This window comes from Lissotriton vulgaris, chromosome 9, assembly GCF_964263255.1.
Source record: "Lissotriton vulgaris chromosome 9, aLisVul1.2, whole genome shotgun sequence".
Lineage (NCBI taxonomy): Eukaryota > Metazoa > Chordata > Amphibia > Caudata > Salamandridae > Lissotriton > Lissotriton vulgaris.
The window spans coordinates 1,228,919,956-1,229,195,121 of NC_141697.1; the positions used below are offsets into that span (position 1 = coordinate 1,228,919,956).

Here is a 275,166-nt window from a genome sequence, read left to right on the forward strand (position 1 = left end):
AGAACAGGTGTTTCCAGCGTCCGTGTCTTAACCATCAATTTACATCAGAAAATGCATGAAAATTCAAAATGGCGCCTCCTCCTGACGTATGCAGTGTTGCATGAAAATAAAATGCAAACGCTGCACGCTAAGAGCAGAACAAATGGCTAAAATGAAGGCCTCTGTCTTCCAACTGTGTAATCTATGCAGAGGAAGAGGAAATAACTGGTAGAGAGGCTGTGTCCCCTGGAGTTTGCAGGATCCGCTCACTAGAATTATATTGCGGCCACCACCATGTGTGTGTCTCTCTCATGTTGCACCTCCCCACAGGATTGGGATAAGTGGCCTTAGATGGCTTGGATTGCATGGGAGGGGGTAGCCACTTGGCAAATCCCTGTATTGGGTGAAACACTGCACTGGTAGTTAAAAGGCGGGGTTTTCTCTGATTACCAAGTAGCTCGCCACAGGTCTTTAAGTATATTCTGATATTTGCAGATGCCAAGCCTGGCAAGGGATGGCCTGGATTTACATACATTCTAATCTTTGCAGATCTCAAACCCTGGCAGAGGGTCGCCTGAATTTACATACATTCTAATCTTTGCATTTCTCAAACCGTGGCAAGGGTTGGCCTAGATTTACATACATTCTAATCTTTGCGGCTCTCAAACCCTCGCAAGGGTTGGCCTGGATTTACATACATTCTAATCTTTGCAGATCTCAAACCCTGGCAGGGGTTGGCCTGGATTTACATACATTCTATTCTTTGCAGATCTCAAACCCTGGCAGGGGGTGGCCTGGATTGACATACATTCTAATCTTTGCAGATCTCAAATCCTGGCAGGGGGTGGTTGGGATTTACATACATTCTAATATTTGCAGATCTCAAAGCCTGGCAAGGGTTGGCCTAGTTTTACATACATTCTAATCTTTGCAGATCTCAAACCCTGGCAGAGGGTCGCCTGGATTTACATACATTCTAATCTTTGCATTTCTCAAACCGTGGCAAGGGTTGGCCTAGATTTACATACATTCTAATCTTTGCGGCTCTCAAACCCTCGCAAGGGTTGGCCTGGATTTACATACATTCTAATCTTTGCAGATCTCAAACCCTGGCAGGGGTTGGCCTGGATTTACATACATTCTAATCTTTGCAAATCTCAAACCCTGGCAGGGGCTGGCCTGGATTGACATACATTCTAATCTTTGCAGATCTCAAATCCTGGCAGGGGGTGGTTGGGATTTACATACATTCTAATATTTGTAGATCTCAAAGCCTGGAAGGGGGTGATCGGAAGTTACATACATTCTAATATTTGCAGATCTCAAAGCCTGGCAGAGGGTGGTTGGGATTTACATACATTCTAATCTTTGCAGACCTCAAACCCTGGCAGAGGGTCGCCTGGATTTACATACATTCTAATATTTGTAGATCTCAAACCCTGGAAGGGGGTGATCGGAATTTACATACATTCTAATATTGGCAGATCTCAAACCCTGGTAGGGGGTGATTGGAATTTACATACATTCTAATATTTGCAGACCACAAACCCTGGAAGGGGGTGATTGGAATTTACATACATTCTAATATTTGCAGATCTCAAAGCCTGGCAGAGGGTGGTTGGGATTTACATACATTCTAATCTTTGCAGATCTCAAAGCCTGGCAGGGGGTGGCCTGGATTTACATACATTCTAATCTTTGCAGATCTCAAACCCTGGCAGCGGGTTGTTGGGATTTACATACATTCTATTGATTTCAGATCTCAAACCCCGGCAGGGGGTGGCCTGGATTTACATACATTCTATTGATTTCAGATCTCAAACCCCGGCAGGGGTTGGTCAGGAGAGAGCTTTGCTTGTGGTACCTCTGTCTGCTGAGGGCTTTTTTTTCTGCAGCTAGTGGCAGTACTGCTCTGTGGCACTGCTTGCTGCCAATGTCAGGCTAATCACAGTCAGAGCTCTGCCCGTGGGCAGGCCTTATCTCTTTTCAAAGAGTGATGTGATCGCGTCTGACTCTTTACACATTCTCAAATCTAAAGGACGGATCTAGACACCACTGCGACACATTAATAAACCCTTGTGGGTTCCGCTAATTCTTTAACCACACCAATCAAGGAAAGCTGGAATAAGGCACCTTCTGTTTACTTTGGGAACACTTTTAATTCACAAGTAATTCAGCATATTAATTCTTTAATTACTGGTATGAGTCTGTCTGTCATCTCGCCACCTGGTACTAGTGGCATTAAAAACACCAAAATGTAAGATTTACCTAAGGAAACACAACACATGGATACAGAGGCAAACTCCACACCATACAGTCTGAAGCTAAACATACTAATTATAAAGTATTATCAAAGGTAGGGCAGTAGAGAGTCAGGGAATCACTCTATTCTACTAAGAATCAAATGCAAAGTAAATGTTGTACCCTGAAACTATGGAATTGATAAATGTCTCCCGTAGGGTTGGGGGTTTAACAGCACATTGATCCTATTGGACTTTATCAGTAAGATGTAGCAGCGGTCACACTTTAAGGCGTAATCATAGAAAGTATTATTTTAAGGAGTAGTGTCTGGAATGGAATAGCAGAAGAGGCGGTTTAACTGTGATTTTATTAATGCTTTCTATGTGGTGTATGACGACGTAGTACTTGTAATTGGAATAAAAAGGAATAACAGTAAAGGCAACTGTGTAGTTTGACCAGTTAGGACTGGTGGTAAGTCTAATGAACTTGTATCTCATTAAATGTTTTAATTGATTGATTGATTGATTGATTGATTGATTGATTGGGATGAACTGACTGGAATATAGTGGGCTCTCAGTAAATGCTTTATAAAGTGTTAATGCCCTGAATTAAGAGTCTCTAATCCGAGAAGGTATTTTTTTATATTTACATATGATTTACTGTCTCTCAGGCCCAGGGAGGGATGGCTCAAGTCTACCTGCACACTTGGAGTACCCTTTCTTTTTGGAATACTTCCTTGATGTATATTAAATCCTTTCTCGTGTTTACCTATGACCGCTTTCCGCCACTGCCGTCCACACCGCTTCCCTACTCCACCCTCCCTTGCCTTCACTGCTCGGTTATCATCAGCTTCACGTGACCTTCACCATGCTACCATCACATGTCATGTGTTATTAGCACAATATAACATGCTTAAGTGTTAAAGCGCTTCACTTTAACCATTTCTTGAGACTTCCCTGATGGTCGCGATGAATGCGCTGCATCATGCCATGGTCATCCAGTTTGTGCTCCACCCTTCCCTTTCAGCCTCCTCAACTCACTGGTGTTATCACTATCACTTTTATCTCCTCATTTTTATCATGTACCTTAAGATTTGTTACGTGTCGTGCTCTAGCTCCTTCTGGCAACTCTCTGCTGCTGGCACTGTATTGCTTTGGTCTGCTCATTTGCCTCCTGTAACTTACTTTGTTTTATGAAAAGAAAGGCCTTGGCCAGTGTTCAAACTATTTAAACTGCATCCATCAATAAGGAAATCCCACTTAAATGAAGGTTTAACCTGGACATTTGCAGAATTTGAACAAACGACTTGACTTGACTTGAACAAATGCATAACCCGATAAATCAAATTTGCCAACAGTGGGAGCAGATGTGGCCTAGTAGCTCGAGCTGCTGCATTTGGAACTTGAAGAACCAGGTTAGAATCCCAGCCTGGGCGCTAGACTCAACATCATGTGATTCTGGGCAACTCAGGTGAACTCTCTGTGCCTAAAAGTGTTATCAATGTATTTGTGTCATCCCCACTTGAAGAACATGATCCTGCAGGTTGTCGCCGGACGCCTCATATAACATAGAGCACTCAGATGCTTTACAAGTAGGTTTCCAGTATCTAAATACTAAAGCATAATACAATAACTGCTGAGTATTCCTATAGCAAATTGGTTCTGCCCATTTAGTCCACCAGTTTTTGCACCTTTATTAGACCTGGATAGGCTGGATTCCTGGGTGGCTCGCTTGCTGCGGAGCTGTTTCCTGCGGCGACCTCGGCTGTTTGCCTGGCTCCTCCTTGGGACCATCCTTTGGTCTTGCGGGCCCTGCAGGTTCCCCCTTTGAGCCCCTACACTCTGTGGCTCTTAAGTTCCTCACCTTTAAGGTGGTTTTCTTGGTGGCCATTGTCTCTGCCGGCAGGATGGGCGAGCTGAGGTCTTGTCTTCTGTCTCCTCCATTCTTGCGGGTTCTGCCGGACCAGCTGGTCCTGAGACATGACCCTCGTTTCCAGCCCAAGATCCCCTCCCTTGTAAACCCGTTCTCGTGAGGTGTCCTTACCTTCTTTTTCCCCTGAGGTGGATGCCTCTCTGTCCTTGCTGGATGTCCATCGTGCGGTGAAGGTTTACCTGGACCGCACGTCCGTCTTTTGTCAATGTGACAGTTTGTTTGTGACCTTTGGTCCGGTTCGTTCTGGGTACAAGCCCTCTGTGTCCATTATGAGTCGCTGGCTCACACGAGCTATCCTGCTAGCATACGAGTCCCAGGGTTATGACCTCCCGGGGAATGTCCAGGGTCGGTCCACTCGGAGCGTTTCGGTGTCGTGGGCCTCTTTTAAGGGTGTGTCCACGGAAGAGATCTGCCGGTCTGCGACTTGGTTGTCTCCGCACATGTTCATGGAGCACCACCGGGTGGTCCTGGCTGGCTTTCCTCGAGGGGTTTGTAGGGGCTGTTCTGGGTGCGGGGTCTGCCGGTTCTTGATTGGTGCCTTGGCTGGGCTTGTATTATTCTGTTGTTATTGTACACTGAATTAAAGCTGTGTTTTGTTATCATGATCCTCCTTGCTGGGGGGTTCTTGTGTAACATGAAGCCTATTGGCTTGGGTATTTGCTCACTTCGTTATTCATGTGGCGAGGAAGACTAACGAGGAGGTAATGTCCCGGTTACTTACCGGTAATCTTCATTACTCCGAGTATAGTCTTCCTCGCCACATGAGTTCCCATCCCTCCCTCCCTCTCTGGCTATCAGCTTTATGTTGTGCTTGGCAGTTTCAGGCTGACGGGTTAGGCCGGCCCGCCTCTTATAGAGGTCAGGGTGGAATGGGTCGGCCATCTTGGGAAGGGATGGGAGGCGTGAGAGGCTGACTTTTTTGCTATGGAGGGTTCTGGTGTGGAGCTGAAGCTCACTTCATTAACCATGTGGTGAGGAAGACTAACTCGGAGTAATGAAGATTACCGGTAAGTAACCGGGGAATGATCAAACATGGGAGTACCATCCTCGTCCAAAATAATAATACACCGCTCATCCTTAGTTTTCATCTTTTTCAGGACATTACTACCATCAACAATATCAAAGTAATAGTTGTCATAGTATTAACCAACATTCTGTGAACATAAATCATCAAAGGGCGCCTTACCTGGGCCTCCCATATCACCCACAATTTTCTTTATCAATCTTTTACCGCCACGGCTACATAATTTCCCTGGCTGGGAATGTCACGTGCCATCCTCAGGAACTAAAGAGCTCGTAATAGCATTTGCCACTGAATTTCCTATAACAGTGGCCACTTGACGAAGAGACGCTTTAGAAATAAAATTAGAAACTGAATTGTGCAAAAATTCACAATGCTTTTACTTAAAAACGCCCTCGTCCCCCGTACTAACCCTCTGGTAAACCATTTTAATCAACAAAAACAGGGAATTTAATCCCCACAATATTTTCTTTTAAGCAAGTTATATTAACCACACAGAAAAGGTTGTGCCTTTAATTGGCACTCACATCTGCCCATCCAGCTGTTTGCATCAACACTTCTTGGGAAGGCTCTGCCATGCACCAGATCACACAATGTATCTGAGGGTGAAAGACTTGCAGACAAAACTCCCCAGCAGCCTTGGGCTGCTCCAATGTAGTCACTCACATGTAACCACGCCAACGTCGACCTTAAAGAAACAAAACAGCCACAGCGCCTTGAAGCAAGTAACACTTTACACACAGTCCTTGAAAGAAAGCACCTGTGTGAAATTGACCTAAGCAAAACAAAACTTCACTTTAAAGCCAAGCAAACAATAAACAAATCTACAGTAATCAGAGTCCAATGCGGGCACACGTCACTTTATAATGCACATATGTCTAGCTGCAAGAAAAGGGGAAATTGTGCTTTAACTACTGCAATACATAGGTCGGGGGGGGGGGGGTCCTTTGTGTTAATAACTTTCTGCCCAGCGCAGCAGGATTATGGGAGCTGTAGTGTTCTTTTTATGCTCTATACAAAATAAAGCAAGAAGAGACAGCAGAACAGCCTCCTGTCTTGTGATGAAAAGTGTACATTTTGTTGATGGAAGTGCACTGCCTGGTCACACACACACACACACTGGTGCAGATGTGTGGCCCCAGACCTCTCGTCTCTTTGGTGCACTGGTCTATTTCCCATGAGTTGTCCTGCTGTTGTGGGTGACACAGACCTCGTGTGTGGCTCAGTGGCTCCCACAATGCCCTGCGGCAGAGAGCTATAGTGATGTTGCTGATGGCAGTTCACTGACTAGTGACACACACACACTGGAGCAGTTGTGTGGCCGCTGGTGCCTGGTTTGGGTGTCTCCCACAATGCCCTGCGGCAGTGAGTTGTGATGGTAGTGAGTGCACTGGCTGCGGTCGATGACCCGCACACGCTGGAGCAGTTGTGTGGCGGGCAGTGCCTAGGATGGGTGTCTCCCACAATGCCCTGCGGCAGTGAGTTGTGATGGTAGTGAGTGCACTCACTGTCTGCCTGAAGTTGGTGACCCGCACACACTGGAGCAGTTGCGTGGCCGGCAGTGCCTGAGATGGATGTCCTGGTGTTTCCCACAATGCCCTGCGGCAGTGAGTTGTGATGGTAGTGAGTGCACTCACTGGCTGGGGTCGGTGACCTGCACACACTGGAGCATTTGTGTTGCCGGCAGTGCCTGGGATGGGTGTCTACCACAATGCCCTGCGGCAGTGAGTTGTGAAGGTAGTGAGTGCACTGGCTGGCTGTGGTCGGTGACCCGCACACACTGGAGCAGTTGTGTGGCTTGTAGTGCCTGGGATGGGTGTCTCCCACAATGCCCTGCGGCAGTGAGTTGTGATGGTAGGTAGTGCACTGGCTGCCTGCGGCCGGTGCCCCGCACACACTGGAGCAGTTGTATGCCCGCCGGTGCCCTCAGCGCCTTGGAATGCCCGCCTTGGCACGGCTGCCCGCAGCCCAGCAGACGCGGCTGTGATCTTGGCCGCACGCAGGTGAGGGGGCGGCGCTGCTGGCGGCATTCACGGGGCACTCTCGGGGGACTAATACTGCCGGAGACTTGTTGTGCACATTGTTCTGCTGGGGGGTCTCACAGGGACACGTGTCTGCCCCCCCTTCCCACAGGAAGGCGTGTCTGCCCCCTCCACCCGGCCCGGCCCTAGCTGCTGTCAGCGGAGGGCCCCGGGGCCCACATCCGCCTTCTTGGCACATTCCTTCTCCTCCTGGCAGCGAATGAATGACATAGCGCCGCGTCGGGTCTCAAATCGCTGCTGGGCGCTTCCTGCTTGGAAGAGGGGCTGCGCGGAGCAGCCGGAGAAGGTGAGATGGATTTATTCTCTGGGACCAGGCAGGAGGAGGAGAAGGGGTTAAGGAGTGGGTGATGCTGCTGGCTCCCGCGCCGGAGGTGTAACTCGGAGCTGTAATAGGGCTGTGCGGGATTATTGGAGCACAAGGAGGGAGGGAGGGACGGAGAGGGGGAGAGAGAGCCGCTGCGGCAGCCAGAGACGAGACGGACTGCAGGGAGCGCAGGCGGCGCCGGCACTCAGGGATCCGCATCTGCAGCACGCCCTGTGTGACCCTGGACACCCGGAGAGATCCGCAGCACGCCCTGTGTGACCCTGGACACCCGGAAAGATCCGCAGCACGTCCTGTGTGACCCTGGGCACCTGGAGACAGCCGCATCTGCAGCACGTCCTGTGTGACCCTGGGCACCCGGAGAGAACTGCATCAGCAGCACGCCCTGTGTGACCCTGGACACCCGGAGAGATCTGCAGCACGCCCTGTGTGACCCTGGAAGCCGGAGAGATCTGCAACACGCCCTGTGTGACCCTGGACACCCGGAGAGATGACCGCTGAGGGTGGCACGCACCTTAATGAGGTCAGACTGACCATTTCACGCCCTAGAGAGAGGGGGCGAAAGGGGGAGGAGAAGAGGGAAAGAGTGAGATGTCGAAAATGAGGGATAAAGGTGAACGAAAAGAGAGCGGGGGGCCGAAAGAAGACAGGGAGAGAGGCAGTGAGGGACGGGGGTACAGAGGAGAGGAAGATAAGCTGAGCAGTGTAGGGGGGGGGGGGGGGTGTAGAGAGGCTTGGAAACGGAGACAGGGGCTGTGGGTGTTTGGGGTGCACACGCGCGTGGGCGCTTGTGTATGTGCACCGGTACATGGTGTTTAGTGCTGGACACAGGCTGCTGCGGTATTGTTGTATCCTGTTCATTTCTTTACAACTGAGTAAAGGCCCCTGTGTGACCCCAAAAACCAGAAGCGCGTGCCCCCCTGTGCTGATCTACTCATGGTGCCTCTTGAACGAAGGGCACGTGGGGAAAGTGCAGCGCCCCCCAAAACACTTCCGGAGGCTCCTTTACTATTCTCACCCCAGTGTGAAAAGTTAAACCACCCCCCCCCCCTCTTTTTTTTTTAAATTGTTGCACTGTGATAGTTTCGCATTGTAAGCTGTCCTACGGTCACCGCTGAGGTAAAGGGAATCGCAGTACCTACCGCCTAGAAGTGCATAGAGAGGCCGAGGAGCTATTCGCTCCCCTGAGGTGCTGAACACAGGGGTGACCCTGGCATGGGTGAAATGCTCTCTTCTAAGCGGGCAGTCACTTCCATCCGACAGGGAAGACACTGAGCCCCCGCTCGCCTTCTCTGACAGCGATGGGTGGGCACCAGGTATTTTTATTTATTTTATTTTTAATGTGTTATGTAGCGCGAACATCACCCTTGCGAATATCAGAGCGCTTTGCTACAATCACGGCGGCATGTAAAACCAAACAACAACATCCACCCTTCCAATCCCTTGGATCTCAGCAAATTGTTCATTTTACACTCTTTTAATTCATTTTTTTCTGGTTTCTCAAATTATTTTATTTTAAGTTTAAATATTGAATTCTTTAAAGATTACTCTACATAGAGTGCGTACTCTGATACAAAGTGTCTGTGTTCCCCTGTTATTCCTCATTGTGCAGTCATTGGAAGGCTCAGCCAGCTCATGTCTGGGGACCTTGACTTGAACCCTTGACATGGAAGTTTTCAGTAACACGCGTCACATATTTTGGCGCAGATGTTTACAGGAGCTGCTGGACTGACATTGCTAAGATAGCTCGGCCGGTAAAGAGGGAGCTGCGGACATTTAGATGTGAATAGACTCTAGAAGGACTGACTCAGCCCTTCATCTTTCTGAGGTCTGCAGTTAGTGCATTATTGACGTAGGTACGCCACCACCTGAGGCCAGATCGCTCCACACCTGTTTGACAGTAGTCTCCCACCCCTGGAGCTGCATTGCACACAGATTGCGATTTTTGGGTATGTGTTATTCTCGTAACCACCAGTACATCAAGGTCAGCTTGATATGGACAAAGCAGTGACCTGTCCTTGACCTCCTGTGACCTCGCCCGTGGCCTGCCCTGAGCTTACAATTCCCCATGGAGCCCCCAGTAAACACATCTTGTCCAGCTTTCTGCTTTCAGTTATGGGACTTGTTGTTCAGTTTCCCTATCCAAAATCAGGACTACATGTCCCAGAATTCGAAGCAAAAACCTGGCCTGGGTGAGCTACGTATGCGTGACCCGGAGACACCTGGGAGCTCTGCCTGTCCTGATCCGGATATGCAGCGATCACCATCTGGCTTGACCTCTACCTGCCGCCATGACCCCTAGCTGCCACCATGACCTCAGCCGTGACCCCTATCTGCCACCATGACCTCAGCCTTGACCCCTACCTGCCACTATGACCTCAGCCTTGACCTCTAGCTGCCACCATGACCCCAGCCGTGGCCCCTACCACCACCATGACCTCAACCTTGACCTCTAGCTGCCACCGTGACCCCTACCAACACCATGACCTCAGCCTTGACCTCTACCTGCCACCATGACATCAGCCTTGACCCCGAGCTGCCACCATGATCTCAGCCTTGACCCCTAGCTGCCACCATGACCTCAGCCGTGACCCCTAGCTGAGGTCATGGCCATGACCTCAGCCTTGATTCCTAACTGCCGCTATGACCTCAGCCTTGACCTCTAGCTGCCACCATGACCTCAGCCGTGGCCCCTACCACCATGACCTCAACCTTGACCTCTAGCTGCCACCGTGACCCCTACCACCACCATGACATCAGCCTTGACCTCGAGCTGCCACCATGACGTCAGCCTTGACCCCTAGCTGCCACCGTGACCTCAGCCTTGACCTGCTGTTAACCTGATCTTCAATGGCTTCGACCTGGCAGACTTCCCTAGCTTCCCCAGCCCTACCAGCTTTGGCGTTAGAGTCATATCTAAGTCACGGGAGGTCGAGGTTTTTAGGGTCGATTAAAGTTTTGCAGACGTTCTTGACTTTGTGAGGTTGTGCCAGTCATTGATATGAGGGGGTGCACGTGCACCTTTCAGGTTAAGAGTACAATGGGGGGGTCAATTAGACCGGATCGGACTACAACTCCCAGCATGCACTGATTTAATATTAAATGGAAGTAATCAGGTCGTTTATGTAGTGATCTGGCATCTCTGCTTGTGATTCAGAGCGCTACGAATTCGAAATGGGAAACCAACAAAACTGCGCTCCTAAGCGCTAGGTTAGATGCAGACCATACCATTCCCTCCCCAGCACGGCCTAGACTCCTCGAGGTATGCTGCCCCACGAATACAACGCGTCATCGCCCCTGAAAGGGATATCACTCGATGGGTGAGCTGCATGTGTGTTTAAATGTCATTTCCCGGCCGCGCTGCTTCCCGCTTCTGTGGTGTTTACATTGGGGTTTCTTTCAGGCGGGGCGCTTGTTCTTTTTCCAGCTCGTTGCTGGTGTCGGGTTCCTGCTCTCTCAGGGCCCCTCCCTCTCGGGGCCCCCTCTCTGCAGCCTCGTTTGTTATTCTTTCTTATTCTCTGGAGTCGGTTTCGGATTTATTCTCTCTCTTTGTTTCTGAGCCTCGATGGTGAACGTGTGTGTGTGTGGGGGGAGTGGAGGGGGGGGGGGTGGAGGGGAGGTGACAGCAGGATTACACCATAAAACTTTAAATTAACAGGATTAACTGTTCTGCAGACCACAGACGTACCTGCTTTGAAGGTACCACTTTTATGTCAGCTGCCAAGTTTCCCAGGACCATGTGGCAATTTTTAGGCCAATCCAGGCTCTTTTCTTAGAATCAGGGAGTCGTAGTTACCTCAGCATAAAACCAAGACTACAAGTCCCAGAATCCTGTGAGAGAAAACAAATCAGGCGTGGTCTAACCAGTCACGCTTGGACGTGGGACACTTGTCAGCTCACCCGGCTGAACAGTGTCATCTTCTGTGGTCCCTTCATAGGGTGAGGAGGCAGGGTCACAGGTCTCCAGACTGAGAATGTAATCACCCCCGAGTTCTTCTGCAAAGTGTAGCATGCGGCTTTAATTCACCCAGTATAAAGGCATGATTGACTACAAGTACCAGAATACAAAGGGGGAAATAGCAGGAGTGGGGGAGCTGCCAGGACCTGTGACCCGCAGCCTGCTTACAGATTGCTACAGCAGGTGCTCAACCCACCCGGATGTCTGACCGTCAGTATGTAACACTCGGGCTTCCAACAAAAAGTTTCTGCATGAAGCGATGAATAAAATGTTTCACTGTTAATGTAAAATTGTTGCATATAACACACAAGAAGAGCATGGAAGATTGACAGGCAGAGTTGCTGCTGCGTGATTGGTTCACACAGTATCTGCTGCTTTCATTGGTCGTGATTGGCACTCCGATAAACAAAGTGTTGCCTGATCAGAGAGTCGTACAAGTCAGGTGCATGTCGGGATAGCTAAGTCAGGTGTATGTCGCAAGAGCTAAGTCAGGTGTATGTCGCGAGAGCTAAGTCACGTGTATGTCGCAGAAGCTAAGTCAGGTGTATGACGCGAGAGCTAAGTCAGGTGTATGTCGCAGAAGCTAAGTCAGGTGTATGACGCGAGAGCTAAGTCAGGTGTATCTCGCGATAGCTAAGTGAGGTGTATGTCGCAATAGCAAAGTCATGTGTATGTCGCGATAGCGAAGTCATGTGGTGGTCACAATATCTAAGTCATGTGTATGCCGCAATAGCTAAGTCAGGTGTATATGGCGATAGCTAAGTCAGGTGTATGTGGCGAGAGCTAAGTCAGGTGTATATGGCGATAGCTAAGTCAGGTGTATGTGGCGAGAGCTAAGTCAGGTGTATGTCGCGAGAGCTAAGTCAGGTGTATGTCGCGAGAGCTAAGTCAGGTGTATCTCGCGATAGCTAAGTGAGGTGTATGTCGCGATAGCAAAGTCATGTGTATGTCGCGATAGCGAAGTCATGTGGTGGTCACGATATCTAAGTCATGTGTATGTCGCAATAGCTAAGTCAGGTGTATATGGCGATAGCTAAGTCAGGTGTATGTGGCGAGAGCTAAGTCAGGTGTATATGGCGATAGCTAAGTCAGGTGTATGTGGCGAGAGCTAAGTCAGGTGTATGTGGCGAGAGCTAAGCCAGCCACATCAATGTCTCAAGTCATTACATTCAGAGTAGGGCCCTACATGTACACACACACACACACCCCCTCCCCGCCGCAAACACACACACACACACACACACACAGACACACACATACATTACAGGGATTTATTGCATTGAAGCTATTGTCAACATGACGTATAATTGGCTGCAGAAATATCCTTTTCAGTATGTTTACATCTTGTGTTAAAATAGAACATGCTAATTACTTTCCAAGCAGGACCATGAACATAAGACATCTATTGCTTATTTGCTTCAGGTATGCAAATACTGTGTTTACTCGTGTGTGTTCGTAAAGAAATCAATGCATTCTGGGAGTTGTGGTCTGTGTTTACTTCGAAACACAAATCATTTGCAACAAGAAAATCCAGAATGGGATTCAGTGTTTGCTCTGGAAGAAGTGACCTCTAAACCAGGTTTGCCCCTTGTTAGCAATAGAGAAATGAAGGTCTTTGCAAAGGTACTTAATTACGATTGAAGTAAAGAGGCCAAAGATGGAATGTTCCCTCAGAGCTGTGCATTGCTATCTAAAGGTGATCATTTCAAACTGTGCATTATTGAACGTGCAGATCGCGAGCGTGGAAAATAAACCTCCTGGCGAGATTCTCAACGCGGGGAGGTCAGGTTTCTCATTGTGAGTGGTCACGCATGCTCGCGACCGCTCTCAATGAGAAACTACCAGTCTGCGTTGAGAAAGCTACAGCTCGAGTAGAAACCTACTCGAGCGGCAGAAAACGACAGCTCGCACTGTGCAAGATGCGGTTTGCACTGATTGCATAGTGCGGACAAGCACCCAGCACTGTGCAATCAGTACGAACAGCATTTTGCACAGTGCACTACTCAGTTCGCGTAGCTTGTGTAGTGCACTTTGTGTAGCTACGCGTAGCGCTACTACGCGAACTATGCCCAGGGTTAGTCCTCACTGCTAGGTAGGAAAAGGGGTGGCCACTGCATGTGCTACGTCTGATGCAGGGGGTAAGGGTAGAGGAAGAGACGCAGAGGTGTCTGGTGGGCTGATGGCAGTTCAGGGGGTGGTTCAAGTAGGCGGGTCCCTAGTTGTGCAGGGCCTTGTACGCACGGGTCTCGAGCTTGAACTGTCATCTTTTCTGTACAGGGTGCCAGCAAATCTGTGGGCATTCACTGAACTTTGGCAAGTTGTGTTGCACCCAGAGCATGGTTGTATGTTTACTCCTGTAATGGGCAATAGTCAATGTTTAATTGCACCAGCAACCTGGGGAGAGCACCTCCAAAAACCTGTGAGTTTTGTCTAGGGCTGTGCTAACTTTATTTCCCAAGTAAACTCGCGAAGCTCCAGAATTGCGCCTAGTGCCCTTGTTTTTAGGCGCATAATGCAATAATCCTCATTCTGACGGAACCCAGAGTTGCTGGAATCTATCCGCAGAACTGTTCTCTGCAAGGTTTTTTTTTTTTTTTGCTAATAAACACACGTTGACATTTTACAGGCAAATAACACGAATTGTTTTTAGCAAAATATCTCCTAAACAGAACCGTGTTGTTGGTGTTAAATGAGCAACTATCTGAAATCCATGTTTTTCGCACCAAGGTGACAGAGACGATATCTGTTGTTGCTGTCGCAGTGTTTTCCGCAAACATCCTGCGAGCAACAGAAAACAAACCTTGGAACCTCCTCCGCCGTCTCTACTGAAAAGACTTTCGCGGTGCACAATATTGTCCTCGCAGATAAGTTTCAAAGAGCAGAAGCCGGTTTGTGCTTCACTGTCAGAATCAGTTACTGGTGTTTGATACTTTGTGGTTACACGTGAGTGTTGCTTCAAATCTGCCACAGTCGCAGTGCCCCCGGGGTACCTTCGGAATCCTGTGACAAGTCCTTAAAAGTCAGAAATCTTCTCCAGGGCAGGTGTAATCTCTGGGAGTAGATATCTTGCTTTTCCACTCCACGAGCTCCTGTGAATATGGATGGTTAGGGGGGAGGGGGGGGGGGTGCCCTCGACGTGAAGGTCAGTCTGTGTGAGGGGATGGTGATGATGACAGCTGTTCAGCCGGGGTGATGTCTCTGGGTGGGTCACTTCCTGTGGCGCCCCTCCCCCATCGTTCATTTCTCTTCCTGCTTTTCCTCAGCGTTGACCCCCCCCCCCCATGTTATTTCAGCTGGATTCGGGGTACACCGCAGAGTGCTGTGGAATCGCACGCGGCGCGTCTCGACCGCACACTCTGCTGGATTCTTTAGCATGTTTTGACACAAACCTTCTGCTGATGGCAGACTGTCCCAGACCTTTCACCTGCATGTGGTATCACCTTGGTGTGGCCACAGTGTCACCGCCTCACTCGAAATGTGCAGAAACAGGAGCCGTGTGCTCACAGGACGGCCTTGAGTCCACAGCACACAGGGATTGTGGGTGTTTATTGTCAATATGTTTGTCATTAAAGGATTACTTTATTGCTGTCTGTCTGCTCAAGGCTCACGGGCCGATGGACACAGGTGAGGTCAGCTCTGGTATTATTGCACCAACGCCTGCCCAGGAATTCATTCATTCATTCATTCGTTTATGTATTTATTTATAGGGGAGTTTTAACTACAGTTAAAGCACAGGGGCTGTACCTGGTTCATTAAACACAATATAGTTCTTGGTGGCCACATTTCCCTTGTGCAAGCCTCACAGCTGGCTTTGACTTTCCTGCAGTGGGTTTTTTGTTGGGGGGGGGGGGGGGGAGGCAGGTGCCACCACTGTTGTCCCCCTCACCGGGTGGTCTTTATCAGCTTTGCTGTACCCCTATGGAATTCACCTACAGTGCCACTACACCTGCAGTGATGCTGCTAGAAGTCTCCTGGGCCACTGACAAACTGGCACTACTCCCACAGCGAGTCCAGTCTGTGGAGGGTCAGCTATGAAATGTGTAAATCTACGCGCATAGGTTTACACATAGAAGTAGATGTACAATTCGGAATTTCTGTAATTCATTCATAGTTCCGCGTGTGCACTTGTGACGCTCTAACAGTAGCATCCTTCAAGCATGAGTGGTTGTGCATGTGTAATTGTACGTAGTGTATATGTTTGTTATCGCTTAACCAAAGTACTTGCTACACATTTTTTCCCCTTTTGTTCTCCAAAGGGAGTGTGTATTTCCTTGTGGACAAAAAACTTCTCCTGAATAACTGACCAATTTTGGGGAGGTATTCATTGCTTAATGCCATCGTGGGAACAGATGTATGCTTGTCTTCTTGTCCTTCACATGAGTACATCACTGACTTCCTCCAGAGTAAGACTAGGCCAAGGAAACGTGTGTAAAGGCGCAGAAACTCAAAGTAGGTAGATGCATTCACATTATGGGGGATAATCCCTCCCTACAACTTGAAGCCTCCACACATTGGAGCATGTTTACTCCAAGTAGTAGTACAGAACGCTGGTGTAATAACACTTGTGAGCAGATGAACAATGAGTGTAAATTTGCGTTTGTGAGGACAGAACGTGAATTTGCACACAGCACCAGTAGTTTTTAGGTCAAGGACTCCGTTGCACTGCGTAAGCAGTGGTCGAAACTCCGAAGATTTAATGTTTCTTATAGGGGCCTTGGAACCCGCCCCTCTTCTCCATTGGCTGGCTTCCTAAACAGAGGCCAGCCATTGGAAGAGAGGGTCGTCACTCGGTTCAAGCCCCGTCTTTTTCGGATTCGGGGGCGTTTTTTTAAGCTTCTTTCTATTTACTTTCTCTCCTCTTCCCATTGGCTGGAATTTCACCTTCCAGCCAATGGGAAGAGGAGAGAAAGAAAACCACGCCCCGAAGCAGAAAATTACGGTGCTTTCTCCGAGGTATTTCTGCCTCACCTCGGAGATAGATGGTAGCCTCAACGACATGTCTGAGATAAATATACTGTAAATCCTCATGTGCAATTTCCTGCTCCAAACTTATGTTGCACAAACGTCATGCCACCTATTTACAAACTACATGCACCAGCGTGCAACGCGCCCCTGACGTCAGCAGAATCTTTAAGTTTGCCTGAAGCGTCCGCACTTTTGAGATGCCAGAGTCGTGAATGGTGAGGGGGATGCTGCAATCACTCAAGCTGCCAAAACCAGGCAATTTCACAGTGCACGTTCATTTGTATCACAGAGACCGCTGCTCTTAGGCGGCACGCAGTCGCCGACACCCCGCTTGTCTTTTTGATACAGGAATCGTCTTAACGATCATTCACCGATAGACTCCTAGCTGAACCCGGTGCTCTGACTTCAAAAGTGAGTTACACTCCCGCAGCATGGTTTCTCGAAGTAGCTGACACATGTTGGCTACACAAAATGTTCAAACTTGTGCATTTATTACCGGTGGCCCCAGAGTGCAAGAGACTTACAGCTTCCCTCCATCAGAAGCACCCGTCAAACAAACACAATCAGTGAGTGACAACCACTAGTTAGTTTGTCAATTGGCACAGCACATCACGCTAAACGCGCAGCGCTAACATGACGCTCTTTATTTTCTTGCACAGGTCGGACCCAATTGCACATTTTTTCCACCCCTGCGGCTTGAGAAACATTTTACTATAATACATGAGTGACCATTCCAAATGTGTGCAGTCCTTTCAATAGTAGCACTCACTCATTTTTTACCGTACAAGTCCCCGCATCCACAGAAATTGCACACGCCCAATAGCGTTATAATTATCTTCACTCGAGCAGGTATAAGCATGATACCTTATTTTTATTGCAGATGTGACTGCGTTAACACGCGCACTCCCACCGTGCCGTGCGCGTGCCCTTTCAGTAGAGTCCATTTGAATAACAACCGGTCCTCCCCACAGCTTAATAAAGCCCACAATTTTCTCTCTACCTTTTCAGATATTCCTAATAATAAAGAGGGCATTTGTGCCATCATTGGGTCACCACCGCCGTACTCACCTCACAATCATGAATGGTAAGGACCTATCCTCTACTGTTATAATGGAAAACAGGGTTCTTTCAAAGTTGGGACACGTATCTGTGTGTGGGGCTGTGTGTGTGTGGGGCTGTGTGTGTGTGGGGCTGTGTGTGTGGGGGGGATCTGTGTGTGTTAGTGGGGCTCTGTGTGTGTGGGGGGGGGCTCTGTGTGTGTGGGGGGGCTCTGTGTGTGGGGGGGCTCTGTGTGTGTGGGGGGGCTGTGTGTGTGTGTATGGGGCTATGTGTGTGTGTGTGTGGGGGGGCTCTGTGTGTGTGTGTGTGTGTGTGTGTGTGTGGGGGGCTCTCTCTGTGTGGCTGTGTGTGTGGCTTTGTGTCCACAAATACTCTCTACTGCTCTCTAATGTTCACCTATTGCCATTGTAAATGACAATACCATTTATTTATGTTTTAAAAAATATGTCATGAGCAATGCCAATAGCTGTACCTTTAATAATGCCGAGACCATTGCATTGTAAATGCTTGTTTTGTGTGTAAGTTGGATCTGCACACCAAATTGGCTTTGTGAATGGGGCCCTTTAGCGCAAAGAAGCTCCTTGGTATACATATGTGCTTTCCAATATCCTCCACGCAACTCTCAAGTAATTTTCACTTCTGTGTGTTTATTTTGTGAATGTAGTTGCCATAAATTTGTGATGAAATCACTTGCAATGTTGCCACATGAAAAAGCATACAGTTTCCACAGGCGCTAAACTGTAAATACGAGAGGGCACTATTGTCTACACTATATACACCATGATGAAAGGCTGAGCAGATGCACCAATCAAAGACTGAGCAGATGTACCGAGATGCACAGCTGTCCCTTTCTGGTTGCACCCAAAGCTCTGCAGCAGACGCCATAAACTCCGGCGCTGTCTTACCTGCCGGATCCTTTGTCACAGATACACCTCTTCGGTGACACAGTGCTCCAAGCTGAAGGACCCTGTGCAGGACATTCTCTTGTGTCACGTGCATCAGTAAGTCATTATCTCAAACATGAATCGCTTTACTACATGGCATGAGGATGGAAGCAATGGCGGCTGTGTCGGGACTAGGCCTGGGAGGTGAACTTTGCAGAGTTTGTGCAGTTTTCTGCACTCTGCGGAGCTTGCGGACTGCAGAAAACTCAGCTTTGCGATGTGCAGCAGAGTTTTTTCCCTGCTCGTGATCGCGAATGGTAAGTTCGCGATCGCAAGCTGCCGCTCTGGTACAATTTCGACCCGAGCGGCAGAAATACCAGGACAAACTGCAGTTCGCACTGCACTTTGGCACTCGCAGAACTTTGCTGAATTTTTTGTAACTTTGCAGAGTTCTGTGTAGCAAAACTCTGCAAACTACGCCCAGGCCTAGTCGGGACCACAACTTTATTAGACCCATCGGTGGCACTTGACACCGATGCTGCCCCCTCCTGGTCTCGAGCCTTGGGGGTGTCAAGGGTCCAGTGCTAGGCTGGTTTAAATACATCATGAAAAGGGAAACATACAAGCTAGCACCCCCCTAAGTGATGGGCCATGTAGAAATTCTGTTTCAAGGTACCGGGAGGACGATCCCTGTTGCCAATTCTGACTCAATCATGTGATATGAGGCTATTATTACACAACTTGACCCAGGACAATATCTGGCTTCTCATGAGCTGGTGTTCACCTTTATCAGGGGGCCAGGAAGTGGTAACCGGATACACGGCTCAGAATCAATGCCAAGTAAAGCCCCTGAAATCGGCGTATGATGGTGGGTGTGCCCGAAGGAAGTAGGGCGGAGGGCCCCAGGCCTGCTGCAATGGGTGGTGGAAAACCCTGGAATTCTGTAATCACAAGAAATTCTGCCTAAATCTAGAGCAGTGAAGGATAATGTAATCTAATCATGAAATTCCATAACAATTACATGATGTTACTCAAAACTACACTATCAGAGTGAAATGTGGTTTGCTGGTATCTCACATGACCTTTTTGACTGCACCACCCCTAAAATATTCACGTGGGATATCAGCAGGAGAGCGGTACAAGAAGAACATGTCTCCTGGTGATGGTGAGACATTTCTCTCTGCCAACCGGTGTTTTTTGGAGTTATGAAAACTGATATTTACCCCTATGCTTGGGCGGGCACTTTGCTGTTCAATCATAGGAGGGAAGGCAAAGAATTGACAAATAACTGTACAACACTCGCCGTGCTAGGCCTTCCTGCAAGTATCTTTGCTGAAATGTTCACCCCTTAGGTCAAACAAGATGAAGGTGTAGTCCAACAAATGACGTCATGGCCTGGCATTTAACCCTGTCAGGAGGAGTAAACCTGGAATAAATTAGTACTGATGGAGGCTCTCAGGGAGGCTCTGCAGATCAGCAGCAAGATATATTCGAAAAAAATGGTGCAAAATGAAATACTCTAATCACAAACTGAGCGCTACGGTGTTCTATTATTTGTAGAGCCCAGATGCCCAAAGATTCTTGGCTCTCTAGATATATACAATCAATAGAGAACTTAAGCACCAAATCAGCAAGCTAAGAGTAAAATAGGAAATAAAACCTGAAGTGTCTAATATACAAAGTAATGGTAAAGGTCAAAGGGACACATTTTAAGGAACTTTCTGAGTCTCGAGAAGTTTGACTTCGGAAGGAGAGAGAGAGGCAGTGAGATCCGGTACCTTCCAAAGTTTCTTGTGGGAGGTCAGATAGCCATTGCTTTTAGGGCTCCTGTTCTGAGAGCTGGTCAGTTGTCGACGAACCAGTACCCGGGCATGCCGCAGATGCTGCACCATCTGAAGAGGGTGCAGATCTGTCACCGCGGCAGGACACTGAATCAAATTTCCACAGAGTCCATCCTCAACTGAACCAGGGCATTAACCACCTCAGCCAATGGTGAACTGGTATCCATGGAAGGAAGGGCTTCCTTAGGATGTTAAGTTGAAGAAACACGCATGGGCATCTTTGACTTGGGCCTCCAACGACAAATCTAAATATATAAGGAGGCCCAGACTTTAATTGGCTTTGAGTGCGAAAAGTGGAGGAGCCTCATAGACGGCCAAGTGGTCTTTTGAAAGACGGTGACGTCAGAGGTGGTAAACAGAAGCTTGGTTTCTGTTGGGCTGAATTTTTTAAAGGTTGCATTCTGAAAGAGAGGCAGGAATCCTGGCCAGCAGGGCTGTGAGACCCCCTTTTGAGAGAGCCCAAGGTGGGTGTAGTACAGGCATGAGGCGAGATTTTCATTAAGTGACACTCATAAACAGGCAGCTTTCTGACACTTCCAGTGCGTGGTATCATCTGACATCATTTTGGTCGCTTCATATTACGCTTGTGATGCAAAATTCATGAAATTCTGTTATTTTGCATTTGCGAGGCAAACTTAATTTTGAACGGGGCCTACTGAAACTGAGTGGTTTTCTTGATTAAGAATCTATTATCATAACAATGGGATCCGTGTATTATGATCTTACAATAGCCAGACAGGAATGCTGTTGAAAGTGTTGCATAAAGTGCTTTGAGATCCTCCTAAAAACAGCCCAGAGTGACATTTGAACAAGTGTTAGTGCAATGATGAAATTCTGAGCCGACGAGAGGCCGCCATATTCACAGGTAGATATGGACGAAGTTATAGACCCCGCCCCCCCATTAGGATGGTCCAGTCCACGGATGGAGCGGGTGGACCTTGGACCGCGGGTTCACAGAAGCGTTTGAAGCGTTCACGTGCAGTTGGAATCCAGCCAAGTGACACAAGCATGTCACTTCCTGATTGTTCATGTATTATATAAATGTGGCTCATAGAGGCGGTATCTGAGAAGATATGCCAACATGTCATCCAGCGCTTTACAAAGCAATACATTAATATACATTCATACGTGTGCACATGCAGATGCACACATGCCATAAAATCAAATACATATATACATTTATTGCCCATTAATCACTATAGGAGCAAGATAGGCCTCTGCAGACTTGCTGTTACAAATGCTTGTCCACACCCACCTTTCTCTTTGCATTGACTGATCAATACATTTTGAAATTGCAACCTACACCTTACTTTAATGTTTTTATCTGCTATTTCATTTAGGTATCTGATTTCAAAAGTGCGACTGTTGCACCTGGCCCTCTTTGCCTGGTCATCCCCAAACTTTTTTGCCTTCCCACTCCTGTTTTCGGAACCCGTTTTTGCTTGCTTTTAGGACTCCGTGCCTCTGCCAACCAGGTCTAAAGTGATTGTTCTCTCTCCTTTAAACATGGTAACATTGGCTTCCATCCACTTGGCACATTTAGTTTGTTTGTAAGACCCCAGTGGAGGGGTACTACATGTACCCAGAGCCTGTAAATTAATTGCTACTTGTGGGTCTCAGCACTAACTTTGCCACCCACTTAATTAGCCCTTTTGAACATGTCTCAGACCTGCCATTGCAGTCTGGGTGCAATTTCAAACTGCCATTTTGGCGTCACAAAATAAACCTTTTGCCAGGCCTAAACCTCCCACTTGAAAGCACCTGTCACTCCTAGGGTTGGCCCTAAACAGCCCATTGTGCGGCGCCCCGTGTATTTACAAAGGTGTACTTGTACTTTCAAGTTTTACATGTCCTGGTAGGGAAAACACTCAAATTCCTTTATCACTATTGCAGGGCCAACTTCTCCCATAGGATAAAATTGGGTTACCTTATTATATTTAATAAGTGATGACTTTTGATTAAGAGTAGGTAGAAATTTGGCCTGGGCAGAACTCGCAGAGTTTTACTCTGCGCCGAGTTACAATAAACTCTGCGAGATTCTGTGGAATTCTGCAAATGGACAGGAATAGGCACGTTGAGCTGCTCGAGCTGTGATTTAACGCTAGGATCTTGCCCCACACTGAAAAATCAGCGCTGACTGCATCGCATGACGCACCAGAGAGCACAGCTTCTCAAGTTGATTTTGCTGCCCCCAAATAGATTTCTACTCGAACACCAACTGTCTGACCGCGAATGGTTGCAACAGCCCGTGTTGGAAAAACCTCGCTCTGCAACCTACTGTTGGCGAACCGCGCGCTAGAAAAATCTCCACAATGTGGCGGTTGGTTGAATTTGGCCAAACTCCGCGTTACAAGCGTAGCGCATGGTAGTCAAAATTCCACCAATTTCGCCGGCGAAGCTGACTTTATCACCCACCCCTAGTAGAAAAGGGAAGATTGGTCTCTAAAGAATTACAATTTAAAACCCTCTTTAATGGTAAAGTCAGATTTTAGGTCACAAATCTGATAATGCCTGTTAAATAAAGTTAGTATAAACAACAAAAATCCTGTAAGTTGTTAATCAAATGCAAGAACAAAATGAATTAAAGGTCAGCTGGAAGCACTTATTGACAGAAACATAAGGAAACCGAAAACACAACCAGTGGAAATGATTACTGCACAATGTATGCATTTTAGTGCAAGGATATGGAAATATCTATGTACAATAGACTTAAGGTTGCTCCATATGGTGGAAACAGTGTGACTTCAATGCTCGTGCAGAGTCAGAGTAAAGAGGTGAAAGGTAAAGGGACTGTACATGTCGAATACAATAAAATATAAAACAACGCAGCGCTTCAGCAGCCTGCAAGCTGTTTGTCCAAAACAAAACAAACAAATCCTCATCCAGAGGGGCATCTAGAGGTTTCTTGGAGGTCCAAGGGGGGTTATTGCTTTACTACAGACAATTAATATCTTGACGTTTCAATCCAGAGAGTAGTGGTTGCTTGAAACCATCTCATGTGATCTTCATCAGGACGTGGGAGATGGCCAACCTTGAGTTCCATGAAATTACCCTTCCTTGGAAGAAATTCTATTCTATGGATGTTAGAAAGACTGCAAGCCTGCTCTTAGCTGAGTTCAAAGGCAATAAATGACTGTCCTAAACTCAATGTGGGCCCTTCAAAACACTGAATGAACAAAAATGTGTCAGTAGAGGGATGCGCTTGTCCTTCAGAAATAATTAGTGAATCTCAACATTGCCCCTCCCCTGCATCCTGATGAAGACCCCCTGAAATGGTTTTAAGGAAACACAACTATCTGGGTCGAAACTTGACCAGAAAACCACAGCTGGCGCTTTGTGCTTCTAGGCACTATTTTTACCTACATTTTTTTTAACTGCATATATCTGGTTCAACTGGTTGGATTTTTGTAATTTTGGTGTCAAATAATTAATTACATTTTACTCTAATTGTCTAGGGTGTGGGATTTATTGTGTTGTGTTTTCAGTATATTACTGTTTTAGTGCTGCATAAATACTTAACCTAAAGGCCATGTGTAAAGCCGGACTGATTTGTGCCAAACTACCAGAGGGTTAAGCACAGGTTAATGTAGTGACTTTTTGGCGTTTCACCCTGAAAGAGATTGTGGCTGTTGCTTGAGAAGGGCTCACGCCCTCTTCAACCAATAACCCGATTTCTCACAGTGATATTCCCCTGGGTGTTGTACTTGAAGCACTTCAGAAGTCAGCTCTATATAGTACTTGCGACAACGTTACTTCAAAAGGCAGCTCTGCACAGTACTTGAGGCAGTGTTACTTCAGAACAGAGCACACTGCGCTGTACAGGGTCAAAGATGAGCACAAAATCTACAAGTGATCGGAGAGGGAGCTGAGTTTTGGTCGAGGCGAGTCTTCAACTCTTTGCTGAACTGAGCAGAGATCGGGCAGTCCTGATGGATACTTGGATGTTGCTCCAGATCCTGGGTGCATGGATGGAAAGAGCCTTCTATCTTGTTTTTTCAATTTTACACATTGTAGTCAGAAGTCTGATGCTGTGCTCAGCACCACCCGAGATGCTGTGCTTGTCTGCGAGGGTCCTGGTTGTGATTAGGAGTGGGCGGAATTTGCGTTTCGCGATACACAAATCTCTGCAAAATGGTAAAAAATCTCTGCGAACACGCAGAAATTCCGGGAACACGCGGAATTGCTTGTTCGCTGTGTTTTTTTACTGTTCGCAATCGCTGTTTGCGTGCTCAGGGGGAAATATTGTGCGAACACGCATTTGAGAACGCGAACAAGCCAAAAATTTCATGAAGTCGTGAAACGCGGAATTTTAGGCAATTTTGCGTTCTCCGCAGAATGCGAAATTACCCAAATTCCGCAAGCGGAACGTAATTTACCGCCCAGGCCTAGTTGTGATGGCTTTGTAAACGATGCACCTGGTTCTGAAGATGCAGGTTGGCCAGGGGGGGGGGGGTCAATAGATTTCTATCAGGGAGGGGGTGACGTGATCATATTTTTTCTGGCCATGGATGAGACGTGTTGTAGTGTGTAGGATGCACCAAAGGCATGTATAGTTTGCTTTTCCCTTTATTGGTCTGGGCCTACAAGTCCCGGCATGCAAAGTGATGTTGACTTGAAAAGCAAAGCCGGCGCTGCGTTTAAATAAAAATAAGTTATGCTTTTAAAAGTAGGTGCTGCATAGTTCTCTGTGTGCCCTATAGTTTTCAGGCAACAATAAAAATGTCAAGATAACTATGTTTGAGCTAACAGTAGCATGGTAAAAAATAAAATGCATGAGAGAGAGAGATACGGGCTATATAGAAACGAGGGGCACTTTCAGAGGGTGGTAGTGAGGGAATCCAGGGAGAAAGAGGTTCTGGGTAGGCCTGTGCAGAATTTCAATTAAACTGGAGACATTTTGGTAATTCCACATTCCTCTTTAACACAGAATTACTGATAATTAACAAGTTTAATCCTGCTCACATATTTTGGAGGGAAAATCCTACCGGTAGAGTACATTTAGCGAGCGCAAGCGGCTGCGCGCATTCCCTAATCATGTTCTGCCACATTTAGTACTATTTCGTAGCACAGAAATGCATCTTCGTGTCGATTTTGGGTGGGAGGGGGAATTGTTTTGTGCAAAGACATAGCACAAAACAAAGAATTATTCTTTTTGTGAAATTCAGTGTAATCTTGCGGATTTTTTTTTGTCAATTTGGCCTAATTGCACTACAAAAAATTACACTAACCCATAGTCATTCTGAAGCGAGGACTAGTATTCAGAATTCAAAAACAAAAAACAGGCCTGGATGGGTGTGTTCATGTCTGGAGCAGGAAAACGTGTTCCTTACACAGATGGGTATCAGGGGTGGCTCTAAGCTCATGGTGGCCCTGTGCAGGGAGCGCAGGTAGGGGGCCCCGGAAGACGGGTCCGGGCAGGGCGGGGGGGGGGGGGGGGGGGGGGGGCAGGGTGTTTGGATGTGGAACAGAGCCGGAGGCCGCCAAATCCCTGCCAGGGGCCGCCACGCAAATATGTATCCATCCTCAGAGGATTATTATATTAAGGATATGTATTGGCGTGGTGGCCCCTGGGGTTTGGTGGCCCTGTGCAGGTGCACAGCTTGCACATGCCTAAGGCCGCCCCTGTGGGTATATATTGAAAGGGTTTACTGATTATCCCCCAAAGAACCATTAGAGACTGGGGCAGAGTCAGTCCTGGGGGCTTGTCTGCATGTGTCTGACTCGACTCCTGCCCAGCAGCCTTTCGCAAGGTCAGGCCTGCCAGAAAGGCATGTCATGCCTCTGAGGGCCGGGCTGCCTCCGCCAGTCATCACACAAAGGACCCTATTCACAGATATTTCTAGTACAGGCAGGGAGGGTGGAGAAGCCTAACCGACCGTGACCTCCAGGGATGGGAGAGGAAGTGTAAGCCTCTGCGTGAGCCCCAGCGGGGTGTCATGTGCAGAGTAATCCCCGCGCAGACTTTGATGCCTGGTGTGCTACGGTGCAGCTCCAGTACCACCCTCACCCTCCTCCCGCCCTCTCGATCTCATTACACAAATCCCACGCGCCTCCCGTGCGCGCCTCATTAGCTAAGGCCTCACAGCGGGGGCAGGTTTAACATGTCTGGCACCGGCTATAAATAGTGTGATCTTGTACACCTCGTGGGGTCCTGGGAGGCCGCCTGCTGCCACCCGGGAGCGCCTTCTGTTGGCATCCTTGTGAGGGACAGGCCGGGCACAGTGGGGCCTCATGTTCACTCAGCAGCACTTCCGGTCCCACACAAGACGCCAACACCTCACTGTAGAAGCGGTGAATTACCTCTTTCATCACCAGCCACGTCACTCTGGTATAGGTGCATTTAAAATAAATCATGTGTGTGGTTGGTGGAAATGACATCACATGCCCCCGGCCGCCCTCAGTGACAACTCCGGAAGTAATAGTACATGATTTCTTTGTAAAAAGCATTGAGTCACCAGGCAATACTAAGAGAACAGGCAGGTTTCATGATAATTAAACACACCAGCGAGCTATAGTTGTGTAAAAGGTGTGGCCACGCCCTCTGACATATGGCCACGGCCTCTGACCTTTTGGCCACAAGAATGCGCAGGTTACCAGTTGCTTATCAGTGCAGGACCGACAAGGGGTTCCTTTCAGCACCTGTCTGTGGCACCCGTGTTATGGAATGTTAAGTGTACCTGCTAACACAGTACGATGTGTTTCACTACCTAGCTATAGTTATAAATCAAACAAAATAAAGGTTTTATTGTGAGTCCCTGCAAGCTGTCAGTCTTGACTGCCTGACCAACTCTGTGAATATTAACAGCAGAGACAGCTTAAACGCGGGGTTTTATGATGACGTTTAAACCGCTGCAGATGTGCACATCTGCCTGGACTCAAATGCTCATTTATTTCAGGCGATTGAAGTGTTTCATTGTGTGTAGCTCCTTAGTACACAAAACTCCCACAGAGATCGAAGAGCGCTTACAGTTATCAGTTAAATGAATGCAGAAATAAACTACTCGAAACACATTCATTTCACTTGCACACAAATAAGAATCGATAAATATCGATAAGGCCAGAAAAGTAGACATGGACTGACACAGATGAATATATCAAAAAAGTAATTACCCTAAAGCCGTTTCCGTTAATTGCATAGGACATCGCTAATGGCTCAATTTCTTCAACACACATCTGTCTAGAACACTTCCTTTCCTTCATCCTGATGAAGGTTCCCTAATCAAGGTTGAAACACATCAACACCCCATTGAAAACTGTAGGAAGTTCTCAAGGTAAACGGGGAATAATAATTACAGTTAGAAGAAACCTGACAAATAATATAATAAGGTGCTTAATACAGATCGATCACTGCATGTTTTATTGGTTATTATAAGCCAGAAATGTGTTAAGTCAGAAAGAGGGCAAACTCCAGTGTACAAGTCCGTCTCCCTTGTTAAGAGCACAGAGTTTATTAGAGCGGGGGCTATGTCAAAGGTCATCTGACCATTTAGAAGGAACATTAAAAGTCTGGAGGCCGGAAATCAGAAAGAAGTGCTTGGAACTCTCTCTAATATTGCTTCAGTGAGTTAAACGTACAGTTTGTTGTAGATATACATAAACTATGTGTCAATGAAAACGTGTGTTCTACAACTGCATGAGCATTCGCTGTGAGCTACATCATTTTACGATAACACAGAGATTCTTAAGTGATACATGATAAAAAAACATGAGTGATACATGATAAAAAAACATGAGGTCAATTGCTGGAACCGTGAGTGCCAAAGATGATCTTAACGAAACGTGGTCAAGTTTATGATTAGTTTGCTTTAGATGAACACGCTTATGAATTTAATCCATTACAAATTTCTTTCATCACGTGACCTTTGACACACTAGGTCATCAAAAAAGACGTCCGTCAGCATTCAAATCGGGTCAGAAGTAACCCTGGGCATAGTTTGCGTACTAGCGCTACGTGCAGCGACGCGAAGTGCACTTCGCACTACGCAAGCTATGTGTAGCACTACGTGAACTGCGTAGTGCAGTAGGGAAATGCAATGATTGCACAGCGCCGGATGCTTGTCCGCACTGTGCAGTCATTGCAAACCACATCTTGCACAGTGCAAGCAGTCGTTTTCTGACGTTCTAATAGATTTTTACTCGAGCCGCAGCATTCTAAATGCGGACTGGTAGTTTCTGATCGCGAGCATATATGGCCGCTTGCAATGAGAAACCTGACCTCCCCGCTTTGAGTATTTCACCGGGAGGTTTAGTTTCCACGCACACGATCGGCAGCTTATATTGCTGATCGCGAACGAGGAAAAAGTATCTCCGGGATGTGATTTTGCTCGCTCGCGGTCGCCAACTTGACGTGAGGGACCACGAGCGAGCAAAAAATGCCAACTACGCAATGCGTTTTTGCACTGTGCATACATGCAATTTGTGTAGTGCGTAGCTGTGCAAACTACTCAAACTATGCGAGAGTAGAAGTTTTCCACCCAGGCCTAGTCAGAAGCATGTGGGTCCCCTTGTGAGGGCTGAGGTGTGCCTGAGTCAAGTCAATCTTTGCTCCCGTCCACATGAATGTGAGGGACCCTCATTGCTTAGTTCAGTTGGTTATGTTGTGTTACGTGGTTAAGCCTGCCTTGCCCGTCATAAACTGTATAGCTAGGACCGGAAGAGCGTGAGACCATGTACCTCAGAGGATATTTAGCCGTGAATGGAAGAACATTTCCCGGGGCGTCATCGCCACATGTAAAACAACCCAAGCCAGTCGAACCTGCGAGCAACCACACCCAGGGGATTGACTGAGTGCCGGCTAACCTCGGCGACCCATAATCTGACCACCGTGGTAGGAGGCTGGCTTGAGTCAAGGGTTTCTCTACAAACACTCTTAAAAAGCGTGGACTCACATATGAGTTCAATCTAAGGAATCATTCCAGAGGCAGAAGGCGACCAGGATTGATCATCCACCGGTGCAGCGACTCCACCAACTGTCACAATCTACACGATAACCATCCATCGATCTCCCAGGATTTCAGACTCAAGAATCTCTCAAGGAAATGTTACCGTTAATCCAAGCATTCCTTCCATTACTTTTTGTATACTTTAGAGTGTTGCTCTAAGTGGGACGGGTGTTCAGAAACATAGGTCCCATGCTTGCTGTGTCACAGGAACCTACCTATATATGGCTGACGAACCCCTAACTAGGATGAAACTGCTCCTGGGTTGCTTATTGTCTGGTTCAGGGAGGACTTGGCCTGGCAGTTCGGTCTGGATTATTTCCATTCGAGCAAAATGAAGACAGGTAAGCATATGGCCGGGTCCAACCTGAGGTGGCATGGTGTGCAGAATAACAAAGGATTGGGATGCGGCCTGAGTGATTACCAGTGGCTGAGATGTATACTTCAATATATATAGCCCCAGCACAGCTCAAACTTTCCCTCTGGCCACTCCGGACGCAACCTGCCCTCTCTGCACATCATCTCGGTACAGCACCCTCTCGGCCCTATAAAAGCTCTTCTGTTTTCCATCGAAGGAAGATGCAAACAGTGTCACAATGATAACCGGTTGGACTGCAGAACCTCGGTCTACTTCCATAGGACCCGGATCCCCCAGCCTGCTCCCCGCTCCCTCCTTATAACCCGACGACCCACATGATAATCAACAACAGAGATTTGTGTGGGTGTAAAAACGGCCATGTTTAATATTTTGACATTTCATAAACATGACAAGGCATTTCAAAATTCATTACATACAGTTATTAACACAATTTTATTCTTGACTTCCTGATCTTCTTCCGCCAGATTAAGATTCTAATCCTCCAGCACTAAGGGGGCTTCTGGCTCCCCTCTTCCATGCCATGCATCCACGCGAGGCGAAACCCACCTGCGCCACATGAGGAGTGAGCCCCCCAACCTCTGATCCTTGTCCGCCTTCTCCAGGGGCCCACCCTCCGTCCACCAGGCTGACCAGGAACCCAGGAGGCTCGTAACCTGTCGCCCTAGCCTCCCCAGCCGGGGCCCTATTTCACAGCGGAGAGGTTACCGTCTCCCCCCTCAGTGCTAGCCTAGGGAGTACGCAAGGCGGACTCTCGTCCATTCCGTCAGTCAATTGTACTGTCCCAAGGTCTTTCTACCGCAACACGCCCCTCCAATCCACTGAGCTAAAGGGACGGGTGGGTGGGAGTTTTAAAACTAAGCAAAGGGGGCTGTAGGAGGGGGACGCTTCTGGGAGGCCGCCACAATCCGGTGCAACAGAGGAAGGAGAGGCCGGGGTCCCTGCCCCTTGCGCCTAAATAGGTCACCAGGCTCCGCCCTCCGTCGCACCGGAAGTGCGTCCTCCTGCCCCGGAAGTAATACGCGGTCGGTCGCCCATTGGGGCAGACCGGCCGCCCCTCTCTAGATCAGGTAGGGGGCGGGGGCCGGGGGGCCGGGCCCTAAGGGCGCGCTTGCCGATGCTCAGCTCGCGCTTGGCATAGGACCCGGATCCCCCAGCCTGCTCCCCGCTCCCTCCTTATAACCTGATGACCCACATGATAATCAACAACAGAGATTTGTGTGGGTGGAAAAACGGCCATGTTTAATATTTTGACATTTCATAAACATGACAAGGCATTTCAAAATTCATTACATACAGTTATTAACACAATTTTATTCTTGACTTCCTGATCTGCTTCCGCCAGATTAAGATTCTAATCCTCCAGCACTAAGGGGGCTTCTGGCTCCCCTCTTCCATGCCATGCATCCACGCGAGGCGAAACCCACCTGCGCCACATGAGGAGTGAGCCCCCCAACCTCTGATCCTTGTCCGCCTTCTCCAGGGGCCCACCCTCCGACCACCAGGCTGACCAGGAACCCAGGAGGCTCGTAAACTGTTGCCCTAGCCTCCCCAGCCGGGGCCCTATTTCACAGCGGAGAGCTTACCGTCTTCCCCCTCAGTGCTAGCCTAGGGAGTACGCAAGGCGGACTCCCGTCCATTCCGTCGGTCAATTGTACTGTCCCAAGGTCTTTCTACCGTCACAAAGGTGATCAGGGCCCACAGGTCCGTCACCTTTCTTGCAAGAAAGACCCTACTCCTCTGACCCAGCTCCCTGTACCGATACCCGATACCTGTAGTCCACCATTGCGATACATGACCTCACCGGAAAATCCATTCGGTGCGGAATGTGACCTCGGCAGCCCTTCACTGAGCCCACCTGGTCACCTCCCACCTTGTGATAGTGCGTCCTCCTGCCCCGGAAGTAATACGCGGCCGGTCGCCCATTGGGGCAGACCGACTGCCCCTCTCTAGATCAGGTAGGGGGCGGGGGCCGGGGGGCCGGGCCCTAAGGGCGCGCTTGCCGATGCTCAGCTCGCGCTTGGCATACATCTGCTCGTCGCCAATTTGGACTCTCACAAATAAGGAAAGTTTTAAAATGTATTCCACAGCAGGAGGAGACCAGGAACGACCCTCAGCCGGAGCAGTAACTCCACATTTTACTTGTCAACTATCCATGGACTCTACAGCCTACAGTGTTACTTTATAAGGCAGCTCTGTACAATAACTGAGACTGTGTTACTTCAGTAGGCGTCTCTGTGTAATACAACCTCTCAAAAATATGCCAACCTTCCAACCAACATATATGTATATATATATATATATATATATATAACAAACTAAACTGTGGAACCCACGGACTGGATTTTAGGTGCAGGACACTACTTTGAAAAAGTTTCCAGGTGAAACGAAACGCGTCAGTAAAGTCCCGAATCATGCTGTTCCTTTAATTAAAATGGTATATAATGAAGTCACGTGTGCGACTCAGCTTCTTTCGATGAGGAGAGAGGGTTTGAACATATATATATATATATATATATATATATATATCGAGCAAAGTACTGGATCCCCACTTCCAGCCGGCGAAGAGAGAGTCACGGACTCCAGTGTTACGTGGCAAAATCAGGTCTTTATTTTATTTTCATAAAGTCATTTGACGCATTTCGGACATCAGAGTGCCCTTGATCAAATGCTGAAACGCAGTCTGCCGAAGTTTTTATACTGATGTGTTTTGCTTCTCCCGTGTCACATGATAAATAAACATAAATTACGTTTTAAGAGAGAGAGAGAGGACTAGTTAGCTAGTCCGTATCCCCAGGGATATTTATATGTATCAAAAAGAACTAGCTACCTATGACTTGTATATTAATCGCTGAAGTATCTTGTCAGGTGGCACCTATTTGGTGTCTTCATGAAGCCCTCACCCACCAACCTAGTTGGTGGCATGCTTCATCATCGGGCCCACCCAGTGACACCGAATGTGTCCCGGGTGTGCTTCGACGCCAGATTACAGCGGAGCTGGTATTTTACTGAGAGTGCAGTGTAGTGAAAAGGTGAAGTGAAATTAAAACGGTTTGACAGAGGTCCCAATACCCGAGGGGTAATCAAATTTTAATAAATGGGCCACTATCAGCGGTTTAAAACAAGGCAGGATGGACATTCATCCCTCCCTCCCTCCCTCCCTATCTATCTATCTATCTATCTATCTATCTATCTATCTATCTATCTATCTATCTATCTATCTATCTATCTATCTATCTATCTATCTATCTATCTATCTCAGAAACCCACACACTCGACCAGTGCTCCCCCGATTGTTGTAAACAGTCCAATATGACCGGAAGTACCTGCGGACTCGATCTGAGGACTTAAAGAGACTCCCTCAGGACCACACATGTTTTGCTTGTGTAGATTCATCTGTAATCACTCCTCGCGTTCTGTACACACAACTCTAGTGTGGGGTAAACTGGACAGGTCTGTGATTTGCTGCATGTGTTTCCACATTCCCTTGGCCATTCACAGACTGCGCAACCCTTCATCAGGGGAAAGGAGCACAGGTGATGATGTGTGCAGTGAGCGAATATGAGTCACACTACTTGAAAGGATGTTGAACATTGAGGACTGCTCGAAAGCTGCGCGTGGAGTGTTAATGACTGAACATATGATGGGTCGGAGTCCTCGAACGCCTAGGCCAGCAGCCAGGGCCCCACCTACTGCCAGGAACCAGATCACCTGAGCAGGGCGGAGAACATCTGCAAGAGGCACCGCTGCGCTAATGGCTTTTTAGGCAGAGCACAGTTGGAGAGCTATGTTAATTACTCAAATGAGGTGTCCTGGCGCTTAGTAACGTTGTTCTTGTTTGGGTGTCCTCATTGGTACATTCCTCGGCTGGTGCTAGGCCTCAAGGAGCCTTGAGCATTCCTAAGGTGGCTGGGAGGTTTGAGCAAATGGCATCAGACCTAAAGGAACCTTGCACAGTTTCAGGTGGCTGGGAGGTGTGAGCCAATGGTGCGAGGCCTGAAGGAACCTTACGCAGTCTTCTGGTGGCTGAGGGGTTTGATCCAAATCCAGTGATCACGATTGTTCCTCAGACTCCCTCATCGGTTAATAGCGGAACCTGGATCTGGGTGTGTCGTACAGTGTGGCAGTGAGTGAGGGACAACACATGTATCCTGCTCTTGATGGTTGGTGTATCTCAGGACTTCGCGCGCACTGCATGAGGGCACGCTGTAGAAGAGATGGCTTCTCTGGTTCCCTTAGAAAGGTACAAAGGTATAGAATCAAGTCCTTCGGTGGTACTTGAAAGGCAAGACATTGATTCTCTTTGGAGGTTGGCTGATGCTATGTTATGACCATCTGTAGAGTGCATATCTGCCATTTGTATAGTCAGAGGTTCCCTTCAATCAATCAGTTGATTTGCAGAGCGCTTCTTGTCACCCGTGAGAGTATCCAGGCCCTCTAAAGTTTAGAAAGCAGTGCTTTCTTACTCCCCTGAGTTGCAGTAGTCTTGTTTCTTTATATTGGGACGATGCAACAATAAGTCTGTTCTGTGTGATGCTTCTTAATGACTCCTCTTGTCTTAACCCCTCCCATGCTGGTGACGAACCCCAGCCATCACGCCCCGCGGTGGGCGTGTGCTGATGACGGCTGGGGTTCGTCACGGCCCCGCCCTGTTCTTTTGTTTACCGCACAGCGGTAAAATCGTGGCGGCAGCGAAGCGGTTAAAGGGAGTCTTATTGGGTCTGAGCCCGCTTGGAAGTCTTTGTTAAGTGTGATTGGCGTATAAGTGAGTGCGACAGAGGGCGTATCCACGAAGGGCGGATGGCTATCTACTTCACTGCAGTTTGTGGTGAAGTGTGTTTGAGAGGACGCTGTAGACTTCAAAACTATCCAAACTTTATTGAAATGTTATCTAGCAATCATACAAGTACACCATAACAACGGCAGATATACAGACCTCTTCAGAGAAATTGTTAAAAATAAGCAACAAAAAGACAAATTTCATACAAGATCTAAAAAATACTATTAAGGTTTGTTAAAAATTGCAAAAAATATCAATACATAATAGAGTACTTCCTTCAGTACAATAAGCTCTTGCGATATTGAAAGGCAGATTTAAAGAGAAGACCCTCTCCACAACCCCTTCAGTAGAGGAAAGTAATAGTGAAAACAACAGTGCTGTTCTGCAGTAGGAAAAAAACAATTTCCCATAAGATCAGGAATGAGAACTTTTGTGAAAATACTCCAGAAAAACATGAAATAAAGAAGAGTCTGTGGTGTCGTTTCGTCATTCGGGTGATTATTAATTGCCACCGTATTGGCCCACGGGGTAACGTCATCTTAGGCATCCAGTCTAAACCTACACAGGAGTCAAATACTATAAAACAGAACCTAGATATGGTTGCAAATTTGGGCAGGATTGAATCATAGCATACTCTTTATTAGACGGCCTTTGGATCCCCCTGGTTTCTTCCTTGCATTGTTGTTTCAGGAAAGTCTCTTTAAACCATGTTCTGTCTCTTGGCGTCGTCATTTCATACGCATCGTCTCAGCTCCTGCACTGCACTCCTGCTCTCCCACCCGTAAGCCAATCACAACACTGCAAGCAGCGTCGTGATTGGTTGGGATGCCACCTGCCAGGGGCGAGTGGCCCGGCCATGTTTTCTATGTAGGCTGCATTTTAGCCTGCATGGATAAGGGCAGAGTGCGCATGACTGGTTTGGTCAGCCTAGAGGGCACCCAGGAGTGGACACTCCTCTCCTCCCCTGCCCAGCCCAGCTTGCAGAGCAGCCCCGCCCACCCAAAACCAAACCTTTCTGCTTTCTTGTAGTGTGAGAAGCAGAAACATGATCCTCGCTCTGCGAGAAAGCAGTGGGGCGACGCTCCTCCGCCCTAGTGGAGGAAGTGTTGATTTTGGAAGCCCGGTGGGGTCGGTGTGGGGCAGCGTGGGTTCACTTGCTGGGTGTACCAAGGTTTGTTACTGCTTCAAGCGAGCCCTCCCTTCTGTTGAAGACAAAGCCTGGGCCGTGCCAGGTGGGCACATCTCTGCCCCAGGCTCGGTGCCAGCAGGGCTCAGCCTGACACCTCTGTGCTGCCCAAAACATGCCGCGCTTATCTGCTGATGGGGGGCTGCCAGTCATGGTGACAGAACGTGCGGGCGTTGGAGGACAGGTGGAACCCAGGACACGCTGCTGCCCCCCATCTCACCCTGTGCCCGCCTCCCTGAGGGTGAGGGCCCCGCCCGGGCTAGTGCTCTGTGGAGACCACCAGTGTCCAGAGACCCCAGGATATCTGAAGCCAGGGCTTTAAGTGGGCCGGGTCCCACCCGGTCCCACCCGGCGCTCAGCACCGTCAGTTCTAAAAAGCAGGTGCTGAGACGGGTCCCTATCGGGCTCTCCATTTTTGCCCTCACCCTCAGGGTGAAAGAAAAAAATCTTACCTCTGGAGCAGTGCCACCCTTCACTGCCGTTGAGGTAACTTCAAAGAGACTAGTTATAGCTCTTTCAGTCTCATCATTTCAGAACTGAAGCATTTTCAATATTCTATCAAACGAAGCACTCACTGCTTGTTGCTTATTTATCTTCTGCAGCTAACAACCACTGACAAAGTCGATAGTCCTGGCTTGTAGGTATGCTACTTGCTGTATTATAAATCTGGATGCAGTGACTGAAACAGCAACATACCAGTCGGCTGGCACACTATGCCAACCAAGTACAGGTTTTTAGCTTAGGTGTTTTAAGCCACGCCCTTAATTATAAAGGTCACGCACCTTTGAAGACCCCCACAGGTGAAGTTGCCTCTAATGCGGTGTATAATGTGGCAAAACCAGCCAGGAGTAATGGGGGCTCTACAAGTTTGAGGTGGTGGGACCGTCTTCTTCATCACGCGGGGAATCACATCTTCGACCTTCACAAGTTCACAACTGAAGTACACTTATGTATAGTTCTAAAACCAGGGCGATGAAGAGATCTGCACAGAATCACACAGGTCTCTGAAGTGTCCTGGCCGGGGTAAAACCCCTAGTCAAAGTGGCAGCTAGGCCCCTAGATCGGATCTTCTCTGTGTGGGGCACCTTAGGGAGCCCTGATATCCAGACCCCCCACCCCCACTCCGCCCCTTCTTGAGCACCCCCTCCTCTAGAGGCAGCATGAAAACAGGTTAAGCATCTCATGATACGAATCCAAGCCAGGCCTGGAAAGGCTGTTTGTAGAAAATACATTCTTGCACGTTTCCCCAACTGGATTATATGATAAACCCGTCTGATTCTGGCTCTGCGGCCAACTCTCCTGGCCTGATCCAGCCCACATGGCTTCACCTCCTCCCCGCTCCAGCCCGCATGGCTGCACGTCCTCCCGCTCCAGCCCGCATGGCTTCACCTCCTCCCGCTCCAGCCCGCATGGCTGCACGTCCCCCGCCCGCCTGCAGAAAACAGACTTGTAACACATCAGCCCTTGTGGCCTCTGTGGGTAACCTAGCGAACCAGCCTGGGTCAGACTGGGCGGCTAGCGAACCAGCCTGGGTCAGACTGGACGGCTAGCGAACCAGCCTGGGTCAGACTGGATGGCTAGCGAACCAGCCTGGGTCAGACTGGACGGCTGGCGAACCAGCCTGGGTCAGACTGGACGGCTAGCGAACCAGCCTGGGTCACACTGGACGGCTAGCAAACCAGCCTGGGTCAGACTGGACGGCTAGCGAACCAGCCTGGGTCAGACTGGACGGCTAGCGAACCAGCCTGGGTCAGACTGGACGGCTAGCGAACCAGCCTGGGTCAGACTGGACGGCTAGCGAACCAGCCTGGGTCAGACTGGACGGCTAGCGAACCAGCCTGGGTCAGACTGGACGGCTAGCGAACCAGCCTGGGTCAGACTGGACGGCTAGCGAACCAGCCTGGGTCAGACTGGATGGCTAGCAAACCAGGTTTGGTCAGATTGGGTAAGGAAAGCTAACCAGGGTTGGTTAGTCTGGGCAAGGCAAGCTAACCAGCCTGGGTCGGACTGGGCAAGGCAAACTAACCAGGGCGGGTTAGTATGGGCAAGCCAAGGTAAGCAGGGTTGGTTAGTATGGGCAAGCCAAGGTAAGCAGGGTTGGTCAGAATGGACAAGGCAAACTAACCAGGGTAGGTCAGTATGGGCAAGCCAAGGTAAGCAGGGTTGGTCAGAATGGACAAGGCAAACTAACTAGGGTGGGTTAGTATGGGCTAGGTAAGCTAACCAGGGTAGGTCAGTATGGGTAAGGAAAGGTAAGCAGGGTTGGTCAGAATGGACAAGGCAAACTAACCAGGGTGGGTTAGTATGGGCTAGGTAAGCTAACCAGGGTAGGTCAGTATGGGCAAGGCAAGGTAAGCAGGGTTGGTCAGAATGGACAAGGCAAACTAACCAGGGTGGGTTAGTATGGGCTAGGTAAGCTAACCAGGGTAGGTCAGTATGGGCAAGCCAAGGTAAGCAGGGTTGGTCAGAATGGGCAAGGCAAACTAACCAGGGTGGGTTAGTATGGGCTAGGTAAGCTAACCAGGGTAGGTCAGTATGGGCAAGGCAAGGTAAGCAGGGTTGGTCAGAACGGACAAGGCAAACTAACCAGGGTGGGTTAGTATGGGCTAGGTAAGCTAACCAGGGTAGGTCAGTATGGGCAAGGCAAGGTAAGCAGGGTTGGTCAGAATGGACAAGGCAAACTAACCAGGGTGGGTTAGTATGGGCTAGGTAAGCTAACCAGGGTAGGTCAGTATGGGCAAGGCAAGGTAAGAAGGGTTGGTCAGAATGGACAAGGCAAACTAACCAGGGTGGGTCACACTGGGCAAGGCAAGTTAACCAGGTTGTGTCAGAATCGAAAAGGCAAGTTAACCAGTGTGGGTCAGACTGGGCAAGGCAAGTTAACCAGCATAGGTCACACTGGGCAAGGCAAATTAACCAGCATGGGTCACACTGGGGTAGCAAGATAACCAGGGTGGATCAGAGTGGGCAGGACAAGCTAACCAGGGTGGGTCCGACTGCACAAGGCAAGCTACCCAGCTTGGGTTAGACTGAGGATGGCTAGCTAACTAGTGTGAGTCAGAGTGGACAATGCTATCTAAGCATCATTGGTCCTGCTAGGCAAGGCTAGCAAACCAGCCTGAGGAAGACTGGGCAAGTTAAGCTAACCATGGTGGGTCAGGCTGGACAAGGCAGACTAACTAGCATGTGTCATCCTGAGCCAAGTGACTTACTTACAACATGCCTGAGTGCGCCATACAACATAGCCAACATGTCTACGTTGGCAATAAGAGCTGGGGCAGGACTAGCCAACCCATGTGTCTAAGTAGCCAAGCTCAGCCAATCCAAAAGGTGAGTATTGGCAAGGTGATATTTCAGGCCTCCCTCCCACAGGCATTGCCATGTTCTGATGCGTTTGAAGATGACCACAAATCTCAGCGAATGACACGTGTGACGCACCTGTGTCAGTGTTGGATTGACACACAAACGCACATGTACAAAAGAGCTCACGTGCGAGGATTATGAGCAAACTGAAAGTGTAAGAGCTAACACATTTGTGTAAGTGGGCACACAAGTTCAACTCAGGAACTTTATCTGTTAGTGCATGAGCTGCAGAGACCGCTGCTCGGAGAGCACGGGGCCCCGTTCCCAGCTTCTCATGCACCAACGTGCACAGTGATGAATTACTATATGCTCTCTAGATACCCCAGGGTTGTTGCAATTGACCACTTGACCCCAGCTCTGTACCGTATTCAACGAGCGCAGAATGAGGCCATGACAGGGGCCTGGACTCTGCTGAGGGCCCCTGTGAAAGGACTGACCAATGAAACTGCTGGGACTCCATCAGGACAGTCGCGAGATGTTGTGGGACCCCAAGGCAAGAAAAACAGCTGGGGGCTGTCTCAAGAAACCTTCTTTCGGTGTCCACCCAATGCTTTCCTCTTTGTAGACAGACCTCCTCAACACAGACCGAGGGAGCCTGGTTCACAAACGTATTTTGGGACCTAAATGAACACCTATGGCCAAAAATACCTCTATTTATCCCTGCCTGGAAATCACAAAAGGACTCCGAGCGGTAAGTGATGCCTATACTCCTGATGGATATAGTCCTAATTGAGGGATATGCTACTGACGGATATACTACTGATGGATACACCGCCGGTGAATATACTGCCAATGGATATAGTACTGATGGATATACTGTTTGTCAGTCAATAACTTATCGGTGGTTTGTGGCTGGAATTCTGGTTGCAAACCCTTCGTACATAGGATAGGATCCGAAATACAGTTTTCAAGGGAACCCACTAGACACCCCTCCCAAATTGCCATTCGGTATCCATTCGCAAATCTATTTGAGGAGTCAGTAAAACTTTACTAACACCTACATTTGGGTAACCCTGGGTGGAGTTTGCAAAGCTGTGCTACGCGAAACTCCGCAAAGTGGAAATAATACTCAGCCGCGCTATGCAGAGCTCCGCAAGCAGCAGAGTGAGATATAAAAATGCTCTTCACAGTGATTGCACAGTGCCGGATGCTTGTCCGAACTGTGCAATCATTGCAAATAGCACCATACACAGCGCAAGCTTACCTTTGCTGCCGCTCAAGTAGATTTTTACTCAAGCTGCAGCTTTCTCAACGTGAGCGGGCAGTTTCTCATCGCCAGCAGTCGCGAGCATACGTGACCACTCGCAATGAGAAAATTTACCCCACCCCCCCGCATTGAGAAATCTCGTCGGGAGGTTTATTTTCCACTCTTGCGCTTGCCAACTTGATGTTGACTACCGCGAACGAGGAAAAATCTCACCAGGAGATGGATTTTCCTCGCTCGCGCTCGCCAACTTGACGTTGGTGAACGCGAGCGAGGAAAAAACTCCGCTCCGCTGTGCGAAGCGGAGTTTTGGGGGAATTCCGTGAGCTCCGCGTAACGCGGAGTGCGGGAAAGTCCGCGAGGCAGGGTTACATTTGGGTTCAGTGCATTCAAAATCACTTTGTAGCAGTTGCAAAGTCTCTGATTTGAAAATCGTAGGGTATGTGGCTACTTGAGTTGTAGTATACCTCCCTGATCCTTTCCAGTGCCAGTGAGATATCTTGGAAGGGCTCATGCACCTACCAATGTTTGTGTGTGCATGTGTTTTGTGTATTGAAGCATGCATGTGTGTGTACACAGCCTCCACCATTCAGCCTTCCAACAACAGAAAAAGCTGCCTCTCACATGTGCAGAACGCATTTATATGAAGAAAAAGGCGAGTGTGTATGGACACATTTTAATTCACAAGCCTGCAAAGTTAGGATTGCCCTGTTATAAAAGGCTGCTGGAAATTATGAACATATATATTATTATTATTTTGAGTTTTAGATAGCTGGAAGGGATCTCACTCTTAAAAGTCCAGGGAGTGAGGCTGTGTACTTTGGTCCTGTTCAACCAGTTCACATCCCTCCCCTTAAATAAAATCAGATGAAATACTGAAGAGAGGCCCTTGGTATGTAGCCTGCTGACCCCTTTCACGTCATGGCAAATAATGCTTAGACATACTCTAGAGCCTAGAAGAACCCAAGAACCAGGTCAAAAATTGATTAACTGAAAATGTTTTCTCTGAGTGTCATAAGACTAGGATGTGGGGTTTTATCTGTGAAAGGGTCATCTGCATGAGGTCAGGTACACTCACCAGCTCTTAAGGCAGCCCTAACACTTGCCTTTGTTTATCCCTGCCGCATGATGTGGGTGGGAGAGGATGGGGCTGGTCTGAACAGGTGCTTCACAGGTTGAGATCGACATGAGCCTGTTCTGACCGGGTCTGTTCACAAGTGTTTAGGGAAACCCCAAGATATGACCCTGCTAAACCCCACTCAGAGCCCCTGAGCCAATCTAGCAACTGGATACTTGATTTACTGGGGGAGGAGGCACTCTAAGCACCCCCTGTAGTTACAATCTCACAGGTGGTCAGGTGTAGCACACTAGAAGAATGCACCGGAGGCCTGTGCTCTGATTATTCTGGGAAGATGCAGCACGGCAGGATAATGCACCCGAGGCCTGTGCTGAGTCTTCTGGGGAGATGTAGCACAGCAGGATAATGCACCTGAGGCCTGTGCTGTGTCTTCTGGGGGAGATGTAGCACGGCAGGATAATGCACCTGAGGCCTGTGCTCTGGGTCTTCTGGGAGGAGGGGGTATAGCACGGAAGGATAAGGCACCTGAGGCTGTGCTGTGAGTCTTCCTCGGGACAGGGGTGGAGCACTGTCGGGATAATGCACCTGAGGCCTGTGCTGTGTCTTCTGGGGAGATGTAGCACAGCAGGATAATGCACCTGAGGCCTGTGCTGTGTCTTCTGGGGGAGATGTAGCACGGCAGGATAATGCACCTGAGGCCTGTGCTCTGGGTCTTCTGGGAGGAGGGGGTATAGCACGGAAGGATAAGGCACCTGAGGCTGTGCTGTGAGTCTTCCTCGGGACAGGGGTGGAGCACTGTCGGGATAATGCACCTGAGGCCTGTGCTGTGTCTTCTGGGGAGATGTAGCACAGCAGGATAATGCACCTGAGGCCTGTGCTGTGTCTTCTGGGGGAGATGTAGCACGGCAGGATAATGCACCTGAGGCCTGTGCTCTGGGTCTTCTGGGAGGAGGGGGTATAGCACGGAAGGATAAGGCACCTGAGGCTGTGCTGTGAGTCTTCTGCGGGACAGGGGTGGAGCACTGTCGGGATAATGCACCTGAGGCCTGTGCTGTGTCTTCTGGGGAGATGTAGCACAGCAGGATAATGCACCTGAGGCCTGTGCTTTGTCTTCTGGGGGAGATGTAGCACGGCAGGATAATGCACCTGAGGCCTGTGCTCTGGGTCTTCTGGGAGGAGGGGGTATAGCACGGAAGGATAAGGCACCTGAGGCTGTGCTGTGAGTCTTCCTCGGGACAGGGGTGGAGCACTGTCGGGATAATGCACCTGAGGCCTGTGCTGTGTCTTCTGGGGGAGATGTAGCACGGCAGGATAATGCACCTGAGGCCTGTGCTCTGGGTCTTCTGGGAGGAGGGGGTGTAGCACGGAAGGATAATGCACCCTAGGCCTGTGCTGTGAGTCTTCTGGGGGGAGTGTAGCACGGAAGGATAGCACTCATAGCCCTCTGTAGTGCGCGCAGAGCGCACCCCTGGGTTGAGGCGAGCGCCCCCCCCCCCCCCCCTCCCCAAGGCTGAACTTTTCACACTCGTGTGCAGCCGGGGCAGGCTGTACCCCGCACTAACAACGTGCTGCCCGATGGTATCTGCACGGCGCTCATCTCTGTCCAAGAGCAGACGTGCGAGGGGCGGCGCCGCGCGCCGGGCCAGAAATGGCGGAATCCGAGGAGGCCTTTTAACCGATTCCTCGTCTTTTCTGCCTCGTTCTTGGCCGCCTGCTCAAGCCTAGCGCTCTCTTGCACATTCCGCCAGCAGGCGCTGGGTGAGAAAGCCTGCTCCATATTTAGACAAAAATACGGATTGGAATTTGATGGCAGTGAGGGGGGTGGGGGGGGGGGGGGGGGGGAGACACCGGTTTCAATTGTGTGCTTTGTGGGCGTCGGCCCTCACTGCCAGAGCAAATATTTGATGTTACCCACGCAATGGGCTGCTCTTTGTGCACAGCCGTTTTGATGCCTTTGTGAACTGGAGGAGGCTGGGGGAGAGTCAGTCACATGTCATTTAGCGGCTGACATGTGACCTGCTGTGACCCTGCTCTCACTGTGTGGTCAGAGCCGTTCGCTGGGGTAGTAAGTAAAATACAGCTATGGTCAGCGTTCAATGGGCCCTGGTGCCACTGCACCTGCTGCACAATGGTAGCTACTCCCCTGTGTAAGGACGTTTCTTCCTTTCCTGGCAGGCAAGTCCAGATATGTTTAAACCCGGACGTCAACATCTTTCAGCCTGCGGCTGTGAGCGCTGGGCTGACCGGCCTCTTGTAATGGTGACTTGTGGTTGTAATGGTGACTAGTGGTTGTAATGGTGACTAGTGGTTGTAATGGTGACTAGTGGATGCAATGGTGACTAGTGGTTGTAATGGTGACTAGTGGTTGTAATGGTGAATAGTGGATGCAATGGCGACTAGTGGTTGTAATGATGACTAGTGGTTGTAATGGTGACTAGTGGATACAATGGTGACTAGTGGTTGTGAAGTTGACTTGTGATTGTAAAGTTGACTTGTGGTTGTAATGGTGACTTGTGATTGTGAAGTTGACTTGTGATTGTAAAGTTGACTTGTGGTTGTAATGGTGACTTGTGGTTGTAATGGTGACTTGTGGTTGTAATGGTGATTTGTGGTTGCAATGGTGACTTGTGATTGTAATGGTGACTTGTGATTGCAATGGTGACTTGTGATTGTAATGGTGACTTGTGATTGTAATGGTGACTTGTGGTTGTAATGGTGACTTGTGATTGTAAAGGTGACTTGTGATTGTAAAGGTGACTTGTGAAAAGGTGACTTGTGGTTGTAATGGTAACTTGTTGTTGCAATGGTGTCTTGTGGTTCCAATGGTAACTTGTGGTTGTAATGGTGACTTGTGGTTGTAATGGTGACTTGTGGTTGTAATGGTGGCTTGTGATTGTAAAGGTGACGTGTGAAAAGGTGACTTGTGATTGTAAAGGTGACTTGTGATTTTAAAGGTGACTTGTGGTTGCAATGGTGACTTGTGGTTGCAATGGTAACTAGTGGTTGTAATGGTGACTTGTGGTTGCAATGGTGACTAGTGGTTGTAATGGGGACTTGTGGTTGCAATGGTGACTAGTGGTTGTAATGGTGATTAGTGGTTGTAATGGTGATTAGTGGATGCAATGGTGACTTTTGGTTGTGGTTTTGGTTAAATTGTTTGAATCCCAGCAGTGCTTGGCTTAGGTCTCCCATCAGCAGACATCCTGCTGGGAGGCTCATGTCTTTAGGGAGGAGGTTGGAAGGTTTATAGCGCCTGGCCAATGTGAGCCTTGCAAGCTCCATCTGTCGCTCTTCTTCCATCATGCTTCTAGGTGCTGTGATCCATGTCACGATAAGAGCCCCCCTCCCGCCACTCTTGAGTGACACCGAAACACCTCCTACGTACCCTTCCTTTCCAACTGAGCACTCCTTGGTAACCATCCAATAATGCGCTTCAGCGTCTCACATTTTGGTATGAAGCGCTTCGCTCCATTCGAAGAAGCTGCCTGTCCTTACATTTCCAAAGCACACGTCTCAGAACATGCTTCGTTCAGTCTTCTCGAGGAGATGGAGTCGGAGAGCTGATGAAGCTCTCGGGAGTTGCCCTGAAGGAAGCTGCAAAGTTAACACCCAGCTTGGACCAGATCAAAGAGAACATTGAGAATTGACCTCCTAAAGTGGTGCTTTGATGGGATGCTAGCTGTGGTTTTACTTTGCTGTTTCCTTGTCTTTCAGGGGTGTCCTGCTGGGAGTTGTGTTGGGTCAGCTCTGATGGGTGTAGGTAGAGCATGATGTGAGACATTACAAGTAGAGTGTGTTTTCAACCCATCGAATGCCTCGTTCAATGCCCACACGACGTATGGTCTGGTTTGGGAGGCAGCGTTGCAGGTGGTATCTGAAGTCAACGTGGTGTTTGGCGGGATGGGGTGGTGATTAGGGTGGTGCCGGGTCTTGAAGGTGACACTCGGGTGGACCATCAAATTGCAGCCTTTCTGATTAGGACCACTAGGGAACTGTGGCCCTTTGCGCCTCACACTTGTGCTCCTCCAGGTCTGATGAGGCGGAGAAGGCATTGGGAAATCTTGGGCCATGTGTGAAGAGAGAGTTTCTTCGGCTTCCTCAGACCGGTGTAGAGTGCACGGTGGGATCGCCTCTTTCACCCATCGGCTTGAGAGTTTGTACATCGTGCCTTGGCTCATCCCACTGGAGTTTTCACCCTCCAGGAATCAGTGGTGTTTGTGGGATCTATACATACTTTTAACATACTGTAACATAACCTAATGCTATTGGCTGTTCGGGTGCATCCTTCCCCTCCACTCCAGCACTTGCATTGAAGTGCATGAGGCAGCACTTTACAAGTAAAGCCCTTTCTGTCTACTCCTCTTAGCCCGATGCCACGTGTCTCTCTCTAATGTGCTAAAGCTGTATGGGGCTCGTACATTAAAATCATGCCTTTTACCCTTGCCAATGCTTGTAGTATATTAGGTCTGGAAGGTGTGCTAGGCAACACATCTTTCCTCATGCATCCTCTTTTCAACAAATGTTTGCAGTCCTTCTGTCACGTAAGTGCAGAGTCCGTGGCACCTGGTCCGATGGTAGGCACCATCCCAGACTCTTCGCTACCAGCCTTGATGATCGGGCACCTTCCCAGAATCCTCAGTACCAACCCTGATGATCAGGCACCTTCCCAGAATCCTCTGTACCACGCCTGATGGTGGTGCACCTTCCCAGTATCATTGGCACCAGGCCTCTTGGTCAGGCACCATCCCAGACTCTTCGCTACCAGCCTTGATGATCGGCACCTTCCCAGAATCCTCAGTACCACACCTGATGATCGGCAGCTTCCAATAATCCTCTGTACCACACCTGATGGTCGGCAGCTTCCCAGAATCCTCTGTACCACGCCTGATGGTCGGCAGCTTCCCAGAATTCTCAGTACCACGCCTGATGGTCGGCAGCTTCCAATAATCCTCTGTACCACGCCTGATGGTCGGCAGCTTCCAGAATCCTCTGTACCACGCCTGATGGTCGGGCACCTTCCCAGAATCCTCTGTACCAACCCTGATGGTCGGCAGCTTCCCAGAATCCTCTGTACCACGCCTGATGGTCGGGCACCTTCCCAGTATCATTGGCACCAGGCCTCCTGGTCAGGCACGTTCCCAGAGCCCTTGGCACCACGCCTCATGTCAGGCACCGTCCCAGAATCCTCAGCACCTGCCCTAATGGTAGGGCACCTTCCCAGAATCCTCTGCACCGTTCCTCCTGGTCAGGCACCTTTCCTCCTCTGCACCAGGCCTCCTGGTCGGGTACCTTCCCAGAATCCTCGGCACCAGGCCTCCTGGTCAGGCACCTTTCTTCCTCAGAAACAGGCCTCATAGTTGTGCACCTTTCCAGAATCCTCAGAAGAACCATGCCTCCAGGTCGGCCACCTTCCCTCCTCTGCACCAGGCTTCCTGGTCAGGCACCTTCCCAGAATCCTCAGAACTATGCCTCCAGGGCGGGTACCTTCCCAGAATCCTCAGAACCAGGCCTCCAGGTTGGGCACCTTCCCAGAATCCTCAGAACTATGCCTCCAGGTCGGGTATCTTCCCAGAATCCTCAGCACCAGGCATCATGGTTGGTGCCCCTCCGTGTGCGGCACGGCCGTGTTTTGTCCGTCTGGACAAACAGATGACCGCATGGGAGTGAGTGATGCGGAGACCTGAGCTCGCTGCAGAGACAGCCTGGCCCCCTGCCAGCGGCACGTGTATGAATCGGTGCTCTGTGCCATCTCTCTCTGTGCACCTCTGTTCAAACCTTACACCCCCGTCTGTCCAGCCTCCCCGAGGCGGCTCCCACACATTCCAAGGCTCACCTCTTCCGAGGGGAGCCAGATGGGAAGGAAGAGAGAAGGTTCTGGAAGCTGCTGGAACAGCAGTGGTGGGTGCCTGGGCCCTTCTGCTGCACCAATCATAGCGCCGCCCCTTGTAGACGTCTACGTCACTCCCTACTAACCTCACTGCTGTGCAAATAGAGGTCCTGCCTGTCTAGCAACGCCCCTTGTAGACATCTGTCACTCCCTACTAGCCTCACTGCTGTTCTTGTAGAGGTCCTGCCTGTCTAGCCAAACCCCTTGTAGACATCTGTCACTCCCTACTAGCCTCACTGCTGTTCTTGTAGAGGTCCTGCCTGTCTAGCTACGCCCCTTGGAGACACCTACGTCACTCCCTACTAGCCTCACTGCTGTGCTAGTAGAGGTCCTGCCTGCCTAGCTACGCCCCATGTAGACACCTACTACCTCACATATAGCCTCACTGCTGTGCTAGTAGAGGTTCTGCCTGCCTAGCCGTGCCCCTTGTAGACGTCTACGTCACTCCCTACTAGCCTCACTGCTGTTCTTGTAGAGGTCCTGCCTGTCTAGCCACGCCCCTTGTAGACACCTACTACCTCACTCCTAGCCTCACTGCTGTGCTAGTAGAGGTTCTGCCTGCCTAGCCGTGCCCCTTGTAGACGCCTACGTCACTCCCTACTAGCCTCACTGCTGTTCTTGTAGAGGTCCTGCCTGTCTAGCTAAGCCCCTTGGCGACACCTACTTCACTCCCTACTAGCCTCACTGCTGTGCTAGTAGAGGTCCTGCCTGCCTAGCTACGCCCCATGTAGACATCTACTACCTCACTCATAGCCTCCATGCTGTGCTAGTAGAGGTTCTGCCTGCCTAGCTGTGCCCCTTGTAGACGTCTACGTCACTCCTTACTAGCCTCACTGCGGTGCTAGTAGAGGTCCTGCCTGCCTAGCCACGCTCCTTGGGGACAGCTACTCTGCTGCCTACTAGCCTCACAGCTGTGCAAATAGAGGTCCTGCCGGTCTAGCCACGCCCCTTGTAGACATCTGTCACTCCCTACTATCCTCACTGCTGTGCTAGTAGAGGTCCTGCCTGCCTAGCCACGCCCCATCTAGACACCTACTACCTCACTCCTAGCCTCACTGCTGTGCTAGTAGAGGTCCTGCCTGCCTAGCTACGCCCCATGTAGACATCTACTACCTCACTCATAGCCTCCATGCTGTGCTAGTAGAGGTTCTGTCTGCCTATCCCCGCCCCTTGGAGATATCTACGTCACTCCCTACTAGCCTCACTGCTGTGCTAGTAGAGGTCCTGCCTGTCTAGCCACGCCCCATGTAGACACCTACTACCTCACTCCGAGCCTCACTGCTGTGCTAGTAGAGGTCCTGTCTGCCTAGGCACGCCCCTTGGAGATATCTATGTCACTCCCTACTAGCCTCACTGCTGTGCTAGTAGAGGTTCTGTCTGCCTAGGCACGCCCCTTGGAGATATCTGCGTCACTCCCTACTAGCCTCACTGCTGTGCTAGTAGAGGTCCTGTCTGCCTAGCCACGCCCCATATAGACACCTACTACCTCACTCCTAGCCTCACTGCTGTGCTAGTAGAGGTTCTGTCTGCCTAGGCATGCCCCTTGGAGATATCTACGTCACTCCCTACTAGCCTCACTGCTGTGCTAGTAGAGGTCCTGCCTGTCTAGCCACGCCCCATGTAGACACCTACTACCTCACTCTTAGCGTCACTGCTGTGCTAGTAGAGGTTCTGCCTGCCTGGCCGTGCCCCTTGTAGGCGCCTACGTCACTCCCTACTAGCCTCACTGCTGTGCTAGTAGAGGTCCTGTCTGCCTAGCCAGGCCCCATGTAGACACCTACTACCTCACTCCTAGCGTCACTGCAGTGCTAGTAGAGGTTCTGCCTGCCTGGCCGTGCCCCTTGTAGGCGCCTACGTCACTCCCTACTAGCCTCACTGCTGTGCTAGTAGAGGTTCTGTCTGCCTAGGCACGCCCCTTGGAGATATCTACGTCACTCCCTACTAGCCTCACTGCTGTGCTAGTAGAGGTCCTGTCTGCCTAGCCACGCCCCATGTAGACACCTACTACCTCACTCCTAGCCTCACTGCTGTGCTAGTAGAGGTCCTGTCTGCCTAGGCACGCCCCTTGGAGATATCTACGTCACTCCCTACTAGCCTCACTGCTGTGCTAGTAGAGGTCCTGCCTGTCTAGCCACGCCCCATGTAGACACCTACTACCTCACTCCTAGCCTCACTGCTGTGCTAGTAGAGGTTCTGCCTGCCTGGCCGTGCCCCTTGTAGGCGCCTACGTCACTCCCTACTAGCCTCACTGCTGTGCTAGTAGAGGTCCTGTCTGCCTAGCCAGGCCCCATGTAGACACCTACTACCTCACTCCTAGCGTCACTGCACTGCTAGTAGAGGTTCTGTCTGTCTAGCCACGCCCCTTGGCGACGTCTACATCACTCCCTACTAGCCTCACTGCTGTGCTAATGCCTGTATCACCCACAAAGCCTTGCACTCCTCCTCTCCTCGCTACCTGTCGGATAAACTGAAACTGTCTGGAGGCTCTAGACCATCTCGTATTGCGGAAAATCTACTGCTTGAACCCCCCACTTTCAAGGACAGATCGGGGGCCCAATCCTTTTCAGTCAACGCAATGAGAATCTGGAACTCACTTCCGCCTCAGCTCCGGACCACCGCCTCCTCCCAGGCCTTCAAAACGGACCTCAAAGTTCTCCTCCTCCAAAGACACCTCCAAGTTTAATTCACGCCCTCCCTATCATCTGAAGGAAGGCCTCCCATTACTGAAAATTCTATTGTCCTTGACTATGGAAGTGCCTTCCCAGTGTGTTCTGGCAGTTTGAGTGTTTACCATTTACTGTAGTATTACCCTTGTACCTGTGTATGGTACCCTTTTGTAACTTGCACACGTCACTTTTCTCTGGTATCACACTGTATGCTACCTCTCACATTTTGTTTGCTTTAGATACTTGCACAAGTGCCACCATTGCCTATGTAACGTTTGTTCTTGTGCTGGAGTGTCTGCCATTTATTGCAGTATTATACCTCTACTTGTACTTTGTACGCTTTTGTAACCTGCACACATATCACTTTTGTACCGACTGCTACCTCATGTATTTTGGTTGCTCACTATTGTCACTTTTGATTCATGTAACTTAACGTTTGCTTTTGTAATTTGTCCACTTGTAATTTTCTCCTCATGTATCATTACTGTTACTATTGTGAAGAGCTCTGACACCTTCGGGTAAAGTCCGCGCTATATAAAATCACATAAATAAATAAAATAAATAAATAGAGGCCCTACCTGGGCTTTCAGCAGGATCCTATGGCTGATCCACTTCAGTCCATGAAGGACCACGGTTTGTTCATAGACATAGAGAAAGGACATGCTGAGAGGCCTCCTTTAGAGCCAGGCACCTGCAAGTGAAATTCCTGAGTTAGTTGCAAACTGCCCCATATGCACTCAATGGGCACATCAAAGATGCTGACTGCTTGCTACTCACATGTGGCAGGAGCGGTGCTTAATTTGAGGGGGTGGGTGCAGGTGGGGTCCACCAGCACTCGTTTTCGGGGACCAGCCCTTATTTTTCATCAACAGACTTTGATCCAGGAGAAAGAGAAACACAAAAGGGGGGAATGGGGAAGAGTAAGATGGAAACAGTGATAACGAAAGCAAGCAAGCAGGTAATGAAACACATCCTGCAAGAGCCCGATAGAGGCAGAGAGTGTATGGTGGAGCCTCGAGGAGGCATGAGGGGGAATCGAGAGCAGGCAGGCTTGGAATTCAAGAGATGAAGAGCATGGCGGTGGAGGAGAGAGGCATGAGGTGGAATCGAGAGCAGGCAGGCTCGGTATTCAAGAGATGAAGAGCATGGCGGTGGAGGAGAGAGGCATGAGGGGGAATCGAGAGCAGGCAGGCTTGGTATCCAAGAGATGAAGAGCATGGCGGTGGAGGAGAGAGGCATGAGGTGGAATCGAGAGCAGGCAGGCTTGGTATCCAAGAGATGAAGAGCATGGCGGTGGAGGAGAGAGGAGAGCATGGTGGTGGAGGAGAGAGGCATGAGGTGGAATCGAGAGCAGGCAGGCTCGGTATTCAAGAGATGAAGAGCATGGCGGTGGGGGAGAGAGGCATGAGGTGGAATCGAGAGCAGGCAGGCTCGGTATTCAAGAGATGAAGAGCATGGCGGTGGAGGAGAGAGGCATGAGGTGGAATCGAGAGCAGGCAGGCTCGGTATCCAAGAGATGAAGAGCATGGCAGTGGAGGAGAGAGGAGAGCATGGTGGTGGAGGAGAGAGGCATGAGGTGGAATCGAGAGCAGGCAGGCTCGGTATTCAAGAGATGAAGAGCATGGCGGTGGGGGAGAGAGGCATGAGGTGGAATCGAGAGCAGGCAGGCTCGGTATCCAAGAGATGAAGAGCATGGCAGTGGAGGAGAGAGGAGAGCATGGTGGTGGAGGAGAGAGGCATGAGGTGGAATCGAGAGCAGGCAGGCTCGGTATTCAAGAGATGAAGAGCATGGCGGTGGGGGAGAGAGGCATGAGGTGTAATCGAGAGCAGGCAGGCTCGGTATTCAAGAGATGAAGAGCATGGCGGTGGAGGAGAGAGGCATGAGGTGGAATCGAGAGCAGGCAGGCTTGGTATCCAAGAGATGAAGAGCATGGCAGTGGAGGAGAGAGGAGAGCATGGTGGTGGAGGAGAGAGGCATGAGGTGGAATCGAGAGCAGGCAGGCTCGGTATTCAAGAGATGAAGAGCATGGCGGTGGGGGAGAGAGGCATGAGGTGGAATCGAGAGCAGGCAGGCTCGGTATTCAAGAGATGAAGAGCATGGCGGTGGAGGAGAGAGGCATGAGGTGGAATCGAGAGCAGGCAGGCTTGGTATCCAAGAGATGAAGAGCATGGCGGTGGAGGAGAGAGGCATGAGGTGGAATCGAGAGCAGGCAGGCTTGGTATCCCGCACATCTGGTATTCACTGGCGCCAGACACTAGCTTCTGAGCACCACTTAGGACCCCAGCATGCATACTTTTACAAATTAAGCACTGGTAGGAAGAGAATGGTCAGCAAATGAAGTGTGAAGTTGAAGATTACATATGATGTCTAAGCTGCAGGCGCTGCAGCAGGAGTTGAGAGGCGCAGTCAGATCATGGAGACATTTGAAGAACCCTCTGTACACAGGAGGTGCTTGCACAGGAGGAAAGCCCCATGTTAGGGCTACATAGACCCCAGTTGCAACAAATGACACTGAATCGTAATGACGGTGTGAGTGAATCCCCGGAAGGGAGGGCGCCTCCCTAGGAGCTGTGGCAGGAAAGCAGTAGCCCCTCTGCCTGACCCAGTTTCACGGTGCGGACCTGTGAGAGGGCAGTCTACAGTACGAGAGGGGTGTGCCAGGGCTAAACACAGAAAACAAGGCCGCATCCACCATTCATACACGTCATGTTTAAGACTGAGAACATGTGCAGGAGACAGTGGTGCCTACGCGTGTGTTTTGTATGAGACCGTGGTGCCAACACATGTGTTTTGGATGAGACCGTGGTGCCAACACATGTGTTTTGGATGAGACCGTGGTGCCAACGCGTGTGTTTTGGATGAGACCGTGGTGCCAACGAGTGTTTTGGAGGAGACCGTGGTGCCAATGGGTGTGTTTTGAAGGAGACAGTGGTGTCAACACGTGTGTTTTGGAGGAGACTGTGGTGCCAACGTGTGTGCTTTGGAGGAGACTTTGGTGCCAACGCGTGTGTTTTGGATGACACCATGGTGCCAACACGTGTATTGGGGGAAACAGTGGTGCCAACACGAGTGTTTTGGATTAGATAGTGGTGCCAACACGTGTTTTGGAGGAGATAATGGTGCCAACACGTGTTTTGGATGAGACAGTGGTGCCAACACGTGTTTTGTATGAGACCGTGGTACCTACGCGTGTGTTTTGGATGAGACCGGGGTGCCAACGACTGTGTTTTGGGGGAGACCGAGGTGCCAACACGTGTTTTGGGGGAGACAGTGGTGCCAACGCGTGTGTTTTGGATTAGATAGTGGTGCCAACACGTGTTTTGGATGAGACCGTGGTGCCAACACGTGTTTTGTATGAGACCGTGGTACCTACGCGTGTGTTTTGGATGAGACCATGGTGCCAACGAGTGTGTTTTGGAGGAGACAGTGGTGCCAATGCATGTGTATGTTTAGTACTACACTATCTTTAGCTGTGATATGCCACATGGGGGCGTGTCCACCTGTGTATCATGCTAGGTTGCCGTGTGTGCCGCGTTGGAAGCTCTATGCAGAGTTGTAGTGTGTAGAGTAGAGGTGTGCACAGCAGGCCCGGTTCTAGAGGGTGGGCCGGGTGGGCCAGGCCCACCCAAACATGAGCCTGGCCCACCCAAGCATGATCCTTGGCCCAAGCAGTAAATCTGCCACCGATCTACAACATCAATAAAAACTGTTCAGATAACTGGTGATTTACGATCCTGCTGCAGAGGAACCATTTGTCTGTTGGTAGTTTTTAAATGCAGATAAACTGAATTTTATGGGAATAGCTCAGTGGGTTACTACCTCTGTCACAGAGATCCGTGTGTCACTTGCAGTTCAGAAGTTACCATCCTAACATAGGACAGTGACCAATGAATTGTCATAAAAGAGCTGCATACAAACTTCACTTTTTTGTGTTGTGATATAGTTAGAACTTCTCTGTTCTTTCTACATTCTAATTTTACTAAATAGAGTTTCTTTGGGCAGTTATACCTTTTTATCAGTAAAGCCACCCCCCAACCACAGGAGTACTCTTTAAATCCTGAGTGTGTGCTTCTCCAGACCAAACCCTCGTAAAATATACTGCCCACCTGTGTGGATGATGTGATTTCTACACCTTGTAATCCTCATTGGCTGATGTGACATTCCCAGTAGACCGATTCATTGTCTCCGTTTAAAGTGTGCTGTTATGTAAAGTACTGTGACACCCTACACTCATATGAGTAGCGCTGTACAACAAATGGAATGGATATGAGAGAGGGGCAACAGCAAGATGAGGTGCACTGGTGGAGGGTGGCAGTGAGGGAATCCGAGGAGGAGGTCATGGGGTGGGGGGCTACGGAGAGGTGTGGGGCGCTGGTGGAGGGTAGCAATGAGGGAAGTAGAGGAGGAGGTCATGAGGGGGAGGTGCTTTGGAGCGATGAGGGGCACTGATGGAGGGTGGTAGTGAGTGAATCAGAGGAGGTCATGGGGTGGGGGCTACAGAGAGATGTGGGGCGCTGGTAAAGGGTAGTAGAGGAGGAGGTCACGGGTGGGGAGAACTACAGAGCGATGAAGGGAGATGGTGGAGGGTGTCAGTAAAGGAATCTGAGGAGGAGGTCTTGGGGTGTGAGGGAGCTACGGAGAGATGAGGGGCACTGGTGGGGGGGTGGAAGTTGAGTTATCTACAGACAAAGAGCTAAAAAAAGAGGTCAAAAAGACTTTTGCACTAGCACTAAAGCCGACCGATTAGGACAACTGTGGAGCATACTTTAGCATGCATGCTTATTACATTTACTGCTATATTTAATGTTTCAAGTTTGAAGGTGATTTTGCAATTATTTTTTACTGGGAATAATGAAAGTGGAACTGTATGGTGGCTGATATGGGGCTGGGGCCCAAGGTCAGCTGTGAGATAAGGTGTAATGGATAGGGGTGGTAGAAAAGTGGATAATCAAGCCTGTAAGGGAGTGCGCTGTAGAGTCAGGGGTCAGGTGGAGGTAGTAATGGAGAGGGTTAATCCCTGAAGGCTTGCACAGAGGGAGCCCCAGTAGTGTCCCTTGCTTGATACTCCCACCTTAGAAACCTCCACTTCCCATCAAAGGGACATTACATGGAAGAAAAGCACTTTATGAAAGTGATCACATTTAGAAAAGAGTGCGTTTTACTGTGCCTTGTAAGACTAAGGAGAGATAAAGGAGGGCCCAGAAGCAGGCCTGGCTAGACATATAAGCGATAAATCCGGCCAGCAGTGGCCCACCCGAAAGTACCTTTGGCCCACCCAAATAAATATTTCTGGAGCCGGGCCTGGTGCACAGCTGTGCTCTGCGGGGTTGTAATACACTGGATGGAGGGGGTTCAGCTCCACCACACGGCCTGGCATCCCAGACGGAGGTGCGCCCAGGTGTACTGTGCGCTTGTATACAGGACTGTAAGAAGGAGGAAACTAAATCCTAACTTCGGGTGAAAAGGTGAAAAATAAGGCATAAAGAATCTGTTTCCCTGGTTACCGTTTCCAGGTAACCGGCGGGGAGTGGCCGCAGTTTCAGTAAATTATATTTTCCCAATCTGGTATAAAAGGCGTTCAGATTCGACGCGAAGACACAATCTTGTAAACAGCGCCGACAAACAGATCCCGAAGGACGCCAGACAGAGCTCTAAAAGTTCACCAACCGAGACGAACTCTGACCCACAGGGCGGGAACGGGCCATTAGTGACACCTACGGACCTCCGCCAGAGGCGGGCGCGCCTCTGGGACACCAGGAAGTGAGCGTGACACCCTGTGCTGACGCTGCCACCAGGCGGAGGGCCTTCCAGGGTCCCGCCCTGTCTGGGAATCTGCACATTTCACAAGGTGGCACACTCCACGTCTGGGCTACCTGGCTGATGGAAACAAAAGAGCAATCTGTTGGGTGGAGGCATGTGGGGGGGGTGGAGGGGGGGGTTGACCTAATTGGCTTCTGTCTCAGGGAAACTGGGAAAGCAGTGAATAACCCGTTGCTAAACTTTTGTTTATTTCTCCAGATGCAATTAACGGGTACAGCATCTCTAGTGATGTTGCCTAATGTACGTCCAGCTGCAATACCTACACCCAGCAATAGAAAAGAACTCTGGGCTACTTGGGGCGGCGCTACCCGTCCACAAACTAGGAGTAGAAAACGCGATATAAACCTACAATACAAATGAGAAGCCGTGCAAAGTGTAGCATGTGGAAGTCTGATCAGACTTTTAACAATGGGAAGGTTTTCATGGAAGTACTGGACTCCAGAGCTTGGAGATGTGGTCTATATTGAAATTAGAGCCCGCTGAACCACAGTGACCAGGGTTCTAATCTCAGCTTCTGCCTCGATTAAATACTTTATGTGATTTTGGACAAATTAACCTTCGTGGGACTGATCTATCTATCTATCTATCTATCTATCTATCTATCTATCTATCTATCTATCTATCTATCTATCTATCTATCTATCTATCTATCTATCTATCGCCCTCACTCTATCTATCTATCTATCTATCTATCTATCTATCTATCTATCTATCTATCTATCTATCTATCTATCTATCTATCTATCTATCTATCTATCTCAAACGATGCATCCTGCTGCTCAGTGACATTGGCTAGCACCATCCTATCCCAGTTTCTGTAATGCCGGCTTGTATCGAAGCTCCTCACACCAGACTGCCCTATGTGCAGCCCATCATGTTTGTGTTGCTCCTGCTGCAATAAAAATGTTCTCTGTAAAGCTTTGTGACGTTCCTTGAAGCTAGATAGTACAGTATCAAATGACAAAATAAATCAAATCTCTGACCAAACGCCTTGCAGATCTTGTTTTCCAGAGGGCGTGTCGATCATATACTGACATTCAGGTGCTGTACATGACATCGATACAACACTCGAGTCCACCCGTCCGGGGAATGCCTTCTTCTGTGTTAGGCACTTTGTAGTCTTTGGCTATTAAGGGGAATTTACCATAAATAGCTTGAATCCTCGTACGGCATGTGCAGTGTGCCTGGTCACACCACGATTATGGCAGCAGCGAGTCCAGAAGAATGAAAGGCTGTCCATGATTGGTCAGTTTTTTCGGACCTTTCAGTTTCGTGGAGAAGGGCCCAGAATGAAGAGTGTGGGTTTTGTAGGAGGTGGTTCCAGAAGCAGTTGGGACCTTGTAAGCACCGTGATGCACGAGGCCACCTCTTTGTCTCCCAGAAGTAGCCACCTCATCTGACCCCAGCCCTCCGGCCTCGGTCACTTTGATGGTTTGTGAGGTGAATGGCTGCTATTCTTTTGACTCTTGGATCTGTGGAAATCTGGGGTCTCAAGCTTACCTCATCTTAGGTAATCTGCCTTCGATTTAGTCCTCTGCCTGGTGGTCAGACTCGCTTGGACCTTTATCTGCCCAAAGCCGGAAGTCGCAGACCTTGGCATCTAGTTCGACGCGGAACTTTTTTCAGTCAGAAGCCTGCCTCAGCAGTAAGTGTTTCGGGATCTTAGACACTCTCAAGAGGATCCTTGGATTGCCCAAAGCTGCCGGAAGCGTCTAGTCCAGGCCCTGGCGGTGTCCAGGCTGGACTCCTGTGATGTCCTTTATCTGGGGGTCTCACGGCCTCTGCTGATGAGACTTCAGTGCGTGCAGAACGTAGCAGCCCCTCTGCTGCTGAATCTCCATAGACGGTCCTCCTTGGGGTCTGCACTCTCAAAACTGCACCGGCTACCCCTCAAGAAAAGGCTCTTTCAAAGCTATGTGCTACGGTTACAGGGTCCTTAAGAATAGGGGCCCTCGTTTCTTGCACCCCTTTCCTTTTTAACGCTCTATTCTCCTACAGGGAACCTAAGATCTGCTGGGGCCTTCATGGCCTGCACCCCATTGTAGAGAGAGCTCGCACAGGGAGTTTCTCAGCAGCTAAGCTATGGAACTGCCTTACTCTTCAAATTAGACAGGAAAAGGGTACGTTTTTTAAATTTATTTTTATTCCTGCTTCCTCCCACGTCCTCCCCCCTCTTTCCCTGACCCATACCTCCTGCGTCGTCACCCCACCTCCTTCTCTCCTTAGATCAGTGCGGGCCGCCACTGGTTACCAGTAGACCCCGCCCACTGCAACCTCCGTATCTAGATGATAAACACAGCTCGATACAAATTCTTCTAGGTGCGTGCTTTTGTGTATGTTCAGTTTATGAGAAAAATATCTGTTAAGCCCATGGGGAGCTGTAATGTTTTTCCAGTCCTGTTGGCCTGCGCAATAGTCCTTTAATCTGATTTCCATGGGCAGTATTTTTGGCGGGAAACGTTTGTGTCTGGAATCCTCTTCCCGTGGAGGCAGAAGGGACTTTCTTCAGAACAGCGGTTAGAGCTCTCGAAGAGCCCACAGGGCCAAAGAAGTGGCAGCGATTGCAGGAAAGTTGAGGAGCAGACGCCAGGCCACATTTGGTATATGTTATGCGTGCCGCTCAGCCACACTCAGTCATAGCGCCAAGATGAATGGCTGGGGTGCTGCCAGGAAGGGACATGGAACAGCTGTACAGGAGCTTCTGCAATAAGGAGAACACAAGATTTAAAGATGGCGGCGACACTAAAGGATATTCAATTCTGCGGGCACCGGGGCATTCGGGTGAGTAAGAGTCGCACAGTTTTAGGGCTTCGGTTGGGCACATTTAATTTGCTTGCTGCCCTATAAGTCCCTTCGGCTCACTCTTTACGGAAATGTTACCCCCTCACTTGAATTTATTCATTCTTCACTGTTATCCAGAGCTCTCAGATGTGGTGGAATGTCCAGCATTCTGTTGGACTTGGGCCTGTTTTTGAGTGTCTGACTTCAGAAAGTACTCTTACCTGGCAATTTTGGGATCTTGCTTACAGGCCCAACTTTTTTAAAACTCTTTTAATATTCTTAACAGTGTTCTATATAGTGCTACAATGTTGCCTTTCCACCACTTGAAGGCGCTTCATGGCTTATGAAGTTGGTAATGTTGTCGAGGCAGCAAAATGATGTAGTGGTCGAGGCAGCAAAATGATGTAGTGGTCGAGGCAGCAAAATGATGTAGTGGTACTGGTAAGATTTTGGAGGGACCCTCTAAGGCCATATCAGAAGCTGTTAAGTAATAGATGAGGAAAATTCTGGTTTGCAAATTCTTGCGGCCGTATCGAACGAAGATTGTCTTCTTCAGTAGGGCCATTGATACAGCTCTGGATAGAGCACCCTGCTCCAATGATCGCGTTATCTCCAGGCAGGTGACTTTGATAGGCACAGGTTACTTGGGTGCTTTGCAGGAGCTTGTACTGGTGCTGGCCGCTCTTAGAAGGGAATGAGGAACAGTTGTAGGTAGTGGAGTCTACCTACTGATCTGAGCGGGAGCAGATTCCTGCCACTGGTGAGAGACAGTAAGCTTGTATCTTCCCTCCCGTTTTAAAGCGGCCACTTATCAATGAATGATGTCACAATAGATCTCAAAGCCCAAGGTGACGTCATTAAATAAAGTAACGTTCTACAACGCCTATTGTTTTACCCCGGGCGGAGTTGGTGGAGTGCCACTACTCTGAGTTCCATGGAGTTGGAAATCAAACCCCACTACGCTCCCCTCCACCCTCCCTAATGTAATTATTTTTTAAAAAGGGACTTACCTGCTGTGGCGTCTCCCGGCTGCCTCCTCCTCGCCATGGTCTCTCTCTCCTCAACGTCCACGCAGACCCCTACGTTGTAAATCTTGCGCCCGCATTACTGCCTTTTTAAAAATAATTAAATTAGGGAGGGTGGAGGGGCTGGCTAACTCAGCTCCGCGGCAGAGTTTTGCCTGAGCTCCGCGTTCTCAACGGAGTGTGGAGTAGGCAAAACTCTGTAAACTCCATTGGCGGAGCGGAGCTCTCCGCCGGGCTTACGGTTGGTGGGATTGTATGAGATGAAGGTTGACCAGAGAGGATTGTTTTTCTGTCTAAACAGGATGACTGCTTTAACCTCTTACGTGCTGCGTCGAGGCTTGCTCAACTTGCTCACCTGGAAGTGTTGCTTGTAAGCCCTAGATCACCAGAGGAGATACACAGATAAATAGGTCTATAGAGCATTTGGAAATGTTGTCAGAAGCTAACCCTGCTCACTGAGGCAAATTAGCCAGTCTTTGCAGACTCTGGGGTTCTCGGACCCTCCACCCCATTCCTGTGAGGAAAAGCTTCACAAATACTATGAATGTAACACCCCTTTGAGGCCAAACTTTGAGTATTCATATCCTCACTTTGTATGCGTCTACTGTGCGCTGGTAACCTGCAGGTATTCCTGTGTTCCAGGTAAAAGACTTCCTGTGCACCAGGCTGCGTCTATGCTCTAAGTATAAACCCCCACAACCATATACTTCCAATGCAGCCCTGTCTGCGTTTACATTCAGATTTGATACAGACCCTTAGGTTATGGGATGATGAAGCCTGGGCGAAGTAACGCTACACAAACTCTACAAAGTGACAAAAAACTCTGCCAAGCTACGCAGAGTTCTGTGTGTGGCGGAGTGGGCTACCTCACGCCCTTCGCACTTATTTTTATCGCTGGGTGTTTGCCTGCGCTGTACAATCAGCGCGAACGGAATCCCGCACAATGCAAGCAGGCGCTGCTTCTTTCTGCCGCTCGAGTAGAAGTTCTACTCGAACTTCCTTTTCCTCAATGTAAACAGACCCTTCCTCAGGGGTCACTACAATGAAAGAAAATACTATGATGACGATGATGGTTCGAATTCATCCAAAATTCTTGTCAAGTACATAATGTTCAAAACTGCCCTGTTTGCAAAGATGGGCCCCTTTTGACCTATCGAATTCACTGGTAGGGGCCACTTTTGTTTTGGTGCCTGGGCCTATTTTCTTTCCCAGTCTGACCTTATTGATGCGGTCTTATTTTTCATTTGTGGATGTTTTTAAAAAACAGAAATGCAGCCTTTTGGTTGTTTAAAGGTGTGGAGTGGTTGTCACAAGCACACGTTAGAGCAAAAAAGAGAGGATTTGAAAAACAAAGTGCAGGCAAATCACAAAAGCACTTATATAAGTGTTGGGAGTGGTATTACAGGAGCACTTTTTATGGACTTTTACCTGCCTCGTGGGATGGCCCAACTCCCTGCTAGAAAGAGGGCCCAGTCCTTTCGATTTGTACGAATCGTACATGAACATCCCTTGAATGTTACAGTTTTACTCATATCAGATGTTTTTGGGCCAATTCAACAAGTCATGCAAGAGTAGCTAAGAGTACTGCGGGAGTACTACGATACATACTCTAAAGTGCTTTTGTGAGTAGCCTCCAGGGCCTGCTTGCCAGGGGGCGCCGTCCACGTTGGCCATTGTTAGAAGCTGCTCTGCTTCACCACCACAAATGTGTACTTATGTGTCCTTGTAAAGCTCACCAACACCCGTGGGGGTATCCTGGTGCTGAGCAGGTGTGTGCGCCCAGCCCTGCCTATGCTAGGTTGGTGAATGGAGAAGCCGGGTCTTCGGCTTCTTGCAGAGTTCAAGAAGAGAGGAGGAGGTGTGGATGTGGCATGGGAGGCCGTTCCATGCTTTACAAGCAAGGTAAGAGAACGCCCGTCCTCCTGATCATGTTCTGTGTATGTGTGGAATGTGTGTGAGAGGAGTCCTGCAGAGCGGAGATGTCTGAGCGATTGGTGGAAGGAGATGGGATTGTTTTGGTATTTGGAGCCGTGAGGTTGTATGTGAGGAGTTTGAAATAAGCATGTTCATGTGTCAGGAGCCATGGAGCTCCATGAGGTGTGGTGCGATGCAAATTCTGCGTGGGAGGTTGAGGAGGAGTCCAGCTGCAGAGTTCTGGTTGGTTTGTACTCTTCTGGTGATTCGCTTAGTGATCTCGACGTGGACTGTGTTCTAGCAGCTCAGCTTGCTGGTGGCTAGGGCATGAGTGACTGTTCTTCTGGTGTTGCTTTGGAGCCATTTGAAGCTCTCCTTCGGCGTTGACTTGTGCCGTCATGTCCAGTTTGCTGTTAATGATTATTCTGAGGGTCCTGGAGTGGGCACTGGGTGTGTATGGATATGAGTTCTGCCGCCCACCAGTTGGAGTCCCATGGCAAGGTGTGCTTGCCGAAGGTCACTGCTTCTGTCTTGTCGGCGTTGAGCTTGAGATAGTTGGCTGTCATTCACTTAGCAGCTTCGGTCATGCAGGCGGTGAACTGGCTTCTTGTGTTGAGGGTCTTGTCTGAGAGGGAGAGTACGAGTTGCATGTCATCAGCGTTGGAGAGGATTTTAACATTGTGTGTGCGAATGATGTTAGTCAGAGGTGTCATGTATGTGTTGAAGAGGGTGGGTCTGAGCCATGAGTCCGGATGCACTCTGCAGATGAGTTTGCGGGCTTCCCAGGAGTAAGGTGCCAGGCTGACAGCGTGTATTATATCCATTAAGAATAAGACGACCCACCGGAGAGCAGGTCTTTCGATGTCAATCACATGCAGCCGCCTGATGAGGAGGGGGTGTGAGACTGTGTCAAATGCTGCAGAGAGGTTCAGGAGAATAGGGCTGCCGTGTCTCTTCTGTCAAGCATCATGCACATGTCGTCTGTGGTAGTGATGGGTGCTGATTTTGTACTGTGGTTGGTCCTAAATCCAGACTGCGTGGCATCGAGGAGCTGCTTCAGTGGTCTGTGAGGCTTCGGTTGATTTACTTTCTCTAAGACCTTGGTGCACCGTGGGAGGGAGACGGGCATGTAGTTGGAGAGGGACTGGCTCAGGGGATGGTTTCTTGAGCAGGGACGGGACAGTGACGTGTTCCAGGTGTCTGGGAATGTGGCTGAGCAGACTTTGGGCTCAAATAGTTGTAGTGTAGGTAGTAGTCAGAGCAAAAGGAGGAAATCAAGTGCCCACATGTGGCTCACAGCGAGGAAACCCCATTTGTCTGGTCTTTAGCCTCGTATTCACATTCAGACTTTGAAATGTTAATTTCTGCCTTTTTAAATAAATGCTACAAACTCTTTTCTTCAAATCAACCACGCTAATCTCCTGGGGTCCCAACAAGCACTGCCAAAATCCAAGGCCCTTGTCGTGTGAATGAAGAGAGCGGCAGCAGGGGATTGAGCAGGATGTGCCCTGACTGACATTAAAAGCAGCACTAACTCTTTGAGAGATGGTCCAAGGACATTCATTAATGCCCTGGAGAGGGGGCTTCTTCTTAAAGTGTTATCGTCCCAGATAAAAAACAGGCAAAGGCTTCAGAAAACAGAGGAGGAGTGGCCAGTACCAAGAGTTGTTGATTCCAGGATAGGCCTCTGCAGCTGTTGGCAGTATTCCCCCCTCTGTAAGAAGCTGCATGGTTCCACTGGCGGTGAATTAATCAGAGGTGAATTAACCATCAAGCACTACGGCATTTCCAGGTGAACTTCAGGAGGGAGGGGTGGTGTTAGGGATGATGCTGTGTGCCATATGTTTGGGACCCCAGGCTCCACTGAAGAAACAGCCCCCTGCCAGTGCCTGCACCTAACCAAAAAGCCTTGGCCCCCTGCCTCAAAACCAGAACAAAAAAGTTGCCTGTGAAACAGTGGTTCATCGCGTGTGTGCACCTGTGCAAAGACATTTTCCCATGTGCAGGCATGTGCCCAAAGACACTTTCACATGTGCGTACACCTGTGCAAATACACTTTTGAATGTGCGTGCACTTGTGCAAAGACACTTTTGCATATGCATGTGCAAATAGGCTTTCCCATGTATGTACACATGTGCACAGACACGTTCACATGTTTGTTGAAAGACACATTCCGTGGTGTGTGCACGTGCAAAAACACTTTCACGTGTGTGTGCACATGTTCACAGACAATTTCACAGGCACATTCACCTTGCAAAGACACATTCACAAGTGTGTGCATATGTGCAATGACACTCGCATATATGTGCCCAGACACTTTTGCAGGTGCATGCACCTGTGCAAAGACACTTTCCCATGTGCATGCACCTGTTGAAAGAAACTTTTACTTGTGTGTGTGTGTGTATGCACATGTGCACAGACACTTTCACAGATGTGTGCACATGTGCAAAAACACTTTTGCTTGTGCATTCACCTGAGAAAAGACGTTTTGCAGGTGTGTAAACATTTGCAAAGAAGCTTTTCATCTGTTGATGATTTGAGCCGGAATCTGCATCAGGAAGACTGTTCGGTCTCCCTAAAGGACTAAAAACAGAAACACTTCAGGGGAAGAAGAAAACATGAGATGCCCTGTGTCTCTGCAGTACCACACAATGCAGGCTGGCACTGCGTGTCTGCAGTACCACTCAAAGCAGGCTGGCACTGTGTGTCTCAGTGCTAGCCTCAAGAGAGTAACTCCGCTCCGCCAACGGAGTTTTGCCTACTCTGCGTTCCGTTGCGAATGCGAAGCTTAGGCAAAACTCTGGCTCCGTGGCCGAGCAGAGTTAGTCGGCCCCTCCACCCTCCCAAAGTAATTATAATGTTTAAAAAAGGTACTTACCTGCTGTGGCTGCCTCCTCCTCACCATGGCCGCTCTCCTTCCTCGTCCTCACCATCCTTCTTCTTAGATAACCCCTAATTTGTACGTCTTGCGTGTGCGCATGCGATGAACCATTTCAGCATCGCAGCTGGCAGGTGAGCCTGTTGAGCAGTACTTGAGCACCACCCTGGCATAGGTGATAGTACTGGTAGACTAAGCCACTTGGCCTCTCTGCACATGTACACAGAGTGGCATTATATCTTGGCAATACATTCCGCACTGCTGGTATTCACCCTAGCATAGGGCTCTGTATGGGCATTTACTGGGCATGCCTCAGATAGGCACTGCATTTTTTGTGGCAAGCATCTTTCCCTACTTCGTATCTATTTTTAGGTCTCGGCTACAGTCTGCTTTAGATATGTGCAGACAGACCTATTGCTTCCAACACAGAACATATATTTAAGGGTGGGCTTTGGGTTGGCACCTTGCTTATGATTGGGTGGCTGTTCTGTTTATCTCAGTTGCCTCCTCATGATTTGATGACCTTCCTCCCTATTCCAGTATTTGTCAAACCCAGGGGCATTTCAGCTTCATTGTGTGCTGCTTGTATGTGCTGCATCCTTTCCGTTATGGACAAAAATACAATCCCAACAGCAGCAGCAGCCCTCCCGGCTCAGCTGAGAGCTAATACTATAATATTCACTGCACTCTAGAATCTCGCCCATAATGCTTTGCAGGGTTTTTTGTTGGGATCGTATTTGTGCCCAATACTCTGCTTAGGGTGGTCCTAGGAGGATGGGGCCACCACTGAATCGTCCAGCATGATATGCTCTTAGTGTTCAAGGCATCGGCTTCATCCTCCCCTAGGTTATGGGGACCCCAAAATCATCACCTCTCTCATTGCCTGTTTATTTCAAATCTCACTTTAGTGCATTGGTTATATGCTTTTTAGCATTTAAAGGTAAAGTTGTTGTATCAAAGTGTTGTGGGTGCAGTAGCTAACTCCGGGATAACAATTCAAAAAGGGCCTTTTCCAACACTACCCTCTTCCAGCTTAAAGCCAGGGTAGACCAATCCATACCTCGATGGGCTTCCCTGCTTGGGGCAGATAGAACAGGGGAGTATTCCTGTTCCTTGCCTCCCTGAACCCAGTTGGATCCCTCGATCCATACTCTCAGGACCCACTAAGCTGACCCTTGGGGAACCCTTCTCCTCACCTGTGGATCCCATATGTGCAGCGCCTAAACTTACTTTGCTCATAGATGTGTCCTCCCGACAGGCAAACAGTAAATGGCGAAGTCGGAGAGTTTTTGCATGAATTCCGTGTTTTCATTGTAATGCGTAGTTGGCAAATCTCCTCAACCTCCGGTAGTGGAGCAGAATTTATTGCCCACTGTTAAAGATAATCAACTGTTCAGGAAAGGTTTTTTTTAACCCCTTAAGTGCTGCCTCGGTGCATTGGCCGACGGCAGCACTACCTCCCCAGTGCTGCGCACGACCATTGAACGTCCATTCAGCACTAGTTCTAATGGACAGAGCAGCACTGGGGAGGAATGTTTAATAGCAGCTATGAGGTTAAGTATTAGAACTGTTTTGATCAGATCAATAAAGCTGCCCACTGTGACCTCTGGTGAATTGACAGGTGTGCAGACCTGATCTGAAATCGTTCAGGTTAGCTCCAGGCTAGTCCACCTCCAGGCAAACAGCTTGACTTCCGCCGGACGCAGATCTAAGATGGCTGCCGTCCACACAGCCTGTTCCGCTCCGTTGAACACAAACACACAGACATCGACTGTCTCGCTGATTTTGGCTTCTTTGTCAGACTTTGTTTATGTTACTTCGGAAGGGAAACATGATGATTTATATTTCAAAGAATTCTCTGCAGGCTCATTCATTTTAGTGCCAAAATCTGGCTTTTCTCACAAATGTATGTCTCTGAAGCAGATTGTGCAAAGAGAAAAAATGGAAAATGTTACAAACCAGGGTTCATGGAGCCGTGATTGTCTCCAGCGGCCGGTGACCTTTTAATGACATACACGCTTGCCTTATAGTACAGCCCAAGAGGTGTTTAATGTATGTGTCCTTCGTCCTGACTCCAAGCACTGGACACCATCAGACATGCCGCAATGATGCTTCTGACACTGCGCGCCTTCCTAGACCTCAACTGTGGTCCAGGAAGGAAGCGGGGAGTTCCAATTCACCTAACGGGCTACCCTACAACCAATCAGATTGCAAGGGTCAATTCGATTTGTCAAAAGTGACAAATCTGATGGACCAGCTAGCTGTTGCCTTTTAATGCTGCAAGACAGCACTTATTTGCACATAAAGGATGTGAACAAAAGATATAAGTACAAAATGCAAATATGATAACATTTGGGGGGACCTATGAAAAAACTTTGACAAAACAAGAAGAGAATTGTAATTTATCCATTAACTTGCTTGTGGGTTAAGGGTACAATAAAGTGGAGAAAGCTAAAATACCATAAATTATTAGTTAAAAATCATGAGTCTGTAGCTTAAATCAGGAGCGATGGCATGTACACAATATGTGCCAAAAGCAAATTGGCCCTACTCTGCCATCTTATTTAATAGACCAGTTGGAAGGACAGGGACCGGTTCTCAAGGTGGTACGGTTATGATGCTAATACATTGTATTTTGCCCACTTCACATTTAGATGTAAAACTCTAATCTCCCTCATGAATAACCAATCACAAGCTGAGACACACCAACCTCCATGGGATGATTGAAATATGTGCTCTGTCTTTGAAAACTGGAAAGAGTACTGTGCTCATGCTGAGGCGATCTTCATATCTGACCATCTTGAAGGATGTCCGTGCTGATGATTCCCAAATGATGAGGGCCTTGCACAAATAAAGAAAACCTATACAGGACTCCTTGAAGGTTTATTTAAAATTAAGAACTCTTACAGAAATCAAAAAGACAATTAGTCAATTCAAATAAACATCGCTAGATATCATAGGTCAAAAGAAAAGTGTATGTATGGGATCAATTAGAGCACTGATATGAGGTCTGCCCTTCAAGGAAAGCTCTGAAAATATTCTAAGTACAAAGAGCAGACGGCCATAGAGACTGCTCAGTAAGAATAACGGCAAAACTGTGTCAAAAATATTGTTAACTACAGAATTAAATAAAAGTCTGAAACCGACTTGGTATTTCTTGGAATGAAAGCGAGGCAAGATCTGGCAATACATCCCAAATAAGGCCCTTTTTACAGATTCACAGGAGCAGGGAAGTCTGCCCTAGACACAACATGAGATGGTAAGATGGGTGCACTAATAAGTTACATGACAGAAACCAATCAACATTGCAGGAATCGTGTTACATAAAACAGGCTACTCTAGACTAGGCATGGGCGGAAAATCCGTTCCGCTCGCGGATTTTGCGGATTTTCGGGAAATCCGCAATCCGCGAGATTTGCGAATTTCCTGCAAAATCCGCAAATCCGCGAGCAGCGGATTTTGCTCGCACTGCTCGCACTGTTCGCGTGAGTTCGCGCCCCGCGAATAAGTGCGAAATTGCAGAAATACGTTCTAAGCAAAACTGAAAGTAACTACTTACCAGGTTCAAAAGTTCAGGCACATCATTAGTAGCCATTTCCTGTAGTGCTTCCTGAGGGGCCCCTCCAGAGTTCAGTTGCCAGTTGAAACTATTATGTGACCCTGCTCTGAACCTCAGAATAGTTACACATATGCCACAAAGGTCATGAATTACAGCTAAGGGAGACAAGCAGGAGCCAGGCTGGAAGTTAAAATCCATTAATCAGCCCCTAATTCATTATTGTCAGTTGGGGCAGGGCAGGTGTTGTAACTAATTTTGCAACAATGAAAGCACTTAGCAAGTGCAAAAGATCACTAATCAGGGCGCACTAAGGAAGCAGGTGCCAGCTAAAAAAATATTCTGTGACACATTAATCAGCCCCAAATTAATTCAGGTCACTTGAGGCAGGGAAGGTGTGCTTTGCTTTGCCGAAAATAATGTACACTGGACAACCAGAGGGTGTGGTGATGAAACAGAGGGTGGCATGGGTGGGCCAGAGGGTGGCATGAGTAGTCAGAGAGTGGCAGTGGTGACAGAGAGTGGCAGTGATGAAGAAGAGTGTCCCAAACAGGTTGGACACGTAGAAACAACAAGTTCGCAAAACTTGCGACCCAACAGGTAAGTTCGCAAATTGCGAAATTGTAAAAACCCTCGCGAACTGGCAGAAACACGGGCGAACACAAAAAAAAAAAAAAATCCGCAAATTCGCGGGAATTCGCGGATTTTGCGGATTGCGAGTTCGCAAATCCGCAAATTCGCGGATTGCCAATCCGCAAAATCCGCTCATGCTTACTCTAGACAACCTCCCAAAATGAATAGGCAAGGAGTCACTTTGCCGCGTCCATTTTGCCCTGCATAGAAGAGGAAATTACATTACAAACTTGAAAGACTAACTCTTTAACATGTGAATAGACAATAAAATTGACTTCAGGAAGCAAAAGTCTTGCTTTTGAAACATTACTAGAATGTCTCCGGCTTCCTCGGAATAAACAACACAGAACAGATCTCATTTTCGTCTATTTGTGGAAAAAGGAAAAACACAAAATTAAAGAGAGCTAAATCCTTCAAGGAACTTTTAAAAGACATGTTTATATAGCTGTCAGAGCAGCCAGACCAGCAGCCACTAAATCAGTTTTGAGGTCCAGTTATGTTAACTCAAACACACGAAATTGAACATTAATCTTTACTAATAGATCTGCAAATACCCACCTCAAGAAACTGTATGAATGACAAATGCTACAGCAGGTAGAAGGCTGGTGGGAGCCTATGGGTTGGACAAAGGCAGTGTGTCATTAGAGCCTCAGCCTGTAGCTGCAGGTGGGGCCCTCCGGCATCATTTTTGGGTACCAGCACTTTTCCTCATTCGACTTTGACGCAAAAGGGAGAAAAATACACAAAGGGCGAAGAGGAGGAAGAGAAAGAAGGAAAAATCAAGACAAAAGGAGAAAGCTGGAATGAAAAGAGGCTGCAGGAGAGAAAGGGGCAGGGGGTGTCCAGAGGATTAGAGAGGCCTGGGGTGGAGTCAGCGCTATTCATTCCTGGCATTGAGCGCGCGGACATTCAATAGCACCCGCTGCAAGGCTTCTGAGCAAACCTTTGGGCCCTGGCATTTATTCGGGTAGAAATTAAGCACTGACAAGGAGTCTGCACCTTGATGTCAGTGATGGTCAAAAGTAACTTGATGTCACTGCAGCTCTCACTGACATCTGGTGAAACAAAATCCATGAGTTTGAAGCTCTGTTTTGAGATTGAATCTTAAGTTTGCGGATTAATCTTCAGACATTTTACAATATATTCAGACTAGTAGTATTTCTTACTACTACAGTTTGTTGTTAACCAAAATGAACAGAATTAAAATTTTAAAAAACGAGAAACATGTGAGAACAATCATAACTAAATGTGAAGTATTGAGGTGAATTTGGCATTACACCCTAAAAGCAGAATATTGCTGGAAGCTGAGTTAGGATATGTTAGAAAGGGCCTATAGAGAACTGTAGCATCCGGTGGTTTCTTGGCGCTAAGAAGCAGATGGCATAATTAGGCAAGACTGAACAGATAGCTTTTAAGGAGCTTGCGAAAATAAAGATGGGAAGGCATTTAAAGGGTCCAATAAGTCAATTCCTCCACACTTTGGGCACCACAATAGAAAAGTAGCTCCCCCAGATGTAGCACAACAAAAGCTACACAAAGACACGACGAAGAAACTGCTTGCCTGAGTGGAGTTTCATCTGAGGAGTATATATGGACAGGAATTTTGACAGCTAGTTCGGAGCAGAACAATAAATTGATTTGTGAATTAATTAGGAGAAAGTGGGCGAGGTGCCAGGGCACAAATCATGCCTAGTGTATGGTAATCAGACCCACAGCAAGTTTGCGGTAGGAGAAGTCCAAATTATGTGGCTGGGTTGACTACATTATACAGGAAGAAAAGGGAAATGATGTGGCATAAAGCGAAAGCTTTTTGTGGCTGCAGTATATCACTATTTTGACATTTTTTCACGTTAGCACTGCTAGGGAAAGGTTCCAGGTCCTTACTATCAGTCTAACACCTATGCATCGCATTCAGCAACTAACAGGTGACCTGTTGCTTCACAGAATTAGCAGTGCTTTTAGTAACTTTTGATCAGTTTGAGCAAGAAACAGAAACCTTTTTTATTCAAAATCTGCACTTTATGTAGAAGATGATAGATTATGTGGCAGGTGCTGCGAATCCATAATTGTGCGGCAAATGCTGCGGCCACAGAATTGTATAATTCCAGTGGGTCTGGTGTTTGATCATTTGGTTCTATAGGAATAAGCCAAACCTATAAGAGTGCCTCAGCTTGTCACTTCAAATGCAGGGGCGGGAAGTCTGATGGCCAACCGACATGAGGTGGCAATCCGACGAGCTGTGAGTTTATTGATGAGACTACGCCCCCAGCATAAAGAGGAAAGGTGGCCCCCTATCCTGTCTGGTACATTCAGCCAGCCCTCTATTTTGATACAATAAAGCACGGCATTCTGATATTTGTAGTTTTATGTGTAGCATTGAAAGCCCCGTCTCTTGAATCACTGGCTGCAAAGTGCTGTCGGCTCAAAAGCACTTGCCGAAGCTGCTGCTTGGCAGGGCCACTTGGGTGCTGCCGAGGCCCAGCGCCTGCACGAGCAGCCCAGATTGACTACAAGTACCAGAGGCAAAGCAAAGACCTGGCCTTTATGAGCTACTCGAGCATGGACCTGGGAAAGATGAAGCTCTGGGTGGTGTGGGCTCGGTGCACGTAGTTCAGAAGTTATTGAAACACTGCAAGCTGACTCGCTGCAGAGAGCAGCCTGCAGCAGGAGCCCTGCCCGGTGAGCTGGGCTCCAAACTGCAGATCCGAAGCTCTGGGATCTGCTGACCAAGCCTGGCCTTCCATGCCTGCTTGTGTCCCCACCCGGAGCTCTGCCGGGCTGGGCTCTGTGTGTCATGTCTGACCACCCCCAGACTTCTCTCCTGGCACAGGATGGGCAGTGCTGGGCTCTGCTGCCCATGCCTGCGCTTTCCCCTGTGCTTCAACTCCTGATCCTGAGATCAGCAGTGCCGGGCTCGGCTGGCCATGCCTGAGCATCACCAGACGGTCAAGTCTCCCAGCCTGGAGGGGGGCGCTGTCAGTGGGAGGTGAGCGGAGGGATGCTGCAGTCAGAGGGGTGGGGGCCGAGGGAGGCTGCTGCCAATGGGGGGGCGGAGGGATGCTGCCGCCAGTGGGGGGGCGGGGGATGCTGCCGTCTATAGGGAAGCAGATGGATGCTGCCAAGGTGAACTTGCTCTCAGCCGCCTGATGGAGGCTGGAGGCAGGGAGAGACGTACGGACGGACTGCCGGACACCGAGGGTGGGCAGTGAAGCAGGCACGCCCCAGGAGCCCCGCTGCCAGGTACAGAGCCCAAACCTGCTGCCGCCTTCACGGCTGGTGGAGGTTCATATTCTGCAAATATCGAGGGGGGTTGGTTTAGTATCTTAATGATCTATGTGGGGACTGACGGGGCTCGCAGGGTTCACGCGCCTGCGGCAGGAATACGTGCAACCTGCAGCAACAGGTTTAAATCCAGGGTGAGCGAATTAATCCTTTCCTACTTGGTCTGAGTACGAGAAAATAAGAGGCAGTGAGCGGGGAGCAGTACCATTAGGGATGCATAGCACTATGAATCCCCAGTACCGTCAGCAAGCGCTAGGTACTTGGGATATGCTAGTCTAATGCTTGCAAAGGGCTTATCTGACTCTGGGAATAGATGTCTGAAGCATCGTCACAAGAGCAGGGTGTGAGGTGCTGAGAGTCCGGGGGCGGGACACGACCACCCCAGGACAATGCAGTATTGTGCGCACAGAGGCCAGTGTCACCCTGACTCTCACGTGGCGCTGCTCTGCGCTTTTATCTTTCGGCACACGCCCCTCTGCATCCTCCAGGGATCCCAGTTGGCACTGCTGGCTGGGACAGGGCGGGGGTTCAGCCACCCGGCGTGCACCAGGCTGAGCCGAAACGTGCAGGCGCCTTGAATTCATCGCGGTGCCATACAAGGCGCATTATAAATAGAATACGCAAAACAACGCTTGTTTGTCGAGTAAGGAGTATTACTAACTTACTGTTTCATCCCCCACCTGGCACCGCCAGCCACCTGTCCATCCTTCAGTCTGTGACTCCCACCCATCGGTCCAGTAAGTCTTCAATCCTAGGGGCCTTAATCACCCACCTGGCACCTCCATTCATCCATCAGTCTGTGACCCCCACCCATGAGGCCAGGAAGTAGCTCTTTAGTTCTGTACCCCTCATCACCCAAGTGGCACCTCCATCCTTCAGTCTGGTACCCCCACCCATGAGGCCAGGAAGCTGTCTTCAAACCTAGGGCTCCTGGTCACCCACCTGGCACCTCCATCCGTCCATCCTTCAGTCTGTGACCTCCACCCTTGGGTCCAGGAAGCTGTCTTTAATCCTAGGGCCCCTGGTCACCCACCTTACCCCTCCATCCACCCCTCCTTCAGTCTGGTACCCCCACCCATGAGGCCAGGAAGCTGTCTTCAAACCTAGGGCCCCTGGTCATCCACCTGGCACCTCCATCCGTCCATCCTTCAGTCTGTGACCTCCACCCTTGGGCCCAGGAAGCTGTCTTCAAAGCTAGGGCCCCTGGTACCCCCCCTTACCCCTCCATCCACCCCTCCTTCAGTCTATGACCTCCACTCATGAGTCCAGGAAGCGGTCTTCCTTTCTAGGGCCCACTTCCCACCCCTGCCGGTATGGTGCCCGGGAGAACCCCAGGCCAGAGCCCTGCAGGGGCCTGCCGCAGTAGATTACGTCTTGGAAAGATAAGACATTATGCAAGGGGATTGTTTAGTCAAGAAGGCCTGTTGAGCTCAACGTTATGGTGGCTGGGACAGGAAACCTGCCCTTACTTCAAGGACTTTCCTTTTACAGTACAGTTTTTAGGTTTTGCTTGTGCTATGCTCATGAAATCTATTGTTTTTATTATAAACTTTAAAGGGACTTGCATCCCACCTTCTCTCTTTGCTGGCTTCTCATTGGTTCCTGAGCGTGTCACTTACCATTGCTCACTTTCTATTGGCTGTAGCATATTTACCTACATTTACCAATGCTTGTTTCTGGTCTGCTTCTCTGATCAGTTTCCTATTGCCGAAATACTGTTAACATCTGCTTTGGTGGAACTATATCTTCATAAAGTTTTGCCATTTTACTATTGCAGCATATTTATATAACTATTTATCACCAGGAGAGGTTAAGTAATTTGCATAGAATCAAAAGATGTTGCGCGGCGCAGCGGAGACTCCAACCAAGATAACCAGCTCTGGAGTCAGCAGCTCTGATCTCTGTGCCACATCTTCTGCACTCCTGTGCTATCTGTCAGGGAGCTCTTTCCTTCTTCCGGACAATGATTGATGAAAACAGCTCTTTATTCATTACTTATGAGAAACTGATTCATTATCAATGCTTGTTTAACCCCTTGCATGCTGATGACGGTCCCCGTCCGTCATGCAGCACGGTGGGCGTGTGCTGATGATGGCTGGGGGCCGTCATGAACCCGGCACCCGCCCACTCTTTAGAAGTGCCGCACAGGCGCAGAATCGCGGCCGCACGCAAGGGGTTAAAGGAAGATGTTAAACTGATTCTTATTCTTTTTGCAACAACTTTCTAACAGATTGTCCTTGTGTTTAATTTTGCACTAGAGATTCTGATTTTATTCTTTCTGTTTAAAAACATCCTCTCTCTTTAATATGACCAAGACCATTCCAAGGATGTAAGTGCATTGTGGAAAAGGTTAGTGTGACCATGTATTGTAAGGAATAGTCCACTTGACTTCCATGACCTTATAAAGCACCTCTGCCTTTGGCCTTGTTCCTCTATATGGCCACAGAACTCCTCCGTGTCTTGAAATAGCCATATAATGTATGAGGGGGGATACTTTATGCACAAAAAATATCATAATCAAAAGGGAATTAATCACTTCTGTCAATATTCTAGAGTATCAGGAGAATTGTATCCGAAACACTCTACCACACGTTCACAGTACGCGATCTATATTTATTCTGTGCGTATTCTCTGGGCATTTGGTTTGGTGGATAGTGGGTCTATCACTTGAGTGTCCTGTTCTGCAAGTGATCTACTGACTTCCACCATGATGGAGACTGTCTGAATAAAGACAGTAGTGAGAGAGTTTAAAAGTATCTCCTTTCCTGTTGTCAACTGTTTATTTAACCAGGAGAGGAATAAAATGAAAAGAAACAGCGGTACTGGAGTGATGAGTTATTGATCCACAAAACTTAGTGATTTGGTTGACATGTTTCGGCCATGAGTCACCCATACGGGTCAGGTGGCCTTCATCAGGACCATTAGGGAAGAGGTCTAGACTTTAGGACACTCTGTGCAGAATCTGGTAAGTTGATTCACTTACCGCTCTTTATCAGTGAGCACAATAGCGCAAATCTGGCTTTAATGTTATTAGGCGCTGACTTTATCTCATAACTCTAGGGAAAACAGAAAACATGGTAAACACTATACTTCAAAATAGTGCCATATTTGACTAGTTTCCCTATTAAAACCCAACGTGATTCTTAATGCATAAAGATATAAGCTTAAACAGTGCTGTTTGAGTGACTAATCAAAAACAGAAAGCTACTGGGGCGAACATGCTCAAGAAATTGTATATTTTCTTTCTTTGCCATAACATGAAAGGACAGTCTGAGTCATACCATAGTTATTGAGTAGAAATTGCAGCTGAGGTTGAAAGAGGAGGTGATTTGTTTGGGGGTCCGACTCCTAACTAAAAAATGGGCCTTCAGAAAAAGTTTGTGATGAAGAAAGACATCAGTTCATCAAGGAACTGCTGGCAGCAAATCGTGCAGGATTGGATTTGCTTTTACAGGAGAGGTATTTGTAGATTGTGTTTTCCAAGGAAAGCAAAAAGAAGGCTTAGTTATAATCCACAAAATAACATAGTGATGGTGAAAGTAAACAGGTAGAGTGTGTGCATCACCCTTCACTGATGAAGCTCATTTAAAAATGAAACTAGTCGTTGTTTTGTACTAATGTGTAAAAGGTTAGGAGATGACCAGTACTTAAAACGTCAAAGACCAAATAATGTTAATGGTGTACGGGGTTAAGTGCACTGTATAATGTACAAACAATGTTGTTGTTGTGCACAAATTTACATCATGATGGTGAAAGAGAACAAGCCTTGTGTGCGCGTGCCACCTTTCACTGATAACGCTCTTTTGAAATGGAACTAGCAGTAGTTATTTAGGTCGAGCCTGGGCAGCGCATGCGCTGCTCTGTGAGGCATGCTGTATTGGAGTATGTACTTGAAGCCCCGCCCACTCCTCACCCATATTTGTCATTGGCTCGTGTCATTGTCCTTTGTAAATGCTGGCTTCTGATTCGCTATTAGGTTTGTTGGTCCCTCCTTAGTACCGCCTTGTGTTCATTTGTAACCTTCCATGAGGACTGACCCCCTTTACTTCGGTTGTTGCACGGTATGTCTTCTTTAGTCTCTAAGCACAGTTTTCTTTACTGAGTTTCTCTTAGTGCAGGAGGGTTTCTCATGTGCAGTTGTGCCCACCGGCTTGTTTATTTAACTCATAGCGAACAGGAGCTCTTCAGGGGCCATGGGAGATATAAGTGGCAACTCAGCAACGCCTTCAAGCATTTACAATGCAATGGGTGTCGCATTTGTGAGAGTTGAAGCTATTGGCATTGTAAATGACTATTCCTTTTATTTAGGTTTTAAAAATCAAAACACAAATAAAAGGTATTGTCATTTACAATGCCAATAGCTCAAACTCGCATAAATGCGAGACCTATTGCATTGCAGATGCTTGTTTAGCATGTAAACTGTCGAAAGATTACGAGCATTTAAAAATCTAAACCAAAAGAAGTAAAAGGTATTTGGAGTCCTAAGGGGTGGGGGGGGGGGTGCTTTAAGACAGTTACAAAGTTTGTATAGCCTATTCTCACTTCTGGTGGACTACCTTATAAACTGTGACATCAGTAAATGTTATTTTTATTGTTATATTGATCTAATGGGTACTGTAGTCCCTGGAGTCCTAGTTTCTAATGCCAACCTTAGCACTTTAATCAATCATTAAGTCCTTCTGGATCAATCTCCCTTTCTTGGTGCAGTTCAGGCTGTAAATATGTGTCTGATGGATGTAAACTAGGGGTGGGAGGAATTTGCGAAGTTGCCTTTTGTAAAATTCCGCGAAACGGCAAAAAATCTCTGCGAACACGAGGAATTTCACGTGCTCGCAGAGATTTCAGGGGCGGGCTTCTATGTGAGTTCACATGCCTCTTGATAGGGTTAGAGACCGATCAGAGCAGCAGATGAGGGGAAAGCAGCCTCCTGGTCACAGCAACTACACGGGGTTGTGCTCGAGAAACACATGGATGCAAAGCCCTCCATCAAGGACTACAGCTAATTGTAGACGGTAGACATGGGGAGAAAGCACACCTGCCTAGCCTCAACAGTGCTCACTCATTTTCTGGAGTACTTTCTACTGGCTAATCAGTGACCATATGTGTCACTGATTAGCTAGTAGAAGAAGAAGATGCCACCGTTTTGTGCGATACCTCTACTCAACTGGAGTACTTTCTACTGCCTCATGCCCCGCATTCCGTTCCGTCATGGATCATAGAAGTTTTGACATTTTTGCGTTTCGCGCGGAACTAGAAAATGCCGAAATTTCGCAAGTTCCACGAGCGGAACGGAATTTGCCACCCATCCCTAATGTAAACTCCAGGGCAGGACTCGCTCTCTAGTGCTTCCGTGTCCTGGGCTCTGTGATCTGCTGCAATCCAGAGTCCACTTCCAGTCTGTGCCGCGAGCAGCAGCTCGTGTTTGAGGCGGTCCTGCTGCAATAAAGATGCAGGTCTCCTTGGTGCTGAGTCTGCACTTTATAAAGTACCCAGAATGAGTTCAGTACATTCAGTTATTATCACTTTATAAAGTATCTAGAATGAATTAAATAAATTGAGTTACTATCTTTAAACTATGAGGATCAGAGGTCACAAAGAGGGCTCTTTGGAAGATCACTGACCTGCTTCCATCTCACCAGACACCGCAGAGGTCAATAGCAGCGCTGAAAGATCAAATTTGAGGAGTTTGTAAACACCATCTAGGTGATTGTAGCCTTTACTTGCCGTGTTTTGAAGGAGTGAGGTTTTTATAAAGACATTAAAAGATAACCTGAGAACTATTTTTTGAAAAAATGAGGAAAACTGCCCCAAAAGTCTATCAGGCATCCAGTATATTGTGGGGGTCTCAGCTTCCTACAGGGACTCGTCTTCATCACTTGCGCGGACAGTAATAGCGTGCAGAAGCCAAGGTGGTTTGTCGCTTGTGGGCAGTATCGGCTACACCTCTAATGGTCAGACCCTGGCTGCAGGCTCTCTGGTGCCTTCTACTCATAATGCCCGCCCTCCAAGCCGGGCATACATCCCGACCACTAGCGTTTGGCCTGTTGATGATCTTTAAATCCTACTGGTGCTAATGCTGATCTGTTCCTGCTCTGGAAAGGGCGGCGGCTTCGGGTTCTATTCTGTTTTATTCAAGGGTTAGATGCACAGTGCTCCTCAGTGGTAGTCGGTGCAGATTCCAGCGCACTGGTGCAAATCCACAGTCTAGACTCCCCACAGCTTTCTCGGTGGCAGGCTTCTTGTTTTCCATGTGGTGTACTCGTCGAATTTCCCTAAAAAGTCCCCAATAGATGGCGATTACACTTGAGTACATCCTACTTGTAAATGAAGATATTTTATATGGTGCGCAACGTTTACAACGCGCGCGTTACCACGACCTACTATTACCACGCGGTTGTAACAACGAAAGTTGTTACAACGCATTGCGCTGGGGGGCGCTCGAGGATAGTAAATCATTTAATTTACTATCCCAACACCTTCCCTGCTATCCACGGGGACTGGTGTTGGAATAGTAATTTAAATGTTTTAAATTTGCGCCCCCCCAACGCAAGTCGTTGTAACGACTTGCGTTGTTACAACTGCGTTGTAATGGTAGGTCTTTGTAACGCGCGCATTGTAACGACATATATCCATTTTATATGAATTGCATGTGTATTTTAGTATTATCTTAACCCCTTTCATGCTGATGACGGCTCCAGCCGTCATGCATCACGGTGCTCGTGTGCTGATGACGGCTGGGGGCCGTCATGAACCCGCCCACTCTTAAAAATGGCCGCACAGGCGCAGAATCGCGGCCGCGCCCAAGGGGTTAATGTATTATTATTATGGTGTACATTACGAGTAGGACCATTAAGATGTAGAATAGATGTCCAAGGGTCTACAACAACGTTTTTAGCTCTCTCCTTGATGGAAGTATAACATTCTTTTTTATGAATCTTCTAATAATTAAATAAGTCATTGTAAATTGATATTATATATTGCAAACCACTTTAATGTAACCAGCTATGACGCCTTACTGACTGATACAAGCACTTTAAACAAAACAAACAAATCCTTGTTGGCATGGTCGATCTGAGGGATAGAGTAAGTGCGGAAAATAGCCTGATATTGTAAATTGAATGTTATGTTATGTTAGTTACATTTTAATGCGCACAGCTGCTCCAGCGAAGGAGCGTCCTGGCGCAGGGAAAGGCAAACACAACACAACACTAGGTCCGAAACAAAAGGAAACAATAAAAGCTAGAAAACAATTAAAACAAGAAGGTTTTCAAGGCCCTACGAAAAGACATTAGGTCATTCGAAAGGCGGATTTCCAGGGGAAGCGCATTCCAGAGGGTTGCGGCTTTCACGCGGAAGGAGCGACGCCCCATCCGACTAAGTCTGAAGCAGGGGACGACCACCAAGGACTGTCCAAGGGAACGTAGTGAGCGGGTAGGAACATAGGGAGAGATCAGTGTATTCAGTATTCCGGGTGCCAACTCTCTCAAAATTTTAAAAACCATGCAGAGAGCCTTAAATTGGATACGCTTGCATATCGGGAGCCAGTGCAAGGACCGCAGGGTGTTAGAGGTAGGGCAGGTACGAGGCAGACCAACCACCGCCCTAGCCGCCGCGTTCTGGACTCGTTGTAAGCGGAGAATCTCGGCTTGGTTCGCTCCTAAAAGGAGAGAACTGGCGTAATCCAACCGCGAGATGATCATTGCTTGAACGACCAGCTGTCGAGTAGGAGCATCGAAGAATCGCAGCAGGGGTCTTAGCCCGCATAGTACTCCAAAACAGCAGGCCGCCACTCTCTTTGTATGAGTCACAAAGCTTAGCGTGTGGTCAAGCCATACTCCGAGATTCCTGAGTTCCAGGACAGGGGCCGGCGCTGATCCCAGCTCTGGAGGCCACCATTCGTCCCCCCAGTGGTCCGCTTCCCTTCCAACGATCATCACCTCTGTTTTTGACGCGTTCAGCTGGAGACAGTTGTTGTTCATCCAGCTGGCCACCTCTCTCAGTCCACTTCGGAACCTGAGGGCATCCTGCTTGGCATCCCCGCTGATCGTAACCGCCAACTGAGTGTCGTCAGCATAGGAGACCATGGTAAGGCCCCATTGCCTGACGACCTCAGCCAGCGGCTGCACGTATAGATTAAAAAGCGTGGGACTCAGCGAGGAGCCCTGAGGGACCCCCAGGTCCAAAGGATGGTACTTAGACTGAAAAGGAGGGGTGGCTACGCAGAAGGAGCGATCACTAAGGAAGGAGCGGAACCACTGCAGAGCTGACCCACAGATGCCAATGTCCTGCAGGCGGTGTAGCAAGATGCGATGGGAAACAGTGTCAAAGGCAGCGCTCAGGTCTAGTAAAATAAGCGCTGCCGTTTGACCTGCATCGAGCACACTTCGCAAATGCTCAACCATTGCCAGAAGGGCCGTCTCAGTGCTGTGGCCAGCACGAAACCCATTCTGCGTGGGATCCAGGACATTCACAAGGGTCATATGCTCCGTGAGGGCCCGATTTACATGGGCCTCCATAACCTTGGCCGGCCAAGGGAGCAAAGATGTAGGGCGGTAGTTTTCAGGTCTCGATGGATCCAAAGATGGTTTTTTTAGGATCGGGGAAACCACCGCTTGCTTCCATTTGGCAGGGACCAGGCCAGAGGTTAGGGAGAGGTTAATCAGGGAGCACACTGCTGTGCGGCCCTGAAAAGCAGCATCCCTGAAAAGAGCAGATCTTACCGGGTCTGCAGGCGATCCAGACTTGACTCGCAGGGCCCACTTTGCGAACTCCTCATTGGAGATGGTAGGGAGGGAGTGCAGCGATGGACAGCTGCTAGAGCCGCTCCAGGGAATCACAGGAGACAGTGTGCTTGGAAACGCCAGATAGATCTTCCTGACTTTATCCAAAAAGAAGGTGGCTAGGGCTTCACAGTGGGCAGTGGAACTATCCAACTGTGGGGGAACTCTCTTTGCCATTAAGTCTTTTATGGTTTTAAAGATGGTTTTAGTCGGGTTAAGGCTATTCCGAAATTCGGCTGCGTAAAACGCCGCCCGGGCCCTGCATATAGCTCGATGGTAAAGCTTAACTAAGGCCAGGTAGATGGATTTCTTGTCGGCATCGTACGACTTACGCCACACCCTTTCCGCCCGTCTGCAAGAGGACTTCATTGCACGCAGCGCGCTGTCATACCAAGGGCTAGCCTGCCGGGGACTGGACTTGCTGGAGATAATGGGTACCAGGACGTCCAGCGCCCTGGTAATCCAGTTACAGAACCGGTCATAGCCCGAAGTGGCATTCAGCAGGGGACCTAATGGCTCAGCACCCAAAATGCGGTGAAGGTCCTCTAACCTAAGTTTGTTCCAGTGACGCCGGGGTATCCGCAAAGGAGGCGGTATGGTGGGATTAGCAGGGAGGGGAAGCCAAGCAGACACCAGATAGTGGTCAGACCATATCACAGGATCAACCGCCACAATCCGAACATCCGAGAGAGTGGTAAAAAACGGATCGAGGGTGTGGCCGGCCACGTGTGTAGGCTGAGCAATAAGCTGGGTCAACTGCAAAGCCTCTAAATCGGCCAAAAAACCACTGATGGCCAGAGACTCTAACCTATCAAAGTGGAGATTTAGGTCGCCCAAGATAGAAAAGTTAGCACATCCACTAGCCAAGAGGCTCACAGCCTCCGGAAAGGCACCTCTAAAAGCTACATGCGCAATCAATTGCTGACCGTGATTTTAGGACGGATTACATTATAGATTGCTGCAGGCCATATTATGTATTAGTATTCAATGGCATTGATGTTTGTACATTTTTACCTGTTTTAATATAAATGAAATGTTAGATTCTGTTTAAATGCTTTTATGGTCAAATTGACCGAAATAAAGTTTTATAAACGAAACAAAATCCACATTCAAACACTAAGTGTGAAAAGTCGCTGCCTGAAGCCTGGACCTGAAGATGCTTTGGTCCATATTATCTGCTGTTGATGGTCTGACGTCATCGACGAACTCTTGAATCAACAGTCCAAAGAACCCTCTCCGCAGACCCAACGAGTGCAGACTGGGGACGTCGCGAAGTATTGCAAATAATTGAAAAGGCAACGAATTTCTTTGATTCAAGGCATAAGGAGCCTCGTTTGAAGAAACTGAGGAGTTTAGAGTCAATAAAAAGAGTCTGTGGGTTCAACACAGTTGAGTGGCGGATCCGTAACTAGGTCAATCGATGACTGAGTTCCATCCCAACCGATAGATTGATTACCGGTCTATAAGTAGCGGGGTGGGTATCCTCAGGGATTTCCTGTATTTTATCCAGGAAAGAGCGTACGATGTTTATCATGCAGGTGTTGTGATGGTTTAATGGGATTACCCAAAGCGGGGGTGTTAAGAAGAGCTTTTAGGATCTTAAAAGCCATTCGTGAAATGTCATTCATCTCAATCCTGAATCTCTCCGGTTCTATGGAAATACCATTCTTTCCTCGCGGCTTTGTAATTATAAGTTTGATGGATTTGCAATGCTGCACATGGTAATTTGAGGTTAAACGGTGTAACTAGGATCCTGTGTGTGCGCTTTGATCTCGTTCTCGCTTTAGATGTCTGAACATTTCAGGTAAATTTATCAGAGGAGCACTTTGTCACTTCTTGAGCTGGGAATAGAGCGTGCATTCATTTATTTATTACAGTTCCCACAGCTTGTCTGCTCTGGTGGTGGGTTCTTGCCCTAGCCTGGCTCGTAACAAGAATATCGGTCTCCATGTTCTTCCAAAGCCATTTTAAAACTTTTAGGCAGAATCTTATGCAGCGTTGGAAGACAGGTCGATCACTAGGGAAAACTTGGAAATCCTGGTGACGGGAATGAGTTGTTCAGGGGCAGAAGGCTCATGATGTGTGGAAAAAGTGTTGGAGACTTGTCTGCAATTATCCCCAACATCTAGGTTCATGTGGTGAAGAATGTGTCAGAAAGGAAGGAAACATGACAAACTCTATGGATTGGGCCTTTATCTCTTGACCTTCCGAAGAAAGATGCGCCTGGGATTAGGGAGAAATCTGAAGTCTCTCTTAGCGGGCTGGGTGCAAGAACATTTATTCTGCCAGGGGTCTAGGATCCAGGTCTGTAAGAGTGACCATGGTCAGCTGGAGCGCCTCCTGCTGCACCCAACGTAATTCAAATTGAATGCCAAATTTGAACTTATTCCCGCTATCTGTGGAGCGCGCACGCTGTAACGGATGACTTATCCAGAGAGTGAACGGCTCCACAAATGGAAGAAGGCGTCATTGCTGTTACAGGAGTGTATGTCACTGGAAGTGACGTCATTGCTCTTTTACACCCTGAAGTGTAATGAGAATGGTGTTCCTTCTGGTCTGTGACAGTTTATTAGACTGTGTATTCATTGATCCAGTGAGCCAGCCTATAGAATGTCTAGCCATCTCATATCCAATTTATTTCCCTCGTGCACTTATATGTCAGCTCTTAACATTGGATCCATGCGCATATGTTTTAATAAAGCCCAGTGGGTTAAGTACGCACTACTGAGATCTCTTTACACACTCACTCATTTTCACGTACTCATACTCACTCACTCACTCATTCTCACTACTCACTCGTACTCAATCATTCTCAAATCTCACTCATTCAATCATTCTCACTCGCTCATTCACTCTCACTCATTCACTCTCACTCATTCACACTCACTCATACTCACTCACTCATTCACACTCACTCAAACTCACTCACTCATTCACACTCACTCATACTCACTCATTCACACTTACTCATACTCACTCACTCATTCACACTCACTCATACTCACTCGCTCATTCACACTTACTCATACTCACTCACTCATTCACACTCACTCATACTCACTCGCTCATTCACACTTACTCATACTCACTCACTCACTCATACCCACTCACTCATTCACACTCACTCATACTCACTCACTCACTCTCACTCACTCATTCTCAGTCACTATTTACAAAAATATACTATATAGAAAGCAGGTTTTCAGCGCAACTGCGCCTGCCGTACCATTGATAGCCACACACTGCAAATTGTTATTATTACAAAAGATTGAGTCATTCTCTCCACTGTGAAGCACAAGGCTTTTATTTCCTGGTGGTATTTTTGGGGGGAAGTTGGGGCGGTGGGGCTTGGGGGGACGAGAGGTGTAAAAAAAAGCCCCCCCTGAATCCACTTGTCAGCCGTTGTCATCTCTTTTAGGCATGAATGTAGGATTATGCAGTTCCCTCTGCAGACCCCTCACAGCCCCCAGGCACTCATTCTTGTGTACTCCTCAGGGGTAAAGGGGATGGGAGAGGAGTTTAAAACCCATTTGTGTGATATTGTACGTTACGTAACAGCTGTGGTGCTCAGGCATAAGGTGAGAAAGGTACTACCTGAAACTGGCATCTCGCGTGATGTGGACGTTCACCCACAGGCCTCCCGTGAGCAGCTTCTTTAATCAGTGGAATTTAAATACATACAAGCACAGGTGTATGTGGCCCGGCACACTCGGTGGTACATGTGACCTGGCGCGCTCATTGGTACAAGGGCCCCGGCACTCAGTGGTACATGGGCCCGGCGCACTCGGTGGTTCATGTGACCCGGCGCGCTCGGTGGTTCATGTGGCCCGGCGCGCTCGGTGGTGCATGTGACCCGGCGCGCTCGGTGGTACATGGGCCCGGCGCGCTCGGTGGTACATGGGCCCGGCGCGCTCGGTGGTACATGGGCCCGGCGCGCTCGGTGGTACATGTGGCCCGGCGCACTAGGTGATGCATGTGGACCGGCGCACTCGATGGTGCATGTGGACCGGCGCACTCGATGGTGCATGTGGACCGGCGCACTCGGTGGTGCACGTGGACAGGTGCACTTGGTGGTGCATGTGGCCCGGCAGGCGCTCAGTGGTGCATGTGGACCGGCACACTCGATGGTGCATGTGGACAGGCGCACTCGGTGATGCATGTGGACCGGCGCTCTCGGTGGTGCATGTGGCCCGGCTCACTCGGTGCCTGTGGCCCGGCCCACTCGGTGCTTGTGGCCCGGACCTCAGGTGTGTGGCATGGACCACCTGAAGAGTTTGGGAAGGCCCGAGGCAGCAGAAGCCATAACGAAATATTAAAATTGAGTGACAAGTTGAGGGTGGGCACGGTCTGTGGTGGCCATTGAGCCCTAAGGCACCCATGATGTCCCATGTAATCTTACACAGTTTGTGCATACTGCCATTTTCACAAGCACCTTTGCTTCCTGGTCCTTTAGGTTGTCAGAGGCAGATAGAGGACTGCTGTAACACTTGACTGAGCTTGGGGTACAGGGTGCGTGGAGTGGGGACCGTCCTGCGGTGCTGCCCCGTGAGTAGATGTGAAGATCACCACCTTCCACCGTACCCTTCTCCCTGCGGGTGGCTGCCCCGTGAGTAGATGTGAAGATCACCACCTTCCACCGTACCCTTCTCCCTGCGGGTGCGATTGAACCCGGGGCAATCATACATGTGCGCCTTAAGGCTCCTGAGCTAACCCGTGTCAGCTGTGGCAGTATTGTTTGTTGGGTTGGGGCATCTAGCCGGACCCCAATGGACAACCTAAAAGAGACAAGCATGGGCAAAGCCAATAGGTCTCACCTATGCAAGACCAATTGGCTTTTCCAATGTGTTTTAGCCATGCTGTACGCCAACGTGGCAGCTGTTTAGCGTAGCAAACATATAGTGGCAAAAATGCACCCTGTACACAAACTGTCCAGTCCCCACTGACTGCCCCACTTACCTGTAAAGGTCCTCGCCCTGTAAGGGGATCATAGCCCATTCGTTTACCAATCAGGAAACTTTTTCAAAAAGAGAGATGAGGTAGATTTGTGGATTTTTTTTTATTTTTGTGATACCAAAGATTGAAAAATGGTCACAGTAAATTGCAAATTGTCTCAAATAAATGATAAACTCAAGGCACGGATTTCTATCTTATTATATTTGAAAAGATGGGAGATGTGATATGTGTCTCTATATCATGGCAGTGCTGATTGACTGATGAAATTGAGCGAATTGGGTGGTTTTGAAAGGAGGCCAAAAAAGGGTTGGAATGTTGGTGAGTTCCCAGTAGTAGAAGGATAAGGGAGATGCAGAAACTGTGCCACATCCCTGTGGGGTCTGAAGATGCTTCTTGGGTAAGCAGAATTAAAAAGGAGTTTAAAGGCTTAAACGTCAAGAAGGTAGAATGTGCAGAGGGGTGTGGGCTACACCGCGCAGGCATGAGAACAGACTTTGGTAACTTATCACTGCTTCTTGGACGAGGACCAGATGTCCAGTAATGCCAGAGGAGGTGTGGGCAATTCATTTGGAAAAACATTGTCAAAAAAATGCGTGTAGGGAAAATTGGAGGACAAACAGCCCCCGGTAGGAACAGACACAGAACGTCATTGAAGTGCAGGAATGACAATCCTTCATGGATTAAAGGTTTTACAAAGCAGTGAGCCAGATGGTGCTAAGAACCGCATCTTAAAGATAAAAGTGGGCTGCTGAGCCTACATTTTAATTCTTTTATTAGAATGTTGTGCAAATGGCGACATTCCAAAGTGGTGACTGGGAAGCATTATTAGGCCAGCTTACACGAAACGCGTCCACATGGGCCTGATCGCGTGTAGGCTTGTACGCTTCATAGGTTGTCCAGGAAAAGCATTCTAGAGAATTGGAAGAGCTCTAAAGATTCTAGGTGGATCGATTGAAACTGTAGTTTAGATACATTTAGTTTGAAACATACAGTCTGCAACATTAAGTACATAAAAGTTGGCTGTCTATATAATTTACATGTAGCTACTAACGCTTGGTATGAAAGAATGTAATAAAACATTGGCCATTTCCTTTTCTTGCCGTCCCATGAACTAGGCATTTTTACTATTCTAACCCCAGTCCTAGATGATTTAGGGGCAGAGTGGAGTCAGAGTAACTCAATGCTATGGTAGTGAAGTTCAAATGTGTAACTTCTTTCAGACTAAGGGGGTCGTTTAGAGGTTTGTGCTAATGGGAAAAATTGATGGATGTCCACCCAATAACCTCTTAGAACAGGGAACTCGTTTAGAGGTGTGAGGAGCGCTGTCTTTCTCTCCACAGCTGGTCAACGGTTGGAAACGCCCTCACCTAGACCAGGGCCCAGTTGACGCGGCCCCTGAGGGCGAGCCTCCCATGCCTGGTCAGACTTCTTCTGTCTGGTTCTTGACCATGATGCAGTGCGTGACCATCCTGGGTAGGAAGATCTGGAGAATGGGTATTAAGCATTGGCAAAAAACTCCCAAGGTGTTGGAAACAGACTTTCAGTTTTTTAAAACGATATCTCTGCTTTTGGGCTTCGTCCCTAAATAACAAAAAAGAAAATGCAGACCAGCCGCCATGGCATGGCCGACTTCCCGGTATTGTTTATTTTCACCAGAACTGCTCCTAGCATGTTGGCAGGATCAATTTTGGCAAAAAAACACCACCTTACCGGTTTGAAAAGTGAACTGCGGTGGGTGGGACGAGGCTGGGTCGGCAGGGGTGGTGCTTCCGTCATTCCCGTTACTTGTCAGCCGCTCTTCAAAGCCTGAAGAAGAACATAATGTTTTCAAAATGCTTTGCAGACTGAATGTTTCAAACAATTTGACTAATTCAGAAATGGGTGAAAGAGAGAACTTTGATCCCATCTGCAGAAGCGAGATGTAGGAGGAAGCAGTCATTCGATAACTCTGCATTGCTCGACCAACCCATATAGCTTGGATGTCGGAAGACTCATTGTTGCTACTGGCTGTCAGCCTGACCGTTGACCCTGTGAATAGGTTCATAAAAGAGCACACTTTGAGATGTAGGGTGATAAGTTACACCCTCTTGAATATTTTGACGAGGAAGATAATACCGCGCAAGGGGCGGAGTGATACAAGGAGAGCCAAGGGCAACAGATGGCGTGACAAGGTAGATAATAAGGTAGAAGGGGGTTGAGGTGATATGAGAGCCATGGCCAACAAAGGCAGACAATACCACACAAGCAATGTATTGATACGAGGAGACCTATGGCCAACCGAGGCCTATTGCGGAGCTGTGTATGAGGCCTATAGCCCCCTGGTCTTTACCTGATGATGTGAGTATGTGAGACAAACACTCACATTTCTTGGCGGGGATCACATCATCCAATGTATATATTACTGTGAGTAGTTGATGGATGATGACCTTTCTTTGAAAGATCAAGTTAACTCCATCTACGGTGCCCATTTTGGGATTATGTTCCTTTTTAGAAAAGGTTTCCAGTGGTTTCCCCTTCAGACCAGAAAATCCCTCACTCAGGCACTCTTTGTAAGTCTTTATGTAAGCCCTTATGGTAGCAGCGAATGAAGCTCCCTTAGCTGAACTTCAGGTAGTACAAAACATGGCTGCCCACTGGTTTGTAACCTGCCACCCCACTCCACTCTCACTCGGAGCCCATGCTCAAATCTCTGCATTACAAAAGGGGGGTGGTGATGGACGGAGCATCTGAACCAATCAAACACTCACACCCAGTCAACAGATCTGGGTTTAATCCATCACCGTTCTTTAGCCCACTCTGCCACCCCAGTTTAGACATGGCCATATGCAAATCAGTCTGACCCTATGCCTCATGGGAACAGTCCAGCCCGAACTGCCAAGCCATGCCTTCCCTGGACCGGAAACAAGCTACCGAGGACCGGTTTCTGGCATTACAGCCGTCTTCAGCCAGGCTTGCTTGAATCCAGTGGCTAAGTGAGCAAGGGACTCACGTCTGAGCATACCCTGCCAACTTATGGCGAACAAAGCGGTACAAAAGGGGGGTGGTGATGTACAAAAGGGGGGTGGTGATGGACACAGCATCTGAACCAATCAAACACTCACACCCAGTCAACAGATCTGGGTTTAATCCATTACCGTTCTTTAGCCCACTCTGCCACCCCATTTCAGACATGGCCATATGCAAATCAGTCTGACCCTGTGCATGGCTACCTGTAAAAAAAGCGTTCCCCTCGTCAAACTCCTCTGCCTAGTACACAAGTCCTGATTTGGAAATTGACCCCTCTACCTGCGTAACAAGCTGCAACTTTACATGCCAAAGTGCAACCTGAGGTCCAGTGGGCAAGTTTTACGATGCCTTTGCTGCATACGTATGGCCAGATATGGGGGTAGATATTTTTCATATCTGACCCCCCCCATCATTGGAACAGGCTAACCTTGATTAATTTGCGCTTTATAGATGGACATAATATAACACGTGAGTGTCCGGCCAAAGGCCTGCAAGGGTGGGTGAACCGTCTGAAGTACTGAGTGAAAATCATCACCATTACAACGGGGATTTAAAAAAATTAAATAATTTTGGTTGGATTGGAATTCGAGATGAAGGTATAAAAATTGACTTGCTTATCCCTCTGACCGAATACCCTATGAAACCCCTCGGTGCCGTGACCTGATATACTTGTGTAAAGGCACTGAGGGGTACAGTATGTAAGGGCATCAAGGGGTATATAAGAGCACCAAGGGGTATGCATTGGAGTGGATACCCCTCGGTGCCCTGACACACTTGTGTAAGGGTACTGAGGTGTGTGTAGTGCAATGCCCTTACTTAAGTATGTAAGGTCACCGCGGTGTATGCACTGCAGCGGATACCCCTGGGTGCTCGACATATTTATCTGAGAGCAGCGAGGGTTATAGAGTGCATGGCAGTGAATACACCACTGTGCCTTTGCAGAAGTATGTAAGGGCACTGAGGGGAATGCACTGGAGTGGATGCCCCTTGGTGCCCTCACAACAGCATATAAAGGCACTGACGGATATGCACTGCACAACCAACCCTTCCCCTTCGCAAATTCTGCAAAATGTTTATGCAATTCCGCAGAATGGAATTCTGCCCACCCCTAGTACCTACCAATCCCCATGGCGAAGGTCTAATCATTGTGTGATACTACTCGAGTCTGTCCTTCGCACATCACAATACCTCCAGTGTTAACCTGTTCAACCCTCCTTTGGGTTAATAAAGACACAAAGGATACTCCTACTGTTCCCTCTGAGTGGTTTCTGCTCTGCTGTAGTTCTAGTATTCCCACCGAGTGATTCTTACCCCACGGTAGTTCGAGTATTCCCTCTGAGTGATTCCTGCTCTGGGGTAGTTCTAGTATTCCCTCTAAGTGATTCCTGCTCTGGGGGTAGTTCTAGTATTCCCCCAAGTGATTCCTGCTCTGCGGTAGTTCTAGTATTCCCTCCTAGTGATTCCTGCTCCACGGTAGTTCTAGTATTCCCTCCTAGTGATTCCTGCTCCACGGTAGTTCTAGTATTCCCTCCGAGTGATTCCTGCTCCGCGGTAGTTCTAGTATTCCCTCCGAGTGATTCCTGCTCCACGGTAGTTCTAGTATTCCCCCAAGTGATTCCTGCTCTGGGGTAGTTCTAGATTTTCCTCCGAGTGATTCCTGCTCTGCGGTAGTTCTAGTATTCCCTCCGAGTGATTCCTGCTCCGCAGTAGTTCTAGTATTCCCTCCGAGTGATTCCTGCTCCACGGTAGTTCTAGTATTCCCCCAAGTGATTCCTGCTCTGGGGTAGTTCTAGATTTTCCTCCGAGTGATTCCTGCTCTGCGGCAGTTCTAGTATTCCCTCAGAGTGATTCCTGCTCTGCGGTAGTTCTAGTATTCCCTCCGAGTGATTCCTGCTCCACGGTAGTTCTAGTATTCCCTCAAGTGATTCCTGCTCTGCGGTAGTTCTAATATTCCCTCCGAGTCATTTATACTCCACGGTAGTTCTAATATTCCCTCCGAGTGATTCCTGCTCCATGGTAGTTCTAGTATTCCCTCCGAGTGATTCCTGCTCCACTGTAGTTCTAGTATTCCCTCCAAGTTATTCCTGCTCTGTGGTAGTTCTAGTGTTCCCTCCGAGTGATTCCTGCTCCACGGTAGTTCTAGTATTCCCTCAAGTGATTCCTGCTCTGGGGTAGTTCTAGATTTTCCTCAGAGTGATTCCTGCTCTGCGGTAGTTGCAGTATTCCCTCCTAGTGATTCCTGCTCCACAGTAGTTCTAGTATTCCCTCCGAGTGATTCCTGCTCTGCGGTAGTTCTAGTATTCCCTCCGAGTGATTCCTGCTCCACGGTAGTTCTAGTATTCCCCCAAGTGATTCCTGCTCTGGGGTAGTTCTAGATTTTCCTCCGAGTGATTCCTGCTCTGCGGTAGTTCTAGTATTCCCTCCGAGTGATTCCTGCTCCGCAGTAGTTCTAGTACCCTCCGAGTGATTCCTGCTCCACGGTAGTTCTAGTATTCCCCCAAGTGATTCCTGCTCTGGGGTAGTTCTAGATTTTCCTCCGAGGATTCCTGCTCTGCGGGAGTTCTAGTATTCCCTCCGAGTGATTCCTGCTCCGCGGTAGTTCTAGTATTCCCTCCGAGTGATTCCTGCTCCACTGTAGTTCTAGTATTCCCTCCGAGTTATTCCTGCTCTGCGGTAGTTCTAGTATTCCCTCCGAGTGATTCCTGCTCCACGGTAGTTCTAGTATTCCCTCCTAGTGATTCCTGCTCCACGGTAGTTCTAGTATTCCCTCCGAGTGATTCCTGCTCCGCAGTAGTTCTAGTACCCTCCGAGTGATTCCTGCTCTGCAGTAGTTCTAGTATTCCCTCCGAGTGATTCCTGCTCCACTGTAGTTCTAGTATTCCCTCCGAGTGATTCCTGCTCTGCGGGAGTTCTAGTATTCCCTCCGAGTGATTCCTGCTCTGCGGTAGTTCTAGTATTCCCTCCGAGTGATTCCTGCTCCGCGGTAGTTCTAGTATTCCCTCTGAGTGATTCTTGCCCCATGGTAGTTCTAGTATTCCCTCAGAGTCATTTATGCTCCACGGTAGTATGCATTATAGCTAGGTTTGATACTTTAATTCCCGAAATGTAGGCTTGCCGGCAGCTCAAACTGCTAGGCCCCAATATATCCAGAATTATTAAGCAAGGCTGGTCGGTAAATTACAAAAAATGTTCATGTGACAGCTGTAAGCCATAAGACCGAAGAATCCGGCTAACACCCTCTGCCTTACTCATAAAATCTACTGCAATAAAAGCCCATCTGACTCTGATAACATCTAAAGCCCGACTATCCTCAAAGACCCCCGAGATCACCGGGCCCTTCTCTTCTTCAGATTCCCAGGATAAATAAAAGCAGATGGGGATGGTCGTTCATCCACCAAGACCCTAAACTTTGGAATGAACTTCAACCAATGAAACCTGTCCTATTTAAATAAACGGAGCATTGCCCATTTCCATAGCTCTTTATGGAGATTGCTTTTTCACAAACTTTTTGGGTTGTGATTGTGCCAAAAGGATGATTTTTGTAAAACGTTGGACTATATTAGATATGTTGAGTGAAGTGTGTGAGGCTTCAACGAGTTGATGAATGCAGGGTGTGGAAAGTGCCAGCATAAGCATGTGGTGTAGTGGAGGGGGTGAAAACAGTGCAGATAATGACCAACTTTTGCATAAAAACAAAAATCACTTGCAGAGCAGCAGAGTGTCCACTCATTAGCGACGATGTTAAAACACCAAAGAAAGACTGCACAGAGGAATATAGCAACTATCTGTGGAGGAAGCATCTCTTTAAGTACTGGAATCACTTTCTTATGTGTTAACAAAGACTAGACAGACATTTGTGATGTGCCCTTTTACCCTGAGTAGGTCTGTTGATCCTACTGGAAAACAACAGATGTTAATTGTTTCCTAAGTCAATGATACCCATTATGTCAACCTCAGAAGGATAAAACGTTGAGTGGTTCAGCCAGGATTTCACTCCTTGACTGTGGTATTAACCACAGATCCCTAGAGTGGATACATTAGCAGACTGAACTACCATATCTGGCTGCTGTGGTCTCTGTGTTGTAATCTTTTGTTTCCACATTAATAACCAATATATTTTGACTTTGGTTTTATGCAGTACATACTGTAGGTGTTTTGTTTGTGTTAAAACAGCAACTTCTCAACTCTGATTATCCCTAGTTTATCAATTTCAGAAACAAAGATTGAGATGCTGATGCGGTTATTGAGACCTATTCCCGGCAGGGGACACGTGGGTCACTGCTGTAGGCACACAAATAGCACACAAACACAACTGTACGCACACATGCATCCTCTGCACTACTTGGGACAATAGAATTTGATGCCAGCCTTCACCATTGTAGCTCAATGGCGCCCCCAGTGTGCAGTGGGACTTTGACTGCTCATGTGCATGCTTTTGTCTCATTCTGTTTATGGGAACCTGAGAATATGTAGCCTCGCTTCATCTGAAGGGTTCCAATCTCTCCAGCGGGGTGTGAAATGGCGAAGTGTGACATTGATAATTAAAGTAGGGTCCGAGTGGCACTATGGAGGGGCTGGTTAGAGATGACGGAGTGTGGCCCTGGCTGTGGGAGTCGTCTGAGTCGGGACACAGGTGCGGTGGTTGTGCCTCCGGGGTTATAGTCATTGTTTTCGTGTGGTTGTTTTATAGTAAAGTACAGCATTGGCATGCTGGAGGGCTGCACAGCATCCCTTTGGGTATGTGAGATGGCGCCTGGCATTTATCGTGTGCCAGGGACACTGCCCTCTAAGGATAGTGGTGGGACCAGGGAGCTGGCAGCTGTCTGAGGAGGCAGGAGCACAGATTATAGTGCAGCATCAAGAAATCTGAGTGTGGTCTGAGGCCACGCCCCTTTTTACACCACTCTGCAAAGGCGGCTTCTTGTGCACTGCTGGTGGGGCGATGAGGTCCTCTTGTGGGGGAACATCACTTACAACGCATTTATTACAACGCACTACCATTACAACGCAACCATTACAACGCAAACCATTACAACGCATTGCGCTGGGGGTCACTCTAGGATAGGGAATATATTTAATTTACTATCCAACACCTTCCCTACTATCCACGGGGACTGGAGTTGGAATAGTAAATTAAATAAATCACTATCCAGCGCTTAAAAGCACTATGCGTTGTAGTGGTATGCGATGTAAAAACCGCGTTGTAACAGCAGGCGTTGTAATAGCCTGCGTTGTAGTGACACCAATCCCCTCTTGTGTCATGAGGACGACAGGACACAAGTGGACTTCCTCCTCAGAGCAGCAGTGCGCCAGAAGCCACATTTGCAGCTTGGTGTAAAAAGGGGCGTGGCCTCAGAACACCTCTCTGCAACGCAGCTCTGTGCCACTTACTGGAGGTACCTGGTGGGCTACTTGGCCCCCAGGGACCCACAAGATTCAAGGGGACTTAATCCCCCAACTTACAAAAAAACATAGGTATCAGGGACGTTATAGTTAGAAATTAGCATTTAAAAAGCCTTTAATTTGAGATGTCATCGGTGATGTCATCAGTGATGTCACTGACCATGCCATGAATGATGTAATATGTGACCTCATCAACAGTGTATTGCGGGGGCGCGAGTTATATTAAGCTGAACTACCTATAACGGCGGAATTTCTCTGAAACCTGTTTTTTTCAGTGAATTTCTATAGTTTTTTCAAATGCTAATTTCCAACTATAACGTGCCTGAAACCTGTGAGTTTTTCAGTGAATATATATATATATATATATATGTCCCAGCAGGCTCATTCACAAATAAAGTTTTGTATTACAAAAAGCACAATTTTTAAACTTCACACATGTGACCTAGGTCACGTGAAACTACACAGGGATGAAGCTCAACAACAGACCTGTAGTTTTTACCGGTCTGCAGTTCAGCGTACATCGGCAAACTTCAATGCTTATTTTTTATCCATTCAATGTGATCGTAAATTCATTTATACAGTTCTAATAACCAAGCCAAAAATTATTATGATCTTGGTACGCAAATTCACAAGCGCCTGAAACGTAAAATCATACATCTCATCGTGCGCTATGCTCATTGCTTGAAACGAAAGAATTGCATAACTTGTCTCTTCCACATTACAGTTGCTCCCCAACCATAGAACAATGCTGTCCAGCCCCAGTGGGCAAACGATCAAGAGAGGATTCATAACATTTTATACACCATGTACGTCAGAATAAATATATATATATATTTGTAAATATATATTTGTGTATATATATATATATTCTTAGAACTTCAATTTTGAGCGGGCTTATTAACCGAAAACAGACCACCTTTGATGCTTGTTCTTGTTTCTTGTTTTTGTTGTTAACTCGCCATATACATTCTCCTCTAAATCCACTTAAGATGCCGAACTCTTGGCGGGTGCTTCCATTACGCGGCAGTGGCTCACGTCACTATCTCCCAAACAAACAACAGATGGAGCAATCTGCGGGATCAATTAATCCAATTTATTGCACCACAGGCTCGTTTTAGCCACACATGTTTTTTTAAATGTGATTGCACAAAGATGGTAATCACCTGATCAATCTTTAAATTAGTCGCGACGCACTCTCATTGGAAGGTGGATGATAGCTAGAAACAACTGACTTTTAATTCATCGTACCCGCTGAGACAAAGTCAAACATTACTATAGCGTGGAAGTCCCGGTTACTTAACCGGCATTTTGGGGGTGTGCACGGTTTGGTAAACGAGAGACACTATATCCAATCAATACTGACCCATAAGCAGAGTGTGCTGTCTTGGGCAAATTAGGAGAATTGAATGCAATTGTTAAATGTGTTCACAGAGGGTTCCACACAGTGAGGTGGCCCGTATCTATTATAGTTAGTAACATCTACTAAAGTGAGAGCAAATGTATGGAAGTCACTACTATAGTAAATACATGGAATCTGACACACACAATGGTAGCGGCACTGTGTTGGAAACGCTCCATGGTGAATTAAAAGTCTGGGTTTTTTTAGCTATCATTCACCTTCCAATGAGTGTGCCGCAACTTATTTAAAGATTGGTCAGGTGGTGTACATCTTTCCCTGTGCGCAATCAAATTTAAAAAGGGCATGTGTTGCTGAAACGCATCTGTGGCGCAATGTATGGGGTTCATTGAACCTGCAGAGGGATCCATATGTTAGCTTGGGAGGTATATATTTATAGCTATATCTATATCCGTATGACCAGAGTGTAAACCCAATCGGCTTACAGCAAGAGAATAAACCAGATGTATACACAGCAAGAATATAAATCCGATACAGTCACAAGAGATTTACCGCAATGTACTCACAGGTATGAACTCAATGGCTACACTTTCCATTTTCCTCTCTCTCCGCGAACACCTTCTAGGGCCAGCCTCAAGGCACGAGTCGGGGGTACACGCGGGTGGACGGAGTCCACCACATTTTTTCACAGGGTGAATGCCGTCCCCCCTGCCAAGACTTTGGGTCCCACTGAATAATGTGCTGAACTCATCCAGGTGTAATTTCCAAACACCGGGACACTCCGCAGCGCCTGCATGTTGTCTCCTTTCCATCTGCAACAAGCAACAATGGAGATGGGGTTTTCTTATTTAAGACTCCTGCTGGGCCCACAACAAAGGCCTCGTCTCAGGGGTCATCAGGCCTCCTTTTGTTTGCGTCTCCCGGCTGGGAGCTGTCAGGAGCCTCACACCTGATTCAAATGAAGCAGAGGGGAAACAAAGGCTCACACCTTGTTAGCATTTCAGTCATACTTAAGAGAGGCCGGTTTTCCCTTTGTTCTGTCCCTGTTTAGGAGATACGCATGCACTGTAAGAAAGTCAGATGCGTTGGTCTTTCCCAGTATTTACACAAATCAAATTGCATTTATATAGAGCATACATCCCCTGAGGAGGCGTTGAATAATTTAAGTACCAGTATTTTTTCTTGTATAGCCCTACTCATTCCAATGCAGGGTGTCCGAGCGCTTTACATCAACACGTGCATATTACATGTACAATAAATGATATAAGTTTGTAAATGAATGTACAGGATGTGTTACATTTAACTGGGGGAATGCAAGGTGTGGAAGTCACATATCATCTTCCATAGCTCACTGCGCTATTATTTTCGCAATGCGCTCAAACGTACACATGATAGACCTGCTAAACGTATATATGGGAGGGCTTTAGATCTGATGTCACTTCTTGTGATGTCATTTCCTGTAAAGTCATGGTTTGTGATGCCACTTTCTATGATGTCAATTCTTGTGATGCCATGTGTGATGTCGTACGCTGTGATGTCATGTGCCGCGCCGTGATGTGGCACGCTGTGATGTCACTTGCATGCTGCCAAACTAGATCAGTCCCCCCACTTCTTTTTAATTTAGGCTGGTGCCCTTGCCAGCTGATATATTTCATGTGTACGTTCTCAGGAGCCAGTGACGGGGTTGCGACACCCTGATGTGTTCTACACTCGGCCTGTCTGGTTCATGCTGGGCTTTGTCTCAGTTTTTCACTGTAATTACACCCCCCGGGGTCTCATTTCAAGACTGAAGACCATAGCAGCATTGATCATTTCCTAGTGGGGGCGTGAGCGAAAAAGCTTGGTCTCTGGCAGCCTCTTGTGTTGTCTGGAACAGCTTGTCATCTACACAAATGTTGCATTCCAAGTTAAACTCATGAGCATGTAGACCACTGTTCTAACCGTGACTCACCTGTGAGGAGTTGCTGTGTGCTCACAGGCCATGTGAGACAAGGTTGTGCATTCATTCACCAAAACCTGCCACTGGTCCATGCCTTTCCCGCCACCTCTCTCCTCCCTGTTAACCACCCACAGTAGGCATCACAAGTAAGTGTCAGTCTTAAAATGTCCTGGAACATTGTGTGCACCTGAGTGAGTCACGGCCAGGAGAGCTCAGTCATGGGAGGTGTAGTAAATGGCAGCTGCCGCAAAACTTAAGTGGTGGCAGGCGAGATTAGGGGAGTAATAATGAAAAATAAAAAATGTACCTATCCTGCTGCTGACACTGCCGGCCGCCTCGATGCTCCTTTCCTCCCGGCAGCCACTGGGATACAAAGCACAAGCTTTCCACCCAATCCAGATGCTGCTCTCATGCTATACCAAGCATGACAGCAGCGTGGGGATTGGCCTGATCGGGCTGGTCTGACACTCGCTCAGGCAAAGGAAGCCTGCAGCTTTTCTTCAACCCAGTTGTCAACGCAGCTGGGTTGGAGAAACCTAGGTGCACATGTCCGCTTGGCAGGCCTAAGTCGGCTTGCGAAACCGACATGCGCACTTTACAGTGCCAATCACTCCTCCTCCCTGCCATGGCCTGGCCCCGCCCCAGACTCCCTGCTTAGTCAGTCAGCGGAAAATAAAATGATAATATTGCTTTATTATCATTTTTATTTTCGCTGACACTCTGACCAGTGGGGCAACGCTCCTCCGCCATTATGGAGGAGCCGCCCCTGCTACTACACATCACTCATATTAAAAATAAATCAAAGAAAAATGGTATGTAAAACAATCTATGTTTAAGAATCATTCGAGGTCATCAGGACAGGAGTGTGTGGAGAACAGAGCTGGCTCTATCAGGGGCCCCCTGAAAGGCTGGGGCCCTGGCCCAGAGCCCACTCTGCCCAGGCCTTAAAACGTCTCTGCGTCTGTGGTCCCACTCGGACTGTAATGTTGCCGTCTGATACCGGCAGTGCCTGTTCCTGTTAGTCCAGTGGGTGGTGTTTGCTCCTGTTGTTTTTGAGTCTTCATAGGTGGTTGTGGGTTTTTCTCACTCTAGCTCTTTGGGCCCTCTCTCCCAAAAAGATGTTTTTTTTCTCTAAAGCTTTCTCTTTGACTGCTCATTGCCCCCCCAGGTGTGAAAAATGTCAATCATGTGGGAGGGGAGTTTGACAAATGCTCTGATGAAGGAAGGACCCTTCAGGCCCAGTTAATAAGAGAGTCTAGAGCCCCCTGTACCCGGCCTGCTGCTCTCTGCCTTTACTTTAGCGTTTCAGGCACTTGGGCTCAGCCCAGGAACTTTATCTAACAAGGACTGGCTTCAACTGCAGGCCAAGACGACCCTTTCAGTTTATCTAAGTTATAACGCATTTTTACCTTTTCATTTGTATTTTGAGGTGGCCTGAGCACCACAATAATGTCTGACAAAGTGTCAAACTTCCAACTCCATACAGACGGAAGCATCACCGGAAGTGGGCCAGAGGCTGGGGAGCCAGCTGTACCAACTTTACATTTGATTTAAAGAGAATCTGGCCAATTTTCATAGGTCAATAGTTCCAGGCAACCACCTCTCTTCCCGCATCAGATTACTCACTTCGAGAGCTGCGTTAAGTCAATATTTCAGGGTGTTTCCCTTTTCTGTGGTTGTGCTTAGTTCTCCAAGTGTAATTTGGTTTCATATTAAATGATTGTGTGCAGTGTGGAGAAAAATGGTGAATATTAAATGGCTTTCCTTCCAGACACACGCTCCCTGCTCTAATTACTCCTAACAGACCACCTTTTATCACTAACAAACATATAATCAGCCTGCCATCACTTGTCCAGCCATTCATAAAGCGTGACATACAGAAGGTTCCTGTAATATTGTTTACCGGTGGGAAGAGTTATTTCTTCAGAGGGCAATTATTTTAAAATGTTACGATTATTATTATTAAGAGGGGGTAGCTACGGAGACCGTGATGCATCATAACTGGTCACTCCTCAGATGTTACGTCACCTGGCAGTCCCCTCTCACTCCCACCCCCTCCCAAGGTGTCACAGCTCTTCCCACTATCAGTAATATATGCAATATTCAGCGTGTTGCACTGCTCTTCTACAGGCGAAATGTTGACCTTAATGTCACAGATTTATTCCTGATGCCTTGAAGGACTTTCATGTGTTTTAGGTCTGGCCAGTGGCCTCTTCGGCTGTGTGCCAGGTCGTATGTCTTAGATAAACAACACTTAAAAACAAAGGGGATGCTGGGAGGGTATCAAAGTGCTGGCCAGCCTTAAGCTGACAGCATCCCTGCATCTGATTGGCCAACAGTTGTTGGTCCACTACAAAAGGCTTCTGTTGCGGTGCCTTTATGTGAAGATTGTAAATGTTTCCATGGAGGGTCATTGTATGGACTCGCGCCCCTCCCTCCCTCCCTCCCTTGCTGCTGGCTGCGTGGGGCAGCAGCAGCAGGTTCACTGAGCGCCCAGCTCTCCAGCCAGCCCCAGGCCCTGCCTGTCAGCCTGGATCTGATGACATCCCTTGGACATCATCTCAGATGCACGGATGCGAAGAGTCCATGCGGCTCAGAGGAGCCATCCTTCTGATTTCAAACACAACAGAGCGGCGGCTTCTGGGAGCTTTCAGGGAGGATCTCCCCTCCAGATGTGTGACCGCGTGCCCACCCCCCCCCCCCCCCCGTGGAGCACAGCAGGGCCACGGCTAGAGCATCCCTTTGGGTGTAGGTAACTCCAATGGGGCGGCATTTTTCAAAACTATATGTAGGAGACAATATTTAAGTCAAAACTCATTTTGTCAGTGTATATTCTTCTTCCACGCTGCACAGAGCACATTTGGGTGTGATTTTCACTGGTTCTGGGGCGGATCACGTTTGTTCCGGGAGGTCCCAGCGCTCCTCTTGCTGACTATAAACATCTTGGCCAAGGGAATCTGGTAGCGCTGCCAAATGAGCTTCGCTTCAAAATTTAATGTGGATACATTTTTAATTAAATCTGAGACCTGAAAAAACGGAATCTACAAACAGGATGTAAATTCTATAGGGGCTCATGTTTAGGTGCAGCCTGAGATCCAGAACAGACTGTCCACCGGGCACAAACATATGCACCCTTTGGGTGCGCGTGCCGCAGATGATGACTGCGCCAGGCACCCGTCTCTCCAAAGTAAGTTGGAGCCCTGCTCGAACTTTATTACAGAAGACCCCATGTCCTAGTCTGTAGGAGACCCCCTGGCCTGTCCTAGTCTGTAAGAGACCCCCTGGCCTGTGTTAGTATTTAGTAGACCCCCGTGTCCCAGTCTGTAGGAGACCCCAGTTTCCTAGTCTGTCTGAGACCCCAAATGTCTTAGTCTGTAGGAGACTGCTAATTCCTAGTCTGTCGGAGACCCCCGTGTACCAGTTATCCGTAGACCCCCGTGTGCTCATCTGTCAGAGACCCCCATGTCTTCATCTGTCGGAGACCCCTGTGTCCTTGTCTGTCTGAGACCCCTGTGTCCTTGTCTGTCGGAGACCCCTGTGTTCTTGTCTGTCGGAGACCCCTGTGTTCTTGTCTGTCGGAGACCCCTGTGTTCTTGTCTGTTGGAGACCCCCTGTGTTCTTGTCTGTTGGAGACCCCCATGTCCTTGTCTGTTGGAGACCCCTGTGTCCTTGTCTGTCGGAGATCCCATGTCCTGGTCTGTAGATGACCCCCATGTCCTAGTCAGTGAGAGGAAGAGTGCTGAGTGATACAATGAGGGAGTAGGTAACATGCTTGGGCTACGGTGGATCGACCTACACACAATCTGGATGTCGCGAAGCGTCCGTTCGGGCTGAGGGGGCACAACCCTTGTTTATCTCGCCTGTTCTACAAATAGGTCTAGTCTTTCTTCTGTGGCCCTTGTAAATATCTCTGTCCTCAGGTAGTGAAATAGAACAATGAGGGTTGGCCCCTCATCTCCATGGGAAACGACGCTCATCACAGCTTTGAAAAGTTGGGATCTGAGATATACCAGAAGGCCACACCTCTTGAAGGCCATGGGGCTGGGGAAGACTCAGTCACATATCAGGGTCCAGCTTTTTTCAAAGCACCCACCCTCGCATTTGTATGCTGGAAGATCCATCGATGGGGGAGCGCGCCAGATTGGTGGCACTGCTCCAAGCGCGCTCCTCGGACTCTTATACAGTCAGTTCCTCTGACTAGGGGAAGGTGACCTGGTGATGTTATGGGGCCATGTCCTGGTACAAAGGGCACAGTCTTAAAGAGTGACATGAAGATAATATCATGGCTGGCTTGGAAATGCTTCACACTGATGTAAGGGACATTTAAAATTCTGTTCTTGGGCCTTTTCATCATTCTGCTTCCACTCATGAATGACCCAGAGAAGATGACCAAATGGCGTGTGACATTGCCCCATACCGTGGTTACCACTGGCTGATTTGCATGAATTTTCCAATAAAACCCCTTCTATCTTTCCCGGTTCTTCATCTAAAATGCATCTTGTTTCGCCAATGTGTTCACAACTTATTTGTGAAACTTCACATATTGAAAATATACCTGACTATTCCACTTTCTAATGAATCCATCCAATCTGTTGCTTGTATTTTTCCTCTCCTTTGACTGAGGCCCACCGATAAAGTGCCACAGCTGCCTCTGTGCTTTACAGATCAAAGCTCAAGGCTGAACCAGGTGGGTCCAGGCACCTTTTCTTGCTTTTCTGTATTGTGAATGGTGCCACCCGCATAGCCACACAATCCATTCCCTTGTAAATCCTACCGGGTGCCATGCCCACACCCAATTAATGTAAACCGGCTTTGTATGGCTATTTTCCCTGGTGCACATGATAAACATTAGCTAAGGTATAATATATGACATAAAGTACCCACTGCCATCATTATTATTTGTGATAAAATCAAAAACAATTATTGTATGCTTCCGTCCAGGTTGTCAGCCAGGGCTTCAAAGATATTACTGTGCTGAGGCAAACTGAAGGTGGGAGGCCATGTGGACCAATCATATGAGAGAATCATATAGTTTCTTATAGAATCATAACAAGTAAATTTACCCCCTTCGCTAAGCGGTCAGGGGGGCGCACGGCGCGCCCATGCTGGTGACGGAACCGCTCCGTCACCAGCCGCGGAACCGCTGTGCTCATGACGGAGCGGTTCCGTCACGGCCCCGCCCGCTCAATGGACCAGCCTGGTGAGCAGGGCTTAAGGCTGATTAGTTGGTTGTAGAAAGTGTAAGGATGGAGTGATGGGGACTGTGGGTACATAGAGTGACTGCTTGGCTTTTGCAGAGTGCTAAGAGAGAGCTTTGATTAGTGATGTGAGCCTCGAAGTCTCAGGAGCAAAGGACTTCAGAAGGCACAGTGACATGGGTGAAGATCTTGCATAAAGCTGGGTCTGGTGGCGCAGTGGACTAATGCACCCACTGCAGGGGCCTATGTTCTACCTCATGGTCACAGGTTCAAATCCCAGTGGGTCCACTCAGCCTTTCATCCATCTGAGGTCGATAAAATGAATACCATTGAGTTGTGTAACAATAAACATCTGTTATTCAGTGCCAGGACACCTACGGGGAATCGTGCGCTTTACAAATACACCTGTTATGTTATGTTATAAACAATGCTAAGGGGCCGGTCTTGACCACAGCATGAGGAACGTGTGGTGTAAGGGTTAGAGTTTGGATGTGAGCACTGAAGCAGGTGAAACAGACACCAGCAGTGTGAGCACAAGAGGAAGGCAGGGTCATGTACATATAATCCTATGTCAGGGAGAGCCAGAAGGTCTGCCAGCATCAGGAATGTGGAGAATTGAGGTCTGGGATGTTAGGAAGTTTGCAAAACCAGGGGTTCTGGGGTGGTGAGTCAGGAGGTTTAGGGAGCCCAGTGGTGTAGGGAGCCAGGTTGTCATTTCATTGAGGATTCAGAAAGCCAAGAAGTCTGGGGAGACAGGAGAGCTTGTGCGTCAGAATACACGGGGCGGTAGAAGGAATTCGGAGTTGGTGGTATGGGGACTGAATGGATGGTGGCCCTGGATGTACATTGGCTGTAAAGTTATTACAGGGAGTCAGGAAATAGAGGGACCCACTGGTTTTGGATATGTGGAAAAATTAGGAGGTTCGAGGGACCTTGTGGTATGAAGACCAGAGATGGGCGGCACTTGCAGAATTAACGTATGGCAGGCCTAGCCTTATGTGTGTGTTGACATACAATCTAGAGGTGTGCACTAATTGTGTTACTCCGGTACATGTACAGCCATCCCTGTTCAGGGGGTGTCACCGTCTCCACATACATGATCTCTGTAGACGTTTGAAGCAATGTGGAATTTCTTCGATACTGCACCCCCATCAGGAATCGCACTGTGCACACACGTCATGAACACATATCGCAAAAGTATCCTATATGATGAACACCCACTGTGCTATCCTACTCGACACTGACGTAGGTACAATGGGAGGATGGGTAGCTCATGGGGACGCATATGGATTTGTTCTAAGATGGGTTCCGCCACCAGCCTGGTCCCTTTCTACGATCAGGTAGATATCCATACTCACAAGTGCAATAGAGTCGTGAGTCACACCAGAATTGTCTACAAGCGCAGTTGTGTGCGCACCAGGACCAGATCAGCGCAGAGAAGGCGGGGGTGTGGGGGTGGTGGGGGGAGGGGGGCGGAGTGCCTCCAGCATAACTGTGGATGATTTCGCCCCTGGGACCATTGTGCATTTAAATAAAGACACACAGCTGTTGTTTGGAAGGCAAATATAGCTTTTGGCAGAACCCTAATGTTTAATTGTCTCCATAAGATGTCATATGTCTTTTCCCACGCATTCAGTAGTCCATTTATATTCATTTTTCAGTGCTCACTGCCCTGCGTGGTCGCATCTCCTGCCTCAATCCACTCACAACTTCCTGGATAGCTTGGTGGTTCCCACCCAACCAACCCAACTCCACCCAGAGCACCCCATAACCTGGACATACCTCTTCCAGCCCCAGGCTTCCACCCCCTCAGGGGCACACCCCATCACTGACTGGTCTACTCCATGCCTTACTACTACTTCTCCCCCTTCTACCTCTACACCAAGATCTTTCCTCACCTAATGCACCTGATCCACCAAACTGTACAACTTTAAAAGCTGACACAGGTTATTGGGCACAAGGAATTTACTTAACCGAAGGGAGGAGATTGCAGCCTGATGTGTTCCTGTTTTGTTTGTTTGTTGTGCCAACGATGATCCTTTATACTTTCCTACGGTGTAATCCTGTGTGCCAGGGTGTACGGTGTGATCATGTGTGCCAGGGTGTACGGTGTGATCATGTGTGCCAGGGTGTACGGTGTGATCATGGGTGCCAGGGTGTACGGTGTAATCCTGTGTGCCAGGGTGTACGGTGTGATCATGGGTGCCAGGGTGTACGGTGTGATCATGTGTGCCAGGGTGTACGGTGTGATCATGTGTGCCAGGGTGTACGGTGTGATCATGTGTGCCAGGGTGTACGGTGTGATCATGTGTGCCAGGGTGTACGGTGTAATCCTGTGTGCCAGGGTGTACGGTGTGATCATGGGTGCCAGGGTGTATCAGTGTGATCATGGGTGCCAGGGTGTATCAGTGTGATCATGTGTGCCAGGGTGTATCGGTGTGATCATGGGTGCCAGGGTGTATCGGTGTTTTGGCCGCGCGTTAGACCAGCGGGGGGAATGTTGCCAACACCCGTAGGCACTCGTGACATAGTACACCCCTTCCTCCTTCCCACCTCTCAGATGCCTTGGGTTGGTTAGCTTCAACATTGACTGCTCAGGGGTCACGTGCGTTGAGTTTGCATCCATTGCAGGAGTGTCAAAGGGACTTGTGTGTCAGTTTATTGTGGCGAAAAGCTCACACCAGAGACCACAACAAGCTGAGATTGTGATGATCAGAAGAACTGTGAATATTTAAAAAGAAAGTCTGCTTGATCTACCCTTCCTTCTGCTAGGGGGTGTCATGGAAATGATAGACTTTACAACCTTCACCTAGGCATGCAGTGGAAATAACCAAATAGATTGATTGTGATCCACTGGATTACAAGCCCTACTCAAGGACAGAAGGCCGGGGGCGGATTCCGCATCTACTCATTAAAGCAGCTCAAGCAAGGACGACTCGCGGCGCGTCAAGGTGCAAGTGACGGTGTGGTCTGTACGAGACCAAGGGCATAGGCTGGACGGTCAGCCAATTGGGCTGGAGGGTGAAGGGCGTGGGGCACGGGGGTCACTGAGGTCACTGATCATGAAGACCACATTGAGACTCAAGTACTCCTCCTCTGTGTGTAGGACATTATTAGAGTCGCGGTGTCCCTGGAGGAGGCTTCCACTCTAAGGGGATGATGTGTAAGGAACACCCAGTGTGGTGAAAGGTCCTCTGTCTTTGGGGGTTGGACTTTCAGACTGGAGAGCCAGGAGTGGGAACCCTCTTCATTGGGACCTGTCTGTAGGTACTATAAGACGTGATTGCACGGAGGCAAATCCTTTCCTCTTCTGGTCTTTCCTTTAGTTTATAGTTTTCATGTCTTTGTCCAGTTTGTCCAACTGAAGCCACCGTGACTACTGACCCCGGGTGCAAGGATTAATAAACAAATGACCAGGATTGGATGCGATGGTGTCGGCGACATGGAGGGGTCTGGTAATCCTAGATGTGATGCATGAGGGGTTTAATCTGCGGTGGTTTGGCATTGTAATGGCAAAGAGGGGTAGAGGGGTTCAAATTCCAGTGTGGAAACCTGTAAAGTGGTCAGTAGTATGCGCTGTGCCACCGCCTCTATGAGGACAGTTGGAGGTAATGAGGGCGATTGTGAGGGGACAGTGTGTGGAAGACAGGGGGAGGAGAGACTGTGTGAGGGGATGGTGTGAAGAAGAGTTGTTGAGGGGAAACTCTGGGAAGGAATGGTATGTGGAAGAGGCAGTGACGGTGAATCAATTGTAGGGGTACTGGAACTCTGTCAGTGGTCGGCTCTGTGCCCCTGCCCTATGAGGCTAGTTAAAGTGTGTGTGTGTGTGTGTGTGTGTGTGTGTGTGTGTGAGCGTGCACAGTGTGGTAGATCTAGTGTGAGGGAGAGTATATGTGAGTGCAGAGTGTGGAAGAGCGAGAGTGAAAGAGAGTTTGTGTGGAGTGTGGTGAAGAGAGTGTGACGTGGTCATGTGTTGAAGAGAGTGTGAGGGGAGAGTGGAGCCTGTGGAAGCGTGTGTGATAGGAGAGTAGGTGAAAGAGAGAGTTTATGGCGAAGAGGGTTAGTAGGGACAGATTGTAGGGGTGCTGCGGGCTTTGCTCAGTAGTCCCCTCTGTGCCCCCTGCTCTATGAGGCCTGTTGAAGGGGGGTGGGCGAGTGTGAATAGACAGGAGTCTGTGGAAGCGTGTGTGAGGGGAGAGTAGGTGGAAGAGGGAGTTTATGGCGAAGAGGGTTAGGGGGACAGATTGTAGGGGTGCTGCGGGCTTTGTTCAGTAGTCCCCTCTGTCCCCCCTGCTCTATGAAGCTAGGTGAAGTAGTGGAAGAGAATGGGGAGGGGCAGCTTGCCGGGGGTGCTGGGGACTTGTCAGAGGTCCTTAAATGCTTTCCCTTTATTTGCTTCTGCCGTCACTGTTTCCAGGGGGTGTTAATTACACGGTGACATTGCTAAGAGCTTTTCTTTCCAGGCTTCGCTTCTAATGCAGCAATCAGGACTTTATTGTTGATATTTTTACAGTTTCTTCAAAACCAAAAACCACAGTTGCTTCATTGCCATTGAAAGTGCAAGTTTTGTAAGCTTTTAAAATTCCTTTATATATCACAATAGGGTATTTAATGAACAAAAGCCCGGCTCCCGGACACAGAAATTCTTTACAAAGTAAAATGAATATGTGACGTACATGAAAGTTATAAAACTACAGGGGTGGGGAAGGGGGGATGTATTTCCACAGGAGAGGCCTGTGAGCTGCCCTGAGGGAGGAGGGAGGCGAGTGAGCAGGGAAGGGTGGGGTGGGTGTGCAAAGGTGGGTGGTGCAGTCCTTCCTTAGGGTAGTGAGGGGAGCAGACCCCGGCACCGGGGGATTCTATGGCCTGGGGGCACCTGAAGAGAAGGGACACTTTATTATAGCAACAAAGGGTAGTGGCTGTCTCAAGATGTGCCCGTTAACCACATATTGCGATGTTAAGGATGACCCATTGGCTTGTGCCATTACCCACGCCGCATCAAACTGGCATTGTGCCAGGCAGCGATCCGACCCGAGACACAAGCTTGTGATCTCAAAAACTATAACATTATTAAGTATTTTCTCCAACAAACATGATTCCTTCGGCCAGTTACGATGGAAGTATGCATGCACCATCGGCCAGTTACGATGGAAGTATGCATGCACCATCGACCAGTCACGATGGAAGTATGCATGCACCATCGGCCAATCATAATGGAAGTATGCATGCACCATCGGCCAGTCACGATGGAAGTATGCCTGCACCATCAGCCAGTCACGATGGAAGTATGCATGCACCATCGACCAGTCATAATGGAAGTATGCATGCACCATCAGCCAGTCACAATGGAAGTATGCCTGCACCATCAGCCAGTCACGATGGAAGTATGCATGCACCATCAGCCAGTCACGATGGAAGTATGCATGCACCATCGGCCAGTCACGATGGAAGTATGCATGCACCATCAGCCAGTCACGATGGAAGTATGCATGCACCATCGGCCAGTCACGATGGAAATATGCATGCACCATCAGCCAGTCACAATGGAAGTATGCATGCACCATCGGCCAATCATAATGGAAGTATGCATGCACCATCGGCCAGTCACGATGGAAGTATGCATGCACCATCAGCCAGTCACGATGGAAGTATGCATGCACCATCAGCCAGTCACGATGGAAGTATGCATGCACCATCGGCCAATCATAATGGAAGTATGCATGCACCATCAGCCAGTCACGATGGAAGTATGCATGCACCATCGGCCAGTCACAATGGAAGTATGCATGCACCATCAGCCAGTCGCAAAGGAAGTATGCCTGCACCATCAGCCAGTCACGATGGAAGTATGCATGCACCATCAGCCAGTCACGATGGAAGTATGCATGCACCATCGACCAGTCACGATGGAAGTATGCATGCACCATCAGCCAGTCACGATGGAAGTATGCATGCACCATCAGCCAGTCACGATGGAAGAATGCATGCACCATCGGCCAGTCACAATGGAAGTATGCATGCACCATCAGCCAGTCACAATGGAAGTATGCCTGCACCATCAGCCAGTCACGATGGAAGTATGCATGCACCATCAGCCAGTCACGATGGAAGTATGCATGCACCATCGGCCAGTCACGATGGAAGTATGCATGCACCATCAGCCAGTCACGATGGAAGTATGCATGCACCATCGGCCAGTCACGATGGAAGTATGCATGCACAATCAGCCAGTCACGATGGAAGTATGCATGCACCATCGGCCAATCATAATGGAAGTATGCATGCACCATCGGCCAGTCACGATGGAAGTATGCATGCACCATCAGCCAGTCACGATGGAAGTATGCATGCACCATCAGCCAGTCACGATGGAAGTATGCATGCACCATCGGCCAGTCACGATGGAAGTATGCATGCACCATCAGCCAGTCACGATGGAAGTATGCATGCACCATCGGCCAGTCACGATGGAAGTATGCATGCACCATCAGCCAGTCACGATGGAAGTATGCATGCACCATCGGCCAATCATAATGGAAGTATGCATGCACCATCGGCCAGTCACGATGGAAGTATGCATGCACCATCAGCCAGTCACGATGGAAGTATGCATGCACCATCAGCCAGTCACGATGGAAGTATGCATGCACCATCGGCCAATCATAATGGAAGTATGCATGCACCATCAGCCAGTCACGATGGAAGTATGCATGCACCATCGGCCAGTCACAATGGAAGTATGCATGCACCATCAGCCAGTCACAAAGGAAGTATGCCTGCACCATCAGCCAGTCACGATGGAAGTATGCATGCACCATCAGCCAGTCACGATGGAAGTATGCATGCACCATCAGCCAGTCACGATGGAAGTATGCATGCACCATCAGCCAGTCACGATGGAAGTATGCATGCACCATCGGCCAGTCACAATGGAAGTATGCATGCACCATCAGCCAGTCACAATGGAAGTATGCCTGCACCATCAGCCAGTCACGATGGAAGTATGCATGCACCATCAGCCAGTCACGATGGAAGTATGCATGCACCATCGGCCAGTCACGATGGAAGTATGCATGCACCATCAGCCAGTCACGATGGAAGTATGCATGCACCATCGGCCAGTCACGATGGAAGTATGCATGCACCATCGGCCAATCATAATGGAAGTATGCATGCACCATCGGCCAGTCACGATGGAAGTATGCATGCACCATCAGCCAGTCACGATGGAAGTATGCATGCACCATCAGCCAGTCACGATGGAAGTATGCATGCACCATCGGCCAATCATAATGGAAGTATGCATGCACCATCAGCCAGTCACGATGGAAGTATGCATGCACCATCGGCCAGTCACAATGGAAGTATGCATGCACCATCAGCCAGTCACAAAGGAAGTATGCCTGCACCATCAGCCAGTCACGATGGAAGTATGCATGCACCATCAGCCAGTCACGATGGAAGTATGCATGCACCATCGACCAGTCACGATGGAAGTATGCATGCACCATCAGCCAGTCACGATGGAAGTATGCATGCACCATCAGCCAGTCACGATGGAAGTATGCATGCACCATCAGCCAGTCACGATGGAAGTATGCATGCACCATCAGCCAGTCACGATGGAAATATGCATGCACCATCGGCCAATCATGATGGAAGTATGCATGCACCATCGGCCAGTCACGATGGAAGTATGCATGCACCATCAGCCAGTCACGATGGAAGTATGCATGCACCATCAGCCAGTCACGATGGAAGTATGCATGCACCATCGGCCAATCATGATGGAAGTATGCATTCACCATCGGCCAATCATGATGGAAGTATGCATGCACCATCGGCCAGTCACGATGGAAGTATGCCTGCACCATCAGCCAGTCACGATGGAAGTATGCCTGCACCATCAGCCAGTCACGATGGAAGTATGCATGCACCATCAGCCAGTCACGATGGAAGTATGCATGCACCATCAGCCAGTCACGATGGAAGTATGCCTGCACCATCGGCCAGTCACAATGGAAGTATGCATGCACCATCGGCCAATCACGATGGAAGTATGCCTGCACAATCGGGCAGTCACGATGGAAGTATGCCTGCACCATCGGCCAGTCACGATGGAAGTATGCCTGTACCATCAGCCAGTCACGATGGAAGTATGCATGCACCATCGGCCAGTCACAATGCAAGTATGCATGCACCATCAGCCAGTCACAAAGGAAGTATGCCTGCACCATCAGCCAGTCACGATGGAAGAATGCATGCACCATCGGCCAGTCACGATGGAAGTATGCATGCACCATCAGCCAGTCACGATGGAAGTATGCATGCACCATCAGCCAGTCACGATGGAAGTATGCATGCACCATCGGCCAATCATGATGGAAGTATGCATTCACCATCGGCCAATCATGATGGAAGTATGCATGCACCATCGGCCAGTCACGATGGAAGTATGCCTGCACCATCAGCCAGTCACGATGGAAGTATGCCTGCACCATCAGCCAGTCACGATGGAAGTATGCATGCACCATCAGCCAGTCACGATGGAAGTATGCATGCACCATCAGCCAGTCACGATGGAAGTATGCCTGCACCCTCGGCCAGTCACAATGGAAGTATGCATGCACCATCGGCCAATCACGATGGAAGTATGCCTGCACAATCGGGCAGTCACGATGGAAGTATGCCTGCACCATCGGCCAGTCACGATGGAAGTATGCCTGTACCATCAGCCAGTCACGATGGAAGTATGCATGCACCATCAGCCAGTCACGATGGAAGTATGCATGCACCATCAGCCAGTCACGATGGAAGTATGCATGCATCATCAGCCAGTCACGATGGAAGAATGCATGCACCATCAGCCAGTCACAATGGAAGTATGCCTGCACCATCGGCCAGTCACGATGGAAGTATGCATGCACCATCGGCCAATCATGATGGAAGTATGCATGCACCATCAGCCAATCATAATGGAAGTATGCATGCACCATCAGCCAGTCACGATGGAAGAATGCATGCACCATCAGCCAGTTACGATGGAAGTATGCATGCACCATCAGCCAGTCACGATGGAAGTATGCATGCACCATCAGCCAGTCATGATGGAATGAGGCATGCACCATCGGCCAGTCACAATGGAAGTATGCATGCACCATCAACCAGTCACGATGGAAGTATGCATGCACCATCGGCCAGTCACGATGGAAGTATGCTTGCACCATCAGCCAGTCACGATGGAAGTATGCATGCACCATCGGCCAGTCACGATGGAAGTATGCATGCACCATCATCCAGTCACAATGGAAGTAGGCATGCACCATCGGCCAATCACGATGGAAGTATGCATGCACCATCAGCCAGTAACGATGGAATTATGCATGCATCATCTGCCGGTTACGATGGAAGTATGCATGCACCATGAGCCAGTTATAATGGAAGAATGCATGCACCATGAGCCAGTTACAATGGAAGTATGCATGCACCATCGGCCAGTCACGATGGAAGTATGCATGCACCATCAGCCAGTCACGATGGAAGTATGCATGCACCATCGGCCAGTCACGATGGAAGTATGCATGCGCCATCATCCAGTCACAATGGAAGTAGGCATGCACCATCGGCCAGTCACGATGGAAGTATGCATGCACCATCATCCAGTCACAATGGAAGTAGGCATGCACCATCGGCCAATCACGATGGAAGTATGCATGCACCATCAGCCAGTAACGATGGAATTATGCATGCATCATCTGCCGGTTACGATGGAAGTATGCATGCACCATGAGCCAGTTATAATGGAAGAATGCATGCACCATGAGCCAGTTACAATGGAAGTATGTATGCACCATCGGCCAATCACGATGGAAGTATGCAGGCACCATCAGCCAGTTACAATGGAAGTATGCATGCACCATGAGCCAGTTACGATGGAAGTATGTATGCACCATCGGCCAATCACGATGGAAGTATGCATGCGCCATTGGCCAGTTATGATGGAATTATGCATGCACCATGAGCCAGTTACAATGGAAGTATGTATGCACCATCGGCCAATCACGATGGAAGTATGCATGCACCATCGGCCAATCACGATGGAAGTATGCATGCACCATCGGCCAATCACGATGGAAGTAGGCATGCACCATCGGCCAATCACGATGGAAGTATGCATGCACCATCGGCCAATCCCGATGGAAGTATGCATGCACCATTGGCCAGTAATGATGGAAGTATGCTTGCAACATCAGCCAGTTACAATGGAATTATGCATGCACCATCGGCCAATCACGATGGAAGTATGCTTGCACCATCAGCCACTTACAATGGAATTATGCATGCACCATCGGCCAGTTACGATGGAAGTATGTATGCACCATCAGCTAGTTACAATAGAATTATGCATGCACCATTGGCCAGTTACGATGGAAGTATGCTTGCACCATCAGCCAGTTACAATGGAAGTATGCATGCACCATCGGCCAGTTACAATGGAAGTATGCCTGTACCATCGGCCAGTCACAATGGATGAATCCATGCACCATCGGCCAGTCACGATGGAAGTATGCATGCACCATCGGCCAGTTACAATGGAAGTATGCATGCACCATCGGCCAGTTACGATGGAAGTATGCATGCACCATCGGCCAGTTACAATGGAAGTATGCATGCACCATCGGCCAGTTACAATGGAAGTATGCATGCACCATCGGCCAGTTACGATGGAAGTATGCATGCACCATCGGCCAGTTACGATGGAAGTATGCATGCACCATCGGCCAGTTACAATGGAAGTATGCATGCACCATCGGCCAGTTACAATGGAAGTATGCATGCACCATCGGCCAGTTACGATGGAAGTATGCATGCACCATCAGCCAGTTTCGATGGAAGTATGCATGCACCATCAGCCAGTTACAATGGAATTATGTATGCACCATCGGCCAGTTACGATGGAAGTATGCATGCACCATCGGCCAGTTACAATGGAAGTATGCATGCACCATCGGCCAGTTACGATGGAAGTATGCATGCACCATCAGCCAGTTTCGATGGAAGTATGCATGCACCATCAGCCAGTTACAATGGAATTATGCATGCAATACCGACCAGCTATCCTAGAAGTATGCATGCACCATCGGCCAGTTACGATGGAAGTATGCATGCACCATCGGCCAGTTACGATGGAAGTATGCATGCACCATCGGCCAGTTACAATGGAAGTATGCATGCACCATCGGCCAGTTACAATGGAAGTATGCATGCACCATCGGCCAGTTACGATGGAAGTATGCATGCACCATCGGCCAGTCACGATGGAAGTATGCTTGCACCATCGGCGAGTAACGATTGAAGTTTGTCTGCACGATCGGACAGTTATAATGGAGTTTAAGATGGAAGTAATGATGTTGCATCGGCCAGTTACGATGGAAGTATGCATGCACCATCAGCCAGTTACGATGGAATTATGCATGCACCATCGGCAGTTACGATGGAAGTATGCATGCACCATCGGCCAGTTACGATGGAAGTATGCATGCACCATCGGCCAGTTACGATGGAAGTATGCATGCACCATCGGCCAGTTACGATGGAAGTATGCATGCACCATCGGCCAGTTACAATGGAAGTATGCATGCACCATCGGCCAGTTACAATGGAAGTATGCATGCACCATCGGCCAGTTACGATGGAAGTATGCATGCACCATCAGCCAGTTTCGATGGAAGTATGCATGCACCATCAGCCAGTTACAATGGAATTATGCATGCAATACCGACCAGCTATCCTAGAAGTATGCATGCACCATCGGCCAGTTACAATGGAAGTATGCATGCACCATCGGCCAGTTACGATGGAAGTATGCATGCACCATCAGCCAGTCACGATGGAAGTATGCATGCACCATCGGCCAGTTACGATGGAAGTATGCATGCACCATCCGCCAGTCACGATGGAAGTATGCTTGCACCATCGGCGAGTAACGATTGAAGTTTGTCTGCACCATCGCACAGTTATAATGGAGTTTAAGATGGAAGTAATGATGTTGCATCGGCCAGGTATGGTTGAAGGGATGCTTACTTTGAAACGCATACTTGCTTCCCTGTGCCAGGGTTCATGTTCCCATAAGACAGTTTCAATCAATGATGTCTTGTACAACCGTAGTTATGGAAAGAAGCATGTACCGGTGGGAACTGGTTCAGGAAGTTTGAGAACCCATGGCTTTGAACTCTGTCTTTGGAAGTGAAACAAGTGTCTCATGGAACCTCCAAACCCTGCCTCACCCTGGGGTGGTTACACAGCCGGTTCTGGTGGCTTAGTGGACTGATGCATCACTCTGGGGCCTATTCAAATCCTGGCGGGTTCACTCAGTCTTTCATCTATCCGAGTTCGATAAAATGCGTACCATTGGGTTGGGAAACAATAAGCATGTATTATTCAGCGCCAGGATGGCCACGGGTGAACGTACGCTTTAAAAATACACGTTTTGTTATTTCATGTACCCGCATGTTGCAACCAGATGCTGCTTGCACGGTGGACGGGGTGAGGAGGGCGGACCCCTGATGAGAAGGGCAGGTGGTCCCGCATGGGGTCACCTGACAGAAGCCTGGCAAGGGAACAAGGTCTTCTGTACCTTCTTGATCTTTGGTTTTTCTTGAGGTTCCTCAACCAGGGCTGGATGCCCACTTGACCTTCTATGACCTTTCTCCAGGGTTCTGACGCCTCAGTGTGTCGTGTTCATTACATCTTGTACCCTTCACTCCCTACCCCATCCTTGAGGTGGAGGGACATCTGGGGTCATTGCATCTGAAGTTGCACTAAAATTGATCCGGAAAAACAGGAAGTGTAATTTCCAAGTGCAAATGGTCTTCATTTACCCACCGAAGTTCGACTTGGGTGCGCAGAACCCTTTGCGAATCGGTCGTAGCGTAGGCCCACGCCCAGTAGCTATGCAGGGATTCACGGTCCCTTGTGAACTGAGCCCTCCCCACGCTGCCTGGGGGGCGGGGCGGGGGGAGGGGGGGCGGGGGGGGGCGGGGGCTCTCCTTCAAGGCCCCCGCGAGAGACGTCTCCACACCTACCACATACGGCTAAGCAGAAGGAAGGGAAGCACAAAGACACAGCCCGAGAGGAGGCGGGAGGGACGCGCCACCGACGGATGGAAAATGGCATGAAAGTGAGAATTGTGAAATAAAAGCTCCGAGGAATTATTAGAAGCTAATATGCAGGAAGTGCAGCATGTCAAGGAAATGCCAGACGACCGACCGTAGTGGAAAGCGCGTGGGCGGACGGGCCCAAAATGAAAACAGATGGAGGGGGGTAAAATGGAAAAAAGTGAGACAAACGGGAGGCCAGCGATGGATTGATGGAAACCTTTCCATTTTAGTGCGGGTTAAAACCGTGATAACCTGAGTAGGAACATTACTCATAACCAGGTCTGTGAAAGCAGCGGCATCCCTGACGTCATGGAAGAAGCAACTCCTGCCCCGCCCACTAGTCCATTCGCAGTCGGAACAAGCATTGGTAAAGGCAAGAGGCCTTGCCTATTGAGAGCTGTCTGCTTTGCCAATGTCTTTTAGCGATAATGTGGAGCAGCGTGGCTGATGTTCAGCATGGCTAAAGTTATGGTGTGGAGTGGAGTGGAGTGGCATAGAGCGGGAGGAGAGGAATAGGTCACACTGGAGTAGAGTACTGTGGAGTGGCGTAGAGTGGAACGGAGTGGCGTACAGTAGAGCAGAGTGCTGTGGAGTGGAGGGCACTGAATTGAGTGGCATGGAGCAGAGTAGTTAAGTGTGGCTTAGGGTAGAGTGGCGTATAGTCGAGTGTGGCGTATAGTCGAGTGTGGCGTATAGTTGAGTGGTGTCTAGTGGCATGGAGTAGCATAGAGTAGAGTGGTGCACAGTAGCACCGTTGTGGGTTTAAGGAAGTGAGCTGCGAACCGAGACGGCTGACAGGGTGAAAGCAACATAAATTAGAAGCCGGATGCTTGTGTTAAAACGAGGAAAGCGCATTTCACATCCAGAAATAATACAGGAATGCTTATAAAATAAAATAGTGCGTTGCAAAAAGATGAGGCAGAGCAAAGACGAGGAAGAACACACATACTTGGTCCATTATTCAGGGAGGAACGAACACAAGAAAGGAAGGAAAGCCTATGGGACGTAAGCAATCGAGAGATTACAAAAGAGAGTGGCAAAGAAAACAACAATTGGTAAGCTGTGAGCGGGCTGTAAGCCCATTGAATTGGTAAACATGACATCTCGCAGCACAGCACATGCACTGCGCGGGTGAGACCCAAAAAGGGTTTAACTGCGGACACTTATGCTGCAGATGTGGCGTGTGCTGTCACCACCTGTGGTTTTAGCACTGCATTGCTTGAGCTTGTAATGGCTCACAGCACTGGTCGAAAGATCACCCTGTCCATGATATCTGGGGAAGAATGAAGGAGCCTGTCTTCGTTTCTTTGCCACCAGGTCGGCTAATGGTTGTAAAAAGTTTTTGGGGGTTGATTTTGAATCACCACCAGAAAAATTACTGTTTTGCATTGTTTAAAAAAAATCTGAGCTGTTCGTGCTCCTAAAGGTCAGATTAAGTACATTTCACTTTGTCAGGCAAGTTAGCCATGTCATGTGCTGTACCCACTGTCCGGAGGAAGAGACCGGTCTGTGGTGGGACCTCGAAGCTCAAGAGGTCAGTCAACGACCCACTCCTGTCCAGGCGGCACACTCCTGTTGAAGCAATGTACTCCTGTCCAGGCGGTACACGCCTGTCAAAGTGATACACTCCTAGATATGATTCAAATGTGGAACCAGTGAGCCACTGGTTCCATCCTTATGTGCACACACTCATTCCTCCTACGGAACAGAGGATCCACTAAACGTTTAGTATGTTCAATATTACCTGTTTTTATTCTTCAAACAATTTCCAAAAGTATTCCATATCTGTCATTTGATAATCCGTCATATATCATCATTTTCAACATGTGACAAAGTCCTTTAAACAGATCCAATGCATTTCGGGCCACTAATTGTGCCCTTCATCAGGGGAAAGACAATGTCGCTTTTTCTGTGGGTTAGCGTGGTTGTCTCTTTAAAGATTATTCTTGGGGGTTCGTCAATGAGTCTGCACAAACGCTCTCCTCTCGCGTACACCGGTTTGTCACATGTTGAGTGGATCCTATGTTCCTTAGGAGGAATGATTGTGTGCACATAAGGATGGAACCAGTGGCTCACTGGTTTCACATTTGAATCACATTGTAGCAGACGCCGTGGGACACTCGACGTCACTTATGTAGCACCAACAAATTTGAGAAATATATCAGCCTGTTGAAACTAGCTGTGCACCTGCCCTACCAATACCACACTCCTAGATCTGCCATTTTGCTGACTACTAATGTCCAGCACACATTCCTCCACCCACTACCCTCAAAGCGCCTGCTGGACTGTTTCGTGGCGCTCTTCAGTCATTTGTTCCTATTGTGAGCCCACCGCTGATCTGTAACGATGCCGCCGCCACCATCCGGTGATTGGGAAATGTAATCATATAATCGGCTCAGCGCCACTTAAGGCTCACACCAGGGAGTAAAGAAAGACAGTGCGCCCTGATTGCTTGCATTTTTATCTGTATATCTGGCGTCCATGTTATTTGTATAGCGCCCAGCTGTCAGGTCGTAGCGCTGTTTGTTCGAGGGAAGCAAGCACAGGGGCATTTAATGTGCAAAGGCAACTCCCGCTCCATGGTGTGGCCTTACTGCAGTCCTGGGCTCGCCTTTAGCGAGTGATCACAACGTCACCCCCAGAACCTCCCCTCCCCCCGACTTTCACAGACACCAGCCTTCCACCTAGCCCTTGATTCCCTTTCCCAAGAGTATGTCATCTGTCTCCATGCCATCGCGGGCTGGATTTTCCTGTCCTGGGCTTCCCTTCAAGAACCTAATGCATCATGGGAGTTGTAGTCATTTTTTTCTTCTTCAAAACCAATTGGACTTACACACTGAAACAATGATTTGTAAAAGCAAAAACCAGGACTGGGATTTGATGCCTGGTAACTTTCCTGTTGCCCTGCATTCCTCTCCGGCATGGCATCAAACTGTGGAAAGTGTTGCTTTCTCAGTACAGTTCATACGTCCTTGTGACTCGAGTGCCTGTCTAGGCACTGCTTTCCTCAAGCCCTAGATTTGTAAAATAGCTGGTACCTGTTTCAGGCAAACCTAACTTCTGAATAATCCATCCTTTACATTGCAGTGACTCCCACTCCTGCAGTCCCGGCCTTCGTGCAGTCCCACCTAGACTACATCCGCGCTGGCTCCGTGCGCGACTCCCTGAGGAGGCTTCAGCTGTGCAGGACGCAGAAGCGCTGCTGGACTCTGGCACCACCTCATGACGACTAGGGGTGGGTGCTAAACTCCACGGCGCCGGCAGATTTCACCGAGTTTTGCCCACTCCGCACTCTGCTTGGAACGCAAATTTGGCAACAAGTCAACCAACTACCACGTGGTGGAGTTTTTCTCTTGCCCGGGTCACAAATGTCGCATGCGAGAAAAAAGAGCGCTAGACCGCCTCCTGGCGAGATTTCTCAACGGCGGCGATCGCGGCTGGTCTCTATCGCTCGCTCTGAGGAAGTTGTTTCTCTCGTTGTGGAAGCTGCTGCTCGAGTAGAAAATGTACTCGATCAGCAGAAGGAAGCAGCGTCCCAAGGCGCACTGCGTGGTGCTGTTCGGCTGATTTTACAGCATCGGGCAAAGCTCCAGACACTAAAAATCAGCCCGAGCAGTGCAACAGACCAGAGTTCCCCTACTCGCGGAACTCCACAGATTCTTGCAAAGTTTTTTGGTGACTCCGCTGAGTTCCGCGGAATGAAACTCAATGAGATCCGCCCACCCCTATGACATTTCTCCTGGACTATTGGCTCATCAGGCAGCGCTATCTTGAAGGCATTGGCTAGTGGTCCCTCCTTCATGGCTTCCACATTTCAGGTTCCTCAAGGCACTTTGCCCTCTAGGCGCTAGTTTACGTAAGACATTCCCAGAGTAACAACTGTCACCTTTGTTCTCAGGTCCTTCTTGAGGCTGCTGCAAGAGAGAATAATGAACTGCAAGTGGATGTTTTAGTCAAGCTTACTTAAAAAATGTATTTAAGGTTTACTTGAAAATGTAATGTTGGGTAACCGTTCTAGGACACTTTGAGCTACATGCACTTTATGGGCAATAACATAACACAATGCAGTTTTCTAGTTAACATAAGAAGCCCCTCCCTCACTTGCCTTCTTAGCCACAAGGCAAGTTACTGGCTGTACAACGGTACAACGCAGGAGATTACCTCACATGCCTTTACCGGGCATTTTTATCCACGCATGTTTTTACCACGCATGTGGTTTTACAACGCATGCCATTACCACACATTCTTTTTATATATAAAAACAATGTCTTTATTGGTGGAATCCCCATACCTCCCAAATTACCTTAAATGCGGGGTAAAGGCATGCGTTTGCAATGGCATGCACATGGTAAAAATAGGCGTGCTAAAAAATTCATGGTCAAGGCACAACGAGGTAAAAACCTCGTTGTAAAGGCTGCTTCCTCAAGTTACTCTGCACAGTGTCCAGGCAGCTTTACTTCCCCTGTATAAGGAACATCACTGATTTGTTCCCGCTTAGAAGCCACTGGTAAATTTCTTGCCAGAAGTGGTGCTTTTGTCAGAGATGGAAATTGCACTGGCCCAGCTTCAAGTGGTATACATAATACCATACGAATTATGTTTAGTCCTGTAAGAAGAGAGGGCCTGTACCTTAAATGATTCCATATGAGCCCCGCTTTTAGGTTAATTAACATCAAATCGAGATCAAATAATAAACATGAGGTTTGGATTATCTATAAAGCTTGCCTGGGTGGCCTGTGGGCATTGACTCGAGCCTTTTGTGTAAATGTGGTGGATTGTGGGAAAAGGCTTTTCTGGGCGGCGCTCAGACAGGCATGTTGAATTTATGTGACGTGCTGAAGAAATCTTGAGGCCAGGAGCGAATGTTGCACATGGTTGAATGAAAGATGGATTCTGCTACTTAATGTTCACTTTGGATTGCTACCGCCTACTGGCCGCGTCCAGTGTCCCAGAGACTCTACGATCTTGACCGCAGCGAGTCACAGGTAAAGTTCAGCAAGACAGGGCTACAGGTGATGTCTAAAGAGCCAGATTAAGCGAGGACTACAGGTCAAGTGTAACATGTTAAGTCAAAGCAAGAGTACAGATAAAGGTTTAAGATCTAGGCCAAGAGGATGCTACAGATTGTCTAATGAGCTAGTCTAGAAGGATTCAGGTGAAGAGTATACTGTTAGGCCTGTAAAATAATTCCTGTGAAAGTCCAATGAGTTAGAGATTGGAAAGGCTACAGGTGACGTTTAAAAAGCTGGGCTATAGGAATGCTACAGGTACAATTTAAAAATCTAGCCAAGAGAAGGCTACTGCTACGGTTTAATGAGTTAGGGAAGACTACAGGTGAACTTTAAAGGCGGAGAAGAATTGAAAGCTACCAGCAAAATTAAAAGACCTGGGACAAGAGAAGGCTAGAGCTAAGGTCTAACACGCAAGGCCAAGCGAAAGGGTAGTCTAATGAGATTGCCATGAGAAGGCGACATGAAATGACCGCAGGAGAAGCCCAAACGACTGCCTTAGGGAAATATTAACATCTGTTCACCTTAAAATAGATATGTGCCCACATTTTCTCCTTCTGCCTTTGACTTTAAGTAGACCGACGTGGACAGGCCTTCTACCGAGAGTTGGGAGACTATGAAGATACGGATTGGAGGAATGGTGGTGACTGGGCATCACTCGTGCAGGGTATGGCTTTGATGATCCAATTAGATCACTTCTTTACAGGTAGTTAATGCCTGTGTGTCTTTCTGCCCATTACACTCTACCATCTGTAATGTGCTTATTCACCGGCCTTCCTCGTCTTCATTCAAATGAAATCAAAGTTTTATCCAAGCAGCCCACTATTGCTCTCGTCAGAATTATGTTAAACAAATCTCTCTCTTTGGGAAACCGTTAGATAATTTCATCTTTTAATGAAGGCATGCATACATGAGCTATAATTAGACCTCTCAGCACTGACTGAATTACCCTTTAACTCCTCTCACTTCTGATTAAATTATACAACAGCTGGTGTTTAAACCATGTACCATGCCTTTGCTGCAGTCATAGCCTTATAATTAACGCGGAGACTTCTTTGTAACATGACATATCATCTTCATAGCTATTGCCAAGTGCTCCCAGAAGTTGCTCCGCTAAACGGAGAATATAAATAACCCCTTCCAAGATGTCTTCCCATGCAGGCATTCACAGCTGTAGTCTTCTTTCTATGTTTATGATGGTCCATGTTGAGGAGCTGTGATATGGCGCCAAGAGAAGGGTCATACACGTGCTGTGTGTGTGGTGGTCGAGTGGCTCATGTTTTGCATTGCTCCTTCACCTTTTGTGCAGGTCAGTTGTCATGATGGAACTTGGGACATGATACGTCACGGGCACCACTACACGGACCATGAACTGTTACTGGCTCAAAGGCATGAGAAAGTTACAACATATTTAGATTATCCAAAAAAATCATAGCCCTGAGCTTGCCTCACCAACATGTATGAACTGGAAGTAGAAACTTTGATCAGGGTTGCCAGATTTCCAGAGCCGGACATTCCTAGAGCACCACCTGTCCAACAAACAACTGGTACCATGGAGGAGATATTGAAATTAGGAACAATGAGAAGGTCTTTAATGCACAGCTTGGGGTGCATAGACACACATTATCCATGGGCGGTGGAACATGCTGGACGCACTTTTATAGCCCAGGTAGACACGTGTGAATGGTTTTGACCCTGCCCTGCTCCCATCGAAGAGTCCTTAGAACAAGTGATCCATTGCCTCTTCTCCTGAGACCACAGTCCTTCCCTACTTATCAGGAATTAGATATTTCTGAAGACCCATATAATTGATGGCCTGACAAATAAAGTGCATTAATTATTTCCTTTTTTTGGCTAAAATAATTTAATGAAATAGTTCTAACCTCTGGATGAAGGAGCATGCTTGAGTCGTTGATGAGTTGAGGGCAAGTTCTCTCCGTTTTGGTCACAATAACCATGAGGGTCTGAGTCAAAAAAGCTCTTTAAAAGCCAAGAATATTAGATTGGTCGTGGCTTCTTTCTAGTGGGATGGGCATTGATGAAAACTGCAAGGGTGATATGTGGAGGCTCCCAGAACCTGTCTCTTTAGACAGGAAATTACTACATCTGTGTCCTTCTGCTAAAAGATTCAGACCTGGCGAGTGAAGGGGAGGATACATTTGACTGTCTCTCCAGACCATTATCATATTCAATAAAGTAAAATATATATAAAGGAGTAGCAGTCGCCACTGTGAAGGTATAGTCAGGCCAGAGTTTCTATGGGAAGAACATTTATTGTTAATAACTTTGGTACCATTTGACAAATCTTCATGAAATTTACTAAAAAAAAGGCTCAACCAGTCCACCATAGTTCCTTCTGGAACGGTTTCCGTGATCCATAAAGTGAGGCCAGTAGAATGATAGGATTCACAAAAAAACGATTTCCCATGTTGTTTTCAATAGAAAAGTTTTAAGTTTGCTGCAGAAAACAACAATTACCAAATTTGGCATAAAGCTAGAATTGTACTCAAAGTGTGGTTTCCAATATTTAGTTTAAATCTGTTCAGCCAGTTTCAAAATGTTTATGATTATTAAAAAGGTCCTCGGGTTGGTCATAAAGGGGTTCAAAATGTAGGTATACCTAAATGATTGGTCATGTGGGAGTCTGGTGGTACTGTAATTAAAAAGTTTTGGTACCACAGGATGGGCATTAATAATCTAGGAAATGTGTTCAGGGGATTAGAGGGAAGAGTGTAATAAATACAAATCCATGCAGGAAAGTAGAGATTGTCACTGAAATCACTGCCATAAAGAGGTGGGCAAATTACCGCTAACACAGGAAAACAGAATGCTAACATGAAATTTGAGAAGAAAATTTCAATTTCATGTTTCAGATGTGGAATTTTTTCTTGTGTGGGAAACTTCAAAGAGAGCCCAGATTGCCCCCAATTCAAGCGAAAGGAAAATTTTTTGGAAGGTATGTAACACTAGTGTGAGTTACAAACGTAATTTCATCACAGACAATGGAGAAGAGGTGGATGGGTTTAATCCCTATAGAGTACCGTGTCTGAAAGATAATCAAAGGGATTTCGCCGGTGTGTTGTGGTTTGTGGACGGCAATGCTGTGGAAGTGATGGTTAATTTGTGTGTCTGGTATAGCTTAACACCTCAAAATCGAAAAAAGCTTGGGGAGAAAAAGCTTTGTCTCCTCCTCATGTTCCTCCTGGAGGATATACAGGTCATACAATAGATTATCCAGCAGAGTACCTGACGAAAAAAATTATATAGCTGAAAATTTTAATGGTATTTTCGGACAGGCCCATCAGTAGATATTAAATATCTATTTATATCCGAATGCAGGATCACCAGTTTATTCATGTAAGATGTAAATGAACTAACAGTTAATATATTCTCTTTTTTTTCAATATATCTTTATTGGCATTTTGGTATACTGACATTTACATGAGTAAGAGAGCACATGGGACTTCAACAGACCATTTCCCAGCCACACGTGGACATTTGTACAAAACATGTCCATCTTTTAAAAATAGATTTCCAAAAGTGTTTAATGGAAAATTGGGGTAATTTGAGGGCTTGAATACATCATTATAAAGAAGACCAGTGCTACTCCAATTCGTCACAGAGTTTGTAATGTTATCTTACATTAAAGGGGAACATTTTAAACTATTGTTAAAGATTTAGGTTTTTAGCAGATCATTAAACCATCTTGTTCCCTGTGGGTATTTCCAGTTGTACTGTTAGAAGAAAGTTTGGAAACATTGAAACTTTCTGTAGCTTTGAGAAGATTGAATGGAGAAATTTGGGTCAACAGACTTTCTTTTTCCTAATCTTTGTGAGTTAGTGTGCTGTGGAACTGCTATTTTTTCCTCTCTAGATTTACCAAGTGCCTACTTTCAGGCAGAATTACAGGTGGATCCGGAGTGCTTGACAGGTATTGTTTCGCCTGAAGAGATGTTTCAATTCCATAGAATGCCGTTCAGATTAACAGCGGCCCCATCAGTCTTTCATCTGATGAAAGAGAAATTAGATGGGATAAATGTTGCTGTGGTTTCCACGACGACATTCTAGTGCCAAGTATAAGTATAGTGAGAATATGAACAATGTTCTGTGTCGTTTGGAGAAGAAAGGTTTGACAGTTAAGGAGTCCTAAGGCAAATTTAAATGTGATAAGGCAGGGATATCAAACTACCAATTATCATATAAAACGCAAACAAAACCCCTTTCAAGTGATTATTTAGGCACTAACTCTACAAACTAAGAAACTCTTTTTTTTTTATTTTTTATTTTTTATTTTTTAAAACCTTTATTTCAAAAGTGCACACAGCTATTCAGCCTAACATCCCGGAGGCAAGGCAGCATGGTGATCGGTGCATAATAGTGCGAAACATATACATCAGGAAGTATATAGGTTTGTTTTTAATATTTTATAACAATAAGAAGAAGAAGAAAGGAGACGCCAACTGGCGCCGGAAAATAGCAATGGGATAGAGAGTGCAGCAAGGAGTTGGTAGCCGGGAGGGGAGAGAGGACAACGGCTCAGTGGTACAGGATAGTGGAGGATAGTGGAAGGGGAGAGGAAAGTCAGGATCAAGCAGATGTCGTGCACAGTTGGTGTCATAGGTTACGGTGACAAGCGTTCGTCCAAACTAAGAAACTCTTATTATCTTTTCTGGTTCTAACCAAGTTTTATTCAAAATTAGTTGACAATTATGCCACAAAAGTTAAACCGTAGAGTCCTTTTTTGAAGTAAAATATACTGTTCTTCTGGGGTAAGGAGCAACAAGAGACATTTACAGAACTTAAACATGAGCTGGTTGGAGCTTTCTTTTTGAGATCATATGAAATCAGCAAAGAATGTGTGGTTGTTGTAGATGCAAGTGCTTGTGGTCTTGTCGCTGTGTTGTTACACCACCACTGATCAAAGTAACATAAGAGAGAAATTATTTGGTGATTGAGACGGTGTTATTGGCATGTGCATTGGCGGCTGATCATTTTAGGCAATCCTTGGACAGTAGCCGATTTGTTCTGAGAACGGATCACGAGCCATCTATTCATGTTCCCTTACCGGTAAGGAGAGAGCTTTGACACCAGTGTGGCTCGCCTGGCTGCCAAGCTGCGAACCTACTAGTTTAGAATACAGTATGTCCCTGGAACGGATAATGTGCATGCTGATTGCGTGTCATGTTTAGTCTTGGATACAGGTTTCATTCCCAGAAAAGAAGAGAAGTGAGAGGTGCCGTTCATGATTGAGGATGTCAATATTTGGAGTGTACGAGAGATCACTATAGTCGAGGAATTATGGGAAAGATTGATGAATGAGGACGTGAAGATGAAATGGGTGCTTCAGTATTTAGATAAGGATTGGCCATTGGAGAGGAAACTCAGCAATGTCTTTGGCTCTTTCTTTAAAGTGAAGGCAGAATTAATGGTCGTAAAAGGTATTCTGATGAGTGGAGAAAAGTGGTTTGCCCAGTAGGACCGATGAAAAGGATTTTCAAGACTGCAATGTCACCAATAAAAGGCTTGCCATAGAATTCTGTTGGTGGCCGGCAATAGAAAATTGTTGGATGCTTGGGTACGTGATTCTAGTGCATGTTCTAGTGACCGATCAACCAAGCCATGTATCACTGAGAGTTTACTCATAGTGTGAAACCAGACCATGTGTCGCTGAGAGTTTACTGATAGAATGTGAAACCAGACCTCGTAGAAAATTACGGAGTGACATTCTGGGTCCATTTGGAGTCCCCAAAGTGAGAAGCCTATGCTTTGGTTTTTGTTGAATATTTATCTAAAAGGGTAGAGTTTAGGATCACTGAGAAGTCTGCCACTGAAGCAGCAATAGTGTTCTTAGAGGATGTGTTTTTCAGGGAGGGGTTACCGGAAGATATTGTTTCAGATAGTGGGCCTCAATTTGTGAGTAAAGAGTTGAGTATTATCTTTTTTAATGTGGCATGAAGCACAAGAAGACAGGTAATTAAACACACAATCGAACGGGCAGGTGGAACGGTTCAATCAGTTGTAGAAGAATCCATACAGCTGGCAGTGAAAAGCAGATTGTCATGGAGGAAAGCGCGGCACGCTACATTGTTAACATAAAGAACTATGCCCAGTGTGGCAATGGAATGTTCACCATTCAGATTGTTTAGAGGTACACAACCAGGTTACAAACCTAATACTTGTTGGCTTAAAAATCGTATAAGTAAAGACGACAGGGTGGATTTCAGAAAGGTCAATACAAGTTTGGAAGGATAAAAAGGGGAAAAATGAAGGATCTGATTAATCCTACAAAAGGGAAACCTTCAATGTATTTCAAAGTAGGTGATTTGGTGTGGATCAAAAAGTCATGTGTTGTAGGAAAAGATTCACCCACAAGGTTTGATCCTGTTAAAGTTTTTGAGGTATTCATTAAGGGGGGGGGGTAGAGATATTGATTTGGGTGTTGGTTTGCAGGAAGATGGATGTAAAACGAGCGTGAAATGATATAGAGGGATGTGGCAGTGTGAAAGGCTGCGTGGATGAACAGGTGAATGCTGGGGTTGTGTTTAGACGCACCAACCTTTCCTATGGAAGGAAGGGATGTTGACGGTCATCCTGTGAGTCAAGAGTTTATCAATGAAGATGGATCCAAGGAGAGAAATGTTAAAAATAGGGGTTCAGAACATACAGGATTGTCCAGGTTGAGGCTCAGTAGTCAAGTGAAATGTACTCTTGATAAGAGTTAATTCGAATTTAAATAATTTGTAATCCGTTTGTGTGGTTATGTATTATAAGTTAGAGTTTCAATTCCAACTTGTATGCTTATATACCATGTTGATGTTTTCCTAAAAATTCAATTTTTTGTTTTCGTCGTTAAGGTGACATATGTGTTATATTCTGTGAACGAGTCATATGCTTGGGGAACTCAGAATGTTAAGTGCTTTCTGGAAAGGCCGATTAAGAGGATTATAATACATGGGTTTATATAATCCCTGTATGAATGCACGTCTCCAATTTCTTTATAATCATTGACTTGTGACACACTCAGTTGAAGATTATAAAGAAAAGACATCAGACCTCGACTATTATAAATTATTATAGTCGAGTTCTGATTCACAATGCCTGCTGCCAGCAGTCGAGGTGAGCTGCAACGAAACACAGAACACTTCTTTTCTTTCTTCTGCTCTATTTTAATAGCTTACAATGACAAGCAGGGAGGATGTTTATTTTTTGCACTCCTTAGATAGAGAAAAGCTAGAATCTTTCTGCATGTGTCTACACATTCAAATCTACCGCAGCTTTTTTGTTTTTAAACTGACCCCTCAATAACCATCAGTAACCCACGGGAGTCAGTCGTGGAATGACATGTCCGGGTTGATGGTGTGGTGGTGACGTGATGCGTCTGTGTGTGCATGGCTGAGTGGGCATCCTGTGGAATGCTGAGCGTGGATGCTGTGAGAATGTGATGACCCATGGAATGTTGTTGTCTGTGCGCCCAATGAAGCCTGGGAGTTCATTGCAGTGGGTTGGGGGGAGGCTACGAATGAAGTCCTAACATGACCTATCAGGGTGCGGCTGTAACTAAGGGCCTAACATGAAATAAAGAACTGACCTTCTACGTGAATGGCTCCAGACTCTTATGTGAAGACACTGCTCACCAACTACAATAGATTTCATCCCAGCCTTATCTGTAGGGCGGGCAGCAGTAATTCATCCTCTTTACCCTGCAAAAGAAACTTTGGCTTAAAGTTTTGTGGCAGTGTCCACCAGGGACCACTTCAAACCCCAGTGCTTATTTATTTTTTCTCCTACTTTTTTCCGACACTATTTCTCAATAGTTTGTTAACAATGGAGCTATGTGCTCTGGTGTGACACTGCATGCAACCGATTTTCTTTAAGCAATGATTGACATCAGGTCGCAGTTTAGTGTGAGCACAACTTGTGGTGCAACAATGAAAGAGTTAAGAGGCTGTTTTTAGGTCTTGCCCAAGACAGTGCGTGCTCTGTCTGTTGTGAGACGTGCTGTTAGCTCATAGTGGGCTTTGAGCCTGCCCATTGCTTACCAGAGGCTGGCTTCATTGTCACCCTCGTTTGCTTGCTTCTTATTTCTCAACTTCCATAGACTTTTCTTCCTTTTCTTGTGTTTGTTCCTCCCCTGGAGCATGGACGCACTACTTGTGTCCTTCCACTGATCATTCTTCAGGCACTACTTTTATCTTTATGTTTAAGCACTCTTCAAGAGTACTTATGTTTTATAACTGTTTTCTCATGTACTTCTCCCCTCTGCATTCCTCTTTCTCACCTTCCTCAGTTGCCATTCATGCTTCCTCCTCATCCACCCTCTCTTGTTATTCTTTCTTCCCTCCTAACCCCTTGTCTGTTTGATCCCCAAGAACTGTCTGCTGCTCACCATCCATTGTCTTTGCTTCCCCAGCCCTTTAGCTTACCCTCCGATATCTGTGTATTTACCAATCCCTGTCTTCTGTTTTCCGTGTGCTTCCTCATCCCCTCCCACCCACCCTCATTTGTCCATTTGCTGCTCCAGCCCTACCGGCCACCGTCCATTGTCGGCTTATTGCCCCAGCCTCTCCTGCTGCTTACTGTCCATTCCCCTTCCCTCCACTGTCCGCCTACTGTCCCATCCCCTGCCATCTATGGTCAGATTTATGTCCCATCCCCTGCCCCCCACTGTCAGGTAACTGTCCCATCCCCTGTCCCCATTGTCCGAGTTACTGTCCAATCCCCTGCCCTCCACTGTCCGCTTACTGTCCCATCCCCTGCCCTCCACTGTCCGCTTACTGTCCCATCACCTGCCCCCACTGCCCGCCTACTGTCCCATCCCCTGTCCCCATTGTCCGAGTTACTGTCCAATTCCCTGCCCTCCACTGTCCGCTTACTGTCCCATCACCTGCCCCCACTGTCAGCCTACTCTCCCATCCCCTGCCCTCCACTGTCCGGTTCCTCTCCCTTCCCAGACCCTCCACTGTCAGCTTACTGTCCCATCCCCTGCCATCCACGTCCGCTTACTGTCCCTTCCCCCTCCGTCCACTGTCAGCTTACTGTCCCTCCCCTCCACTGTCCGCTTACTGTCCAATCCCCTGTCCTCCACTGTCCGGTTACTCTCCCTTCCCCTGCCCTCCATGGTCAGCTTGCTTCCCAGACCCTTTGGCGCTTCTTTGTCTGCTTGCTGCCCCGAAACCATTGCACCCACCCTCCGTTGTCTTTGTGTTTGCCCATCCCACCCACCCTTCACTGTCCGTCTGCCTCCACATTGTCTCTTGCGTGTCCTCTCCCTCGCCTGTATGCTTCTCTCTCGCCCTCCCTGCCTCTGTGTTGCCTCGTAACCCTACCCACTCCCCCATATGTTTTTTAAAATAAAAAAATATGCATTCGCGCTGGCCATGTCAGAGTGCTTTTTTAGAAATGAGTATTATTTTTAGCTGTGCTGAAAATCATTGTCAAGGCCAATAGCTCTTGCTGGTTAAAACTGTTGGCTTTACCAGTGCTTGTCTTGTTTTAGCCCACCTCCCAGTGACATTACACTGGCCTTTCCTAATCCAGGTAGGGAAGCGCCTTCCAGCTGTGGAGAGCGGGTTTATAGTGTAGTTTGACAGTGCGGAGTGCTGTAAGTAGCGGCCGGGTGTTGAACCCTCGCCGTTGCTGTAGGCTCACCAGTGAATTCCTAGTGGTCAGCTGTTGCCAAGTGTTACGTAATATTAAAGAACATTTCAGAGCGAATCAACTCCAGACATTGTTTGTTCCATTTTCCCCAGTAATCTGCCTCCTTCTCTGCTTAGTGTATTGAGAGGGTGAAATTAGAGCTCGGGTACTTCCTGGTCTGGAAATGGCATTTAATTCACTGAATGAGAATAACAGGTAATGGTTACATTGTTACTGCATATGGTTTCTTTATCACCATCACACTGTTAATAAGTTTAACTTCTTTTACCCGAGGCCCTTTTATTAGTAGTGGAAGTAACTGGTGTAATTCCCTCTAGAGCAAGAACTGCAAACTACTCATAAAAGTACGTAATTACGGGCCAGATGTAGCAAGCGTTTTACCGCTCGCAAACGGGCCGATTCGCAAAATCGATCCATTTGCGAATGGGAAAAAGCCTTTTCGGATGTATCATCCCAAAAGGCATTTGCAAAATAGGTAATCGCAATTTTTAAGATTACCTATTTTGTGAATGCATTTAGGGAATCGCAATTTGGGATTCCTTAAAAGCATTGCAGGAAGCAAGAAAAATTTGCGACCTGGCTTTAAGGAATCACAAATTCCTTTAAAAATGCACTTTTTAGCATTTTTCTAAGTGGCATATGGCACACATACATGCCCTTAGGGCACACATGCATATTTCAGGGGTACAACAAGGTGTCCTATTGGCACTCTTGCACCCTTGAAATTGCATGCGCAATTTGCGAGTACCTATTTGCTACTCGCAAATTGCGAATGCAATCCTATGGGCCTCTAGGCCCATAGGAATGAATGGGAAGGTACTCCTTAATAGCGAATCACAAATTAAGGAATATGTAGGAATCTCAATTTTTTTGCAAATTCCACATACATTGCATTTTGCGATTCTTAAATAGCTAATCAGTAAAATTTGCCAGTGTTTAGCGCTACTTTCTTCGTTAAAGATGCTTCCTCTCATGCAAAAGGGGTCCAGGGATGATTTATGTGCTAAGGAAGTACACTCAATGCTACAGGACACGAATAGTAGTAGCCGCAGCCGTTCGCTCTCTCTAGGTTAATTGTTCGTTTGCTCCCCTTTGTAGGATTTTTGCCCAAATTACTCTTAATTACTCAAACTTGCATAATCCATGGAGGAGATTTGGGAGTAGTCAGGGATCGGAGGGGCAAAAGCTTTGCCTCCTCTGAGGCCAGGGGTCGCAAAGGAAGAGCCAGGAGTCGCAAGGAGCAAGCTAGAGGTCAGAGCTGTGACCCCTGACTGCCCTCAAATAACGTCCAGTGGTGTGATTACGTGATTTAATCTCACAAGATTAATGCATAATTACTTAAATTACTGCGGTGGAATTTAAATTTCTCCCAGGCCTAATTTTTTATAAATGTTTGTTAATGATTTTAAATAATAATGTTTTTTACCAATCACGTCATGTTTAATTGTACACAAACTGTAGCGATTGTTATAAATATGTGTGGTTGTATTTATTTTTTATCTATTGTCCTTGTACTTTTCCGAAACTAATGTTCTTCTTTTTTTTTTTTAGTTATGTATAGTGTTTTATCCGTTTTATTTATTATCTTTTCTCTCAATTTTCTTTTTCTTGTTATGGGGAGGTGTGTGGTTGGGGTGGGTCCACCCTTCCTTTTCTCTTTACACTTTAGGTGGCCCATTTCGGCTGTCTAATGATATGTTGGGATACGTGGCATTGGTGCTGCATAGTTTATAAGCCGCGCGCATTGATATTTTTTCAAGGTAGGCCACCGAAGAGGTAATACTGTGACCGTCGCCTCTTTGCTCTTCTGGTCAATTGAGTCGTCTCCTTATGCGGTGCATACTTGAGGCCTGCTTCTGGCTCCAGCTAGACTTGGCTCAGGGAGTAACTTTGGGGAATCACCAGTCCATGAGCCTACCGTGCCAGGCTTTGGGAGTAGCCATCCTCCTGGTGCAACCGTGCCCAGAGGCATGGCTTGTGCCAGAGAGGGCGCAATACATCTGTGTGGGGAGTATCCCTGAATCTCACTGGAGGGCGTTGGACCAAGCATGGCTATCACCTGTTGCTCCTTGTCCTAGCCCTGGGGCAGGTAGAAGCTTACTTGTCCATACCTGCATCTCTCATACCACCCCATTATTTAAATATATAGTGTATACCCAGTCTTTAGTGTTACGAGTCTGCTGTGGCTTGTTCAGGCTCAGTCTGGTGGCCCCTGATGCCGGGGTCCAGTTTTGTCTCTGGTGGCCCCACTGGCATACGTGCCTCCACCTCAGCTCTCTGGCTGCCGTGATTGACCCCAGGCTTGCCCTTCGGCTGTACAAATGTACTGCCCTAGTCACAGAAGAGCTGAGGGGGCCCCCTTCATTTACTGGATAGCGCCCCCCCACACCGCAGGGGCTGCGTGGGTGTGTCTTACGCCCCTGCCCTAGGGCTCCGGGCAGGTCCTGGGATAGAGGCCAAGCAAGAGGCTGTCGGAGGCAACCAAGCACCGTGGTCTAGCTCATGGCCGGGAAGCCTGGGGGAACCAATCCACGTCCCCCACATTAACTCCAAATTCTATATCTCGCCTTACCACTAATTGATTTACATTTTCTAACCGCTGTTCATTCATTCTAGCCCCTTTGGACGCGAGTAGACCATTTCTCCTACACTGTGGTCCACTGTATGTATTGTGGGCGGACTAGCGCTAGTAGAAATAATCTGGGGAGAGATGCTGCCCATCAGGTGTCCCTCCTATCAAGGTGCATCCCAGCACCATTTACAAGCTCTCACCCTAGCCTCTTTCAGAACTCCTTCAAATCCTTCACTGTAATATCTTTCCAATATTTAATTATGTCCTGACGGAGACCTAACCATTGTCACAGAGGTCGAAACGCTGTCACCAATATGACACATATTCCTGTCTCTGGCAGAAATTATTAACTTGGAGATGTGATTTTAATTTTTCTCCTCTTTATAAAAAGACAGGCTCAGTGTTCTTTTTTACAGACATTTTTTTAAGTTATCACTGAGGACACAGAACATGGTTCAAATGTCTTTTTTGATACATGTGTTACGCTTCTTATTGAATGGGTCTCTCTGTTAGCTTAGAGTGGTCATTGCATGCTTTGTGAGTGGGTGCTCCCTATCCAGGGCCAGGCATTCACGATCTCTGGGAGGACAGTGAGTGTGAGGGGGTATCTAAGAGGACCTCACCCCGGTGCAGAGGTGACAAGAGAGTTTTTTTATGTAGTGCTCACTGATAATCAGTGGAATGTTTTTTTTAGGTACTTGATGGACATTTAGTGTTGCATACAGAGGCCATTTATCTCTAAATAAAAAGCATTACAAAGAAAGAAAGATATAAGCCGCTTCTGGCCTTCTGGAGCTTGTGAGAGTTTGGATCCATTGCCAAGCCTTTGAAGAATGGCCACTGCGTCTTCAAAGTCCAAATCACTCTTCTAGAATGATCTCCAGTCTTTCCCCTCAGTGATCAGCCCACTCCCCTCTCCCACTTTATGTTTTTAGCATCAAATAACACATACTTTAAGAGATGTACCCAAGCACGTTGGCTCCCTTCAATCCCAAATATGGAGAAATATGAGCATTTGAAACCAATTCTGCTGTGCGAATACATCTCTCTCTTGCTGATGGGGCCTCTTTCCATCTTCAGAAGCTGGCTCTGCCATGTCCCTGTCCTTTTCTGATGTATTAGAGGCCAGGGAGAGGAAAGAACGTCTCTTCCCAATGTCTTGCTACATATTTTGTTCTTTAAAAAAGCATCGACTGATTGAAAACATCAGATGAAAAAGAAATAGTTTCAAGTTGGTGGGTCGCCATAAATTTGTCAAACTTTGTGCGTATGCTGCTAAATGAAATTATATGAAAGCCACATGGGCTTCGCAGTACTAATATGGTTGTTCTGTTTCTTTTGTCCGCCAGGGTTGTAGATGCTGAATTTTAAGACGGAGGCCGTGGCCGCGCTCTCCCAGATGTCTCGGCACGGAGGGTCCCAGTCGCAATGATGGTGAGGCCGGCTGAGCTCCGGGTGTGGGCTTTCCTGGTGACTCTCTTCCTCTCCAAGCCTTCTCTACTTAAAGCCAACATTGAAGATGTCGGTTATGTTTGGCCCGGTGAACTCTCCAGGGAGACCCCGCCAAAGAATGGGTCTCTCCAGCCCTTTCAGGAACCACTGAAAGCACAAGGTGGAGGCGCACCTCTGAGTACTCAACATTCAGACTCAACTGGGCCAATGTTGGTGAACATTCTGACTTTACAAGATGAGAACAGGACCAAGCAGGAGACCTCTAGGGATTCCAGACTCCCTCTTGGTGGAAACCTTCATTCACAGACTCTTGCGTCTCCGCCGATCATTCATGGTGGGGTATCTCAACATACGTTGTCGAGTAGACCAATTGAGAACAATTTGCATGTGGAGCCTACAAGGAAAGCTCAGACATTAACGACGGTGTTACAGCATCCTGCCACGTTTGGCCAAATAGAGCCACCAAGTATAGCCGAGCCAAGTCCTGAGCTTCAGGACACCTTGGCGTCTTCAGCGGAAACCTCTGCTGCACCTGCTATTCAAGGTACAAATACACTAGACCACAAAAAGGAGCAAATATTTGTTTCGAGCATGCACAGTGGAGACTTAAAAGACAAATTAGTGTTGGGGGTCAATGGAGGTCCAGGTTTCCAAACACTGGGTGCAACTTTGGAAGAAAGGAATGACTTGGAAATTTTTGCCCACGTGGACGGCAACATGGAAAGAAGACTGAGCACCGTGAGACCAACTGTGTCTACTGTATCCCTGGTGACGAGTCCAAAAATACAGCTCTCCGAAATCAATCCCGAGCTAGGCACGCGGAGAGACCTACAGGTGGAAAGCACCAACACAATTGCAGCAATAGACCCAAGGGAGAACACCTTGGAAGCGCAGAATAGCTTCCCAAATGTGGAAACCAACGCTTTAGAGCCCTCCGTCTCAACCAGGAGCCATAGGGTTGACAATATTTTTATAGATGATAATTTTATTCCATGGAATGACCAAGGAGGCCAGTCACCTGTGTCCGAGAAGTACCTGGCCTCCTACAGGACCACTCAGGGCTATTCAACCATGCAAGAAAGGAGTCAAATCCCTACTAGTCCTGGAACGAATGAAGTGCTATCTGTCGACATCGAGAACCTGGCGGATTCAGTCCTCGATAAAAGGGATGTTACCGCTAACACCAGTAAATATGCTGCAGAGGAGACTGGGACAGGACGTGAGGACATCATCACTGCAAATTCTGGAACATTCTTCTCCAAGTCAACAAAGGAGGCTGGTATTTCCACGGCTAGGATATCACCGATCCAATCTTCTGAGGATTCCGTCTGGACACCTACAAAAACACCAAAGCACAGTGAGCCGACCTGGTCCACCTGGTTTACCAAGGGGAACCTACCAGACAGCCTTAGCACGTATCGAAGCGGGCACGTCACCTTAGAAACCAAGGCAAAAACCTGGACGGAGACGCTGTTTGCTCACCAGCTGAGCACCAGGAAGCCGGTCAGCATCGCAGTGCAAGGGGTGGATGTCCCTGAAGATACTGCACCACACGCAACTGTGAAGGACACACACTCTAAAACTCCAACACCAGACATGCATGTGTTTGTCCTCCAGCCTCGCGAGACGGCCGCCCCGTCTGTTCTCGCCCTCAGCAAAGGTAAGTGCATCATAAGCTGATGATTTGTTTGCATTTCCCTGTTGGTGTGACCTGATCCCTTCATTTGATCTGGTTCTGCAGGCGTGCCATTGTGGAATCCTGTCCACTCTTCAAGCACCTTTCTTCCTGCACCTGGTGGTTGTGGCAATGCTTTATTGCCTTTGAAGTATTCAAGCTGCACAAGGGGAAAAAAGGGGCGTCAACCTTTGGCGCCCAAGCAGCAAATGCTGCCAAATCCCTGAAACTCCCATGTAGTAAACATTATTAGTAGGAGTCTCTATGCGCTTCCTTCTGTCATGACAGCAGACACGAGAGCATTTTCTTGTCGACATGTAGTAAAAGCAATTTTGTGCTGGCGGAAACGCAGAGTAAAAAAAAAATGCTCCACGGGGCAGACACAGGTACACAGCAAAGAGCAATAAACATTCTCACATCTTGTGTATCGGTTTTACTACAAAGCTCTTGCGAAAACTCAGCGTACGCAAGGCCCAATGGAAGTTGTTTGTCTCTGGTTCAGGCTCGTTTTCAAATTGAGATTTTTAATTGTACTTGGCATAAAGTTCCATATCACAGTGCAGGGTGCCCCCGCGAGCTATGGCACTCTCCATTTTAGATGAATGTTGGCAGTGCTCACCCATGACACAGGCACACTGGCGGTGAGCGGCTTCCAATGGTGCAAAGGTGGTTCGTTGCTGGTCTTGGTTTGTGGTGCTGCTCAGTGCCAGGGGCTGTTGTCTTACCATCATCAGTGATGTCACTCGAGATGTCATCGATGATGTCATAAATGATGTCATAGAACATGTCATGAGGGATGTTATATGTGAGGTTATAAGCAGTGCATGGCGGGTCCACAAATTAAAGTTAGCCCTGCTAACTATAATGGATGAATTTCTGTAGTCTATTCAGTTCTAAACTTTTATGTTGACACAGACATAGGGCCAGATGTATCAAGGCTTTTGCGACTCGCAAAGGCTGAAAATCGCAGATTTTCGGCCTTTGCGACTCGCAAACGGCCGTTTTGCGATATTTCACATGTATGAAATAATCGCAATTTATTTAATCGCAATTATTTGCGATTCCTTCTTTTGCATAGCATTTAAGGAATCGCAAATTTTGCGTTTCCTTAAATGATATGTATGACACATTTTTGGTGTGCGAATTTGTGTAAAAAAATCGCATTTTACCATCAACTTGTAGTTGGTGGTAAATTGCGATTTTTTACAAAAATGCCCAAATTGGCATTTGTAAGGGTGGCATGTGACACTCATACATGCCCATAGGGCATGTATGTGTGCCACATGCACACACATGTAGATTTGAGGGGTGCAGCAGGGTGTCTTTGAGACACCCCTGCACCCTTGAAATAATTCTCAAATTGCGATTAGCAAATTGCGAATTCGCAATTTGAGAATTACTGCACAATCATTCCTATGGGCCTCCTGGCCCATAGAAATGAATGGGAAAATTATTCCTTAATTGCGATTAAGGAATTGTAAGGATTCGCTAAAAAATAGCGAAATTCTACATACATACCATTTTGCACTTCTCAAATAGCGATTCCTTAACAATCGTTCCTTAGCGATCCTTAACAATCGCTATTAGAGAAGTGCAAAATGGTTTCTTGATACATCTGCCCCATAGTCACCTAACTCGAACTTTAGTTTAACCTTTGTTTTGTTCAGTGAATTTCTGAAGTTTTTTTTCTTTTTTAAAAGCAAAACAGATATTTTTATTACACCTGACTATATTTTAACATTTGTTTTTTGTCAGGGAATTTCCAGCGTTTTTTAATTTTTTTTGTAAGTGTAGGTATGGAAAAATGGCTTTAAAATATATGTTGTAGTTCTTTTATTGTAACAAAAGAGGACGTTGGCCACAGTTGGCAAAAACTTTGGAAAATGTGTGTATTCAACTGAGAAATTGATTATTTGCTCAGTTATTGTAACTCTGATGTCAAGACCTGACCCCAGCAATCTTTTTTTGAGCTGTCATTACTCTTGCAATGAGAGGTGTGAAAAGTAGGAACAGGTCTACATAGTAGAATATAGGGAGGGACTGCCCTCTCTGCTGAGACCTCTCTCTGTAATTCTAGGTGTGCGTAGTAGTGCGTGGGGAGGGACTGCCCTCTCTGCTGAGACCTCTCTCTGTAATTCTAGGTGTGTGTAGTAGGGCGCGGGGAGGGACTGCCCTCTCTGCTGAGACCTCTCTCTGTAATTCTAGGTGTGCGTAGTAGGGCGTGGGGAGGGACTGCCCTCTCTGCTGAGACCTCTCTCTGTAATTCTAGGTGTGCGTAGTAGGGCGCGGGGAGGGACTGCCCTCTCTGCTGAGACCTCTCTCTGTAATTCTAGGTGTGCGTAGTAGGGCGTGGGGAGGGACTGCCCTCTCTGCTGAGACCTCTCTCTGTAATTCTAGGTGTGCGTAGTAGTGCGTGGGGAGGGACTGCCCTCTCTGCTGAGACCTCTCTCTGTAATTCTAGGTGTGCGTAGTAGGGTGTGGGGAGGGACTGCCCTCTCTGCTGAGACCTCTCTCTGTAATTCTAGGTGTGCGTAGTAGGGTGTGGGGAGGGACTGCCCTCTCTGCTGAGACCTCTCTCTGTATTTCTAGGTGTGCGTAGTAGGGTGTGGGGAGGGACTGCCCTCTCTGCTGCGACATCTCTCTGTAATTCTAGGTGTGCGTAGTAGGGTGTGGGGAGGGACTGCCCTCTCTGCTGTGACCTCTCTCTGTAATTCTAGGTGTGCGTAGTAGGGTGTGGGGAGGGACTGCCCTCTCTGCTGAGACCTCTCTCTGTAATTCTAGGTGTGCGTAGTAGGGTGTGGGGAGGGACTGCCCTCTCTGCTGCGACATCTCTCTGTAATTCTAGGTGTGCGTAGTAGGGTGTGGGGAGGGACTGCCCTCTCTGCTGAGACCTCTCTCTGTAATTCTTGGTGTGCGTAGTAGGGTGTGGGGAGGGACTGCCCTCTCTGCTGAGACCTCTCTCTGTAATTCTAGGTGTGCGTAGTAGGGTGTGGGGAGGGACTGCCCTCTCTGCTGTGACCTCTCTCTGTAATTCTAGGTGTGCGTAGTAGGGCGTGGGGAGGGACTGCCCCCTCTGCTGAGACCTCTCTCTGTAATTCTAGGTGTGCGTAGTAGGGTGTGGGGAGGGACTGCCCTCTCTGCTGAGACCTCTCTCTGTAATTCTTGGTGTGCGTAGTAGGGCGTGGGGAGGGACTGCCCTCTCTGCTGAGACCTCTCTCTGTAATTCTAGGTGTGCGTAGTAGGGTGTGGGGAGGGACTGCCCTCTCTGCTGAGACCTCTCTCTGTAATTCTAGGTGTGCGTAGTAGGGTGTGGGGAGGGACTGCCCTCTCTGCTGAGACCTCTCTCTGTAATTGTAGGTGTGCGTAGTAGGGTGTGGGGGAGGGACTGCCCTCTCTGCTGAGACCTCTCTCTGTAATTCTAGGTGTGCGTAGTAGGGTGTGGGGAGGGACTGCCCTCTCTGCTGAGACCTCTCTCTGTAATTCTTGGTGTGCGTAGTAGGGTGTGGGGAGGGACTGCCCTCTCTGCTGAGACCTCTCTCTGTAATTCTAGGTGTGCGTAGTAGGGTGTGGGGAGGGACTGCCCTCTCTGCTGAGACCTCTCTCTGTAATTCTTGGTGTGCGTAGTAGGGTGTGGGGAGGGACTGCCCTCTCTGCTGAGACCTCTCTCTGTAATTCTAGGTGTGCGTAGTAGGGTGTGGGGAGGGACTGCCCTCTCTGCTGAGACCTCTCTCTGTAATTCTTGGTGTGCGTAGTAGGGTGTGGGGAGGGACTGCCCTCTCTGCTGTGACCTCCCTCTGTAATTCTAGGTGTGCGTAGTAGGGCGTGGGGAGGGACTGCCCTCTCTGCTGAGACCTCTCTCTGTAATTCTAGGTGTGCGTAGTAGGGTGTGGGGAGGGACTGCCCTCTCTGCTGAGACCTCTCTCTGTAATTCTTGGTGTGCGTAGTAGGGTGTGGGGAGGGACTGCCCTCTCTGCTGTGACCTCTCTCTGTAATTCTAGGTGTGCGTAGTAGGGCGTGGGGAGGGACTGCCCTCTCTGCTGAGACCTCTCTCTGTAATTCTAGGTGTGCGTAGTAGGGTGTGGGGAGGGACTGCCCTCTCTGCTGAGACCTCTCTCTGTAATTCTTGGTGTGCGTAGTAGGGTGTGGGGAGGGACTGCCCTCTCTGCTGAGACCTCTCTCTGTAATTCTAGGTGTGCGTAGTAGGGTGTGGGGAGGGACTGCCCTCTCTGCTGAGACCTCTCTCTGTAATTCTAGGTGTGCGTAGTAGGGTGTGGGGGAAGGAGTGCCCTCTCTGCTGAGACCTCTCTCTGTAATTCTAGGTGTGCGTAGTAGGGTGTGGGGAGGGACTGCCGTCTCTGCTGAGACCTCTCTCTGTAATTCTTGGTGTGCGTAGTAGGGTGTGGGGAGGGACTGCCCTCTCTGCTGAGACCTCTCTCTGTAATTCTAGGTGTGCGTAGTAGGGTGTGGGGAGGGACTGCCCTCTCTGCTGAGACCTCTCTCTGTAATTCTAGGTGTGCGTAGTAGGGCGTGGGGAGGGACTGCCCTCTCTGCTGAGACCTCTCTCTGTAATTCTTGGTGTGCGTAGTAGGGCGTGGGGACCGACTGGCCCCTCTGGTGAGACCCCTCTGTAATGAGAGATGTGCACAGTAGAGCGTGGGGAGGGACGGCCCTCTCCTTTCAGACCTCTCTCTCAGATGACAGGTGTGCATAGTAGGATGTGTGGAGCGACTGGTCTCTCTGCTGAGAACACTCTATGTAATTATAGGTGTGCGTAATAGGGTATGGGGAAGGACAGGGCTATCCATTAATAACTCTATTGGACATGAGGGGTGTGCATAGTAGGCCATCTAGAGGGGTTGGCCTCTCTGCTTAGACCGCTCTCTCTGTAATGATGTGTGTGCATAGTAGATGTGTTGAGGGACTGGCATCTCTTTTCAAACCTCTCTCTCAGATGACAGGTGTGCATAATGGTGTGTGTGGATGGACTAGCCTTTCCTTTGAGACCTCTCTCTGTAATGATAGGTGTGCGTAGTAGGGTGTGTGGATGAGCTCTACTTTTGGATCTTTCTCTCAGATGATTGTTGTGCGCTGTGGGGTGTGTGGAAGGTCTGCCCTGTCTCCTGAGACCTCTCTCTGTAATAATAGCTTTAAGTTGGTCACTGGGCGAGGAGCTGGGCTCTCCTTTCAGAGCTCTCTCTCGGATCACCGGTGTGCATGACAGGGTGTGTAGAGAGACTGGCCTCTATGTTGAGACCTCACTGTAATGATGGGTGTGCGTAGCAGGGCATGGGAAGGCACAGGTCTCTCCTTTCAGACCTCTCTCTCGGATCACCGATGTGCATGACAGGGTGTGTAGAGAGACTGGCCTCTCTGTTGAGACCTCTCTGTAATGATGGGTGTGCGTAGCAGGGCATGGGAAGGCACAGGTCTCTCCTTTCAGACCTCTCTCTCAGATGACCGGTGTTCGTAGTAGGGTCAGAGGAGGGACTCCCTGCTTCTTTTTAGATCTCTCCCTCAGATGACGGGGGTGCATAGTAGAGTGTGGGGATGGACTAGCCTCTCCTTTGAGACCGCTGTCTCAGATCATGGGTGTGCGTAGTAGGGTGTGTGGAGAGACTGGTCTTTCCTTTCAGACCCCTCTCTCAGATGACAGGTGTGTATAGCAGGGTGTATAGAGGGACTGTCCTCTCTGCTGGAACCTCTCTGTAATGCTGAGTGTGCATAGTAGGGTGTGTGGATAGACTGGGCTATACAGCCAGACCCCTCTCTCAGATGACAGGTGTGCATAGTAGGGTGTAGGAAGGGACTGGCCTCTCCTTTCAGACCTCTCTCTCAGATGACAGAAGTGCGAAGTAGGATGTGTGGAAGGACTGGCCTCTCTGGTGTGACCTCGCCAGTGGTGAGTGTGCGTAGTAGGGTGTGCTTAGGGACTAGTTTCTACTTTCAGACCTCTATCCCAAATGACGGGAGTGTGTAGTAGGGTGTGGGGAGGGACTGCCCTCTCCATTTAGACCTTACTCTCAGATGTCTGATGTGCATAGTAGGGTGTGTGCAGGGACTGGACTCTACGCTTAGACCGCTTTATGTAATAATAGGAGTGCATAGTAGGGTGTGGGGAGGCACTGGGCTCTTTCATTAAACCTTTCTCTCAGATGATGGGTGTGCTAGTAGGGTTTATCGAGGGACATGCCTGTCTCCTGAGACCTCTCTGTAATGATGGGTGTGCGTTGTAGGGTGTAGGAAGAGACTGCTCTCTCCTTTTAGACCTCTATTTCAGATAACAGATGTGCGTAGTAGGGTGTATGGAGGAATGGCCCTCTCCTTTTAGACCTTTCTCTCAGATGATGGGTGTATGTAGTAGGGTCTTTGGAAGGACTGGCCTATCCTTCCAGACCTCTCTACAGTTCTCCCACAAGCACAAATCTGCTCCCAACCAGTAGGAGAACAAAGCTGTTCCCTACCCATGCTCTTGGGCAGGGAAATGCTTTGATTGCTCCCACCCCGCAGGAGTCAAAGAAAACTGCTCCAGCGGGGTCAGAGCAATACCGACTCCTGAACCCATGATGGGTGCAAGCAGGGGAGCTGGTAGGGATTCAAGGGCCCTAGTCACCCCCCCAGTCACTTATAGTGGACGTTATGTGGAGTGGCGCAAGGGGGGGGGGGGTTAAATGGGGCACCTCCCAAAAAAAAGCTATTGGAGAAGTTGTGTTGTGGCCGGGGTGGGCACTGGGGCACGCCACTATAACGTAAATGAAGGCCATGCTTATGGGGCTACGGTGGCCCTGGGTTTCTCCACGTGGCCCTCAAATTAAATAATGGTCTGGGTAGCCCCAGGTGGGCAGCCTGTAGAAAAACAAAATCCTGCTTCTGAGCTGTGCCATTTTTTTTATAATGTGCTATGTCAGACTTTCTACCTGCCCTTTAGAAAAAAGCAAATACAGTGAGTGTCCCGGGTGGGACCGGGACACTGGGAAAAAATATATTAAAAAGCAAAAAGTGAATAATAAATGAACGCCTACAGCTGCTCATTTTGAATTCACTGCTCCTTCAAGAAGCACTGCATAGTGTCCTCGTAGGGGAATTTAAACATACACTTTGTTTTAGGTGATGCCCCTAGAAGGGCAGGGGCATCACCATATTTTTATGTTAAGGGTGGGCTGTACGGAGTTCTACAGCCCCCCAGCAACACTGGAAAAAACAACCCAAGTCTCCTGGGTCATTGAAATCATGACCCCAGGAGAACTTCCATATTTTTAAAAGCATTGCCTTACCTAGGAGCTGTTTGAATTTTATGTGACCTCAAGAAATATCACATAAAATACAAGGCTTTTATATAGTTGTTTTTAAAAGTACATGTTTTGGGGTGTAATATGTTAAAATGTAGGCTAAGAGACTATTTATTTTTACTTATAAATATATATTTTTTTTCACCCCCAAAATGCGATAATAAAAACTATGTAAAAGGAAATGGTCACAGAAATGTAGTTTCTTAAAATGTTTTTACAGAAATCAATAGTAATAAGGTTCATTGTGTGCATTATTGAATATACATTTGATTAAAATTATTGGTAATTTTTGGAGAAAGATGATAGATCTACTTTATCTATAGGGTGTTAGGTGCAGATTGGGAGTGTTTGTCTGCCGTTGGGGCGGGGGTCCGTAGTCTGGCCAACACCCTGCAGCGCACGGCCAATGGCCATGCACATTGTGGGGTTGGTTGTCTGTGGGGGGTTGGTCACAGGGCCTGGCTGTAGACCAGGACCTGCAGCCAACCCCCTGCCGTGCGCGTCAGGTGTTGGCTTTACTTATGGTAATAAAATGTTACTTTATATTTTTTTTAAACCTAGAAATTCACTGAAAAAAACAAAGATTAAAGTAATGCTATATATAGGTGAAATGTTCAGTAACAATTTAATGTTTTAAACTTAGTTATCTCAAGCAGCTATAACTCATGCCCTTGGGGAAGTATAGCTTGCACTTCCACATTCTCTGCTTATTGCCCCACATAATACATCACTCATGACATCTTCTATGACATCATTGATAATATCACTGCAACTTTTGAAATTAAATTATTGATGAGAAAACTGTGCATGGTGGGGCGCGAGTTATAGTTTTTACGGCACTAAGTATAGTTACTTGAGATATCTGTAACTATAACAGTTTTCTATGTTTTTTGAGTTTAAATCATTACGTTGTTACTGAACATTTCACATAACTTTAACGTTACTTTAACCTTTGGTTTTTTTCCAGTGAATATATATGTATAAATATATCCGAGTGTTGGTTAGGTCAGCATTTCCAGAGGAAATGCGTTTATAGTGTTGCTATACCTTTGGCACCTTTTGACGAATCTCCACTAAACTGATCCCTTAATCGGAGGTGGATGAAAAAGAGGGGTCACAAAACGCGATATTCTCATGCATTTTGCATAGACTTATTTGAGAAGCACTACCGCAAAAACCTTTGAATTAAATTACAACACATTTGGCAGGAAGCTACATCTTGGTTTGTAGATTGTGCATTTTGTAATTTAGTGTAAATCTGTTCAGTAGCTTTTGAAAATTAAGATAAAAATATATTTGTATATCTGGACTGTTAGGTCTGAGGGACTCCTTTTGAGAGTCGAGTGGGAGTGGCTATTCAAAAATTGAGGAAAGAGTTTATTACCAATTGTGATATATGTATTGGATGTTTTTTTGAAAGTTCTACATTATCTTTATGTAAAATGTGATAGTGATATATGTTTTACTGCACATTTATGCTTTGTTTGTTTATTTATAATTTTTTGAGAACAAGGTTGTATCGAGTTTTGATATGACCCAATGTTTGTCTTTTTCATAATGAAAGAAATAACGAAGTAAACCAATCTAGTGAAAATAAAAAGGTGAAAATAAAAACACCAGTTCAAACTGAAATCACTGGGTTTGACTATTTAGTGAAAACATTTTCTTTTTAATTTAAACGCGAGCACTGGCTCATTCTCTTTCCTCAATTTATATATAATACGGCCCTGCTAGTGCATTATCCCTCGGGCCTAACTCCTCTTTTGTTCTGATTATTCGAAAATTGAGCATTCTGATTGGCCCAAGGAGCGTGGGGTTGACTGCTTGTGAGGGGTTTGCTGCTGGGCCTGGCCGCAGACCAGACCTTCAGCCAACCCCCCGCTGCAAGTAGCCGAAGGCCTGCGCAGCAGGGTATAGCTTTACATTTGGTAATAAAATATTATTTTACGTGAATAAAAATATACAACTACACTGAAAAACATAATGGTGATAGTAACGTTATAGATATGTGTGATAAAAGATCTTTTTTTTTTACTTTAGAAATTCACTAAAATAAACAAAGGTTAATGTTGCATTATAGTTACTTGAATATGACAATGACAACATTAATATTTTGAACTAAAAAGAAAACACAGAAATTCACCAGTTATAGTTAGCAGGGCTAACTATAACTTGCGCCCCGCCATGCACTGCTACTGACCTCACATATTATATCACTCATGACATGTTCTTTGACATCATTTATGACATCACTGATGATATCTCAATTGAGACCATTGATGACATCACTGATGTCGTCATCCAATGAGTGTGCCAATTTATATCATGGTTTACAAAGTGGTAGGTAACTACCATATTATTTCTCTCCCTAATTTTGACCAGGCTGTGTCCAGCTGAGGGGCTTTAGTGCTCCTAATGCATTATAGGTCCTGTAGCGATATTGAACACGTGATAAACCTTTGTAATCAGGAGTAACTCAGTGTGTACATGATAACTGAAGACTTGTGTCCAGTATGTTCCACACAATTTTCTTGGTTCTGCAGAAAAAGTTTCCTGCGGGGCAAAGATTCTATGTAGTAGCTAGTAGGTATTGTAAGCAGCCTAGAGTTATCAGACAGAATCTACGTAACATAACAATTTCTGCATTACATATAAGACTGTGTGGACTAGCTACTAGCCCGTGTACATGTGCTTATTTAGCTTCACATGATGGTCTATCTTACAGTTTTCACCACAGTATGAAGGCTGCAGGTAGTATGATCTTTAGTACCTTCAGAACTTGTATTGTTATGTGAATAGTGTCTTTTTTGCAAGTGTTGCATAGAGTGTAGACTGTTCTGCATAGATACTTTTTTAATACTCTGTGGTGTATTTCTCTTGAGAGTTGCACTGTCTGTAAATAGTATAGTAGAGAATAAACTCTGTCCATACAGTAAACACCGTTTACAGGACCCACTTTTCTACTCATATCAACTTCAATTCTCAATATATGTTTGGCGAGTGTTTTGGGTTTGACACAGGTATTGACTGTCCGTAGTAGGGCAATAATTATGTTACAGAAGTTGAGAATCTGGAGGAACTTGTTTTTCTCTGAGCAGTTGTGTACAGATTGGACACTGTTCAGTAGGGGTTACCCATATATGTTTAGATGATTGTTATATGAACTCACCTCCTCGTGAAGTGTGTCGTGTAGGATCAATATTCTAAATAACACAAGCTTGCTTTACCTAAGGGGGTTGTATGTATGAAGGCGTTAATTATGCTTCATATTATCCTGAGCTATTTTGTACTCACTTTCAGGATTCTAATGCCATACTGCTTTATAGAGTAATGTGTACAAAAGAAGCTTGGATGATGTCATCAGGGATGTCATTTGAGATGTCATCAGTGATGTCATAAATTATGTCATGTCATGAGTGGTATAATATGAGAGGACGTAGGCAGTGCATGGTGACTGCGCAATTATAGTTAGCTCTGTTAATTATAAATGTTGAATTTCAGTTTTTTTTTTTAGTACAAAATGTTAATGTTGTTATTGACAAATTCACTTAACTAGGAGGTCACTTTAACCTTTGTTTCTCTCAGTGAAAATATATGAAAAGGCAAGAAGACTCTTTCCCTTTAGAGAGTCTTTCAATATGATATGATAGCATAGAGGGTTAAGCCGCCACCACCACCACCGCCACCGCCACCACCACCACCACCACCACCACCACCACCACCACCACCGCCAGGTTCACAGAGAAGTCTCCGTTGCATCAGCAGACCCGTTTCCCAGGTCAATTTATATTGTACAAACCCCTGTAATCTTGCTATTTAGTTCGTCAGAGAGGAAGAAGGACCACAGCTCCCAGAATGCATGTGGCTGTCAAAGGGCTTGCGCATGGAGTCACCGATGACATGGAGTCATCCAGTAACCTTAAACAAAGTACCAGTCTGTATTAAACATAGCAGACCCTTTATCGTAGCCTTATCAGTGTCTTTTTTAAATGCTCTTTTGTTGAAGTAGTATAATATATATATATATATATATTTGCACAATTTTCTCTAGAGCTTCCCTAGTGAGTGATATTGTGGTTGGTGTGGAGAGCTTGAGTAGCACCCTGTGGAACTTACAGTACTTACCTTCTGTCTCTTTCTCCTCATTTTGCCTCTTTCCATGTCAGATCCTTCTCAAGGGCAGGACTCCGCCAGGACCTCTGCACAGGCCCAGAGAGGGACTACTGGGCCAGTCGTGGCTGCACGAACCGGAACCAGTCCTGGGGCTTTGGAATATGGAACACCGGTGACGTGGAAGGCTCCCGGAAGTGCACAGCGAGGTAAACACCTATCGTACTAACATGGGCGTGCAGAGTTCAAATGATTTCCTTATACAGGTTTTGAAAATGTTCTTTAAAACATTCCAGACTTCACAAATCTGGTGAATACTTTGAGAAAAACAGTCGATAAAAGTACATTTTTCGGGGAAAAAACCTCAGCAAAAACACTTTTAGTGGGAACATTTTAACGTAAAACAACATTTTTACAATATATTCATAAAAAATAAACAAGTTTGCAATAATTTTTTAATTTGTCGAAAGCCGAAAAACTTCACAACCTCAGCAAGGTGTAAAGACTGTAACATTTGCAAAGCGTTGCTGAAAGTTTACAGGACAATGCAAAATGTGAACTTTATTCTCTCGTACTTATTAGAAAAAAACGTTATTTGAAACCTCGTTTACTTCCATATGTCTTTAGATTAGTGATTTAGAAAAAGGTTGTGAATGTGCATTTAAGCAATATTCCTGGCCGCCTAGCACCAGATGTTTAGAACATGCTTTTTGTCTGCTTTTCTTTAATATGTCGATTTAAGAAATACAGGTGTCAGATTAGAGAAGTACTTTACACAAGAAGAACTTGAGGTACCCATCTGTCTGTGGACCCCAACAATTGCCTCACCAGACCCTACTTCAATTCCTACATTTTAGATTTTCGATCAGTGGCGGCTGGCAACTCCGAGACTGGTAGGGCAGGCAAACCATACACATGCTCTACATGCAAGGCGATATGAAATAAAATAAAAAGCTACTTACTGTAATGCTGCACGACAACACGTCCTCCTCATTCCTGTCCTCTTCTACTCTAGACCAGGCTCCAGCCTGGCCGCAGCCAACTCCCCTGACCAATCCTGGCACTGCTCTCTTCCTGTTCACAGCATAAGAGAAGCACCAGGATTGGAGGGAGAGGCCTCTCGCTGCTCTCCTAAAGGGCACTGGAGGCCTGTGCTTGCTCTCAACCAGCTGTCTAAGACAGCTGGGTTGAGAGGTTTAAAGTGTGCATGTCTGGCTGGCCGTCGCAAGACAGCTGGCCAAAAAGGCACGTGCACTTTAAACTTAAGTGCACAGGCAGTCCACCACTCCCCCCTGCTGCTGTCACTCACCAGCCCTGGCCAGTTCTGGCACTCGATTCTGGATGAGTTGATGAAAAATAAATGGTAATAAATCAACTTTATTACCTTATTTTTCTTTGCTGGGGTATTTTAGATAGTGGGGCGATGCTCACCCGCTCTAATGAAGAAGCAAACCCTGATTGGCTGTCCGAGAGTCTCTAGAGAAGTGGTAGCCTGTGAAACTCTTTCATGAAGTCTTGGAAACAAACAACAACCACTGTCCGGCACCTTGATACACAACTCTTTGCAAAAGCCTTTTTCTAGCTTTGCACATGTACTTTTTATCCGTTCCGTAGGCTGTAGAGGACGATAACAGAAAATACTCAGGGAGTGCAGATGCCATTTGCACCGGTTTTGTGATAAAGGGGCAATTTGCCATTATAGTAACCGCTGCAAACATTTCTAAGCCCTTTTGTACACTTTGTAGCGCCTGGCCAATAGAAGGAGTCTGTTTCCTCATTTGCATATGGCGGTGGCATAAAGCACATGACCGAGCCATTTTACAGACAATGTTTTATCTTTTAACCCTTAAGAGCTTCATTTCCAGTCACTGGCCATTAGTGCTTAATTTGTAAAATTAAAAACTAATACAAAAGCAGAAGCCAAGGTTTTTTTGTAAAGCTGCCACAAGGGCTACCATGCATCCAGGTCTCAGAATCCCAAGGCTGCCTGGTCTTGTTTCCACCTCATGTCTCTTCCTTCCACCGCTCTGCATTTCCTGTCTTTTTGTCTCATGAATACCGAGGCTGCCAAGTCTTGATTCCACCTCATGCTCCTTTCTTCCACCGTTCTGCATTTAGAGTTTCTATTTCTCACTCTTTGTTTTTCTTCATCCTTTCTTTTTCACTCTGTCATTATTCTCATATGTGTTTCTCCCTCGTTGTTTCTCTATTTTCTGCCTTTCTCTCTCTTACTCCAATGATGAAAAGTAAACCCTGGTCCCCAGAAATTAGCGGGGGCGACCACCCCCTGCAGCTGCCGCCACATATTTACCTCTGATGATCCTCAGATGGTGCCTTAGCCAAACAGAGGAACAGTATTTATTTTATTTTTGGTTTTAGGGCAGGGCAGTGTTGAGCAGAGCTACAGGAAACGTGAGTTTACAGGGACTTGCAGATACACTTACGAGAACTCAGAATGACAATGTCATCCGCTTAATTCATTAGCGGTCCCTCTAATCCCATGATCCCTTCTGGCCCGTCATTTGTCGGTGATGCGCCAGGCTCCGTGGATCTGTTTTATAAAGTAGATCTGCGGTAAATTAGGTTTAAACGATTAAATATTTCAATCTCCTTTGATAAGTCCAGCCACAGCCCTTTGAATGTCCTAGCTCAGAAGGAGAGGATTTTCAAAGGTCTGGAAAACCGCCAAAGTCCATCGGAAGTGGAAATAGGGAATTTTCAACCATTTGAGGACCATCTGCTAGAAAAAGCGCCTTGATCAATCGAGGGAGGAAAATGAGGTAGTTCAAGTTTGAAGCTAAAGAGACCTGCACTTCTGCTGTTCTTCACAACAACAACACTCCTCTAACACTCCCCTGGATAGGGAATTTTGCTAAAAAGGGTTTGGTCGGTCGGAAGTAAATTCTTAAAACCAAAACCAACCCTAACCACTGTATTCCGTTCTGAATCCTGAGTTTGTGCTTCTCCAGACCAAGCACTTATATAAAATGCCTTCCAGTATGGATGACATGTGAATCCTACACCTTGTAGTCCCCTTCATCTTATTTAACATTTTCTATACACTTATTTACACACCTATGATTCATTGCCTCTGTATGTGTGTGTGGTGGAAAGTGCTCCAACACCCCACACTGGTATGAGAGGTGCTATAAAACAAAGCAAATACATGCGTGAGAGGGGCTATGGAGAGATGAGAGGCACTGCTTCACAAGCCAAGACAACTGAATATATAATGATACATGTGTTGTAGAATTTTAGAATGCACAATTCTCACCATTTTTCGCCCCAAAACTTTGAAAGGGGCAGAACGCCCACAGATCCCACAAATAGTGGTCAGACTCACTCACTCTGTACCGTACAGGGGCTGGTCTGACAGAGTTTGCCAGGGCTGCTTTGGGTTCCCAGTCTGACACTGAGATGATCACAGGAGGTGTGGGCTGTGCTTGGGTGATGTTTCCAAGGACCCAAAACCCGCTTTGGCGGCCATTGTTTTGGGCAATGAAGGTGTTTGCGAGAGTCAGAGTGTGCCACTTCGGCAACTTAAATGCAAATATCTGCACTTCAGATATAATCTCGCCTTTTTGCAGAGATAATTATGTCCTGTGACTGCAGCTAGAGGATGCACTTTTTGGGCAACACCCGAGCTGAAGGACAAGACCAGTTATGGGGCAATTAATAAATATCTTATGTTGTCACAAACAATTTTCCCTTTTCATATCATAATAAATCAATCTTTTTTTAACCCAAAAAGTATGAGTTACAGTTGAAGGGCAACAAGAAAAAACGGATGAAAATCCTAATTATATATATTTAACAACTGCAGCTACTCCAATAAGCTACTATCAGCCAGTCATGAGTATTCAGCCGACAGCGTCTTGCATTCTGGGGCTTGTAGTGCTACTTTTAAGTTTGCCATTATGGCCTCAATATTCCAACGTGCAGAGCGATGTTAGCCAGAAATCCAGGACTGGAGAAGGGTGTCACATCCATGCAACATGGGGCCACTATTCAGCAAATGGGAATTTGGAGCAGCTAAGCCATCTTTGTAAGCATTACGCACAAGTCAGGACACACCAGGCGGCTTCTTTGGAAAGTTTCTGAATAGGTGTGTGTACTATGTCATCCAGGCCGTGATGTTGCCCCAGTACAAACTGGTATGAACCTCCACTAAGGTGCCAAGCTTTGCCTTGATTAGCTGTGGAGCTTTCACAGCAGGTGGCTGGGCGGGAATGGAAGGGAAAATATCCTTTTTAAGGGAGGGATATTGCAGGATTATGACATCACTTCCTTGACATCACTGCTTTAAATGGGCCGGTAATAAGTGCTGGCACTTCTGAATTTTCCAGCTATCAGTACTGGAACTTTACTTTCCCAGGGCTGGACTGGCCGTATCGGGCATGTCCCCAGTAGGTTGGAAGGGTGGGGGCTGGCTTTGCAGTGGTGGTGGCCCGTTTTGTTATTGGAGGCCGGTTTTCGGTGCTGCAAAATTGTCCCCCAGTAACAAAAGCTGCAGCGTTTCCAAGCTCCCGGGGCCCGGCAGTGCTTCCCCAGGGGCCGGACAGTCCTTCCCCAGGGGCCGGTCTCAGAAAATTGCCAGGGCTGCTTTGTGTTCCCAGTCCGGTCCAGTGGCGTAAAACAGGCATCCGCAGCCCTGAGTTGAGGGGGGTTCAGCAATCTAAGAGGGGCCCCCTCAGCACAGCACTCTGGCCAGAGATCTCCTGATTGAGTCCGAAGGGGCCCATCCACGTGCCTTGCAGGGTAGACCCCTCACGTTTCGTATGCCAGTTGGCCGGTGGTACCGCTCTTTCCCCAAGGAGACGACCGGTACTGTAATGGGCCGCATGGCAGGCTCCGGGTAAGTTTGTCTACCAGGGCAGCACAGGCGGCGCTCCGCTGCAGCGCAGCCTGTGAGCCCACCGAGCCTCCATAGAGGGGGAGGTGTTGCTGAAGACTCCACCCCTCCATGATTACCAGTGGAGGGTCTAATTGGGCCTTGCTCAGTCAATCACACTATGGTCTCGTGCCAGGCAGTGCATCCTGAGGAAGTGACGCAGGTGACTTCCTGTTGCCATGTGCAGTTGGGAAGGCTGTGAACTGAGCCAGTAGAAGCCGGTTCGACACAAAGGGGCACAATGGAACCTTCTCCACCTGCTGGAATGTATTTATTGCAAAACAGAAACCGATCACCTGCCAGACAAAAGGAATTCATTCCTAAAATGCAAATGTATTAAGCAGATTGAATGCTGTGCGTGGGTTGCCGAATGTGTGAGTGCCTGTACTGTGTGCTTGCATACATGAGGTGTGTGTGTTTGTCTCCAGTGCCCACCGCGATTAAAATGCTGCCAGCGCCCCCACACCGCCCGCAAGCCCAGCTCTGCAAACCTTGTACCAGCCTTCTGCAGATAATAACCTACAAAGGTAGGGACAGGGAGAGGCCTGTCTGGGGAAGGTGGACAATGGAGATGGTTGGTGGTAGGTGCCAACTGGAGGCTCTGACAGCATTATCATGGAGTAGAGTTGTCACAGTATTCAGGAGTAGAGTGTTTCTACACCCCATCAGGGGTAACAAGCGCTATATAATTACAAACCTTTTTTCCTCTTCTATCCTTCCAAATCCAAATAACTGACTAACGTATCCACCACTTTAATTACTTTCATATTTCATTATACTAATTCTACACTAATCCTCTATGGGTCCCGGAGTAGCGCGCTACTCGCCGAAAAAGCGCTTTGACGCCTCGTCAGGGGTAGTAAGCACTATAGAGTGCAATTACAATACAATACAGGTCAGGATCCAGTGGAGTGGGTGGTGCCATCAGGGCGGTTGAATGACCATGAGATGTTTAAAGAAGGAAGTAAAGTAACTAGAAGGAAAATGGCCGTGCTAGTGAGGGTGAAGGTGCTTTAAGCCTTGTGGCCGGGCGAGTGTTGTCTCGTGGAATACAACTTGCCAGTGGACCCTTCGTTGCCCCAAGCCTCTCTGTGCCCGGCCTGCACAAGCCCATTAACGCCAGATCACCGCCCCCCCCCCCCCTCTTCCCCCGCTATCCATGCAGCGAATGCCAACTGGTCCAAAAGTGAAGGGGGCGCCATTTTGTACCGCTTGCATAGAAGGCCCTGCCGCTGTTGTACCTCCAGCCGGAGTAGGACCGCGTTGTGGCTGCCCTTGTGCACTGAAAAAGAAGCAGGTCTCCTTGTGCTGTGTGAAGTAAAGGTACACACACTGCCCTGGACATGACACGCACATACTCATGGGCTGCCTGCGGTCACCCTGATGTGTGTGTGTAGACTCTGTCATGCGGGGACTGATGGGTTTGTTACTCCAGAGCCCCAGCATGAAGGCGGGTGCGTCATGCAACAAGTGAGGTGCATTCTTCAGAGCAGGATGGGCTGGGTAAGGCAGAGAGGGAACGTGACCTCCGACCAACCCTCTCCTCCTCCCCCCACACACACACAATCGACAAAGGTGAGAATATCGCCTGTATCCTTTGATAAAAGTCAGTTTATAATGGGACACATGATCATGTACACTGTTACATAATGTAATGGGCGTGGCCACCTCTAACGACATATGCTGGGCAGGAATTCTGCAACAATAGAGCTTTTATTCTGTGACCAAATAAATGGCACGTCCTTGCACGTATGATACAACGCCATTGTGGGTGTTCTCCTTACTCGTAACATGCACGGTATGTGCTCTGCTTTGTGGTGTAAAGTCCTTGCATTCATACTTTAAATATCAGATGTTACCATTACCCACTTTAGATGGTACTCAGTTTACCCACCTTTGATCTGAAGCCCATTGAATGTTTGCAGCTTAAATCCGTGGCTCACGTGGGTCAGTACCTGTACATACTGTTACTCATTTAACCCCTTGCATGCTTGTGACGGAACCGTTCCGTCACAAGCCTCGGGTGAGCTGTGCTTGTGACGGAACGGTTCCGTCACAGCCCGCTCGCCGCGCCTGCGCGGCGCAAATTCCGCGCCTGCGCTGACGTTTTAATGGGCGGGCGGGTTCGTGACGGAACCATTCCGTCACAAGCACAGCTCACCCGCGAGCCGTGACGGAGCGGTTCCGTCACACGCACGGAACCGCCGCGCGGCCGTCCCACCCCCTTAGCACTGCAGCGGAATAGCCGCCGCAGCGAAGGGGTTAAAGCACTGCCTGGCGTCACTTCCTGTGGTGCTCACTGCCTGACGTCACTTCCTGTGGTGCTCACTGCCTGGCATCACTTCCTGTGGTGCTCACTGCCTGACGTCACTTCCTGTGGTGTTCACTGCCTGACGTCACTTCCTGTGGTGCTCACTGCCTAGTGTCATTTCCTGTGGTGCTCACTGCCTGACGTCACTTCCTGTGGTGCTCACTGCCTGGCATCACTTCCTGTTGTGCTCACTGCCTGACGTCACTTCCTGTGGTGCTCACTGCCTTTACACATGCTTTAGCGCGTTTGCTCTGCAGGAAGTGATGGTCGGTTTTGCAGAAGATGAAAAACTGACAGTCCCTCCTGTAAGTTCCCAGTACTGGGAAGGTCCAGCCTCTTTTCCTCACCTTTGAGGAAGCAGGGGCATATGCTTTTCACCTTTGAGGAAGCAGGAGGCTCTTTTTCTCACCTTTGAGGGTCCAGGGGCCTCTCTTTCTCACCTTTGAGGGTGCAGGGGCTTCTTTTGATCACCTTTAAGGAAGCAGGAGCCTCCCTTCCTCACCTTTGAGAAAGCAGGGACCTCTCTCTCTCTCACCTTTGAGGGTGCAGGGGCCTCTATCACACCTTTTAGGGTGCAGGGCCTCTTTTTCTCACCTTTGAGGAAGCAGGAGCCTCTCTTCCTCACATTTGAGGATGCAGGGGCCTCTATCACACCTTTGAGGGTGCAGGAGCCTCTCTTCCTCACATTTGAGGATGCAGGGGCCTCTTTCTCTCACCTTAGAGGGTGCAGGGGCCTCTTTTTCTCACCTTTGAGGATGCAGGGGCCTCTTTCTCTCACCTTAGAGGGTGCAGGGGCCTCTTTTTCTCACCTTTGAGGATGCAGGGGGCTCTTTCTCTCACCTTAGAGGGTGCAGGGGCCTCTTTTTCTCACCTTTGAGGGTGCAGGGGCCTCTTTTTCTCACCTTTGAGGATGCAGGGGCCTCTTTCTCCGTATGACGATGCAGGGGCCTCTTTCTCCGTTTGAGGATGCAGGGGCCTCTTTCTGACCTTTGAGGGTGCAGGGGCCTCTCTTTCTCACCTTTGAGGAAGCAGGAGCATCTCTTCCTCACATTTGAGGATGCAGGGGCCTCTATCACACCTTTGAGGGTGCAGGAGCCTCTCTTCCTCACATTTGAGGATGCAGGGGCCACTTTCTCTCACCTTAGAGGGTGCAGGGGCCTCTTTTTCTCACCTTTGAGGATGCAGGGGCCTCTTTCTCTCACCTTAGTGGGTGCAGGGGCCTCTTTTTCTCACCTTTGAGGATGCAGGGGCCTCTTTCTCTCACCTTAGAGGGTGCAGGGGCCTCTTTTTCTCACCTTTGAGGATGCAGGGGCCTCTTCCTCCCACCTTAGCGGGTGCAGGGGCCTCTTCCTCCCACCTTAGCGGGTGCAGGGGCCTCTTTTTCTCACCTTTGAGGATGCAGGGGCCTCTTTCTCTCACCTTTGAGGAAGCAGGAGCCTCTCTTCCTCACATTTGAGGATGCAGGGGCCACTTTCTCTCACCTTAGAGGGTGCAGGGGCCTCTTTTTCTCACCTTTGAGGATGCAGGGGCCTCTTTCTCTCACCTTAGTGGGTGCAGGGGCCTCTTTTTCTCACCTTTGAGGATGCAGGGGCCTCTTTCTCTCACCTTAGAGGGTGCAGGGGCCTCTTTTTCTCACCTTTGAGGATGCAGGGGCCTCTTCCTCCCACCTTAGCGGGTGCAGGGGCCTCTTCCTCCCACCTTAGCGGGTGCAGGGGCCTCTTTTTCTCACCTTTGAGGATGCAGGGGCCTCTTTCTCTCACCTTAGAGGGTGCAGGGGCCTCTTTTTCTCACCTTTGAGGATGCAGGGGCCTCTTTCTCTCACCTTAGTGGGTGCAGGGGCCTCTTTTTCTCACCTTTGAGGATGCAGGGGCCTCTTTCTCTCACCTTAGAGGGTGCAGGGGCCTCTTTTTCTCACCTTTGAGGATGCAGGGGCCTCTTTCTCTCACCTTAGAGGGTGCAGGGGCCTCTTTTTCTCACCTTTGAGGATGCAGGGGCCTCTTTCTCCGTATGAGGAAGCAGGGGCCTCTTTCTCCGTTTGAGGATGCGGGGGCCTCTTTCTCACCTTTGAGGAAGCAGGAGCCTCTCTTCCTCACATTTGAGGATGCAGGGGCCTCTTTCTCATCTTTGAGGATGCAGGGGCCTCTTTCTCATCTTTGAGGATGCAGGGGCATCTTTCTCTTACCTTTGAGGGTGCAGGGGCCTCTTGTCCTCACCCATGAGGATGCAGGGGAGGGATGGTAAGAGACATATGGCTGAGCTCATGGATCACCCATGGAGGTATCCGTTGGATCTCCTCTGCAGTGAGTAGTGTCCCGGCTCGAAGGCTGGCGGGTAACGCTGACTGCTCCAAATGGTACTCCTTGAGGACGCGAGCAGTGAAGGAGGGAGAGTCCGCATTAGCCACACGCTCAGTAGGGGTTCCTCTTACTGTGTACCCCGAAGACAGCTGAGACGATGGCTCCAAGCCCAAGTAGAGGCTGTTGGACGACTCAAGATCACTCAAGAAGACTGAAAGGACGAGGAAGGCTCGGTGAGGGAGCGACCGAAGAGGGGTGATTCTACAAATAACCATCAAGGGAAAGAGACCATGATTAATAATTAAAGGAGGCCGGTGGAGAGCAGCGACCATCACAGGACCAGCGTCCGCATCCAACAAGAGGGTCAGGTGCTTCATTATCAAAAATAGAAGTTGTACTGTGAGAATCATGGCAATGAGGATGCAGGTCAGCATGAAGAAGGTACAAGACACATAATAAATGCAACATATTTTTATGTTTAGAACACATTTTTGTGTAGGGCATTGGACGCTTGTTAATAGTAAAAACAATAATGTTTTTTGTAAATTACATAAATACAATTTTTTTTAAAAAGAAAATATACTCATCCATAGGTCCCAGTTAGGTTCAAGTGTCAGAATGATGTTAGTGTCATCAGGCGCACGTGGCAATAATGACGCAGCAGGTCCATTTTGTGTTGGATGCGGACCTTTGTGCCCCCCCTTCTGTAAGAAGCACCATATGGGCACAAAGCAGGGTGGGCCTTCTCTGATATTCTTGTGGGTGCAGTCCCTTGAAGGAGGGATGCCTTTGCTTATACACCTAAGCTGTATTTCAAATAGAGGTGCCCTCGAGGGACATGCTAGCTCTGCATCCCTCAGTGGCTGGGGTAGTTAACCCCTCCCCTGCTGATGACGGAACCGCTCCGTCATCAGCTACAGTTGGGCTGTGCTGATGACGGAGCGGTTCCGTCATGGCCCGGCCGCCGCGCCTGGGCGGCGCTAATTTTGCGCCTGCGCGGCCGATCTAATGAGCGGGGCGGGTCATGACGGAACCGCTCAGTCACCAGCACAGCTCAACCGCGGCTGGTGACGGAGCGGTTCTGTCACCAGCATGCGGCCGCCCCGCCCCGTTAGCGCTGCGGCGGAATAGCCGCCGCAGCGAAAGGGTTAATAAGCCCACCATGGGCATCCGTTGGTAGGGGCGGAGATGATGCGAGAAACCCCGTTCTCTCTCCGAGAGATGTGGGATTCATCAGCTGGACATGAGCACCCAGCCCAGCTGACGTCAGTCATCCGTATAGTGATGGATGTGGCATTGGTGTAAAGCACGGTCACCCAACATTACGGCATTTAGCACTCTCGGCTGTCTGTGGGGGGCCTCAGGATGAAATTCTGGAGTCCATCACAGACTGAGGCTTGAGGCATCCTGTGATGATGTGTTCTGGGTGTTGTATGCTGGTCCATCTCTGATTGGGTGGTGGTGTTGTGTTGACGAAGCATCGGATTTGTGCTTTTGGTGTATGACGTATCGCCTGCTTACACATCTCATTAGGGGGTAACAAGCCATTACCCCAAACATTAGAGATAGTTTAGGGCTGATGCTCTAGCTGTGATGTTTGTGTGTGGTGTTGATTGTTGGAAAGTGCTACTGGGGTTAAGGTGATAGTGCAGTATAGGGAATATCACCACTTTGTTGGGTTTATGTTGGTGAAGCTTTGACATTAAAAGGGCACATGATAACACTGTACTGAGGAGTTCTTAATAAAAGTGATAGTTGTAGTCTTAACTCGCATTTGAAAGTGCCATCATGCGCGATAGTGAAGAAAAATTTGTTTTGATGAAATAGAATATTTGGCAAAATCACACAATTTAACCAGGAAAGCCATAATTTCTCCAGGTTTTCTGGTTCCACGTTGTACAAATCGGGCAGTAAATGGGTATCTATTTGTATTCCCTCATGTTAAGGCTTTATTTTTACCTCCTGTTGAGGTTTTTAAATATAGCGCATCCTCGAACAGAAGGCCGAGCTGCTTTATAGGGGCACAGTTATACCCAGCGACTGGGACACATTGAAGCCTGTAAGAACCCACCGCTCTAGACAGGACGAGTACGATACACGTGTCTGATAAGCTGTGCTTACCCTTGGGTAGCTTGGCACAGAGCAGTCAGGCTTATCCTCAGTGCCCAAGTGTAAAGTATTGCACACCACCCCCCTCGCGACACACTGCATTTGCTACAAAAACACCACATGTATAAAAAAACTGGTGTTTGTATTGCACACACATTGAAATCAGAACATTATACACATTGAATATAGGCATGAGTGGGAAATCCGTTACGCCCGCGGATTTTGCGGATTTTTGGGAAATCCGCAATCCGCGAATTTTGCGGATTTCCCGCAAAATCGGCAAAAAAAAATCCACGGACGTAACAAGTTCAAAAGTTGAACCCCCACTCATGTAACTATTTTACAATGGTGCCAGCAAGCTGCCAGCGCCGTTGTAAAATAGTTACAAAGTTAGCTTGCACAGGAACCACTAGATAAAACGAAGCAGGTGCTGCTTTATTTTATCTAAGTGCTTCCTGTGCAAGCTAACTTTGTAACTATTTTACAACGGCGCTGGCAGCTTGCTGGCGCCATTGTAAAATAGTTACAGCTCACTCAAGGGACCCCTGCGCCCTTCGGGGCGATTGCATAGTAACACACACATGGTCGCTCGAACTAGTTGATGCTCAAATTCAGTGACTCATTCATTAGCCCAAAAACAATCGTGAGCGTCGTCGAGGCTGGACAGGTGTGCCTTCTTCCCAAATCTACTGTGGAAAATCAGCTGTGATGCTGGATAGACTTTGCATCCTTGACTTTCACAAGCGCAATACCCGTGCTGTTCCTGTGACCAGGAGCTTCTTTCTCTTCATCTGCTGAACTGATCTTTCTCTGACCTTTTATACACACAAGAGGCACATACATGAGTAGGCACATTGTGTTCGCACGGGTTTCTGCAAGTTCGCGAGCGTTTTGTACAATTTCGCAATTTGCGAAATTGTACAAAACCCTCGCGAACTTGCAGAAACCCGTGTGAACACAAAAAAAAAATCCGCGAGAATCCGCGGACTTTGCGGATTTTCGCAATCCGCAAATTCGCAAATCCGCAAATTTGCGGATTGCCAATCCGCAAAATCCGCCCATGCCTAATTGAATATACACTTTACAGTTATATGCTACTGTCGGACTTTTGCATTAGCAACAGAACGGTATAACCATGTATGGCCTATGCAGAGGTATTCATTAACCACAACATTCCCCAATATTGCATACCCCAACAGCTGCAATGCTCAAGAAGTCTTTGACTACGCCTCATGACCTAGCCTCTCAGTCACTCAACTAACCCAGCCAACGATACACTTTGCCCCTGCTGGCACTCCATTGACTAGACTGTCGGAACCACGTAAAGCGAAATGAACAGTTACTTAGTTTCATCCATCCGTATTCGACATGCAGGCGCCTGGCGGCACCTGCACATGTGTGGATTCAATATCCCCGCACTAGACAAAAGGTTGTGACCTGGGATGCTGACGCACCTTCTACTCTGGAGAAATGTTTCCGATCAAGTAGAGGTGTAAACTGCTGCATCACCCAGCAGCCAGCCACATCAAAGTACCTTGTAGTTTAAGTCCGGGGAATGGGAACCAATGACCTGTGAAAGAGGCTGCAATGTAAAGCACTGTCGTCCTCCTGATCTGGAGGTCGATGACAATTTCAGCTCCCAGCTCAGTTCCCCCAACACCCCTTGGACATGGGTTACCAGAATTTTAAAGCCAAAAACCGGGACATTTCACAAAAATAGAAGGACTACAACTTTACTTCAAGCGAGCGCACAGAATGACAGCGCTCCTCAGCAGAGAATTACAGAACAGGCAGTCAGAACATACATAAAATGCAATTTTTATACCCAGTAGCTTGCCTGTTAATTAAACTGCTTTCTTGAAACAACTGCTAACTATCCTTGCGTTGTAAAACATAAAAAAGCACCTTCCTCTGTTTTCAGTTGACCCTCTTTAAAAACCGGGACATGAGCTAAATTTCTTGAAATCTGCCAGGACAGTTGGTGAAAAACAGGGACCATCCTGGCAAATCCGTGACGCCTGGTCACCCTACTTGGACACCACATGCTCTGGAGTGCATGCTAGCACAGATCCCCTGGTTGCAAGCACGGATCCCTCAGACTCTGCGAGCTTCACCCATCACGCTTCAAACTCCTCACATCCCTGCACCTTAGGTCGGCTGCTGATCTTTACAAGCACACTCCTCTGCACAGCGTGACGATGGTGGGCGTCAGGATGGCCCTTGTCCCAACCAATGATCAATTCCACCCGTTTGCACCACACCCTGCGCTGTCCTTTTGATCTCATGGTAACGGGGAGATACTTTGTGTCCCTGTGATCTGATAGACAGGAGGCCATCCAACCAGCCCTTGGAGAGTACTTAGGGACCCGAGCACAACAGGCGGCACTAGCTGCAAGCCAGCAACATCTAAGCAAAATCCACCAATTGAAGGCCCACTTCCTGGAGCACAATGAGCCCCAGGTCACCACAAGTCTGTTGATAATCTAGTTGCAGTCCCTCCGGCCCTAATGCATCTTCTTGTTGATGTCCCAGGGTCGTACAGCATAGAATGGTTCCAATCCCAAAGCCTAACTTCTGGAGCCAGAGCCCCAGTAATTCTACCCACAATGGCCTTTGAAGATCCGATCGAGTCAAAAGGGCCAAAAGGCATTGGCCATGTCTGCCATCTTACCCTGGGAGGTTTGATCACTCTCTTTAGTGGGGCCAAGACCCAGTCCCCTTGGAATGCAGGAGCCAATCCAACCCTACGTCACTGTCCCAGAGAGGTCCCTCAGAGTCAGATGTCTGCAGTTGTGCTTGAGACACTAGTTTATGGCCTTCTATCAGGAATGCACAGATGTAGATGTCCCCCCAGCACCCAGATGTGAGGTGGAGACAGGCCGACAGGCACACACAGCCAAAAGCATCGTAAAGCCCACTTTCCCAAAGTGATATTTCTACCCACATAATGTTGAATCCACTCACACTACTGGAGAGGATTCGCCATTACAAACTCCTCAATATCAAGCACATTACTGCTACTAGTATTCTGCACATAGGACATACTGCTCAATAGCCTTTTCCTACATTCCCACATGCTAATCCAAAGCGAGAAGCAGGTTCATCATACCGAACACACCATTCTATGCCATTTACGATTCTTGCATGTAATGCACACTTGTCCTACCTCTTCCAGACACCGCACCCTGTCCACAGAGAGAACTCAATATAGTAAGAGGCATTCAGAACCTTGCCACATAGCTTTTTAAATACCAAGCCGAGTAAAAGTAGTCCGTGTACGCAGGTTTTACCAGGGAAAACCTGTGGCCGATCGATGAGCTACTTGCATGGATGGTGCAACCAGTGCAGCAGGCCCACGGAGGAGCATTCGAGTTACATGCCCTGGGTATATGTCTTATCCCTTGACATTTGACTTACAGCTAACTCTAAACTGCCAATCATGTATTATTATTATTATTATTATTATGTTTCTTATATAGCGCCAGAATCGACCCCCGAAGGGGTATCTCCGCGCTTGCCTTGGGAACCCGTCCTGGCTTTTCCCTGTGAGATAGCCCCTACAGGGCATCCCCAAGGTGAAAGCCAGGCATCCCGCCGCGGGGGGCCGTTGTGGAGATTAAGCAAGCTTAATGCCCAGAGTTGCAGAGTGTGAACCCATGATTAGGTCAGGCACCGAGGCGAGAATTATCGAGTCCGTGGACATTTGAGCTCAAGACCCTGCCGCGTCGGGAATTGAACCCTGGTCCCGGGCTGACCTCTGCTTCAGGGTCTGCCTGCTCTTACCAGTGAGCCACACTTCTCCACATGTATACACCGATCACCAGTATGTATATGAGAAGCACAGCGCTTTGGCACTGAATGGCAGGGTCAAAAGTACTCAAAGTCCATTGGCTAGCACCTAGATCAGCGGAAAACTGAAACGGCAAAAAGCAAAAAGTTGAATAAAGCACCCTACAAACCAAGATTTCCAACAAGCCCCAGTTACATGTCACAAGTTCACACACATTATTTATAGCTCTGGGGAGATTGTGATTTGCTTAAAATCACAGGATGTTGAGCCAGTGCCGAGACTCGAACCTGGTTCCCCACTTCCGCAACCAGGAGGTCTGACTGTAACGCCATATCCAGGGTAGAGGAAGCGAGGCAGGCAGAAGCCACATGAAAGCTCGGCTCGATCTGGGCTCGAGGTTCCAACAGGACCTCGAGCTGAGCCAGAGCCAGGCTTCAGGCTCGAGCCTGGCTCAAGCTCTCGTTGACTTGCCCACCTCTACTCATTACCACAGTGTGACCCTAACAGAGAATGAAGACCGCCATCGATGTTGGAGGACAGGGCGTGGCGTAATGACTAGAGCTGCCGACTTCGGAGACCGGGATGCAGGGTCGATGCTCGGCTTTGGCTCAATATCCTGTGAATCTGGGCAAATCACTTAACCCCTTCGCTGCGGCGGCAATTCCGCTGCAGCGCTAGGGGGGGGGGGGGGCCGAGCGGCGCTCGCATGATCGTGACGGAGCCGCTCCGTCATGGCCCCGCCCGCTTAATAGAACGCGGTGCGCAGGCGCGAAATCAGCCATGACGGAACCGCTCCGTCATGAGCACAGCTCAGCCAATGCTCATGACGGAGCGGCTCCGTCAAGAGCATACAAGGGGTTAATATCCCCAGGCCCAGAAATAACACATGTGACCTTGCGTAATGCAACTGATGCTCGTGTAAAGCGCTCGTCCTTCCGGCCTATGGACAGCGCCTAGAGACCCTCTCGGGTGATTAGCCACGCTATATAAATCCAAGTATTATTATTCATCTGCAGTAATAAAGCAGCCCCTGTGGAGAGGTGAAGACCCCCAGAGGTGTGGAATTAATCAGTGGCCGAAACATTCCCCTTAGAAATGACACTGTCAGTCTCACCTGATAGAAAAATCAAGACAACCACAGCTGTGAGATTCATCTGCGGCCCCAGCCCCTCCAGACTCGATTCTGTCTGCCTGTCAGAGTGGGACTCTGTGCTACAGACACGAAGACCCCAGAGGCTGGAACCAAAGCAGGCCTGCTGCCTGCGAAGACCCCAGAGCTGTGCTGCTCCTCAGTGGCGCCAGCCCCTGCAGCCCCCTCACCCCTTGCTCCCCACTGCCTTGTCTCTGGGCCTCAGTTCTTGTTCAGACAACTTCCTGTGGAGTCCCCCAGAGCCCGCCCCCACACGTCCATCACTTGAATATGCTGGCTCGAAGCTCAGAGTTGACGAAATGAGTATGAAAAATGGAGCTCAGTTCTGCATTTAAACAGATGTGGCCACCAGCCCCCTCGTCCCAGGGGCAACGAAAGCTGCTTTCAATTAGAAGCCACTGGCGAACAGATCAGAAACTGTGATAATAACAAAGCAGCCCGAGGAACGGAGGGGGAAACGCGCATTAGGAAAATAAGCCTCTCTAGCGTATAAAATATATATAAAATAAAAGAAAACACAGGCAGACCTGAACTGGTGCCAGGAAAATCCGGCCTTAGCTTTCTTTTCCTCTCTTTTTGTTATACAAATGATGTCTACATTTCAGAACTCCGACGACCAACTAGGTAAGAAACTTTGAGTAAATTGGGGGGCGTCAAAGAGTGAGCTCAGCTGCAAACACACAAAAAAAACAATAATGTCCTTGTACTCCGGCTGAGGAGGGTGCAGACCTGTGGGAGGCGGGATATGGAGATTGTGAGAGGTAAGGAGTGAGAGGAAAGGGGGCGGAGTAAAGAAGAGAGAGGGGTGGATGAGACCAGAGAAGATAGGGGTGAAGAAGAGAGGTAGGCGAGATTGGAAAGGGCGCGAACGAGCGCTTGGGTGAAGAATGGGAGAAGAGGAGAGTAGACGAGAGAGCAGGGAAAGAGAGGGGAGAGCAGAGGAGGTGATGACGTGTAGAAGAGAAACGTAATGCTCCAGATTCTCAAAATAAAAAAAGTACCTGGTGCTGCTGCACCACATTAACATAAGCCCATCATTGGCTTGACTTGCGCAGCACTCAGGACCGCAAAACTCAAATCATCAAATGCCCAGAATATTCTGGATAAAATGTTAAGTTACAAACACAGATACAAGTAACCAACTGGCTCAAACTTTAAAGAGCAGCTAACCCCTTTGTATCAGAAGCGGGTTTGTAAATGGTGGTGCTGTGGTGGTCCCGCCATGTTGAGGCTGGTCAGCGGAGCTGCGACACCCTGAGGCATTGCCAACCTACCCCTGCGTCCGGTGAAGGCACCATGCAAGGTGCTTGAAGACTCCTCACAGGTGTGAAGCCCCCATCCTCACAAGATCCCACTGCTTCCTGAATGAAGCAAGAAGAAGGTTCAGGGATGAATCCATCAGACACGAAGGCGTGCACCGTGGGACCACAACCACTGGCGCAGAAACTGACCCCTCCAGTGGCTGTCACGGTGTTCGTAGCACAGAGTCAACGCTCTTCCTACACCCACCTCGGTCCAAGGAAGCAGCTGGCAACTGTTCCCAGGAAGCACCCCTTGAACATACAACTGGACAACTTCCACATTACACACCGACCTCTCTTTCGAGAAATTCAGGCGGATCTAAAACATAGGAGTCCGCCTATAGTTCCCTGAGTTGTCCACAGGGCTAGAGTTTACTGCAGTAAAAAGCCTGTGGCCACCGATCACGCTTCCACTTATATTTGCTTTTCCCACCATCAATTATGTTCTGTTGTAGAATCCTCTGTAAATAGAATTTGTACTTTTTTTCACAGCATAATTTTACTCCCTGAACGTGATTTATACTGAATTAAAATACTTTGATATTTTTCTGCTGCCTATTCATATGTCATTTCTTGTTATATTCCTTTAAAGTGCCTTGACACGCTTGGGTCTGATATACACATCCTAAAACCATAAAATAACTAAATAAATACCTGCATGTCAAGGTGTCAAGGTCAGCTGCTCCAGTGGAGAATGCTGACATAATGGCAGAGAACTCAGAAAAAGGGTGGAATTCCCACCACCTGTGGAATGGAGGCTGCTCCCCTGACACCACGCCTGTCTGTTCCTCAAACTACCCTAGGACAGTCCGCTGACCGGCTCACCAGCCTGGTGGCAAGTCCTCACTCATTCCGGTTGTTTGAGGGACCTGTCGCAGCTGGTTACGGGTGTTGTGGTTTGCGCAATTCCTTTGAAACCTGTAGCAGCTGATTGCTGGTGGTGTTCTGTTTTGTGGTGTTTCTTTAAGAGACCTATCGCAGATGGTTGCTGGTGGTGGTTTAGTTGGTGATGTTCCTTGGAGGGACCTGTCGGAGTTGATGCTGTTGTAGTTCATGCTGTTTCTTTGAAGGACCTGTTGCAGCTGGCTGGTGGTGGTGTTGTGATTCGTGCTGTTCCTTTGAGAGGCATGTCACAGCTGGTTACTGCTGTTGTTGTGCTTCGTACTGTTCCTTTGAGGAACCTGTCGCAGCTGGTTGCTGGTGGTGTTGTGGTTTGCGCTATTCCTTTGGGATCAGTCACAGCTGGTTTCTGGAGGGGTTGTGGTTAGAGGTGTTCTTTTGAGAGACTTATCACAGCTGGTTGCCGCTGGTGTTGTGGTTCGGGATGTTCCATTGAGGGACCTGTACCAGCTGATTGCTGTTGGCGATGTAGTTTCTTCTGTTACATTGATGATCTGTCGCTGAGGTTTGCTGGTGGTGATGTGGTTCATCTTGTTCCTTTGAAATACCTGTTGCAGCTTGTTACTGGTGGGTTGTTCCTTTGAGGGACCCATCATAGCTGGTTGCTGGTGGTGTTGGGTTCCTGCTGATCCTTGGAGGGACCTGTCGCAGCCTGTTGCTGGCAGTTTTTTAGTTCGCTCTGTTCCTTTGGCAGACCTGTCGCAGGTGGTGGTTGTTGGTGTTGTGGTTCATTCTGCTCCTTTGAGGGCCATGTTGATGGAGGGGTTTGTGCTGTTTCTTTGAGGGACCTATTGCAGCTAATCGCTATGGTGTTGGGGTTTGCACTGTTCTTTTGGTGGACCTGGCGTTGCTGGTTGTGTGGTTTCACGCTGCTCCATAGACGGACCTGTCGCACCTGATTGCTGTTGGTGTTGTAGGTTCTTCTGTTCAGTTGATTATCCATTGCAGAGGATTGCTGGTGTTTTTGTGGTTCATGCTGTTCCTTTGAGTGACCTGTCGCACCTTATTGCTGGTAGTGTTGTGAATCGTACTGCTCCATTGGGACCTGTCGCAGTTGGTTGCTGGTGCTGTTCTAGTTTGTGCTGTTCCTTCGATGGACCTGTCGCTGTTGGATGCTGGTGCTGTTGTGGTTAGTTCTGTTCCTTTGATGGACTGGTTGCAGTTGGTTGCTGCTGGGGTTGTTGTGTGCGTTGCATTGCCAGTTACAGCTTTCTTTCTCCTGAGAAGATGCTGTTGCTGTGCATTGATTTCTGCCCCCCCCCCCCCCCCCCCCCCCCGGGTAAAAGAAAGACAATCGAAAACCTTAGACAGAGATTGAGAGAACAGAAGCGGCTGGAGATGATGAAGAGGATGAACAGGTGTTTCTGGTCAGACTGGTCTGGCTGTGAGCTGTGGATCTCAGCTGGAGTTACCACAGGGTGACGCTGCCCCGGACTGTGGGATCCAGGGATGGGTCTGCGGCTTCCTGTGTGCCCAAAGCTGGCAGCAGCACACAGGAGCAGGTTCACAGGAATGCATTGGCGAGGAGAGCTAAGCCAGACCACAACATGTCATTTATTAAAGTGACTGGAAATGGAAATGTAAAGCCATGTGCTGGATATGCGAGAGGGGGCGAACGGGTCTGGAGTCAGTCCAGCCTGGGTCTGTGCGTGACACGCTCCTCTCGTGCCCCACGCACCTGTGTTCTTCATGGTTATTTTTGGCTCACAAACTTCTATTCGAGACACTCCTCCAGAGAAAGGCTGAGTCTGGGCGTGACTCAGTCACTGCCTGCAGTCCACGATGGATAATCAATACAACCTGAAATAAGAGTTAACGATTCCACGGCTTCCTTCAACAAAGGTCAAAGGGTGCGGATGAAGACATTTCTGGGCTAGTTCTCCGTCATTGGGATTAACTTGTTTATATTGTTCTTTATAGATCTCTTATGTTTATCCTGATCTGTTATGTGTGTTTCTTGTTCTGGTTGCGTTATGGTTTCCACGGCTTGTACCTTCTGAACTGCCAAGATGCAAAGTGCTCTGTTACCCATATGAGGTCTTCTTCGCTCTATATAAAACTCTTAAAAAAAAAAAAAGAAGGATGGTGTTTGCTGTTCCGTGCATTGTTCCGACTGAAGCCAAAATTAAGCCTTTGACTCTCACTCGTGTCCATGAAAAGTTCTGCATTGGACAGGACAGATGAGGTGCGGAGAGGTAGGATGTCACGTGTTGGACTCGTGTGATGAGGGAAGAGGTTCTACATTGGACAGATGAGGTGCGGGGAGGTAGGATGTCACGTGTTGGACTCGTGTGATGAGGGAAGAGGTTCTACATTGGACAGATGAGATAAACTGGGAGATTGCTTATTGGACTGGGGTAAGATGTTCTCTGTAAGGTGGAGGACCTATTCTCCATACTGGAGGGGTGAGCTGAGTGGTTCCATAGTGGGCTGAGGCGAGAGGTTATGGATTGGACTGATGTGATGAGGTGAGAGGTTCCATATTGGACTTGTGAAATTCTGTGGTGGACTAGGGCGAGAGGCTCTTTATTCAACCTATGAGATAAAAGTAGGTGAGAGGTTCCATATGGGACATGTGACATGACATGAGAGGGTCTGTAGTGGACTGGGGTGGGAGGTTCCATATTGGACTGATGTGATAAGATGGGGTGAGAGGTTATATTTTGGACATGTGAGATGAGAGGTTCTGTATTGGACGGTGGCAAGAAGTTCTGCGTTGAACTGATGAGCGGTACCATATTGGACTGAGCGGTTCTGTGTTCTACAGCTGAGATGAGTGGTTCTGTATTTGACAGAGGTGAGATAAAGTGGGGTGTTCCTTAATCGACTTAGGTGAGATGTTCCCTGTTAGATGCTGGTGTATTCTTCCACATTGGATGAAGGTGACATGATCTCTGTTGGACGGAGGTGAGAGATACTTCATTGGACGATGAGATGCGCGGTTCTGTATTGGACTGAGAGTGGTTCTATATTGAACTGAGTTAATATAAAGTGGGATGTTCCTTATTGGACTGAGGTGAGAGGTTCTCGTAGATGCTGGTGTATTGTTCTCTATTGGACGAAGGTGACATGATCTGTTTTGGACGGAGGCGAGAGGTTCTGAATTGGACTGATGAGGTGAGGTGAGAGGTTTCGTATTGACTGGGAGGTCTATATTCAACCGATGGGATGAGAGGTTCCGTATTGGACGGAGGTGAGATAAAGTGGAGTGTTCCTTATTGGACTGAGGTAAGATCTTTTGTGTTAGATGGTGGGGTATTGTTCCATCCTGGACGAAGGTGGCCTGATCCGACTTGGACAAAGGTGGGATGTTGTTAGTGTGATCTGAGTGAGTTACCTCTTGAGCTGTGGCTGGATCAGTGACAAGGAGTGAGTACACACCTCGGAGTGAGCTGCTCTTCATCCTGATGAGCTCTTGCATAAAGAGAAGGTGCAGTATCGTTGCTGCAGAAGCCCCGGGGAGGCAGCTCCTATTCCGGTGCATCTTGTGCCGCATTCACCAGCGGGCCTCGAGCAGTTCCATCTTAACAATTTTTTGGGCCAGAGGCCACTCATATTTTGGGGCTCCCTGTTCGACAGTGCTAATAATTTATTACCCTTTTCAGCTAATTCAAACCCCTCTGTGCTGCATTATAAGCAGTGCCCTGGGGTGCGCCTGGCTTGTGCACCTCCTTTTTCTGCCCAGAGATACTTTGGTATTACAGAAGGGACCAGAGACGCTTGTGTTGCTGCTTCTGTAATACAGGTCACACCGGTGCTAATGCATGCCAGCATGGCCTCAAGGGGGCGTAGCCCATGCCAAGGAGGGAAGCCTCAGCTCCCACACTCTAACTATGATGGATGGGACATCGACACTTTTTGGTGGATGTCTTTCATTTGCCCAACACTAAATAAGGCGCGATGTCTCATGGCTTCTCTCCTTCTGGCTTTATCTGAGAGCAGTTCAACAAACAAGAGGTTCTGTCGGGTAAGACACAATACTTTAACAATGCTAGTACATGCAATTAAAAGAGAACTCTATGATACACGTATGCAAATGAGAAATAAATGCTCAAGCAATAGGAAAAAATTCATGTAGCCAAACAGTGAATTCATGTAACTTTATATCCGAATTCAATCACGTTTGTACTGAATTACCTCATTCAGTGATAAACAATTGATACTGGATATGACCGTCAAACACAAGTGAAATTCAGTGACAATTGGTTAACAAAGTGCTCAGTGCATGAAGATATATACAGTGAAATAAATAAATACAGCTATGTACAAAAGTAATTGGAAGGCCAGGGATTGATTGGTCTCCAAGGAGTCCTAATGATTTTTGAGGGATCCTGGAGTTTTCTGGACCTAAGGTAAGCGTCAACGTTTCGACCCTAATGCGCCCCAGTCGGTGGTCGCTGCCGGTCTTTATCAAGACAGGTGTGGAATGGTTGTCAGTGTGGATCAGGAGGATATTCTGCCTGATGAGTTGCCGCCACGTGGCTTATCGTATCCGTCTCAGTGAAATCAGGGACGATCTGTGAAGAGGCGTGTGGAGCAAGGTGTCTCTAGAGCCGAGAGGAGACACCTTGCTCCACAGCCATTGCTTCATCATGGTAGAATGAAGCTTCTGTTCGTTTTGTTGTTCCTCCACCAGGACTTCCCATCGACACCGGCCCGGCGACAAGAGAACTGGTTCTGGTGGCAGAAGCTGTATATCTGAAACAGAAGGACTACGGACAATGGGCAAGACCCGGCAGGTGGTAGAGCACAGACTGTGCTGCACTACAGACGTTTTAGTGGAAAAAATCTACTAATGAAGTATAATTTCTTCACATTATAAAATACATGGCTTTGCTAATTCATTTTTAATATCCATGTTTGAAAAACATAAGGGAGCACAAGGGCGCCATTCGCGACTCGAACCTAGTAAAAATGGACTCCACTAAAGTGAGGTTTAAGAGGGTCGTATAACCCCATAGCATCATCCCCCCATTATCCCCCTGACTAAGCTGCCCCCTAGGACCACGCTTCTGCCCACGGGATCAAGGCTGCCAGTGGGAAGGGATGCGACTGCGGTGTTATATAGTTCATTGTGGGGTGCGAGTGCGGTCTTACCTAGAAGGGATAAGTTGGGTGTAGGGCCTTAGAAGGTTTGGGGGTCACTGGCATGTCCAGTCTCCAGGAGAGACCTCACCAGCATCTTTTTTGGGGCACACCCACTGATCATCCCGAAAGGACAGTCAGTGGCCCCAGACTGTCTCAGAAACACCCCAAAGAAGTGAGCACTCCCTGGTTAAAGAGCTAAGAGGAGGGAAAGAGAATATAATATTCAGCGAGGTTAACAAGTATTTAATACTGGTAAAATATGGAAGTAAAACAAGATTACGACTAACCCGTGGGGTCACCTCGCCTGCCTCACACCACAGCTGAAGATAAGTGGGGTGTATGTACGTCACAGCATTGAAGGGCAAGTCTCTGAGGTGCTTCAATCGGTGCTTGATTGGCCCCAAAAGGCGGGTGCCCACGTGGGCTCCTGTGTCCGCCGTGGAAGGGGCAGTGAAGAGGGGGAGCCCCCCCCCCCCCCCCCCCCCCCCCACCTCTGTGTATGAACACCTCTCGGTTTACTGGCTGCTGCACGGTGTCTTTGGCGGGCGTGGGCACTCCACGTATGACACAACACAGAGTGGATTGTGAGTCACTGTGACCCGCACTGTAATTAATGTGCGTTAATTGTTCGCACATATTCATTAGTGCAGTGACTCACAGGGAACCTCTAACAATAGCCTGCCTGTTGTCTGACTAATTTTAGTCATTTTTGTTGTTACTGTCAGGACAGATGTGTGCATTAGCAGCAGATGTGGCCTAGTGAGTTGTTATGAACTGTGGGGCCAGGAAACTAGGTTTGTTTTCTGATCCCAGCCTGCGGGTCCTGCAATCCTGGAAACATAAGAGTGAAGGGCTTAGAAGCAGGCCAAACTCACTATTATCTGCTATGTGACTCTTGCAACGTGCTTTTGAACGAGTACTGAAAACGTGCGTCCATTCAGTGCACATGTGTCAGTTAACACACGGTGGGCGGTGCTCATACTAAAAGCACAGAGCTTCAGTGTGGCTAAAATGCATTGTCCGAGGCGCTTTGGAGTGTAACACACCACTTGACCAATGAGTGAATGGGTTGCCTGAGATGCCAACTTTCAGCTCTCCCATCTTTATGAAATCCTCACACTTCTCCAAATTGAGAAGTGTCCCGTGGGGGTGAGGTTGGTGTCGAGGGCGAATCGATGTGACTCGGCGTTCAATGAAGGTTGGGCTTCAAAGTGGTCAAGGCTGGTCATTGAGCATGTTTCTGCTTCTTGCTTATTCTTGTCAAATACCCGGAATCCTGTCCTGGTTGGGCCGCGCTTCGGAGTGCTGGTCACCCTGGTCTGGATGAGGCGAAGGCGGTGTTTGTGGCATTGGGTGTCTGCTGTAGAGATGCACACGTACAATTGTGTATCATTGGCATTTTGGTATGATTTGATGCTGTTGTCTGTGAGTAGAGACACAGAGGTCTCCATGCAGAGACCGAAGATGATGGGGGACACTATGGAACTCTGGGTAACTCCGCAGGAGAAAAGTATCCGTTGGAGCCGGGAGGTGACCATTTTTTTTTGTAACATCGTTTTTATTGCAGCACCAAAATAATTGTACAGACATTAATTTCACTGTATAATTAGAAAACATAGCAAGAAGACATATTATCAATTCTCCCCCCCCATCATGTCTGGCATGTCTCCAAAAAGAAGACTAATCTGCCATTGCGCGGAGTCCATTCCTTGCTGCCTAATTCAACGTCCGACATCATTTTTACAAGAAAAAGTGGACTGCTTTTGTGGTTTTCGCCCCTCCCCACCCCTAACGATCACCCTCCCCCACCGCCCAACAGTCGCGAACTCCCCCCCCCCCCCCCCCGTGGCAGCGATGTGTAAAAATCCTAGTCAGAGTAAGGTCTGATGTGTTGAGGAAGGTCCTATACATTCATTAAGGTGTGTTCCTAGGTGTGGTAGCGGGGTTAGCTGCCATCAATTCCTCCTCCTCCTCATCCCCCTCATCAGTATCATCTCGGAGCGCCTGTACCATCACTTCCCATGCTGTTGCCCTCTCCATAGCCTTCTCATCATCCGTTCTCCTAGCCATCTGGTACCTCAAAGTACTTTCACACGCTGCCCACCGCAGACACTCCCCATACCACCGTTTATACGTGGGTCCCGCTTTCGACTTCCAATTCCTCGTTATTTCCCTCTTTGCAAGGATCAGCCCCAAATCTATAAATCGGCTGGTATTTTTAATCTTAGACGTGTGCGGAAACCAATGTAGGACCCCACTGCCTTGGTGTACTGTATGTCCCTATCCGTAGCATTATTCAGAGCCCTCCCGATTTCCTGCCAGTAATCCCCCAAGGCAGGGCAGTCCCACAGCATGTGACCCAAATCCGCCCCAACTGTGTTACACCTGGGGCAGGCCGCTTGTTCCACCCCAAAGTATTGCCGTATTTTCCCAGGTGTGAGGTATGCCCGATGAATAATGTAGAAGTGTATGAGCTGGAACCTGGAGTTCCTTGAGCTTTTCCGTGCTCGTCGTAGCAACTGACCCCAAGTTGCATCAGGGATCTCTGTTTGGAGGTCCAACTCCCACTTAGCCTTCAAAGCCGCGAGCGGCTGCAAGGCCTCCCGCAACATTCTGGAGTATAGACAGGTTACCGCCTTAAAGGTCCCGGCTGCCATCATCGTATATTGGCACGCCATGGAGATCGCCGGTTCCTGCAAACCCTCTCCCCAGTGATCTTGCATAGCGCCTGTTACCGCCGCATGCAACAAGTAGTCGCCTCGCGGGAGATCGAACCGCTCCTGTAATTCCTGAAACGGGAGCAACACACCATCCTCATACAAGTCGCCCAGCATTTGAACCCCAGCCTCTTCCCAGCCCAGTAAACGCGACCAGTCCCCTCCATGAGGGAGGGCTGTGCCCATCCCCAGCGGAATTTCCGGAGCATACATAAGGCCGACCCCCGCTCGTTTGCGCGTCCGATTCCAGCAAAGTCGAAATGTCTGTTCCTCCACTGTCAAATCTCTAACCAAGAGCTTCTGATGCAGTGTGATGTACGCCAGCACATGCCGCGGGGTGCCCTCATCTCTAGCATGCTCCGGGCCTCGATATACCCTCGCGACCTCCTGAGTGAAAGCCTGCAGCTGAGCCGCCAGATAATAACCTTCAAAATCAGGCACCGCCATGCCTCCCTCATCCTTGGGCCGCAAGAGGGTGTCCAGCGCGATTCGTCGCCTACCTGTGTCCCAGAGAAACGCTATGGTTAATGATCTCAGGCGTCGGAAAACGGAGCCCGGAATCCATATCGGGAGCGTCCTAAAGTAGTACAACAGCCTGGGCAGAGCCACCATCTTAAGCAGGGAGACCCGACCAGCCAGTGATAGTGGAAGAGTGGACCAAAAATCCATACTCCCTCTCAGGGCAGTAATGCAACGGTTAATATTGCCATCCAGCATATCCGTTGGGGTATGGTAGACGTAAACGCCCAGATAGTGCAGACAATGCGGTTCCCACCGGAGTTTCTGCGCCGTGAGAGGGCACGGCTCTCCTTGTCTCAGAGGGTATAGACAGGATTTGGGCCAATTGACCTTCAGGCCCGACAGTCGCCCAAACAGCTCCAACAGACGTCTCGCCCCCAGTGGCTCTGCTTCCGCATCAGCCAAGAACATTAGCAGGTCATCTGCATACAACGAGATGAGATGCGGCCTGCCCCTGTACATCAGCCCAGGAGCCGGGAGGTGACCATGAGAACCAACTAGTACGGTATGAGGAGAACCACTAAAGGACCTGGTCCGCGAATCCCACTCAAGGCTCCAGAGAGTGGATGAGGGTGGGATGGCCGACTGTGCCAAACCCAGCTGATAGATACAGTAAGATCAGGAGGCGGGGCCATAGTCATCTGTGGTCAGGAGTGCATCGTGTACGATGTATGAGGTAGCGGCCTCCATGTCACAGCACGATCGGAAGCCATATTGGTAATTGTGCAGGGGATGGTGAGCACTGGTGTGATATTCAAGTTGAACATACATGGCCTACCAGTGGCGGCTGGCAAGGTTTGCGGGTGGTGAGGCGGGTGTGGGCAGGCAGCGTGGGGGGGTTGCGAGGATGGATGGTGAGAAACGGTTAAAACATTTTTTTATAAAAGAAACACTTACCTTGCTTTGCCCAATCCCGCGTCTCCATTCCTGCATCTCTGCTCCTGCTCTCCTCGTCAGACCGAGGCACAGGAAGCACAGAAAAGGCTTCCCTGAGGTGATTGATAAGCACCCAGGCTCCCCTGAACAATCACAATGCTGCAATGCAGCGCTGTGATTGGTTTTCAGCATCCTGGTTCGAGGCTCAACCAGGGAATGGTTACCTGGGCTTTTTCTCCATGCAGGCTGTAATGCAGCCTGCATGGAGAACGGGGAAAGTGCGCATGACTGGTTTGAGCGGTCATGCACTAAGTCATTGCACTTAGGAGTTAATAAACCACTCCTCCCCTGCCCTGCTCTGAGAGCAGCCCCGCCCACCCGCTCACCTGCAAAGCAGCAGGAAATATAACATGATAATATCTCAAAGTTATTATAACTTTTTGTTTCCTTTACTTTGCATTCCACTGCTTAAAAGCAGTGGGGCGATGCTCCTCCGCCATAGCGGAAAAGCCGCCCCTGTGGCCTATTCCATTTTATTACCGATGAAAGGTGTGTTGGTGGGGACATCCGCATGAAGTCCAGTTTTGTTTAGGAGTGGCCATGAGAGAATTTGGGAAGATGCCTTGAGTGAAGGATTCATTGACAGACGTGAGCAGGCAGTGAGAACTTTCACAGAGAAAACTTGGATGAAGGTCAAGACATCTTGACTAGAATTGACGAGAGGCCTAGTGAAAGCACAGATTAATCTAACAACCGCTTACACTGGGCCGCAAAAAAACTCATCCATAGAGGTCAAATAATTTTAAATTGGTCATGCTAGAATGTGGTATTACTGAAACTGAGGACTATATGCAACAAGCTCCCTCGCGACCTGTATTTCTTTGATTTGTGTGTACACGCGCCAACAAATGCGAGAAAAGACATAGAGGCCTTTCTACTCGGTTTATGGAGGGACTGCCCGGAATGGGCCGTCATGAAGAAATGACTCTTATCTACCGCACTGCGCATATCTGATGTATAACTACGGAACTACTAAACTGTGGAGAATAAACCATTGAGGAAGATATCCCAGGAGCACAGATTGATTACACAAGGAGCTCCTAATTAATGCATGTAGGATAAGAGTCTTGGAGAAAGAACTAGACCCACATCAAGAGTGGCATACCAACTACGTGGCCTCTCTGAAGGTGTAACAGTACACCCATTGTACCCCCTGTGTGGTTGCCAGCTTATCTGGCATGGTCCTGAGGGAGGTGGTCCATTGGTCGTTTCCAACCCACTGAAACGCGCGTCGACCTTCTGATAAACCCTATTGAATTTAGAGCATCATTAGGGGTTGGAGACAAAGTCGTTCTAGGTCTCCCCGTGAACCAAATGTGAAGAATGGTTGATGTTAGATGATGTGGGAATGTGGCTCAGGTGTGATTGAGTAAGTGTGAGGATTGATGTAAGTCGAGTATATATAACGATGTAGGGGTCCGAAACTATAAATTGTGTTTGTTCTTATGATGCTTAGGAGTGCATAAGCATGTACAAATAATATTGTACTCAAATGTAAATGGATATTTTTATGGTGTTGTATGTATAAAACAAAGGAAAATGTAGAAAACAAATTACATGTACTTTGAAATAAAAAATGATGATAAATTAATGGTTAAAGCGTCAAAGTGCATACATTTTGTGTAGCCCTTACTTGATGTTGCATACACAAAACAAAGAAATATAGGTTGCGAGGGAGCTTGATGCATATTCCTTGGTAGTGTTCCCCTCTACACCCTGACCTTAGGCCTTAAATAGAAGGGGTCCCCGCTTACTAGCTATATTACTTAAACTGAGGACATGCTACGTACAACGAGCCTTGAAACTCTCTTTTGGCTCCTGTGGAGTCGAGAATAGACCCACAGTCCTCTACAATCTGCTCAGCACCTATTGAGTGTAAGGGCCAGAGCACTGCAGTACCCCAAGATCCTTGCACTCGGCTACTGCACACTTCATCATTCAACTGGTCTTCGAATGGCTTAGACATGGAAGACGGACTGTGGAAGTAAAGCTCAGAGCAGTGGAACGCATTGAACTGAAGTCTCGAAACAGAACTAACTTCATTCACTATGGGAAAGACCTCAAATCTATTCTGGCTTACCCACAACTGTAATCCATGACAACCGGGCTGTGGCCGGATTTGGACCCCGTCCCCCTTCATTAATGAGATTCTAAACTCTTACTTTTCTCAACACGGGCTGTGACTGACCTAGCGCTCAGAAGTAACCGAAAGGAATGCGCTGCACTTTCCAAGACCTCTAAAGAAGTCCACAGAGCTGCCAAGTGCCTCCCATGCCTCCCTCAGCCAGCCCTGGCCTTTTAACCAGAAGCACAGTGCACTCTGGGACTTGTAGTTTCATTTTATTATCATTATATATAGGCTCCAAAATTCCAGCATGCAAGGTACTGTTGGCTAGAATGCGAGATTTGACTTTAGGTGTTAGCTGGGACATGGAGCTGCCTAGCAGCTTGGAATCCATCCGTCGCCCGAGCCGCGCTTCTAGCCAGCTAAGACCATCGCCATCTACACCCAAATGCCCAGTGCAGCTCCCATTCCATCATGAAACATATCGACTCCACCTTTACTCCCTGCCCCCATGGGAGTCATGCCTTCTCCTTGCCAGATGAACCCAAAGCATGACCCCCCCCCCACCCCCACTGAAATTAGACGTGCCAACACTCTATTGACTCTTTAAAAAACATATCACCTCCAACAAAAAAGCATCACTTCCGCCCAAGTTATCAGCGCTCCCCCCTCTCCCCCCCCCACACACATCCCCAAAGACCCAACCCACGTGGGTTGATGCTTCCAGGAGCACAATGTAGTAAGACCTGGCTACCAATATATGGCTTTTGGAGGCAACCTATCCCTGTGCTATGCCCTAACTCCCCACCGCGGGCTTTAACACTGTCCCGTGTTATTGAATAGGGGATGTTTCTACTCTGTACCGTGTCCTTTGTAAAGGACTCTGATGTACCTGGACATTGTGCGTGCTATCCAAAGTACTAAGAAAATCAAAAAAATAACACCGCTACTTAATTTTGGTGGAAAAATAGAAATGGGCAAGCAGCAGCCTGACGAGCCCAGACTCCAATATGATGAGCGACCAAAATGAAGAAAAAACGTTTAGTCCTAAAGAAATTATTGGACCTGCAGCGAATCCTGCGTCTTGTAGGGAACAAGATTAAAAAAAACTCAACTTTACTCCAAGTCCTGAAATATTAGGCCCTGTAGGAATAAAACTAGTAGAGGAGTTGGGGAGGAGAGAGAAAGAGGGAAGAAGAAAGTGGTGAGGGAACCAGGGCTCTTTTGCACAAATCCCAACTGATTATCCTGATGTCTCGAAAAAAAGGGGCTGGAGTGAGTTTTTGCAGCTGGAATGTTTGGATTTCCCAACTTTGGAATGTTTCTAATTTTTACAACATTTGTGTAAACAAGTTTATTTATGGTCCAGTTCACATGCAACCATCTGGCTGTCCAGCCTCCCCCATCATTCCAGTATCGGCAGCCAAGGACTCGGGAACACTTCTGTTATATATTGCAACCTCTGTGCACGGTTCCGCTCCAAGGGGGCATACTATTCAAATTGCTGTGGGAATAAACCAGGCACATACGACTGTTGTGTGCACCCCTGGGTATTTTGGTATTACAGAAGGGGCCGCAGATGTTTGTGCAACACTCTCTTTATATGTATCGGTCTGGTGCCTGGTAGGCATAATTGGCATCACAAGGGGTCATGACCTCTTTTGTATGGACTGTGCCTCTTGCAAATTAAAGAAACTTTTGCCGTTGCATCCTCCCCATAATCTATACACAACAAAATAGTGCCTTTTAAACTTTAGTTACAACTGACTGGTCTCAACACAAATACCTAATCAGACATTTGTACTTTACTACTTCAAGCCATTAAAAGGCGCATCCTGAGGAAAATCAATATTCATTTATCACAATTTATACAAAAAGAAAACATTTTTTGCTAGCAAAAGTAGGCCTCACTTGCATACACCTTACATTGCAGATATAGATGTTTTTTCAACAAGTACATAAATAAAAAACAGGAATCCGAAAACGAGTGCCCTGGGGCTGTATCTGTAATAAGCATCGAAGAAGAACAATCGGCCATTTCCAAAAGTTGACCTCCTCAGGGATAACGATGACGTTGACTCCTGTTTAACCAACCACCGGGACCATCATGAGGACCAGGTGTGAATCATATGCTCCTTTTGTTGCTTGTGCTGCTGGTAATGAATATTTGGAACAATCTATATCACTGCCTCTGATTTGATAAATGTAGGATGCACAGTAAACCAAACAAGCGTGGGGGCTACCTCGTCTGTTTTTATAGGTTCCCCAAGCACATCAATTGCCCAATAAGCTTTCCATTTCATGCCAATGCTTGTCTTCAATTCATTCATAGGCCACAAAGGAAAAATACTGCTTGATCATCAAATCCCTCCTGAGTAGACCCCCAGATGCAGTCACGGAGACATTATGTTAGCATTTTTGCGTCCACTCCGCCTGCGGCTCTTCAGAACAGTGAAGAGAACGGAGGCCTTATGTAGTGCATGTCAAGTGATAGTTCAGACATTTGTGCTTTTAAGGTCATATTTGAGCTGCTACTAAGGGAAGAGGCAGCTGGGGTTTAAGGAAGATTGACCTGTCCAGTCTAGACACTACCCTTCTGGAATATTGCCTACCTCCAATGGTCAGCTGCTCCAGGAACGTACATTTAAACATTCATACAAGGGGTGTGAGAGGCAACATACACTCTGTGTTGGCAGGCTGTTGCATGCACAGTTGCAGAGGCAAAGAAGCTGTCAGGAGGCGCGCTGATCGTGAGCCACATAGGGTGGACAGTCCTAGGGGGTGAGCTTCCCAGGGACTCCGGTGTCCCTCTGCAGATGGGTGGAGTGACGCACTGCACTGCACCCGACTGCGGAAGGATCCCTCCTTCCCCTTCACCCCCAGAGTAAGGTCGGCCCACATTGGGTAACAGACGCAGGGGATTCAAACATTGTCTGTTTTTTCACTCCTGCACAGTCCTCAGTGAGGTGCTAAGTCTAAGGGTTCATGACTGCTGTGGACCGCACTCTTGGGAGTGTAACCAGGCACAGCGTCTGGTTTGCGCCGGGTGCGCGGTGAGACAGTTTAAGTTCCGTTCAGGTGTTTTACTGGGTCTGCTTGATGAGCACACACAGCACCCCCGGCTCACACAGCTGCATCACACAAAAAATGTATTGACACAATTTCGTGCTCTTGGTGAGAAGTTACACAGTGCTTGGTACACGCACCTTTCCTACTGTAAGAACGAAATCAAAATTCCGGAGAAGGCAACGTGTGATGACAAGAATGTTTGTGTACATTTGCTTGCAGTGTGTCATTTTGTCATGACGACGACTTGTGTTGTTTCTTTGTGCTCTTGAGTTTTTGTGCTGTTTTATTGCAATCTGTTGTGCTGAAATGTGGTTGTTGTGCTGTGTGTTGCTCTACCTGTGTTGTTGTGCTTTGCCCTGCTATGCTTAACTCTTTTGTCTGCTACTTTGTGTGTTTCCTTATGTTGTGTTGTTGCCTTTAGACAGATTGCTTCTACATTTCCAGCCACAAGCATCACATCATGCATTTAATGCTCCTTTGGCAAGCGGCCACTTACCACTGTCTAAGTTGGTGAAATGCCGCTGCTGCCTCTTCTCAACCACTTAAAACCACAACCGGCTCAGAGAGCTGACTTAAGACCGCATCCAGTGCTCAGTTCACATGTCCCAAAGCAGGCATGTGTTCTGCGTGGACAGGAGCTACAGGCTTGGCGGTATCTCTCAGCTCTTTAGTGTCCCCTGCTGGTTATAGGAGGGTATTGCAGTACAACACATAGTTGTAACAATTGAATTCACTGCCTGGGAATCCTTTTCAGCCTTTATTTACCCTCTCTAGGAAGGTCCTGCTTCTGTTTTTTCTTGCACACATGGTGACAAGCAGAGGAAAAAGAGCACAAAAAGTATGGGAACTGTGACCCTGACTGTAGTGGGGGTGGGGTCAGTAAATAAGAGTGCGGAAACGTGGCAAAAAAGAAAAATAATTCACCATTTTATTGAAATTTCACCTTCAGGTAGCTGCATGTTCTGGGGGGAAGCAATCTACTAGCCAATTTACCACCTTTGAGCCAGCTGTGCAAGCGGACGTGCTGACCATCTTGGAGTCACTAAAGTCGGGTTCACCCTCTGACCCTTGCCCCGCCAGGGTTCTGGGGGGAGCTGCGAGCTTGGTATATCAGGAGGCCACTCAGGTGGTCAATTTGTCTCTGTCCTCTGCCTCTGTGCCACCTTGCTGGAAACAGGCGAAATTGCTTCCCCTCCTTAAGAAGCCTGGCCTGGACCCTCTAGCCACGTCCAGCTATCGTCCGATATCGCTGCTCCCGGCACTGGCGAAGGTCTGTGAAAAGGTTGTCTATAGGCAGCTGAATAATTTTATTGAGTCCTCTCAGGCCCTGCACCCGGCTCAATCTGGTTTCAGGGCGGCTTTCAGCACCGAGACGGCTCTGGTGGAAGTTTCGGAGGCCATCAGGGAGTGTCTGGACGGAGGCGGCAGAGCGGTCCTGGTTTTGCTGGACTTATCTGCCGCCTTCGATACGGTGCCCCATGCTCTGCTGCTGAATCGGTTGGCAGAGGTGGGACTGTCGGGCGCGGTTCTGGCTTGGCTGTCCTCGTTTCTGTCGGAACGGACGCAGCAAGTTTGGATGCCTCCTTACGCCTCGTCTCCCAAGAAGCTCAGCACAGGGGTCCCCCAGGGGTCGACGTTAAGCCCCCTGTTGTTTAACGTTTATATGACCCCGCTGATCTATCTGGCTGAGCAGTGGGGAGCCAAAATAATGGCGTACGCCGACGACACTCAGCTGTTGTTTACCTGGCCTAAGAATTGCCTAGATGCTAGTGTCGTCTGCTCCTGTCTATCCAATGTCTTTCGGTGGCTCTTGTCAGCCCAACTTAAATGCAACGAGGACAAGACAGAGCTGTTGTTTTATGGCAACTTTCCGGCCAATTTTAAGGATCTAATTTGGCCGCCTGATTTTGCTTGTCCCAGCTCTCTTGGAGGCCCGGCCAAAAACTTGGGGGTCTGGTTCGGACAGGATCTTAAGTTTGAAGTACATCTAAAAAAACTTACGGCGACCTGTTTTGCGACCCTCCAGTCACTAAAAAGGTTCCTTCCACTGCTCCATAGGGAAGCAAAAGAGACGGTTCTGCGTGCTCTGATTCTATCAAGGCTGGATTATTCCAATGCCCTCTTTAGCGGTCTTCCTAAATATCTCATCAACCGAATGCAGATTATTCAGAATGCGGCGGTCCGACTTTTATTCCATCTCCCGAGAAGAACTAGCGCTTCTGCTCATCTCCGAAAGCTCCATTGGCTTCCAGTGGCCCATCGTATTGTGTTCAAATCTCTGGTCCTGGCCTTCCGTGCCCTGCATCAACACGGACCACAATATTTGCACAAGAGGTTCACGTTTTATTCCCCTCGCCGTGCTCTCCGATCAGCTAATCTCCTTCTGATGTTTACGCCTAAAATCAGATATGTGAGATTGGGTGGTCAATCTATTTCTGTCCAAGCAGCTCGATCCTGGAATGCCCTGCCGCTCTCTTTGCGTGCGTCAGCCACATTGGCAGAATTTAAGAAGGGGTTAAAAACTCACCTTTTTAATCTCAGTATCTAGTTGCTTCCCTCTTCCTTGGTTCGGCTCTGTTCTAGTTCACATATCGCGCCAGGATACTCTGTAGTAGCAGAGCGCGTAATAAAATCTTTTATACATACATACATACATACATAATTCACAGACCTTAAATGAAAAATAATTGCAACTTAAATGTATCTTTGGGAAATGGATGTTTCTGCTAGGAAAGCTCGGTTGGCTAATGCAATAATTTCAGGTTTTTATGGGTGTAACCGGACGGTCACTGATTTGAATCCCGGTTGGTGCACTGGGGAAATAATGACATGTAGTTATAGTGCTAAGAGGTCTAAGCGTGTGACAGAAGGCACTGTGAAGATGTCATTAGTTTGAAAAAATTATTACACACATCATAGGGTTGTACACTGTATAGCTAGGTTTTCATAAAATGTGCAAAAAGTTTCTTTAAATGCTTCCAGTACTTTCAAACGATATGTTTATAGTAAGACGCTGATGACTGTACCTAGTGTAAAAGAATGTATGGGTTCCATTAAAATGGCAAAATCCAGATATTATCAAAGCCTGTTCTGGCTTCCAGTGAGACTTTAGATTTGCAGATTTTACAATTGCACACATTCACATTTCTTTCAGGAGCAGGGACCTTGGAGAGAAGGATTGCTTCTTTTTTAGATTCCTCTCCCTTCTCTCACTTCACGTAGAGGAGACCAAGTTGAGCCACATATTCTTAACAATTTGCTTTGCTCTGGTTGGCATTCCATTCCATCATTTATTTTGCTCTAATTAACACCATTTTGAAAGGGGACAAACAATAGTATGCCAATTTGGCCTCGCCCAACAAAGCTGGCAAACCCCAAGTGTAAGGGCCCGTTCCATCTGGAAGGTAACGCGGGCGTACCCTTAAGTGATGCGTTGCGCTGGGGCTCTGCCTGCACCCCACTCTTGAAGTCTCTGGAAGGATAGAAGCACATGCATCACAATCTAGAGTTTCCTGGGTCCCTTTGGCTTGTTGCCCACAAGTCATTGAAGTCATATCCGAGGTGGAAGCAGAAATCCCAGAAACAAAGAGTGGCTGTCACTTGGAATTCTATGATTTATACAGCAAAAACATATATCAGTCATTCCCTGGGGCAGCCCCCTAGATCTAGGACTTGGGTTCCTCGGGACCTGAGGAAGGCCCTTTCATACAAGCATTCAAGGGAGGACTGAAACAATCCTCTCCCAGCACCAAGTACCTCCTAACATGTGTCTGTTTAGAATATTTGCTGCCTTCCTGCTCCAGCCAACTGTCCATAGTACACATAGCGCTGGCCTCATAATGTAAACTATGGCAGTTTTTCTGTCTCTGTGTATAGTCTAATCTCTCTCCAGCATAAAGCGCTCTGAGGTCAGCTGATGTGGTCCCTGTTATGTGAAACCACAAATAAATAGAAACCCTGAGGGCATGAACCTGAGCTGATGCAGTCTGTGCAGCTTGGAAGAGGGGCGTTGCCTTCCCATGGTCTGGCTCCATTGAGAGGTGGAGGAGAGGTCTTGAGTTTGCAGTCACGTGCAGAGATGGCCCAACATTCCTTGCACCTCTTCTTAGGCCACGACAGGAGGCGGCAGGATGCTGGCCTCTAACTGCTGGTTAGTTGCCCACTGGAGAGATAAGACTGGTGTCCCTTTCATGCCCCTCATAGGACAGGCTCATCCTCCATGATTGTATGCTGTCCTATTTTTGGGGATGTTTTAAAGACATTAATGTAGTTGTCCATGGTCATTATCACTGTGCGGACCACGAGTGGCCGGTGCTGCGGAAGCTGCAGCGAGCGACTCCCGGGCAGAATTCTCAGGTAGAAGAACACGTGTTCGCATAAGGCTCAAGTGCAGGGTCGGCCTTAAAGATGAGGTCCAGGTTGTGGACTTCTTGTTCCGGATGCAGAAGAACCCTGGATGACCATGATGAAGAAGAGTTCACTCAGCCCAGACAAGGGTTACTCTTCTTGAGCGGTAACGAACACCCCAAATCTGGATTTTCTGAAGGTGGTTGGTGATCTGTTGGTGGCCTCCGTCACCATCCTGTAAATTTGTGTGTCGACCATGAACGTCTGGTGGCCCCGCTGGGTCTGCTAATCAGGCATGCCAAGGGACCCTATACGCATTAAATAATGTTGATGAGGAGTGTGGAGGGAACCAAAAGGATGCAAGATCCTATTGAGGGATGTATGAGGACAAGATTGATTTCCCCCACTGTCGGCCACTCCTACCCTACACAGTGGGTCGTGGAGGAGACGTGCAAAGAGTTCCAGGCAGAGGACTGTTCTGGAGTTCAGAGGGAGGGAGAGACCGGTGGAGGTGGGACAGAGACTCTCACGTGCTGCTTGCGCAAGTATATCAGCAAGGCAAGTCATGCAAGTGGTCACCCCCAGCCGCACAGCTTGTACGAGTCAATCACCAAGGCAAGCCAGGCAAGTGGAAGACCCCAACCATGCAGCTGGAGCAAGGAAGGAGACCAATTTTCTGTATTAAACACAGTTGCAACGTCTACAAACACGTTGCCGACATGTGGTGTTGACAACATGTGCCTCGCTAACATCGCTGATGGTTTCCACCTCGCGCAATTGTCCACAGAGCCAGCTTTGCATAGATTTTAAAACAGAATTCAGCACAGACCTTAATATGATCAGGGGTTCAGTGTAGGCTCAGCCTTTCATCACGCAAACAATTAAATATGTATGATTGAATGTGCAAGTGTACTCCGCCTCTTGTGCGGTTGTGAGTGGTGGCGTGCAGGCTCGCCGGTGCTGGGAGGGCACATTGATAGCACTTGGTCTGCATCGCTGCTTCCCACTTGGCAGCCTGACTTACTTTGGGACTGTCCTAGGGGAGTGAACTGCAGTCTGCATCTTCAGCTCAATAAGGGGTTCACTTGACACCTGACGCGCCTCCTTGGGAAGCACACCTGCATCACTTCAAGCATATGCAAATTCACTTTGTGAATATGTGTGCACACAAATCATTCCTTTGTACCCTGTCACCTCAGATTGAGAAAAAAGATTTCTGAATTGGCCAGAAATTCGATGAAGTCCATAAACAAAAACAAGCACTTACAAAGAATGAATGAATGAATGAATGAATTGAGAATTTGTACAGCGCAACTAAACCCAAAGGCATCAAGGCGCTAACAGATGGTACGGCTGTTGAACAGAGGGAAAAGGAGAGTAGATTACAGGTAGGCTTCCCGGAAGCGCCAGGTCTTGAGTGCTTTGCGGAAGAGCGCATGAGAAGCAAGGCCCTTAAGATCATCTGGAAGCGAGTTCCACAGTCTGGGCGCAAGAGAGCGGAAGGCCCTTCCTCCCCATATGGCCTTAGAGATTCGGGGGACCGCTAGCTGTTTTTTGTTGGCAGAGCGGAGGGCCATGCCGGGCACATAATAGGAAACAAGGGAGCGGATATCTTCAAAGTCAACAGGTCTGGCTTTGGCAGGCTGGGGTGGTGTTTATTTGTTTATATTTTTTTCACAAGCAGATGCCACAAAATTAATTTAACAAAATTTAACCACCTAAATGCAGCCACCATATTTTGCAATAAAAAATGTAAAATTGAACAATATTAATTAATGTGACTGTGTTACTAGTGATCATTTTGAAATACCTAGGGGCAGATTCATAAGCCCCTTGCGCCACCTTTCCGTCACTTTTCCCATGTTAAAAATGATGCAAAAGTGGCGCAAGGACCTTGTAAATAAGCTCCCAAGCCTTTTCGTTGTCCAGGTGTATTATTATTACTGTTATTTGAGAAATAGACATTTTATTTCACCACCAAAATAACCATCCTAATTGCACACAGCTACATTGTTACAATATCACTGAATTACTTTATAACAACAACATTCAAAAGAAGCTATAACTTGAATCGCCATTCAAGTGGCCATCAGAAGTGGAGGCAAATAAATATATGGTATTTAAAGTTAATACAAATAAATAAACTGAAGCCAACTTTAAACTAGATTTGTCACTGAAGACAAAGTGACTACTTTTAGGTGAATGTGAACAATGTTTGAAGGGGGCACATGGGGAGAGTGGGTTTACCCACTGTCACATGACGTAAGCTGTGGTTGGCAGAAGCAAAATGTGAATGACAGTTTAACTGACCAATGGATGTAGCCCGCTGACTAAAAGCCCCTTAGTGTATGTGTACAGAGTATGATTTTTATTGAAAGACAGTAGTCTGGTGAGACAGCTATAGCAGTCTCAATGGCCAGACCTAAAGAGGCTGATGCCATCCCTGTCCCCAGGCTGCTCAGACAGGAATCAAAACTAGTTCCCAATCTCTGGAACATCCACTGGTGGATTCTTAACAGAGGGAGAGGGAATCAAAATGGCGGACATGGAAATCAAAATGGCAACCTGTGCCGAGCGGAGTACTGCGAAAGGTGATGGGTTGGCCCTCTTTAAACATGGATTACACATACATGTTGTCCCAAACCAGATAACGTTGGTGTTTATGGCTTGGCATTTGCATACGTTCTGACAGGAGATAGCGCATAGGATACAGCCATGAGGAGACATTATGAGAAGGCACCATCTCCGCCTTTACTTGGCAACCACCCGCATGGCTTGCTAGAACGTTCACATTTCTCCTGCTGCTCCTGGCCATTTACAAGTTATATTATCATAATTCATAACATATACATTATCCCATTGATCCAGTCTAGGTAGGCTTGGTTACATCACCTGCTGTGACCTAACTCAGGAGTGAGAGTGAGTCTTGTCATCCAACTAATGCAAAAATGTTCACAACTATGAACCGCTCAGCCTGAATGTCTAGTGTACACCGCTAGTCTGCTTCCCAAACAGTAGACCAAACTCATCTCTGATGTGTAATAGTTTATAATATCTACTGTAACATCATATTTTTTAGATAGCTAAGGCACCTGACACAATTATAACTCTTTATGTCTTTTATGTTGCAGAATCTGCTATTGGAAGTATTGGGCCTTACTCCATTCCGCACGAGAAGACCGTTACAGCATCACCACAGATTTCTTCCGGCATGACCACTATATCCAAAATACCAGTAACGGGGCGCCGAGGTCAAATCCGGGTGACTACTCAAAGAGCACTTCAGAGACCAAGACTTGTTGAAGCTTTGCCTAGTGTTTCATCATTCAAGGAACCTTCGTTGACTCCATCATGCCTGGGGACGCATGGGGCCTGTGAGCTTCTTGTGCCAAACAGGACGTACCTTCAGTGGAACGACCTGAAGCGGACCTTGAGCTTTGCCTGGGAGATGCACGTCTATGGAACGGCTGTCCTTTTCCTCATTTTGTCCATAATCGCCTTGATCAACTTGATAGGGTCTCCAATCCTCCATACATTCAACCTACCGTACGTCATGGCCTCCAACGCGCTCCTGGTTTTGGTGGGCCTTCTCAGAGCGGTCTTCTTCTTTACTGACCCCTACGCCACAAAGTCCATGCTGTCTCCTCAGACTGCTTTGGTACTGTACAATGTTACCTTCCCCCTCATCCTTACGACATTTGCTGTTTTGGTCCTAATGATGCTGAAGATGGCCCAACTTGAGGTTCTTCCTCCCAAGATCCAGAGCCTGCCTTTGTTAGCTGTGGTTGCTGTTGTTCATTTCATCGTATTGTTTAGTGCAGATCTCTTTTCTCACTTCTTGAACCCTTCTGTGAACATTGTACTCCACTTCTTATCGGCTTCATGGGGAATGTTCTTGATGGTAGGGAATGTTGTTGCCTACCACAAGCTGAGAAAGAGTTCCGATGCTATCGTTAATCGACCACAGGTGGAATCACCAGCTTCCGATGACACTCTCGATTTACAGATCCGAGGAAGAAATCTAAAATGTTTGTTCACATCTTCACGGGTCCTCCTAGCTTGTAGCATCTTTGGTCTGCTGTGCTGTGGCCTCCAAGTCTATGCTGTGCTATGGCTGTTTGAGATTCTTGGAAGGTTCAATGAGTTTTCATGGTCCTGGTGGTTTCTACAGTTCTGGTATCGTATCTTTGAACTGGCGCTGTGTTTCTCGATGCTCTTTGTAGCATCCCACTCATTTTGCCAGAAGTGTGGCAGCAGCGACCATACCTGCTGGGCAAAAATCGTGCAGTATCTGTGCACCTATAGCAAAACAGAGACTCCGGAGTACCCCAACAACTGCTACGACTGGGCAAATGGTCACCAGGACAAGTCAACGAACAACGATATCAGCAAGAGCCTCATCCGAAACCCACCTGAGAATGTTCCACTCAAAGCCCTGAAAGATAACAATGAGAACAAAATTACTGCTGGGTTCTACAATGCTGGGTCTTCGTCGCCACTTGCCAGGCCAAAACCAGGGCTTGTGTTTGGTCCAAAGTCCCAGAACGTTACAATCGGCCGCTCCCACACCAGCATTTGCTTTGAAAAGGAATCTATGCTCTCACTTGCAGACCTTGAGTTCCGGCCTCCCTCACCCATTAACTTAAGCAGAAGTATCGATGAAGCTCTATTCCGAGAGCATCTTGTCCGGGATAGCATCTTCCTCGATTCAAGCCTCCAGTACCCCAGTTACCTTTCCAGACAAGACTCTTGCTCCTCTCTCAAGGAATGCTCAGCCCTCAATCAAACAATCGACCCATTGATTTCGTCCGATCTGAAGATGCGGAGGAATAGCATCCCTGACTACATGTACAGTCTGGCCAGGTGCAGCTCGCTCACAGATGTCAACTCGCCAAGCGTTAGTCTCCCACAGAGCAAGGACCTCCCTGATGAGGTGACAGCCGAAGCAGCCGCTTCAGGTAGTTCCCTGGACAGCTTTTCCAAAGGGTCCATCAAGATCAGCTGGAATCCCTGGCGCCACGGCCGGTCGTCCATTGAAAGCCTTCCACTTGAGGATGCCCCCAGCACTCAACTCCTCACTCAGGCAAGCGAAAGCACAGTTCCAACAGAGGTCAAAGAACCCAAAAAGGGCAGCGCAAAGAGCCTGATAAAACTAAGCCAAGGGATTGATTGTCACAGCATCTCTAGCGACACCATTGAACTGTGAGACCGAAACGTGTTGCTCAAAGCACGAGTTAAGTTTAAATCTCTCAGTGAAAAGGGATCCAAGACAATTCCTAAAAAGTAATGAACGTGGTGGATCCTCTGTTGGAAGAGCTACAAGAGAGAGTTTATTTCAAAGAGGTTTACATAACTATAAAAAGACAAGAAACCCAACGTTATGTTGTGTTGAGACTGAAGTATGCAAAGAAACAGGCTGGGGAAGTCCCTCGTCCGTATGCGCGAGGGCTTCAGGATGACTACAAGTTAACAAAAGCACACCTGCTCCAAGCAAACAATGGAAAATACTACTTTTGGAATAGCCTCCAGAATATTTTTTATAAAAAATATAAATATATGTATATTTTTTTTCCAGATAGGATGTTGTTGACTGTATCACAGACCCCTCCAGCAACAAAAGGGGAGTTAATGCCCGCCCCTTGGCTTTTCTGAGATGATCAGAGAATTGGAGGTTCTGTCCCCCCTTATACAGGTGCAAGGGGCTAAAATGGAGACCTGTGCCCAGGTAAGTTCGGCATTGAAGTTAGAGCTTGAGCCTGGCAGAGGACAAATGCACTTATAGTACCCTCACTAAAGGGGAATCAACAGATGCCCCCACTATTCTGCCACTTCTTGGACGCTCGCTTGCACCGCCCTGTTTCTGCAGTGTGAAATAAACCTGTACCAGCATTGTTTGCAATAATTGTGTCTCCTCTGATCCCACCTTCGACCACCGCAAGAGAATGGACAAGGTATTCAATGCACCAGCTGTAACCGAGATGGGCAAGCACTAGTACCGTATCAGCACTGTACGGCCACTTTGCGGCACAGCGCCTGCCATAAACGTATGTGTTCTTCTCGCAAAATTGCTGCTCCCTGATCCAGACCGAGGTGCAGCCCTCAAAACATGTTGATGGAGCTTTTAACACCTCTCTGTAGAAGAACATAGGCTGCAAGGGGACATGGTAGAACTTAAGTATGGAAATTTGTGACCAGGCTGTGGCTGGAAGAACTCTGGTCTTGCAGTTGTCTTCGATGAGCCTCTGTTGAACGGAGATACTTTCTAATGGGAATGTTCCCTTGAAGTGAACCACAGATGTTAGTGACGAGCGAACCATGTATCCGAATAATGCTGTTTTTTGAGTAGCTCAACATATATGGAGCTGACCCTAGAAGCCCAGTGGGACACCATCCTTGCCTATAAATTGCACTTTGTGAATGAGATTCAATTTTGGAACAAGAGCCGAGATTCATGATTGGTCTCTATCTAAAGTGCCATGCAGCTTTGTTTAGCCCCATGACATCCCAGAGTGCCAAGAGGAGGCCAGAAATCCATAGGGCGCTCAGTCATCCGGGCTCCAAAAGGTCAGACATATGGTCTTGCCAGTTGGCCCTCAAGTGGTAGCACTTCTTTAAAGTTTACTGTGGTAGTGGCTCAAGAAAACATTGACCTTAAAAAATGTGTTAATTTTACGTGGACTGAAAAAGTTTGCAACATATAATGTTGTCTGTCTTTCGTCTGAAATGTTTGGTGTAGCGCCGACCTACCTTCAGGGCGCAGCCGATCACTTTAGATGGATCCTTTTAGTTGCGGAAGGAGCAGCTCCAGCTTGAGGGGCTATAGACAGAACACTATTGTGTACAGGGGTCAGGTGAGAGTGGAGTTTCCCCTAGGATGTGATGAGAGGGACATTTTCCGGCAACACACTACATAATTACACAAGAAACATTTGATGCATGCACAGGGAGACAAAGTGCTTGACCCAAAATTGCATATTTTTGATCAGTTGCTGGAGCTGGGATAAAAACCCTATTTTTGAGGTTCCATGATGAATATCTCAGCCTCCTCTGAACCTACAAAGATCTGTCACTACATAAGTGATCCCTACCTACAAGCATCTCTGTCACTAGATAACTCATCCCTACTGCAAAGATCTCAGTCACAAGATAACTCACCCCTACCTACAAGCGGCTCAGCCATGAGATAATGTATCCTTCCCAACAAAGATCTGAGTCAGTAGATAATTTATCCCCAAGTGTAAAGATCTGGGCCCTGAGGTAACTAAGCCCTGACTGTAAAGATCTGGGCCATGTCTCATCCTTGCCCACACAGATCTCTACCTATAACCAATCCTCTCTCTGGTTCTTTCCGGTTCTTTCCAGCTCTTTACGGCTTGGTTAAAAGCACTGTTGCTGGGGGCTGTGATTCCTTTCCTGGAGTTATCACTTTAGGAGATATAATTTTATGGTTGATATTTTTGTAGGTAACATGTTTTAGTCAACAATCTCACAGTTGACATTATGATGAATATTATCTCTGAGAAACATAATGTTGCATCCTTCTCATGCCCCCTGGGGGAGAGGGTACCTCCAAGATGGGCCACTGATTCTTAAATGTATGTGGTCCTTAGCAGCGGTCCACGGTGACCCGATTGTCCCAAGCCGCCTTTGCGCTTCTGCCAAGGATTCGTAATCCATGTTTTGAGTCGGGACCGTGGATTGCGCCAGCAGCTCGTGTTTTCTTTGGCACTTTGAGGGTAGAAAATAAAGACGTGACATGTGAGAAACATTTGGGAAATATGTGGAGCGCCCCAGGATAGTCAGCACTGTTTACAAAGTGAGCTGTGCGTGTGCAGGGTGGTGTTACTGATTCCTTATAATATGAGCCAGTTTAGTTCCCAAGACCACAGTGGAGACGTCCGTCCGTCCATCCATCCATTCATCACCTTGAGGTGATTCAGTTTGCAGAGCTGTGCTTTTCAGGTATCTCACTCATATACTCATGTCTTCACTCACACAAAAACATAAACATGACACTACACAGGTTGGTGTTGATGGTCAGAACCTCCAAAGGCCTCTTGCAAGTTTGTGAAACAGACAGTAGCATCACTCTGTTAAAATGCATTCTGTGGTCCAAATTAGAAACAAGTTTCTACGAAAGCCTCTTTCCAATCAGAAATAAGCCTGCTCAGAACATATGGGGACTTGGTTTAGAAAATAAAAAAATGAATTTGGTGCCTTGAGGAACATTTTATGAGCCTGTTAAAGAGCCAGATGTGTTGCCTCCCAGCTGGCAATGCACTGATGGCCCAGAGCAAGAGAAAGAAGGGTCCTTAAGAGTCTTGTTGACACTGGACATGGGTGCCCCCTCCAGCAAACTCGGCCCCCCTGCATTTACACCGAAGAGCCCCCGTTGAGTCTCAGCTGGCTCCGCCCTCAGAAACCTTTGACCCATGACCCGTTCACCTCAAGAGTGTCTTTCAATGTACCTCAGAAAGCCTGAACTCTTTAGGGTTGTCATTGGGCCCTACATTTTCCCTGCTCTGTACCACCAGGAAAGCCCGACTGTCCCAAACAATAAACAAGAGCAGTGACCCACGTGCTTGGAGATAATGGCCCGAGCATCAGCGCCAATGATTGTTTGGCTCCCTTAAAGGAGTTTGTTTTTGAAAAACAAGACACTTTGCTGAGTGGGTGCACCAAACATGGCCCGGCTCCATAAAGCTTCACTGGCGCTGCCACAACGTCTCTTCCACTGTGGACATCATAGCCACAGCGGCCTTGTGGGACCTCCAGATATGGTGGGCGTCTTCCTCCAGAGGAGCGGGGGCCACAGCCTTCGCTGACCTCCGAGACCAGTAGACCAACCCTCAAACCCTAAAGGAAGCCCGGAGAGTTAGGTGACATCTGGCGACCCTTGCGTTCATGGTGTAACACCCTTCCATCCTGGAGAAGGGTCCGTCAGCAGGATCTCTTCCACCCTAGGGACCCTCCGATGGTGGGGGGGGAGCCGATGGGTGAGTCTCCTCTGTGACCATTCAACGTCCTCCACAATTCAGAGGATTCTACTCACCGCCCAAATAAACCAGCACTTGATGCCTGCGGCATGAGAACAGCAGGCATGAGCTCCCCCATTCCAACCCTCACACTTGCTTCTCTGGGTGAGCTAAGGTGTCTCACGTTGTCCCTCTACCACACAGTTCTTGAACAGTGAATTTATCATGTCAAGAAGCTCAAGGCGCTATATACCTCAAGGAGCGATCTGCCCAGTGCTGGGAAAGGAATGGGGGGCCAGCGTTGCGACCCATGCGCGGGATCTCTGCTCTGCCCATTACTGTCAGTGCCAGCACTTCCATATGATGGGGTGAGAGGCGACCTCAGAGCGCCACCTGGTGGCGGGGATAAGTTACAATAACATGACTTTTTGTTGGTAGATGTGGAATACTCCAGAGGTTAAATGTTATTTTGTTTGGCCCACCTAGAGTCTTTCTACTCTTCCGACTACTGTAAAAGAGAAGAAACTCCATGCTCGCGAGCCCTACGGAGTATTCCATAGGCTTGGAATGCATTATTCCTCTTAACAAATGGGGTCCTGGTCTGTCTTCTTTCACCCAATGGATACTTCTGCACCACATTTCAGGCCGTATTCCTAGATGCACAAACTGGGAGAGGTGTGGCTTAACCATCAGAGCAGTACATCATTGCAGGTCTGAAGTATGGAAATGACGTTTACTCCTGTCTTATGTACATCTTAAGGCTCTCCTTATGTTACATAGGTGTCTATTTTGCTGTTAGCCATTGCCTTCGGAGCGGTAGTTCATAGGGATTATGTAATTCTCCTGAAGAAACACTTCCCATGTACTTTAAAAAACGTTTATGATTTTTTTTTTTAAACACTTCATATGGTATAAAAATGTGTATCATGAGTGACGTTGTAGTGAGTTCTGCTATATTGGAGTTCTGTCGATGTTTACAAGTAATAGACCATGAGCTTCCGGTTGCGATGTGTAATGCACCCTCTTGGTCCATCCCTGAGCAGGAGAGTCAACCTCCCTTCAACAATCCATGCAGGTGAATCACAGGGAATTCTAGATTCATATGGAGACCTCTGTGCATGGAGGGCATGGATATGCAGTTGGAAGACACAGGTGGAAGTGAAATATAATAAATCCCAGATGAAATGAGGGTTCACACTTAGACCAGGTAGATCCCATTGAAAACCAGGGTTTGCACCTCCATGTTGTAGATCTCTGGGGAAAAGGAGTGTTCACACCCAGATCGCCAAGACTACAGGTGAAATGCAAGGTCCAAAAAAGGTTTAATAATGTTCACCCGTGACCCTGTAGGAACCAAGCATATGTCAATGGACATAGATCTAGAGTGTAAAGAGACAGTACTTGTAACTCCTCTGCGATGGGAGGAGACAGAACAGGCAAGAGCGGAATAGAACTTCTCCAGGTACAGAGTTGAGATTAGACCGTCTCGTTTCGCGATGGCCAATGACTCTGTGCTGTAGGGGAGGGGGCAAGTAAGTGCTGAAATTAGGAGAGATCAGTGGCTGGTCCAATGTAGCGCTTAGACAAAGTGTTCACAGCCCCAGTGGATAATGCACTTGGTTTAAAACAAAGTGTGATCACTCAGGAGGAATGGTCCTTCCTGAAGGCATCAGAGGGACCAACTAATATCAGAGATGGAGGGTCAAGCACAAAAGCAGAGGGCGGTCTCCTAGAGAAGTGGGGTCAATGAACGATTGAGGGAGGAGACGGCCATTTCCATGTGAGACAACCTGTCCCAGCCTTCCTCGCCTTCAGAAGTCCAGGGCTCTGTAGACCAGTCCATCATATTCCAACATTGGCTTTCCTCAATGTCTACTTCCAGGAGCTTTTGATTGCGCCTTCTGCACATGGCGGTGCCTCTCGAGAGCTCTTCGTCTTTGTACCTCATTGGTATCTTATTAAGGCAGTTCATGGAGCACTTTGTTTCTCTTTCTCTCCTTTGCTGTTCTCCACATGTCCTGTGGGTTTTTCCAATAATCAACACCTCATAATTCGTTTTATTTTATCAAGTAGAAATAGAAGAAAAAAGCGTAAAGGTGATCAGAGCCACATTGATGCTGGACACATTGACAATTAGTCATTAAACATTTATTGCACCTCAGCATCTTTAGACAGGGTGAAGACCCCACTTGAAAATGTAGGAATCTACTATAACCATCACAGTGGGGAGGGGTGAAGTAACTCTGTTTTTCTTTAATAACACTTCTATTCACATGACTTAATCAACACTCAAATTCCCAAGTGGCACTAAGCCCGGTGTGGGCGAGGGATTGTTCTGCGAATTCAGGTTCTGATCTGCGGGAACTAGAACCATTTGTCAAGTGAACACTACATTTTGGTATCATGTGAACCATGCAGATGGGTGGATGGACATGCCATTGCCTGGTTCTGTCACTTGTTCACAAGTTATATGTTTCATGTGACATCACCTTTATTTGCTGGTGCTGGGAATGGATGAACAATGAGAGACAAAGGACTGAGATCTGATTGGATTGTAATGCGTACAGAATTCATGGACAGAAGTCTACTATTATATACATTTCCATACATTCACATGCTTGGGTGCATTATAAAGTGAGGTTCCTGTTCCGCACTCTCTGCAAACTGATTGGCCACCAGATGTCCAGTAGATCCCAAATTGTGAACTTGATGCTTTTAAAGCACAGCTGTTGAGAGCACTCGATGCGTGGTGGGTTGGCCGGCAAAGCCCTGCGGTGGATCAGAGGAGCAGGTCACTTATTGTACAGAAGATCTATTTATATCTACTGTAGAGGTAACTGCAAAGAAAACCACTAGGGAACCATACCAGCTAAGAACCCTCTGTAATATATAAACCCATACATAGAACCACTGGCAGGCAAGTAGACCTGCCTTACTTCACCTGCACCCCTATTTTTTGTACGTGTGTATAAAAGGCAATCATGTGTATCGTCCAGAGTGACGAAGCGATTATGACTTTAGTTGCTGACAATCTGAGAGTGCCATATTGGTGACAGTGTTAGAGGTCGACTTCCCGGGCATGTGCCGACTCGGGTTCCGTCGCTCTGTCTCAGTGTTTAGGTGTGAACAGTTGTACAGGGTGTATTCTGTAACCTGTTCCTACAGCTTGGACACCAAGCTATTCCGAATGTGTGCCAAAAATGGATATACAAATAAATATATAAATGAATCCTTGTGTGTCTCGGAGTCATTTCATAAACCGCTTTATTTACTTTCTTCCTTATTCACATTTTTATCAAACTTTGTTACATGGAACTGTTTTGGATTCTCCAAGTCATTCCTTTAAAGATGAGTTCCAAACATGATGTGGTCCCATATGAGCTTACAATCTTCCATGACACTTTTGCTTCTTCGTAGGCTAAAATTGCATTTGAAATCCACTTGTTTTCCTCTGTATGTACGTATGTATGTATGTATGTATAGGCATTTATATAGCGCACTACTTACCCGTAGGGTCCCAAGGCGCTTCGACCGCTGCGAAACCCTTCCTGGCTTCCCTGAGAGATGGTCCCTTAATGGGTATCTCCAGGGTGAGACCAGGCATCCCCGGCGGTCTGGTGGGGCCGTTAGTGAAGATGAGGCAAGCTAATGCCCAGAGTTGCCGAGTGTGATCGCTGATCAGAGTGGGAAGCTGCTTGTTCTTGAGGTGGAACTTCCTGTGTAAAGGAGGAACATCTCGGTTGGAGCAAATCATCCCACCCACATGCATGTAAAGTAATGTGACTTTTCCTGCCAACTCTATATATTTTGTCACTATGCTACTGCTTTTTGTCTATTATCACCTGCAAGATCAGTTGTAAATGTACTCCAGCTCAGAGCTAGAGGATGTCCAGCACCACTGGAACTGCAACACCCTCCCAAAGAACAAAGTGTTGGTACCGACTTAAACTCACTAAGGAACTAATGTCAAATTTAATACATTTATTTAAACTATTTATAAATTTAAATGCATTGAATTTTTTTTTTAAACTATAAATGAAATGTATGTATTTTATTTTTCAACATTTTAATTTCTTTACATTTAAAAACGAATTTAATAATTTATATTACAAATAATTAGATTCATTTCAATTAATTGTATTCATAAGTTGTATTAATGTTTTATGTTTAATAAGCTTTATTAGCAACAAAGAAAGCAAAGTGTAAAAGACAATCATTACATATCAAGTACAAATTGATGAGAATAGTAACAATGCAGCAGAAAAAGCTGTTTACAAGTTTTAACAAAAATTCTGGGAAGGAGAGGATTGGAACGGAAAATAAAATAAATTATACATCATACAACTGAGGGGTGAATGACATTACACAATTCTATAAAGTAACTTAATTTGTTGAAATACCTAAAAGATAAATATAATTGCAAGAACTAATGAAAAGTAGAACAGAGAAATAACAGTTCATGGAGGTTTAAAATTTCCGAAGCAATTGCGAGGTTCCTGTAATTTTGCAACCTTATTCAAATAAGTAATTAACGGTAGACAAAATAAATCTCTGTTTACATGCTGTTTACTTGAAGAAGCAAATGCAACATCTATGATAATGACAATCATTATTCCACCAAGCTTTAATTGAAATGATAGAAGCACATTTCCAATTTAATGTAATTTGTTGAGAGGCAAAAGCAAACATAAGGTCAAATAAACCATGTTTGCAAAGAGTTAATCCCAAAGTATGCGATAAACTACAGAGAAAAAGTAATACATTGAACAAGGGACATTGTACATTGAAAATGAGCAAAATGGTGGACAAAACCATTTCCCAAAAGGAGGCGATTGGTGAGCAAATAAAAAGAAGATGCAGCACATACACAAAGGATGGCCACAAGACCAACACAACAAGTTTTTTTTGTTGCGAAAAAGTGTCAAAAGAAACTGGTGAGTAACATAATATGTGATATAAGAAGAACAAGGTTTGAGTAGTGGATGTAGATCCAGCGATCTTTAGTGATCTAGTCCAGATCTTCTCCTACAAGCCAATGCTCCACACATCCCAAATCAGCCTTCCAAGCAAGTTCTAATTTAGTTTTAACACGTTCAGAATTTGGGGCTGACAGACATTCATAATCAAAGCAGATTTTGGGAAGAGAGTAAGTATCTTGAGGAGAGAATCATCCTTAGAGTTAGCAACAGATGGTGGAAGTGAATAATAAACCTCCAGAACAACCTCTATAAGAATTGAGTACTTATACCCAAAGGGATGAGGACAACAAAAAGTAACCTGAAATTGAGGGAAAGAACAAGGGTCACACCATCAAACACATCTTGAACCCAAATTATACTGCTAATTCTCCACGTTTTCCAATAAAGAGGTCTATTATTGATAATGATACAGCAATTGTACCATAAGGGAGACTGGAGAAAATCATCTCTAGTAATAACTGTTGGGTGATAATGAGGTCTCTGCAAAGAACAGGTATGTTTAAAAAGTGGGAGAGCTGTAACAGCAGTCTTAAAGGTAAATAGGGGGAGGAATCTGAAAGGAACCATTTAGAAGCCTGTCAAAAACAAAAAGCTTAATAGTAAAGTCGAAAGTCAGGAGATTTCACACCGCCATTGGATTTAGACTTCCTAAAATGCAGTAAGGAGAGTCAAGGTTTTTTATTATTCCAAAGAAATTTGGAAAGTAGCAAATCTATATTTTTAAAATAGATGGATGGAATATGAAACTGAATCACAGACAAAATATATTACAGCATTAGAATATTCTGCATTTTAATAGTCAAGACATCCCCACCAAGAGAGAAATAACGTATTCCAAGAAGAAAGACGTTTTTCAACTCTATTGAGTCCTTCCTTTATATTGATTGTAATTGTATGCAAAATAGAAATAGTAAATCATATACCTGCACACTTAATTCTAGAACTTTTCCAAAGGAAACCATTGGAGTCAAAAGATTTATTTACACAAAATTTGGTAGTAGGACGAATTTCTGTTTTATCTGAATTGATTTTGTACCCTGATACTAAAGAGAAGTCAGAAATTACCTGCAATAAAGGGGGGATAGACACATTTGGATTGGAAATAAAGAGCAGAATATCATCAGCATAAGCGGACAGCTTTAAATGCCGATCACTGTACTGAAAGCCAGGGATAGACTTATTATTACGGATACAGGATAAAAAAGGTTCAAGGGCTAGAATAAATAAAAGAGGCGACAAAGGGCAACCCTGACTAACCCCTCCACTGTAATGGAAAATACTGGGAGGTATATCCATTAACTAAAACTGAAGCATGATGGGCTATATAAAGTAGAGAAATAAGGGAGTTAAAAGAGTATCCAAGCCAAGCTAGGTAAGAGCTTTAAGCAAAAAAGACCAGAAGACTCTGTCAAATTTTTTTTTGAGTCAATGGAAACCGCAGCCAAGGAGTAAGAAAGATGAGGAGCTTTTTCTAAGACATTAAAGAATAACCAAGAGTTATCTGAAGTTAATCTACCCTTAACAAATCCACATTGTTCTTTACCAGTGGAATGAGATAAAATAGGAAACAGTCGCAAAGCTATCGCTTTAGCAAAGATTTTATAATCCACAATCACCGAAGAAATATGGCGATAATTCGTACATTAGAGAGGATCATGACCTTCTTTAGGAATTAGACATATTATGGCTTCTTGAAACATGCCCCCGCTCCACCCATATCATGAAAAAAAAAGTTGTAAAAGCTTAGGAAGTAATACATTTGAAAAATGTAAGTGAAATTACACTGTAAAACCATACGGTCCTGGAGTTTTGCCTTTTTAAAGAAAATGTAAAGCTTTAGAGAGTTCCATAAGCGATCGATCAGATTCAAGAGATGTGAAGTTAAGAGTATCCTAAAAAGGAGAGGTGATATCACTAAGATAGGTATTAATAAGAGAAGGAGAGGCAGGAGATTCCGGGGTATATAACTTTTGATAAAAGTTTGATAATTCGTCCAAAATCTCCTGATCCTTAAAAAGGAGGCTCCCATCTGATGGCACAATGGAGTTAATGAGGATACGCTCTTTCAAAGAGTTAAGATAATTAGCCAAAAGGGAACACACCTTATTACGACACAATAATATAGAAGAGGTATTGTCAGTAGAAGTCTTATTAAAATCAAGCTTAGTACGAACAAGCTTCTGCAGAGTAGTGTCAGAAGAAGTTGTTTAAAATTGGTGTTCCAGTGGTTTGATGTTAGCTAAGAGCATTTTGTGTTGATTAAGGAAATGTTCCATTTTTTCGGAGACATTGTCAATAATAAAGCCACAGGCAGCATCTTTAAAGGTATCCCACAATAATTGGGGAGAAGTGTCTGATTTTGCATTTAATTAAAATAATTAGCAAAGGAAGTGAATGAAGAAGAAAAAACAGGGCCCTGCAAAAGAGAATTATTAAATTGCCATCTATCTGATTTGGGATGTGGACAAAGCAAATCAAAATCTGTGACAACCGGAGCATGATCAGAAATAACAAAAGGTTCAAGTGAAGATGGAATAAGGTTTTGATACAGAGACTTAGAAAAAAATATATAATCCAATTGAATAAAGGATCCATGGGGGGGGGGGGGTGTGATAAAAAGAAAAACTCTGTTGAATCTGGGTTACACAGGCGCCAAGCGTTGCAAGGTGAGTTTGTGAAATTATGGTATGTAGTTTTTTGTGGGACTTATGGGAAACAAAGCGAAAACAGGATTTCCGATGTAGAAATGGATCAATAATCTGATTGCAATCACCACCCAAAAAAAAAATCATCTTAATTTTTTTGTAATATTAGGCCAGAATGTGTAGTCTGGTTGAGTCCAGCCATAAACATTAAAGACAGTTAGAGAAATATCATCAATAAGTAATTTAACCTACAAACACCTACCCTCAGAATCTATTTCTTGAGATAAAACATAACATTTCAACTTTTTATGGCATAAAATAATTATCCAATTTTTCTTGGTGGATGTATAGGAGAGACTAAGACTGAACCAACCCAATTACGTTTAAGTTTTAAAGCTTCCGTCTCTGTAAGGTGTGTTTCTTACAAAAGAACTAAATTTGAGTTATAAGAAAATAAATGAAACAAAGTTCTGCACAGCTTAATAGGATTAATAAAACATTTCACATTCCACGATATAACTCTGAATGAAAAAAAGGCATTCATCCATCAGTAATGAAAAGGAAGGCAAGAAAGGAAGAAAAAAAGAAGGCACGGAAGAAAGTAGATAATAGAATATACAGAACAGGGAGAAAAGAAGGAAACACATAATAGGGAAAGGAAAGAAGGAAATGGACAATAAATGTCAAACTGATGCCTGTAATATAATATGTACAGTATAAGGGAAAAACAAGAAAAAGACAAGCAGTGGTGACAAACAGGTGAGATGGCGCAACCAACACGGGCGGAATTATTACTTCGGGACGACAAGCATGATGAATAAGGAAACAGGCAACAAGGGATCCAAATAATCTGCAGAGGAATAAAAGAAGAAGAAGAATGTCAAACAAGTGAAAAACAAGCATCCTAGCACAACCTGTAATGGAAGCAACCATGAGTAAACCAGGCACAAAGAACAATTGCATGAAAGTCAAGTTAAAAAGGAAGGACCAGGAAGATACATCAAGGTCATAGAGTGAGAGTGAATGAATTTCTTGAGATTTGTAGGATCAACGAACGTAGATGTGCTATTCTGGAAGGTTACCTTAAAGAGACATGGATGAAATAGGCCATAACGTGCACCTAAGGCACACAATGCAGGTCTTAGATCAAGGAAATCTTTCCACCGCTTAGCCGTTGCTTTGGAAACATCTTGGTAAATGGATAATTTTGCACCAGACCAAACAGGATGCTTTTTCATCTTAGTTGCATTTAATACTTGCAGAAGGTCGGTGAATTACAAAAAGAGAAGGATCACTCCATGAGGTTTTGATGGAGCCGATGTCGAAGACAAATGAGGTCCCAATCTGTGCGCTCACTAGATATTTAAATTAGTAGATGCAGGAAGATCTAGAAGCTTTGGAAAAGAGGCAGTGAAAAAAGCAACTGGATAATCCCCTTCAAGACTCTCAGGAAGACCATATAGACAAAGGTTATTACGTCTGTTCCTATTTTCAAGATCCTCAGCTGACTTTTTAAGCAGTAAAACAACTTTCTCTAGAGTCGCAATTTTACAGATGTATCCTGGATGTCACGAGATTCCATAGACCATTTATTGTCCAGAACTTGTAGGTGGGTGTTAGTTTCTTCAACAAACCATCGTAAAGCACATATTTCCTCTATAACAGTGTCCAAATATACAGGAGAAAGAAGTTTAGGTAGAGAAGGAGGGTCTTGTTTAAGGAGTTTACTGACAGAAGATGTTGCTTCTGTCTTGGAAGATGACAAGGCCACAGACCTAGAGGAGGTGGGTTGAGCCATAGCGTCCGAAGAATGCACACAATCCATTGATGGCACGATAGAAGAGGATTCAGAAACCGTCAGACTGGCAGTGTGGCTTTTATTAGAGTACAATAGAGTTTTACTTCTGCCCATAAGTGAATTTAAATACAGTGACAGATAGGTAACCACAGGCAAACAGGCAGATCCCTCCTTAACGCCTCGCTCCGCAACAAAATGATGGCAAATACATAGGAGAAGTCTGGAAGCCCTTGAAGGATGATGGGGGGGTGCCCAATAGCGTGAAAAAAAGATAATACCAGAGCCAAGCCCTGAGGAAGAACCTCAGCGCAGGAAGAAATCAAAATGTCTGGAATGCAATTGTGGAGCTCAGGCGACGTGAGACAGCAAAGGAGACCAAATATAGAAATAAGAAGATGGCTTTCCCTGCAGGAGATGTTCCGCTGCACTTAATTGACCATCTCCGTTGTGTTTAGAATGCGGGAACTGCATAACACTATGCAGCAGTCCAGACGTGATACAGAGCTCTATATCTAGGCGGCCATCTTAGGCATCGCCGCTCGCGCTCCGCCCCATAAGTTTTAATAATTTTTTACATACAATTAAAAATAGTCTTTTTTTAGGATTATTTTCGTAATTTAAATTTCAGACAAATAAAGAAACAATAATTATTATAAATAAAAGATAAACCACACCAGAATAAAGTCCAGGGTTTTGGTCATTTAATTATTTCTTAATTAATGAACGGCTGAAGGAAGTTTATTGTATCAACTTATTACTTGCCATAGCACAGACCATTGCACAGGCTTAACTGACAATCAATCAGCATTTGTATAGTGGAGCACTGCCATCCCTAGGGGTATCTGGGCGTTAAGGTTGTGACATCTCCGTTGAATAACAGATGTTGTGCTTCCTCCTGGAGCCCACTAGGGAGGTAAGCAGTGGGAGGAGGAGCAAAAATAAAGGTCAGAAAGGAGCAGAAAGAAGCAAAATAATAGGCAGATCGAGTAGAAAAAGTTAAAATAGAGGGGAGGAGCAAGCAGAGAAGAGGCAGAAAAACAAGCAAAAGAAAGACAGAAAAACGAGCAGAAAAAGGTCAAACACGAGCAGAGTAGGCACAACCGAACGCAGCAGAGGGCAGAGGACTGTGGGCAAGCTGGGCAGGAGAACTGTCGCAAGGATAGCTTGCATGAGGACCTGCTGACGACGAATGTTTGTCTTCATTTTTTACTTACTGCGTAATGATGTACATATACAGTCAGCATCGGATTGGGAAGGCGGGCAGTCGGGCATCGGCCGATAGGCCGGTGCCCAGGGGTCACCTGTGGGCCGGTTTTTGTTAGCTCTATCAACCGGCCCAGAGTGCCTTACTGCCTCTTCCCAACCCAGCCACTGTAATGTGGAGCAAGCATCATGGCAGGCTCGAGGGGGTAGTTTGCAGCAGCGTCGCTCGGTCAGTATTCTCACCCCTGCAGACTTTACCTTGGCTCCCGTGGGGCCGGGATAGACACTCACTTCCCTGCTGTGCTGTTAAACTGAGGCACCTGGCTGGGAGCAGGTTATGAGGCTGGTGGGCATTATCACCTCAGCTCCCTGGAGCAGCCGCAGCAGCAGCTCTGTACTTTACCCCTCCCCTGCTACGTCATCGCCCGTAGGCTATACTTGGCTGGAGATGTTGGAGGGTAAGTGATGGGGCACCGCTGGGGGCCTGTTGTTGGCACCTTGGTGCCGGAGTCTTTCAGGCCTTGGTAGGCGGATGGGTGCGTGTGTCATCTTTCAGTGAGAAAAATTGAGAGGATGTAATGTTAGGGTCATTTGAAAATAGGTTCCAGTCCCCGCCTCAGCGCAACATGCTGTGATTGTGGGCAAATAACTTAATTGCCCAAGGCCTAAAACAAACATTAATTTGATATTTTTTAATATGACTGGTGCTCATATAATCATAATCACTGCCCTCTGGCTGAGTTTACTCTAAAACTACAATAACAAATAATCTTCTATTTGCCATGTTTTAAGAGTCTGCCTCAGGATTTGTGGCGTTTCGGCCACTTTATTTCACCTCACTCTACCAGCCAAAAGGTAGTGTTTCTAGCTTTCACCAATGTGTCTGGCTCTATGAGCTTTAAAATAATGTATTTATTAAACATTTCCTAAAAATGAGCGCAATGAGACCAAATGCTGTTTTGTAAATGGGTGAAATCCGTGAATTTGGGCCACTTTTTTAAGGGGTGCCCGGGCAGAATTGTGATCCCAATCCGACCCTGTATACAGTAACTGATTTCTAAATGCTTCCAATGGCAGAATTCATACATTTATTGGTATATGCATCGAGATCACTTTTTCATGTTGTGAGTGTCAGCGCCTCCTGTAACCCCCCAAGCTTAGCAATGTAGCATTTTCGCTATCATCATTCCCAACGTCACCTAGGTCCTTGCTTAACTACCAATGTCATGTGGATCCCAGATATTCAGGAGGCCCAGTCCTGGCTTCAGCTCTATTTGGGTTCTTAAGATTTCCCCCATGCTTCGGGTCCCTTCAGACCAATATCGCTGAATATGTACACACTCCCAGATGATATGTATGAATGTACCCTCCTTACCACACCCTCTGCAACACTCGGGCCGTCTCTGTAGCCCATTTTTATGAGAGCTGGTGTTCTTGAACTCCCTATGTTCCTTCAATTGTAACAAAACCTCTAATCTCGTTGTGGACCAAGAAACTGGATCCCTTGTCCATGGCTTACACGATTGACCAAATTTCCATTCAGTAGCAGTACTTAGTCCGTCAGGCACCAGAGCCAAGTCAATATATTTAAGAGCTACCATTCTCTTCTTCTGTATCATAAATAACTCTTCCAACCAGTATTGTGGACCCTCAGAGATATCCTGTATCATATTAATATCTTCAACATCTCTACGATCACTGCCTACGTGAAAGAATGCAGTTTAATCTGTGACAAATGTCTTGGTTGCTTACACCCAGCACATGCTTGGTTATGGGATGAAAATATTTCTGATGAAAAAAAATTAACATTATTAATTTGTCTGTTCCACTAGACCATTGTCTGGCTTTACAGCATGTACTCTTCCCCTCCCACAGTCGGTCCTTGACAGCTACAAATAATCCACAAGGACCGCACCATTCGACTAGGAGTAGGTATCGCCATCATACACGAAAACACCCTCCACCTCACAACTAGCTCAGACGACCACTCAAACAACATGAAGCACCTCCAGTTCCGGATCCAGACCAACCAGAATCCCAACATCCATGGCATCCCCGTCTACAGACCTCCCGAACCCCGTTCCCCCTTTCAACAAATCCATAGTAGACTTCATCGCACACCACACTCTCGCCTCCACAGATTACATACTCCTCTGCGACCTTAATTTCCACCTGGAGAACCTCAATGACTGTAACACCTCATCCCTACTGGAGAACCTCGCCAACACTGGACTCAAACAAATGGTCACTGCTCTCCAACCCGCTCAGAGGGACACACCCTCAACCCCATCTTCTCCGCAAGCAACAACATCTGTCAGTCACACATCCGAGCTAAATTGGACCTACCAACACTGCGTCCACTTCTCCATCACCAAACCCACTGTACACCAGTATACCCACTGCTTTCCTCACAGAAGCTGGAACAAGGTCACGAAAGACCAGCTCGCCACCTCTCTCAGCAAACCCCTCCAACGACATTCACGGACACAAACGCCTCAGCACACAACCTCCACCTAGGGATCTCCAACTATGCAAACATACTGGTTCCCTTCAGACAAGCAGCCCTCTGAGAAAGCCAGCTGGTTCTCTCCCACCCTCCAAGAGTCCAGGCGCACCTACAGACGTCTCGAGAAAAGATGGAGGAGTAGCAAGGTCTTGGCAGACCACGCAGCCTTCAAAACTGTTGTCACCGCAAACCACCACATCATCAGAACCACAAAGCAAACTGTCATACAGGAAGGCATCAACGCCAAACGCACACAAAAGCAAAGGATCTTCACCATGGTCAAAGAACTTGCCAAACCCAGCACGGAGACAGAAGACATTCCCCCCTCCCAAGACCTCTCCGGCAACCTTGCCACCTTCTTCCATCTCAAGATTAAGGAGTTCTGTGACAGCTTCGCAACCCAAGAAACACCCACCCCACCGCACCCATTAGCTCCAGACCCTGCCCAACTTAGCCACCCTCACCTCTGCCGACACCCTTAGAATCATGAAGAGCATCCACTCTGGAGCACCTTCGGATCCCTACCCTCACCATGTCTTCAACAGAGCCGGCACCTCCATCGCCCCCGAACTCTGCCGTAACATCAGCTGCTCCATCGAGTCCGCCACCTTCCCTGAAGACTGGAAACATGCAGAGATCAACCTCCTGCTAATGAAACCTTCTGTCAACCCAACAGACCTCAAGAACTACAAACCCATCCCTCTGCTCCCCTTCCTAGCCAAAGTCATCGAGAAGGCCATCAATGCCCAACTCTCCAAGTTCATCAAAACAAAACAAATCCTGGACCTCTCCCAGTCGGGCTTCAGAAACAACCACAGCACAGACACTGCACTCCTCCCCACTACACATGACATCCACATCCTCCTGGACTGAGGAGAAACTGTAGCCCTCATCTTCCTGGATCTCTCAGCCTCCTTCAACACCATCTCGCACCACAACCTCAGGCAAGACCGAAGTCCTCCTCCTGGGATCCACCCTCCTCCACCTCGGATGACTCCTGGTGACATGAGGTGCTCAAACACCCCCCCTCCACACACAACCACACAAACACACAGCAAAAAAATGAGTCCTCTTCAATCAGAGCCACATCTCCGCTACAACGGCGTTTCGCCCAATTAGAACTTGAAAGGTCATCATCAGGACAAAACATCAAACCTGAGATCGGGTTATTTGGATGGGTGGCAGACTCTGGGCTTTAATGCTACAGTGGTCAGGGTCCAATATTGATGATGGCATGTGCCTCACAAATGGCTAAACCCAAGAGCCATTACATGGTTCAAGTTTAGGTAGTGGGTGGAGGACTGTGCCTTCTTAGTAAGTGTCTAGTAGGTGAAATATTTTCCAAAGTTCATTGTTTGGTTTCAAACACAATGTGTTTATTCATATTTTCACGCATAGAACAAAAGACAGCCAACACGTCTTGGCCCATCGTCCGGGGGCTTTTTCAAGGCAGAAGGTCGTGACTGGTAATCGAGTTCCGTGATAGTGAAGTACAACGGTCTCTGCGGTCCCCGGAACAAAGTGAGAGCATCTACTAGGTTTCAGTAAAATATCTGTATCACAAGGGACTCGTTTTTTTTTGTTTGTTTCTGTTTTGTCGAGAACCTTGTTGTATTTTTCCCTCATACAAAACACAGAAAGAGGAGACCAGGTCAGATAGTGGTGTGCTGTCCTACATAGAGAACAGGAATCGCGAGGACACCCATGTGGAAAAGTGTATTGGGTCACACTGGGCTAGAAAAATCCCATCAGACCACCCTCGTGGCGGCATATCATCATGTGGGGGTGGGCAGTGGCTCCAAGTACTTTTCCACATGGGTGTCCTCGCGATTCCTGTTCTCTATGTAGGACAGCACACCACTATCTGACCTCGTCTCCTCTTTCTGTGTTTTGTATTAGTATAGGGGCATGAGTAGACAGGTCGTTAAATTATTTCCCCTTTTGACCCTATGCACTTCTGTTTTTTAGTATTTTTCCCTCAGCCACTTTTTGTTTGATTACACATTGTATTGTCTGTAGTTTTAGCACTGTTTGTGTAAACCCATGATTGCCATCATTTTATATGATTGTACTTTTGTTTGTTTGTTTTGGATAATACATTTCCTAACTAAAGAAATTGCCTGTACGTGAGTACTGTGTGCCTTATTCGCTTGTTGGCACCTCCTGTTCTTTTTCCTTTTCTCTATTGTATATTTTTCACTTTGCTAGTGTTCTTCTTCTTTACTATTTTCTGTCCCCAAAATTTCTTTTTATTTTAAGTGGTTTCCTTGAACCATTCTTTGGATTCTAATGTTGTTTAGCCCCTGGTTCAGGTCTTAGGGTTGCCCCGGTTGTTTGTATCTACATCATTTTATAAGGCACACATGAACATTATTACTGAGCACGTTTAAATCTACGCATTACATAAGTACCCTAATTATGAACAAATGTGTCAGCCACATGTACAATTCTACACATTAAGGTTTTCATCTAGTCACATGTAATTGCAATGCTGATTTCTTCACGTTTACACTGAAATAAAGTTTTGTCGTTAGTACAATACACAATCTAATGACACAAACGTTAACACAGTAAAGAATTATAAGCAGGCGCGAAACTGCCCATTATTATAGTGCACCCATGAAATTTTAAAAACAAAATCGTGCTCTATTAGGAGTAAAGGGTAAGTGGCGGGAGATGGCCTGCGCAGTAGGACAGAAGTAAAGGGCGAGTGGTGGGAGAGATGGCCCATGCGACAGGACAGGAGTAAAGGGCGAGTGGTGGGAGAGATGGCCCATGCGACAGGACAGGAGTAAACGGCGAGTGGTGGGAGAGATGGCCCATGCCACAGGACAGGAGTAAAGGGCGAGTGGTGGGAGAGATGGCCCATGCCACAGGACAGGAGTAAAGGGCGAGTGGTGGGAGAGATGGCCCATGCGACAGGACAGGAGTAAAGGGCGAGTGGTGGGAGAGATGGCCCATGCCACAGGACAGGAGTAAAGGGCGAGTGGTGGGAGAGATGGCCCATGCCACAGGACAGGAGTAAAGGGCGAGTGGTGGGAGAGATGGCCCATGCCACAGGACAGGAGTAAAGGGCGAGTGGTGGGAGAGATGGCCCATGCCACAGGACAGGAGTAAAGGGCGAGTGGTGGGAGAGATGGCCCATGCCACAGGACAGGAGTAAAGGGCGAGTGGTGGGAGAGATGGCCCATGCCACAGGACAGGAGTAAAGGGCGAGTGGTGGGAGAGATGGCCCATGCCACAGGACAGGAGTAAAGGGCGAGTGGTGGGAGAGATGGCCCATGCGACAGGACAGGAGTAAAGGGCGAGTGGTGGGAGAGATGGCCCATGCCACAGGACAGGAGTAAAGGGCGAGTGGTGGGAGAGATGGCCCATGCGACAGGACAGGAGTAAAGGGCGAGTGGTGGGAGAGATGGCCCATGCCACAGGACAGGAGTAAAGGGCGAGTGGTGGGAGAGATGGCCCATGCCACAGGACAGGATTAGAGGGCGAGTGGTGGGAGAGGACTGACTTTCCAAGCACAGCAAGAACCAAAGGTCTCGCGAGATTAGCAATTAATAATGCAATAAGATAACTAAATGAGCATAAAAGAGGGATTAATTATGCATGGAGGCATTTTGTGAACACTGCGCTGTCCATGCTTCGCAGCCCTTTCTGAAGTGTAAGATGTCCAAGAGAAGATGGTGCTTCAAGAGCTCACACAGGAGAATAAGCAATGCATGGTGACACCAGCTGCAGCAGGGTGAAGAGAAAGGGTAAAGTGATGCATAAGAGCCCCATGTCTCCTGACCTGCATCATTTGGACTCTGCTGAGTGGAGCAAATGTCTCTCTATGTGCCTCCAGAGACCAGTCTCACACACTGAAGGTGAGACTCACACGTTTAAAGACGTGTGTCACGCTCTCACTCGCACCAAACCGAACCATGCCTCAGATGTGACTCTGTCCCCTGTCTGCAGAGCAGCTCCTGACAGACTGCAGGACCCTCTCACGCTATGGGGGGAGAGTGGGGGGGCAGGGGGGGGCTCGCCATCTCTCTGTGGAAGTGAGGGGTCACTATGTGTATAGCAAACATGCTCTCCCCTACTTCTAAGCATGTTTAAATCTCTGTGCTCGTTACATGAGAAGGTCGAGAAGGTCTGCATTTGCACCAGGAAGTCATGAACTCGAAAAGGATGCGGCGACGATGCACTTTTGATTCTACCTTTCTAGCCAACACATTTCTTTTGTTTTTCAGATATCGAGGCTGGGTTGGTAGACCCCCTGTGGATTGACAGATGATTTTTCCCTGCAAACTCAAACTTTTAACCCATCTCCCTTGTCATTGTTCCGGCCTTGCATTTCATAATGTCCTTTCTTTATTTGGCTATTAAAAACAAAGAGCATGGCCATTTTAGAGCACTGTTTCCTTCCCTGCTTCCCAGTGGAACTGCTACTGGCCCCCCAACTACATGGCTAAATACTTATAAGGCCCCAAAGGCGAGACAGATTGCATTGCAAATGCTTGTTTGTTAGGTTAGCATAGAGGCATTAGTGGTCTCCCCAGATCTATTTACTCAATTATAGAAAGTATGCCAACATTAGAGAGGTGTAGAGGGGTTTTGGGTCAGCCCACTTCTATCATTGCTCTGTTCAGGTGTCACTCACATATTGGATCAGTCCACAGGGCAGCGTTCTTAGGGTGAGCAATTGTGTACTCTCCTTCAGCCGTTGACTTTGTTGCCAGTGTCATTCACGTCTTGGTTTGGCTCACAGGACAGAGGTTTGTTGTCTGGGATGTAGGGAAGTGGAAGTGATTTAGGTCCTGCTTTAGATCTTGGCGGACGGGTTACTGCGTCACAAGGGGGAGGGATATTCATCCAGCCGAAATATAAATTCCATAGGATATAATCAGATTTATGTTTCTGCAGACGGGATATCCGTCACGGTTTTGATGGAGTAACCTGTCCGCAGAGATCAGGCCCGAGGTCTGTTTCCATCGGCTTGGACACAGGCTCAGGTAAACTTTGAAAGACAAAGGGGTCTATCTGTCTCCTTGGAGTCACACGTACAAGGACCTAAAAGACCTCTGTTGTGACCAGAGGTTCCCACGCTGGAGCTCCCAGCCCCATGTGCTGCTTCTCCACGTAGATGTCAAAGGGACCCATCACCATCATGGGCCTACACACAGCCATCCCCATAAGGCACAGGCAACAAGGACAGTGCCCACCATGCCTCAGACACAGCCACTCCCACAAAAACTTCAAATGAAGAATGCAAAACACGCAGTGGCTTCATGTTCAAGTCCGCGGCACCGTGGCATCCATGCTAGGGTCAGGCAGATCTATACAGACCCGCCAGCTTTTCAAAATAGTATTACTGCTTGAAGAGGGGGCTGTGAAGGAGAGATGAAGGTGCACACCAGTCTTTATTAAGTACTTGTAGCTTTATTTACAACCCTGTGTGCATTGGTCTGCTCTTCGCTAATTCCCAAGCAACTACCGCTTGTATACAAATCTAAACTAAGGGTCTGATTTAAATCTTGGTTGATGGGTTACTCAGCCACAACGGTGATGGATACCCCGTCCGCTGAAATATAAATCCCATTGATCCTATTGGATTTATATTTTGGCAAAGGGGATCTCGGTCACCATTGTGAAGGAGTAACCCGCACGTCAAGATCTAAATCCAGCCCAGGTTCTTAGCATAGGTTCCTTTGCATCATAAACCGTGATGTAGCATGGCATGCTAAACTACAACGGTACAGGGATGTGGCCTGGTCTGCGGATGAGGGATTTGAACCGACACTGGCCAATCTTGGAGAGGGTGGGGGTGAGTGGCGGGCACTGTTCAAGCAGACCCTTACACTCCCAAAAACAAAAGACAGAGGCTCCTGAGACTGCAGCAGGCGTCCCGGGAAGGTTGTAAAGCCTAGTTCGTTGTGGCTGCACAGAGACTCGACTCTGCCGGATATTCTAGCACACTCTCTGCTGTCGGCTGTTTTTACTTGACCATGGGAAGAGACTAGATACTGTGTAACACAGTGGCACTATGTGCGCAGGGACTGTCTGGGAACTAGGGTTGGGTGGAATTTGCGTAGTCGTGCTACGCAAAGCTCTGCGAAACAGTAAAAAAATCTCAGCGAGCACGCAAAAGTTCAGATAACACGCGGAACTGCTTGTTCCGTGTGTTCACAACACTTTTTTCCTGTTTGTGAACACTGTTTGCGTGCTTAGGGAAAAATATCTCACGAACACGCATTTTGAAAGCACGAACAAGCAAAAAATTCTGCGAAGCCGCAGATTGCAGAATTTTTTTCCAATTCTGCATTCTCTGTGGAACGCTAAATTACCCAAATTCCAAGAGCGGAACGGAGTTTACTGTCCAGGCCTACTGGGAACTCAAGGCAGCCCTGGCACTTTTTGTCATACCAGCCCCGTACGGTGCATAGAGAGGGTAGCAAGGGAGCTTTACCATTGCAAAGAGGTTTGGGGGAGTTTCTCCTCTCACGACACTTTGGGGGGGAAATGGTGCATTAGACAATACATTTTTCATTATATATTCAATTGTATTCGCTTTTAAAGCATAGTTAATGATAACCTCACTGTGCACCAGGATACATCAATCTTAGTTGGGGTTCTTCCAAGATTCCTTCACTAACACTGTCCAAGAGTGCCTCTCGTCTCGTCTTCATAGCCCCTCTCATATGTATTTTATTTGTTTTATAGCACCTCTCATACCAGTGTAGGATGTTGGAGCACTGTACATCACAAACAAATATAGAGACCTTGAATAATCCATGTGTAAATCAGAGTATAGAAAATGTTAGACAAAGAGGACAACAAGTGTAGGATTTACATGTGATCCATACTGGTAGGCATTCTTTAAGAGTGCTTGGAGTGGAGAAGCACAAACCCAGGATTCAGAATGAAGCACAGGGACAAGGCTTGACTTTAGTAAAGAGAATTTATTTCTACACAAACAAACCCTTTTTAGCAACATTAGGATTATGAAAGACTTGGATAAAATATTGCTTTCTAACGTGTGCTATGTAGTTCGCATGTAACTCTTTCAAGGCACTTCATAGCTCACTGCTAGATTATGATTGTAACTTATGAACTGCGCTCTAAGAAAAGGATCTCTGTGACAAAAGCAGTAACCCACTGAGCAGTGCACATATAATACTGTTCTGTGCTCTGCGTGGTACATGTTCTCTGCAGCAGGCATATTAGCCCTCTGCGCTGATCTCTCTCCAGGAGGTACATCAATCACCAGAGTGATCTTGGCACTTTTCTAGTTGCCTGGAAACTGTTGGATATACAAGGAACTCTGCAGGGGGTGCTTTTAACCTGCTGCATTGCAATGAAACCAGACTCCAGTAACAAAAGCGCCGCCCCCTTTCCAGCCTCTCAGGGGAACGCCTGGTGCCCAGTACGGCCAGCCTGGCTTCCATGTCAGTTGGCAGGCATGTACATACTTGACTGTGCTGTAGAAACTAAGAGTAGCCAGGCCTTGCCAACCCATGCTTTTTACATACATTACATCCAGGACCCATGTTTTGATGACCCCTGAATGACCAGTGATGCCAATGATTTGCCCACTGTGGCCGAGAGGTGCAGCCTGGACGCCGCATGTGTGAGAGCTCCGAGGGAGGGAGAACGCGCAGTCACTGGCACCCTCAGCAATGGATGTTGAGACCCACAGAGGCCTTCCCACAATGACAGTGAGCATGTCCTTGGTGCCCATAGACAGGCAGAGAAACATCAGAAAAAGAAAGATGGGAGTGACTGGCCAATAGCGATGCAGCCTAAGCGTATCCAATGGTGGTTGGTGGTTTGGTTGGAAGGCGGGGACGGAGGGCTTCCCATTGGTTAATATCCCTCCTCCAAGAATCCTAAAGCCTCCATAGACACTTCCTCTGCTTAGAGGCAACAACACTCAAACACTAAAGCTAATATGAAGTTGGACTTGTTCAATCTACTGGCCCAACGTATCTTTTATTTCTTGTTTATCTATGATTCCATAGGCACCATTTGGTGACTGCAAGTTGCCTTGTTACTGTTTGTCAAGTCAGGGAACAGATGGGATTTTATAAGAAAAATGTGCAATGTAATTGGTCTTGCTTTTGGAACCTTATATGTATTTAGCTATGCAGCGATTTAGCCTGGGTGCTCAAACATCTACTGTTCTTTAACACCTTGGCTGCTACTTGAATTTTGCCCCTGTGCTGGACATTTCAGAACAGGGTGTGGTCGTGACGGAACCATTCCGTCATCAGCACAGCTCAGCCGTGACTGATGACGGAATGGTTCCGTCACAAGCATCGAAGGGGTTAACATTGATGAAAAGTAAGCACCAAACTGCATGACACGCCAGGAAACACATGGAAAGAAATATTGCCTTTCAGTTGAAAATAGTAGAGTCCAAAGCTCTGTTTTTAATATAAAAGCAGGGCCTTCGTAGGTCATATCACTGAAAATACAAGATTTGAAAAAAATATTGTCTATGGGTGCTCGTGGAAGACAATTTGTACGGACTGGAATTTAGAGAATGCTAAAGTGATTCTGGTATTTTACTGACCTCTGCTGGTCGTTTTTATCAAGAAAGGTAAATAGAGGCAGTTGCCAGAAAAATTAAAAAAAGAAAGTCCCTCAGCAGAAATCAATTCTGGTATTTTATTGACCTCTGCTGGTTGTTTTCTATCAAGACAGTCAAATAGAGGCAGTTGCACAGAAAAAAAAGTCCCTAAGCGGAAGCAGACAAGTCCTAGGGCTGATCTCCAGAGCCCACAAAGTACATATAAATATAAATATATAATAAGTATATACAAGAGGTCTCGAATGCTCAACTTAAAAACAGTCTCTTCCCTTCTTGCATGCTTAATGTTATACTTTTCAAGCTATACAACTTGACATTATATGCGGGCTACAGAATCTGTTGCGTATTTTGTAAGGATGCTGCAAGTTACTGAGGGACTCCGGGTCCACATAGAGCAGAAGTCTCAGAGGGGCCTCAAGTGATTGGGGGGGGGAGGGGAAGGTTGGCTCTGGCCAAGAGAAGCATTGTGCTGATAACAGTGCTTTGTATTGAGCAGAAAAAAATTAGCGTCAGTCTGACGCTCTGTAATGGTCCATAACTAACACCTTTTGTCATTTATATCCTGGCTGGGAGAAGGTGTCAAAAGGTAAGGGATTGTAAATATTTTTCAAAAATACCGCCCCATTTCTATTAATCACTCTGAGGATACTTTAACACGTTAGTAAGGCTGCCTGACCAGAATAATAAACTTGGCAGTCATGTATTTGATTGCAACTTTAAAACCGTAACAGAACTTAACTCCAATGACTGAATAAGTCTAGACGTATTTAAAAATTGACTGTGTAATAGAATAATTGTGGAAAATATTTAGGTGGAGGTCCTATTTTTTTCTCCCCCCCCCCTCTTTTTTCCACAGGGGGTCACTGTGTTCGAAAGTTTGAAGACCTCTGATGTAGATGAACGAGGCTGTGTTGGCAGGTGGTACCTATGAACCTGCTGACCTGGTGTGGACTCGGGTTGCCACCTTCTCCAGAGAAAAATACCAGCTATTTGTTAATGTTTCTTTGTTTACTATAACTACCAGCCATTGATCATTAAGGCAGCTCTGGAAGACAATTTCAAGTGATTTCTACTCATGTTTGCTATTTTAAGCATGTACTGATAAGAGGACATAATATACTGGCTTAAGGCGACTTGTCTACTTTTTGTTCCTGGCTGAGAATATAAAATACTGGCCAAGCCAGTAGCAAACCGGCCAAGTGGTCAATTCTCATCCTAGCCTGGACTTCCTCTACCTCAGCCATATTACCAGAGGTGCCAAATGTCTGAAAAAATATTGGCGCGATCTGTCTGTTACCCTAGTCTACGATCATCTACACTACACCAGAAAGTTCAGTCTGACCAACAACTGTAGAGTTTCTTCCAGAAGTTCATGCAGGCAGCCATGTTCTGTTGAGTACAACAAGTCAGTCTATATTCATGTAGCGCTGGAGGGGTCAATTCACCTTTTGGTGCTGCACTGCAATAAAGGGATTTTGTTTAATGGCTATTTGTCAGCAGTGATAGGGCTTGTTGTAAAAATCAAGGTTCCTAGAACTGTTATTAATCAGTCGCTGTAATGAATCATTAACTTAGAGCAGAAAGTCATAGAAGATCAATATATACAGTGTTACCACACTAACACAGTAAATAAATTCAGAGACCAGGGTTTTATATTGTCTGAAGATTATTATTTGTTTTCAAGACAAAAGATATTTATAAAAAAGAAGAAAACATTTCTAGAAAATAGGGTACATAAACAGATATTGATTAGATATTCAAGGTATAGGTTGTTTCCTCCTTTGATATATCTAAACAGAAAGTCCAGGCTGCTAATACAAAATAACACAGTGATATCAACTAAAAGCAGAAGAAAATCAAAGATGATACAATGAATCACGTGCAGAGTTGGACTAAATAGTCGACGTTTCGGTCTTTTAAGGATTTTTCATAAGACCATCATCAGGACAAAGAAATTCTACATACAGTAGATGACCCTTTTTTTTACTCAAGTACAAATAAATCTTCTTTCTGTTGCAAAAGACAACAGCAATTCCAATGGTTTATGACGTTTGACGGCAAAGAGATAAATCCTTTTATGCCAAAGTTATTCGTGTTTTAGGCTGAAGTGATTTCAATTAGAGTTTGCAATTAAAACTGTTTGTGGTCCAGCGCGTCTTTGATCCAGATTCCTTCGTTCATCGTCGCCAAAATTGAATGGTCGTCCTTTCACTGATCAACAAACATTGGATTCTTTGTTGTAACGTTTGAAATCACTTCAGCCTAAAACACGAGTAACTTTGGCATAAAAGGATTTATCTCTTTGCCGTCAAACGTCATAAACCATTGGAATTGCTGTTGTCTTTTGGAACAGAAAGAAGATTTATTTGTACTTGAGTAAAAAAGGGTCATCTACTGTATGTAGAATTTCGTTGTCCTGATGATGGTCTTATGAAAAATCCTTAAAAGACCGAAACGTCGACTATTTAGTCCAACTCTGCACGTGATTCATTGTATCATCTTTGATTTTCTTCTGCTTTTAGTTGAAATCACTGTGTTATTTTGTATTAGCAGCCTGGACTTTCTGTTTAGATATATCAAAGGAGGAAACAACCTATACCTTGAATATCTAATCAATATCTGTTTATGTACCCTATTTTATAGAAATATTTTCTTCTTTTTTATAAATATCTTTTGTCTTGAAAACAAATAATAATCTTCAGACAATATAAAACCCTGGTCTCTGAATTTATTTACTGTGTTAGTGTGGTAACACTGTATATATTGATCTTCTATGACTTTCTGCTCTAAGTTAATGATTCATTACAGCGACTGATTAATAACAGTTCTAGGAACCTTGATTTTTACAACAGGCCCTATCACTGCTGACAAATAACCATTGAACAAAATCCCTTGCTGGCCTCTCCCTTATAACAAGTATTGCCCGAGCCCGCAAGGGTATATTGGGTTGCTCACCTACATATCTTATGCACTGCAATTAAGGCCAGTAAGAGGCACTAACATCTCTAGGGGGGGAGAGGCTGAAGGGCTGCAAACTGAGCTGAATATTATTCTACTCACAGGAGCCAGGGTGGGTTGCAGAGCTTGTGTATGTCTAGCTGAGAGCCTGCTAACAATAGTAATCTCTCTGCACACACGGCCTCTGAAGTCCCGCCTCAGAGTCTGACTTCACTTTCCAAGGGCGCTGCCAGACGTCCACAGTGGCTTGAAAAGCGGGCATGTCAGGACTGGGCCCTTTATAAATCTCTATTGTTATTAAAAAAAGAAAGAGAAACAGAGAGAGACCCACCCATTGCCCCTGCCAGCGCGGCGCATGACATGCCCTACACAACTACTAGCCATCTGAGTCCTACAAGTGTAACAATTCAGACAGTTTCAGACCACCAGAGCTTTAGGAAATAGGTATATTGGATAAATAAAGAACTGTTGTTTTCTAAATTACACAAACAGCGCCACCACGTGGCAGCTTTCATAAGTGGCCGTATTGACAATTAAGTACTGGTACTGAGCACAGGAAACCATTGCTTCAAATTAAACACTGGTGGGTACCCTCATCAACCCCATCTTTCTGGCCCCAAAGCAGTGCAAACAAGTAATGAAGAAGTCGGAGTGTGGCTGGCTGCTGTAGACTGTAGAAGGGCAAGAAAGTGTGATAGTAGAAGAGAGATTCACTGTGGCCCCAGTTGCTAAAAAAGACAAAGAAAATGCAGCATAGATTTCAATGATTCAATGTGGAATTCCTCTCTCAAACTCTCTCCTCCATTTACTACAATGCATTATTTGCTAGTCTGGAGCTCACTCAACCTTGCACTTGGATACTGGTCATGTACGCCAAGGAAGCAGTGGTTGTAGGAACTTGTGCATAAAAATGTTTTACACTATTACACTACTGTACCGGGGTCACTCACATTTTAGGGTTTAGTGCACAGTGATACAAAATCATATGACGTCAGATGCAGCTGTGTGTCTATGAAAAGACAATTGCTTAGAAATTGTGGCCTTACACAGAAAACGTGATTATGTAAAAACAGTCACCACGTGCCCCTCAGAGTCTGTGCAATGTTCAATCAATCAATCAATCAGGACATTTGTAGAGCGCACTACTCACCCATGCGGGGTCTCAAGACGCTGTGGGGGGGGGAGGGGGGTGATGCTACTACTGCTGGAACAGCCAGGTCTTGAATAATCTTCTGAAGGTAAGCAGGTCCTGGGTCTGCCGTAGGAGGATGAAGGGGTGTTCCAAGTCTTGGCGGCAAGGTGGGAGAACGATCTGCCACTGGAGGTCGCTCTTCAGATGTGGGGGTGGTGGCAAGGGAGAGGTCGGCGGAGCGGAGATGGCGGTTGGGAGTGTAGAAAGTGAGACGTCTGTTGAGGTATGCTGGTCCGGTGTCGTGGAGTGTCTTCTGTGTGTGGGTGAGGAGCTTGAAGGTTATCCTCTTGTTGAAGGGGAGCCAGTGCAGGTCTTTCAGGTGGGGTGTGATGTGGCTGTGGCGAGGGATGTTGAGGACCAGGCATGCAGAGGTGTTCTGAATGCTGCTGACAAGGGCCTGGGTGACTGTTCTTCTTGTTTCGGTGGGGATCCACCTGTAGATCTTGTAGATCTTGCGGAGCATGCGGAGGGTGTTGAAGCAGGAGGAAGAGACAGCATTGACCTGCTTTGACATGGAGAGAGTAGATTCGAGGATGAACCCCAGGTTGCGTGCGTGTTCGGTGGGTGTTAGTGCTGTTCCCAGTGCGGTCGGCCACTAGGAGTCGTCCCAGGCCAAGGGGGTGGAGCCGAGGACTCGTGGACAGCTTTCATTCCTTCGTGGAGGTTTGTTTTGGTGGGGAGGGGGGTCTTGGTGAGGGATAGGATCAGCTGGGTGTCGTCAGCGAAGGAGATGATGTTGAGGTCATGCAGTCCGGCGATGTGGGCGAGCGGTGCCATGTAGATGTTGAACAGTGTCGGGCTGAGGGATGAGCCCTGGGGTACGCTGCAGATGATCTCGGAGGCTTCGGAGCGGAAGGGGGAGGCGGACGCTCTGTGTTCTGCAGGTGAGGAAGGAGGTGGTCCAGTCCAGAGCCTTGTCTCGGATCCCTGCATCGTGGAGGCGTAAGCATAGGGTGCGTTGGCAGACAGTGCTGGACCAGCCTGACAGGTCCAGGAGGATGAGGGCCCGGGTTTCGTCATTTTCCAGCAGGGCCCTGATGTCGTTGGTGGTGGCGATGAGGGCAGTTTCGGTGCTGTTCAGAATGTGCTCAGCGTTCATGGGTCGTGCATGGTTCAACAAGGCAGATCAAACAAGCAAGGATATATTTGTGGGATGTGAGCTGAGGGACACATGGGACCCTCATACTGAATGAGCCCCTAAACTTGTGGGGGCCCTCACAGAAGACCCACGTTCAGGTATCAGCTTTGGCAGAACCAATACGTCTTACCCTTTTGACCCGCTAGTGATACCAATGATTTTAGCAATAAGTTACTGTATATACATTGCATTTGTCCCTCAATAAAGACTTTGAATTTGTTAACATTTATAAGCTCTAGTTTCTATAGTGCAATTTTGCATTGTATTTGGAACTGACTTTAATAAGCATTGGCAAAGCCAAGAGATCCCGGCTCTAAATAGTTGACCTATTGGCTTTTCAAATGTATGGATCGTACATGTGAGCTTGGTCGCATTTAGGTGTCTGGGTGAGTTCTGATTTTGGGAAGGAATTCCTAATGGGACAGGGCTGAGAGCTCTGGAGCGGAGTCTGAAGTCAGTGTGAGTGAGTGGCCCATACCCGTGTATAGATGACATGCTCATCCAATTCCTGGCCTCTCTCCAGTGCGCACCGAATGATTGTCCGAGAAGTAAAATTTGTAATTACTAATTCTAATTATTTACAAGAAAATCATTGTGGTTACTCAATTACATGAAAACACTAACAAGGACTTAGAAGGTGTATTTTTGCTTAACTTTGATAAATTTACATTGTAATTTTCCACTGTTCCGACAGAGGCCCATCAATTGATGTGCTCTGTAAATCAAAGAAATACCAAACACAGCGTCACATCTGAAAAAAGTGTTGAAGCTTTATGTCTGGGGGTGCTGTCTCGAACTAATGTTGTCGGGGCCAGGACTGTTGTGGTGCAAAAGCACCGCAAGAAAATAGAGGCGCTACCTACCTGTATTCTTTATATTTGTCAGGGCCAGAAATCTCCTCGAAAATAATATTTTACAAAAAGCTTAACAAAACAAGCATTTACAAAGCCAAAATCCTGCCAGTGAACGCCAGACCCATTGGCTTTGCCATTAGATGCCTACAAAAGGAGGACATATAAATGTCTGCTAAATTAATCCAATGCATTTTTATTAAAATCGCTATCCTGTTAACGAGTCTGGTCTCTGTGCAATAGACTCAGGATGCGTGTTTTAACAAGGGTCATTTGCAGAATTTAACAATCGAGAAACTGGTTAGATATACGACTTTGACTTTATTTTACAGGATAAACTTAGGATAAATATAGGTTAACTAACGTTTATTCAATAGCGGCGTTCAGACGCACATTAATATTTCTAATGACTCCATTTTATGATTAAAAAAGGATTAATCGAAGGAAACAGAGTTTCCTGCTTTAACTTCTGAGCAAACATCATTGTGAACTTCCACTTGGTCATCGAGTTCAACGTCACTCCCCGCGTCATGCGCTTTGGCGGGTAATGGTAGGTTCCACTGGGTAGCGACATCGAGAACGATGCAGCACATCACAAGGATTCAGCTAACATGTCCCTGGTTTTACTACATGTCCACTCCAGAAAGGAGCCGACAATGAAAGCTGCTTCCCACCACTCCAAATGACCTCTCCATGGTGTAGAGTGTCTTAACTTGTGCGTTGTTGTTTTGTGGTTGCGTCACTGTGAAGCTGTAAACCTTGAGTCAGAAGCCGCAGTTTTTGAGGGTAAGCACTCCCATGCATATAGGAGAAAGCGCGGTGTCCCAGTACGGGTACCTGGGTGTCCTGAACACAAAAAGCAGAGCAGATGTGATGACCACGTTTTCATGGTTACCCAACAGTTGGTTAAGTTCATGTTGTCTGTTATCATGACTCCAGGTATGCTGCTGCCCGCATGATACCAGTGTAAAGGGTGCAGCCAGTGCAGGTGGCATAAGATCTGTGTTGCATAAGCTGCATCACCTGTGGAACGAAGAAGTCCTTTTTCTAATGCTGAATATTTAGTATGGGATTTTTGGGGCTAGGCACATGTGTGAAACCCAAGCGCCAATCCACTTTAGGGAAAGAAGCAATTGTTTATTTGTCTTGACAAGGTGAGTTCCAAATTTGCTTCGGGAAATGTCATGTTATGAGGATTTTCACTCATCGCTGCATAGGTTCCTCCCTGTAGTACACAACATAAGGTTGTTTGTGACATTGTTGCATCTACTGCTGAAGCAACTACAGCGTGAGGATGGACTCTGACTCATTTTTCCAGAACAAACTACCTGAACGAGAAACATTGTCAAGAAGACGCCATTATACCTTCTAATGTGTAAGGGAACCTTCTAAAACTATCGAGGATCCCCTTTCTTCTTTTTAAATCTGTGGCTTCTGGAAGTGACTGACTGGACAGGCCTCCTTACGGCAATTCTTAGCCTTCGCGGTGCAAATCATCCTACCTGCCCGGGACACCTGCTGGCTCCCATAAGGGCACTTCACCGCAAACCGCTAATTACTCAACCGACAGCAGCGCTAGGCAATCGAGTCTCTGATCCGTGCGCTTATATGAACAAGGGTACTCAAGATATGAAATCCATGTCCTGAGGATGGTCTCTCACACGAAAGAATAGAGACCGAAACGTCGACTGTGGCTTTATCTACCATTGAATGTTTAATTAATTCTGTGATAGGAAGAAAAGCTTGAGCAATTGATGTAGTAAGGGCTGTGTAGACTAATGTATTTTCCCTTCTGCGTCATTGCTGTTCATCGTGTACCCAACATTTTAACTTGATTTGATAAAAGATTAAATACTTTTTTAAATATACACCCGTCTTTCAATCCCTTTTTGCTCTCTCCTTTTTCTGATCACTAACAAGTGACAGTCTTGAATATACATCAATATCTGTTGTTGCATAACCAGCACTAGTGGGCTCAAATCACTAAGCCCACACGATTTCATTCCTTTAGTGATTCCAAAATTCTTGTTTTACTAAAATCCCTTGAAGGTATCTTCACCCTATCATTGTTGACACCCAGCACCTTCTTTGAAGGAGCTCGTGGCACAATGACGGATAGTTAAATGGCGGGAATTGATGAGCCGATTTTGCTGCAAAGCTCCAGTTTTGTCACCATCTGATCAAGAATGTCAAGAATTCGTTTCACAGCCAGGGCTTGTGTTAAATGAGGTCACACAGTTCCTGTGAATCCCCCTTCCTTCTTTTACTCCTTTGCCAAAACACACAAAGACGGTCTGGTACCAGCTCCCTCTCATAAAAAAAGTCAAACTGTTTCTTAAAGAAAGTGACTTCAGAGAAGACAATGTCACCATCCCTAGGGGCTCTCAATGCCCCCACAGTCAGGCCACCGTCAGAAGAATAAAAAGTGGAAAAAGAAAATAGATATAAGGCAGCAGGCATTTTTCATCTACGCACCAAGGATCTGGAACAACATCCCCGATCCCATCAGGACTGCCCCAGCGCTGCGCCAGTTCAGGAAAGAGCTGACCTTGCCACTTTAAAGAACACTACATCACAATGCACCAACCATCCACAACCCAGCATCCTCTCCTCTTATTCGTTGGCTTTATGCTTGTCTTGGACCTTGCACAGCGCTCCTCAACCTTACAACTAGGTCTGTACTAGGTCCGCACTGCATAAATCCCACATACACGCATCCATGCATACACAAACCTATGCTTTTTCTGTACTCGGGCACAGGGTAAAGACTGATTTGGGTCTGAACTGGGGTGGGAAGAGAGCTGAAGAACGATGGTGGATTCAACCCAGATCTGTGACTGGGGGTGAGTGCTTGAAAAGTTTGAACGCTCCATCCATCAGCTCCTTGTGTTTGCTTCATCTGTACTCCCCTTCCACGGGAGGGCCAAGCTGGGGCATTGTTGCATGTTGTTTCCTCTTACCCAGCCTCAAAGCAAGTTCAAATGTAGACCCTACTTCTTTTTCAGCTTCTCAAGTACAGTAAAGAGGTGGTGTTTTAACAATTAATAGATCAGAAAATGTCAAACTGCAACATCTAAATTCAGTCGCACGAATGAGGTAGGACTGTTTTATGCAAACTGTCCATATTTAATGACTATATGTGTGTTTTATTAACACCTTCGCTGCAGCGGCTATTCCGCCGCAGCGCTAAGGGGGCGGGGGGGCGCGCGGCGCGCCCATGCTGGTGACGGAACTGCTCCATCACCAGCCTCGGTTGAGCTGTGCTCATGACGGAGCGGTTCCGTCATGGCCCCGCCCGCTCAATAGAACACGCTCGCAGGCGCAAAATCAGCACCGCGCAGGCGCGTCGGGCCGGCCATGACGGAACCGCTCCGTCATCAGCACAGCGCGACCGCGGCTGATGACGGAGTGGTTCCGTCATCAGCACGGAAGTGGTTAAAACATTTTAAGAAATACAAAAATGTCCCAAAAAACTATGGCAGTATTGGTAAGTCTTACTTCATCTAAATATGCTGCAGTTTTGTGAAAAGGCAATGAATTATGATTTGAAACACAACTTTTGCAAAATCCTGGACCGCTCGAGTGCATCCTTGGTGTTGCCCGGTCCACGTCTATTTCAAAATCATTTCCCTCTGTCTTTCCCTTACTTTTATTTCCTTTTAAGTTGTTTGTGTGCACAATTAGGCTATGATGAGCTGAGGCAGAGGAGGGTCATATTATAAAAATATATTACAGTCATCTGCACATGATGACAGTCATTGGCATATGATGACAACAATCGGTACGTAATGTCAGTAATCGACACAAGATGACAAACAACAACTAATGATGACATCCATTGACAATTGAGGACACATTTGGGTCATACTGACAACCATCAGTACTTGATGACAGCCATCGGCAGATGATTAGTCATCGGTTTTGAGGTCAGTTTTCTGCAAATGATAGTAACCATCAATACATCAAGACAGTTATCGACACATGATGACAGTCACTGATTCGTGATGACAACCATCAGCACATGATGTCAGTCATCAGCACATAATAGCCACCATCGTCAAACGATGACAACCATCAACACTTGATGACACCCATCAACACTTGATGACAACCATCAACACTTGATGACAACCATTGGCACATGATGACAACCATTGGCACATGATGACAACCATCAACACTTGATGACAACCATCGGCACATGATGACAACCATCAACACTTGATGACAACCATCGGCACATGATGACAACCATTGGCACATGATGACAACCATTGGCACATGATGACAACCATCAGCACTTGACGGCCATCGTCAGATGATGACAGTCATTGACACTTGATGTTTGTCAACAGCACTGGGTGTGAGACTTTGGCACATGATGGCAGCCATTGGTGCACGATGACAGTTATTGGGACTTGATGACAACCATCAGTACATGATGACTCATCGGCATTTCATGTTGGTCATTGGCACAAGATGATAACCATTGACACTTTGCAACCATCAGCACTTGATGTCAGGCATCGACACTTGATGTCAGGCATCAACACTTGATGACAGCCATCAGCACTTAATGACAGGCATTGGCATATGATGACAACCATCAGCACATGATGGCAATCATTGGCACATGATGACATGCATTGACACTTGATGTCAGTCATTGGAACATGATGTCAACGGTCAGCACATGATGACAGACCTCTGCACATGAAGATAACCATCAACACTTGGCAGCCATCAGCACTTGATGTCAGTCATCTGCACATGATGACAACCATCGGCACATGATGACAACCTTCAACACTTGATGACACACATCGGCACATGATGACAGTCATCGCCACACGGAGAAGATGGTGTGCAGCTCTTTCCTTTACTGGACTTTCCTAGTTATATTTCCGACTCCATGCAGAGTTTACTTAAAAAGATTTGTTGCTGAGTTTGGCAGAGTCACAGCAGTCCTGTATATTGTACGGCATCTGACATGCTTACTTTTTCCAGCAGGCCTCAGGTGCACTATTTCGTTCAACATCGATTCCAGCCCTAAGCAGTCTCGCCTCCAGCAAGGGGTCTCCAGCCTGAGTCTTTCCTCATAGTTTCTAACCAAAGGCCTTGCCTTGGTTGGTTACTTTTTCAGCTCCATCAGCAAAAGGAGTTGAAAGAGGTTCTGCCAAAGTAAACTTAGTTTCAGAAAAACATTTCTTTCTTCCATTTGGAGCCCATTAAGGTTTCAAACTAGGATATTTGTCTTGGACCCGACAATAGCAAGATATCCGATAACTCCTTGTCCACAAAAACAATTTTACTCTGTAAAACCTCCCATTCCTTCTGAAGTGAACTGTGGCTACAGAACATTGGCATATTGGAGACAAAATTAAAATCACTGAATAAGGAGGGACTAATTGCCACTGATATAATAGGCCGCGTGCCCAGAGGACCACCTACATTAAAGACTGCAGGGCAGGTCACCTTCTGATTTATGGCTGCATCACTGCATACCATCACCAAACCTCTCTCCTTCCCTTATAAGGCCAAGGGCTCCATCAGCAGACACCGGCTTTATTCGGGGAACTTACATTATTCTCAAATGCGTAATGTGTGACACCTACAGTGATGCTAGCCTCCTCCCAAGTGCTATTCAACCAATTAAACACTTATAAAGTGCAGCAAATCACCCGTGAGTGTCTCGAGGCGCTGTAAATAAAGGATGGCTTGAGAGCGGCATGTCGGTGGAGGAAGGATACCGCGTGAATTTTGGGAATCTTGCACTTCCAGGTAGTTAGTTACCTCCTGCTCGAGCTTCTGGTATCATCCCAGCCCAACTCTGTGAAAAACTCTGGAAAGACAATTCATATTTATGTTGCGATGTTGACTCAGCAGAAGTTTTTGAAGAGGGCACTGCAAGTTATCATGAATCCCATTTTGCATTTGTTTTACGTCTCGCCTAAGACCACACATGTGCTGTCTGTTGTGAGACATTATGTTACCTTACAGTGGGCTTCCGCCTATTGGGAGATGCGTCACGTTGTAAAGCCCTGCGCCAGAAGGAGGTGTTCCTGCGCAGGGGGGGGGGGCGTTCCGGCGCAGGAACGCCTCCTAAAAGTGGCTGAGTGAAATCTACAAGATTTCACTCAGTCACTTTTGGGCCCATGCTACGTCAAAACCTTGCGCCTGCTTGAAACAGGCGTAAGGATTGACGCAGCATTGTAAAAATAGGGTCCCCCAGAGCATTGCTAGAGCTGAGTTGCGCTTGCGACGCAACTCCAGCAATGCGCCGCTTTTACGGCACAGATGCATCACGCATCTCTGCCGTTTTTCCCCATGGTGCGCCGCATTGTAAATCAGCGTCAACCTGCATATAAGCGTCCCTGCTGATATGCAGGGATGCGCCATTTATTGTAAATCTGCCTCGATGTTTTTAACAATCTCTTACCCAGACGTGCACTCATTGCAGTTTTCTTAATATGAACAGTGTAGCATGGCATTTTATCCCTTACACTTAAATATTGATTCAGTATTACATCCATGATACCATAGTAGTCTGTCTATAGTATAGTGTCCTGATGATGGCTCATTTCATTAATGCCGAAACGTTGGCTTCTATGGCTGGAGTTTATATTCTGTACTTTGAGAAACACAACCTATTGAAGTTTCTCATGGGACAGATGCTTCAGCATCCTGCAGCAGGGGATGCATCTGTGATGCACCCTGGCATGGCTCAGGTGAAGGCTGGATCAAGAAAGGCCTGTCTGCACCCGCTAGAGACCATGCACCTCCCTAACACCTCATTTTTAATGTGGGGAATCACAAGGGTTGACCCTCTACCACCCAAGTACTAGAGGAGGCATTATTGATACCCACAAAGAGCTGTCCTATGGAGCTACCCCTTAGATTCTTCTAAATACCCCAGAGTCGAATGTCCACCAGGACCACCAATTAACTGGTATCCTAGAACTGGCCCTGATTATCTATTCATAACAACAACTTTGAGCTAGAATTTTTGGTCAGGACCAAGAACAGGTTTGCTGTATTGGATAATGCGACAGAAGTGGAGTGACCCCGGTGTGCCGGGGTTGGCGGGTTCTTTGACTAACTCATGCTGTCTACCTAGACTCCTGTTTCCAATGGAATTCTGTGGTGTACAGATATTTCTGATTCTACTCAAGATAATTAATTCGAATGTAGTGATTTACATTCAAATTATACGTACTTGAGTGAACGTTAATAGCTAAAATGTTCGTTATAAATGCCATGCCAGAGACTTGGCTCAGGGATGGCTTTTTATGGTACTCTAACCTGCCTCACATTCAGTATCAGGGGGGCCAAGGGAGGGGGCCACTTGATTTAAAGTGACTATGGATGCAAATATTACCTCTGTGATCTGAATTGTAATCCTAACACTAAATCTGACATTTCCTTTAAAGTGTTTAACTGAAGACACTTGACATGACAAGGTTACGGAGTCTTATATACAACTACGCCGTGACATAAGGAACACACTTATAAAAACCCATGAGCGTACAAAGATCATATTACCACTATGCTTTGACCATTCCCGCTCAATTGCAAATACAAATCTGTGCAAGATATTGACAAAAAAACGAGAGATATGAATGGGGTTCCTACATATAATCTATTGTATACAAGCTCTTTGAAAAAGAGGAAAAGGGATTTGCAACAATTGCATCGCACATAGCTAACTGAGACAGCAGCCTAAATACTAAAAAAACCTATAGGTTGTTAATTGTATTACAAATGCTATAATGACAACGCCTATCATAAGTAACCTCATTAAAGACATGCTCTTGGTTTCACATTTTAAGAAGATTTACAGTTTTAATGAGGTTTGTATTTGCTTGTCTGATATTCCTTTTGTTACCTCAGTTAGTACCATGGGAACGTTCAGTATTGATGAAGGCGTATTACCCATAAGTCAGAGTTCATCTAACCAAGCACCACGGCTGGAGGCGTCCCAATGGATTTCTTTAAATGTAATATGGATCTCTGGGTACCTCTATCAATTGTTTTCAATCAATGTCTTGTTGGAAATCTAGTTTAATCAAAAAGGGACTAGCTGTTTTTAGGGGGGGGGTGTATGACAAGATTAGTATTGCAATCTAAGTGACTCAATCTTGTTCTTGTTTTGTCAAGGGGGTGTGGCACCTGATGGGTGTCCTTATAAAGCCCTCACCCACCAACCTAGTTGGTGGCATGCTTCATCATCGGGCCCACCCAGTGACACCTAACGTGTCCCGGGTGTGCTACGACGCCTGGTTACAGTGGAGCAGGTATGTCACTGTGTGTGCGGTGAAGGGTGAAAAAGTTTGTGAATTTAAAACGGCTTGGCGGAGGTCCCAGTACCCGGAGGGTGAAGAAACTTTAATACCTGGGCCTCCGTCAGCGGTTAAAAATAAGACAGGGGGACGTTAGAGGCGAGTTACGACCTCCCACGTCCTTTAGTGAGTCAACATGTTTCAGCCAGTGCCTTATGAATAAGCTGGCTTTCTTCAGGACAAGAATTAAAAGTGGTGTGCAGTTAAAACTAGTGGGTGTGTGGTACAGACTATGTGTCTACACGCCCTAAAGTGTATCTATGTGTGAGAGGGGGGATTCCCTTCTCAAGACCACCTGTACATGTAACATGTAAGGACAAAGACAAAACATACAGGGAAAGAGAGAGTCACTGGACAATATTGCATATGAGCTCATAACAGCCGGCTTAATAGCGTATGGGGTGCAGGCTATAAGCGGCTTAAGGTGTAATGATACTGGTGGTATCATTATGGTGAAGATCGCTATAGAACTTCGTAGGTGGAGTGATTTAAAACAAGCGGTATTCACAACATTGGTGATAGAAGTGAAAATAAAAACAAGAGAGCGCAAGAGCAATTCTTACGCTAGTTTTAGAAAGTTTTCTCCTCAAGGTTATTGAAGTGGCAAGGGGTTGGTCCTATGAGGGAGAAAAAGGTAGGGCCACTGGGGTTAGGAGACCTGTAAGGAGAAAAAGGGTGGTAGCGCTTACCCATAGTAGAGGTGGTTGTTCAGTATACTCACAGGATTACTGGCCAGAGCCTGCCTTGGACCTGTTGTGCCTCCTTCGCAGAACCGGTAACTAATGGCCAGTATTGCAGGGGTTTTATACTGTGGTCGATAGGTTGATTGAGGACACCTGTGAGGCGAGAGGAATGGTGGAAAGACTCGCACTGGCGAGTCATGATCGCGCTCAGCTGTGCGAGTGGTACCGCGCGCGTGCGTGCGTGCGGTGTAGTGGCCAGGGTTGGCGCATGCGCGCTGGTTCCTAATCCCTGTGTGCCAGCGCGAACACTGGGGAAGCTATTGCGCATGCGCGAACGGCGGGATCGGCAACGCGCATGCGCATGGTACGCGCCATGCCAGCGCGAGGCTTCCTAGCTTGGGGAAATAAAAGTAACCGGAGCGCTTGCGTTTAGACAAGTACGCACCGGTGTGGTGACACAAATGGGCATGGATTATTAAACACAATGTGGGCATGGATTATTAAACACGATGTGTGCTGTAGATGGCCATGGGGTGCTAGGGTAAAGTTACAAAACATTAAAAAACCTGGAGGGAACAGCTCCAGTCCTCAGAACTACAGGGCTCCATTGGTAAGGGGGACAGATGAGCCCACTGATTTATGGGGTGGTTAGGGAATTCCAGGGGATGGTATCATTCAGCCCGTCTGTGGCAGTAGAAAGGCAGTATATCCATCGCTGTTCTTTGTTAAGTAGTTTCTTGTCATTGTTGATAGGGCTTTCAGGAATTTGTTCAATAACTGTCCAACTGAGGTCGTTGGGTGTATGACAGTGGGTGATGAAGTGGTTGGTCAACCTGCTGATGTTCTTTTTGCATCGTATAGTGCTGCGGTGCTCAGTTATTCTGGTTCTGATTTTGCGTGTGGTCCTCCCCACATAACGAAGACCACACGTGCAGGTAAGCAAGTATATCACGTTGCGTGAATTGCAATTGGTGTGGTTCCGTTGGGTCCAAATCTTGTTAGGTTCGAGGTTCAGAGTTTTGGTGTGAGTAGTGAGGTGGTATACACTACAATCGTTGCAGGGGTAGTGTCCTGTGATTTTGGGCAGGCCCCATGCATTGAGAATTGTGTTCTCCGGTGGTCTAGGCAGTGGTCTTGGTCGGGTGCTCACCAATTTGTCTCTCAGGTTGTGGCATCTCTTGTACGCGAACCTAGGGGTTTCCCAGTTCCTTTGTCCAGAGTTGATGATTCTCCAGTGTTTTTTAATGATTTTTGCTACCTCATTAGAGGCTGTGTTGTAGGTTGTGACGCAAGTTATCGGTTGTTCCTGGTCCTCCTTGGTGACGTTTTCAAGGAGTGCGTCACGGTTTTGATTTCTCGCCCTTTTCTGAGATTTCCGAATGATGGCCTTGGGGTAACCGCGGTTTTCCAGCTTGGTGGCCAACTCGGCTGATTGTGATTTATAATCACTGACATTGGTACAGTTTCTCCGTATGCGAAGACAGTGACCAAATGGTAAGTTTTCTTTGAGTGGGCGGGGGTGGAAGCTGGTGTAAAGGAGCAGTGAGTTCCTTGCTGTGGGTTTGTAATATGTAGTGGTGACGAGGGTCCCATCCTTGGCCGTGATGTTCAGGTCTAAGAAGGGTAATTGGTGGTTGCTAGATGTGCTAGTGAAGTTTAGGTATGGATCTCTGCTGTTGAGCCAGATCAGGAATTTGTCCAGGTCGCTCTGTGTGCCTTGCCAGATGACCAGGATGTCATCGATATACCTGTGCCATTTCAGGATATGGTGACTGAACGGGTTGGTGGCTGTAGAGATGTAGGTGCATTCAAAATGGTGTACATATAATCCAGCCACGCTCGGAGCGAAAACGCTGCCCATGGAAGTTCCGTTTGTTTGGAGATAGAAGGTGCCCTCATATTCAAACTAGTTTTCTTTGAGGGCTAAAGTTGCGCATGCTAGTATGAAGCTCCTAGGCGTGTGGTAAGGCCAGGGTGAATCTGCCAGGATGTCATGTAGTACCTGTAAAGTGGCATCCTGTGGGAGACTGGTGTACAGGCTAACCACGTCTAGCCCCACAAGTAATTGGGTGTCAGGGTCAAAATCGGTATTGTATATAGCTTGCAATAGATGTTTGGTATCCTTTATGTATGTTGGAGTTTTTTGTACCAGAGGGTTCAGGAAGAAATCACAGTATCAAGAGAGTGGTTCTAATAGGGAATTGATCCCAGATACAATGGGTCTGCCAGGTGGTGGGATTTTGTTGGAAATCTACTCCCTTCATAGTCAACCCCCATTATTGTATCAGTACTTGAACAAGCATTGGCAAACCCAATAGGTCTGGCTTATAAATGTAGTGTCAGGCCCGACCCAAAATTCCAAAAGACGTTAATGACTGTCCTCTTCCCATCTGTGGTGCTGCCAAAAAGAAATACCATAACTTACATAGCTATCTAAGACACTTTAATAGCATTGCAATAGCATGTGTATGCTCCCAAAAATTCAAGCTCAGAAAACTGGATAAATAAACAAAATGCTCACAGCTGTGTGGAGGGCACGCACTTTTTAAATGGAAGCACACAGCTTCTGCCCAATCAAAACATGTACTTCTGGCTCCTAACGTGTGAGCGAAGCTAAAGACCCTCTCCTGTTGATACCCACATAATTGTCTGGCAACAGCTTCGCTGTCAAGCCGGACCACAAAAGGGAAGAGACTCTAACCAAATTGCTACAGGCCCATATCCCTCATGGATACTTCGATTAATATTTCAGGCAGGGTAGTATTTAATAGGATGTGGGAAGGGGCAAATGACAAAAGCATTTGCAATCTTTGCCAATATGGGTTTAAAGAGCATCTTGAAACTATCGAACAGTGTCTGAATCTGAAGTTTTAATTGGCAAGTAAACCATACCAAAGAAGTGCTCAACCAGTCAGCATTCGCAGACCTATCCAGTTCCTTCGATTGAGTAAACCATTCAAAATTGTGGGCTCGACTTTAAGGAACAGATTTTGCCTTAGTCCCCGTCCTTGCAGCATTACATAGTGAACTTACAGCACAGGTGAGGTTTGGCCCAAGTAGGGAGTGATCTAAATCTTTTAGTCTAAAAAGAGGTGTGCACCAGGGACACATTTTAATACCCCTTTTATTCATTTTATATATAAATCATATTTACTCATGTCTTTTAAAAAGTAGGGCTGATGTTTCCAAAATCTTAGGGACACAAATCTGAGGGCTCTTACATTCAGATGATGGTGTCACTCTACACGCCTCCATGGAGCCGCGACTCAACCCTGAGGCACCAAAAACGTACACAATGAATAGGTGTCCTATTAAAACTGTCTTCCATGTTGGGGGGTGGTAAGACCATTTTTTCAGTGTTGGATATACACAAAACACAACGTGCATGCATCACAATATAGGGCTGGTGGCGGAGTTATGCAAATTTATCCTCCATACATATTGAAAAAATGTTTTTCCTGAGCCTCCTCTCTGTACCACCATCCACCTCAAGTTACCTTTGCCTCGAGGAACTTAGTCTCCGTTATCTTGACGATTATCATGAGCTGGTTCTCCCAACACAATGGATATCCGTGTGGACGACTCCCCACCAATATTAAATCATTTAATTATTGGGGGCTGCATAAATTGTGAAAAAGGGTTGTTGTTTCCCAAGTTAAGTATGTTATAGCAAATTTGCTCAAGTTCTGCCGGACATCTTTATTTGAGGATCTGGGGTCAGTGAGGAAAAATGACAAGCTGTGAGGGAAAATATCATTTTTTAAGTATTCGTGAACTAATAGAGAAACCAGTGAACTACAAAAACCACCAGTTGGGGTTTGGTATTGACCCTATCTTATGTTTGTCATGACCATTGGGAAAGATCCCTCTTTACACTTAGGACTAGTTCTAAGAATACTGCAGATTACTAAATTTCTTATTGGGCCAACATACTCAGAAGATACTTGCTTATGCCCTCCTGACTATATACCTAAACAAACTCTTTTACATTTCACCTGCTTTTGCAAATTTAATATTTTTTTTAGCATAAGAGTTTTAATGTCTGTTTTGCAAATCAAGAATTTTAAACAGTGCTGTGTTGCTCTATGTTTTCTACAAATGTGAATTAACGCGCTGCACTGTCGGGGCATTTGCGAAGTCTGCAGTCCGTTGTTGAGATTCTATGTTGGTTTAAAAAGCTTGTTTTTACATGTTGTACTTTATATGTGCGTCAATGACATACAAAATAAAGTTTACTTTTGGATTTTGTTTGTGTCTAGTTTTTTTTCTTATGAAACGTATGCCGAGTCTACAGCTTCCTGATGGGTTTTGCATCAATATCTATTCGTAATACATTGTTAAAAAATCAATTCTAAGACCGCAGAGTTTGCCTTGTGAACTAACTTTACCTGCATACCATGCCACATTATTTCAATGTTGGCGCACAGTTGGGTCAATATGCCATACAATTAGATTCTCCCATTCCATGGGGGCAGATTTACAAGGCACTTGCAATGCATTTGTGACGCCGCTGAGTCACTTCTGTGACGTAGCAGCGGCATAATGCAAGCGCCAAGCTGTGACGGACTTACAACGTGACTCATCTAGGGAGATGCGTGATGCCGTAAGCCCCTACGCCACATTATACCTGCATCAGGTTTCATGTGGGCGTACTGTCGCAGTGTAGCGGTCCGTCGCAGGAAAGCTTCGGAAAAGTGCCTGAGTGAAATCTACAAGATTTCACTCAGCCACTTTTCTGACGCCGCTGCGTCAAAACCTTGCGCCTGCTTGAAGAAGGCGTAAGGCGATACGCAGTATGTGAGAGATAGGCTGGGTTGGCGAAGTGCTAGAGTTGCGTTGTGCCCGCGACGCAACTCTAGCACTGCGCCAACCTTACGTCGGCAGATACGACACGCATCTGCCTATCCGTGCCGCACAGTGCGCCGCGTTGTAAATGCGGCGCATCCGTGGTGGCGCACGGGTAGTTTTGCGTGTCGCACGTTTTCTGGCGCATCCCTGCTGATTTGCAGGGATGCCTGCACCAGACCTTGTAAATCTGCCCCTGTTTCTAGTAGCCCTGGCTTTACATCCGCAGACACTACAATCTGCCTGAGCACTACTCGCATGTTGTGGTTCCTGAGGCCAGTTAAAGACGTGGCCCCCGTGGTGCTCTCGAGGCCTGTCCGGAGCGCTTCTCCCGCCGCCCAGACGGACAGGAGGACAGACAGGCTCCCGACATGGCCGGAGTGGTGATGGTGAAACCGAAGAACCTGACAGCTACAGCTCGTTTCTACATTTTGTAATGGTCGGGAGGGAGCCCTTGGCCTCCGTTGTTTCGTGAAGGCCCCGTCGCCCCAGCCCTGCACTAAATACGTTTTGTTCCCCTTATAAATACAATAACGCCCTGGTTTGGCCCATGGGGGTTGTTTTTCCACTCGGGGAGACAGATGCCGGCGTGGCGTCGAGTTTAATTTGAATAAATGTTTGTAGATGGTGTCTGTGAGAAAGCCGTGTCGTCTCGACTCTGACGCCCCTCCAGGACCACCCTGCCTGCGCCCCGCTGCAGGTCCGCCTACTTCCGGGGTACAAGTTGTCCCATCTCACAGGCGTTGACCCCCGAGGCGGACAACGTTCCTACAGCTTTAGTGATCGCTGCGCGTTTGCTCCAGCCGCAGTGAGAGCCCAACTCTGCCGCCTCGGCTCTTTTGTTACATTGGCCCCCAAAACTCACTGCAGAGGGAGGGGGCCGGGGCGAGGGGTTCTTTGAAGGGCCAACTCTCTCTCTCTGATTCAGAGTTTAACCCCAAATCTCTCAGAAAGTGCAGCGGCTGAAAATCGCTGCAAGTGAATAGATTCCATTCCATCAGTTTGTAGTTCATCTCTCCTTTACCAATAGTGCCTGATCGCACGGTAACTCGCCCTGGAAGTGCTCAAAAGGGAGCACCCCAAACCGGTGAGCCGCCCCAGATGGCGCATATGTAACAGCAGCAGCGCCTGAGCCCTTACAAGGCAATATCTTGTTTCTGTGTCAGGCGGCAAAAAATTGACGGGGGCCTCCACACCCCACATGGGATTCATCTGTCATGATGGTTACAGAGGGATGCAGATGTTTGAAGGGTCTCCCGAATGTTCTCCAGAGTCCACCCCTGTATCCTGTCCTGAACCTTCTCTGCGACGAACACTGGATACTCCCAGCTCCCGGACGCTTGTGGCCTGGCCTGCTCTCATCTGGAGCCTGGCATGGGGCATTAGGGGTTTACAGAAGCCCTAAGGCCCACCAACTTCACTGTCAGAGATTGTCCGCCCCGGTACAGGCGGGCTTGCTCTGTCAATGACAGGACCTTCCTTAGTTTGAGGAATGCTTTGACCTCTCTCAATTTTAGTCTGACTCTTAAGAACGGTTTTTTTCTCTTTCTTGGAAGAGGGGTGGCTTCTCTAGGTACAAGTAAACTCTAGTCTGTAAAGCATTTGCATCACTGAATGCTTCTGTGGCATTGTGTAAATGAGTGCGCCTTTACCAGCCAGTCGCCCGGGAACAGGTGCGGATGCATCCCCTGCCTTCTCAGGTGCGCATGTATCCCCTTCCTCCTCAGGTGCGCATGTATCCCCTGCCTCCTCAGGTGCGCATGTATCCCCTGCCTCCTCAGGTGCGCATGTATCCCCCTGCCTTCTCAGGTGCGCATGTATCCCCTGCCTTCTCAGGTGTGCTGTGACCACTGCAAGACATTCAATAAAAACCCTGGGTGCCAACTTTATCCCAGAGGGAAGTACTCTGAACTGTTAATGTACAGGGTCCATGAAAAATGTGAGCATTTCCATGTGCTTGTTGTTCATCAGCACCTGTAGGCAGGCATCTTTGAGATCTATGGACACCATTTAGTCCCCCTTCCTTAAGAGTGGGGTGACCTCCTGGAGGGTGGACCCCTCGAATGTTTGGGTCTCCATAAACGTGTTCAAGAATTGTAGGTGCATTATAGGCCTTTGTGTCGGATAGAGGTTCGGTACACCACTGGTCGACTTATTTGGTTCGTTCCTTTTCTATTCCTCGCTTCACTAAGAGTTCATCCACCTCTTTCCGCGGCCAGCCAGCTCTTCCTTGATGCAAGCTCTCGCCCTTGGCTTTGCCCTCGGAAGTATTTGTTAAACTTCTTCTGTGCAATATCCGTGCTATAAGATGAGTATCCACTTGTTGAGGTAATTGTAAATTGATACTTGTATAGCGCACTACTCACCCGCAAGGGTCTCAAGGCGCTTGTACGAATACCGCTGTGGAACCCATCCTGGCTTTCCCTGTGAGGCGTCCACTCCTGGGCACCCCCAAGGTGGGGGCCAGGCATCCTTAGCGTTGTGGGGGCCGTTGTGGAGATTAAGCAAGCTATTGCCCAGAGTTGCAGAGTGGGACTCCATGATTGGAATAGACACCGAGGCGAGAATTATCAGGTCCATGGAATTTTGAGCCCAAGACCCGCCGAGGCGGGGAATTGAACCCTGGTCCCGGGCCAGACCTCTGCATCAGGGTCTGCCGCTCTAACCATTGACCATCCACTCCTGTCAGAACCCTTCTATTCCCCTGTTCCGCCCCCTGTTGGCGTTGGGTGCTGGGGTCTCTTGGTGGGAACTCACTTAGATGTGGGTCTGACCCTTTTGGGCCTTTTTTGAAAAGGCTGTTAGGGTGTCCTTGGGTGCTGCCATTGTGGGGCCACACTTAGATGCTAGTCTGCACTGTGAATGTTGGTGGGGTAATGAGGACACATCCCATGCATCTCTTGTGTGGCCCCGAGTTTCTCCTACATGACCCCGACACTGTAGAGTCCCGTCACCTTTGCATTTCATCATCTTTTTATATTTGTGTCTCTTCCACTTCTGTGCTGGAGAGGTTTCCCCTATTACAGGCACATTGATGACGTACAGCTCGAACCCTGCAGCCCGCAGCCAAGCATGCGGGGTGAGCCTGCACATCTGCCTCCTGGCTGTGTCCGCTGCATCAGGTGCAGATTTTAAGCAGGTGTTTGCTCTGATCTTCCCCTCCTGTAGCCCATCTCTGCTCTCGTCTCACCCTGTAGTGTTCTGGGAGGCGCTGCATCAGCTCCCCTGTCTCTTCTCACTGCTGCTGTCCATAGCTGCTCAGGAGGACCTTTCAGCTGGCTGGTCTCCAGTGTGTGGCTGCAGCTGCTCCCTCTATCTCTCTCTCCACACCAGTTGCACTCTCTTACCCTCTCTGTCCGGTGGTGACCCAGTCGACACAGGGGCCTTGGCTCTCTGCTGTACTATGGCCTCTATTATGGAGTCCACCACTGCGCTGCCCTTCCTGTAGAAGGGATCTTGGAAGGAGCGCTCTCTACTTCTGTTTCACACCAAGTGGTGCCGCCTTGGAGGAAGCCGGCTCTCTGGAAGCTTCCATCCCCTGGTCCAGAATACGTAGCAGTGTAGGTAAGAACTGGTTCTTCTTCTGTGATGGCGTCAGGGTTTCGATCAATAAACATGACTACGGGCCATATGTAGCATTCCAAATTGCGATCACAAATGCCAAAATTCGCAGAATTTCGGTTTTTGCGAACGCAATTGGGATTAGTGGTATGTATTAATGAAAAACTGCCTCGCAAAATAAGGAATCGCAAAATTAGCGATTCCCTATTTTGTGATTGCATGGAAGGAATCGCAAATTGCGATTCCTTAAATGTAATGTAAGAAGCACAGAAAAAGTGCATTTTGGCCGTAAGGAATGGCATATCACCACCAACAAGTTGGTGGTAATTTGCGATTTCTTTGTAAATGCATTTTTTTGCATTTTTCAAAGTGCCATGTGGCACACATAATGCCCTTAGTGCATGTATGTGCACCACATGTGCACACATGCTTATTTCAGGGGTGCAACAGAGTGTCCTTTTGACACCCTTGCAACCTTGAAATTGCATTCTCAATTTGCGATTCTCTAATTGCTAATCACAAATTGTGAATGTCTTCCTATTCATTCCTTTGGGCCTCTAGGCCCATAGGAATGAATAGGGAGAGTTTCCATAATTGTGAATCACACCTTGCAATTCGCAATTAAGGAAAGTGTAGGATTCACAAATCTTTTTGCAAATCATACATACATCTCACTTTGCACTTCTCAAATAGCGATTCTATAAAATTAGCTATTTGAGAATCGCAAAACCAAACTTTCATACATATGCCCCTGTCTTTACTCCTCCTCCAGGTGCACTCCATATGTGTCTGCTGCTCTCTTTATGAGTGTGTTGTTTTGAGATCCCTTCAGCCACCGCGGTGTTCGATATGGAGATTGCCTCTGAGGTCTTTGAGTCTGAGGGTTTTGTCTCAGTCCCAGTGCAGGTTTGGGGCCTTACTTCTGTGCGGCTCCTATTTTTCCCTTCCTTCGATGCCTTCTTTGAAGACTCTTCTTTCTTGAGCTCGCCTAAACTCTCCTCTGCTTTGGATTGCTACCCTTGCTCCTCCTCAGTCTCTTTTGGGTTTTCCTTGTTGCTGGTCACACTGGGGTCCCTGAGGACGTGTGTTGTACCTGAAGTATACACAAAGTGATGGATGAATGCTTGAATGAATCTCAGCCATTGGTAATCACTCAGGCCACATCCCCATCCATCCTTATTTTGCCCACAGTGCCACCTCAGCTTAGACCCAGCCATATGCAAAGCAGTCTTGACCCCGCTCCAGCCCGAGCTGCCAATGCAGGTCCTCCCTGAACTGGAACACAGGTCATCCTAGTGCCACAGACCAGTTGGGACAGTGCAACAGGCTGGGTGGCAAGTGCAGACATTTCACCGCCTGCTCTGGGGATGACTGAGGCCTGAACAGGTTGTTTGAGACCATACCTAGCGTTGAAAAAAAATAATTTATCTCAATAGTTTAGCCCATTAGCTGGTGCTTTTAGCAGTGGCTTTAATATGGTGCACAGGCTAACTTTGTTTTCGAGTGTGAAATCTTAAGGTTTGGCATAATTGCTTATACACAGGCATATGTGATACACATAAATGCAATTAAATTTGCTTCCCAGATGCATTGAGGCACAGGAATACACAATTCCCTCCCCTCACTTTCTCAATTGATCAATACCTATTGAATCCTTTTGTATTCTCAACTCATACGCAGGGGTTTGTGATTCAGTTTGCTTTCTAGATTGACTGAAACACACAAGTGTGTGTTCGCCTTTGCTGTTTCAATTGATTAGAGTGCAGGGATCTGTGATAATTACTTCGGCAATATTGATAGGCATTCAAATGGCATACTTAGCTCATTGATGTACACAGGAAGTTTTAAATTCAATTTCCTGAGCTTGATTCAGTTCTGGTCTTTCCACCAATCTAATATTCAAATATTTTTGATGAACAAATTGCGATTGGAAGTTGTGTTCCAAATCTAGATGAACACAACTCTTTTGTGTTGACTTCACTAGATGAACTCTTTGAAGATGTTTTCCTTTCACTTGGCTGGCTCCAGTCCAGACCTGCACTCTCCCTAGCAGCTCCGCCTCACAGCCAGACCTCCCTAGAGCCCGTCTTCAAGCAGGGTTCGAACCGGCAGCCTGCTCCTGCGCATCAGGGTCACCTTTGCCTGCCGTTCCGTTTCCACATATTCATTTTCCCCATTGTTATTTCCGGCTTTATTTTCCTCATCTTTGCTGATTGTGTTTATTGGGTTCTGTACTACTCTGTACTATGGTGTTTTCTCCCGCTGTTCCTGCGGCTGCTGCTCCTGCGGCCCCGCCCACCGACTCAGCCCGCGCCTGCCTCCCCACCTCTGTTCCTGCCCCCTCCCCTACTTAATGGCAAACGCTGTTTGGTCATGCCGCTCGCGCACCGAAGATGCGCCAAAGGCAAGCCCTTCTGCACCCGTCTGCGACTCGACTGCGGCCAGCGCCAGGAACCCTGGATCTCCAAGACCCCACTGCTATGACTCAACCACCCTCCATGCTCTCAATCCGGGAAGACATGCCGACTGCGCAAGATCATCGTGGAGCACCACCCATGGACAGTTCTTGTGCAGACCCTGCCACAGATCCTTCACCATCGACAAAGCTCCCACAACCGCCGGAGGCCCCCCTGATGCACGCACCACCCAAACCCTGGCTTGTATCCTCCTCAACATGTGCTCCCTGCATCGACATGCTGTAGAAATCTGGGACCTGAACGACACCCTCTCGGCCGACGTCGCCTTCTTCACGGAAACCTGGACCAACTCCTCTTCCGGCCCCGACATCGCCACTGCCATCCCCGATGGCTACAAGATCCAGAGAAAGGACCACCCCCTCCGCCCAGAAGGAAGACTCGCAATCGCACACAAGAGCCCCCTCCGACTCTCCACATCCAGCACGAGTGACCCCCACTCCAACACAGAACACCTCCACTTCCAGATCCAGCCCAGCCCCAGAACCACGCTATGCGACACCCTCATCTACAGACCACAAGGACCTCGCACCCAGCCCGCAACCACCATCGTCGAGCTTGTCGCACCCCACGGCATCACCTCCACGGACTACATTTTACTCGGGGACCTGAACTCCACCTCGACAACGGCAATGACCCAGACTCCACCACTCTCCTCGACAACCTCGCCAACCTCAGACTGAAGCAGCTGGTCAACACACCCACCTACAGAGCTGGACACACACTTAACCCCATCTTCGCGGGTGGGACAAACATCCGCTTTAGCCACACCACCGAGCCCCTCTGGACGGACCACCACTGCGTCCACTTCAACTTCTACACCACCACCGCACCCAAGCCCGCCCCGTGAGTACCACAACGGAACTGGAGCAAGGTCACAGAGGAACACCTCAACACCACCCTCCTCCAAACCCTCCCCTGCGCCACTACCGACACCAACGCCGCAGCCATAGAACTTCACTGCTGGATCTCCTGCTGCGCCGACAAGCTCGCTCGCCTCTGCCACCCCACCAAACAAAGCCCTATGAAGGCCGCCTGGTTCACCACAGAACTACAAGAAGCCAGACGCTCCTGCAGGCGCCTAGAGGAAACCTGGCAAAACCAGAAAACCACAGAAGCACAGAACAACCACAGGAGCACCCTTAAGGAATACCACCAGCGCATAATAGACACCAAAAGGACCTTCATAAGAGACAAAGTCCAGACCAACGCGACCAAAGCCAAGGAACTGTTCAACTTCATACAGCAGTTCTCAAAGCCCACCAGCAAAGCCAAAGACATCACACCTTCTCAGGAACTCTGCGACAAACTCAGCTCCTACTTCCATCTGAAGAACAAGGTCCTCTGCGACAACTTCAGCAAACGAGCGCCAGACACCACCTCCTCACTCCGCCACCGATAAGCCAACCATCATGACCTGGGATCCCGCCACCGTCGAACACATCACCTTGACGATGAAGAAAACCCACTCAGGAGCCCCAACGTACCCCTGCCTACTACACATATTCCACAGGGCCACCGCCGCCATCGTACCCGAACTAGGACGGACCATCAACGCCTCCCTCAGATCCAGAATCTGCCCAGACAACTGTAAGCGGGCGGAGGTTAAACCCCTCCTCGAGAAACCACCAGCCGACACTAGAGACTTGAAAAACTACAGACCCATCTCCCTTCTCCCCTTTGCGGCCAAAGTCACTGAGAGACTAGTCAACGCCCAGCTGACCGCCTTCATCAAAGAGAACTCCATCCTAGATGTTTCTCAGTCTGGATTCCGCAGCAACCACAGCACCGAAACTGCCCTCCTCGCCGCCACCGACGACATGCGCATGCTACTCGTCCAGGGACACACTGCGGCCCTCATCCTTCTAGACCTCTCCGCAGCCTTCAACACCATCTCACACCACACACTCGCAGCCAGACTTCATGACGCGGGATACAAGGAACCTCCATTGAATCCAATCCTTCCTATCCAGCAGAACCCAGAGGATCAGACTCCCTCCCTTCCTCTCCGAAACCACCGACATCATCTGCAGAGTACCCTAAGGATCATCACTCAGTCCCATGCTTTTAAACATCTACATGGCCCCCCTGCTGCCATTGTCAGACAGCATGGGCTCAGCATTGTATCCTACGCCGATGACACCCAGCTTATTCTCTCACTTACAAAGAATCCCGAAGACACCAGACTCTGCTTCCAGGAAGGAATGAAGAACATCGCAGCCTGGATGAAAGACAGCTGCTTGAAGCTCAACTCAGAGAAAACCAAGATCCTCATCGTCGAACCCTGCACCTCTGCCTGGGACAACACCTGGTGGTCCTTTGCACTCAGGAACGACTGACCATGCGCGAAACCTCGGAATCATCCTTGACTCCTCCCTCTCCATGAACCGTCAGATTAACACCGTCGCCTCCACTAGCTTCAACTGCCTGCGCATACTCCGTAAGACCTTTAAAAGGATCCCCCCGACCGCAAGAAGGACCATCACCCACGCACTCATAAACAGCAGACTGGACTACGGCAACACCCTCTACGCCAGAATCAACAGAACTCTTCTATACAAACTCCAAACCATCCAGAACACCGCAGCCAGACTCATCCTCGGAACACCGCGCCACGAACACATGACCCAACACCTACAAGGCCTCCACTGGCTCCCCGTCGAGAAGAGGGTCACCTTCAAACTCCTCATCCACGCCTACAAATACCTCAACAACATCGGACCCAAATACCTCAATGAAAGAGTTTCTTCCACGTACCCAAGAGGAACCTCCGCCCCGCCGACCTCGCCCTGGCAGAAGTCCCCCGGATCCGCAGAAACAGAACGGGCGGGAGAGCCTACTCCTACATCGCAGCCAAAACCTGGAACGAGCTCCCTGTGAACATCAGCCGCTCCCGACCCTGCACCGTTCAAGAAGGACCTCAATACTTTGCTCTTCGACTGATCCGGAGCCGCCCCCCTCTCCCCTGCTCCTTGAGACCCTCATGGGTGAGTAGCACGCTTTACAAACCCCCTGATTGATTGATTGATTGATTGATTGATTGACCGAAACGGTAAATGTTGTCTTGATCCACCTAACCCCACCACACAGAAAATATGCAATGACCTAAGTAATTTTGTAATTGAAAATATAAAAAAAAATCAAGAATTCATAGATACCAAACATAAGGAGATGTGAAATTGGTCTGCCAATACCAACGATGACACCATGACCACCCTCCCATGTATAGGCCAAGATCAATTCTTGGAATACCTATCCAAAATAAAATCAGGCTCCCCAAATGATGTCTGTCCACCTGAAATACAAAAATCCATCTTTAAAGCATTTCCAGAGACCATTCTCTCTCTTCTGAATCAGTCTTTAACCCAAGGCAAAGTTCCACAAGCCTTTAAAGAAGCAGTGATTATTCCACTTCAGAAAAAACAAGGAGTCGACCCCCATAGGCTGGACAACTATAGGCCAATATCCCTCCTCCCCTTCTCGGCCAAAGTATTGGAGACGCATGTAGCAAAAACTCTCAGCACCTTTAGTGAAAACGTCAATTTCTTAGACTCACATCAAGCAGGTTTCCATGCAGCCCACTCTACTGAGTCCACTATTCTATCTTTTATGGATGACCTAAAGGGGAAGGCTGATGTAGACAGCACTCAAGCCTTGATTCTCCTGGAACTGTCTGTAGCTTTCGATACCGTCAACCATGACGTCTTGGTGGACCGCATTGCTGCAGCAGGTCTCAGAGGTACTGCCCTAAATTAGATCCAATCCTTTTTAGAGGATACAAAACAGTCAGTGTGACTCTCACCATACAAATCTGGCATTGTAAACTTGAAATGTGGAGTACCACAGGTCACATCCTTATCCCCACATCTCTTCAATATATATCCGCCGTTTCATTTTCACACTTCGTCAGATGGGAGTTAAAATCTACAACTATGCTGACGATATGCAGCTGGTCTTCCACATCAACAAACCTATAGATTCCAAGGAATTCGTCAAAAATTCCATGTTGTTCATCATGAACCTGATGAACAAAAATCAACTAACACTTAACGCCCACTGAGGTAGGCCCCCCTGCACTAAAAAACTCGATATAAATCCCTGAATCCCTGGCATAGATCTTAACATGAACATGCAGATTGAAGCGGTCACCTCCGCCTACTTATTTCAACTGCGGAAAATCAGAGGATTTTTCCGCCGGGAGGCTTGCATCCAAATCATCATCTCCTTGATCCTATCAACAATGGATTATGCCAACTTAATATAACTAGGCCCTAAGGGCAACCAGAGACATCGTCTGCAGATGATACAAAATCAGGCAGCCAGAATTATATGCCAACAAGGCAGATGCTGTCACATTAAGCTGCTGCTCAAAGAGCTGCACTGTCTCCCAGTGGAGCAGCGCTCCGTGTTTAAAACCGGCTGTATCCTGTTAAAGCTTTCCACAGGACTGGCCCAAAGTAATATCATCAAAAATCCATAAGTACACCCAAACCGCACCTTAAGGTCTATGTACATGATTTTATTAGATGTACTGGACTTTAGACGTAATCGAACAGGAGGGTCGTGCTTCTCAGTACTAGGACCCAAATTCTGGAATGCTCTGCCACCCCCACTGAGACTAGAGTCAGACCACCTTCGCTTTAGGAAGACGCTGAAGACCTGGCTCTTCACCCAAGCTTAGAGCTAGACCTGGACCTTTCTAACTAGTAACCCCTAATGGAAAGGGAAAAAAATCCAGCGCCAAGAAACCTGTTGGTGAACGAGCGCTCTACAAGTTCTAATTAACATAACATGAAGGGTGCCAGCGAGTTGACTTCCAGACCCTAAGATATGTGCTTAAAGAACCAACCTCTGGAGAGAGATGAGTTAAAATATGCAGCCTGTATTGTTCTCTTACACGTCTACAACTCCTGGTTTGTGAGGCGGGAGCTCAGAAATGGCACAGGGTAGGTGGATGTACGGCGGCACAAGGATGTCCTGTGTTGGAACCAGGCATTCAGGGACCTAATGGCCTCATGAATGGCCACCCATTGAGGACCCCGAAGGACCGAAGTCTGAAACTTATGGCAAGCCCCAATCTTGCCCCAATAGCAGGTAAAAGTGAGTGGGTGCACACAAACACCGGCAGCTCAGACACTGATCTTGGCGTGAACATGGGTGGAAAGAGGTTTGTGGTTCTAGGCAACGAGGGCTTGAAATCCTCGTATGTATTCTCAAGAGTGGCTCACAATAGATCTTGTTTGAGAAGTCCATTGTATTTCGTGTTCTCCAACCAGGTACGCGCTGTAAATGTCCGCGTGCAGCCAGACTGTCTGCTGGCTTCTGTTTGCAAACAGCCCTGTGTATCTACACATAACAGAGTGAGGTGCAGCCTGTTGCTTTCCGTTGTGTCTCGCCGCTGCCTCGTCGCCACAGGTGTTTACTCTTCTATGTTACTGCTGAGTAGAGCTGAGTCAAGATATGCCTGGAGCTCTCCCACTACAAGCCCTCTCTGGCCTGAGGCTACCAACAGACGGGACTAGGGGTTGACAAAGCAAGTGGCGAGCACCATGAGACTGAGAAGGAAGGGTTGGAGGAGAACAAGTCAAGGGCTATCGACTGTGCTAGTGATGTGACATCCAGCATGTGTGTTTAGCTGCTCCTCGGTCCATCACTGGGGGTCATTGTGTGCCCACATCTCTATTCCTGTAACTACACCCTCCTTGCTCATCAGAAGCTTCCACATTGTTTATTAGGTCATTTTAACCCCTTCCATGCAGCCGCGATTCTGCACCTGTGCGGCAGAATCGCGAGTGGGCGGGTTTATGACGGCCGTCATCAGCACACGAGCACCGTAGTGCATAACCGCTGGGGGCCGTCATCAGCATGCAAGGGGTTAACCCATTTGAGAGGTCCACTGGGGTCACCGCTGCAGTTTTTACAGGACCCTTTAGGCATATTTCCACTCTCCTAGAGTTGTGATGCAAACTAGACAAAGGTGAGAGAGACCTTCAGATATTTGCTGCAAATCCTGACTGGTCCTTGTGTGTGTTGACTCCTTCCGAGTGCTTACGTCCATCTAGTGGGCCCCGGCTCTACGCATTCAGGTCCCCATAGGAACACATTGAGAATACTAACTAAATAGTTAACCGCACAGTTAGTTACCTATCACCCCTTGAACACACTTAGGGACATATCTGAGCTCCTAAGCCCCCGGGTTCATTTGCCTCTTTTTAATTGCCATAAGTTTCTGTTGTCTAAATGAAGCACTGCTCCTTTTACTAAGGATCACAGGGACTAGACATTAATACTCATTTTCTGTTACTATTCTCAGTAAAGTATCTGTAGCCAACCCTACACCCCCTTTCAGAGTACACCTTGAGTGCGTGCCCGCCCGCGCTACCGTAGGAGAGTCAGGTACACAAAGGGCGTCTTGGTGACCCAAGTGCAGTGCGACGGTAACCAGTGCCCTGAGGCAGTGAGTCTAAACAACTCTGCTAACCACATACTACAAAGTACTCCTGTCTTTCTCAGATCCCATAGGCCGAGCAGACTCATTTTTGCATTTCAGAGCTTTTTTTAGGCATTTTAATTGCTATTATTTCGATCCTTAAAAGTACTGTGCCCGGTCACACAATTTATTACTAAATTGCTGCACTGTAATACTTATGTAGGTTTTTGCAGGAATTCTCTGCTATAGATTTCACCACCTTTCTATTCTTTTTACAGATAATATAATAAATCTTTCATAAAATGTGCTTCTGCTTGGCATTTCCTTTTTCTCCTTTCAATGCGTGCTGCTCAAATAAATGATTGCTCCAGTAATGCAATCTTAAGTTATGGCTAAGGGTGGGCAGAATGTTTCATTCCACCTGTGGAACTGCTGCAATGTTGGCTGCTGCACATTACTCTTTAACGCAGATTTCTGGCCAGATTTCGCCAATCGCCACAAGGTGAAATTTATCTCCTGCGAGACTCCAGAAAATGGGAGCTGGCGAGCACGAGCGAGATGTGGCATTCCCTAGTGTGATCTTCTAACAGGAGCAGTCGCTGGCAGAGGGCTGCCGTTCGAGTAGATTTGCTGCCACTCGAATAGATTTTCCACTCAAGCTGCAGCAAAACCAACTCGAATGGCTGTGCTCTCTTGTGCAACGCATGGTGCAGCTCACGCTGATTTTCAGCACAGCTCGTGTTACCAGCGCTAAATAGCAGCGCGAGAGGCATATTTTCCACCCGTTGGTGGAACTCTGTGCAATCTCAGGGAATTTTTATGTAACTTTGCAGAATCAAACTCCGCGAGTTCCGCCCACCCCTACTTATGGCTTGGTTTGTGGGAGTTGGACCTGCAAAGGGCAAGGCCAATGTTTCTTTGGGACAATTAGCTGGCGTACGGCACCACTGTAAGGTGGCCACACGGGGATTCCAGGATACAACAGACGCCTCCACTGTTGACCTGTAATGGAACTGGAGAGAAGATCCCAAAGAGTGTAATTTTTTTTTATTTTTGTGTCTACTCAAGTCTTTGAACCCGAGCTGCAGAGAGGATCAGGCATGTGAGTGACTCCACCCCGGCTCCTCTGACTTTAGAACTGTACAACCTTCAGGAAACTCTCGCAGAATAGATGTCCTGGTTGGCGAGTCTTTGAGTTCAACTGTAGGCTAGCATTTCTTGAAGATGATCAATGGGACACTATCTTCAAGCCTGATTATCATTCTTTTCCAGAAATATAACGTACTCCTTCAAAACGTTGCAACTTACACATTCGTAATGTGCATTAATTCACCAAGATAGAAATGTCTGTTGTACATGCTTAGAGGCGAAAACAGCTTTGTACTCGTATGTAATTCACCAAAGTATTTCCTGATCAGGAGTAACCCTGGGGGTGGTTTGCTTAGTAGCGCTACGCATAGTTACACGAAGTGCACTTCGCACTACGCATGCTAAGCGTAGCTACACGAACTGGTAGGTAGGGAAATGCTGTTCGCACTGATTGCACAGTGCCGGATGCTTGTCCGCACTGTGCAATCAGTGCAAACTGCATCTTGCACAGTGCAAGCGGTCGTTTTCTTGCGCTCGAGTAGATTTGTACTCGAGCAGCAGCTTTCTCAATACGGACGGATAGTTGCTCATTGCGAGCGGTCACAAACATATGCGACCACTCGCAATGAGAAACCTGACCTCCCCGCGTTGAGAATCTTGCTGGGAGGTTTATTTTCCACGCTCGCGATCGGCAACTTGATTCTGCTGATCGCGAAAGAGGAAAAAGTCTCGTCGGGATGTGGATTTTGCTCACTCGTGGTCGCCAACTTGACATTGAGGACCGCGAGCAAACAAAAAACGCCTGCTACCCTATGCATTTTTTAACTGTGCTACGTGCAATTCGCATAGTGCGTATTAGCTCAAACTATGCACGCTCCGCGAGCGTAGAGTAGTACTATGCCCATGGTTAATCAGGAGTATGATGTATGCGTAAAGAGATGGGAGTTCAAACTAGGATATGGCGCGGTGCCAGGGAGTGGGCACAGGTGGCATCCTAGAGTTAGTAATGCCCACAAAGAGGTAAAGTCCTGCAATATTCACAAAGTTTTGACATGCAGAAGAGGCTGCTTTGAGCACAGCTAAGTTGCACTTACAAGGCCATCTAGAGAACAGACTGAAGGGTAATAGTGAGCACCATCTGCTTGTGCACAGGAAGGGGTGCTCTGCACGGGCATCGTGTAAGAGGAATGCCCAGGAAATAGAAATGTATTTTTATAATTTGGTACCCCTACCCATGGGTTAGCTGCACATTTACACAAGTAGGGTTACAGGAATAGGTACAAGTCAACTAACTTTCTAAATACAGAAGGCTTGGTTTCCGCAAAGCGGCATAATTTAAGATTATTTATTTTAATTCCGTCCATGCTTTTTTAAAAATTATGTCTATTTGGAGTATTTACTAACTTTCCATTTTTTTAACAGGTGCAACATACTTTTGTAACTCAGACTAGTCCTAAATCTGTCATTTTTAAAATGCTTTAATAGCCCTAAATGCCAGCATTTCATGAATATGTGTTTTATACACCTGTTTAGAATTAGGAAATGTACACAGTTTGAAATTAACTTTGAAAATCCTTCCTTCCCTCAGTTTGAAACACTTTCCCTAACGTGGCTTTTCTTTCTCCCTCCACCCCCACCTCCCATCCCCCTCCTGCTGGGGTGGTTGGTGAGCCATGTCACAGGTTCTGCAGCACTTATGTCTGGATATTCCACTTGAAATATTAGTGTGCAGATAAGCAGTGCTTAATTTGTGCCAGTGTGTGCCGGTGCTCAACACTGCCAATTATTTTTGACAGTCCCTCCACATGGTGGCATTGTTTGCCTATTTTAGAGCAGAGCATATGAGAAACAGAGTGCAATAATTCATCATACATTAAAAAATATATGAATACTAGTTGGCACAGGCCATTCTCACATCCTTGGTTGACAAGGAATCTTCCAAATTGTTACATTTTTTGAAGTGTGATGGGCAGTAAATATTGTTGGCATTTTGCATCTCTAGCTAGGACAGTGGGTGGTGGAAGATGCACCCTTGGCATTTTTTTTTCTTTTTACAAATTAAGCACTGTAAATAAGTTGTTAAATATGCTGACAAATGTTTGTGTCTATCAAAATATTTACACATCTCCGTGTGCACCACATTTGGTTTAGACCGTGCTTAATACTCCTCTGAAACACATCTGTATATGTCCATTAGTAAAAACTTCAGAGAAAGCAAAAGCGTTCATAAGTTACAAGCTATTAGTCCAGACCCTGAATTCTTCCTGCATGTAGTTGTAACACGCATGCTGCGAGTAGGTGACAATGGAATAGACCCGGGTGGAATTTCAAATTATGCCGGAGTAATTTTGGTAATTCTGCATTACTTTTTGACACAGAATTATGGATAATTACGCCTGCCTGTGTAATTGAGTCATTTGGGGGGAAAATCCAGGCTGGGGCCGAATTTCAATTACACAGGAGTAAACTGAGTAAATTTGGTCAACCTGTGTTACTCTTTTACATGAAATGATTCATAATAACACAATTACTCCTCCTCGCATGATGACCACAAACAACTGATTGCGCTTGCTATTTCTGTTCTACTACATATTGCGCAATTTCTGAGCCCAAAATTCATCTTTGTATCCACTTTCGATGCAAGGGTGCATTTTCTGCAAAAAAACGAATTGTGGTACATGGTGGGAGTTGTTGCGGGAGGGAAAATCCTACCCTAAGAGCACATTTAGCAAGCTATTCGTGTTCTGTTGTATTTAGTGCTATATCTTAGCACAAAATGGATCCTTGTGTTCATTTTGGACACAACGGGGCATTTTTGTGGTAAGAAATAGAGCTGAATGCAGAATAACTTGTCTTGCATAATTATGCGTGATCTTACTGAAATTCTAAGGGCGTTACACTTGTTGATTACACTACACTGAATTACGCTAGTTGCGCCCAACCCTACAGTGAATGTGTTTGTGCATCGTACAAATGTGTGTCTTGCAGTACCAGATACAGCTTGACACACTCGACACATATGGAAATATTCGTCGGCAGATTTAGTCAACACTGTGGCAGATTTAAATGCCTCCTTAACCTGTATTCTGTACTTTAAATAGAAATGTAAAAGTGCAGGTACTCTCTATTAAGAGTTCATCTTTGCTTCTAATAAGTGCTGGTACTCCCCCATTAAATGCATTACATCAGTGATGAGAAGTGCAGGTATTCTCGCTTTCAAATGAAAGAAGTGCAGGTACTCAGTACCGGACAGGACCTGGCCATGTGAAGCACTGCCTGTATTAGGGTGACCACCCGTCCGTACATTTCACGGACTGCCCGTACTTTGGGCCTCTTGTCCGTTGTCCGTGAGACATTCTTTCACGGACGCCTTTTGTCCGTAATTTCAGCTGCCCCCTGCAAGCAGTCTGAGAGTCTTGTAACTCTCACTGGTGGGGCCAGCTCGTGCGCGTGCTCGTGCGCGTGCTTCTGCTGTGATCAATGACCTGAGGCAGCCCCTCTCGACCTGGCACAGACTGCTATCAGGCCCATTATCATTCTGTATGTCGGCCTAAATATCACATACAGAGTGATAAGCCGGTGACAGCATTTGCTGGGCCTCCTCTTGCGCTCCCAGCTCTTCCAGGGATCGATCGTGTTTGCAGCAGCATTGCTCCGTGAGTGTTATCAGCTGCCACTGCGAGACCACTTTCGTCACATCGAATCTGTCTTTAGTGAATCACAGTTTGTTCTGCATTCTGAGAAGGTATTATAGCCCCAAAATACAAATTAGTTTTCATTCAAAGTATGAAGTGTCTTGCAATTTTTTGGACGGTAATGCTTGAAAAAGTTGCATATTTTAGACACAATGTAAAACAGGTGGTTTATGAAGCTCCCCTCTTTTCCCTCTGCCAGAAAATGTGTTCGCATCGTAAGAAGAAAGTTTAGGAAGACCAACGACTTGACTTTCTTTTAAGCTTATCTAAAGATGCAGTGCAGTTCGAATAGGCCCCTGATCTATTATGATATGGTGCAGTGCCAAGGTTTTGATTACCTGTAATAAATCTCTTAACATCTCAAATACTTTAGTTATTTCAGAAAGAAACTGCTCTTTGTAGGAAAAAGTTAATTGGAAGAACAAAGGCAAATAGAAATATTTTAAGATCCTGCTACCTACCCTGATTCTCACTTAATGCATTGTTTCCTTTCACTTTGTACACAAAAATAGTTCATTTTTAAATGGCTTAAATAAAGGGAGGCAGATAGTGCTAGCTATTGCATCATGCCTTTTGGAATTATATAGGGCTGCGGAAAATCAATTGAATCTACCCGAGCTATTTGTTGAACGTAATCTGATGTTACAGTTTAGCAGGGATCAGAAACCAGGCACATTGACAAGAACCAAACGATTTATGTTCATCTAGTGTAGGAACAGAAATGACACTTCTGCATAATGATCACTAATTTTATTCCTTTACAAATTATGCTGAGTGATTGAGGGCAACTTGATCTGAGCCCAAAAGCAACTCTAATCGATAGAATCTTCTCTGAGATTATTCTCCATCATTTAGTGAGATAATCTTTCCAAAACATTCTTTTTCAAGTTCAAGTTTCAAGTTTTCAAGTTTTATTTATTTATGATTTCGGAACTCAGATGAGATCCACATAAAAGAATTCAAAAATTTAATGCAGTGACATATAATCATAAATACAATACAAAGAGAAATAGACATTAGTAACCTTCTAATATATCGCTAAGAAACATTTAAAAAAGTTATACATTTTAAAACAGAACATTTCATTTGGAGGGTTATAAATAGCATCAAGGAAAGCAGTAGCTGAAAGAATACTCAGTTGAAGACAAATAGGTTTTAACCACTTGCGCCTGTGCACCATTAGGGCCGGGCACACGAAGATAACGTGATGCATATCCTGAGTTTTCATATTACAGAAGTCACATAAAGATGAGGAGCCATACCATCTGGACATTAGAGAGTTCAAAGGAAGTAAATCCTGCCTCAATAAAAACAGTAAACGCCGAACTCCATGAGGGAGATTCCAAAAAACATATGGTTGGGCTTTCCTCATTAGGCAAGAGTCAATGGCTGGAGAAATACCTTTCTTCGCTATACAAGCCTCCCTATCCAATCTGAAACCTAATTCCCAGGAGGCCGACTTCAGGGTGGATTTCAGCTGATATGATGATAAAGTGAATAAAACTGATTCATCCAATTGCAAAAGATCAGCAGCAATTCTGAAGTTCTATACAATTAGCGAGTATTCATTAAAATTTCCCAATAACTCAGGGCCCGATTCACAGAATGAACTTAAGACTTAATCCTAAACTTACTACTATTTTGGTATTCACAGAATGCACTTACTACTTTTGGTATTCACAGAATGAACTTACTACTTTTGGTATTCACAGAAGTTAGTATTTAATCTTAAATTTGTCTTAAGACAAACTTAAGACAGACTTAAGACAAACTTAAGACAGACTTAAGACAGACTTAAGACAAACTTAAGACAAAATCCTAACTTCTGTGAATACCAAAAGTAGTAAGTTCATTCTGTGAATACCAAAAGTAGTAAGTGCATTCTGTGAATATCAAAATAGTAGTAAGTTTAGGATTAAGTCTTAAATTCATTCTGTGAATCGGGCCCTCAGTTTTTATAAGATACCTTAAAGTGCCAGGATCTCCCTTTGCTAGGTTAAAAACCCAGCGCACTATCCCCGATAAACCTTGAACCCAGCTACTACGTAAGCCGAATTCCTGTCTAAGGGCGGCAGTTGAGCTTGCTGTATTGACAGACGCTAGACTACGTAGAATTTTGGCTTCCGTTGCATTCAAAAAGCTCCAACTATTCATGTCAACCATTTCCATACCATAAAGTAGTGATGCTGGAATTTTTGCTCGATATACCTCCAGCAACGTCGCAAAATGCCTTCTGCCAGTAGCCTTATAAAGTGAAATCAGACTCTTCCCTTGGACAATAGCTTTCCGTGTGTTATTAGCTATATGTGCTTCTTCACTTAAATTACTAGTGACTATTTTTCCAAGGAAAATATAAGATTGTACTACATCCAGTCTTTGTTCCCCCACAGACCAGTGAAAGTTCGCATATTTTGACTTTTTCCTACCCGTCAAGCACATTACTTTACTTTTTGCAATATTTATCTTCAGATGATGCACCTCCGCATATTTGTATAGAGCATGCAGCCGACTGTTCATACCTTTTGGTGTAAGGTCCAGGATCAGTATATCGTCTGCATACATTAGACATGCAATTGGGGCACCCCCCAAAATCGGAACAATACCTTTACTTGCAGATAAAACCTGGGGGAGATCAGCTATATACAAGGAAAACAACAGAGGAGCCAATAGGCAACCTTGTTTTAGCCCATTTGCTGTAGTAATTACTCTAGATAACCCTCTTTCCCCACCCATCAACACTCTGCACCAGGTGTCTGAGTGCAAGGCTCGAACTAATTTAATGAAAATAGGTGGCATCCCTAGAACGAATAACTTTCTCCACAGCAAAGATCTATCAACTTTATCAAAGGCTGTGGAGAAGTTGATAAAGGCGCCATAAACTCCCCCCTCCACGAACCTTGACGTATTTCTCAGTTATGACCTGCAATGCAGTCAGATTATCTAAAATATCTAAAGTACCGTGCCTTTGCCTAAACCCAGTCTGTTCATGGGGTAAGATTTCAGCCTTAATCACCCAATCATTAATCGAGTTAAGAAGACATTTTGCAAAAACCTTGCCTATAGCATCATGCTTTTTCACTTTGGTATTTATTTGACCAGCCTTGGTGTATCATGACTTCACTCTGGAAATAATTTGTCACTTGTGTGTCCAGCCCAGACAATTGCCTATTGTGTGTTAGATTAGTCAACGCAGTTCCAGTTTCTGATGGGCTAAAATGAACCATCGGTCACGGAAACCTCTCATGGGGTGATTGCGTCCTCTGTTTCATTCTTTGTCTCCTGGGTTCTGCCAAGTTATTGACTGAAGGTAATCAGTCTAGTCTAGGTTACTCATTTTCTCAATTGTGCATTTGTTGATGAAACAACAGCTAAGAATAATCAAGGAACTGTAGCTGAGACAGAAACCTGCAGCAGAGACGGAAACCTGCAGCAGAGACGGAAACCTGTAGCTGAGACGGAAACCTGCAGCAGAGACGGAAACCTGCAACAGAGACAGCGTCTCCAACAGAAAGAGAGCGCTGCAGCAGAGCAGAGACCCCGCAGCAGGAACCTGCAGCTGAGTTATAACCCTGCAACAGAAACCTGCAGCAGAGACGGAAACCTGCAGTAGAGCCAGAAACCTGCAGCAGAGACAGCATCTCCAACAGAAAGAGAGCTGCAGCAGAGCTGGAGACCCCGCAGCAGGAACCTGTGGCAGAGACGGAAACCTGTACCTGACACAGAAACCTGCAGCAGAGACGGAAACTTGCAGCAGAGACGAGATGGAAACCTGTAGCAGAGATGGAAACCTGCAGCAGAGACAGAAACCTGCAGCAGAGACAGAAACCTGCAGCAGAGACAGCGTCTCCAACAGAAAGAGAGCGCTGCAGCAGAGCGGAGACCCCGCAGCAGGAACCTGCAGCTGAGTTATAACACTGCAGCAGAAACCTGCAGCAGAGACGGAAACCTGCAGTAGAGCCAGAAACCTGCAGCAGAGACAGCGTCTCCAACAGAAAGAGAGCTGCAGCAGAGCTGAAGACCCCGCAGCAGGAACCTGTGGCAGAGACTGAAACCTGTACCTGACACAGAACCCTGCAGCAGAGACGGAAACTTGCAGCAGAGACGAGATATAAACCTGTAGCAGAGATGGAAACCTGCAGCAGAGACAGAAACCTGCAGCAGAGACAGAAACCTGCAGCAGAGACAGCGTCTCCAACAGAAAGAGAGCACTGCAGCAGAGCGGAGACCCCGCAGCAGGAACCTGCAGCTGAGTTATAACACTGCAGCAGAAACCTGCAGCAGAGACGGAAACCTGCAGTAGAGCCAGAAACCTGCAGCAGAGACAGCGTCTCCAACAGAAAGAGGGCTGCAGCAGAGCTGGAGACCCCGCAGCAGGAACCTGTGGCAGAGACGGAAACCTGTACCTGACACAGAAACCTGCAGCAGAGACGGAAACTTGCAGCTGAGACGAGATGGAAACCTGTAGCAGAGATGGAAACCTGCAGCAGAGACAGAAACCTGCAGCAGAGACAGAAACCTGCAGCAGAGACAGCGTCTCCAACAGAAAGAGAGCGCTGCAGCAGAGCGGAGACCCCGCAGCAGGAACCTGCAGCTGAGTTATAACACTGCAGCAGAAACCTGCAGCAGAGACGGAAACCTGCAGTAGAGCCAGAAACCTGCAGCAGAGACAGCGTCTCCAACAGAAAGAGAGCTGCAGCAGAGCTGGAGACCCCGCAGCAGGAACCTGTGGCAGAGACGGAAACCTGTACCTGACACAGAAACCTGCAGCAGAGACGGAAACTTGCAGCAGAGACGAGATGGAAACCTGTAGCAGAGATGGTAACCTGCAGCAGAGACAGAAACCTGCAGCAGAGACAGAAACCTGCAGCAGAGACAGCGTCTCCAACAGAAAGAGAGCGCTGCAGCAGAGCGGAGACCCCGCAGCAGGAACCTGCAGCTGAGTTATAACACTGCAGCAGAAACCTGCAGCAGAGACGGAAACCTGCAGTAAAGCCAGAAACCTGCAGCAGAGACAGCGTCTCCAACAGAAAGAGAGCTGCAGCAGAGCTGGAGACCCCGCAGCAGGAACCTGTGGCAGAGACGGAAACCTGTACCTGACACAGAAACCTGCAGCAGAGACGGAAACTTGCAGCAGAGACGAGATGGAAACCTGTAGCAGAGATGGAAACCTGCAGCAGAGACAGAAACCTGCAGCAGAGACAGAAACCTGCAGCAGAGACAGCGTCTCCAACAGAAAGAGAGCGCTGCAGCAGAGCGGAGACCCCGCAGCAGGAACCTGCAGCTGAGTTATAACACTGCAGCAGAAACCTGCAGCAGAAACGGAAACCTGCAGTAGAGCCAGAAACCTGCAGCAGAGACAGCGTCTCCAACAGAAAGAGAGCTGCAGCAGAGCTGGAGACCCCGCAGCAGGAACCTGTGGCAGAGACGGAAACCTGTACCTGACACAGAAACCTGCAGCAGAGACGGAAACTTGCAGCAGAGACGAGATGGAAACCTGTAGCAGAGATGGAAACCTGCAGCAGAGACAGAAACCTGCAGCAGAGACAGAAACCTGCAGCAGAGACAGCGTCTCCAACAGAAAGAGAGCGCTGCAGCAGAGCGGAGACCCCGCAGCAGGAACCTGCAGCTGAGTTATAACACTGCAGCAGAAACCTGCAGCAGAGACGGAAACCTGCAGTAGAGCCAGAAACCTGCAGCAGAGACAGCATCTCCAACAGAAAGAGAGCTGCAGCAGAGCTGGAGACCCCGCAGCAGGAACCTGTGGCAGAGACGGAAACCTGTACCTGACACAGAAACCTGCAGCAGAGACGGAAACTTGCAGCAGAGACAAGATGGAAACCTGTAGCAGAGATGGAAACCTGCAGCAGAGACAGAAACCTGCAGCAGAGACAGAAACCTGCAGCAGAGACAGCGTCTCCAACAGAAAGAGAGCGCTGCAGCAGAGCGGAGACCCCGCAGCAGGAACCTGCAGCTGAGTTATAACACTGCAGCAGAAACCTGCAGCAGAGACGGAAACCTGCAGTAGAGCCAGAAACCTGCAGCAGAGACAGCGTCTCCAACAGAAAGAGAGCTGCAGCAGAGCTGGAGACCCCGCAGCAGGAACCTGTGGCAGAGACGGAAACCTGTACCTGACACAGAAACCTGCAGCAGAGACGGAAACTTGCAGCAGAGACGAGATGGAAACCTGTAGCAGAGATGGAAACCTGCAGCAGAGACAGAAACCTGCAGCAGAGACAGAAACCTGCAGCAGAGACAGCGTCTCCAACAGAAAGAGAGCGCTGCAGCAGAGCGGAGACCCCGCAGCAGGAACCTGCAGCTGAGTTATAACACTGCAGCAGAAACCTGCAGCAGAGACGGAAACCTGCAGTAGAGCCAGAAACCTGCAGCAGAGACAGCGTCTCCAACAGAAAGAGAGCTGCAGCAGAGCTGGAGACCCCGCAGCAGGAACCCGTGGCAGAGACGGAAACCTGTAGCTGACACAGAAACCTGCAGCAGAGACGGAAACCTGCAGCAGAGACGAGATATAAACCTGTAGCAGAGATGGAAACCTGCAGCAGAGACAGAAACCTGCAGCAGAGACAGAAACCTGCAGCAGAGACAGCGTCTCCAACAGAAAGAGAGCGCTGCAGCAGAGCGGAGACCCCGCAGCAGGAACCTGCAGCTGAGTTATAACACTGCAGCAGAAACCTGCAGCAGAGACGGAAACCTGCAGCAGAGACGAGATGGAAACCTGTAGCAGAGATGGAAACCTGCAGCAGAGACAGAAACCTGCAGCAGAGACAGAAACCTGCAGCAGAGACAGCGTCTCCAACAGAAAGAGAGCGCTGCAGCAGAGCGGAGACCCCGCAGCAGGAACCTGCAGCTGAGTTATAACACTGCAGCAGAAACCTGCAGCAGAGACGGAAACCTGCAGTAGAGCCAGAAACCTGCAGCAGAGACAGCGTCTCCAACAGAAAGAGAGCTGCAGCAGAGCTGGAGACCCCGCAGCAGGAACCTGTGGCAGAGACGGAAACCTGTACCTGACACAGAAACCTGCAGCAGAGACGGAAACTTGCAGCAGAGACGAGATGGAAACCTGTAGCAGAGATGGAAACCTGCAGCAGAGACAGAAACCTGCAGCAGAGACAGAAACCTGCAGCAGAGACAGCGTCTCCAACAGAAAGAGAGCGCTGCAGCAGAGCGGAGACCCCGCAGCAGGAACCTGCAGCTGAGTTATAACACTGCAGCAGAAACCTGCAGCAGAGACGGAAACCTGCAGTAGAGACAGCGTCTCCAACAGAAAGAGAGCTGCAGCAGAGCTGGAGACCCCGCAGCAGGAACCTGTGGCAGAGACGGAAACCTGTACCTGACACAGAAACCTGCAGCAGAGACGGAAACTTGCAGCAGAGACGAGATGGAAACCTGTAGCAGAGATGGAAACCTGCAGCAGAGACAGAAACCTGCAGCAGAGACAGAAACCTGCAGCAGAGACAGCGTCTCCAACAGAAAGAGAGCGCTGCAGCAGAGCGGAGACCCCGCAGCAGGAACCTGCAGCTGAGTTATAACACTGCAGCAGAAACCTGCAGCAGAGACGGAAACCTGCAGTAGAGCCAGAAACCTGCAGCAGAGACAGCGTCTCCAACAGAAAGAGAGCTGCAGCAGAGCTGGAGACCCCGCAGCAGGAACCTGTGGCAGAGATGGAAACCTGTACCTGACACAGAAACCTGCAGCAGAGACGGAAACTTGCAGCAGAGACGAGATGGAAACCTGTAGCAGAGATGGAAACCTGCAGCAGAGACAGAAACCTGCAGCAGAGACAGAAACCTGCAGCAGAGACAGCGTCTCCAACAGAAAGAGAGCGCTGCAGCAGAGCGGAGACCCCGCAGCAGGAACCTGCAGCTGAGTTATAACACTGCAGCAGAAACCTGCAGCAGAGACGGAAACCTGCAGTAGAGCCAGAAACCTGCAGCAGAGACAGCGTCTCCAACAGAAAGAGAGCTGCAGCAGAGCTGGAGACCCCGCAGCAGGAACCTGTGGCAGAGACGGAAACCTGTACCTGACACAGAAACCTGCAGCAGAGACGGAAACTTGCAGCAGAGACGAGATGGAAACCTGTAGCAGAGATGGAAACCTGCAGCAGAGACAGAAACCTGCAGCAGAGACAGAAACCTGCAGCAGAGACAGCGTCTCCAACAGAAAGAGAGCGCTGCAGCAGAGCGGAGACCCCGCAGCAGGAACCTGCAGCTGAGTTATAACACTGCAGCAGAAACCTGCAGCAGAGACGGAAACCTGCAGTAGAGCCAGAAACCTGCAGCAGAGACAGCGTCTCCAACAGAAAGAGAGCTGCAGCAGAGCTGGAGACCCCGCAGCAGGAACCCGTGGCAGAGACAGAAACCTGTAGCTGACACAGAAACCTGCAGCAGAGACGGAAACCTGCAGCAGAGACGAGATATAAACCTGTAGCAGAGATGGAAACCTGCAGCAGAGACAGAAACCTGCAGCAGAGACAGAAACCTGCAGCAGAGACAGCGTCTCCAACAGAAAGAGAGCGCTGCAGCAGAGCGGAGACCCCGCAGCAGGAACCTGCAGCTGAGTTATAACACTGCAGCAGAAACCTGCAGCAGAGACGGAAACCTGCAGCAGAGACGAGATGGAAACCTGTAGCAGAGATGGAAACCTGCAGCAGAGACAGAAACCTGCAGCAGAGACAGAAACCTGCAGCAGAGACAGCGTCTCCAACAGAAAGAGAGCGCTGCAGCAGAGCGGAGACCCCGCAGCAGGAACCTGCAGCTGAGTTATAACACTGCAGCAGAAACCTGCAGCAGAGACGGAAACCTGCAGTAGAGCCAGAAACCTGCAGCAGAGACAGCGTCTCCAACAGAAAGAGGGCTGCAGCAGAGCTGGAGACCCCGCAGCAGGAACCTGTGGCAGAGACGGAAACCTGTACCTGACACAGAAACCTGCAGCAGAGACGGAAACTTGCAGCTGAGACGAGATGGAAACCTGTAGCAGAGATGGAAACCTGCAGCAGAGACAGAAACCTGCAGCAGAGACAGAAACCTGCAGCAGAGACAGCGTCTCCAACAGAAAGAGAGCGCTGCAGCAGAGCGGAGACCCCGCAGCAGGAACCTGCAGCTGAGTTATAACACTGCAGCAGAAACCTGCAGCAGAGACGGAAACCTGCAGTAGAGCCAGAAACCTGCAGCAGAGACAGCGTCTCCAACAGAAAGAGAGCTGCAGCAGAGCTGGAGACCCCGCAGCAGGAACCTGTGGCAGGGACGGAAACCTGTACCTGACACAGAAACCTGCAGCAGAGACGGAAACTTGCAGCAGAGACGAGATGGAAACCTGTAGCAGAGATGGTAACCTGCAGCAGAGACAGAAACCTGCAGCAGAGACAGAAACCTGCAGCAGAGACAGCGTCTCCAACAGAAAGAGAGCGCTGCAGCAGAGCGGAGACCCCGCAGCAGGAACCTGCAGCTGAGTTATAACACTGCAGCAGAAACCTGCAGCAGAGACGGAAACCTGCAGTAAAGCCAGAAACCTGCAGCAGAGACAGCGTCTCCAACAGAAAGAGAGCTGCAGCAGAGCTGGAGACCCCGCAGCAGGAACCTGTGGCAGAGACGGAAACCTGTACCTGACACAGAAACCTGCAGCAGAGACGGAAACTTGCAGCAGAGACGAGATGGAAACCTGTAGCAGAGATGGAAACCTGCAGCAGAGACAGAAACCTGCAGCAGAGACAGAAACCTGCAGCAGAGACAGCGTCTCCAACAGAAAGAGAGCGCTGCAGCAGAGCGGAGACCCCGCAGCAGGAACCTGCAGCTGAGTTATAACACTGCAGCAGAAACCTGCAGCAGAAACGGAAACCTGCAGTAGAGCCAGAAACCTGCAGCAGAGACAGCGTCTCCAACAGAAAGAGAGCTGCAGCAGAGCTGGAGACCCCGCAGCAGGAACCTGTGGCAGAGACGGAAACCTGTACCTGACACAGAAACCTGCAGCAGAGACGGAAACTTGCAGCAGAGACGAGATGGAAACCTGTAGCAGAGATGGAAACCTGCAGCAGAGACAGAAACCTGCAGCAGAGACAGAAACCTGCAGCAGAGACAGCGTCTCCAACAGAAAGAGAGCGCTGCAGCAGAGCGGAGACCCCGCAGCAGGAACCTGCAGCTGAGTTATAACACTGCAGCAGAAACCTGCAGCAGAGACGGAAACCTGCAGTAGAGCCAGAAACCTGCAGCAGAGACAGCATCTCCAACAGAAAGAGAGCTGCAGCAGAGCTGGAGACCCCGCAGCAGGAACCTGTGGCAGAGACGGAAACCTGTACCTGACACAGAAACCTGCAGCAGAGACGGAAACTTGCAGCAGAGACAAGATGGAAACCTGTAGCAGAGATGGAAACCTGCAGCAGAGACAGAAACCTGCAGCAGAGACAGAAACCTGCAGCAGAGACAGCGTCTCCAACAGAAAGAGAGCGCTGCAGCAGAGCGGAGACCCCGCAGCAGGAACCTGCAGCTGAGTTATATCACTGCAGCAGAAACCTGCAGCAGAGACGGAAACCTGCAGTAGAGCCAGAAACCTGCAGCAGAGACAGCGTCTCCAACAGAAAGAGAGCTGCAGCAGAGCTGGAGACCCCGCAGCAGGAACCTGTGGCAGAGACGGAAACCTGTACCTGACACAGAAACCTGCAGCAGAGACGGAAACTTGCAGCAGAGACGAGATGGAAACCTGTAGCAGAGATGGAAACCTGCAGCAGAGACAGAAACCTGCAGCAGAGACAGAAACCTGCAGCAGAGACAGCATCTCCAACAGAAAGAGAGCGCTGCAGCAGAGCGGAGACCCCGCAGCAGGAACCTGCAGCTGAGTTATAACACTGCAGCAGAAACCTGCAGCAGAGACGGAAACCTGCAGTAGAGCCAGAAACCTGCAGCAGAGACAGCGTCTCCAACAGAAAGAGAGCTGCAGCAGAGCTGGAGACCCCGCAGCAGGAACCCGTGGCAGAGACGGAAACCTGTAGCTGACACAGAAACCTGCAGCAGAGACGGAAACCTGCAGCAGAGACGAGATATAAACCTGTAGCAGAGATGGAAACCTGCAGCAGAGACAGAAACCTGCAGCATAGACAGAAACCTGCAGCAGAGACAGCGTCTCCAACAGAAAGAGAGCGCTGCAGCAGAGCGGAGACCCCGCAGCAGGAACCTGCAGCTGAGTTATAACACTGCAGCAGAAACCTGCAGCAGAGACGGAAACCTGCAGCAGAGACGAGATGGAAACCTGTAGCAGAGATGGAAACCTGCAGCAGAGACAGAAACCTGCAGCAGAGACAGAAACCTGCAGCAGAGACAGCGTCTCCAACAGAAAGAGAGCGCTGCAGCAGAGCGGAGACCCCGCAGCAGGAACCTGCAGCTGAGTTATAACACTGCAGCAGAAACCTGCAGCAGAGACGGAAACCTGCAGTAGAGCCAGAAACCTGCAGCAGAGACAGCATCTCCAACAGAAAGAGAGCTGCAGCAGAGCTGGAGACCCCGCAGCAGGAACCTGTGGCAGAGACGGAAACCTGTACCTGACACAGAAACCTGCAGCAGAGACGGAAACTTGCAGCAGAGACGAGATGGAAACCTGTAGCAGAGATGGAAACCTGCAGCAGAGACAGAAACCTGCAGCAGAGACAGAAACCTGCAGCAGAGACAGCGTCTCCAACAGAAAGAGAGCGCTGCAGCAGAGCGGAGACCCCGCAGCAGGAACCTGCAGCTGAGTTATAACACTGCAGCAGAAACCTGCAGCAGAGACGGAAACCTGCAGTAGAGACAGCGTCTCCAACAGAAAGAGAGCTGCAGCAGAGCTGGAGACCCCGCAGCAGGAACCTGTGGCAGAGACGGAAACCTGTACCTGACACAGAAACCTGCAGCAGAGACGGAAACTTGCAGCAGAGACGAGATGGAAACCTGTAGCAGAGATGGAAACCTGCAGCAGAGACAGAAACCTGCAGCAGAGACAGAAACCTGCAGCAGAGACAGCGTCTCCAACAGAAAGAGAGCGCTGCAGCAGAGCGGAGACCCCGCAGCAGGAACCTGCAGCTGAGTTATAACACTGCAGCAGAAACCTGCAGCAGAGACGGAAACCTGCAGTAGAGCCAGAAACCTGCAGCAGAGACAGCGTCTCCAACAGAAAGAGAGCTGCAGCAGAGCTGGAGACCCCGCAGCAGGAACCTGTGGCAGAGATGGAAACCTGTACCTGACACAGAAACCTGCAGCAGAGACGGAAACTTGCAGCAGAGACGAGATGGAAACCTGTAGCAGAGATGGAAACCTGCAGCAGAGACAGAAACCTGCAGCAGAGACAGAAACCTGCAGCAGAGACAGCGTCTCCAACAGAAAGAGAGCGCTGCAGCAGAGCGGAGACCCCGCAGCAGGAACCTGCAGCTGAGTTATAACACTGCAGCAGAAACCTGCAGCAGAGACGGAAACCTGCAGTAGAGCCAGAAACCTGCAGCAGAGACAGCGTCTCCAACAGAAAGAGAGCTGCAGCAGAGCTGGAGACCCCGCAGCAGGAACCTGTGGCAGAGACGGAAACCTGTACCTGACACAGAAACCTGCAGCAGAGACGGAAACTTGCAGCAGAGACGAGATGGAAACCTGTAGCAGAGATGGAAACCTGCAGCAGAGACAGAAACCTGCAGCAGAGACAGAAACCTGCAGCAGAGACAGCGTCTCCAACAGAAAGAGAGCGCTGCAGCAGAGCGGAGACCCCGCAGCAGGAACCTGCAGCTGAGTTATAACACTGCAGCAGAAACCTGCAGCAGAGACGGAAACCTGCAGTAGAGCCAGAAACCTGCAGCAGAGACAGCGTCTCCAACAGAAAGAGAGCTGCAGCAGAGCTGGAGACCCCGCAGCAGGAACCCGTGGCAGAGACGGAAACCTGTAGCTGACACAGAAACCTGCAGCAGAGACGGAAACCTGCAGCAGAGACGAGATATAAACCTGTAGCAGAGATGGAAACCTGCAGCAGAGACAGAAACCTGCAGCAGAGACAGAAACCTGCAGCAGAGACAGCGTCTCCAACAGAAAGAGAGCGCTGCAGCAGAGCGGAGACCCCGCAGCAGGAACCTGCAGCTGAGTTATAACACTGCAGCAGAAACCTGCAGCAGAGACGGAAACCTGCAGCAGAGACGAGATGGAAACCTGTAGCAGAGATGGAAACCTGCAGCAGAGACAGAAACCTGCAGCAGAGACAGAAACCTGCAGCAGAGACAGCGTCTCCAACAGAAAGAGAGCGCTGCAGCAGAGCGGAGACCCCGCAGCAGGAACCTGCAGCTGAGTTATAACACTGCAGCAGAAACCTGCAGCAGAGACGGAAACCTGCAGTAGAGCCAGAAACCTGCAGCAGAGACAGCGTCTCCAACAGAAAGAGAGCTGCAGCAGAGCTGGAGACCCCGCAGCAGGAACCTGTGGCAGAGACGGAAACCTGTACCTGACACAGAAACCTGCAGCAGAGACGGAAACTTGCAGCAGAGACGAGATGGAAACCTGTAGCAGAGATGGAAACCTGCAGCAGAGACAGAAACCTGCAGCAGAGACAGAAACCTGCAGCAGAGACAGCGTCTCCAACAGAAAGAGAGCGCTGCAGCAGAGCGGAGACCCCGCAGCAGGAACCTGCAGCTGAGTTATAACACTGCAGCAGAAACCTGCAGCAGAGACGGAAACCTGCAGTAGAGACAGCGTCTCCAACAGAAAGAGAGCTGCAGCAGAGCTGGAGACCCCGCAGCAGGAACCTGTGGCAGAGACGGAAACCTGTACCTGACACAGAAACCTGCAGCAGAGACGGAAACTTGCAGCAGAGACGAGATGGAAACCTGTAGCAGAGATGGAAACCTGCAGCAGAGACAGAAACCTGCAGCAGAGACAGAAACCTGCAGCAGAGACAGCGTCTCCAACAGAAAGAGAGCGCTGCAGCAGAGCGGAGACCCCGCAGCAGGAACCTGCAGCTGAGTTATAACACTGCAGCAGAAACCTGCAGCAGAGACGGAAACCTGCAGTAGAGCCAGAAACCTGCAGCAGAGACAGCGTCTCCAACAGAAAGAGAGCTGCAGCAGAGCTGGAGACCCCGCAGCAGGAACCTGTGGCAGAGATGGAAACCTGTACCTGACACAGAAACCTGCAGCAGAGACGGAAACTTGCAGCAGAGACGAGATGGAAACCTGTAGCAGAGATGGAAACCTGCAGCAGAGACAGAAACCTGCAGCAGAGACAGAAACCTGCAGCAGAGACAGCGTCTCCAACAGAAAGAGAGCGCTGCAGCAGAGCGGAGACCCCGCAGCAGGAACCTGCAGCTGAGTTATAACACTGCAGCAGAAACCTGCAGCAGAGACGGAAACCTGCAGTAGAGCCAGAAACCTGCAGCAGAGACAGCGTCTCCAACAGAAAGAGACCTGCAGCAGAGCTGGAGACCCCGCAGCAGGAACCTGTGGCAGAGACGGAAACCTGTACCTGACACAGAAACCTGCAGCAGAGACGGAAACTTGCAGCAGAGACGAGATGGAAACCTGTAGCAGAGATGGAAACCTGCAGCAGAGACAGAAACCTGCAGCAGAGACCGAAACCTGCAGCAGAGACAGCGTCTCCAACAGAAAGAGAGCGCTGCAGCAGAGCGGAGACCCCGCAGCAGGAACCTGCAGCTGAGTTATAACACTGCAGCAGAAACCTGCAGCAGAGACGGAAACCTGCAGTAGAGCCAGAAACCTGCAGCAGAGACAGCGTCTCCAACAGAAAGAGAGCTGCAGCAGAGCTGGAGACCCCGCAGCAGGAACCTGTGGCAGAGACGGAAACCTGTACCTGACACAGAAACCTGCAGCAGAGACGGAAACTTGCAGCAGAGACGAGATGGAAACCTGTAGCAGAGATGGAAGCCTGCAGCAGAGACAGAAACCTGCAGCAGAGACAGAAACCTGCAGCAGAGACAGCGTCTCCAACAGAAAGAGAGCGCTGCAGCAGAGCGGAGACCCCGCAGCAGGAACCTGCAGCTGAGTTATAACACTGCAGCAGAAACCTGCAGCAGAGACGGAAACCTGCAGTAGAGCCAGAAACCTGCAGCAGAGACAGCGTCTCCAACAGAAAGAGAGCTGCAGCAGAGCTGGAGCCCCAGCAGCAGGAACCTGTGGCAGAGACGGAAACCTGTACCTGACACAGAAACCTGCAGCAGAGACGGAAACTTGCAGCAGAGACGAGATGGAAACCTGCAGCAGAGATGGAAACCTGCAGCAGAGACAGAAACCTGCAGCAGAGACAGAAACCTGCAGCAGAGACAGCGTCTCCAACAGAAAGAGAGCGCTGCAGCAGAGCGGAGACCCCGCAGCAGGAACCTGCAGCTGAGTTATAACACTGCAGCAGAAACCTGCAGCAGAGACGGAAACCTACAGTAGAGCCAGAAACCTGCAGCAGAGACAGCATCTCCAACAGAAAGAGAGCTGCAGCAGAGCTGGAGACCCCGCAGCAGGAACCTGTGGCAGAGACGGAAACCTGTACCTGACACAGAAACCTGCAGCAGAGACGGAAACTTGCAGCAGAGACGAGATGGAAACCTGTAGCAGAGATGGAAACCTGCAGCAGAGACAGAAACCTGCAGCAGAGACAGAAACCTGCAGCAGAGACAGCGTCTCCAACAGAAAGAGAGCGCTGCAGCAGAGCGGAGACCCCGCAGCAGGAACCTGCAGCTGAGTTATAACACTGCAGCAGAAACCTGCAGCAGAGACGGAAACCTGCTGTAGAGCCAGAAACCTGCAGCAGAGACAGCGTCTCCAAATGAAAGAGAGCTGCAGCAGAGCTGGAGACCCCGCAGCAGGAACCTGTGGCAGAGACGGAAACCTGTACCTGACACAGAAACCTGCAGCAGAGACGGAAACTTGCAGCAGAGACGAGATGGAAACCTGTAGCAGAGATGGAAACCTGCAGCAGAGACAGAAACCTGCAGCAGAGACAGAAACCTGCAGCAGAGACAGCGTCTCCAACAGAAAGAGAGCGCTGCAGCAGAGCGGAGACCCCGCAGCAGGAACCTGCAGCTGAGTTATAACACTGCAGCAGAAACCTGCAGCAGAGACGGAAACCTGCAGTAGAGCCAGAAACCTGCAGCAGAGACAGCGTCTGCAACAGAAAGAGAGCTGCAGCAGAGCTGGAGACCCCGCAGCAGGAACCCGTGGCAGAGACGGAAACCTGTAGCTGACACAGAAACCTGCAGCAGAGACGGAAACCTGCAGCAGAGACGAGATATAAACCTGTAGCAGAGATGGAAACCTGCAGCAGAGACAGAAACCTGCAGCAGAGACAGAAACCTGCAGCAGAGACAGCGTCTCCAACAGAAAGAGAGCGCTGCAGCAGAGCGGAGACCCCGCAGCAGGAACCTGCAGCTGAGTTATAACACTGCAGCAGAAACCTGCAGCAGAGACGGAAACCTGCAGTAGAGCCAGAAACCTGCAGCAGAGACAGCATCTCCAACAGAAAGAGAGCTGCAGCAGAGCTGGAGACCCCGCAGCAGGAACCTGTGGCAGAGACGGAAACCTGTACCTGACACAGAAACCTGCAGCAGAGACGGAAACTTGCAGCAGAGACGAGATGGAAACCTGCAGCAGAGATGGAAACCTGCAGCAGAGACAGAAACCTGCAGCAGAGACAGAAACCTGCAGCAGAGACAGCGTCTCCAACAGAAAGAGAGCGCTGCAGCAGAGACGGAAACTTGCAGCAGAGACGAGATGGAAACCTGTAGCAGAGATGGAAACCTGCAGCAGAGACGGAAACCTGCAGTAGAGCCAGAAACCTGCAGCAGAGACAGCGTCTCCAACAGAAAGAGAGCTGCAGCAGAGCTGGAAACCCCGCAGCAGGAACCCGTGGCAGAGACGGAAACCTGTAGCTGACACAGAAACCTGCAGCAGAGACGGAAACCTGCAGCAGAGACGAGATATAAACCTGTAGCAGAGATGGAAACCTGCAGCAGAGACAGAAACCTGCAGCAGAGACAGAAACCTGCAGCAGAGACAGCGTCTCCAATGGAAAGAGAACGCTGCAGCAGAGCTGGAGACCCCGCAGCAGGAACCTGCAGCTGAGTTATAACCCTGCAGCAGAAACCTGCAGCAGAGACGGATACCTGCAGTAGAGCCAGAAACCTGCAGCAGAGACAGCATCTCCAACAGAAAGAGAGCTGCAGCAGAGCTGGAGACCCCGCAGCAGGAACCTGTGGCAGAGACGGAAACCTGTACCTGACACAGAAACCTGCAGCAGAGACGGAAACTTGCAGCAGAGACGAGATGGAAACCTGCAGCAGAGATGGAAACCTGCAGCAGAGACAGAAACCTGCAGCAGAGACAGAAACCTGCAGCAGAGACAGCGTCTCCAACAGAAAGAGAGCGCTGCAGCAGAGCGGAGACCCCGCAGCAGGAACCTGCAGCTGAGTTATAACACTGCAGCAGAAACCTGCAGCAGAGACGGAAACCTACAGTAGAGCCAGAAACCTGCAGCAGAGACAGCATCTCCAACAGAAAGAGAGCTGCAGCAGAGCTGGAGACCCCGCAGCAGGAACCTGTGGCAGAGACGGAAACCTGTACCTGACACAGAAACCTGCAGCAAAGACGGAAACTTGCAGCAGAGACGAGATGGAAACCTGTAGCAGAGATGGAAACCTGCAGCAGAGACAGAAACCTGCAGCAGAGACAGAAACCTGCAGCAGAGACAGCGTCTCCAACAGAAAGAGAGCGCTGCAGCAGAGCGGAGACCCCGCAGCAGGAACCTGCAGCTGAGTTATAACACTGCAGCAGAAACCTGCAGCAGAGACGGAAACCTGCAGTAGAGCCAGAAACCTGCAGCAGAGACAGCGTCTCCAAATGAAAGAGAGCTGCAGCAGAGCTGGAGACCCCGCAGCAGGAACCTGTGGCAGAGACGGAAACCTGTACCTGACACAGAAACCTGCAGCAGAGACGGAAACTTGCAGCAGAGACGAGATGGAAACCTGTAGCAGAGATGGAAACCTGCAGCAGAGACAGAAACCTGCAGCAGAGACAGAAACCTGCAGCAGAGACAGCGTCTCCAACAGAAAGAGAGCGATGCAGCAGAGCGGAGACCCCGCAGCAGGAACCTGCAGCTGAGTTATAACACTGCAGCAGAAACCTGCAGCAGAGACGGAAACCTGCAGTAGAGCCAGAAACCTGCAGCAGAGAACCCGTCTGCAACAGAAAGAGAGCTGCAGCAGAGCTGGAGACCCCGCAGCAGGAACCCGTGGCAGAGACGGAAACCTGTAGCTGACACAGAAACCTGCAGCAGAGACGGAAACCTGCAGCAGAGACGAGATATAAACCTGTAGCAGAGATGGAAACCTGCAGCAGAGACAGAAACCTGCAGCAGAGACAGAAACCTGCAGCAGAGACAGCGTCTCCAACAGAAAGAGAGCGCTGCAGCAGAGCGGAGACCCCGCAGCAGGAACCTGCAGCTGAGTTATAACACTGCAGCAGAAACCTGCAGCAGAGACGGAAACCTGCAGTAGAGCCAGAAACCTGCAGCAGAGACAGCATCTCCAACAGAAAGAGAGCTGCAGCAGAGCTGGAGACCCCGCAGCAGGAACCTGTGGCAGAGACGGAAACCTGTACCTGACACAGAAACCTGCAGCAGAGACGGAAACTTGCAGCAGAGACGAGATGGAAACCTGCAGCAGAGATGGAAACCTGCAGCAGAGACAGAAACCTGCAGCAGAGACAGAAACCTGCAGCAGAGACAGCGTCTCCAACAGAAAGAGAGCGCTGCAGCAGAGACGGAAACTTGCAGCAGAGACGAGATGGAAACCTGTAGCAGAGATGGAAACCTGCAGCAGAGACGGAAACCTGCAGTAGAGCCAGAAACCTGCAGCAGAGACAGCGTCTCCAACAGAAAGAGAGCTGCAGCAGAGCTGGAAACCCCGCAGCAGGAACCCGTGGCAGAGACGGAAACCTGTAGCTGACACAGAAACCTGCAGCAGAGACGGAAACCTGCAGCAGAGACGAGATATAAACCTGTAGCAGAGATGGAAACCTGCAGCAGAGACAGAAACCTGCAGCAGAGACAGAAACCTGCAGCAGAGACAGCGTCTCCAACAGAAAGAGAGCGCTGCAGCAGAGCGGAGACCCCGCAGCAGGAACCTGCAGCTGAGTTATAACACTGCAGCAGAAACCTGCAGCAGAGACGGAAACCTGCAGTAGAGCCAGAAACCTGCAGCAGAGACAGCGTCTGCAACAGAAAGAGAGCTGCAGCAGAGCTGGAGACCCCGCAGCAGGAACCTGTGGCAGAGACGGAAACCTGTAGCTGACACAGAAACCTGCAGCAGAGACGGAAACCTGCAGCAGAGACGAGATATAAACCTGTAGCAGAGATGGAAACCTGCAGCAGAGACAGAAACCTGCAGCAGAGACAGAAACCTGCAGCAGAGACAGCGTCTCCAACAGAAAGAGAGCGCTGCAGCAGAGCGGAGACCCCGCAGCAGGAACCTGCAGCTGAGTTATAACACTGCAGCAGAAACCTGCAGCAGAGACGGAAACCTGCAGTAGAGCCAGAAACCTGCAGCAGAGACAGCGTCTGCAACAGAAAGAGAGCTGCAGCAGAGCTGGAGACCCCGCAGCAGGAACCCGTGGCAGAGACGGAAACCTGTAGCTGACACAGAAACCTGCAGCAGAGACGGAAACTTGCAGCAGAGACGAGATGGAAACCTGTAGCAGAGATGGAAACCTGCAGCAGAGACAGAAACCTGCAGCAGAGACAGAAACCTGCAGCAGAGACAGCGTCTCCAACAGAAAGAGAGCGCTGCAGCAGAGCGGAGACCCCGCAGCAGGAACCTGCAGCTGAGTTATAACCCTGCAGCAGAAACCTGCAGCAGAGACGGATACCTGCAGCGGAGACGGATACCTGAAGCGGAGACAGAAAGCTATGGCTGAGACAGCGCCTTCAACAGAAAGAGAGCGCTGCAGCAGCTGAAGAACAGCAAAAGAGGGGCTCCCAGAGACCGGCACTTTCCCCCCTAGGAGCGCGAGAGATATGACAGGCCGTGTCTTCCAGACATTAGAGTGTGCGGATGCCGCGGCGTTCCTGGCTCCGTGATGCGGTGAGTGAGACGCGACCGATCCTCCTGCACAAACGGCCCGGATTGACAGAAGGCAGTGGGTGGGATACAGATGTAAGGATATCCCGCTGGCAGTGGCGGAGCTGATCTCCTCGCTGCGGAAGCCTTGCCAATTTGTCCAAAATCGCTGGGGGCATTGTGGAGCGGCGAACAGCCTCATGCAATCCTAATGTGGGCTCAGAGAACCGGCAGGCATCAAAATGCAGAGTGGTGCTCTAGCCCGAGTGCCACACCACGCAAACTGGGCTGCTCCCAAAAATGTTATCTGGACGTATGTTCAATTTGAAATAGTGTCTCATGTAAATCCTCCCTATGCTCGGCCTGACTTTAAAATGGCAGCCGCGCTTGAGGCACAGGATAATGTTGCCCTAGCCTGTACATGGACTCGGTTCATAAAACTACTTTTTCCAATCATTATTTCGGATTTATACTGATCCCAAATTAACCCCTTCAATATTCAGGATACGTGTCCACACTTAGTGAAAACATGAAGCTTTTCCATTAGGTGCCTGCGCAAATGCCTAAACACTCACTATTGTTTTCACATTCACTGAGGGCAAGATGGAGGACGAGGTGACCAACGCTGCTTCGATAGAATTATGACGTTGCCCGCTGGGCGGAATCCAGAATTGTTCGGGCTTTTCGCGGAGCTAGAATAACGTTTGGTTGATGCGTGGTGGAGCTATCGCATGTAGCTATAGAGGAGCTTGAGTCTGGGTGCCCCCCCCCCCCCACCCCTTGGTTGGCACCTACCCTGCTGGATATCAAACATTGTTTCCCTCCTCATCTACCCGTTATGTTCCTTTTCCTCCCTCCATCGATCTTGTTTTTCTATGTTTACTGAATGCTCCTGCACCGAATTTACCTGTAATGTAACTGTAACTGATGTAACTCTCTAACTCGTCTTAATCCTCATGTAAAGCGCTCTGATACCTTTGGGCCCAGCCTGGACTTCCTCGTTTCCTCGCCATGCCTCCTACCCCCTCCCCTCCTCTTCCCTCCATCATTTTTCTAAGTGTGCCCGTGACCAAAGTACTCCTCTCCCCTTGTTGGGAAGGGAACCAGCATTTATGCCCTGGAGTCTCAGCATCCCCGCTGAGAGAGTCAAAAGCGCCAAGGGAATCACACAAAATGGAAGTCTGGGAATGACCCCTTTACCGCAGGGAGCCGTCTCCCACCCAGCAGGACATCGGACACAGTTACCTCTCCTCTCCTCGCCATGCCTCCTACCCCCTCCCACTCCTCTTTCCTCCTTTCATTCTTGGCTTGCCTCCCCTTTTCCTTTCCTATCCCCCCTAAATCTCTCTCCCACTGCCTGCTTGGTTCTTCCTTGTGCCTATTCTCCGCTTAATCTCCCCTTGTCGCCCTTTGACATTACCCCCCCACCCTTCTACACGCCATGAACCAACGGATGTAACCTGTAATTGATGTACCTTTCGGATGTAACTTGTAATTGATGTACCTTTCGGATGTAACCTGTAATTGATGTACCTTTCGGATGTAACCTGTAATTGATGTACCTTTCGGATGTAACCTGTAATTGATGTACCTTTCGGATGTAACCTGTAATTGATGTACCTTCTGTAACAATGTGTAACATGGAACCTATGTAACTCCCCTCATATAAAGCGCTCTGATACCTCCGGGACTAGCCAGCGCTATATAAAACTCAATGAAATGAAATGAAATAAGAATCTTTAAGGTTAAGGGGTTCCATTAATGGCTTCTGTTAATCAGGGGCCAGTGAAGCTTTACGTACTCCTGTTTATGCTGTGGCTCCTACGCACCCGGTATAGTTAGGGTGTAGTGGAACTACTGCTCAGTGGACGGCCGGCAGAGCAGAGGTACGAAAAGAACTGAAAGTGTTACCGTGGATTTTGCCACAAAAGCGTACATATACTCCTTCAGGCTTATGCAGGGCTTTCCTGTTTGCTATTAAACGTCCTGCTTTCATATCCGCTGTGTTGTTGGGCACTACTGCTTAGGGACCAGCTTTGGGCTTCAGAAACAGGACACCTGATGCCACACACATTGACTTTTGCACAGATTCGAAACCAGGTGGGAGCACAGTCCTTATAAGTGGATAACGGGAATGACATTGCGTTCCACAACAATAAACAAAACAACTGTTATTTGTCAAGAACGCCAAAAGGCAGCCTCGAGGGTGAGCGTGCAGAACACAAATAAAGGTAATATTGTGTTAACAATATATAAAAGACAATGATAGCTATCAGGTGGCTGTGAGGGCAGAATTAACCCTCTCAGCTACTCAATGTGAACGGATCTTTATCATTTGCAAGTGGTTTTATCATCTACTCATTTGTTAAGTAATAGTTTCACAGTTCTCATTTTTCGGCAGAAACAAACAGTGTTAGTTCTCTCCCATACACTCTCCTGCCAAGTCTTAACTAATGTACGCAGCTATTTGCTTGATGAATTTCCCCAAATCCTAAATGCAGTGACTTAC

The 275,166-nt window shown here is 47.8% G+C and overlaps 1 protein-coding gene across 1 annotated transcript; it reads left to right on the forward strand.

The window, feature by feature from the left end:
* The first annotated feature begins 7,661 nt into the window (after positions 1 to 7,661).
* PRRT3 (proline rich transmembrane protein 3) lies at positions 7,662 to 189,995 on the forward strand. Its single transcript, XM_086939368.1, has 4 exons — positions 7,662 to 8,060; positions 133,997 to 135,759; positions 147,227 to 147,379; positions 187,792 to 189,995. The coding sequence occupies exons 2-4, from the start codon at positions 134,076 to 134,078 to the stop codon at positions 189,864 to 189,866; spliced, it is 3,912 nt and encodes a 1,303-aa protein (XP_086795494.1). The 5' UTR covers positions 7,662 to 8,060; positions 133,997 to 134,075; the 3' UTR covers positions 189,867 to 189,995.
* The last annotated feature ends 85,171 nt before the right edge of the window (positions 189,996 to 275,166 follow it).

Coding starts and splice junctions, on each gene's coding strand:
- PRRT3 (XM_086939368.1), top strand. CDS start 134,076: ATGATGGTGAGGCCGGCTGAGCTCCGGGTGTGGGCTTTCCTGGTGACT. Junction 135,760..147,226: donor TGTTCTCGCCCTCAGCAAAG/GTAAGTGCATCA, acceptor TTTCCATGTCAG/ATCCTTCTCAAGGGCAGGAC. Junction 147,380..187,791: donor TCCCGGAAGTGCACAGCGAG/GTAAACACCTAT, acceptor TTTATGTTGCAG/AATCTGCTATTGGAAGTATT.